The following is a 287,192-nucleotide window of genomic DNA, read 5'->3' as shown; positions in this document are numbered from 1 at the left end:
AAATGTTTTGGCATCGATGCTTACTGTGTAGTACAAAATCCCGCACTTCATCTTCCAAGCAATATTAACGTCGACTGTGAAGCTGGTTATAGAAATCGAAATTTTAATAATGGTTCATACTGAGATGGAGCGCTTTCAAAAATCTAAATTAATAACCAAAATAGTTTGCCTAGTTTTACCCATAATTGTGTCCAGGTTTTGATATTTACTCCCAAGGTTTGCAATTATATATATATAATATATACGCATATAAATGCATAAATATATATTTATAGAAATATATATATGTGTTTATATATGTGTGTGTGCATGCATGCATGTGTAAATACACCTCTCTCTCTATGTATATAAAAGTGCTCTTTGGGCAGATGCAGTCTCCTGAAGAAACACCTGGATGCAAACCTGGATCCTGATACCGTGCCCACATCTTAGAAGGTGCAGCTGTAAAGAGAAGGTGACTGTTGCCACTGTTGCCACTGCTGGCCCCATGGAGATGCTCCAGCTCAGGGTAGAAGGGCCATGGGCTCCAGGCTGGGACTGGCATACACAAGCTCCCAGACATTTAACTCTGAGCACACGGTCACTGGGGTATACGCAGGAAATAAAATGGTAGTGAAACAATGCATTTGTGTTAAATAAAAACGCTAGCACTTAATGAGCCTCATCTTTTTCTGTGAGATAGGAGTGGAGGAACACGAGCAGTGTGTTTATCATGCTGAAGGCATTGCAGGCTCTGACAGGAATGGAAATGAGAGGAAGAGAGGAAAAAGGATGGAGGTAGAGGAACAATATTCAGAATAGGGAACAGCTTGCCAGCTTCCTCTGAGGGTAACAGGGGAAGAGAGAGATTTCCATTAATGGGTAACTGGCATTCCTCTACTTTTCAATTTTAACAAACCTTCTAATGATAATTACAGACTTTCTGTATTTATAGAGACCCAGTGCATGTGTAGACAATAGCATCATCTACCAAGTCCTTTCTTCTGCCACTATACAAATGCAGCCATTATCTTTCATGCCCTTCATTAAAATATGAAAGGAGATAAGCAATATATAGCTATGTCATTTCCCAGTAGTAGGAGGGGAGGATCAGAATTAACTCTGGCTAAGGAGAGACAAAAGAAAATCTGAAGAAGTTAGAAAGAAAGGTAGGCAAAGCTGTGCTCACACAAATTCCTGCTGTCAGCACTGCCTAACACTTACGGGAATGATCAAAGGTGGAAAAAAAAATAAGAGAGGACTATAAAACTACTACTGTAAAACTCCAGAGAAGGAGACACAAGCCCACAGGGGTCTTGTCTGCACTGGCCATGCCCAGCTAGGCAGAATTCCCATATAATCCTTTTCCTTGGTCTCCTTCAACAAACACACACCTTAGTGGGATAAAAAGCTGGACATTTTAAACCCTCTGTGCTCAACAGAATTATTCAAGTGCCTCCTGTTTGGATTTATGGAGTAGGAAGGGGCACAAATTCCAAATTTCAGCCCAAAGGACCACGGCAGATGGCCATCATAGCACACATAATGGACACCTGAGCCAAATCATGCCTTGGAGAAATGCACATTTCTGGCTGTAGCTAAACTCTTTTTGGACTTTCATTAAAAGAGATTTTTAAAAACTCCTACTTTTTTCTCCCATTCTTACATAATTTCCTTTAGAGACTTCATATTGGTGGGATTAGAAAAAAAAGCTTATGAAAATTGATTTTAAGGACTTCCTCCCAACAACTGTCATCCTCATGTGTTTTCAGATGCCACAGACACAAAAAATCTGTAGGATTCACAGAGTGAAGAGTCTTATGCCTGAAATATCTGTCAGTCTTGTATCTCTACCAGCATACCAGACAATTTTCTGTGGATCTGGACATACTCTCCAGAGCTCAGGCTCCTGGCTGTCTCAGGGTTGTAAACCAGAGCAGTCATCATTAAAAGGCACTTTAATCTTGGCTGTAATTTTTATACTGCAAAAAGCATTTGGATGATCAATTTGCATTAAAATAAGTCATCCAAAATATGGCACCTGCAGCCTCGGAGCTGTATGGGAAATTCACTGCAGCCTATGAGCACTGTGAGGAACATGTTTGAGGAGGTCATCCTATCCCCAGCTACCCGAAGGGCACTCTGGCTTTTTCCTTGTGCTTTTATGTTTTTATACTGTGCTGTTACAAAACCATAACTATCTCTTTGCTCCGGCCAGCCAGAGCACATCTCCAAATCTTCGCCTTTCTGCTTACCCAAAGCAGCCTCCCTGCTTTCCAAAGCATAAATCTGGATAGAAGGTACCCCAAAAATGTCACCATATCTTCTGAAGCATCAAAAACCTTGTTGCTTTGTAAAATCTGTGAAAATAAAGGGAAATAGCTTCTCATCAACTTTCTATGTACTTATAGACTATCTGTAGTATTTTTCAGTAGCAGAGAAGGCTCAGAGGCATTTTCTCTCTCTGGAAAGTAGTAATATGAATAAATTCATACAAATTATGTCCTGTAGCATTGAAATTGCTTTTCTAGCTCTGAAGTGTAAATATTTTCTTGTTCCCTGAGTGATCCTAGCCATGTATGGCTGTTTTCTTTTGGAGTGCTGAATATTTATTGCTGATAACCTGGGAAGAAGATGCAGCGAGTGATGAGAATAACCCCTTTGGTGGGGAGGGGGAATGGGAGCCCGAGGGAATCTGCCAGGAGGGATTCTGATGGCAGAAAATCCACTGCAGCAGAGACAAGGCAGAGCCTCACATCCTCCAGAAGTGCTGTAGAGGTTGCTTTGCAGTCAGTCATTGTGTGCCACGCTCCAGTGACGTCGTTCGTCACCTGCCCTTCAACAAGGTTATCTAATGATAGTGCTTTTATTGATATTTCTAATGGTCACAGAAAAGGACATTTGGTGGCAATTCTTCAAGAATCGGTTAAAAATAGCAACGGTGCTACAAGGCTAGGCAGAAAGGCTGTAAGGGATCTTACAGAGAATTGCTAATCCATGTCTGCAGTTTCATTTTTCAGCCTTTGGTGACTGAAACGTCCCTTCTCATGAGTTTATAAACACAACCGCAATGAAAGATTTGATGTTCGAATTAAGGAAGTCATGGGACAAGGGAGAACCTAGACTTCAGAGAGGACCGTGTATTTTCTGCTGTCTGCAAAATCACGAGCACTTCCAGAATTATATTCCTGTTTAATTTTGCCTTTCTCAAAAGCTGTGAGTGCTTCCGAGCTATGGAAAATGGCATTTCCATTTTTATTTAGCGTTTGTCCACTTTGTCATTCTTCGGTTTGCATTTTAATAACATTACCAGAGGAGGCTATTTAAAATGAAAAGTAACTCATGTCCTTTCTTTGCTAAGATAAAAGCATTAAAGGAATCCAAGCACAGAAAGTGAATGCGTTATTAGGGGATGACATTTCTGAGCAGTGAATAATGATCGTTGCAGCTGTGGCTTACTGTCACTGGAGGAAAGCCGTAGCTGCTGGTCCACTACTGCTGTAGTGCAACATTTTGTGACCTCATGGGCCACTCAGCAAGTGTGTACTGCTGTTCATTGTCTTGTCCATAGGGTGATGGGGTTTGCTCCTTGGCTTCCTTCACTCCTGCAACAGCACCTGTGGCAGATGCAGAGCAGAGCACCGTGGGGAAGCTGGACACCAAATGCAAAGGCAGATATGCCTGTTCGAATACCCATGTTACAACTTTTGCTTGATAACTGTTTTACACTAATTTAAAAATGTGGAAAACTGTGTTTCCTGTAGTGTTTTTGTGCAGTGATGCACTGTCTTACCCTGGACTGAAAGCAGAGGTCTGGGTAACAGGGAATTGCCCAATGTGGAGTGAATGTAAATGCTCACATCGCCTGAAAAAACCAGAATGTTTTTCAAGGGCATGAGTGTGTCACAGTGAAACACTGCTTCTGAGGCTGCCAGGGGCAAGGCAGAGGCAACAGCAGTTATTTCCCTCCCTGTATTTCTGGTCTGAGTCTGAAAAACCTCAGGCAGGAGACTTCAGCCTTTGCTTTCTGCTTCCTCCACACTGGCCACCAGAGCCCTTGGGCAGCAGGCTGGATGCGTGGCTCTGAGCAGACCCTGCCAGCTCGCCAGCAGCACCGCCTGTCTCCTCTGGTGGGGCTGGCAGGCTCAGCCCCAGGAGCCCCGCACACCATCACCTGCCCGGCTGCCTGAGCCCTGCCAAAAATAACATTTTGGCTCAGAAAAGCAGCAACGAGCGACATTTCCTCTAGTAATGAGACCCACTGCAGGATGAAAAACACCCTTCATCCTCCCTATCCCCTGCATCATTATTTTTTAATTGCTAAATGATTTCTTTTTTTTTCTATATGTTTTCTTTCCTTTGCTCCTTTGTGCCTGGTGTCAGGCTGTTGAACTGTAACGTTACACAACCACCGCCAGCCTCAGGGAGGTTCACCGTAACCCAGATGTGTCACATGAAAGGAGAAGTTGGGCTTATGACAGTCGGAAATGCTTTTGTCTACTTCTTAAAAAAACCCCTTCCAAGCTTCATCCTAATAGTACAGCTCAGAGTAATCCCCACACAGTGCTCTGAGCTGCTGAATGAAAAGGATTCTTGTTGCTGTTTTATGTTGCTTTTCAAACAAGATTTGGGTAATTAGGAAGAAAGTTGACAACTATAATACTTGGAAGACTGAAGCATCACCCCCACCCCCCCGTGCCAGTCAGCAGGACTTGATCAGTTAAAATTGCTCAAAGTCATTGATCTAAACTGATTTCAGATGGGGTCTCCCCAACAAGTCCCTATCAAAACATTTGCAGGGCTTGATCCTTCTTTTCTCATACAAGAGAGAACGCTGCTTATGCCACTGAGTATGCAACACATTCCTGTGTCCAAAGCAAACTAGAATTAATGCTAAGAAAATACCAGTAGTTCTGACACATATATCTCAAGGCATTTGGCAATTCCAGTATTAGATATATAGTACAATGAATGATCCAGGAAGAAATAATCCTTGAAGTGTAATGCAAAAGCGGAAGAAACGTCAGAATAAATTGCCTCATAAGCCAATAAAATTAAGTCAGACCCAAACTTATTTGAAATCAATGAGTCTTCTCACTGATTCTGTGAATAGGCTTTGAATCACACCATAAATGAACCTCCGTGGCAATCTTGATGGATATCAGAAATAAGTCTGCTAATGAGAATATTAGAAGAAAAATAAATCCAGCTTCAAAATATCTTCCCATGATTAACTCCTCCATGCCACCGGATAATGCAAACAAGCATTTTTGCTGTTCAGTCTTTGGCACGGTTAAAGGTATAAATTACTTTTAAGGAAATTACATTATCACCAGCTCCAGATCTGCATCTAACTTGAAGTTATTTCTCATCCTAAATACTGACGTCTGATCCTGTTCGCCTATAACAGACAGTCCATACCTTAGGGCAGATCTCCTTAAAAAATAAATAAAACCCAAACGAGGTCTGTCTCTATTATGTGGGAGGGAAATCCATGCACGAACAACAAATATTCCGAGTTTAAATGACCGTGCAGCATACTACGATTTGGGTCATACTGAGGTCTGTTAGCTGGTGACATTTGCAATGCAGATAAGACTGACTGGCAATTACTTCTTTTGCATAATTGGATTACCAGCAAATACATTCTTTTGGCTTCTTGTTTTCTGATATCATAATCAATGGTGTCACTGTGAATTTGCATGCATTGAAACACTTTCATCTCCGTTCAGTTTCTTGAATGGAAAAAAATTCCTTGAGCTTCTCAAGCTGCCAATAGGCAGGAGACCTTTAGACATGGCCTCCAATGCATTCCCCTGCAAAAAATAATTCACACTCTGATTGCTCCTTCCATTTCCTAAGGATCAAGCCACGGAGACTACAGCTGACAGGGAGACAGGAAAGCTCTGAAGCCACCGGGCACAAAGGTGAAGCAGACATTATGCCTGTGGTCTGACATCTTTCAATCATCCATCTTCCAGTCCGTTATGAAATTCTTCTGCTTCACTTTGCTCTCAGTAGCAGGGGAGGTGGAGGACATGACAAAAATGGATGAGAACTTGATTTACACTAGGGTATGGGATTCCAGGGGCAACCCTACAGGCCAGTGATTTTAAAAAATACTTTGGACAGATGAGATAATCCTCCTTCAAGCTTTTCAGCCTCTGGCTTGGTGCTTGGCTACTCCAACAAGAGAAAGTTAAAAATACCCAGTGTATGAAACGTGACTCTCAGTAACAGTTGTATTCCTAGAACAGGATTTCAAGAATAATTTGTGATCAAATTCTCTGGAATCATCTTCAAATTCTGTAGTACTGGCACACAATATGACAGATCCACAGGTACTCAAACCTCTTCAGACTTTGCCGTTAATTTCAGGATGAGGATGATAACAAGCAAAACACAATGAGTCCCACCCTGACTCATGCACTTGGCTCCCTCAGCCAGGATGGAGAGGTGCTACACAAAGAGTATGGCTTTTTACATGGAATTTAGTCCTTTATTTAGCTAGAGGCAAGAGAGTCTTTGACCTTCCTGGGCTGGGGTCTTTCAGAGGGACATGGTTGTGGGCAACCAGTACGAGGCTCTGACGCATGGTCAAGTCAGCCAGGCTCCACAGGGTACGGCACATCATAGGCTCCATCTGAGGCAATTTACCTCCCATTTTCGGAGGGCTGAGGGGGTCTGCGTGAGCACCGATGGGGACCCAGTCAATCTGCCATAACTGAGTGCCTCTGGCAGCGGGAGGCTGGTGCTGACAGTCCCAGCGAGACCAAAGCTGGGGGAGATAACTCATGGGGATGGCAGGATGCCTGTCAGCACCGCCGCTGCAAGGGGCTCTCCAGCCACTGCACCACATCTAGGACTCGGTCCAGGAACTCCAGGAACTGGAAAATCAGCCAGACGTATTTGTGAAACATTATCTGACAATCCCTGGCAATAATTCAGTGGTGTCCCCTTCACTCGGCACCATCAGTTCTGAAGGGCTCTCTTTTTACTCCTTGAAAAGCTAGGAAACTGTGTTTCATCATGTCACAGGGGAGTTCAAGGAAAGCTGGTGTATTAATTAGACTTCCCTGCAGTTTAACCAATCATTGCTCCAGGCTTGGGATGGAAATAAAGCAATTAATCTTTTTTTCCTTGTGTTTTGTTGTTTGTTTTTTTTTTTTTTCATCAGAAGATAACCATTTGAGTATCCCTTGTTAGCAGGAGAATAATCTTGCACTCAATTACCACAATTATTACCATTATTTATGGCTTTACAATGTACTCTGCAAGTGGCTGCACAGTCCATACAACAAAACAAGCAATGTAATTAGGCCAGCTAAGGAAGGGCTGGGATTAAACAGCAACTTTATTTCTAGTCTTATAGCCAAAGCTATGTGAGTGAAGGGAGGAGACAGTGCAATTTGACTTTAAAATTGAAACAATTCGTGACTACTTGTGGTCTCATTGACTCTACTTACTGGGTTTTTTTAATCAGAGTAGTGTTAAACAAAAACCTATGTCCAGCAAAAAATGAGCAAAGAGCCCAAGCCATAGTATGAGGTATTGGCTAACACATACTTAATCACCATTCCTGCAACTTCAGACTTGTGGGAAGCCCTTTATATCCATATGGATTTCATGGGGTTTTTTACGTTCTTCAATCCCATTTTCTCTAGGGACCTGCTGTTAGGCAATCTTCTCTACATTGGCCATAAGGACTGCTTGGTCTGAAGTGCTCTGGGAAGAGCTAATGACTATGGTAAAGTTTTACATATCTCCTTAACTTACGGAGACAAGAGTGGCTCGGCTGGCCCCATGCCAGCTCCGCTGTATGCCAAGGCTGTGATGGATCTGCAGCCATATGCAAAGCTCAGTAGCTGGTTTATTTGTGCTGCCATGCTAATGCGTTGTCTTGACACCACCACAACATGCTTGAAATTAATTCTATTAAAAAAAAAAAAAAAAAAAGCAGGGTGACTGATAATTCCAAGGAGGAATTATTTTAGGTTTAGCACCTTCAGTCCATGCAATTTCCAGCTGCTCAGCAGATTAATATTTTGCATTTTAACCTTTACATCCACCTTTAGATACCATTGGATCCAAAAGAAAATGCTTTGAAAGAAATTGCAGACCTAAGCTGGGTGAAAGACTTTAAATAATGTAAAGCTCTTAAAGAACAAAGAGTTCATTATGTAGGTTTAAAACTCTTCATTTATTTGTAACCAGGCCCTTAAAGAAAAAGCTGTCAAAGTACAGTCAAATATACCACTGCCTGAGTAGCCCTAACAGGGGAGGGATTTTGTTTCCCTTTCAATATTGCATCAAGAAAGCAATCTCGAGCAACCAGTGAAGCATTTTGCAACAAGATTCCTAAGTACTCTACAGATTGAAATTTGAAAATGAAAACTGCTGGTGAAAAATAAGAAATGTAAGTATTGTAATACATAATTCGTGTTTACTTTTACTTTTTGAGGCATTGCTTATGTCTGGGATAAACAGCATATTTCGGCTGTTTATTTACAATGTAAACATTTATAAACGGGAAGCCTATGAATCAGGCTGTTGTTACTGCTTTGTCTTTAACATCTGATTACTTCAAAGGATGTTTTTTTTCTAGGTATGAAGCAAAGCTGAGGTCTATATTCTACCACGCTGCCTGTTAGCACCCGTTTCTTTAACAGGAAAAGGCCCAACTCACCCTATAGCTCTGGAAGCTGTGACAAAATTGCTGTAATGCAAATATTTCCTTGCGTGGCCTTGTCCACATACAGCTTCGTGAGTTTGGGGCCACATCCAGAGCTGGGCAGTGATTAGTTTATAACACGTTTATTCAGTTTAATGCAATTTTGAGTTAAACACACCAAAAAAAAATGTGTCAGAAGCTATTTACCACTGTGAATTTCTGAAAGCATCTGGTATGGCGAAATGCCAGAACTTGGATACAGGTAACAGATGCTGAGTTGAGAACGGTTAATAAATGCAGTGATCCTGCCACAGCGTGCAGGATTTGGGACAGACCCAAGGCTGGGGTGGCTCAGGCAGCGGCCTCGGTGGCCCCACGCTCCTTGGGGAGCACAGCTCCAAAAGCTCCCAGCTCTAGAGACAGCACAGATTGGGCTCTAATAGTTTATAATTTATATCTAATTTTGTTACCACAAGAAGCCATTAGTTGTGCATTAGGTTACCCGATATCTTTGCAATGCTGTCATTTATTAGGTACTTCTCTGGATTAATATTTATTGTTATTGCTGTGTTTATTACCATTCTAATGGTTATTGATATTGTTTTGCTTATTTTGTGTATCATGAACTTCAGAATATTAGCATCTGGGGTAGGACTAGCCAAGGCCTAGCATGAAATGACTGTGAGCTGCAGGTTTTTCAAATTCTGCCTGCCTTTGCAGGTCACGGTGTGGGGCTGAGAAAGTCCTGCCCTAAGGTCAGCTCGTGGCAGCCAGGACACAGCCATGAGGAGGCACCAGGAAGGATTTCCCTCAGCTGCAATATCTGCCCGAGGTCCGGAGGCAAAAGTATCTCATTTTCCACGGATACTGAGCCCCAGGGTGGCTAAAGAGTGTCCTCAGGCTGCCCATGGGGTCAGGCTCCTTTGGAATAGTTCACCAGCACGCAGCCAGTTCAGCAGCCAAAATGCAGCACAGAGATGCCCACTCACATCGGCATTATTCAGTGCAACCCTATTCACACCTGCCTGTAGACAACTGAACCACAATACACCGTGCCCAGATTGCTGATCAGTTAGCTTCCATCATTGAATCTTGGTTCTTCTTAGTGCTGCTTCAACCAGCCCTGCTGCAGAGCCCAAGATGCTGAACTAAAGGAAATCTGGCCACTGACCTGGTGGTGTGTAGCAGCTCGGCCACCACAGCTGGGAACAGACCACACTGAATGGGACTTTGACTTTATTTTACTTTTACTTATTCAGCAAGCGGAATGGTTATCAGCCTCAGCTCAACCCTGCATTCCTCCTCACCTGCAGTCGTGGCTCAGCTCAATTTCTGAGCAAACTCAGCTGCTTGCAACTCCCGGTCCAAGTCTTATAAAAATTTAGAAGTATCTCTATTCTTAATTGTCCTACAGGAAAAGTTGACAGAAAGATATTTTGATAAATGCTGAGTCCTTATTACAGCCCATCAACACCAAGGTAAGTCCTGCTTCCAAGGGGAAAGGATCAAATTCCTCCCTGGTCTGAAATTACAAAAAATGTGTTTGATAACTTTCAACTATAATGATTTTCCAGTCTTCACTGACATAAATTATATTGACAGTGTCACTCAAACTTATTGGAAGCTAGGTCAAGAAAAACATATTAGACCAGAAAATTAAATTTCCTTATGAGGAGACTGGCAGAATTGAGCTTTGTCATTTTTCCCTCCTCCTTATCAGATGGCCAGAGTCTGGTTTTGTACTTTGCTGGCTTCTTTGGATGATCTGGGAATGCTTCAGTGAGTTTTCCTTTTTACTTTTTTTCCCACAATGATACATTAAAAAAACCTCTTGAAAAACTTCATGTCAGAACCTGAGATGGGAGTCTTCAACTTTCTAGCACAGTCACTGTTCAGGCAAAATGTTCTGTTTTCCTTGGGTTTATGACTAAAGCAAGCTAAATCTCCAATATTCAGATACTGGCCTGTCTCATACCCAGTATGAACAACCTTTTTGTGTTCTATACATTTTTCAAAAGCTGTAATTTAAAAATCTTAAAGAACGAATGTCCAGCGCCGTGTAATTATGAGACCAAGTGACTTGGTTCTCCCAGCCTGCACCCTCAACCCCAGCTGCACATCCCAAGGGTGCCACTGGAGAAGATTACTCTTAGATGACACAGGTCTTCACAACACGGCATTTCCTGAATGCTTTTCTGGCAGTGAGATAAGGACAGGGCTGATAAGCACGTGGCTGGGCTCTGGCACTATCCTTGCCCCTTGGGAAGATGTCAATGCCTTATCCACACTTCTGCTCCTGGACCATTGCCTCTGGCCCCTTGGGGACTCAGGCACTAGTGATGTTGTTTGTCTGTGGCTTATGCTCAGGCATGTGTGTGCCATTTGCACTGTATTTGTATATGTGGGTGAATAAATAGATCTCTCAGTTAATTTCAGAGTGGAAAACATTTTGTTCTAGCATCTTTCCTTCCTTAAGGCAGTTGGAATAGCAAAGGTATATTACTTTTATTCAGTGCTTGAGGTTACAAGACAAATTAAAATAACAGCACGTTCCAAATGAGATTGCAATATATGTATTGGGTTCCTTTCATTTGATTTCTGTGACTGGGATATTAAATTGAATTGACTAGTCACATACTTCACAGGGCAGTGAATTATTCACAGGAAAGCTTGAACTGCAGCTAATTTAGCCTCCTGCAAACCTCATTTAAACTGTCTTTTTCATGGGTGGTGACTTCAGGGTTTGGAGAGCTGCAGCTCTGGATCTTCTGGATTGGATGTCTGCAATGTTCAGCGCTTGGGGGTCCAGGGGTTCTTGCAGGAACCAGCACCTGATGCAAAGCTGAGATGGGATATTCCCAAAGGGTGTACCGTGGGGAGATCAGCTTGCCTCACAGCGGTATGCAGAGACTGGGTCTGGCTAGAGTTTGGCTGAATAAAATCTCCCCAGGAGTATCTTGTGTACTAACATGCTCTCAGTGCTTGCAGAACAACGAGAACTGGAGTTAAAAGCAGCAGATGTTCAGCTCTGCTGAAAATTAAAGAGACTTTATCCTCTGCCCAGACAGTCCAGTACAAAACAACTTGCTGTAACAGAGACAGATTTCAGTCTTTTTAGAGAAGGCCAAGCCCCTCCTGCTCCATGTTTGATACATCCCACTCCAGCTTTCCTCTGCACCGTCGGTGTTGCTAGACCCTCCAGTTCTGTTGTGTATATAAGAAAGCAAAAAATAAAGCAGTCAATTTTTGCAGCTCCAATTTTAGCAGTATTTTCACAGTTACTATTGTGCCAGAACTCCACATGACACAAAGAAATCTAGCAGGTCAGCAGCTTGAAAATAACGTCTAATTTTATATTTAGGCAAGTTATATAAGCATTTGCTAATTAAGAAAAGTGTTTGCCTATCATTCTCCCAGAAGAGAAAAACACACACAGTACTTGAAAGGTCCCTTAAAGTTAAAACCAGAATTGCTCAGAATTGCCCTTTCCATAAAAAATTTCTGAGAAATTTTCACAGGCCACATCAATATTTAAAAATAAAATCAAGTGTTATGTTTGAAAACATAGTGAGAAATGTGTTGGGTTTTAAGTAGCACAAGATGATAATGTTAGCACCTCTGCTAACAAAATCTCTGAAGCACTTGAAAGGACCCAATTAAATTAACAGGGAGTTTTTGTTTTCTGCTTTTCATGCTGTAAAAGTAATTTGGCTGTCCTTGGCTGGTGATTTCAATGGAGCTGAACCAGTAACCAATTTGACAGCGAGAGGCAGAAAAAATGTTAAAAGGCCTCCGTTTTTCACTCTACATGAATAATTAGTGGAATTGCTTTTGGAAAATAAGCTAAATTCTGTGATGCATCTTCAGTCAAAAGGGAAAAATACCATCATGACAGCAACATATCTGCTCCTGGATGGAGGGTGGAACACCAGACTTTATGTTTCTCAGCATGGCAGGGTAGGAAAGGTGCTAGTCAGAAATCTCCTTTTCCTTGTGAGAGATCAACCCAGGCAGAGCGAGGGGGACGATCGTGGGGTGACCAAGCAGAGTAAGCAGGGAACTGCTGTTTTGTACACAGTGGCGGTGCAGATGCCATGGCAAACAGCAGTTGTCATGACACTTAATAGTAAATGTGAATTTATAAAGAACCAGCTGCTAATTTATGAATGAGTAATCAATCAATTTTACAGAGTTTAACGACTCAAAAACGTTTTTAAAATCATAGTTAATAGTTACCCATATTGCAGCCTATTGACGGGCTTTAATAAAAACCATCGATACCACACATTTCTTGGCTGGCTGTGCTATCAGCTACAGGATTTAGCTTCGAGCTACAGGGTGAGGAACATGCCCTGTGAGGCAGCTTTCATCTGGTATTAGTATCTTCTTTAACTGCAGATCTTCATTAGCTGTCTGCTCATCGCAAAATATTGGCAGAGGTTGCTGGAAGTTTTCTTTTGAAATGGCCCTACTGAAGCAGCACAGGTTGTCTTTCTAGTTCAGTAATTTGTGTTGCTTGCAGGCTTGGCTGAGCAAAAATGTTGATCTCCTCCTCCCTTTGAACCACGACTATGGCTAGGGACTTCCAAAGACCGCTACTGACAAATCTGGCCACCTTCACATGTTTTACAGGCTTTTTTCTTTCCTCGAGGTTTCTGGGTTCACTTAATTAATCATCTTTGTTCCAGTTCATTCTGCTTGATAATTAAGTCCATTTATTCTAACCAGCTTTTTCAAGCATGGAGGATTCGTAGACATGAAGGATAACTCTCGGCAGCGAGGAAAAGAAGCTGCTGAGTGCTTCAGCCACATTGCCAGCAGTAAAAAATGTTGGGTTTGATTGGCTTGCAGGTACCCTTCAGGAGTCATCAACTAAGGAAAAACTGGTTAAAAAGTGAAGAAAATTCATCTCAGACCTTCATTTCGACTAACTCAAATCTTTTCTTTAGGTGACTGTACTAGATGTAACTGACATTATTATTATACCCTCGCTTTCTTCAGAGAGAAAAACTGCCTTTCCCAGAACATCCTGAATTTTCTCATCCCTCCAGACTGCTTGGACTTTTCTTCTCCAAGAAATCATCAGTCTGTGTCACCGTATGTCTGTGGAGCTGATTTCCCCTCCCAGAGCTCAGTGCTCATGAACCTATCTTACTCCTGAGGCTACTTCTAAAAATGACATTAACACAACAAACTGCTCACAATAAACAAACCTCAGTATCTAAAACTATATTGCTGTTAACTCTCTCCTATTGTTCTGTTACCGCCACCAGAATCCAACAACAGTTTTATGGGGTTCCTTCTTTAATGCAACTCTTTTCACTGTTTTGCTGGCTGGAAAGAGGTTTAAAATGAGTATGAGCTATAGCTAATCTTCCCCTGAGGTCTCCAGACCTACTGCAGCACTCCTCATTTGAATGCACCCTGCGTCCATCACTTAATTTCCTAACCAGATGAAGCACAATGGTTTCTGGACCGCCTGGCTCTGGAGCTCTTATTACAGTAGCAGCCTGGGTATTAAAAAAAGACAAATACCTCTGAGATCCTTGTCAGTCCAATACATTCTTACTAGAACTAATAAAACACACGTAGTTTAATAGATGAAGACTTACTCATTCTCTGAAAAATATCTTGGTGGGAGTGATGATAAAACTAATTCACATTCTCCCGTTTTGTGTTTAGCATTATTTGTGTAGCTATGAATCACCTCCGCCACCAAACAGGGGACAGGGGAAAGCCAGTAAGGCTCCTGCAGGCAAAGACCTTACCTGAATTTGTAGAAGGTTGCCTGTGTTTTATGGTTTTCTGGGAAGTATTTGTAGTGCTGTCATTTTTACTGATGCTGAGTACATGGAGAACTTGAGTGACAACAGGCATCATATTCGCTCTGCAGAAGTGAACTTCAATCCGTGCTGCCCACAGATGACAAGGGGAATTTATGAAGAAAACCTCTGATTTATAGTGAGCAATTCTGTCCTTGGGAAAGTGAAGAATTAATAATATTCAGAGAAATTATGCAGATTTAAAGCAGTGGTGATATAAATCAATGGACAGGGCTGCATATTCTGAAGACACCCTGCCTGTTCTGCCTGCAGTGATAAAGAAGGGGAGACCTGAAGGGAGAAAGCAGGTCAGATAGCTTTCAGCTAGCAGCCACAGCTAAATCTAGTAGGGTTTGTGAATCAGAGCAGGTTTGTGACTTAAAACCTACAGGAATACCACCAACTGGGATGTGGTGAGCGAGTCTGCATTCCTCATCCCTTGCCATGGGCAGCCTGACAGATTAGCCTACAATTAGGACTGTAGAAGTGACACCAGTGATGGGGAAAAGAAGCAGGCTAGGAAGTAACTCAAATATTTCCTTCTGCAAATCATATTTAAAAAAAAAAAAAAGTTTTTATTTCCTTCTTGATGTTTTCTCACTTTTCTCCCTCCCTTCCTTCTTTTTAATGTTGTTCTTCATTAAATAGATATAAAATCCTTCTCTTCTTAAAAAACTTAACACGTCTTCATACAATTTGTAACATTTTTCAACCCTGAAGATGAAGAGTTCATGTTCTGTGCCTTGTAGTGCTTTAGAATGACAAGCTGGCTTTATGAATCTGTGGGCCACAGAGCAAAACTGAAATAAAACCAGACTGCAGTCAGGAAATTACATCTAGGGAAAAGATAATTCTTTAGCAGGTGTTAAGTAAATTACTTATCAGAGTTCGTGTTTTTTCTGTAAAACAGGTTAGCTACCAGGATCCCCATGCACACGGGGCATGCTGGCACGCACAGAAAGCAGCACCAGCCTAATGCCACAGCAGGGACGTGTTTGTGCTGGGTGTTAATTAGGGGGTGGGAGCCCCAGGACACGCTGGGGACACACCACGCTGGGTGCTGCTGAAGGGAAGTTGCTACAAGTCTACTTGAAATTGCTAATGTACAGGCACCTGTAAAGTAGGACATTCAGTTTTAGTGTTAACCATCACTTGAGTTTTACTAGCTTTTCTTTTTCTCGTATTTTACTGCAATGCATGTGATTTCATTTATACTTTTTTTTGCCTAACTACCCTGTGTAGTCACTACCCACTTGTAAGACGTTTTGAAACCTTTAACTCCTTGCCTAGTAAAGATAAGACAGACCTTAGACAGTCTGAAAAACTCCCTGAATACATCCCTAATAGCAGGAACCTAAAAAACAAGTGTCTGAGAAGACACCAGTGTCAAGATAAGCGACTGGAAACTGGTCTAAACTAATTTCCTTGGAACAAACAGGAGCTGAAGGATGGATGAGGTAACTCTGTGACCATGTGTGGATGCAAGAAACCTAAAGTTCAACTAATGGACAGTGTGAGAAAGGCTATGTGGACCACTAAGGAGGGGAGAAGACCCTCACTCTATTTTTACTACACGTGCTCAGACTGTGTAAATGAATTCTGACAATCCATTAGCATAAAACTCTTTTTTCTAAGGAATCTGATGAATAGGTATGCTTTTTGTGTGTATTAGTGTTTTGTTAGTAAGTGTGGCACTTGTGGTGGAGCGATCCCCAGTGCTGCCCAGCGCTGCGAATAAAGAAGACCTGCTTACCAGTTAGACTGAATTCTGGCTGTTGAGTGAAGCTCTTAGTTTCGCTGCTGTGCTGGGTGCTGCAGTACAGCGATGGCATGGCTAGAGGAACGAGGGCTTTGCTCCGATCCAGCTGTGCACAGAGGGCCTTTGGCTTTGTGAGGGGTTGGGGCGAGGTGGTCTGGTCTGCCCTCCCAGCTGGGCTCAGCCCCAGCTCTAGCGCACTGTGTGCCTCCTGGATGGTCCATCACCCACTCAGGCCTGAGCATCAGACCCCAGGGCATGGTCTGCTGGTCACACTGCCTGCAGCAAGCTGCAGAGCATGTTCAGAGGCCGTGAGGACACGCGTCTCGTGTGCAGTTGGACACGTGGGAGGATGGAAGGGACAGAGGAGATGACATCAGGAGCCCATTTACTGTTTCTGGTAAATTCTGGGGTCAATTACGGATGTCCTCACTCCAGTGGAGCTCCTCCACCCTAGGAAGTCTGTGAAAACCCTGAAGAACTACATTCACTAGATATTGGAAAAAACTTTTTTTTTTTTTTTTAAATAAGGTTCATCTCCATAATCCAGTTTGTGATGGAAGACGTGGCAGCATTTCTGGCTGATTAACATGGCTTTCATGCACATTCCTGAGGAACAGAAAGCTCAAGTCTATCACACAAGAACTATTTTAAATTTAAAGTCAAATTGTTTGGAAAGGCAGAGCGCCGAGTACTTTATTTCAACAGGGAAGCTAAGTTTACATTCAGGTTTTTCAATGATAAAAATATTTTATTATACAATATGCTTAAATGTTGATTTATGAAGCTCTTGCTTCATCATCTTATCACTTATTTTATCCCTTTCATAATTTGAGCTCTCATCTCACATTCCTCTGGGAAATGTTTTTTTTTAAAAAAAAACAGGGAGAACTCTTTAAAAAGCATTCTGCCTCCACTTCTTTGACTCTTGCCTGTAACTGATATAAATAGATGTATAATTAGACATTAAAAAGTCAACAAATTAAGCTTCTTAATTAATTATGATTTGCCTATTGAGTTAATGTCCTTGTAAATTATTCTGCAGGAGATATGATTGCCTTTCCCATACATAATTGCATTGTTTATCCTATAGAGGCTTTCCATTGAGTTCTATAAAGCCAAAGGTGCTTGTTAATTGTAATAACAACCCATGCACAAGGCAGTAATTTGCGTTGTCCCTTCTTGCTCACAGCTTCCAGGTACACAAGCAATTTACAAAACCCCAACAACTACCCATTTGTATCTCAGGCATTTTTTTGTTCTTCTAAAAATCTAACTGTAAATATCTTACCAACATGTATGTAGACTTACATATCATATGCCATAACTAATATCCTTTGTATCTCACATTTTTTCCTGCAGTATCTAGACTCCAACATATTCATAACTTGGGATATAGGTTAGATAAGTTATATTAGATAAATTATAGAAGTCTAAAAGCAGCACTACTGAATTTTAAGATATTTCCCAGGGCCCCAGGAAATAAGCAGGGCTGATTATATCCTTCCAGAGAATAGCAATATTCCCTGTGAGCATACACACACCGCCCGTCTATGAAAACTACTAATTAATAGGGCACATATTGCTGCTACCTGATACTGCACAGAGTTTTCCAATGAGTGATTAACTTTAAACAGCTTGATAATCAAGTGCAAATTAGGAAGGGGTGGGACTGGGATGTTGGAATCATTAAAAGATCAGGTAACTTCCATTTCCAGCCCATATCTTAGGTATAGTTGCTGCAACAGTTTTCTGTGCCTGTGCTCACAGGAGGGTGGGTGAAGGAGTAGAGCAAGGAGGTAACACTCACTTAGGTGTGTGGGGGCTATCCCTTGTGACTCCCCACTTTGGCGTTCACCTCTCTGTGCTGGGCTGAAGAAGCTGCATGTCTATTATGGCTATATAAAAGGGAGCTCCTTCACCAAGAGATTGATCCTCTCAACTCTCGAGAGTGGATTTGGTTCACTCCTGAAGGCCAACAGCTGTCAGGTATGTGCTCCACCAGGGTTTGGGACCAGGTAGGACCTGTTGGCAAGGCTACTGGTGCCGCTCAGTGGGAGACTCTGCTCCAACCCAGTTGTTTTCGTTTTGGGTTTTGTTTTTTTTTTTCACATGGGAATTCGCATACTGTTGGGTTGTATGCAATAGGGAATTCATTGGCTTTGATCCAGCTGTTTGGATGTCTTTGGTGGGTCTTTGAATACCTCTCAGGGAAGGAAGCTCCCAACCTGCACTTGCCTTGCTGAATCAGGTGGTGCAGACAAGCTCTGGTGATTGCTTTCCCATAAATTAGGCTCCATCTCAAAGTCAGGGTGTGATGGTAGCTCCATAGCATTGGTCTGGGGGAGTGGAAGGGTGATAGTAGTTGAGATTCTCTCTGCGTTCTCTGTTACACTTTCTGTTTTTCTTTCATTCTCTTAAGAATATGTAGCTTGGTGATGAGAAACTAGACAATTTCTCATTGAAATTATCTTTATTTTACCTTTTTCCTTCCCCATTTCCCAGATTGGGCAGGTCTGCTGTGCTTCTTCCAGATGATCCTTTCTGCCTCTTCAGTGCTCTCTTAGCAGGAAAATCCTCCTCCTCAAATCCTCCTCTCTTGCAGTGTTCAGAAACCACAGCCGTGGGCAGAAGGACTCGCTGTGCTGAGGTTTGTGGGCACTTTCTGTGGTCTGAGTTATTTCTGAGACTAATTATCTGCTCCTCTGGACAAGATTTGTTAAGTGCCTGCTTAAAGAAAATAAACAATAAAGCTTTGAAACTTTGCAAAGATGTCAAATGGGGCTTCGAGGGCAGGTAACTCCCCTTCTGCAGTTCAGCACACACCCCCCCTGCAGATCAGCTCTTCCTTTGGCACCTGCCTTGTCTCAAATTGCTGCGCAAGACATGCAAATGTTATTTTCCTCTCTGCTGTCAGCTCTTTTCTCCACATCATTTACTACTTCAAATAACACTTTGAAAAAAGGAACTCAGATGTCTGCTTTCAGATGAAAAATGACAATCCCTGGGTAACCTGTTCAAGCACATTGACAAGAAAGCTGTAATTTCAGGATGGCATCTTTCCATCTACAGTCATGAGATTTATTGCACATGAATGGAACAACTGAGAAGTAATTTCTTAGTCACACGTTTCAATAGATACGCAAGCAAAAGCTCTGGTAGCTTCTCAATGGACTACATTAGACTTAATTTGTGCAAGTGCTCTCACAGCAGTGTATCTAGCTTCTTCCTAGCACGCAAAGATACCTTCACAAGCGTATTCTTCCAGGAAATCTCAAAGGGTTATTTTGGGGTTTTTTTGGGGTTCTGTAAGGTCTAATTTTTTTCACTTTTTAAATTTAAACTACTGTGTTCAGAAACAGTTTTTTTAAGTTGTGTGTATTTACATGCCTTTAGGTACGACTATAGCCACAGAATGCAATTCCTGCCGTGTTTCTGCAGCAGGGCATTTGGGGGAAGCCAGAAAGCTGGAAATAAAGCCTGAAGGTGTGATGAGGCAAGAAAAGGTGGAAAGCTGTTGTGAGGATGGGTGTGCACATGAGGGTGGCTGTACAGCAAATCCAACCAGCAGCAAGTGGAGTGGCAGACTTCAATCTGACCTTGAGGTTTTCTTTAATTTTTTCAGCTGCGCCTAAGTCCTTTCAAGTAAGTGGAAAGAAGCCTTCGACAAAGGAGTGATGCTCAAAGCATACCCAGTTTTTTGGCTGTTTAAATATAGAGATTGTCTCTTTAAGAGGCCGTGATCAGTCAGGTCATTTTATTGAAGAGCTGATTGTCAGGGAGAGAAAACTCCGTGTCACACAGGACACAATGAAAGTGCTGGCAGCCTGTGAACATGGTGCCGTTTATGCCAGAGTTACGATAAACACTCTGAAAAGCACTTCCAGTTATTTTAAATTGCTTTATTCTCTGCATCCCTGAACTCTGATCACTTGCAAATTGAAGTGCTCTTAAAAACTTTAAGTACTCCATTAATTTTAAATTGCTCTAAACTGTACAAGCCCAGAAACTCAAAGCACTCTTGAAAATCTGAAGCGCTACAATTACTTTGAATCACTCCAAAAATGTGGGTTCAAAATCCATTTTATGTGTTTATTTTTTTTTTTCATGTTCGTATTTTCCCTTGTAGCGCAACAAACAGAGCGGAGTCATAACATCTTCAGACCTGTAGGAAAAAAAATCATCATTCTAAGAACAAGTCTTCACCCAAATTGTTAAAATAGAAAAGGAGCAACTTAAAAAAAAAAACAAAACAAAACACAGGGATTGCCAGAATGCGTGTGTGTGCCTTCACACACTCCGATCTACCCCATGTCTCAAATGAGGGCAGACATACACTATGTTGTTTCTCTGTTACTGATGACTCTATTAAATTCTTGAAGAGGCTGGAGCTGCTTCCTCACGCCTGTCAGCAGCGCCCTGGCCCGGCTGCTTCACTGGTGCGTTATCTGATTGCAGAACTCCTCTGCTGGGCACTGCCTGTGAGCACAGAAGCCTTCCTGATTTCTCTCTGGATTGACAATAAGCTTCATCCCTGAAAAATGGCACTGAGATTCTGATAAATATTTTAATAAATCCTATATGAAAGGAAAGGCAGAGTTGATAAGGGCCTGAAGCTATTGGCAGGATGCATCCACAAATCTGAGTACAGGGACAGGGTGACTGTGATGTTTCCCACCCTTGGCTATTGCAGACTCCTAATACCCCCCTGGCACTGCCTCCTGCTGCTCCTGAGGTACCTGATCTGTGTTCCCACCGCATCCCTGACCAGTGACCCTGCTCAGCTCCAGCCCCCACGCCAGCTGCCTGTCCCAGAGACGCTGGAGCTAGTCGTGACCGTTCAGGTGTCTGGAGGTGTGCACACCAGCAGGGATGTTCAGCAACTTTAAGGCTGATATAGGGTTTCAAATGTCATAGATTTTGACACTATAATGTCACTGTATTGTATGTCTCCCATCCTGCCTTCACGCTCCTTGTCATCCCACAGCTCTGATGGTGAACCCCTAATATATGTCTCTGACTTCTACTCTGGTAGTATTTGGTTATGGAGAAGAAAAGATTTCAAAATCCCCAAAAGTTGTGATATTTTTATAAAGGGAGGGAGAGCACTTTGAAATAATGTGGGAAGTTCACCCAGTTCCTGAACTCGTTCTGTTCCTGAAATGGGCGTTACAGGACTGTGATGCTGTAGAAACAGATTGTCTGCACTTAAAGCTACTGCCATGCAAGCACTTCAGTTGCCTCATTGACTTCTATTCCCCCCCACACGTGTCTGTCTGGTAGTCTTGGTGAGTGAGAGTTGTGGCCTTAACCCCATTAGACACCATCTCTGCTGCCAGCTGCTGTGGGTTAATACTGCTGTAGCTCCCATCAAATCCTTGGGATGTGTCTGAGCCAGAGTGCCCCAGCACTCACCCATCACCAGGGTGATCCCCACAAACCATTCAGACTTGACTGAACATGTGCATTTCTATATATTTTTTTATGCTACGAAGCTTTGATACTTTTGCATCAAATAGGTAAAATATTGCCTCTCCATTTCCTACTCTGCTCTCAGAATGGGAACAAAACTGTGTTTTACCAGGAGCTGCCTGACTTCTGTGCAGGTTTCCTTTTCTCAGCATCTCCTGCTGTGGACAAAGGACACGGTGTGTGGTACTGACAGTCTCTGAGTGTCAACCACCAGCCATGACAGGCAGGTTTTGGATTCATTGAGGAAAATGTCACCCCATTTAATTGCAAGGTTGCTATGGACAAGATACTTAAATGTAAATGAGCTCCAAAGAACATCTGTGACAGGTTCCTGGCATATGCTGGGAGCCTCTTCCTGCAACTGGAGGATATGAGAAGAAATGTAGCAGCTCGAGTGCAGCTGAATGAAAAGATGAGATGGCTGCAATTCCATCCTGCCTGGGTTCATGCCCACGGATGGACTGCATAAAAACCAGGGCAGGTGACTTGCTTTTTTGATTCAGATTTTCTGATGCCACAAAACAAAAAGGAAGCCTCATCCAGCACACCAAACCAGGCTTCCACACCCCAGAGAACCCAGTCCCACCTCTGACCCACCTGGGCACCAGCTCTTTGGGTACAGTGTCTCCTGCAAAGTGTATTCCCTACCTCCATGGCCAGGACACTTGGGCATGGGGTAGAGAAGAGCAGAGGCATCGCTAGACCAGCTCAGGGACATAGTGGCTTTGGTTTGCTTTTTTAGCGGGAGGAGGAGGAGTGGAAGGTGATCTCCTGTGACACTTGTTGCATAGGGTAATAAAACGAGCTTGCATTAACTGAAATACTGGAGCTCAAAGGTTGATGTGACAGCTTGCACTCCTGCGTTTCCAGCTCATGCTGTCCTCCCCGATCTGCTCAGCGGCAGGAGGAGGCTGCACTGCTCTCCCCACGGGACAGGGTGTTGCAGGAGGGTTCTGAGTCCTGCTCTTGGTCCCGGGAGCTGAGATTCCTCACGTCACCCGGCTTCCAGATTATGGAAGCTGAAGCGACTCTTGTTCACGTACAACTGCTCAGCAGCAGAAAGCTTTCCACAAGAGCAGCATCGAAAGCCAATTTTGAGATGAGCACCTCAACAGATTGGCCAGTGCGCTGGGCTGGCTCCTGGGCTGGCTGGGAACTCTTTATATTTCTTATTACTTATGTACCAGACCACCCAGCCTGCGGGAGCTGGGACTCTGTTTGACACTCTCCGCTGTGTGCATCATGCCCCTGGGCTGGGGTGCTTTCCCCTATCCCCAGGGGAGCTGTGTGCTCCCCCGCAAACTCCTGCTTCGTTAACCCAGCAAGGGCGACGTTTAGGAGGATCCTGAAGAGGAGCTGCTTTCAGCTAATGTCTAATCAAAAGGAAATACCCTTTTGGCAAAGCGTGGGAGGAGCTGCACGGTGCTGCGCTTCACTGGGGACAACTCACACTGTGATCTTCAGCTGCTGGAGGAGAGTTAGGGATGACTAATATGTAATAAAGCAGCACAACAGGTTTGGCCCCCTGGTAAAGCCTTTGATTTCAGTGGCAGCCATTGACAGATGAGACTAAAAAATGCTTCACACTCTCAGATAAAGCCGTCTGAATACAATCATAAATAGAAACTTTAAATAGACTTCCCCTTTGCAAAAAGGACGAGAAATAATAGCTATGCAGGAAAGCTTTGGGGGATCTCCGTTAAGTCATTTGTTTTCCCAGAATTTTTTAAGTAATACTTATCACAAAATAAATAATTCAGCATCTTCAAATAATGTAAATAAAATCTCTGATCATTACTTCCAAGAAACAGTATCAAATATTTAGGTTTTCCTCCTTTCTAAAGTAACTGTTTCTGTCACAGGATTGTGGCCTCCTGTGTGGCTGAGCAATGCAATGCTTTCATTTTCAGTCAAAACAACCATCAAATACATTTGCAACCCTCCCTGTCGTTAGGAAATCTACTGTTTAAAAGCTCGCTCTCTTTTTAGGCTCTGATCTCTCTGCTATATTCAGCTGGGGGAAAAGAAAAAGAAAGAAAAAAAAAAAGTTAAAATCGGAAAAGCAGTTTTTCATCTCTCTGGGGAGATTTTCACTTTGGGACATCAGCTTCCTCGGCTGCCTTTGGCACAGCCCTAATTCTACAAATACATCAAGGCGTGCCTTTGAGCCCTGCGGTGTCCCCACGAATGTGTCCGGGGAAGGATGTGCCGTCAGAGGACTCATCTCTGGGGCACCCTGCATGGGATGGCCGGTACCTACCGCAGTGCCTCGTAGCCAGGGGGTTTGTTTGGAGGGACTAGTGGCAGCCCCAGCTGGCTCTGGGGTGCAGAGGCTTAGCGTGTTGTATGGGGGCCAGCGCAGTCGGGCTCCCCCACCCATCCCCGTGGCTGTGCCTGGGGACGGGGTGAGGGCCACTGTCCCTGCACCCAACAGAGCTCCTCACCCCCACCAGCGCCTTGTTCACCGGGAGCACAGCACATCCCCAGCGAGCAAACACTAAGGCAGGTGCAACATTTTTCATCACTACTCCCTCCTTATTAATGCCATGTAATCAGTCAGTCCACAAGTGATTAATAATGGCTCTAATTGCCTTTCTTCTCCGCCTTCCCACTGGCAGATACATCTGCACAGACCTGCCTTTGCTGAAATCCATACATATGCTTCAAGACAGTGAGTGTGTCACCCCTGCATGGGTCTCGTCCCCTCGCTGCCTGGCTCAGTGCTGGCACCCAGCCCATGATCAGGAGGGGAGATGAGCACCCCGTTTACTTATGGGCCTCTGTGATGGTGCCAAGGACTGATTTGGTTTATTTGTCATTGATGGTACAGGTTGCTTTATTCTTTATTTCAATTTTAATCACAGGCCTTCATCCCAAAAAGCTGCTTGCTGGTATGAAGGCCGTCCGTATGCGTCAGCAATGCAATAAACATCTGCACTTGAGCATTTTTATTCCCAAAAGAAGCAACCAAACGAAGGTGAGATGGTTCCCTTCACACCACTCAGCAGCATGAGAGGGAAGAAAGCACGAGAAATGCAGGTGTGATGTGGGACCACAGCCACCGCCGTGAGATGGCCTCCCCGCTGGGCTGGGGATTGAGCTGCAGCAGTTGCAGCACTGATTCTCTGCAATGGGAAGGACCAGGGCTGCTGCTTTTCTTACTGAATTTAAATCTGGGGGGGTCCAGCAGACATTATGGTGTGGTTTAATCTGCCAGAGCTCAAATGCTCGCTCTGGCCACCCCAGCAAATCAGGTTAAAAATGGGCATCTCAAAGCTGCTGCTTGACACGTGAACACAGCAGGCCAGCTCGGGTATTTTACTGTGGCTTTGTTTAAGAGTAGCAGAAAGACAGTGAAGAAAAAAGCTGGGGAACACTTTTAAACTATTATAAACATGTTCCATTCAGAAAACAGCTTGCTGACACCACTTTAGTTATATGAGGGCTGATCTTCAGGCTTCAGGATAGGTCTGTGACATCCAGACTTCCATGAGAACTGAACTCAGGATTTTTACCAGCTCTTAACAGTTCTTGATAGCTTAAGAGAAAAGATTGGAAGGAATATATGGAGATGGGGATTCAGAGGGTACTCTTGAATGTTTTCCAAAGGAGTGACGTGCTCTGTTGGTGTGGAGGGCAAGCTGTTCACCTTGTCCATACCAGCAGTGCACCACCCAGGTGACCTGCAGCCGAGCCTTTGGTGCCAGGGTGCCCTGAGCCCCCCAGCAAGGATCTGCAGCCAAAGGCTGTGCAAAATGACCTGCTTGGATGAAAATACATCCTAAAGCACTTTAGCCATAGCAGCTCGTAGAAAGAAAAATAACCAGAAATCCATCATTACTGTATGGAAGCCAAATGACTGAAAAATCATTACATGCGCTAGCTATTAAGTGATGCGTGATGAGGCACTTCAGCAGTTGATCATGGAAAAGATGAAACCACTCCATGAAACAGAGGGGAAGGGGAAAGACAGAAGAATCTGCCTACACAAAACTGAGCCTTCCCCAAGAGATAAGACACTGGTTTTGTTGCACTGAAGTAACTGCTAAAAAAGAAAACCCTTGAACTTGATGTTGGAAAAAAATAGACATCTTGATTCAATAGGTAGAGTCCTGATAGCAGTGGCTGCAGTCTCCAGCTGTGCCATCGTTTTAATAAAAGGTCCTGTTTTTCACTGCAAAGCCTGATGAAAACATTTCCGCTGTGAGCAGATCCACCTCAGCACTTACAAGCATGCTGCTGCGGCCGGCAGCTCTACCCCTGCACAGTGTTTCAGCAGTAATTGTCTCAGGCCTCCCCTGTATTAGCCCTTTAGCCATTTAATAGCTAATTACACATCCTCAGACCCAAATCTCTCTCTCAGAAGCTGATCTCCTGGGCACAGCTCCACCACGTCCCCATTCTTGCCAAGCACAAATGCCACAGTCCATTTCAGTGCGTGACCTTACCTATAACTAAAAGAAAACATGCACAGTTCCATCACGTTCAGCTAAGCAGGACACCTGCCCCTGCATCGGGGACTTCTACCTCTCCGCTCCTCACCACAGCACAAGTCAGCAACCAGTGAGATCTGAGGGGATTTCATGTGGGTTTTTTTTCCAGTTAACCAGTAAAACATTGCCTGCCTCAAGGCCAAGGACTGATTTCTGTGAAGATCCCACTTGAAACATACCCACATCAACTGGTCTTTGACAGGTAATTCTTTTAGCTCGCATTTAATTCACTTTGTGCGCTGTGTTGATTTAGTACCGAACTGGCTTCTGGAACGTTACATTGTGGAATACCAAGGCAAATATTTTACAGAAGCTTAAATCAACACTATTTCCTTTATTAAGCAAAATTGTAATCTCATTACAAAAAAAAAAAAAATCCAGTTAGTTTTAGAAGATCTATTCCTCGTCAGTCCCTGTTGATAGGCATTAATGATATTATGCCTTTGTATTTTTTAATTTCTGCAGTTGTTTCTCATTGTCTGGGATCAATTATCTCCCCAGGATCAAAGCTCAGCAGGCCTATCGATATCCAAATCATTCAACTTTTGCTTAATTAGCAGCTTTCCTTCTCCTGGTGTAATTTTGCCTGTACTCCATAATCTCTGCAAAACCAGCACTAGCAGTCCAGAAAAAAACAGTTAGTTCTCTTCAGAACACTTCCATGCAAATTATTTAGACTGCTGATTTGAAGATACTTAGCTGTTGTAACGATTGCTTGCTACCCCCTGAACTTCTGCTGTTATGCAAATTGCTGTATCATCATCATCTGATGGGAATGCATCATTTGTGGTTGTTTTTCTCCCCAGATTCAGAAAGGGAATATTTGTTCATTAAAAACATTTCCCTTTCTGCATAATTATCGCCATTTCTATAATTTCAATTTGGTAATAGTCCAAAGACATTGTTTGGCTTCTCTTCATCCCTAATATATTTTAAAAACTTTCTTACTGTTCTTTTCTCTGGAGCTGTAGCCTGTCTCTTGTATTCTTTTCCTTCCCTTATCTAATTTATCCAGTTTCTAATTTCCAAATTACACTAATTGCAACTTTCCCCTTTCTGTTTGTTTTCTATTTGGATGCAAACATTGCTCCTTTCATTGTTTCTCTGAGACACGTTTCATTTCTGTAACCATCTCCGGGATCCTTTGCCAGAGGAGGGACTGGGGCTTTCAGAGGCTTTGTTTGTGTCTTGGCTTCATGTCACATTTTCATCACCTAGCTTCCACCTCCATCAGAGGAGCACCCTGAGCTGCACACATTTGCTGGGCTGTGAGGATAAGTGCACTCGCATGAGCAGCAGCTTATTGCTGAAAAGAAGATGCCCCCAAAATGCAGTTTCTCATTGCTGGGATAAGCAGGCCAGGGCCTTCCAACTCTGACTTTTCTGCATGGTGTTAATTTGTCAGTTGAGCATTTTCTGCTGGACAGGCAGCACATTTTCTCAATTATTTCTTTTTCTGCCTTCAGGTAACAGACCTAGATTATCAGAGGTCATCCTATGGCTATTTGTAAGAACGTGAGTCTGGCCCAGCCGCTGCTGTCAGAGCCATACAACGTTCTCAGTGGTAGGATTCTGAAAGAGGAAGAAAGGTTGACAGGAAGCTCCTGACGCAGGTGATGATTTGGTGGTGTGTCGTCTTCGTTTAGGAAGAGTTTTCACCTCCATGTTGTCTCTACCAAAAAATTAGTGAGATGAGGAAGGAAACCTGGCAGCTCATCCAGCACTTGGATGGGAACCCCGGGGCTGCTGCCTTTCCCAGGCCACCTAAACTTGCAAATCTGGAGCTGGGTGTGCAAGGGCTGTCACCTGTTCTCCTGAACATCTCCTCTCTGGGATGCCACCTCTCCTCTTGCATCTCAGTCACACTCTGGGGACTTGTATTCAACACACAGTGCCAGCCTTGAGGAAACTCCCTTTTTAACACTCCTCAAACACAGGCACTCCAGGTTTTCTGTGCATTTCTCAGACCACGAGCTCCCAATGCAAAATTCAGCATGTCTGGATAGCATTCGAGTTGGTCATGCACCCTGTTTGTGATCTCAGCAGTGGGCAAAGGCCAGCAAACCACAAAGACGACATCCTCCACTCTGATGGAGATGCCTTTCTTTGCATTTTGCTCAGATCGTTTAAAACAAATTGCATCAATTTCCCTCACGCTGAACAATCCGAGTCTTTAAAAAATAGCACACTGGGTTATGAATAAATGGAGAATAACATGTTATATTCCTGAGAAGTTTTAATCTTCCAGGATATGGCTACCCACTTTGAAAACTGCTTGTTCCACACAGGAGCCAAATAAGTAGTTCTCCACTAATTTATGTCACTAGGTTGTAATTATTTTCTAGTAATACTTTTGTACGAGGCTCTGCATAAAAGCAAAATATAAAAATACCCACTGTGTTAGGAACTTGCAGTTCAAATGACATAGAAAGCAATGCCACATTAACAAACACAGGATCATGGTGGGCCTTATCTATCCATAGTTAGCCAGCAGATCAGGCTGATATTAGATAAAATACAATTACTTCACAAACGTCAACTCTGATTGCTCACATTAGAATTGTTATAGAAAGTCACATGTTTACTTAAGCAAAGAATCCCCAAACCCCGGTGTCTGGGTTGTTTACTTTCATTCTAAATGCAAAAAAAGCATTCTATTAAAGCAAAGCCTTGCTAGCATCTTCCTTGTCTTGTATGCCAGTCCACTCATTTCCCAACTATTGAGTTTCTCAGGAATGCTCCTCTTCTCTATTTACACCAGAACCTCTCGTATGGCCCATCCTGCAGCCAGCAGAATTGAGTGACTAACTGCCAGGTGAAGGGATGCTCACGGTACCCAGGGGCAGGGAAGAAGCCACGTTTCCAAAGCACAGGGAACTGCGTGCGTGTGCAGCACCAAGGTCTTCCTAACAGGCTCTTACAGGAAGACGTTTGTTGGACATTTTACATTCTCAAGATAATGCCAGGATCTAAAATCTTCTTCTCTACAGAGAATAAATAACTGAACAGCATCTCCAGGACCCCCATCACAACAATGACCTCTACATACGCAGCAAAATTGATTAAAGGTACACTAACTTCCCTGCAGCTTCAGCAAGGCCAGCAGGTCAATCACATTAATATCAGATACTCTGTTTTATTGGAGATTTCTTTTGGAAATAAATGTCAGCATGGCTGCAGTCCAGAAATGTAAAGATTCACTGGAGAAGTCAAACATAAATGGATCATATCTTGCGGTTTGACAAAGCTTTTTTCATTGATATTTCTCCCTCGGTACCTCAGGCTATGGATGCAATATAGGAAGTGCTATATGATTAGGAGAAATGTTTTCTCAGATAAAGTGTCTTAGCACAACACAGAAGCAAGCAAAATGCAGTGGCTTTTGTGATGCAGTACATCTCCCCTGACATTGGAGACATTATTATAAACATCTCCATCTCTATTAGTGGCAGGAGCTCCTTTCATAGCTAAGAAGACAAATCAAGACAGCTAAGGCAGGAGCTATCAGACACGTTTAAGATACCTATCATAAAAGAAGACCGACCGTAGCCTGAAAGTGCCTGTTGTGCTGTGGCCTCTGCAAAAGTTGGTCCTTGTTTGTAAGGAACCAGCAGTTTTTTGGTGATGGCTCGGAGGGTGCTTGCACCAGAGCTAACGGGATGACCGTGGCCCATCAGCCCTCCCACTCTTTCTCGTTTTGCAGACTCCTGTCTGCAGTTCAGTCTCCTGCTTTCTCCATCACTTCCCTGCCCTGAAACAGCCCCTGTGCTGTGATTGGTGTCACTGCAGTTTTATTATTGTGGCCACATGGGCTGGAGACCTGGAAGCAGCAGAGTCTGGGGATTTCTTCTGCTCTGCTTTGCTGCCCTAAAACAGCCTACAGGCTCGACTTCCATACTGCCTGCAAGACCCAAAACCTCCAGGAGATTTTAAAGTCTGCAGTGGATTATCATAACAACACATTTAAATGCATGACTTCAAATATCATACTGTTATAGAATAAGGTGGAAATTAAAGGGACAGAAAAGGTCGGTGCTTCAGTCGTTCTGTCCTCTCCTACCCCAGCATCGCACAGAGTGTGACACCGAGTCTGTGCAACCCATCAAAAACTTGTTGAAACCAGTGAAGTGACTAAGACACGAAGCTGCTAGCACAGGGGTGTTTGTATGACTGGCAACTACTTGCTAAATTTCATGTTTTGTTTACTCATATTCATCCCTGTCAGATTAAATTAGGTTTCAAAATGCTTTAAAAATGTTAGACAAATTCAGTATATCATTAAGGGAAGATTCATTATCTGTGTAGCATTATCAAACTTATATCTTACCCCCTTTTTAGCACCAGTTTTTTATAAGTTAATTACCCGAAGCTCTTCTGCACCAAGAACACTAATGGAACCTCTAACAGGCTGCAATCAACCAATTTTTTGTTAATATAGAGAAGTGCTTGGATTTATGTTTAAAGGCAAAACATGAAGAGTAGTACCAGATCTTTGAAGAGTATACATTGTATTTGCATTTTCAGAGGCTGGCTCATCCCTTGGTTACTCTTACAGATGGGGTGAATGTGGCTGTACAAAGAGTGGCTTGCCAAGGCCCCTGCGGTACCTGTAAATCACAGACAGCAGCTACTGATTTTTTTTTCCCTGCGGGTCTCAGAAATGCTTGTGGCCTCAGCTGTTTCCATGACTGGTCGAGTGCCAAGTCACCATTTCAAACATCGTCCTGCGTCCAGTCCCGAGCAGCTGAGCCGGCTGGCGAGGCACAGTCAGGCAAGGCACAGCCAGCTCCAGTTGTGGACAAGAAGAGAACATGTAAAAAAAGGCACACAAAACCAGGGAAATGACAAGAAAAATGGCCTAGCACCGTTCTTTGACCAGAGCAAAGCAGAAATGGGAGAAGCTCTCAGAGTACAAGATGACACATGTTTTGGAAAGAAAATAGCCCTGCAAAGACTGTAACTATGAGCAGTATGGGGAACGGGAATGTACTGCAGTTCCCTGAGGGAAATGGTGACTCCCATCCTTGTCATGGCCACCTCAAGAGTGTCAGCGTTGAAATGCTCACCCTGTCTCCCCACACCTAAAGGGCACAGATCCCCTGCGCATCACCCCAAAACGGGGGTACGTGAGCCTGTGAAACAGTAAATCTCAATAAATGCTGGGAATGGGGGAAGTTTTGCAGCCTTCCCTCATATAATGGTCTCCATGAGGCAGTGACTCTGGGAATAGCTCCCTGACAAGTCTGCTGCTCCCTGCCCTCCCTGGCTCCAGGGGTGATGCTCTGCCAAGGGGAACAGGAGCAGCAGCTCCTTGGCTGTGAATTACCATGGAAAATTAGATAGCAAGAGGCAGTCCAGGCTTGATAAACTGCAGCAATATTTACCTAGTCATCCACTTTCTATTTCAGAGGGAAAAAGGGCAGCAAATGTTAAGGAAAGTGGTCTTGTGAGAGCTTTCTTTCTCTCACTTGTCTACAACTATAAGACATTAAGACAGGAAGGACAGTGGCAAGGCTAGAAATAAACATGACACCTTTATTGGTTTATATATTTTTAGACAGAGGAACATGCTATTTCATATATAGGAAATATGACATAAAAGAAAGGTGTATTTGCAGTGCTGTAGAACTTTACATAAAACAGTGCAAGGAAGCCAGACAAGCATTCAATGAACAATCTTAAGCCTCGCACCTTTGGTACTTTGGTATAAATTATTGCCTCTTAAGAGGTGACTTGACCAGAGCTTACACGAGTCTATGCAGGGGGAGTATACGATGCTGTCTCCTAGCAGAAAATGGCACAATGAAATGGGAGCTGAACTCAGACAAAAGGCTAAGACGGCACAAAATGTTTAATAAAGACACTATTTAATAAGCTGTGTAGATACACCAGCTTCTCCTGCACTGCAGAGTTTTGTATTGGGACTGGGATTCCACAACTAAGGCACTGCTGAAGTGCTGGCATGTTCAGTCAGGAATTACTGGGTGAGATTCAGGTTTGGAGGCTTTAGTCAGCCTCGAAAATCGATTCTCATCACTTGTGATGAAAAACCATTTGATTGTATCCTTCGATTTCAGCTTGGGCAGTGTCATTGCAGGGCAGGGAAGGTTGGCGCCTTCCTCCTGCTCTGCAGGGAGGTGTCCCTGCCTACCTGCCCCTGATTTTCTGATCACACGGGAGCGTGTAGCCTGTTTCCTGCTGTGTAACAGTGGAGTAGCCCTCTGGGTTACTGTCTGCAGTGACAGACACATTCGTGCACTGGCAGGACAGCATGGAACAGCAGTGGAATCTTGCAAGGAAAAGACACAGCACAAAGCCTGCTCGGGGACAGCTTGCGCGGGTGATACAACTGCCAGCTCCTGCAATGACTGGGGAGTCTGCTGGCAGTTTTTTGTAGTTATGGTTATTCCCAGTGAAGAGCTCCTTACCTCCCACTGTGCTTCAAGCTGAAGGGTTTAACTGATATTAGCTTTTTTCCAGCTGTTCGAGATCTAGTGAGCGATGATGCTTTACTTCTCCCCTCTGCCATCGTTGGCCTCCCTGGGGGAATATTTTGGCTGTTTTCCCATCTGAAGATGTGTTTGGGAATTTGGATGAGTCCAGGGAGCGTATTGTCTCTAACATTCTCATTGCAAATACCACTGGAGTTATTTGCCTTCGTAGTTATTTTCTTCTCCATGTACTCGTTGTAAAGCACTGCCCTGCCCTCAGCAGTGCTGCTAACCCTCCTGTGGGTCAGCATTAGCATGAGCTGTCGCTTGTGGTTTTCACATTGTTTTTGCCAGCCCTGCTTTCACAAATACTCGCAGAGGCTTGGCTGGCCCTCCGTGTGCAGGCTGGGCCCCGAGGAGGGACTGCTGCGCACATAGCAGACACGGCACGGGCAGCACAGAGCACGTGCAGCACGGCCCATGTACAACATGGCGTGTGCACAACACAGTGCAAACACAGCACACAGCACTGGGCACCTACAGCTCACTGTACAGAAAATACTGTGCGTGTACAACACAGTGCAGAGACAGCACTATATACATAAAGCATGGTGTGTGTACAGGACAGTGCACAGACAGCACCGAGCACGTACAGTATGTGTACGGCACAACGCCCAAGAAGACAAGCCTCCATCAGGTCCCTCTAGAGCCTGGTGGGAAGACACCTGAGGGGCTCTAAAGGAGCTGCACTCCCCAGTAGGTTCAGTGCTGATGGCCCTGACGGAGCCAGGCTGCCCTGTGCAGCTGGGTGTCTCTGCACCTCGCTCCCCGCCCAGCCAAGGACCACATTTCCTTGTTCATCCTTGCCCCCCCCATCCCACCGTAATGGCATGGGGCTGACTGGAGCTGGTTTTGTCTACCCACGCAGCCCAAAGAGCTGCCAGAGAGGAATACAGACTTGGTCCCTCTGCTCTGCACACAGTAAAACGGCTGCGGTAAATCAGCTTGCCAGAGATTATACCAGTGAGGCCAATAAAGCAACGAGTGTTCAAACACTGTTTTAGCCCTGCTCTTCAAAACCTGCTGTTTAGAAGAAATGAGTTCTATCTTGATCAGCACAATCCTGTTGGAGAAGTAAAGCCTGGCTCTGCAAAACTGCTGGTTTAGGACTTTTCCTAAAGATGTGTGACTGATTGATACACAGAGGCCGAAGAGGGTCCAGGTGGAGAAGCTCCCACCAAGACTGATGGGGAGCTGGTGGGTGTCCTGGAAACCCAGTACCCATGTGGCTGCAAGCTGGGATGCCCTTGTACCCAGAGCATGTGCAGCCCTTAAGGCAACACCAGATGGGGAGAGATGCGTTAGCCCTGGGAGATGGGAGCGGCTGTCCCCGTTTGATACCAGAGCTTTGCTGGTATCACAGTCCAGCTGCCGCAAACCACCTGCTGAAATAGGATTTTTCTGTAGCACAAACCATGCCCTGGCTGAGGGTGGTGGCAGAAGCAACACAGCAAGTCTGCAATCTGAAAAACTATGTCCTAAGACACTGGCTACCTGCTGCAGCTTGATTTGGTGTTAAACCTGTTCTTTCCTGATTCTGTGTAATATCTCTGCAAATGGTGTTCAGTTCAGAGCACTGCCCTAGCCCAAGGCAGGAAGATGTTCCTGTGAATTACAGAAACCATGATCCATGAGAATTATTTTTGTTAAGTGATCTGACTATTCTTATAATTTATTTAAAATTAGTAATGTCTTAGGATCATTACAAAGACCATAATCTTTTTAAGTAATCAGCTGAGACAATACTATAGCAATTTTACTGCTATTATTATCCTCTTAGCCACCACTTACATGTAGAACTATTCATCTGTGTATATGTACGTATATATATATACAGTGTTTGATATCACCCCAGGATCAAGTTTCTTAGTGAAGAAGAAAAATTTGCATCTGATCTGAAAGATACTGCTTGCAACAAAAATACCTGGGGAGTAATGGGAAATGCGAACTCTGCACAAATGCTTGGAAGAGATCCAAACTGATGCTTTTAAAACCTACATCAAACCTTCCCATTCTATTGCTGCTGCTTTGTGATATCATGTACAGAGATGTCAAATTACTTAGAAGGCTGAAATCGGTGCAACTCAGCACCTTTCCCATCAGTAAATTAGAGAATCAAAGTGTGATCAAACTATTAGAGTAGGTTTCCATGGTGTAAGGAGGCATACTTAATATGCTTTTAAGGGACAAATTCACCCAGCAGATGCTTTACCAGCTTGTAAAATGTGCAGCATGAGCACAGCCAACACACACGGCAGCACAGACCCAGACCTTTCGCTGCTCAGGAAAATCACTTTCTCTGTGCAAACTTCAGGAGCTCTTTCAGTCCATCACTTTACCAGGGCTGTAGTTGGCCTGTACTTCTCCATGAGCCTGGCTCAGCTGCGTCTCCTCTGGGTGAGCACATCCCTGACTCAGGGCAGGTAGTTGCGAAGGGGTATTTTATAAGACAGAGCTTTCTCGTTTGCTTTGCTGAGGAAGGCAGAGCCCGTAGTGGGAAGGGTGAGGTGACTGCAGGGCTGTGCATGTGGGCACCAGTCAGGCCGCCGTGGCAGCCCCTCGTCATAGCTGGCTGCTTGTCGCAAATAGAGAGGAAAAAGTCAAGCGTTGCTCTTCACCGGCTTTCCAAGGGCATCTCAGGTCTTCTGAAGGCAGCAGCCCCCACCAGTAGAACCACATTCGCAGGCTTCATCAGATTTACATTGTAGTGCCCCAATGCTGCATTTCTAACTCGTCCAAATGTGCGTGTAGCTGAGACATTGAAATATCTAGGTGATTTAAAGAGAAAGGCGTGAAGCTGAGTTTCTTTATTTGTTTGGTCCAGCTGAAGTCTTCCTTTTTTTGTCAAACTTGGGAAGGGATTGGTTCAAAGCAGCTTTCAACGTCTTTGAATTTGTGGGAACCTAAAGCTTTCCCAGGGGAACTCTCCAGGAATTTCACAGGAACACTGGCTGTGGCATTGCCTATGTGAATAATTAAAAAACGATCCTTTGGAGTGGTCAAAGAGGAATGCTTTGAGAAAACTCAACCAAACCCAGCAATTCCTAAACAGCTCAGGAGGAGACCCAAGAACTTTCCTCCCAATGGGCCTTGGTGTGTCAAGATGCTCACCATCATTTCCAAAACAACCATAAGAGAAACAGCCCCTTTCTAGGTGTGTGAGCTTTCAGTTTGATTACATCCCCCACTCCCTACCCCTGCAAACTCTTTTGCTCTTGCCAGCCACGGGGCAGGCTCCTGGATGGGACACTCAACGGGCCAGATGTTATTCGCATCCTATATGCAACAGCAAAGTCCTTATGAACAGCATTCAAGTCTGCTTGCTTAGTATCAGCCGGTCCTTTGCCAAATTAATAGCAGAGAAATTTCAAAGTGCTGCGAGCCATGGCCATGCCACCGTCGAGGATGCTCCGCAGCACCCGAGCGGCATCGCCGGGAAGCGCGCAAACAGCCGGCTGGTATTTGTGTCAAATTGTTGATATGTAAGCAGGGAGCATACTGTGCATTTAAATCACTTTCACACTAAATTTGGAACAGAAATCATTAAATATTTATTCTGTGCCTAAAATACTGCTCGAGCGTCCTACTTACTGATATTACATATTAATTCACATAGATTTTGCAGTACTGATAATGTGTTTATTTTAAAATGGTGACTCTGAGGCATCATTATGATTGGGCCGTTTAATAAAAAGTGAGATTCATGGCCCCAGAGGAATTGCATCTAGTCGCTTCTGTAAACCTGAGGAAGTGGCTCGTGCGAAGGGAAATTCAAGGGTTCATAATTACTGAAAAAAAAAAAAAAAAAAAAGCACTAGCTGGAAGTTTGTAGTGATCTGCTGAAGACCAGTAAAATTAGCCCTCCCAGAATAAAGACACTTCAAAGCCTAGAAGAAATTAGGAGTTATGTCCTTAGCAGTGGGAGTACTGTACATTCAGACAAGCGACCTCTCAGCCAGAGCATAATTGCTACAAATCGATTGCTACCTTCTCCATGTAATTTCCTGAAATGTGAGGACCAGTTGAAAAACTACCACAAGAAACTTGAAAATAAGTAAATAGATGCACCTGTACTTGCAGTGACCCTGGGGATGACAATCAGGCGCTGAATGGCAGCAGCAATCCAGCCCAGGTTTTGTAGGAGCCCTGTACATGCTGGAATAGATCAGCTGCAATTATTTCCAGGCTCTGGGCTAGCAGAGTAGGGTGCATTTAATAAATCTTCTGTGGTCCTCCTATCTGCAATAAGCCTCAGTCATTTTTAATTATAGACGCCTGGAAATGCTGGGAGCCAGCGCTGATTGGGCAGCAAAATATTGCTACAGTCCTCTCAGTAGTGTTTGGAAAAGGGATTTCGGTGCTGAACCTGACATGGATGTGATGCTGGCAGTCTGGCCAGAAAGTGAAGATAAACAGCTCACTTGTGGATTTTTGCTGAGTAGCCGCAGACATCGAGTCTGCCCTCTTTCAGGGCCTGCTGGGTCAGGCTAATTTGATGTTACTTATTTTAACACCTGGTCTAATAAACTCTAGGGAGAGGCTGCAAAACCGGAGCCGGCATCAGGGCCAAGCGCATCCCTGATGGCGAGTGGGCTCTGCCTAAACCCAGCGGAGGAGAGCAGCAGGGCAGGGGCCCAGAACATGCAGTATGTTTCCCACCATGGTTAAATTTCCTCATCTTCTGCCTTGTGTTATTAAAGACGTTATTCAACCTCTCCTCCTCTGCCACTGCCCTGATGTGCCTCTCACCGTGCATCAGCCCTTCTCTCCCGGCAGCGTTTGCTCTCCCAGTGCCTCGCAGCAATAGCAGGCAACTGGGAGAAACACATCAGGTGGATCGTCCCCAGCATCAGCCTCAAGGCAGAGGAAAGCCGATGTGCTGACTGCCTTCTTCCCGCAGAAGGACTGCAGGAGGCAGAGGGCTGGGAGCAGCAGCATTGCCCCTGGAAGCCAGGGCTGCTTCAAACCCAGCCACCAGCACCCCCCACACAGCCGAGGCTGCAGCGTGTCTAAATCCAGTTACAGGGTGGAATAAGCACTGCTATCTCAACACACATGGCTATTTCTGAGTCTGGAGCCTGGCTGCTGTGAGAGCTCTCATGTCCTTGCAGATGCTAAGCAGGTCTGGAGAGCAGCACCCAGCACCTGCAAGGATGGGAAAGGAGAGGGAAAATGACAGCTCAACAGACTTTTTCAAGGGACTAAAATGATTTCCCAAAGTGTCTTCAAACACACTACCTAGAAACAGATTAGGAGGTGACCTCATTGCAAGCCCCAGTTTCCCAGTAGCACAGGACACTCCACCAGTCTTGGCAGGAGGGCTCTGCCCGTCCCCAGCAGGCAGCTGCGGTGAGCAGGACACACACAACCGCTCCCATCGCGGAGGAGAGACTGACCCTCAACCGACTGGCAGCTGACCTCTGAGATGGCAGTTTGCTGAAGAAGGGAAACTTTCTTGCCCAGGTTGTAACTCAGGGAGCCCTGTGCTCTGAATACTCTGTGTGCAGGGCAGGGAGGAGGCTGAGCAAAGGCTACAGCACCGATAAGAGAAATGCTGAGCTGCAGCAGTGGCACCCCGGCTCTTGCACCGTCCACAGCTGCAGTGGCTGGGTGTCCTGAGGTGCTTCCCTTCCCCATTCCACGCTTCCCCGATGCCGAGGGGTTAAGCAAGGCCAGCAGCCCTCGATGGCCCCTGCTTTGCTCCTGGCACAGCTCTGATGCAGCCAGATCCCAATGTAAATATTAGCTGAGCGTGCATGAACGGGTGAAAAGAGCACCGGTTTAAGTCATTCTGTTTGGAAGACACAGCAATCTATATAAGGCTGTTACCAAGAAACAAGGATTGTTTTCTGTGCTATTTTAGGAGACAGTGAAACAAATGGAGCCTAGGACACACCAGGATTTCTATTTCCCCTCTGTAAATCAGTGTTATTACCAAGTGGCAGTGTTTCAGTGGCACTTTGCAGCCGGACTCTATTCATGCCTAAAAGAAAGGAGACATGTTACTTGAACCTGCCCACTCACACACTCCATTTTTCCCAGTGTCTTAACTGCTGTTCTTTAATCTGCCCAGATGCAAGGTGCAAACTGTCCGGCCCCCCACAGCATGTGTCCAAGGACATCACAGCAAGTCCTCTGGAGAAGGTACCATTTACTACTTGTTGCACAGCCAGGCTGGCCTTCAGCAGCTCCTCTGCTTCCTCTTTCAGTTGCTGCTGAAACTTCTCATTTTTATGAACTGGAAGATATTTTTAAGTAGACTCTTCACCACTTCATGTGTCTCTTGTTTTTCCCTCCCTTTGTCACCTGTTACTGTACACAATTCAGACTTGTATTGAAAAATTGATTTTCCAAAACAAGAGATACAGCTGAGGTACAGGTACTTTGACATTTTGACGGTGCGTTGCCAAAGGGCCGGGGTTGCAGGGAGTAACAGCCGGAAGAACAAACGATCACAGATGTTGGACTCCAATATTCACTGAGAGCAGCAGCCAGCAGGCAACATGGGATTCCTGGGTGGCTGGCACCAGGCGGCACCATGCCCATCCCTACATCACTCGAAATCGGGAGCTGCTCTGCAGCTGGTCTCAAAGTGAGAGTGAATCCCAGCCGAGGCTGCTGCACACCCCTCCACCATTTTCAGATCTGACCCCAGCATACTGCAAATCATCCCTGGCTCATTTAACCACCACCATCCAAGCTGGGCTAGGGACAGGGGCTAGTGGGTGCAGTAGGTGATGGGTGGGGAGAAGCAGCCCTAGCACCAGCAGCCTGCGCACTTACCTCACTCTCCAAATCTCGTGTTCAGTGTAAACGATTTTCCGTGGCCACGAGGGATCTCAGGGGAGGCTAAAGAGCAGAAGACTTGTGCTTTACTCTCTCTTTTCCCTTCTAGACTGTCCCTGCTACTCTCCACCATTGGTGCACATAGACTTTACAAAAGCGCTAATTGCTTCCAGCTTTCATAAATACTGTTTTAGGCCTTTAACCAGGATTAATAAAAAGAGTGAGGGTTTGTTTGTTTTTCATGCAAATGTGAACCTCCCTGTGGGAGCTATTCAGTTAAGCTCTCCCAAACGGCCGCTTTAAATGGAGTTTAGTCTTTCCAGGGTTTCTTCCAAAGCGTTGGATCCTGCCAGCCTGCTTTCAGAGGCAGCGCCACAGCACCCAGCGCCACGCACACAAGCACTCTCTTTCCAAAGCAAGGGCCTCTGCTTCAGCTCTGCTTTTCTTTAGTCATTTCCACAAATCTTTATCTACGCTGAGTTACCCCATCTAATACGAATAAATGGAGAGGGATACGATTGCTACAGCAGTGATTTTTTCTAATATCGGCAGGTTCTTCCCTTTGACACCGTAAAAAATGGAAACAGATTTGAAACACTTCACAAAATACTTTTAATATTCTTCAGCAGACACTGCTTCCAATATCTGAGGCCACCTGAGATCTCCTTCGCGCAGCTGCAGTGGCTCCAGCCGGGAGAGGTGAGAAGCGTTTCGCCGTCTGCAGGGATGGCGCAGGAGCTGCTGGGCGTTGTGTGTGTTTGCTGCTCCTTTGTCGTGTAAACACGAGCAGGCACGGAGGTCGAGTATTCCCGCATGGTGTGCATTGTCTCTTACTGGAACCTGCAAGAATGCTGGCAACTCAGACTCTTTGGATCTCATTAGATAATTATTCTGGAAAATGTTTTAGAAGAAGCAATTAATTCATGATGCTGGGAACAAATAGGGGCAGATTTTTTGAAACCTCCTGGAGCCTGCTCCGAAGTGATAAGATAGAAAGAAAGGACCATGGATTTTGCAGCTGTGTTGCATCTTGAAAACAAGCTGCCCAACATTATGCATCCTTTTAACCCAAACAGCGTCTGTTTTAGTATCCTGAGCAAACAGCAATATACACCAATATAATACCAAAAATTACTTAGCTAATGCTCTCATTTGTCTACATTTACCCACTCATAATGGGTAATTACACAATTACCCACCGTGAAATATTACCACTGGCAGTTATGCACACGTAATTTTCATGATCGCTCCACTCGCGCTGCTGCCCTTCCTGCATGATGCTGGACAGTCGTGCCTGTTGCACGGCTGCGTTGCTGGCTCACCCAGCCATGTTTCAGATCATCTTTCTACAGGCAAAATTCAAAGTTCACATGCCATTTGTGGGTTTTTTAACAGTGCAATATTCCTCGGGATGTTTCAACACCACAGAACCCTCGGCTCCTGCAAGAAGCACCACAAAGATGGGTGCAGGGAGGCCAACACTGAAAGCTACTGAAAATGCTGCTGCTCTTGGTGTCATCAGAGGGGATCTTTCCTGCAGCTTGAGATGCTGTAATAGTGCTGCTTCGCAGTAGGATGCAAACAACTCTAAGTGAGAAGTGTTTTAGAGGGATCTGGATACACCTCTCAGGACAGAACTGGCATTTGGAAATGGAATGCAAGAGACCTGAGACTTTTTGACTTTGTTCTTTCCTTTACTGAGGAAAAAGCATTAATGTTGTAACTGTACATTCAGACATAGCTACTGGGAAAGCACGGCTGTGCGAATTAAGGAAAGAGAAAGCGTTGATCACTCTGAGGATGATGTGTCCCTGCTTCTCTGGGCCAGCAGCACTTCCAGATGAACCCTGACTAATCTGTGCCTGGATGTCTAATCAGGCCCTTCCAAGCATATCCAATTTCAAAGTTCTCCAGTGAGCAAAATCTCACCCACTAAAGGATAAATATAACTCTGAAAGCTCCTAAAGAAGAACACATTTTTTTGGGTGGTTGTATGTATCTATTTTGCATCAATTAATTTAAGAAATCTTTTCTGACAGATTGTCAATCTGTCTCTACAGATAGATACGCAATGTCTGTGATGTTCCTACCAGCAAAAGTTGCTTCTGTCATCCCCAGCTGCTTTCCTCTAGCGGATCCACCTCTGCAGAGTTACCTAAACAGTTCAGACCAATCACTGAAAGAAAACCTTTAATAAAAAAAAGTTCAGGTTTTTTCTGATCATCTCAGAGAATTTATTTGCTGTCATGTCTGGGACAGGGAAGATGGAAAGCTGCAGCTTTTGAACATCTACCTCCTCAACTATGAGGGAGAGCACCTGCAGCTTCATGTTGCAGAAAGAAATTTCTCCACACTTCAGTACAATAAATGGCATTTCTTTCCTGAAAACCCCAAAGACAAAGGCTTCTCCTCTGTTGCAGGATTACCTATAGATAACATCATTATAGGCATTAATTGATTGTTTTTTCTGCCTTCACTGTTGGCACAACAGAACTCAGGGCAGTGAGCTTTTCTGATGGATAATATGAAAAAGGCATCGATTTTAAAAACCTCAAAAGAGACTTTAGAAAATTAAGAAAACTTTGTTGAAGAAGAGATCTCTGGGACTTTCCCATCACCCCTGTGGTAGAAATCCTTGCATTAGTCATGTTAGGGGCCATGTGCCAGGCAAAATGGCACTAGGAGGTGCTGTATGACCTGTCCCCATCGCAAGGAACTGGCAGCACAACTACATGACATGGCCCTTGGGGGAGGAGGGGCCTATCACAGCAATAATGTCATGGTACTTTTATTCGTTTGGGGAGACAGTAAATAGGGAGGCATGAACTGAAGTTATACTAAGGAAGGCTGAGAGGGACTGAAAAACCTTTTCCTAACCTCAGCCTAGACCAACCTCTGATGCCAATACCACACCATGTGTCCTTTCCTTTTCCTGACTGATGGGAAGATGCAGATGTAGGAAAATGCCCCACACTGCCAGCCGTCCTCACCATCCTGCCCTGCAGCCAGCAATGCCACTCGCACAGCAAGCTGCCTGCCAGCACCAGCACCCTGCGCTCTGTTCACGCTGTTTATCCCCAAACACCACCTGGACTGCGGGTTGTCCAATACAGGTGGCTTCTGCTGGCTTTCATCAGCCTGTGGGTTGGACCGACAGTCCTGGCAGCAGCTCTAGAGAAACTGGGCAACAAAGGACTGTTTCCGGAGGTGGTCTCAGATGAAAGCGGTAGCTGGGCAGAGCAAGCTGTGTGCCTGTTCCAGCTTTAGACATCTCCAGTCTGATGTGCAGTATTAATTTGACTTGCTGACTGTGCTCTTGCAGAAAATGCAGCGTTGCCTTCCAACAGTTGCCAGTGAGTGATGCAAACATGAAGGGTGTGAAGGTGAAGCAGGGCTGGAGCTGTGTCTGCCTGGAGTGTCGTTTTGTGTCAGCACCTGGCACTTGTAGGAGCCCATCGACACCCAATGGGATCTGGGGCTAAGCCGGGGAGAGGGCTCAGCGCTGTGCAGAGGACAGCGGTTGTGACTTGCAGAGCTCACCCTGAGGTCCTGGGCAGGATACCCTCCGGGGGGGCTGGTCCCAAGAAGACCGAACCATGGATGTCTCCATGTAGTGCCAGGGCTGCGGGGCTCCAAATTTGCTCTTCCCTGCAGAGAGCTAAGCATCCCCAGAACTTCCTTCCCTGCAGGCAGGACACACACCACGGCACGCACAACCATGGGGCTGCAGCTGGCCACTGGCCCCCCTTATGCTGCTGATGTCCTCATGAGAGAAGGGGCTGTCACAGTGGTGGAAGCGAGCCCAGCCAGCGAGCTGTACATCCTACATGATGTGTACATCCTACACACAGCCCCGTGGGATGGCAGAACTCCGGCAGGTAAAAGGCTAACAGAAATGGAGAAAGCCATTTTCCCCCCTCTGCACCAATTTTTCAGCTGGTTCTCATGGCTTTTGGAATGCAAGGCTCTGAAGTTTTTCCATTCTCATCTGCTACACTAAGCTTTTAATTGTAAGTAGGCAAGAAGCTCAGAAAGCCCAGCTGATGTGAAAATCCCAAAACACGTGGTCTGAAGCAGTGTGGGTGTCAGCCCTGTGCAGCTGTGAGAGATTCAATAATTTAAGAGCCAAGTAGACACTGAAGAAGATGGACTTGGGGATTCATTCCCCCCTACCTGCAAGTGTGGAGGTGGCGGCCCCGCACCTCCCTGAAACCCCCCGCCACGGAGTGACTGCCTGCAGCCGAAGCACACGCTCACCCGTCCCGGCTTCCCCTGAACACCAAAAGCGACAGTTTTTACAGAAGGTGCTGACACTGTGATGCAGCATCCCTTGTCTATTCTAAAAGGACTAACTTGTATACTAAAGGTCTTGATTTAAAAACAAAGCAGGGGGGACTCTCTGGATACACCACATAAACAACAAGCAAAGGCTCTATGTATTCTTAGTGGTGTTTTGATGTTTAAAAGTCTTGAAGCTTAAGGAAGTTTGTCTGTAACACAGACTGTAATATTTGTCATTTTACACTGTGTGGGTAATAAGTGTAAGGGGACTCTTTGTGTGTTTGTGTGATTGATTTGTGCATGTGAGACACAGCCCAGCTGCGGAGTGTGGAGTTGTGGATCTGTGGTAAATGAGACTGCCTGAAGAAAACGGCAGCACCCAACGAGGGGCTGCCCCTGTGGTGGAGAAAATGGCGGCGCCCAACGAGGGGCTGCCCCTGTGGTGGAGAAAATGGCGGCGCCCAACGAGGGGCTGCCCCTGTGGTGGAGAAAATGGTGGCACCCAACGAGGGGCTGCCCCTGTGGTGGAGAAAATGGCGGCGCCCAACGAGGGGCTGCCCCTGTGGTGGAGAAAATGGCGGCACCCAAAGACGGGTTGCCTGTGCAGTGGAGGTGTAACACAGCTCAAGTGAATGTACCCACTAACAGTGGTGGTGGTGGTGATGATGCTGTGAGGGATTGTCCGGCCGGCACTGATGAAGCAGGCTGTAACAGCGTTATTCAGTGCTTTGGACCTGGCAAATTCCAGTGCAGAAGTGGAGAATGCAGAGATGTTAATAACGTGTAACCAGCAGAGACTGCTTGTGTGACTGGAGTGATGAGCCCCTCAAGGAGTTATCTTCCTTATTCTGTAATTATTTTATGTATATTGTGTTTTCTGAAGTTTGTCTGTACCTGAACTGATGGAGCATTTGCAGGTGCAGCTGTAAAACAAAGAAGGGGAGATGTGGGAGTGTCGGCCCTGTGCAGCTGTGGGAGATTCAATCATTTAAGAGCCAAGTCGACATCAGCCTGAGAGCTCAGGTCAGCTCTGTCCTGTGCTGGCTCGGAGAAATGCTGAGAAATGCTTTGAGGAGAAACAGGCCTTGGGAGAGAGATGAGAAACTGCCAGGCTGTGCTACAGTGGATGGAACTGTTTGTGGGAGAGAGGGTTGATGACTGTCTGATTGTTGATTTGCTTATTATGAAGTAAGAGCTTGGATGAGAGCATAAGTGTGTATTATTGTATAAGTATGTATTATTGTAAGAAGAAAAAGAGTGGTTAAAGAAAATAAACGGCCCCTGCCCTGCAGAAAGAAAAAAGTACACTGCGACTCGTTTCTTTTGGCCGCTACAACTTAGTCCAACTTATTACAACTTACTGTAAAGCAGCACCCCTCTCCCTTCCTGTGAGCTAATCCCACAGCACCAGGAATCAGTGTTTACCTACTCTTCCCAAAAGTGAAACAAACATTTTATTAACATGTGTAACAGGTGACAGGCATTTTGACATTTACCAAAGAAGCGCTGCTAATTGAACAGGAACAAACAAACCTTGAAAACACCCACCCACTACAAATCCACACGTAAGTGCAAGTGAAGTCTCAATCGGATCTGAAAATCACTGAAAATTAAAATATTGAACACACATGACATCTTCACTGATTCATCCCTCAGAGCTGCTCTTGAAGTCCTCAGCTCGCTCCAGGTAATCTTCAAAGCAGAACACCACGATATCATTACACATGTAATAGTGAGTGACTTGGGTTAAATATTTATTAGCAGTATCGCTTTTCAATTAAGATTTTTAGCTGTCTTGAGGTGCAAGGTTTGGCAGACAGCAAACTTGCCCAGAGCCTCAAGCGTGCAGGGGTTCATGTGGCTCATGTGGCTGTGGGGACACAGCGGTGTCGGTGTGGGGCTGTGGGGACACCGGGGACACAGCAGTGTTGGTGTGGGGCTGTGGGGACACTGAGGACACAGCAGTGTCGGTGTGGGGCTGTGGGGACAGCAAGGACCCAGCGGTGTTGGTGTGGGGCTGTGGGGACACTGAGGACACAGCAGTGTCGGTGTGGGGCTGTGGGGACAGCAAGGACCCAGCGGTGTTGGTGTGGGGCTGTGGGAACACTGAGGACACAGCAGTGTCGGTGTGGGGCTGTGGGGACAGCGAGGACCCAGCGGTGTTGGTGTGGGGCTGTGGGGACAGAGACACTGGGGTCTGTGGGGACAGTGAGGACACAGCGGTGTCAGTGTGCGGCTGTGGGGACACTGTGGGCACTGTGGCGTGTGTGTGTGGCTGTGGGGACACCAAGGACACGATGGTGTCTGTGGGGACACCGAGGCTACGGTGGTGTCTGCGAGGATCCTGAGGACACAGCAGTGTTGGGGTGTGGGGCTGTGGGACCACTGGTAGACAGTGGGGTCTGTGGGGACACTGAGCGCTCTGTGGTATCTGTGTGTGGCTGTGGGGACCCCGAGGACACGACGGTGTCCGTGGGGACACCAAAGCCGTGACGGTGTCTGTGGGGACCCCGAAGACATGTCGGTGTGGGGCTGTGGCGACACTGGTAGACAGCGGGGTCTGTGGGGACACGGTGGTATCTGTGTGAGTCTGCGGGAAGCCTGAGGCCACGACGCTGTCGGTGCGGGGCCGTGGGGACCCCGAGGACACAGCGGTGCCGCGGCGGGCGCGCACCCCGCGGCCCCCCTTAGGCGACGGCCATGGCGGCGGCCGCGCCCCGCCGGCCCCCAGCGGGCATGCGCGGCCGGGCCGCTCTCCCTCGCTCCCTGCCGCCTCCCTCCGCCGCCCCCCGCCGTGCAGCACCGCGGCCAGCGCCCGCGCGCGGGGCGGGGCGGGGCGAGGGCGGGGCGGGGCGGCGCGGGGGCGCGCGCGGGCGCGGCGGCGAGCGGAGCCGGAGCCGGGCAGAGCCGCGCCGAGCGGAGCCAGCGCAGCCCAGAGCCGGCCCGGCCCCGGCCGAGCCCAGCCGCCGCCGCCGCCATGCTGGACCCGTCGTCCAGCGAGGAGGAGTCGGAGGAGCTGGTGGAGGAGGAGAGCGGGAAGGAGCCGCTGGCGCCCGCCGCTGCGCGTCTCTCGCCCAGCCGCCCCGGCGAGGGCCCGGGTGTCGGCGGCGGTGCCGGTGCCGGCGGCGGTGGCGGCGGCAGCGGTGGCAGCAGCGGGGGGCTGCAGCCGGGCGGGCGCGGCGGCGGTGCGGCGCGGCCCGCCAGCCCCAGCCCCTCGGTGGCCAGCGAGAAGGAGAAGGACGAGCTGGAGCGGCTGCAGCGGGAGGAGGAGGAGAGGAAGAGGAAGCTGCAGCTCTACGTCTTCGTCATGCGCTGCATCGCCTACCCCTTCAACGCCAAGCAGCCCACCGACATGGCCCGCCGGCAGCAGAAGGTACGGCGGTGCGGGCTGCCCTGCCCGGCCCTGCCTGCACGGCCGAGCTCGGCCTCCCCTGCCCCGGCAGCTCCCCTGCCCGCACCCCATCACCCACTCCCTGTCTGCCCCCATCCTCCTGCCCCCTGGCAGCTACCTCCCTGCCTGCTCTCCTGCTTGCCTGCCCCCAGCCCACTCCCCTAACTGCTTACCTACCCCCCTGCCTGCTCCCCTGAAGACCCCCCTGCCTGCCCCCTGCCCTCCATCCCGCTCCCCAGCAGCCCCATGCAGGCCCACAGCCACCCGGGCACCCCAAGGGCAATCCCGGCACAGGGCACCTTGGGCCCGCACGGGTGGGGTTTGCTGGCAGCATCCCTGTCCCGGGGCACCGGGAAGCCCTCAGCCCCTTTGCCACCCCTTGGTGCTGCTCCCCGCGTGGAGCCAGCGTGCTGGCATATGGCACATTGCTCCTAGTTATGCAACATCGGGATTCGGGAAGTTTGGGATGTTGGCCGTTTAAAGGTTGTTAAAAGGAGAAAAATGGGTTATATTGCTGGAAAACGTGCCCGTGCCTCCTGCAAAGGGACTCTGCAACTTCAGTGCTCGCTGCAAAGTTTGCTTAACTGGGAGTGCCGGCGCTGAGTTGGGGAGTTACCGAGTCTCATTTCAACTTCTTGCAAGTGTTTATGCGCGGCGAGCTCCCCGACGCCAGCTTCCCGGCAAAACGTGGCAGCAGATGATTCTGATTACGATGGAGGGGCTGCCACAATCCTGACTCTTCCTCCCCCAGCGCGTCACCGCGGCAGGGCCAACGCGCTGCTCCGGGCAGAGGCTGGGCAGGAGCACTTTGCCTGGGCTCCCCATCCCGAGGAGATGTCTTGGGGCTTGTTTCCCCACAGAGGTACGAGCTCGTGGGCCAGGGCAGAAATTAAGTTTCTCCGGGATGCAGACACGGGCGCCTTTCACTCAGATGCAGCCAACTTTTTCCCTGTGGCAGCCAGAGTCAGGTCTGCGATGGGACGTAGCTCTGGAACAGCTGGCTGATTGTTTTTTTTAAACTGTTTTTTCAATTGTGTTTCTTAGACTGCAGTTTTAGCCTTGATACCGTTCTGTGTTCACAAATGACCTTTGCAAATTAGGCAGGCTCCTGGATGTATTGATGCAAACGACATTCGGTTCTGCTACACCACAGGACTATTATTAGTCATTGCAACATACGGAGGTAGGAAAGTGTATCTGTACTGCATGTAGTTTAAAGGCAATATAGGACAATCTGGTGTTGCAGGAAGGTTGAATGATCTGCTTTTGTTTGCTGAGCAAAGTGCATAGCTGAAAATATAGCTAAGTTTGGAGATTTTTTTTTTTTTTGCTTTATTTTTTGCCTACAACCCTTTTCAATAGATTGTGGATTTTTCAAAGTCGTCTTGGATTTTGTTCCCTGTGAAACTTCTTTGCATTAGAAAAAGATGATGCAATTTAAGTAATTACTAGGTTTGCAGAAATTCAAACAAACAAGCCCTGCAACTGTTTCTCACATAAAAGTGAACTGAGATTGAAAAGGAGTTTTTCCAAAGGAGGAGGCAGTGTCTTAGCAGTCCGGAGAAGAGTGGCTGGGAAGGAGGGTGGTTCATAGTCCCTGAACTCAAAATACTGTACTATGAAGGGATAGAAAGAGGGGAGGGAGAGAGTACAGGTGAAATAAAGAAATGAGGAGTAATGAGAAAAATTATAAAGTGGCAGCAATGCTTGAGGGAATGGGGAAGTTACACAGGATCTTGGGAGGAAATAATCTATTCTCTGTGAAATGAAGAACATAGGGAAATGCGTCTGACTTATTTATACAAATAGCTAAAATAGGTGTGTCTCAGGGGCCTGCTGTCTCCCCTCAAACTTAGTAGTGAGAGGGAATTGGGAAAGCTAAATTTAACTTGACAACACATGTCAAATTAAATTCACCCTTTTAAAGATGAATTCAGTCTGGGTTTTCGTCTTCTGTATATACCTATATTCAGTTGTCATGCAGGTTCCTGGAAGTAAATCCTTGCCCTTTTTCGTTAGTCAAGGCTCCTATTAAACTCAGTTAAAGGACTGCCAGAGTCCAGAGTTTGTTGCTGGGTTCTGTGTGCTCCTCTGCTTTCCTCACGCATCCTTCTGGGAAAGCCCACCCTTCCTTCTCCGGACCGAGGGTGAAGGTGTGAGACTCGTTTCCTCTTGGGCACTGAGCTTCTGTTGTGATGGCTCTGCCAGGTTGAATGGTCTCTGTGGGGACATTGTGCATTGGTGGGCCTTTGGTGATGATGGAAATACCAGATGCTCCAGCACCCATCAGAGTGGAGCAAATGCATTTTGCTCCTTGGGGGAAAGATGGGCGAAACCCAGGTTTTGGTCCTGCTCTGATGAGAGCTGTTGTCTCAGTTTCCTCATCAGCAGAGTTGGGGATAAACTGCTTCTTTCTCCATGTGTCATATGCCTCTCTACCCTTACAGCCTGCCATTTGTGAGGGAAGAGTTTCATTCCAGGAGAAATGGGAAACAGAAAACCCCCAAGCGTTGCCTTTTGCAGTCCCTGCTCTGCACAGGGCTGGCACATAGGACTGCGCTCCCGCCTCTCCCGTCAGTGCTGGATGGAGGGGCTGTGGAGGGAGGTGCTTGATCCACCTCACAAGTGGGTACCCTGGAGATGTGAGGGCCTGGCCCTGCTGATCTGCCCGCTGCGGTTGCTGCCCGTGAGCAGGATGATGCGAGCTCTGCTGAGGCGTGGGGCCCAGCTGTGGGGCTTCACGTGGGGCTGCTCAGACTCCACGCCTGTGTCAGGGAGGTGCTGAGCAGCCACCGCAGAGGTGCTCTGGTGGAGCTGTGCAGCGATGAGGGCTGGTGACCTGTCCCCAGCCCCGCTCAGCAGGCCTTGCCTGGCACTGGGAGGAGGAGGAGGTGGTCAAGCTCTGGCTTCACCTGGTGCACAGCTCTCCCCTGTAGCACGGGAGATGCTGCCACCTCCCAGCACAGCCCGAGCAGGGTGACCGTGGCTTTGCAGATGAGGCTGTCACCCTGCACAGCAGCTGCCTGGCACAACCCAGTGTCTCTGGGTTACCTGATAAAAGCCGGCCTGCCTCCATGGGAGAACCCTAGGGCTCACTGAGCTCCTGGAGCCCAGGCTGCTTCTGTAGTTTCATCTTTGCAATTTTCTCAAAGAAAGCAATTGATTTTGTTGCAGTCACAGCAGTGAAGTTATGAAGATCCCCGCCGTACCTCCCCTGAGGTGTGTAATCCTTTCTCCTTGATCCTGCAGCGCTGCTGTATCAGAGCTGGCCGGTACCCCGAGCCCCAGGGGCCACATGTTAGAGCAGTGTAATGCACAGGCACCGCGGGTACCGGTTATGTAGCAGCATGCCTGTGTGTAGTGCTCGGGAGCTGGAAAATACAGCCTGGTGTTTTACAGTGCTCGTGAACCACCTTGGAATGAAGGGAAGCGTGTGCTTAAGGTACTGTTGCAACAGAAAGATAATTGCATGCAGTTTGGTAAATTACAATGTATATGAGAGCAAAGAGAGTAGTGGAAATGTGTGAATGGACGGCATAGCTGGGTATATACTGCACCTGGGCATGACATTGTTGCTTGTTTACACTAGTAACAAACTCTGGTTTAGATTTCAAGATTAATCCAAGTGCCACTCAGAGCTGGTATTTTCTCTGATCCTGACACTCCAGAAATTTCAGCAACAGAATAAGAATTGTTTTTTAGATCAGTGTGTTCAAGCCTACACCTCTGTTTTGGGTTTATCTTGATGTTTATGTGGTAAGACTTCACTTGAGTAACTAGACATTTGTGATGTCTACCTCTGATTTCTTTTATTTACATCTCACTAGCATTGTTTCCTAAGGAAAAGAAAAAAAAAAAAAAGATTATTAGATACCTGCCTGTGCTGTCTTACTTCCTGCCTGGATTTCTTTTTTAAGCCACCACTGAATTCCAGGCACGTTTGACAGGCAGACAGTGGTCTGCAAGATACGCATCCCTTAAAAGCTTAGTGAAGACAGCAAAATCTGTATTTATCGCCTATCCCATGTGGGAGGAAGGTGGCAGTATGCGGGCAGCCCTTACTAGACGCTGGGGAATCTGAGCAAGAGACCTACTGAATGTGTGGCCCAGGAGGAAAAGCTCCCATCAGAGTTTACACCTTGCCAGACACCGAAGGCTCCAGCCTTGCAGTGCAGCTCAGGAGCAAAGCGACTTTGCCAGCTCTGTTGCTCTCAGAACAACGTGTTTTAGTACTGCAGATGGCACTTAGCTTGGTAATTGCTTGCCCAGGATGTATTTAGTCTTTTCTCTAGCTCACGCTGACTTGTTGGAAGTAGAATTGAGACGACTGGCCGTGCTCCGTGCCTCCCCCAGCTTGATCCCAACAGTCTGAAGCCTTTGGGAGGGGAGCTCAGCTAACAGCTTGGGGAAGTCAGGCAACGAGTATGTCTTTGTAATGATGCAGACCAAGCACCCTTGGATGTGGGTTACACCTCTTGCTAAATACCTCCAAAGCACGGCAGCCAAAAGGCACAGCGCAACTCAGGAATTGGTGTTTGCTCGTTCAAAATAGCATAAACTGGGAGATCTTCCCCAGATTATTACCAGCCCCCTGAAAACACTTGCTGGGAAAGGGGCAGCAAGGAGAACTCCTTAGGAGATAAACTCTGGAGAACACGTTAGGTCAGGCATCACCGCAGTCATGGTTATCATCACCTGTTTTCCTCCCTGCAGAATGAGGGAGCGAGCAGGCGGCATGTGGGAGAGTATATCAGTTCCAAGCGGGATAAATGTGGGATGAAAAAAGTTCCAGCTTAGTTGCAGATTACTGGAGCTACTTCTGGGAGAAGTGGCTTGTGATTTGGGTCCTTGTGTAAGCCTGTGGGATGACGTCAGGTGCATTAGCAAAATTCTCAGTCAAATTCAGCAAAGTGCTTAAGCTTGTGCTTTGCTGAATGGTGATTGATTTAAGCATGGTGCTTAATGCAGAACAGGTGTGAGGGATCAGAAACTCTTAAATTGGTTACAGTGCATTTTAAAATATCGAATTTGTGCCATTTTGGCATGCACTCGTATGCTACAACAGTTAGGAATGTAGTAAAGCTAGTGCAGCCTTCCAAATCATCACGCATACTTCTTACCTATCATGGGTTGGGTTGTTACTCTCATGCCATATTTACACAAGTTCTCTCTTAAAACCACCGACATGTTGTTCTGGGACAGACATTACTCAGGTAGTGATGGGACTTGTCTTAGCAGCTTTCTGCTGGAAGAACTGCAGTTTTTATGGTCAGATTCTGCTCTGCTGGCCCCAGAAAACCCTCGGAGTTGTGATTTTTCTCAGCTCTGCAGAAGAGAGGGAAAGATGATGCTCTGCTTGATTTCTGTCTGTTCCTTGGTTGCTCTCTAGTGTTGTTTAAGAAGGAGATGCAAGGTCCAGGCAGGTCTCAGGTGTGAGCTGGACCCTCTGCACAGCTTTGTAGTTGCAGCAAAGCTTGCAAGATAGTTAGTGCTGTGCCCATAAAAACCTGGAAGAGTAGTTAGGGGCTGCCTTTGCTGCTCAGCTGGCTCTGTGTAGGAATTGGCCCCTGCCACCATCAGATGAGGGCGTTGTGTGTGTGGCTGGGCTCTCGGCTAGGGCTGTCCCTGGGTTGGTGCTAACCCTGAAGTGAAGTCGACCCTGCCCATGTCTCACTGCTGCTTGGAGAGCGTTGCTGTGGGGAACGAGGTCTGGCATATCTGAGATGTGGTGTTCCTCAGCAGTGTGGAATGCAGAATGGGATCGCTGTGCTCAAATTGTCTGGAATCTGCAGAAAATTGTTATTTTCAGTTAAAACACTCATTTATTTTGCCAGTGCCTTATCTTAATTTAATTCTAGCAGATATTAAATATTTGTCATACTTTGGCTATTTATATATTTGCAGCTTATTGGATTGGGAAGCAGGTAATTAAATAGGCTGTGAGCTTGGTCTTTGGCTGTTGTAAAACTTTGCAGTTCCTGATCCATAACCCAACTCAGTTATTGTGGGTGGCACCTCTCGGGCCAGAGATGTTGTGAACTAAGAGTGGAGAAGACTCATGAGATCGTGCAGCTCCAACCCCTGCTAAAGCCTGTCGTTTCCGTAAGGTATTATTTATGGCTTTGCTTTGCATAGTCTAGACGTTCTCCCCGAAGCACTTTGCCTTTTGCACAACTTGTAATTCCTTCTGCTGAATGATGAGTCAGTTGTTCCCCGTTCACCTAAGTGGGAAGTGGTCGGCAAGTCATTGCCCTATGTAATTTTTTTGTTAGCTGGAGAAGTATTTAATTTGCTGTTGGTATGGTTTAGCAGTAGGAATGCAGCCATCACAACACTGCTACTAGCAGTGTATCTATACAAACACCTTGCAGCTACTGCCAATCCTTTCGTCCAGGGGGGTACGAGGTAAACATCCTATTTCTATTTAACTATGTAAACTGATTAATATATTAAGCCAATCAATATAGTATAATCAATAAAGTTGTTGGTTGGTGTTGATGTAAATTCAGCTAATGGCTTCAGCTGCACCAGGGTTTCACCCACGAAGTGATCTCTAGGAACCATGTATATTTGAGTGTGTCTTTAAAAACTAAGACTAATAAAAACAGCAGAGTTCCCTTAAAACGCCAGACAAAGGGACCTTCCGTGATGGTGAGCAGGTCCTCTCCGTTTGTCACCCAGGAGGATGGGTGGTGTTTGATGGGTGACCCCTCAAAGGTCTTCCATTCCTGGAAATGGAGCAGGGTGAGGCACAAGGGGAGGTGACACCTCTCTCCCCAGCTCTCGGGGTGCATGGTGCAGGCGTGGGAGGACAAGCAGTATGTCTCCTCGCCATGGCTGCTTCACAAAGCAGGTGGCACCACCAGCTTCCAGTGGGTCAGAATTGGGCTCCCCTTCTTGTAGGGCATACTTTGAGGACCAGCAGCAGGGTCCGCTGTTTCTTCATGAGGGAATGTTGATGTTTCTTCATCAAGGGGAGATGCAAGAAATGGCAGGTTCCTGGGGAGTTTCCCTGTGTCATTACACTGTAGGTACTGAGAAAAATACATGGAGCATCCTAACCTGGCACTTGCTTTAGAAGCAGCAAGTTATTTGTGGGTACAGGATACTGGGGGTGCTTTGACTGGGTTTTCTGATGGATTGGGTGGGCTTCATTCTTAAAACAGGATGTAAGTGCAGTTGCTGAGTGATGCGAATGTGTGAAATTGGTGTTTGAAAAGGTGCTTTTAGTGATAATGTTTGGTATTGTTTGTCTGTGATTCAGGCAGATAGTCAGATGTTTTCTAAAATTTAAACACCTCAGTCAAAATGTCATGCAGATGTTTATTCAGCTTGGGGTAGCCAGTGCTGTGTTTGTAGTTCTCCTAGTTCAAAACCTGTCTGTCTACCTCACAGTAGGGTTGGGATCTTGGGCTTTCAGTAACATGAGGTATATAAGGACCCTTGTGAGGGGACATTAGTGCTGGCCACCTTCAGCCTGGAGGGGTTGGAAAACTGCCCCAACACAGAACTCGGTGACTTGGGCCATACAGCTCAATGACTTTGACCTGTGTGCTTCAGGACAGTCGTGTGACCACAACCGCTCAAGTGCTGAACGTCTGCCCATACAAAATGTTAGTGTTTGATGAACAAACAATGAAATCTAGATTTAGTCATGTTTTTTCTAGCTTAAAGGGTGGAGGTTTTTTAAATGCTGCTGCTGCAGTAGTGTTTACTTTTTGGGACTGGAAATGTGGCTCCTCTTGAAGGAGCCCTACTGGCTTTGGTAAGAGTTTGGGTTGATGCCACAGTACATTTGTATAAACACCCTGGCAAACAGGGCTGCCCACTAATGGTCTAGCAGTGGCCTTTCGTGATCTCATCTGCTAAATTAGGGTGCCGTTCACCTGAGGGTAGGGCACTCTTTGTCTTCAGAATATGGGAAGACAGTCTTCAGGTCTTGCTTGGTCTGTAGACCCTCTGTTTCCACCTTCTGTCGCCTTTCCAGATGGGATTTAGATCCACACTTGATGAGTGAGGATGAACACTGATATGAACTGGATCTGATCCTGTACAAGCATGGATCAGAGTGACCCTGTCTCTGCGAGCCCATCACCTGCTGTTTGTCTTCAGCCAGGGGAAGGATTTTTGGGGAAAAATAATCAATAAACTTTTTTGGCAGTGGAAAACAAGCACTTCTTTTGGATGTTGTTGCTGCTTAATGTACCTCTGCAGGACAAAGAAGCCCTTCATCCAGAGCAGCTGCAGCACCATGGCATGCACAGGCTCAGCTTGGTCTCTCAAAGTGGGGCTTAAAGGGGGTGGTTTAGCTCCCAATTGCTTGTCTGGTGGAGGGGAGGAAAGTAGTAGGGAGAAAAGGCTGGTTTTCGGGCTCGCATGTGAGGAACTACTGATAGAAGCTATTTGTTAAGAAATGTCTTACTGAAACAATCTCTCACGTTGCCTTGTGACGAACATCAGTGGCATTTGCTCTAGCATCTGAATTTGATCCTGAGCACCTGCTGAGCTGAAGAGGATGGCACTGGGAGTTTGCAGATCCTCTAAGTTTGTGGTAACTACTGATGCTTATTAGTTGCAATGCGTGTTTGCAGTCGATGAGGTGTGCGGGGCAGGCTAACTCCTGCAGGAAGCAATTCTCCCTCCCCTGGGGAATTTATCGTGTTATCAGTCCAGATGATGCTAAGTTGGCATTGCCCTGAGATACAGAAGGCTGTCTGTTGGGGTCGCAAGTCTGTGTCTGCATACTGGGGTGCTTCAGATAGTAAAATCCTGCACCCCAACACACTGCCTTCCCCACCTCCATATCACAGGGGATCAGCCCCTTGCTTTCCTTGGAGCCATTTGGAGAAGGGTGTCTGGGAGGGATGGGGGGTGTGCGTGCACAAGGATCATTTTGGAGCCCAAGGAGTCGCAGCTGATGTACAGGCTCTGTCTGGCAACGAGAGGGGACAAGCTGCCTGGCTGGTGGCACTCTGGTGAGATAAAGGGACTTGGGTTTGATGTTTGGCTGTCAGAGGGAACATAAACTGATGCTCTTAAATATAGCATGATGCTCACTGGAGTGAGATACGATGTTAGTTCAAGAAGGAGGTAGATGTGGGGTCAAAACCTTTTTTTTTTTTTTTTTTTTTCCTCCTATATAGAGAATGCATTTTTCTGTACATGACCTCACTATCTCTTCTGCCACCCATCTCATTTCCAACTGGTGCTTTGCTTGGGAAGAAACATCCCGAGGAGAGATTCAAGGGAGCCCTGTCCAGCCAGTTGGCCAAGTAAACTGAAATACCGCAAAGGCGCTTTGGGAAGAGGTTTCTGGGCTCGCTCTGGCCAACCCTGGCATGGTGCAGGTGGCTGTGGAAGGGAGAAGCTCCTCCACGAGCAGCCAGCCAGATGCAGCCCATGTGCCACTCAGGGCTCCCCTCAGATGTCCCTGTCTGGTGGGTGGGGGCCGGGAAGGAGAGAGGGTTTGGTCGGTGTGTTTTAGGCATAGAAAATACTGGATGACTTGGGAGCAATTAAGCGAAGCTATTCAGAAGTTCTTCTGGGACTGTTGTTGATGTTGACAGCTAGCTTTTGTAAGAAGGGGGGTTCACTTTGCCTGGCGTGCTACGGGGAGGGTCAGCTCCTCTCGTATCTCAGCAGCAGAGGATTTAGGCAGCTGGAAGGTGATGCAGGCATCACACAAGCAGAACATCAAGCAAAAGGCAAATTTCCTCTATGATGCCAAATATCCTTTCCTGATTCAGCAATAGGGCACAAATGCATATTGCACGCGTGGAGTTTGCTTTTATTGCCTGCACCCCTAGATTTCCCCTCCTTCCTAGCAGACTGCTCCCACCCTTCTTGCAACCAGAGACGACAGACTCATCGCTTCCTGGGAAGGAAGCTAATGGGGTGACGCAGCAGGAGCCAGCTGCTTTGCTACCTGCATGGTGACAATGCAAGGATGAAGGAAGGACACAGCCAGCACTTCTTCAGCCACGGGTGAGTCTGCGTGACCCACCAGCAATGTGTGCTGCAAAAAACAGCCCCGTGCCTCCCACCCCAGCACCGCAGACCACCCTCTGCCAGTGGGACCTCTAGGCAGAAGCCATCTGCTGCTGTTATCTGGGGACGTGCCGCTGTCTGAGCGGCACAGGGTTATTTTTTGGTGCACAGCCAAGCTAGCTGGAGTTAGGACTGCAGAGACTTTGTGTGTGCTCAGTCATTCGCGAGGGCAAAGCAGCTCCCGAGCATGAATTGATGCCGATGCTCTGCGGTGGGAAGGGGTGGGGAGCTGGGAAGGGCACTGGGCCTGGCCTAGGGAGTCTGGAGGTGGAAAGTGAGTGACAGCTTTGCTTCTTCCCTTTCTCGGGCCCTCGGTGCTTCAGGCTCCAAAGTCTCCCCGTCCAGAAGGGTATCTGTGAAGGTGCTGAGGCAAGGAGGAGGAATTGTTCACGGCTCCGAGGTGCAGCTGTGTTTTCCTTTTCTCCTATTTGCTTTGCAGCAGGCATGGCCCGGGGCCCAGCAGAAATGGTGGGGAATAGTACTTTTCTAGCCTCTAGCTGTTGCAAAAAGAGAAGTGATACCCTCAAAAACCTCGAGCTGATCATGCAGAGGTGGTTTACACTGGCCAGGGACCTGCCCAGTACTATTTCTGCTTGTTGTCAGGTTCCGTGGACTTGTGTTGTTAATTATCAGTCGTGATGCTGCAAAGACCTTGCCTTCAGCTGGGGTCTTGTGGGTTTTATCTGTTCTGAGGGCTCCTTCTTGCCCAGGACCTCTCGTGGCACATTCCCCCATGGCCTGAGCCATGTACTTGGAGGAACAGTGCCTTGCTGCAGTCGGTGCATTTTCTCCAGCCTAGCTGGCCCAAGGAGGGAAGGCTGGGCAAGGAATGCCATCAGAGAGATTGTTCTGGAAACAGCGAGCTAGCTGCTTGCACGGGCTACCATGAGCCTCTACCCACAAGACACGGGCATCTCCTGAGGGGTTACACCAGCCCAGGGGAGAGGGTTATATGTTTGCAGAGCAGTCATGCTCCTCACTGCGGAGTAGAGCGAGCACACCTGAGGCACAGGTAGGAAACAGAAAGAGCACACCGGTGCCAGTCTGAGGAGCATGCTCAAGTGGGTTTGGTGCTTGAATTCCACTTTTAAACCTTTTTGCTTGCTGTTAAATGCTGTTACAGGTGCGTGTGTGCACATGCTCACGCAAGGTTTATGAGCTGAGCAGGACACGGTCTCTGTGGGCACTGGAGAGCAGCGTGGTCAGGGAGTCTCTCCGCCAATAGTGGCAGCCACTGAACTGCCCGGACTCCTGTGCCAGACATGTTGCTGCTGTCATAAAATGGATGTTTCTTTCTAAGGCTATTTCACATGTTTGCTGCTGCACTTTTGTTCAGAGTTCCTCAAGCTCAGACCTCCGAAGCCTCTGTTGTAAAGCTCCTGCTTGGCGCATATTTCATGCGGAAGGATGCGTGTAATAGAAATTCTTCCTGTAATCTCATCTCTCTGTAAACTGTTCTCTCAGCTTGTCTCACACCAGAATATTTCTGTGTACACAGAAGTCACCCCAAAAGTGAATCAGATCCTGCTGAGAGGGACAGTTTTCCCACCACCTATTTATAGTGTGTGCAATCACCCTCCATGCATCTTGGAACTCTAATTGCCTTTTTATTGCTGTTTAGCAGTGTGTTAAAGGTTTTTGAATGCTCATGTCTTGTTTTCTCATTAGCTCTATTTATTCCTCCTTTGGCTCCCTTCCTCAACCTCATCAAATTTAGCATCTTCTCCTTGCCTTCGGGGCCTTGGGCAGCTCTGCCACTTCTTACTTGTTCTCCTGTGTCCTTTCTCATGTTACTGCTCCAGATGCTCTGTGTTTCCCGGTCTCGCTCCAATGTGCTGTCGGGCCCCATCTCCTGGAAGGGGCTCTGTGCCTGCTGCGATGCCCTGGAGCAGTCCTTTTGCAGGGCAGGGTGGCTCAGGCAAGACACCTTGGTGTCTCTTAAGGCAGCTGCCTTGCTTCAGGCAGGGCTGGTTAGCATGGCAAGGATGCCCGGGCAATTAGGGGCAGGTACATGATCCAGGAAAGGATGGGTAAGAGTCTGAAAAAGAGCTGGTAATAGGGACTGGGAGTTGGTAAGCAAAGCAGGAAGCAGCCACTCTGACCTGAAGTCTGTTGCATAGATTTTATTTTATTTTTATTTTTTAATTTAGCAGAGCTGCTGCACTGCCAGCAGTCCCTGAATGGCATGGCCCCTTTCTAAAGCCACAGGGTATTGGGTTGGGGGCGTGTACAGCTGCTATCACTGGGATTGCTTTATTTTAATGCTTCGTGTGTATCCTGCACCTGTTTTCACCTGATGGCCACTCTCTCTGACGGTCATGACATGGACTTTGTGCTTGTACAGCGCCTGGCACCCTGGGCAGATAACTGTTAGCAAGCAGTAGTCTGGGTTTGCTTCATAGGCTCTGAGTGCAAAGTCCTCTTTGATGTTATTTGCTTTATGTTTTAGCCTTGTTGTGTAGCATTTCCATAGCTTGAATTAATTTAATTATCTCCCAAGGTGCTTGCTTGCTCACAGTTGTCCAGGACTTTATTGCCCTCCTCTTGTGTATTGAGGAGCCCACACAACTCTGAATCATCAGTAAATGTAATCACGGTGCTTGATGTTTGTTCTTCCAAGTCCATGATATATACAATAAATGAAACTGGTCTTAATACTGATCCGTGCCTCCCTTTTTGGCATCTGTTATGTTGCAAAACGCTTCCATGCTGCATACAGCTCCACCACTCAATCCTAACAGCATTTCTATTGACCAGAGAGATTAATATTTTATGTAAAACTGTATCAAAAAACATTTTCACCCTGTAGGTAATTTATGGCCAGAGTTTGCCCCCAGCAACCTTAGCACATCTGCTAAGCGTGGTGTCAGCTCGGCAAGGACCTGGTGACCGGGCTGAGTTAAGTAGCCTGTGGTGCTCTGTAGGTCTGGGGCTGCGGGCAGGGGAGCTCACTGCGCTGCCAACCCGCAGCCCTGCCCGCGCCCAGCCTCTGCCTGCAGCCTGGGGTACTCCCAACCTGGGCTGTGCAGCGCTGCCCGAGGCTGGTGTCCTCACCCCAGGGCTCCAGCCCAGTACCAGGCTTCATTAGTCAAAGAGCAAATTACTGGACTGGAGCAGGCTGGCCGCAGAGGGGGTTTGCTGTTTCAGGTCTCTTGTGCTCCTGGGTGAAAGCAGAGGCAGAGCTCAGCAGTTTGGGTGTTGGCTTGGGGCTTGGGTTTCAGTCAGGTTACAGACACAGCTCCCTGTTTGCTCCTTCACAAGCTCACACAATTCTCCAGATGTTTTTCAAGCTTTCATCAATAAAAAAATGATGAAAATATTTCTCTTTCCTTCACAGAGCCCTGGAAGACGGGGAGAGCTTATGAGATGCTGAGTTAATTGCTTAGCGCAGGTTGTGCGGGTCCCTGGGAGCACTCGGACTGGACCCGGTGCCGGTGGCCGTGCTGTAGCTCAGACACACACAGACACTGAGCATCCACAGGCTGCCCGTTCTGCAACTTGCTGTGTCCTCCGAGCAGTTTCTACAGCTGCTCCCTCTTATTATAAGACAGTTAATAGTCTTGCATAATTCATGCTTGCAAGTTGTATGCACTTGATGATAAAAGGAGCCGATGTTTAATTTACACACATGGGGCTTCATATAGATCTTAACAACTCTATGCACAATAGCTGTGCGCCCTTTCTTCCTCTCTGTTTGCAGTTGGGAAGGTGGGCAGCGGCCTGCCTGGTGTTTCCATATGCAGGGGAGCGCACAGCTTGCCCGCAGCTCGCTCCTCTGTCATCTCCTGAGATTGTCATGGGTGCTGCCGTCCTTCAGGAGGTTGCAGCGGGGAGAATCGTGCTCTAGTGCAGAAGCAGGACAGGAAAATCTTCAGCCTTATTGCTTCACTTTTTTCTCTTTCCTTTTAATGCTCTCAAAACCCAACTGCTGTATGAAAGGAAGGCAGCCTGGAGCGCTGAGCCTGGTTTTGCATTGCTGGGAGCCTGCGAAGCGAGTCTCTGCTCCAGCCGGGTGCTTTCTGGATGCATATGTGTGTGCTCCAGCTGCCCTTGCTTAGGGCATCCTCGGTGCAAACTGCAGCCTCCAGATGTTTGTCTTGTGGTGATGGCTAAGGCTTGCAGGGACAACCAAAATGGGACTAACAAGAGTGGGCATTTAAACTAGCGTAACAGCTCAGCTGCCCTCTGTTTAAGCCCATACGAGCAGGAGAAGGGTAAGACTCCCCCTTGATTCTTTCCTATCAGCCAAAGATTCAGTGGCCAGCAAGAAGCAGATGGCTTGCTATTTCCGTGCCCTTTCGTTTGATTGCTGCAGATCTGGGAGGGAGTTACAGCTGCTCCAGTAGCGTGGCAAATCATCTCCATTTATCTTGTGGTGTTACGCCTCGATGATGTCAGATAGTCTCTTTACATTGCGTATGTATTCAGACTAAGCAAATCGCAATGTTTTTTCCATTAAAATTTAATGATGAAAGATGACACTATAAGTGATTTCTTTTCTTTTTTTTCTTTAACCAATTGTTTCATCTACTGTATAACCTTCATGCTAATGGTAATAATCTTTCCTTGCTGTGGCTCAGGAGAACAGATGTGTCTCTTGAATTTCTTTTTTTTTTTTTACCTAGACAGAACCTTTTTTTTTTTTTTTTTTACAGCTCTGATTACTTGCTTTGCGATGCTGTGGCCTGTATTCAAGGTGAAACTTGTGATAAATATTTGCTTTGGGGAGGGAGGCACAACCATGTTTTTAGGAAGATTAAGGCCTGACAAGAAGCAACCCTTGTTTCAATTAGACATCAAAATGCAAATCATCCAGTCTTCGGAGTATGTCAAGGTGAGAGTAGCAAGGACTTCAGTCCATTCTGAGATTAGGGTGAAATCCCCACGTGCTTTAGTTATTCTTGGTCAGTTATGCTGGCTAGTAATGGTGTGGGGGCAAGTCAAAGTTGTGTAAGGAAACCCTTCAGTGATTATTTTTGTCATGCGTTAAAAGGCTTGCAGGCTATATGTAGTACTTGCTACAGGCTACATGTCATACTCAAAGGTCTGTCATTCCTCAAATGATTAAAAAAAGACTTTGAAAGTTGTGGCTGTAATGACAGCTCCCCCAGTTGTAATGGCTCGATTATTAATTATTAATCCATTTTTGCATGGGGCGTTAGCAGGAAAGTGGTGCATGGGACACGTGTGGGCACAGTCCCCTCTTTGCCCCACCTGGATCATCTGGGGGAGCCCCAGCTGGGGGGGGGGTGTGGGGTGTGCAGCAGTCGGTGCCCGGGGTATGCAGTGTGAAGCCATGGAGTGGTTGCAGGGGATGCCTTGTGCTCTAAGCATTCCCCTCGTGATGCTGCTGGTTTCATGCATTTTGACCAGAAAAGCAACAAAACCCAGAAGGTTAAGGGTGGCATCACTGAGATGCATCTTGGTTTGGGTGCCCTAGCCAGCAGGGTTTGTCTAGATTGCCTTGTGGTGCTTTTGGCTAAATCAGCTTCTTTCATGGGGGGGGATCTTAAAAAGCAGGCATGTTCTCAAAGCAAATTAAAAAAAAAAAAAAAACAAAACACAACAAACTGCAGCAAAGGCAGATGCAACGTGGAGCTACAGCTGGACCTGCCCAGGTGACCTGTGGGACCTGCCAGCCCTGTGTGACCGACCCTGGCCTCTATCCTGGGCAAGAGCCAGGATTGCTGTGGAAAGGGGGGGAGCTCATAGCAAAATGTCAGGGCACAGGGAGCAGCCCCCTGGGGCCAGTGGCAGCTCCACTGGATGCTTGGTGGCTTGGATGGGGCAACGATGCTGAGTGGGGCCACAGCCAGAAATCACTGAGCATCAGCATCACTAAACAGAGGACTGGGCGTTTTCCTCACCATGCTGGTGCCTTTGGGAGAGATGGTGCCTGGGGCTGAGAGAACAGTTTGCTAAAACAGAAAGGAGCACGTTAGCCCCAGGACTTCAGGGGCTGGAGGGAGGAATTGCTAAACGTGGATACTTGGTATGGAGTGGGTAAATGCTTGGGAGACTTTTCTTCTCTTTGCTGGCTTTGAAAGGGTGAATGAGAGAGCTCAGGTGGTGGGAAGGCTGAAATACTTTCATTCTCTCTGCTCGGAGAGGTAAGTTACAGTTTTAGAAATGTAAGATGAATGAAAAATGATGTTTCTTCTCTCCAGTCTTTCTCCTTTTCATATATCTGCTTCTCCTTCTGGCTTCTCAGCAAACATTAATAAAAAAATTGGGGGTGAGAACCAGCAAAAAACAACTTGTCCCTGTTGAAACCATGTGTACAAGGTCATAGCTGTTTATGTAGCAAATCTCACAGGACTTGAAAATGTCCTTGGTGTCGTCTTGTGCAATTTATCAGGGGTGTTTATGGAGTTATAGCACTACTTTGCACCAGAGATGGCAACCATACGCTATGGTTGTACATCGTGCCTTTTCTTGTACCCGGCTCAGATGACTGAGATTTGTAGATACAAGGCTCATAAACTCAATGGAAAAAATAGCAAAAATTTGGATTATACAGCTATTTTCATAGCAAAACATTTAATTATAGTTGCATCTAGTCTGTGCACTAGAAAAACTGCTGTAGACAGGGAAGCTGTATAAATGTCTGTGTTGGGAGCTGGACCTTGCCAAAAGGGCACTTGCGGGCACCCCGAGGGAATGAGCAGTCAGCGGGTCCCCTGTGGCTGGCAGGTCTCTCCCAGCCCCGTGGGGTTGGGGCTGCTTTTGCCAGGCAGACCTGGGCATCACTCTTGGGAGCTGTTGGGAGTCGGGGACTGAGCTGAGGTGAGAAGGGCGGCAAACCAGGAGGCAGAGGCGAGGGAACAACCTTCTGCATCACGCGGGCTGCTGCTGAATCACTGTTTACGCTGTTTCTGTACCTGCTGACTCGATGCATGGAAATAGGGTACCTCTATTTTAAGTTCTTACCTTTTGCATTCATGCACATGCATGCTGAAATTAGACTTTTTGTGATGGGAGCAGTTTCTTGCCTACACGGGAGGAATTATTTCAGAGTTGTGGCACAGTAACGATTCCTGATTTCTTCCCTTCCTAACATCATCTGCACAAGGAGAGACTGGGGGAGAGCTGCTTGCTCGGAGTAGTAGTAAAGCACTGTGGGATGGACCTGAGTGCCTTAGAACTGCCCCTGCCCTGCTGCCTTTCTGACACCAGAACTGCAGCTGCCAAATTTTATTCTATATACTGCTGGCTTCCTTTACCCTCTCCTTTAGCACTGATTTGGTACCTCAGTAGGATCTATCAGTTATTGCAGCAGGACCGGGGTGTTTTGGTTTGCTGCTGTCAGGTATTTTTTCATCTATGATTTCCTTTGCCCACCTCATTGCTTACTGATGCTAGTGGAGCAATAGCAAGCTCTGTCAGGAGAGGAGTAGGTCCCAAGATGAAACCAGCACATTTGTGTTGGCAGGAGTTGTGTGTTGGCTGTTACCTGCTGCTACAGTTAATTGTGTTGTGAAAACAGGCGCCTCTTTTGCATATGAGCTGGGACATTGAGATGAGGTAAAGTGGTGATTTGACAGTAGTAAAAAAATCACATTGATTTCATTGGGGCCAAGGTCTGGTTTACTTTGTTAATGCTGCATGGAATAAGAGTGCAAAGGTGGTTGCTGGTGGAATATTCCGGTGAAAACAAGGCTTTCTCATCCTAGTGTATTGAGACTGACATTTTGGGAAGAGAAGAAATGAAAAGTAAATGCTCTGCTTTTAAATGGCTCTGTCTGAGCTGCTGCCACGTGGATGTGGCACTGTCTGTCCTCAGCTGCTGCGGCTTCAGAACCCGGCTGGGATTCCCCGGAGCTGATGAGATTATTTGACTTAATGATATTATTTAGAAGATGCATTATTCCCTCCCTGTGTGTCCTCGTGGTGTGCAGAGCTCTGGTACCTGCCACCAGAAAGCCTGGGAGCGGGTGCTGTTGCTCAGATGAGTGAAATGGTGCGTACAGTGATAGCAAAGTGGTGCAAGTGCCTTAAAACCCCTGCATCCAAAACCTTAACGCTGTATTTGCATCTGTGATGTTCTTCCAACTGCCCTCTTGGGTTTGCTGTCAGGAGAAGGTTTGGCATCAGGTGGTGGGGATCACAGCTTTGACCCCAGGGTCTCTGTAGCTTTGGTTTCTGGTAAGTCTGGTTACTGAACTGCCAGCTCCCAGCGGGTCTCGTGTCCTGAACCGCTTGCAGCAGACCCTGCAGCAGTCTTGCTTTCCCTACCCAGCTTGTTCAGAGAGCAGATAGCCAGAAATGAGCGTTGCCTCCAAATTCAGATCTGTTTCTCAAATAACCGTTAACCATGCTGTGAGAGTTTGTGCTGGCCAGAGAGAATGACTTAGTCATTCTGGTACTCACTCTGGCCTGGTGATGCCTGATGTCTTTTGGCTCCTTTGCTGCCCTTTGTCATTACAGTGTCATTATGGTGCCTTGGCACCCACACCTAGGAGAGCGCAACGTCCTTGTGAAACCCTCGCTGGACGAGTTCCTCCCCTTGTTTCAGGGATATTGGGGATGAAGCAGTCACTTGCATCACTGCAGAATAGTTTTCTGCCTCTGGAGCTGTGCATGGGGCTGCTGCACGTTCACTCCTCACTGCATGCCGGCCTCACTGTAGCCCCGGCTTTTTCTCGGTGTGAAAAAGCCTGCTGAATTGTTTTCACAGCAGGAAAGAGCTTTGTTTCTCATGCTCCATTGTGTTTGCCAGCCTAACTTTTGAGCTGTTTGCCAGAAGCACACACGTGGGTATCAATACGTTGGCTTCACGTGGACTGGTTTTCCACGCGTTTGTGACTGCCCTGTGGAGGGGCATCACTGGTCTGTGCTGGAAACCTCCCATGGTAAAAGGGGAGGGGAAAAGAAGAGGGGAGCTGAGAAGAGGTGTGAGGAAGGTGCTTGTGTTGGAGGAGAAACACTGTTTGTTTCTGCTTCACCTTCCTGCACAAGGACGAAGGCTATTGCTAAGTTTATATTGAAAAGACTCTTTGTTGGGTGGGTTTTCCTAAGATTTTTAGAAACGGATCCACAGAACCTCTCTGTTTTGAGGGGAGAAACACAGAAGGTTTGGGTGCTTAATGTCCTTTTTTTCTGGACCCCAAACGGAGATGCAAATCTCTTCTCTCCAAAGCTGTTTAAAACCAAGCATCATGAGGGTGAAACTGTGTGCAAGGAGTTCCAGTTGTCCCAGAGGCTTTGGACTCCAGGATTTTTCAGGGATTTGCAAAATCAGAAGGGTGCTGAAACCAGTTGTTTTGAGCTTTGGTGGAAAAGTACTTGATGGTATGTGGTATCTTGCAGATAACTTCCCAGGCACCATCCTACATTGGTGGTACTTTTCCATCACCAGTGCTATTGGTGGCCAGAGCTCTCTGCTTGGCTTATAGCCATCCTCTTATTTAGAGCACAGACACCAGGGCAAGGGGAGAAGAGGCTGAGCACAACCTGTGTGGGGAAGCCACTCCCGAATCACTGCTGGGCTCTAGCTTTTCCCCTGCCGTGCCCAGGGAGATGCCAGCGGCTGTGCTGGGGATGCTCCAGTGCTCAACGCAGGGTACGTGAGGTCTTGTCAGACACCTGCTCAGAGGCCTCGCGGGTCAATACCTTGTTATAGCAAATCCATGTGTCTGGCTTGCCTTTCTGCTCTCTAATTGCTGCCTCCTTGCTTCCTATCTGCATCCAGTAAGCAAGCTGCCGTGATAGTTAATTACTGTTCTGGGTTGAGTGCTGTATTACAGTCCATTCTGTCAATACTAATTGTTTTATAGAAATATGAAGTACCACTTTCCCTTCCCTCCAAGGACTTTGAGATGCAATGTGGGCTTTAATGATATCATTTGCCCTTCTGTCCAGTGTGAGCAAGAAAATGTGATCTCCCATTTGCAGTGGGTACTTAGGGTTATCTTTTGGAGAGCCATGAGCACTCTGTTTTTGGGGTCCGTCCCTGTGCCTTTCCAATAAAGCTCTTTCCATACCCTGGTACCTTGCCAGTGGTGTGTATTTATAACTAATCAATCACAACCCAAGAGCAGAACAATGGTTATTGTTTGTCCTGGTGACTCCAGGCAATGCTTCCTTATGCCGTTCCCTTCCTGGGTGGGGTTCCTTCTTGCATTTCAACCTTTAGTTTAATAAATAGGTTGTGCAAAAGAGTAAGAAAGAAGAGGTTGTAGGTGGGCATCTCCTGAGAGTGCACACAGTAGCACGTAAGAACGTCACGTAAGGAAAACTCCCCTTCTCATGCGTGAAAAATGTCAGCCCTTGGCATTCAATTGTATCTCTGCTTGCTTGTGCTGGCTCTGGTGCTCAAGGTAGGTATCTACTGGTGATGGTTCTTTGCAGGGGGATTTATAATTTTGGATGTGTTTTCATTGCTCTTGAGTAAATACCAGATAAACCCACATTCATTCATAATTAAAGAAAAGCATATTAAATGTGCCCCGTATGTGTTCAGCTTCAGGTTATGTGGTGCATTTGTGGTAACACATGTTTTGAGGCAGTGCTCGGGTTCTCTTTGCCTCGCTGGAGGTTTTGCTGTTAGCTTTTGTCATTAGCAGTATGGCACACAGCAGGGTGGACTTCTAGGTGAGCGCCTGAGATCTGTGCTAGCTTTCCTGCAGAGGTGACATGGGGAAGCAGGGAAAGGCTCAGTGCCTGGCTGTGGGAAAGGGCCTGCCGCCAGGATGCTCCAGACCTGATCCTGAATGCTTTGTACACACCCAGCTTCCTGCTGAAGCCTCCAAAACACGATACGGGTGTGTCTGAGGTACTAGTGTGACTTTTAATGGAGACAGGGAGGGTTTGTTGGCAGAAGGATGATTGGCAGCCCCATTCCCTGGTGGGGCAGGGAGGATGAGAGGTGTCTTAGCCCTCACTGTGTAGCACCTCTGGCTTGGCATATGCTTCTGCGTTGCTCAGCACAGCTGCAGGTGCACATCTTGGCAGTTAGATCAGGGCTTCATCTGCTCTCGGCTGGTTACACCCGGCAGGAGGAGATGGGCTGTGCAGGAGGAGGACCGTGTAAGGGTTGATGGTATTCCTCTGTCTTCCCAGGGGATTCATGGAGTAGAACCATTCTTAATTAGACTTGCTTTCAGAAAATAGTCCAACTTCTGTTGCTATCAACACTTCTTCAACAGCAAGCACGGGGCGGCAAGTAGCAGTGGAGGTATTGCAGACCCACGGGGCCAGAAGTACTTGGAGACTGAAAACTGAGAGGCAGGAGTGCTGGTCCATGAGGTGAACAGTGCTTAACGATTGCTGGCTACTCCCACTGGCACGCCACGGTGCTGGACATCCTCAGTGCATCCTCGTCAGGCTGAGGAATCTTTGTCAAAAGTCTGAAACTGCTGGACACAGGGTGAGATTACTTGACTGTCAATTCAAGCCTGAACTGGGGAGGTGATGCAGCTTTTTCTCTGGAGGAGGGTTTGGTTTTTTTCATATCGTGTGGGATTTATAAACAAAAATTATTCTAGTATGGGCTGAACCTCTCCTTTATTTCATTAAAATACGGGGTAAGGTGGAAATTAGCTTTTAGACTTGGTCTCTATCCTCGTCATCTGTGTTGAGGGCTGGGTAGTTTTGTCACCAGAGGTTTGTTGTTTGGTTTGAAGTTCCTGTAGAAGGACTTCCCATCCCAGCTGAGCACTCTCAGTGACTTCTCTGCTGTTTTTCTCTGCAAACATTCAGCGAAGTTTGATGTACTGCTGCTGTCACCTGCAGAAAGCCCTATTCCATGACCTTAAAATGCATCCCAACTTCAAACTTGGTCCATCAGGGGTTTGAGAGAGCCTGTGCTGGTGTCCTTGCTGTCGTATCACACAGGCGCGTTGAAGGCTGCATGTAAATTGGTCTCTGAAGACAGTTTTCTGATCTCGGCCACAAATCTGATTATGGTTACATTAGGGAATGGAAGCGTGAGAAGTTGCGTCATTGCTTTAGATTTAGTATTAAAGGTCAAGTTCAGTTGATTTTTAACCCTTAGACAGCAGCAGCAGCAGCCGCCTCCTATCTTGTACACCTGCAACTTCATGTGTGTCTCCCAAGGCATCGGCAGAAACTTAGAGATCAGGCACTAGCAAGGCCAGATTTTCTTCTGGGACTCTTCCAGGAGAAGAGGCAGGACTGTCTCAGCTCTGTTTGTTTTAAGCCAAGAGCCTGCAGCTGCTGTTGCTCAGTGGGACCCGATGCTGCTGCTTTGTGCCTGCTGTCAGTGGGATACTGAGGAGCCCTATCCTGAGCAGGAGCCACAGCACCTCACTCTTTGAGACCAGCACCTGGAAACCCGTGGCAAAACACCCATGGGCTTCAGTGGGAGTGGGGCTGGCTTCCAGGCTGCGCCTGTGGCATGAGAATGTGTGTTTTGGGAGGGTGTGGGGTCGCGTGCTTCAAAGGTGAGTGAGGCTCCCACGCACCAACTTGAGGATGTGCAGCAGCTCAGGATGCCACCAACGATACTGTTGGCTTGAATATTCATCTCCTGTGTTTGCAAGTCTTGGCGTGAGCTGCAGATTCTTCTGTTAGTATTTTGGGGCTATTTCCTTCAGTTCCTTATTAAAATGCACGTGTTTTTCCTCGTTTTAAAAGATCATCTGTATCAAAAAGCTAATGATCACAATACCTGGCTTCCTTTTCCCCAACAAAGTTGACAGTAGTGATATAAATCATTATGTTGCTGATTGTAAAATTGCTACCTTCAGGAACATCTTTATTTTAGGGTTGGATTTTTTGGCTGCCACAATTTATAAGAGAAAGACAGTTGGAAATTTTCTCCTTTTAATATGTAGCTTTCACAGCTCTCAAGTCTCTTTATCGAGTCAAGCTGCTTTGGCTGCCAGGCTGGAAAGAGCAGAAGATTAAAGTGCCTTTTTATTTTTTTTTAAATATGCAGCTGTGCATATAAGTATATTGTGGCTTTCCTGAGGTAAGATAAAGTCATAAAGATTTCCTGGTGGGCTTTTGCATTGCTCGGCTATTGTGGTCCTTGCTGCAGTAGACAATGAACATCCTTTCCTCAGGACTTTTTGCTCGTCTGTTTTAAGCCCCAGTCACCTTCCTGCGGTTCCTGGCGTGGTCATTGTGGCACTACAGACCTTCCTAGAACCAAGGTGCAGCAGCTCCAACCGGGCTGGCACGTGCAGAGTCCTGCTGAGAATCTGGATTTTAGTTGCTAGGTTTTGGAGTGAAATCTCAATGGGATTTGAATGCGGCATCATATGGAAACACTAGGGATTGGGTTTTTTTGATCTTTAGGTTGGTTTTTTTTTTTCCTCCCACCTATGTGGAGAGACATAAATGCCTGTCTAGGAAAATCAGGAGCTGCAAAGAGTATCAGAAATGCCACCACCATCTGCCCACCTCCCAAACGGCTGAGGTCTGTGCTTGGTGAATGACGACAGCGGGCCCTATCAAGGGTATGACTTGTATTTAATTCTGCATTACAATCCCTTTAATCTAGGATTATATCCAGTTGTTTTTTTCATGCAGGGTGTATGCTGTCAGATAAAAGCAATAGCCGCTGGAAGGAGAAAAACGGTTTAAAACAGGGGCTGAAAACCTTGAGTATCTGCAAATGCTTTTGTCAAAGGCATGAACCTATCTCACAAAAAAAAGTCCATGCAGGTGCAGGGGCTGACAGGACCCTCCAGCTCTGATAGATGAAGACCCTGGGAAGGCAACTGGTTGCAAATGAAATGGTAATTGCTTTCCCCTCACTGAATGAAATCTTCTCTGAGGCGATTACACAGATTAAAGCTTCCCACTGCAATGTTCCAGAATAAATATAGCCTGTGCCTCTCGCGGGGGCCGCTGCGGAGCAGTATCGGGCTGCGGGGTGCCTCGTGCGAGGGATGGCAGGGTAGCTGGACTCAAGAGTAGAAATCCTGTAAAAATAGGGCTGGAAGGACCTCAGGCTATCTGATCGTCTTCCTCCCTCGAAGCAGGATGGAATGTGCCCAGGTTGTTCCTGGTGGCATTTGTCTGGCCGTCCCTGGTGGGGATGTGGGGACACAGGCTCCTGGGCCACCTCCCATGCGTCTGCATCCTTACTGGGACAGGGCTGCTTCTCCAGTATCCAGCCTGGCTTCCTTGCTGTAGCACGTGCCTTTAATTTCTCGTTGTGGACACGGGGAATGAATTATTTTCTTCTTTGCAGCAGACTTTTCCGTACTTCGAGGCTTCTTGTCCTCAAAGCCTCTCCCTCCCCAGGGGAGCTCTGTAGTTCCCGCAGCCCTTCCCCAGGCTCACGCTCCTTGCCTTGCTCCTGCTCCCCTTCCTGGGGGGTCAGTGCCACCAGGGTGCCCCTTCCCTGCTCCAGGGGAAGGAGGATGTTCCTTCTGCTTCTTCCCTTGTCTACCCATCTCTATATGCTGCTTTGACATTTTTTCACAACACAATACACCTCCCTTTGCTTGTGCTTAGCCTGTAGTCCTCTCCACCGACAGCTGAAGAGCACTCTGCAAATGACTCAACGCACCCCAACCACGCACTTTACATGCTAAGTTAAACCATTGCCCTCAATAACGGGTACATTTTGCCAACTTGATAATTGGTAGTAGATGCCACTTTGACCGAGGTGCAAGGGAGACTTTGCCATGCCTACACAAAATCGTTTTCCTTTCTTATCACAGCATGATTTAACTACCTGGCATTGTTAGTGTTGTTTGATTAGGTTATGCGCTATATAATTCCAAATACAGCGTGTGCATGGTAGTCACATAACACAAATTAAATATCTTTGAAGTACAGGAGTCATACATGTGAGAGTCATAGAGATCCTTTTCCACTCTAATTAGCTCCTTTCCAGAAGAAAAGGAAAAAGCATTAAAAAATACAGCTCATTTCACTGTGTAGTAAAAGATAATGTGTTGTGTGGGCTTGGACAGTGCCACATGATGGAGCATCATGCTGGGTGGTACAAAACTGTGTCTCTCTCCTGCAGCAGTTTGCTCACATGAAGATTCTGGCTTTTCTAAAGTAGTTGGCAAACCTGATGTGGGCAAGTGCAGGTACCGCAGGAGGGGGGGTGCCCTCTCCCTCCCCTGCACCCAGCTTGTTCAGACCCCATCAGCACATGCTGGGGTTTCCTTCCCAGAGCTCAGCATCAGTCTGTGCCCAAGGGATGGAGACTTGTGTCCTTGACACAGCCCTGTGAAGGGGACTGCTCCTAGCTCTCATGGATTATCATATGAAAGTATTCAAGTTACAAGTACCTTGGGGCAGGGACTAGTGTGGGATTGTTTTTTTACTTCCATTCTGCACTGAGTGGTATGATGAGGCCGTAAGAGTCTGTTATCAGCAACAAAAGTAAATCCTGGAGCTGACCTGGGTGCAAGTGGAACGAGGCAGGTCCCTGGGAAACACAAGCTGCTGCAGAGACTTTTGCAACCAAGGGGTTTAAGTGAGCTGTAGAGGGGCATTCAGGAGTGCTTTGGTTTGTGAAGGTGATCACCATACTTCCTATCAAATGAATCAGCAGGAAAAAAGATTTCTCTGGCTCAGGGCTAGTTGGTTTAATTAAAGGTCTGTTGCTCTTGCCAGCAGTTCAGGCAGAATTTGATATAGTCAGCTAAGTTGGTTGCTCAAATGATATAACGTTGTTATGCCTGTTTTTCCTCGAGTCTGAATTTCTGTGGCCTAAGTAACAGGATGAAATGATCTGTTGCTGTCTGTGGAGAACTGATGAGAAACGAGTGGTGGAGGTGGTGGGAAGACACTTCAAACTGGCAGGGGAGCTGCTGTGAGACCTGATGGTTTTGCTGCAAATTGCAAGGGCCAAGGATGTGCCAGCGACTTGTGTCATGTGGCATGCTCAATAAATGGCCACAGCAGGCTCAGCACCTGCTTATTAAACTGTTTTGAAGAAAATAACCTTGACATCTAGCTTATCTGCTCTCAAAGGACTGTGGTTTGTATCTGGCTTTTTCCTTTAAACAATAAAAATCTATATTTATATCTTGGGGATGAATTTCCTCTAGGCTTTTGCATATGCAAAAGCCTCAATGACTCGAAGTGATGGTTGTAATGATGGCCTTTTCCTTATGTCTGAACTGCTGGACCGTAATGGGGGATGTAAATTAGTACATTTAAAGTGGGATTTGTTTCTGTGAAGGTGCAATGATTGTGTAATTGCTGTCTGCTAAAAACCAATGAAAATAAGATCAACTGTCTTTCCCTTAGTATAATGAATTTACAAGGCAAAAATAACACTGAAGTATCGCTCTGAAACAGAGGTAGGCACAGCTGAACCCCAGGCTCTTGATGTGGTGCCATGTTTGAGCAAGAGTTATTAACTTTTTCAATCAAAATCTCTGTTTTGGAGATCCTGAGCTTCAAGGGCTCTGAAAACCACAGGGGTGGCTGTAGGAAGAGGAAACCTGAGTGAGTAGGTTGCACAATAAGGACTCTACAGGCTGCTCCCAAGATGATGTTTACGTTCGTTTAGTTAGGAAGCAGTAATGCTTCTTTCTGGCTGTTTCTGGTGGCTTATTAGAGAGCTGTGCAAGTGAAGCTAGATATAGCCAAAAAAACCCGAAAACAACACCTTCTGAGTTTTAGCCCCTGTTCTTCCATACCTGTAGTTTTCTCATGGACTGTCTTACGTTTCTTGATATATTATCTTCTGATTCTAAGCCCTTGTGTTTCCATACCTGTACTTTTCTTGTGAACTATCTTACGTTTCTGCTGGGGGTAGACATGCAGCCTCCCTGCCCCATCCCAAGGACCTTGGCAGTAGCGGTTCCTGGAGTAGCCACAAGAAATGCTGCAGTGGCCACCTGATTCCTTCAAGCTTGCTCCCAAGGACTGTAACCAACGGCCACGTGGACGCTGGACTTGGGGGTAGGCTCAAGGCATTGCTGACATCTTGCTGGCCATTTGCACTGCTCCAGCTCTGACTCCCCACCCCAGCTGGGATCCAGCCCTTCTTTGAAGCCTGTTGAACTTGAGTCCTGGCTGTTTTCTCATGCTCACGGCTGCTATCATCTGCGTGGTACAGTTGCTGGGACTGACAATGCAGTTCTGTACTTATCAAAGACAATCATGGAGATTGGAGGCTTTTTGGCTTCTGGGCTGCCACTTCTGTCAGTAGTTCCTATTAACACTAATGGAAATCATGCTCTGGCATCAGCAGCACAACACCCCCCCGTGCGGGGCTCTGCTCTCTGCCAGCATGATGCTGCAGGATTTGAAGGAATGGGATTGTGGAGGTAATTCCTTCTGCGTCACACAGAGTTTTTACTGCAAGGGGTCTTGCTATCGCTTCATATGTACTGTGCCAGCTTAATGTGCTGTCATTTTCTTTCTTGGGAAGAGCCCATAAAACCAAAGAGCGTGGTGGAGGTTAATTCTGGTTCTGCAGACACTAAGAATAAAAGAAGAAAAGTCTTACTTCTTTTGAACTCCAGCCTTTGACACCGTGCTTCAGAGGGTTTCTCTGTGACCCTCTGTAGTTACATGGAACGTTGTTCTGTCTTCAGCACAGCAGTAGCCCCCGAGCAGGGAGAGGAGCCTGTGTCGCCCACCCAAATGTCAGCCTGTAGGCAAGAGGATTTGTGCACAGGATTAGCAGAAAGCTCTGCTACCAGACCAATTCAAAAGTCTCTTTGGTCATCCAAACAGGCTGGTGGGTGCCTTGCTCTTACTGACTCATGTTGGCTAGACTCTGGGTTGCTCAAGATAAGCGTCTTCATTCTATCATGCACATGCTGCGTATGTCTGTTTGCTGTTAGCTTGCACTGTGGACAAAGCATCTATCATTCTGTGTTACGGGGTGTTTTTTTCTGATGCTGCCTTCAGTTTCTTTGCTTCTCTGTTGTATCTGGATGAATTGTGATCCGTTTTGCTTGTTTAAGTTGCATTTTGGTGAAAATTGTCTAAGGAATTAATCACAAGGCTCAACAAAATAGTACACGGTTTGAAAGGAAGTCGTCACAGTGTAGAAGATAAAAGGAAATAAAATATTCTTTTTGCCCCCTAAATTTAAGAGGAGCTTAGGTGTACCCCATGAGATGGCATGGGAGAGAGAAGTGACAATGCCAAGCAGATGCACGTCAGCCAGAAAGAGTGACCTGTGCCTGGTAGTTCTGTGTTTAGGCTTGGAGAGCTTTTCCAGGGAGTACGTGCTCCTGACGAAGTTTTGGGGTTTTGTTTTGGGGTTGTGGGTTTGGTTCTTTTGAGTCAGTGAGAGGAAAGTACCTTCTCCAGGACTGGGTCTGCCCCTCTGCTTCCCGATCGGCAGTGCTACTGAAGTACTCTCGTGACTTCTATTTCCAGCTTCCCTCGCTTTTCTTTCCAAGATTTCCTGTGGGGGGAAATTTGTTGCTAATTTTTGTTTGCCACAGTATTCATAATCTCTGGCTTCCCAAGCCTGCAGCCAGGGTTTCGGCTGGAACCTGGCAGCTTTCTCTGCTGCGTGGGTCAAGCCAAGTGCTGAAGCCTGGCTGGGAACATGTTGGAGGTGGAACAAAGTTTCACACCACTTTGTCCTTCTCTTTGTCAGTGTGGGCAGGATACTTGCCCACTCAACTGAAGTTTCTGAAGTTTGGAAACTGCAGACAAGGAGTGGCTGAATGGCAAAACAATGCTGGCATCCCTGAAAAAATCCCTGCCAGTGTGAAACTGCTGCTGTACTGAGGGGTACGGGCTCAGTCGTGCTTCTTCACTGGTGCTTTCCTTTCGTGCACACCCCAGCCTTGCCAGGCTTTTTGGACAAAACCTGCTTGGTTACAGTTCAGCTTGGTCCCCTCTTTAGGGGTTTTCAGGCTGTGCCAGAGGAGGTGCATGAGCTAACAAAGCTGGTGTGGTGGTTTTTGGCTGGGCCTGCCTTCACCTGTGCACCCCAAGGGCTCGCCGCTCCCTCCCCATCTTGCAGCGCGTCTCCTCCCTCGCCCAGCTGCCAGGGAAGCTTGCTGCCGTTATCCCAGAGGGGTGCGAAGGCATTTGTCTTCGAGACAACCGTCAATCAGGGACGCCTCCTCCCGCACAGGCTGTGTGGGCCACTTCTGCAATATGTCGCCGGGCCACGTGCCTAGGGAGAGGCGATCGCTGCCTGTGCCGGTGCCTGCCCATCAGCACCAGGAGTGAAACTCCCAGCTCTTCTCATTCAAATATTTTAAGGCATTTTCAGGTAAAAGTCTGGTTTCCCAGATTCTCAGTTCTGCAGCTTTTATTTAAGCAATATTTAAGATAGGTATTTTTCCTTCCAATTTCTGCAGGTAACAGTTATCTCTAATTATTTGGTGTAGGCTGAGGTTTCTAAAAGGAGTGTTTGAGTTAAAAAAAAAAAAAAAGCAATCCACGCTGTAGGCTGAGGTAAGCTGGAGTTGCTGGGACTGTGTGTGCGTGTACAGCACAGCGTGAGATCTGTTTGTGGGATCACAGCACACTGGGTCCTGTGGTCCAGCTGCCACCGAGCTCCAGGATCTGCCACCTGCACAGACCTGCCTCCAGCACGTAGCCTGTTCCTCACACTTACTGGGAGGAGGAAAATGAGTAGTGATTCAATGCATTGTGCTCATTTTGGGAGCTTATTTTCCCACTTTTTGTGGTTTTGACTCATACGGTTTCACTGACCTCTTCCAGGGCTCCTGGGAGCAGAAATGAAGCTCCAGGATGGAAAATACTGTAGGCAAATTCTAGTACAGCTGCCTTCTACGAAGAATAATTTGATTTCGTCTGTTCCTCTTTCTGTATGCCCACGTGTTTTCTGCTCCTACAAACACTCCTCTGAAATTATATGCTTCAGATCTGCAGTAACTGTGTTGCTTTTTTTGGGGGGTTTCAACTTGTACTCTCAGTGTGCAGACAAACTCATTACCAGATGTAGTAACAGGCAAGTTCTGCCCTCCTGCCCTTTAGGACTGTGCTCCTCTACCTCTGCTGTCCTCCTTCCTCCTGGGCTTTTTCAGCCAGCAGTAAGGTGGCATAAAGGACATAAGAAATTTAGATTTTTGGGCTTGGACAGCATATTCCAGGGGTGTGTTGAAGAGGGTATTTGCTCCATCTGTTACATCCACTTCTACTGCAGGTCACTGCTCTTGTAGCATCAGCTTGCAGTTTTTCTCATCCACATGCATACGACCTGCAGCAGGCGAGGAGCAGAGACAGTTCATCTGATAGTATGGGGACAGCAGTGGGCAGTAACCCTCCCAGCAGAAATGCCCAGAGCTCATCACTCAAAGCCCTTAAAAATGTCCTGCCTCAAGCCCAAAGAAGAAAAATTACTCTCTCTTCTTTTGGAGACAAGCCTTCAATATACTACACTGCACAGGAATCCTTAAAACAGCTTTCCTAGCTTTAAATAAGATAATTTTTAATGTGTAGTCATGGTTTTTTTGAAAGGGTCTTTATATAGGGCCATATACAACTGTTGTGTTGAAAACTGCCAGACTTGAGGTAGTTGATATATAATAGTGGTACCAAACTTGCTTTTTTGGGGTTTGTTAGAAAATCTGAATGTTTCCAACTAGTATCTCTTGCCTTTGGCTGAAAAAAGGCACTACAGGCCGGAAAGGCAGAAGAAAAGGCTTTCTTTATGATTTTTTTTTGTTTTTTTTTTTTTTTTTTTTACTTCCAGCTTACCAGTACTGTCTCTGTCTCCAGGCTGGGCTGCAGATGGGTGCTGGGGAAGCAGATTGGACTGGACCAGATTTGGCTGCATTTGGTGTCTGTGCCAGGGAGCCAGCATGAGATGTTTTTGCAGTTGAGTCCTGCCTCATGGGGCTGGATGGCTGGGTCTGGGTCACAGCAAGCAGCTTGGGGGCGTGTTATTTACCTCTACTTAAACTTGGCATGAGGTGAAAGCCAAAAGCCAAACAGAATGCCAGCTAGAGGCACCAGGGGCAGAAGGATAGTCACTTGGGAAGGTAGGATGTCCCCCTTGCCCCTGACAGATGCCCCCAGGGACATCCTAGCTCCATCAAGCACGTGTAGGTTATGGCATTGCTTCTTCCACTCGACCGATGGGTTTTGCTGCGGGGAAGGTCCCTGTGCCAAGCCATGCGTGGCTGGGACACCTCTCCCCGGAGGTCCCTGTCCTTCCACTGGTTCCCCAGCAGATCTCTCTGTGTTGCAAGGCTCAGACTGGTTGCTGCAGACTCTAGAGCCCGTCAGCCAGCTTAAAAATCATTATCGAACTCCACGCCTAATTTCACACAAACTGCTAATTGTCCTCTTTGCAGATGCCAGCGTGGGTGCTGCACACACTGCACGCACACCGCGTGTGCACCATAGTGAACACGATTTCCCTGGCTATGTTTAATTTCTATTTACAGCCCAAAGCTGAGAAAAGGCCACTGCTTCCTCCAGCCTCCCCTGCTAAGTGAATATGCTCCAAGCCTGGAAATCTGAGCACTTGCTTGAGCTAAACTAGCCTTGGGAGGGGTGGTGGGGTGGTATGTCCCCATGGGGCTCTCACCCTGTCTCTGTGATGCTTCAGATAATTTGCGAGATTTGCCCCTTTCATTTTCAGCCTCCTGACATAAACTGGGTCCAAAAACTACGGCTGTAGAAAAAAATTGGATAATTTCAACAGTGCATTTCCTTAAATAATAATTCAACCTAGTGGAACAATGTTACTGCAAATAACGTTCCCTAATGTCTTTGAAGGAGCAGACATTCATTCTCAGCTATTGGGTACATACCAGCCACCATGCAAAGGTATATTCCCATGTCTCTGCATGGCAGTGGAGGTGGAAAGTTGAAATGCTCTGTTTTCTTGCAGTAGTTTGCTGCCTCAGAACAAACTACCTTTTACCAAACTTTTTCTTCCAGCTCCAAACAACATGCCCTTGTAAAATCTGAGATTACTCATTTTAACAGGAAATGTGAGGAGGAGGAGGAGGTACACCACAGTTTCACACCTTTTCTCTGTTTTTTTTTTTTATCTTTCTCCCATCTAGAAACAAGTTCTGTTCTTGATTGACTGATTGATTGAACCTTTTTCAAGTGCTGTCTGAAGGAGACAGCTTATCTTTTGCTGGATCAGAGATGTGTTTGGCTCTTAAAGAGATTTTCTTTAAACTCTGGGGTGTTTTGTTTCTTTTTGTTTGTTTCCTGGAAATCATAGCACATGCACAGAATAAGGGAAAATTTAAAGCACGACAAGTCGTACTTAGCCAGAGCCCTGGTGTGTAATAGGTCAGATCTCTTGATGGGCTGCTTTGAAAATGTGCTTTCTTTGGAAAAGAATTACTGCTCAGGCCTGTGTGTGCTTCCCCTTCCACCCCACCAGCCCAGTTTCAAGTTGGTTTAGACATCAGCCCTCTGGTTTGGGGGGTTGGTAGCTTCCCCAGCTCTCTGTGAGAGGTGGTGGGTGAGTGCAGGGTGCCGGTGGCAGGACTCAGCATTTCAGCCTTGTCTGCCTGGAAGCTTCTCTCCATTTCTTGCAATCTTGTTCAGTCCCATCAAAGATACTCCTTACCCTGATTGAACTTTGCCAGGCTGCAAACAGCACTTTCGCAGAGGCTGGGACACATCAGGAGTCCTCGAGTCTCCATTCATTTGTCTGTCACTTCTGCTCGCTAAGAACTGTTTTTAACATAGATTGTGACATGGAGAAGAGTTACAGTTTAATGATGAAAATGGTACAAAAATAACGCCAGTGATGGTGGATGTACTTTTTTTTTAAAAAAAAAAAAAAAAAAGACTGGGTGTTTTGTTTGGAGATCTGAAGTATCAGTAGGAGATCTTTAGCTCAGGTTGTTTAATGTTTCCAGGCCAGCATGAGCCACTGTATATATTAACCAGGAAGGATGATTAGCTTCTGCAGTATGTAAGGTCTGCCTGGAGTGGGAACATAGAGATGAAAATAGTTCAAACAGTGGTTTAAAAGTCTCTCTCTAAAAGTAGCTTCCTTTTCTTCTTGGATAGCCCACCATCCTAGTCTGTGAGAGGCTCTCAGTCTTTTCATGCGTGTAGCTGCTTCTGAAGGGAAGTGAAATGCTGTTATTCTCCTTTCACAAATGAGCTGATTCACAAACTGTTGGATAGCAAGGACTTGCCTGGATCCTGGGACACTGCCCTTCTCTATGGGGGACCCACCAGCATGGACCAACTTGTGTTCCCACCCCATCCCTCACCTGCTTTTCAGACTTGGTTAGTTTATGAATATTTAGCTGTCCTTAAATTATGCCTGGGATCTCCAAACACAGGATATACCAAGCCTTACCCACCCTCTAAACAGCCCAAGAACAGAGACACTTGAGTAGTATCAAGGTTCTCCACTCTTAGTCCCTCCTCAGGAGGGGTTGGCAGGGTGTCCCTTGTCAAAGGGGCTCTGGCCACCTTGATCAGCTGCGTAAAACTATTCACTTTTATTTCTTTTGGTCACCTGGGCATCATTTTTGAATGTACCTTTGTAGCTCTTGTAGGAGATTTTGCATAAAACTTTATTATTATTAAATAAATACAGTATCAGCTATCTGTTGCAGGTGATTGAACGGAGATTTTTTTTCATTCCTGTCTCAGTGACAGAGCAGGAGGCTTAGGGCACTGCAGACACTGGGCAATACCTGTGCAGCATCCATACCTCAAACTGTCTTTTTTACTTCCCTTGTCAGTAAGGCTGTAAAACATCCAAGTTCTGGAAATTGTCCTCAGAATTATTCTGAAAGAAATATAAATTCTAGTAGGTCCATAGCCCAGCCTGTCCCTGATTTTTCCAAGGGACGTGGCACAGGTGACTCGTGGGAGATGACCTGTGATCTTCTCCAGCTCCACACCATGCCCTTCCACTGTGGAGCACACTGTGGTCTTGAGGCACTGAAGTATGTGAGATAATGTCTCAGAAACTGTGTCACATCAACACTCCCAAACTTCAAGAGACCATCTGTTGTTTTCCATTCAAAAGAAAAAAGGAAGTGAAAATGTTACTTTCCAAGACTGCCTGTAAGGCTCAAGAGAAGAACGAAGTTCTCTGGGCTAAGATTTTTTTTTTTTGGAGGTGTCAGAGCAGCAGTGGACTGTACCTACCACACTGTTGGGAGGAAAAGAGCAGGCCAAGACATTTCTGCTGCATTTGCAGAGAGCTGCTATGCCAGTTAAAGCAAACGTGACTTGACCTGCAGCTCTGACCAAGGCCCTTGCTAGCAGGATTTTCCAGAGAGGGCTGTGTAAGTGGTTGTGTTTAGAGGGCCTCAAGACGTGGGGTTAACCAGAGGGTGACTGGGACTGGGAGGGAGCAAAGAAGGTGTTTGGGGCCCAAGAGAGGAGGAGAAGAGAAGCCAGCTGCAGAGTCCGGACTGGAGGACACCTCAGGGAAATTAAGGGATTTGTTTCCTGCCTTTGGGGCACCCAGAGGGGCACCCAGTGTTGGGGGCTTTGCTTGCCACCCTGCCCATCCTAGACAGCCTCTGTTCTGTTTGCCTCCTGGTTTTATTTGCCAGCTGTATTACTGCTAGTGTTTTTATGGGTTTGTTTTTTCTGTTTTATTAACAGAGCAGCTACACTTTTACCACAGGCAGGATGATGCTGGGCTTTCTGCTGAAAGCTGCCAGATCATGATGATGTGTTTTACCCAGCAGAGCTCACCAGGCGAGGCTTCTGTCACAGCAGAAGTCACCAGGGAGGTGTCTTAGAGCAGCAATCACCCCTCAGCCCATGCTCTGTCACTGGCCTAGTATTTAATCATTGCTATTTCTTGCTTGTATTTTGTGCTGGCTTCTCCGTTCCTCTGAGATCAAAGTCATATTTTTATTAATCAGTAAAAAAAAATAGGGGCACATATCTGTTTGATCATACACAGAAAAATACCCAGCAGGGCTAGCTTAGTCTGTTGGAGCTATTGCAAACTCACTCTGCTAATGGCTTGCTTAGGTAAAATAAGATCAAAGTTGGGAGAAGCTCCAAGTGTTCTGTGCTCTTGTCAGGTGGCTCCATCTTGGGGTTATTCACTTGCACGCCAGCTGCAGAGGAGGGACCACTCAGGAGAAGAGGCAGATAGCACGAAAAGGAAACTTGCAGGCAGCAACGGAAGTTCCTGAAGCTGTCAGCACTGTCTTTTCCAGTAAGTGTGATTGATCTTAATGGAAAATGGAACTCTTTGAAGGGGGAAGATGCATGGATGGCATGTGAGTGTTGGATGGACACACCTGGTATGAACAGAGGTAGCCAGCGAAGCAGGCAGTGGCGAGGTATCTTTTGATGTGTCTTACATCTAGGCTTGCCCTGTGGTGGCAGGTTGCAGAAGGAGGGTGTAAATTGGAAAGCACCAGGGAGAAGGTCGTCATGGCAAAGGCCCGGTCCCAAATCCTGGCTTTGCTTTCCTTTTCTAGCATTGTGTATCACTGTTTCAGAAAGTAGGATCATCCATTAATAATGTTTTGGGTCTTTCATGTATGTCAAAGAAGTGTGCCTAGCTGGCAGAGTGAATCATAGAAAAGAAATGCACTCGGTGTTTCAGAGGACAAAAAAGAGCAGCCACATGTTTCAAAGAGAGACTCGGAGCCTGAGCTTTGCCTCTTCTGATAAACCTGCTACTGGATGTAGTCTGGGGTGGTGGAAAGGAGAGATCTGCTCTGCTTGATCTAGAGACTCTGTGCCTGCAACTGGCCTAACCAAAGGGATTGATGTTTTCCCTTCCCATTACTTACCCAGCAATACTTGAGCCAAGAAGAAATGTTCCAGCAAGTGCCAAAATCATTTAGCACTCACTGCTCGTGCTGCAAAATTGCTGGAGTTTGCTTGTAATAACAGGTGGCGAGAGGTCCTGGCAAGGATCGGAGCTGATGCTGTGGTAGGGCGCTGGCTGGGTGGTAGCTCTGCGGCTGGGCAGAGGACGGGGTTTCCTTCCTCTGCAGGCAGCTCTGGTGGGTTTTCTCACCTCTTCAGCCATGTTGCTGAAGCAGACATTTACCATTAGGTCAGAAAATATTCTTATATTGTCAGGCTGCTTGAGTGAGAGGTTGGTTCAGTCTCTGAGCTGCAAATTGGTGCTGGTCTGGTGCGTAAAAACCCAGGGGCTGTTTGTGTTACTTGTGCCCAAACTCAGCCTGATTTCGGAGTGTGGGGCAGGTGGGTACATAGGAGTGTTGCTCCTTGGAGGGTCCCCATCGCTCTGACCCATCCCCAACATGGCAGGTGGGCTGAGCAGGCAGGGCATGAGCTGCTGCAGGCAGAAGGGGTTGTGTGTAAACCCAGGCACGGTGATAGCACAGTCGTTTTCTGTGTTGCAAATCAACTGGGAACCTCTTCTGAGAGAGGAGAAGGTGGCACCAGGGTTGGTGGCTGGGGATGTGACTGGTGCTGTTCTTGTTTGCCATCCACAAAGGATGAGTGTGGCTGGACAGAGGGTGAGCAGTGTGAATGCACCAGAGCCTGTAAATCATGGACAGAGCAGGGAGGCAACACATCAAGCATCCACAAAGAAGGAATTGTATAGATGGTGGTAGATCAAGTGGGGGTGTGCACAGTGATCCACGTATAGTCAGACTGTAAGGATGTGTTGGTTTGGTATTCCTGGAACAATGTATTGCGGCTATCAGAAAACAGAGCACAAGGAGCTCTAGTAACAAATATTAAACTTCTCTAAAACAACCAGAAAATATGCTGTTAGGCAGCTGGGAAAAGTTCCCTGAGACTGGCCGTTAATTCTGGTTGTTTACATTAGCAGTGAAAAGCCAGCCATGTTCAGCCATTTGCGGAGCAGCCGTGTCTGCCCAGGAGAGTTTGCAATTCCAGCCCCAGATGCTGGAGATGTGAGTTGGCCCTGTGCGGCCCTTGCATCCGTCAGGGGGGAAAGCAGCATCAGCCCAGGGAGAACCTGATGTATTTTCCCAGTGCAAAATAACCTGATGGGTTTTTTTTCTAGTCTCGTGCCCATTGCTGGGGCCTCTGGTATCTCCCTCGAGGCCAGCACTGGGCTGCTCTGGCCCCCGCGCCTCCTCCCCTCCCTCCCACGTCGTTCACGTCACGGCTGGTTTTCTGTGGAAGCAGTGATGGTGAGGGATGCTCATTCGGTTTGTTTAGTTTTTTCCTAAATCACCTGGTGCTGAGGAGTAATAAAATATTTATTAGATGTTACAAAACCAAACCCAGAACAACAACACAGTGAGCAGTTAAATATTCTTCCTTGCTGTGGTACCTGCACAGCAAGTGCCCTAAGGAGGAAGAGTTCTGTGCTGCTCTTGGTCATGTGCTGGTCTCTCTAGACAAAAGGCAGAGGTGCTTCCCCTGGCAACATGGCTTTATTAACTGTTTTGAGTACACGTACATCTGTGGATGGGTTATTTTGTAGTCTGCCACTGACAAATCAGCAGTTAGCCCTAAAACATTTGGCAATCTTCAATCTAGGATGGTCCTCTCCTTGCAAATTTTCTGAGGATATGGTACTGCCATAGCGTAACGTAGGTTGCAAGGGACTTCTGGAGGTCTCTGGCCAAATTCCCCTGTTCAAAGCAGGGCTCCCTCCCAAACTAGATCATGTTTCTTCAATCAGGTTGGGAAAATTTGCAAGACTGGAGATGCCACAGCCTCTCTGGGCCCCTGTCTCAGTGCTGGACCACCCTCGCTGCAACATTATGCAAGAATTCTTATAAATTCTTACAAAACTCTGCTTTCTACTAGCTTTCAAGGCATGTCATCTGTGGCTGTTGGACATTTAATACTGTTGATGTGCATCATACAAAGCTTGGAAGGACAACTGTCCTGTGAGCGCAAGTCATCTTGTTTTCTTCACACATGCAGATTTGGAAGTTCACTTTAGAAGAGTGAAAATATGCAGAAGTTGTTCTAGTTCTTTGAAGTTCAAAGCACCTAAATCTGAGACTCTGCTTTGAGCCTATCCATGATACAGGATGGGGTACAAAACCCAAATCCAGCTAACATTGTATATGTAGTATGTGTAATGTAGACCCTAAGCAGTGAGCTCTGTGGCCTTACTTATTCCTGCGTGCTCAGGCACAGCAAAGCATTTTGGAGAGAATATGGATTGGTGAGGCATGTTGCTGCGTGTAACTTTTTTTTCAGGGAACTTTCCTGTGGCAAACAGCTCCTCTTTGCAATGCTTGTCCTCCCTCGGTGTAGGCGAAGGAGGCTGGAGATGAAGCGCAGAGATGGTGCCAGCTGTTTTCTGGCTGGAACAACTCTGGAGAAGGTGCCATGGCTCTGTGCCTTCAGGTTTGCATTCGGCTCTGAGTCAGATGGAATATGTGCAAAAATAACATGTAGCAAGAAAGCTGCTGGTGAGCGTTTGTCCCAAGAAGGCCCAGCTGTGCCATTTGCTGAGATCTGCATCAAGCAAATTCAAGAAATTGCCCTTGTGATTTGCTTGTGATCGTGGTGGGGATATGGCGCATGCCAGAGATTGTTCCACCCCATTTCTGAGGTCACTGGGTGGGGCTGGGCATGCAGTTTCTCTTAGGAAAAAACCCCAAAAAACCAGTTAGACCAAGAAGGTAGAAAGCATTTGAATGCCCAGACCTAGTTACTGGTGAGCTCTTCCCCATAATTTAGCCTGTTATGGAGAAGACCTCTGCCAAATTTCTTACAAAAAGCCGTGCAATCCACTAAGGATGTCACCCCAAAGGTCCCTGGGTGCCCTGCCTGATATCTGTGCCAGGAGTTCTTCATCATTGACTCAATTAATTGCATTTTTACTATGCACGTGTGTATCTGGCAACTTAAGTACTCACATGCTTTAGACACATAAAGGTTGTGAAACTGCTGCATAAACACACCACAATATTGACTTGGGAGAGTTCGCTTGGGTCCCGTCCCTGTATGCAAGCGGGGTGTTCTGCAACCTCTGTCAAATGCAGAAATGACTGTTATTTCTCTTAACGGTTGTCAGACACTGAAAGCAATTATGGGGGAAAGCAGGGAGGGTTGGAAAAGCAAGGGAAGGTAAATAGAATAAATCTCTTCCATCCACCACAGTACTCCTGCTTACTCCCAGCTCTCTTCTACTCTCCTGTGCGACGGCGTCTGGATTTATATTTGCATCAGGGGCAGTGAGGCTCTGCCCCCCACCAGCCTTACACCCACTGGGCTTGCAACCCAACTGGGTTTTACCTCCTGTTGTAGCTGGTGCAAAGGCTGTGAGATTGTACTGATGTGCTTCAAAGGGGAAGTAATTCTGTTGTTTCCCACTGTTTGTAAGCACGCTATGGAAAGTAACTGAGAAGTGGTTTGTACTGTCCCCTTAGTGGCCTTCCTGGAACTGCAGAAGCTGTTGGCTTGCTTTACATGGATTTCTAGCTGATCACTGGTGCCTCTAATAGCGAGAGATAAAATAAACACCCCTGCCCTTAAAGCACTTAAGCTTCTAGGTGAGTGTTCAGGGCATGTGCTTTTTTAAGCTTCTGTGGATGGGTTAGTGGCATTGCTTGGCCCTGCTTAAAGGCTTTGGAGAGTGACATTGGGGCTGAGGTTGCCCCCCTGCCCCGGTCCAGCTTTTACTGAGGAGGTGCTGCCTCCCACCTGCCCAAGGGGTGCTTCTGGGATTTGGTGGTGATGCCCTTGGTGCCTGCCAGGGAGGGGAAGGGGCATAAAACAGGAAGTGGAGTGTGCTGAGCAGATTTCATTGACCTGTGGGTCTGACCACCCTTCACTTCCCAGCTGGTGATGACTTTCTGCACCAGGCGTCTGCTGCTGTGCTGCAGAAGTTAAATTTAATACGAAGGCAGTTTAATTTCAGCTCAGATTGACTGCTTTCTTGATAATGTCCATAACAGAGGCACAGACACAGATCAATACGCTAGTGCTGTTTCACGGTCTGGAGGAGATGAAAGACCGAGGGTCCTGTTAACTGTGGACGGCCATGCTGCAGCATGGTGTGATCAGAGAGAATCTCCTTTTCCCTGGGTGGGGAAAATACTTGCATAGAGCTTGGGGATGAGGAGGAGGCAACTGGCACTCCAGTAGAGACAAATCCCATGATTCATTTCCACAGCCTTCAGGAGCTCACATGTGAGCTGGGTGTTGGGAGTTTCTAGGGATTTCAAGGAGCATCATTCGTTTTGAAGGTAGGCTGTTCAGTATTGAGGAAGGACCATAAAATATTGCTGCTAGATGGCATTATAGGAATTGAACAAGGAAGAACTTCTGGAGGTTGTCCTAAGAAATAACCTGTGGGTTAAAAGCGCCGTGCACGTTGTTAAAATCACAAATGAAAAGCCTCTTGGCTCAGAGCATCCGTGCTTTTAGTATGTCTTTATGCCTCAACACCCTGATTTCAATGTTACCTGCAGTTTTTCTGTTTCTTTTCTTGCTTTCTTAGGGCCTCTATCACCCTGTCCTTTCTGCCTGATGTTTGCAATGGCTGCTAATACAAAATCGTCAATACATTTAATTAACATCTTGCTTTTCTCTTCTTTCAGATAATTAAATGCTTAATAAAAACAGACCCTAGCGCCTTCCCACGGGTGTTTCCCATTCAATCACTACATTGTCTCTGGCTCCTCTTAATTGCTGACCCAGTTCTCTTTTAAATTCCATCAGGAGCCTCCATCAGCTCAGACAGACTTGGAGCCTTCTTTATGTCTGACACTGTGCGTATTGCCCACAGTCTCATGATGTCTAGGGTGCTACCAGCAAACGCCACAAAGGGTTTTAGGTGCCTGACATGTCAAGTGGACTCTTACAGCCAAAAATTACATCCTGCCAGGAGCTTTCAACAGTGCTTTTCCACAGGGCTCTTTCCAGATGGTGACTGAGGCTGAGGTGGGTCAGGTCAAAGGGATGGTCCTTATAAGACCCTGTGAAGTGTGGGCTGCTGTTTTGGGGGTGGGAATGACCCGTCTTTCCAGCACCTGCAGGGATGGCAAAGGCTGTTCCATGTTTTCTGAAGCAGAGCATATTGAGTCTTGCTTTATGTCACTTTGATGAACACCTCTCCAGAAGCACCAGGATAAACTAATCCCAGATTATCACATCAAATTGCCATTGCTCACTAACCCTCCTCAGCATGGTGTTGCAGAATTAATTACCAGTGTTCATGATGTTTGTTACTGCAGTCCCTAAACACCCTGCATGGCACATCATCTAGATCTAGTGATACTTATCGTTGTGTTTGCCAAGTGGTCCCTCTCCTGCTTTTTATCACTAGCTGTGTTTACCAGGCTTTGCTATGCTCTAGTTGTTTGGATCTCCATAGTTTTTGATACTTTATGCAAAGCCATTTAGACACTTAGAGCAATTAATTTTATTTTTCCCTTCCATTGTAATGGGCTGGTTTCTTCTGCTGGCAAACCAGTGAGAGAATCCCTCTTCTCTAGACCTTTTAGTCATTGTTGTCCTAATTCTGATTGCTCTCTTTTCCTGTTAAGTTTGATGTTGTCATATATACATCTTGTTTGCTTCCTTCTCTTTTGTTTAAATTAATTCTTATCCTCAAACTTGAAGTAGTCATGCAATAAACCAGGCACAACTACAGTTAAATGCCTGCAGCGCTTCAGCATGAGTGTTATCTGCATCTTAAGATGTTGTTCTGGCATTGCTGATACATGACTTAGGTGTTTGCTGTGACTTTGACTGTACTACAAGTTGAAGAGGTGGGGGGTTTTAGCTATATCCGGTTTTAAACTGACAGATAAATTGGCAAAATAATGTCATGTTATCTTACAAGGCTGGAACAAACCCTTGTAAACTTTCTATTGATGTCATTGTGCCAAAATTAGAACTGTCTTGTAATTTATATCAGCTGTATGCTGGACAGAAATTGTTTTGAACAGCAAAGACAGCAGAGAAAGTCCTTGCTTGGATAAGGAGAACAGGTTTGCCCTCATATGATTTGTTTGGCATTAAATGACATTAAATTCTTTCAGCACTGATGCTGACTGGTGGTTTATATGTGACAAGCCAAAAGAAATGTACAAGGAAAAAAAAAAAAAAAAAGAGGAAAGACCAATGGCCTGAAGTGCTGATGAGTGCCATCTTCAACAGCCAGCTTGCAAGGCTTCCTGTTCAGTGATGAATTCAACGTTCTTCTGGAAGGGAGGAGAGGCTAAATGGGGAAGAGATTGCACTGGAATGCTCTCTTCCAAGCATGCACACAGCAGCTTGTTTTGGATTTAGGTCTTGTCCTTACCTGAAGCAGTAAAAGTCTTGTGTGCGTTTTGTGGCAGCAGAGTTGTTCAGAGTTGATGTTCAGAGTGGGTTTAGGTGCTCATGATACTTAAATGAGCTTGCCAGGGTGAAGAGTGTGTGTGTGTGTACCCACGCATGGGTGATTCCTCATCTATTACTGCTGTCCTCAGAGGGGAGCAGAAGTGCACATCATAAACACCCCGGTAAGATATTGCAGAAGAATTAGTGGGTTTTTTTCCTCATACACAAACCTTTCTTGACTAATTTTCTGCTTTTGGTATGTTTTGCAGATCAGTAAGCAGCAGCTCCAGACAATTAAAGATCGTTTCCAGGCCTTTCTCAATGGAGAAACACAGATTGTGGCAGATGAAGCATTTATAAACGCTGTCCAGAGCTACTACGAGGTAAGGAGAGGCAATACAATATTCATATGAATCCCTGTTCTCACCCCTATTCACAGACGAGGTTAAATTCTGAACTAACGGATTGTTCTTTATCAATCAGCACAAAACAAGGGCGAGTGCAAGGCTGCTTCTGTCTGGTATCTGGTATATCACAAAAGTTTGTGAGGTTCAGGGTTTGAACATGCAACCATATGGCAACCCCTACACCATGGTGTATCCTATAGCTTGATTATGGGGAAGATCACCCTTCCTTTACGCTGAAAAATATCTTCCTGATACTTTCAAACAATGTACTCTGAGACAGGGAAGATGGCACAATACAAAATAAACGTCATGTGCTCCCTATGAAAAATACCAGAAGAGAACTGGGCAGCACATTCAGTTCTTGCTGAAGCTTTTGCATTGTTTCTAATTGACTTTGGGCTTTTCAGTAAGAGTCTTGTCTTTTCTCTTTGGTACGACAAGTGCTGTAAAGAAAGGGGCAGGGAGGAGGATGTACATCTACAAAACTAGATGATGCCAAAGAAAATGAAGCATCGTTCATAATTGTGCAAAAGAATAATTATGCATGTCTGTCTTTTTGCACTTCTTTGTATGCAGCCCTTAATGCTGTCTTTCATACCTTTCCTCAGAAGGAAAGAGCTTCTGTTTTTGAAGGAAATCAGTGCTTGTGATTTGTATGAGGAGTGTCGCTTATTTTTTTTTGCTAGCCTTTCTGCAAACCATTTCTCTTTCTCCCTAGAGCTGTTCTGTCATAAAAGGTGAAGGTTTTGAATTGCCTACATAAAATATTTCTCTGGAAGTGGAATCTAAGAGCAGACCAAAATCAGATACTAAAACTGAAGAGAATTCTAACTCTGTAAAAAAAAAAAAGGCAGCAGCTGCTTCTGTGTAAGGAAAGCACAAATTATCCCTGGATTAACTCAATTAAACTGGCCTAGTAGTTACTTCTCCATCATTCTTTGTACAGGAAGGAAGCTGAGAGTAATTTACATTTCTTATCAGAAATGAAATTGCCAAGGGATCATCAGTTTATCACAGCTTCACTGAACAGATGCTCTCAGAGAAAGTTTTCAAGATGGCGTGAGCTGCATTTTAGGATGTAAGAGCAGCGTAATCTGTTCAGATAAGACTCTTGAGCAGGAAAAGGAAACTGCTTAAAACCAGGCAGAATACATCCCAGTTTCCCTGGTGGGTCTGGCTAAAATCGTGTCCTGACCAGCTCCAGAAGTTCTATGCTGTAAAATTACCCCAAGTAATCAAACGTACAAGGAGCCATTGATCAGCACTAGCTGTCTGCAAGCCCTACATCTTCAGTTCAGCTGGACACTCCACCTGCTCTGTCCTACCTAAAAAGGCCACTAAAAGCATAATGCGTTGCTCTGTGTCCTTTTGCACAAATTTATTTTTCTTCTTTTTAAATGTTGGTCTCCTTCAATTTACAGCCGTACTTTCAGCTTCTTTGCAGCTGTAGCGTGGCTGTGTGTCTCTTCCTCAGCACCGTCTGCAGTGGCACAAGACAAAGCCTCGCCACAGAAAGTTTCTGCCCCTCTCAGTGCCTGAACAGTGTTCCCTGCTGATGATGGTGTCCTTCCTCCCTTCTCTGCAGAGAGGTGCCCACCCTTGGTCGAGCCATGGTGCAATCACAGAAGATCCTGCAAGTCTCAGTTTTATGCATTTAAGTGTCCCCTTGGATGGACACTGTCTAGAAATTAGCATTTAGGTACTGACTTGTAAAGCTGCATGGTAGCTTGGAAAATACTAAAACTTGTTCTGCTCAGCTGAAACTGGCAATCTCTGTGCAGGACATGGCTGATGTTTCCAAGGGGTTCACTTACTGTTGGTGCAGAATAGGATCATTACCTGGGGAAGAATTTTTTTTTTTCAGAAGAAATAAAGAAAGAAGTGAAGGTGACATGGTAGGTCAGGGATGTGTTTGCTCTTGCCATGGTTGTGTTTGCATGGCCACATTCTGCTGTTAAGTCTGCTGTCAAGACGTGAGCTTGTGATTGCCAGTCTTAGACTAGTCCACAGACCACTATCAAATTCAAAGATTGAGTGAGCTGAGCAGGCTCCACCGCTGTGCCTTCAGGATCCATGTGTGCGAGATGGGCCCAGCACAGCCGACAGATGCTCCAGGAGAGCCTCTCTCATGTCCTTTTACTCTAATGAGTAAAGCTTTGACTGTCAACTAGCACTTTATGCAGCAGTTGCTTCAGTGGGTGTTATGGAAATGCTTCATTAGACCTGTTTCCACTCTGCTGTGGGCAGAGCCAGGACCACACGTGACCTGGGAGGCTCCCCTGTGGATGTGGCAGGAGATACCGGACCCATCTCAGAGAGGCCAGTTCTGCACGTGCTGGGGTACGCACCCACGCTAGGATTTTGCTCCAGTAATTCTAGACTCCTGCGTTCCTACTAGGCAATTCACCTGGTATTTTCTAAAGAAAGCAGCTTGCACTGCAGAACAAAATACATCTTTTATCTTTTTTTTATCTTCCTATTTCACGGTCTTTTTCTGCTGCTTTGTGTCTGACCAGCGCTCCCCCAGGCTTGCCTCCCCTCTGCCAGCCATATCCCTCCTTTCCTCTGGCTGCAGCTCTGCGCCCGGGGGGATTAATCGGGGCTGAGGGGAGACAGGGAGTCAAGTCCCTCTGCTTGCACCGCCGTCACTCCTCTGATGGGGGTGAGGACCCGGATAACAGCAGCCACTGGTGCTGGCAGGTTTGGGAAGTCACCAGCGCTGTCGCACAGGGTCAGGCCAAAGGCATCTGGAGCACGTGGGTTCCAGAGGGGACATGGGAGCTGAGGGTGCTGCAGCGGGGCTGTTTGCTGTGACCTCCCACTGTTTCCAGTAGTCAGTGTGCTGGCGACTTCTTCAGTTGTGTCAGGAACTTGGATTTTGATAGCTCTCACCTATTACTTAAAAGCACCAGCACACACCAGGGGTGTTATCACTCATTTAAGCTCTGCAAGAAAATGAAATGTGTGCTGGTGTTGTTTCAGGATGGACTGAAGAGGCTGCTGGTGGCATCCTGCCTGTCTCATCTGCAGGGAATACTCCGCAGCATGGTGATGTTGAAAGGAAACAGCCCAGCTCTTCCTCAGCAGCATTTCTAGGCTGCTCCTGGAGCAAATCCCTACTACCACTACCAACAGATGCCTGTGCCATCAAGCATCTGGGAACATGGAATGCCATGTTGCTGAGTGGTATAAAAACCAAAATCTACCATGTCCTTAGGTCATCCTCAAGCTCTTTAATTATTGAGAGCTGACAGATACACCCCTGTGCTGGCACAGCTTCTTCCCAGCTTGCTGCGTTCATCAGTTCTCAGCATCATTAATAAAACAGCAGTTCTTACTGGGCATTGATTGTTCTTCTGTGTTCAGGGCTTGGGAGAGGAGAGCCAACACAATATCCCCCTGTCCTTCTCTCACCCTTCAGCTCTGCCTTGCTCCCATGGCGTCTCCTTATCTGCAGGGGTCTGTTATGTTTTGACCCTTCTACTGCTCTTGCAGTGGGAAGAGCATCTTCCTCAAACACCTTTTCCCTCCCTCCTGCTGTCAGTGTCCTGCACTTTGCAGTCTGCTCTCTCTGCCAAGCCTTCCCAGGCAGCCTCAAGCCGTGCTGAACCATCCTGTGCTACCAGCAGAGCTGGAATGGGAAGGGATGTGGCCTCATCCACCTGTGGCCATGCCACCTTTTAGTGATCTGTGTTGGCTTGGTGTTTACCCATCAGTTTGCAAAGATCAGGCCATTTATCCTTGTGTTTTAACAGTGCTCTTGTCATGCTGGTTGCCCAGGTTGGAAAGACCAGGGTGTGGGAGAAGAGAGGACACACGTGTTACTTAACTGAAGATAATATTAATTAATACAATGCCATTCCTCTCATTTTGTGACAGCAGGGCAGTCTGCAAAGATCTCCTCCGGTGTAATAGCTTAAAGTAAGCCTGGTCCTTGCACTGGTCAGAGGTTTCCCAGGGGCCTGGCTACCAGGATAAATGCAATGCTGTTGTCTTAAGTAGGATGACTGGGCTCCCTGTAACAGGGCAGAACTTGGCTAGGTGAATGTAGTTGTGCAATAACTTCCTTATTAAAACATTTGATAGAGCAAAATATAATCTTGCTTTCCCAAAGGGCTTTTATGTACCGGGTGAGGTACAGCCATAACATCACATGAAGTCCTAATTGCATCAAAATTTTCCATTTGAGCACATGCAGAGCAGAAGCTTCACCTGATTTTGTTAAGTTTCCCAAACTACAGCTGAAACCTCTGTCCATCTGGCAACGTTTGGTTGTTGAGTGAGGAGTTGGAAAGTGTACTGGCAGCCAGTTAGCAACCTTCCCAGCAGCGAACTCATGGTTTGTGGTACTTAAGGGGAATTTTTTTTTTTTTTAACTGACACCATTTGAAGTCACCCTTTTTTTGCAGGTATTCCTGAAAAGCGACCGTGTTGCTAGGATGGTGCAGAGCGGAGGCTGCTCAGCAAATGACTCCCGGGAGGTCTTCAAGAAGCACATTGAGAAGAGAGTGCGCAGCCTACCAGAAATTGATGGCCTCAGCAAGGAGACGGTCCTAAGCTCTTGGATGGCAAAGTTTGATGCTATTTACCGTGGGGAAGAGGATCCCCGCAAGCAGCAGGCCAGGATGACGGCAAGCGCTGCTTCGGAACTCATCCTCAGCAAGGAGCAGCTCTACGAGATGTTTCAGAATATTTTGGGGATCAAGAAATTTGAGCATCAGCTTCTGTACAATGCATGTCAGGTAAGGTTCTTCTCCCAGGCTGGGTGGGAATGGAAGAGGGTTTCTCAGGGAAAGGCTTGCCAAGGGGTAATACTGTTGTTATGAACTGGAAACTTTGGGTCTGACCAGAGTGTTTTTGAGAGAACTGTCACCAAGGAAGGGGGTTTTGGTTCATGGTGGAACTTCTGCACTTCCAGTCTTGCTCTGGCTATGCAAGTGGGCTGCCTCTTCTTCATGTTTGTTTTGTTGTGCAATCTCATAGGATTGTTGAGATGGGAACATTTTATTCCTCCGTCTCTGTGTCTGGATGAGCAGGTCTTTGATGGTGCCTAAGTGGGCTGTTTTGCTGTGACTTGTTTGCCTTTCCTCTGTCACATCACCAATCTAAATGACAGTATGTTCTTGCAGCCTGCCATAACCTTATTAGTACTTGAAGCTCAGATGCCCCCGGGGTGGATGTCTTATGCAAACTCGCTTACTGAGGTTGTACGGGTTCTCCTTAAGTAGAGGGAGCCTCTGTGACCCCTGCGTGCCCCTGGTGGAAGGAGAGAGCATCCAAAATCCCCATGAACTCGAGGTAGCCCTGCTTGCCCTGTGTGTTCCCAGATAGATGAAAACCTTTCCCATTCCTCTCTTCTTCTCCCCCAATAAGAGCCAGTTCCCCAGAGGCATGGAGCTGGGACTCTGAGTGCCTCTTGCATTTCCAGCAGCTCTTGCTGAGGGCTGTCAGGGGCTGTCCAGGCTGTTGGTGACCCAGATTATGGTCCCCTGCTATCGGATATAAATATCACAGGAGGGATAAAGGATGTCAGAATCACGGGGAGGGTAAGGTAATGCTGTGGAAAGTTTTTGCAGGAGGAGCAGACCTCAATCTCTTCCCTGTAATTCAGGGCTTCAACTTCTTACTGAAATTAATACATTGGAGACCAATTCTGTCTGTCTTCTGTCTAGACGTTTCCAATCCTTTTCAAGACACAGCAAATTGTTTGATTTGTTTTTTTCTCCTGTAAAGAGCTTAATTATCTTGCATTTGTTCTTCTTCACCTAAGACCTTAGTGGCAGAGTGGGGAGAGGATAATAAATGACCCTGAGTAAGGCATCTTTATAGCAAAAAGGCAACAGCAAGAACTGTATTGGTCCTTATAAATTGTATTTACAAACCAGATTTGGTGCCTCCATCCTCTGCTGGAGGACTTCTTTAAAATCAAACCCATAATGTTTTCAGTGATGTGTTGAGAGCTGAGTCAGTTCTGCAGTGTTTTGGGGTTTGTTTTTTTTTTGACTTAAACCAACTCAAGCCCTGTGTCTGTCATCCTCCCTTGACCTGTGCTTGGCTAAGGAACTAGAGTGATTTTGTGTGAGTGTTTGTGTGATCCTACCCCCTTGCTTTGTGGTTCCCAGTGATGCAGAAAACAGTATTTAATCATGGCTACCCTGCTTTGTGGATGATCTCTGCTTTCAAGAGCCTTTCTGGCTGACACCATGAACCCAGTGGCTGCCTCCTGCAAATTGCCCTGTTGCATTGAGCAACCTGTTTCCTGCAGTAAGTCCTGGTTTTACTCTGAAAGTGAAGGATTTAATTCTGGGTCTTCTCTAATACTCAGAAGCAGCAAACCTGTAATTTAAGCTTTTAGAGAAAGACATAATTTCTGTTGAAAGCGAGTATTAGCACGGGAGTTACTCTGGTTTTAATACCTGGATAGGGAGGATTAGCTATGCGGAAGGGAAAGCCCTTTATACAAAGCACAGCTCAGAAAGGTGCAAGGCCAGCAGTCGTTCAGCCGTTTGGTATTTTCCTGGGAGTACATTGCGAGTCGTTATGGTGCCATGGTGCCGGCACAGTAAGGTGGGAGCCTGCTACTCAAGCAGCAGAGGTGGAAGCAGGTTGCTGCTGCTCCTTCTCCCGTTCAGTGCTGCAGGGAAGGCAGCAGCGAGCACCCAGGGAAACTGCAGGCTTTGCGCTGGGGACCCTTATTCTGGTGCTACCTGTGGTTATGTCATCTGGGCTATACCAGAGGGATCTCAGGAGCTCTGTGGCCGCCGGCAGCCCTTAGGAGAACAGCGGCAGATGCTCTGCACTTCCCTCTTGCCATGAAGCACTAAAACTGCTGTTGACCACTACTCTTTCCCGCAGGGTGTCAGGCATTGCTTGCAGCCAGTCTGTGGTAGGGTATAAGTAAAACCTATCAACCTACAAATGTTTTTGTTTGCTTAGCTTGCACGAGGAGTTCCTGGCAAAAGTCAAAGGTGCATGCCACTTGGCTAGCGTGTTTTCTGCGGCAGAGCTGCAGCGCAGAGCAGAAAATGATATGCAATGAGCAGTGATTCTGTAACCTGCCTCTTTCCCCTCATGAAAGCTTCCTCCTGATCTCTCACGATGAAGCATTTGACATTGGCCCTGAAACAGGAGATTTTTCCCTTTCCCTCCTAAACTTTAGTAGCAAGTTACTTCCTACTCCTAAAGCTCTTGGTGTTCACACAGGGCAGATTTCAAAGCCACCACAGCAGCTGGGTGCCTGATAGCTGCAGGCTGGAGATGCAAGTCAAGCCCTGGGCACTGCCCTTCATGGCTTGGAAACTCTTCTGTGCCGTAACCCCGTGGACTGTGCTGAGCCGCTCTGCACCAGCGGCGTCTCTGACGTGGGAAGTCTGACACCAATTAAGGAGCCAGAGGCACCTGCCAACGTTACAGCACTAAACCCAGAGACATCTGGAGAGAGAACCACCACATGTACAGCATTGCAGCAGCCCAGATGGGCGCTGGGTGGGAGAGGACCTGGGGCAGCTGGAGAGGAGGAACAGCTCCCTGCTTGGCGTGTGCATGTGCGCTATGGCCATGGCAGGGCTGGGACACGCTTCTGCAGGACTTTCTTCCAGCCTCTCACCCTCTCCCCCATCACCCCACCCCCCCCTTCTGTTTTCATAAATTTTCATTTGCCGCATCTGTGTCTCTGTTTGACAAGCCATCTTCTGTAAACACCTCTGCTCTGCCACCCTGTCCTGGAAACAACAGTGAGCTCCCCTCTTGAGTGGGTTTGCAGACACCTCTCAGCCTGTGCCTGCAGCTGTACTTGCAGCATAGAGCACGCCCACTGGGCTTTGGGGTGCTGGCCCCACAACCCCTATAAACTATCATTTATTTCCATCATGCTGTTTTGTTTCAGTCAGAGTCAGCCTAGTCAGTCCTCGTTTGCCTCCCTCTGAAGACACACTGGCTCTAGTCTGACTTTCTCATCAAGTTAATTGGAAGTACAACTTAAATCTTTTTCTTAATAATTTGATTGAAGCTTCTGTCACCTGTTTTGTAAGAAAAAAATATTTTATATATTCTGGTTGTGAATAAGTTTTAAGGAAAACACTGTCTGGCATTTTCCTGGATGTGCTGAAATGACAATATTCCCAGAAATGCTGTGCCAGGCTCCAGCTGAACACATGTGGGTGATTAATACGTTTGCGTTCCTCCCTCGGGCAGTGTACAGGCAGCTCCTGCCGGAGCCCACCGTGGCCCCTGGCTCGGCAGCCTGCCGTGCTGCCAGCCGCAGGCTTTACACTGAGACTGAGCAAACCTCCCAGACAAATCTGGGGGCAATCGTGAGCTTTCCCAGCGGTGGTTTGGCACCGGTATAAGCTACACTTATTTTTGACCTACGCTTGTCTGCCGTGCATGGGAGGAATTGGGAAATGGATCCTTTTCCCTGGCAGACTGTCTGAATGCCATCACTCTTTCTGGAGCAGCAGCGTGGTGCTGTTAATATGGTTTATCAGTCAATCACCTGTGCTTAGAAAAACAAAGCCCATCTGGTTCTCCTATTGCTCCTGTCGGTTGGGAGCCGAGGGGCTGGCTGGTCTGACGTGCTCCCCCTCACTTTGGAGTGCAGGCTGGAACTGCCCCAGAGGCTGTGCGAGGAGGCAAGGGGTAAAGACGCCTTTGCCTAGTTATTGTTCTCCTAAAGCACGAGCAGGAATGGTGCTGAGAGCCCCAAACACTTGCTTGAACTTCTGTGGTCTGGAAGAAGGTGCTTTTCTCTGTGGCCTCCTGTTACATCATACTCACTAATTGCATAACGATTACATCACTGGGACAGCATTTCCATTCACTTCTGAAATATTTTGTTTGTGCAGAAGGAGGATGATTTCTAACGGGATTTTTGTTAATATGATATCCCCGGGTGGTATGAGATAAGTGTACTCTTAATGTGATAGTGGTGATAAAGCAGGATCTGAGATAACAACAGAGCCAAAGGGATTGATGCAGATCAAAGGCTTTTAGGAAACAAAGATGGGAAGCGGTGTTGTAGCAGAATGCTTGTGGAGATAACGGTGGTGTTAAGCATGACCTCTGACTAGAACATTTTAAATAATACACAGAGGCGTAAGTTTTTTGCATAAGACACCCTGTGTGGTTTGATGTTTCTGCGGCACTGGAGTCGGAGTGGGAATTTAGTATCTCCAGCTCCTCTGCTGGGGAGAGGAATCGTGGAGAGAGAAGTGTGTTTCGATCTTGGGTTTCTGGTTCAGAACCCATTGGCAAAGCTTTAGTTTAGCTCTTTTGCTTTGTAATTAACTTGCAACTGTGGAAGGAGTCAGACAGGAGCTATTTTCTGTCAGTATTGGGCAATTCCGAACTTGGGTCTTTGCTGTAGGCAGCATTTCCTTGGGCACGAGCTTGTGTTTCCCACTGACCTTCGTGACTGCTGAACTGCAGCAGCAGCTCTGAAGATCAGGCTGTGGTGTTCTCCCTGTCTTGTTCTTCCCCAGCCGTAGGGCAGTGATTTATTTTTCTATCTCAAGCTGTGTTTGAAAGTCATTTTTAGCTACAGTGAGAAGGAGCTGGTACAGTGCTGTTCGGTTAATCCAGCAGCAGTGGCTGATCACATCTATGATGAGCTGCACACTTCCATCCTCCTGCTTCAGAGGAAGTTTGAGACTCTGGACTGTCCCTGAAGGACTGTCTGAATTTACACCGTTCCCAATCAGACTTTTTCTTCTTTCCTGGGCCTGAAGTGTCCCCTACACTGTGGCATTCCTGTTAAATGTGCAAAATACCTGTGCTAAGCTTCCAATTTCATCTAATTCCCTTAGATTTGAAAGCAAATAGCTAAATATATGTATGTCAAACCTGCTGAATAACACATAGTAACACGTGGTCATGGTTTTTCAGCATCTATTTCTGTCCATCCAGGTAGGAGGTAAAACATCAGAGAAGTGTGCTTTTGTGGGTGGACTACAATGCAGACCAAGTCCCATCACTGGTTGGTGACTATTTCATGAAAGGGATGAAAGCCTCTAGTCAGTGCAGTTGGAATTGTTTCATAAGTTTGGGGAGGCCTGTGATTTTTAGCTAGGAAACATTTCAACCTAAATTTTGCCGACCAGAGCTGGCTTAAAACTAGAATTCACTGTTTTGACATTTATTTTTGCAGCTGAATTGGGACACTGTGTCCAAAGACTGACATTTCTCAAAAAGCAGAAGGTTCCACTGCCAAAAAAAAAATGGTTTAAGAATTGTTAGCAGAAAAAAATATTTAGGATTTCTGTCCTGAATCAAATGTTTGATTTTAGCTCAAGTCAGTATTAGAGATGATTTGCTGAGGTGGTGTCTCGCCTTCTGCCCCTCTCTGCAGTCAGGTGGTTTTCCTGAACTTTGTTTCTTGACTCACTGTGGTGCTTTGAGCCTGTTGCAGAGATGCTGTGGTGGTACTTGGAAGATGCAACCCAAGTTAGGGCAGAAACAAGTAAGGACAAACTCCTGTGAGGCACTGTAAGAGCTCAGACGGTGAGATGAAGTTTAAGGCGGCTTCAGAAAAAATGTTTGGTTTGTGTGTATCCTCCCCAAACCAAGTATTTAATTTAGTTTGTTGTGATAAAAAACTCCCAGCCATACCTTGCAATGAGAGTTGAGCCCAGGGTCGTTGTGCACACCTCTGTGTCCCTTCGCTTCAGAGATACAGGGGTTTAGTACCAGATCACTCCCTTCGTTATTTTTCAAGAACACAAAGCAATTCCTTTTTATGGTAGCTTCATCTTGAAGTTCAACTGCCATCTGCAGTTCTGGGTGTTTAAGCACCAATGCCGGCTAGAATGACCCCTCCTGAAGGGCGAGAGGTTTGCTTTGTCCCCAGAGCCCCTGCAAACAGATTGTCATGGGGATGGTGGTGGTGAGCTGGGGCTGCCCTCAAGGACCAGTGAGCCTCCATGGGCTCCTCTCTCCAGGGCTGGATACCTGGATGCTGTGGACAACCTCAGCCAGCACTGCTGTCCCCCTTGCAAATCTTAAGGGCATCACTCAGACCCCTTGGTTGGGTTTTTTCCCCCCCCTCTTTCACTCCTTCAAAACACCTTTTGTCGCTCTGCCTATTTCCACGCTGTCAGCATTATTCCCTCCCCGCCTTAAAACAAAGCCACCACCAATAAAAATGGGCTAAGGTGGTTTTGAGATAATCAAAAGCCTCAAAATCCATAAAGCATCATATTCTGTTTTCAGTAATTCAGTATTTATTTCCATGGAAACGGAAATGGCAGCCTGGAGCCTTCTGCAGGGTTGTAATTACTCCTGTAGCAGGCAGTGGCAGCCGCAGCATGCCTGTCAGGGCTCGAGCAGCTCCCAAAGACGGCAGTGATTTAACACCTGACGGGAAATTGAAAAAGGAAAAAGCGTTGGGAAGTGAATGAAATCTGCCCGCTCATAAAAGCGTGACGTAGATACACGTGGTCCTTCGGGGAGGAAGGGGAATTGCCCTTCTTTGTCGGCTCACAGTGTGATATTTTGAAGAATGATATTGGCATGGGAGGGTGGAAAAACCGGGAGGGACGGTGCGGTGTCAGGGATGGAGTGAGTGTGATGTCTGGCTCCGCTGGACCCTCAGCTGCCAGCCATGCCCTGTGGGAGAGGTTTGCTGATGGAGCTCACCCAGGAGGTACAGAGCAGTCCCCTGATTGTCCCTGTTGGTCCCATGTGGGGCAGGAACAGCGCCCTGACGCGTGACGCATCGTTTAGTGTCTTTATCATTAGGAGCAGGAGAGGTGGTTGAGATGGGACGTCTGCCACCCAGCCTCCTCCAGCTGCAGAGAAGAGCTCAGCTGGGTGGGGGGGGACGTGGCAGCAAGTGGGGTGGCCCTGCCAGCCCCAGCCCATCACTGTGCCAAGGTCCTGCTGCCTTTTTGGGAGGAAAATGCAGTGATCGGTGTGTGCCAGGTTGGGACCTGCTCTTCCGAGCCATCTGATTTGCACAGACACGTATGGACCTACGTGTGAGCCCATTAGCTGTAGGATCAGCTTATGTTCTGTGCTGTTATGGACTTAGAGAGCAATCTTGGCCCCTGTAATTAAATTTAAAGCAAATTAGCTCTTCTATTAAACAAAATAAATCTGATGTAGCCTAATGCTGTATTCTCTAGCTATGGCTGATCAATCGCTCCTGCAAAGAGCAGGCAAATGCTGCTGAGCAGATGGTCTTGGCTGAGGCATGGTCAATTAAACTAATTAAAGATGCTTTCATTTAATCAGAGGGTGTTTTAACCCTGTTAGCTGCCAGTTGGGGTTGTATGTTTTCGTGCACTAGGAACTTCCAGTTCTGGCCCTACTATGGACATCTTCTGGTTTTACAGCCCCTTTACAGAAGCCAGGCTAGAGTGTGCATCTGAAGAGCAGATGTTTCACAGGGAAATTATAGTGTCATGCAACAATATTGAAGACTTGCAGAGGAAAAGTCGTTTTCTTCTAACACTAACCAGAGATGTTTATTAGACTGAAGAAGTTTCCTGCACTGAATCCTTCCCACGCTACCTCCTGTCAGCCTTCCCCCCAGGTTTAGGGGTGTGTATGCCTCTCCACAGCCTAGCCAAATGTCACTTGTTCCACCAAAACAAGCAGTGGCTTGTCCCCTTTATTTAAGGGACAGCATCCAGACAGGTTCTGGAGTGGAGGAGCAGCCTCTTATTTATGCTCTTTGCTGCCATGCAAAATGTTTTGGCTGCTGGGAGCCCCTCTGCCATGGGATTCTGGACATGGATTTAATTCATTGTTTGCTGCAGAAGTCCACGCGGACTTCTCTGAGCCAAAGCTCTGTTGTAGTTAGTAATAGAGCACTCAGTTGTTATTTGTCACAACTGGGCACCCTTGACATGTCATCGTCCCTGTCCCCCGTCCCCCCTTCTGATGTGCTGTGCTGCTCCTCTGCCCTCACTGTAAGGGGTGACCCCACTTGCCGGCAAGATAAGTGCAACCAAGAGAGCTTGTTAGTCTGATGGAAAAGCATGCAAAATTACCTCAAGAAGCAGCAGTAGAGAAGACTTAATGCATCCAGACCACTGGTGACCCCCTCGCTGGGATGCACCGAGGGGCTGCAGCACGCCAGGACCAGTGGTCCTCTGCATTTCCAGCAGCTTGTACAAATTAAATTAGAAACGGTTGTGCTTTATCCAGAGGCCACACGGGCAGCTTCACTCATCAGACCAGATCTATCCTGTTCCAGCAGTATTGATCCCTGCAGGTACATTAGGGCTAAAGTCAGGATGATTTTCAAGATGGTCATCCTTTGTGAAATGGTATTTTATTCATCTATTTAGTGAGGGGGTTTTGTGGTGCAATATCAGCTGAATGCTCTTCGTTGTCTGTGTGGACTGATTAATTTCCGCAGTTTAAGGTTTAAATTACCATTAAGATATCTCTTCAGTTTTATTTTTGTTTCAATTGGCCCATGAATACTTTTCATCATCTGCATTCATGCTGCAAAGGAATGCATAAAAAATAACCATGGTTACCTTATAAAATATCAATGACTCGACATTTTCAATCTAACTTAACCCCTCTATTTAGGGACTGCTAATTCTATTCTTTCACTGAAAATCTAGTTGTTGGCATGACTTTCCTGCTGCTTAGCCAGATTTACTACTTTTTGTTTTTTTTTTTCCATCAGATCAGGTGCGTCATTTCAAATGGACATTTATTAATACAATTCAATTTCTCTACCACCACCTTGCATTTTGGAAAGAATAAGTTGAGTGGTGAATTCCTGGCTCTAAGTAGGAACAGTTGGGGAAAAGTACGAAGGAATGAAGTAATTGGTGATGTGCCGACCTGCTGATGCTGCCATTTGCAGACTAGCAGAGGTCCCTGGGAAGGGAAATGCTGTGGTCCTGGGAGAGCTGTTGTGGTGTCTGCTGCCTCTTCACGTGCCTGGCTGCTTCCACCTCTGAGCTTTATTGTAGGAATAGAGCAGAGGGCAAGGTCAGGAAGATGGACCATTCCTGGCACAGCTGTGCAGAAGGAGATGCTGAAGCAGTGGGGAAGGTTTCGCAGGAGCTACGGAAACAGGAAAAATTCTTGAGCATCATTAAACGTGACAACATTCAGGAATTATAGCTTGAAACCATTTCAATGGAGAGGAGATTTGGGATGGCACAAAATAAAAACCCTAGAGGTGTTACTTCGTATTGGTAGAGAGGCAACTACTGATAGAAATGGGGAAGCAAGTGGAGAAGCAGTTGCTGACTTCAGGGAAACCACTTTTCACTGAAAACCCCATCGATCTTGTGGAGCACATTGCTGTTGTGCAGGGTGGCCCAGCCTCAAAACACCTGGTGGGTCTGCCCAAGGAGAAGCCAAGCCAAATGTTGTCCATCACGGGGCAGGTAGCCAAAGGTGATACATAAAATCAGATGTTTATTGCCAATCTCACAAAAAAACAGCCTAAAGTGTAACTGAGATGGGTTGGAGTGTGGGCTCTGAGTTGGGCTTTCATGTAGCTTGGTTCCCGCAGGTGGGATTCGACTCTCAAAATGCCATGTTTATTTTGAGCAGTCTCTCTTGCTTCCCTAACTTTGAATTGAGTTCAAGCCACTGTACGTCAAAGCCAGTTCCTCAGCGTGTCCTGTGTTTTATTAGGAAAGGAAAACGTCACTCCTCCTCTTTGTCTTTCCCTCAACCAGAGATGGTGAGCAGAAGACGTGACAAAGAAATGACCCCACTGGCCCCCTTCGGAGAAAGTAATCTTGTTTTTCCTTTGAGCAGCATTTATTCCCTGCGGTGCATGTTCCTGTCAATCAGCCCAGGAGGCCCTGGGAGACAGAAGGGGTGTTATCCAGACCTCTCTCTTTAAGCAAGGAGCTGCTAGCTGCAAAAGAACCCATATGTGATGCTTATCTTAAGGAAGGCTGGAATACTTAATAAGACATAACTGGCGCATGACCCTGCACTGTGTTAATGCCTCTCTTTCTCTTCCTTTTAACTGGAAATACAATGCAGCCGCTAGAATTTAATTTTGCATCTAGGTGTTTAAATCTAATTTGAATTCCACGTGAAAACCTCAGTGTTTTCCAGCACTTCAACCCTCATTTATGTATTTTGTCACTGAAATCCTCTTGCTTTCCTGGGGAACTTTCAATGCCTATCTGATGAGCAAAATGGAAAGATACTATTGTAGTTGCACATAGCAGGGGTTATACATGATAATGCTGGAGGCTTGGGCCAGAGCTTCAGAGTCTTAATTTCAACCAGCAGCGTCTGGTTGGAGAACCTGGACTGGGTTTTCACTGCACTGTGCTAGCCTAATGTTACACAGTACTCTTTCAGTTTTGTTTTTATTGTCTTAAATAAAGACATCATTCTTGTGACATACATCATCTACTAAGCAAATATTTTGAAAGTTCTGCATTAATATTTTACTGTTTTCCCTAATCTTATTTCTGAAAGATTTGGTTTTCTCCAAGGCTGCTACTACGCCTTTGCAATCCATATCATGTTCAGTATTCCAGAAGAGAGAATTATTTTTAAAAAAGATGTGTTATTCACCAGTCCTTTCCTCCACTCCCTACATTTCTTTCTTCAGACTCCCAGTGTTTCCATGTTACTTGACAAATGCTTCATGCCACAGCTTGGGATGTGATAGACAGTGTAATTTTAATTCAGAAGAAACTTTAGGAGTCAGATGGATCAGGCCATTGAAAGTACTGCATGGATATAAAATACGGCTGGCTTAATCTTCCACTTTGTATCTAAAAAAAGTACCAAAAAAAAAAGAATAGGTATAGTCCTTAAGAGAAATGAGGTGCCAAGAATTTTCTTCAAAAGGATATCAAAGTAGGTGCATATTTGTTCCTGCTGAACTGACTATAAATTGGGAAATGATCAACAAACTTGATTTCATGCATTTCAAAGACTCAGTCTCAGTATCCCAAACTACAGGGAATGCAACTTATGTAAGCTGTTCCTTACCTCTCTTTCAGTGTTGAGTTTTCATATTCAATATACTATGGCTTTTCTGGAACATCTGATTTTCGTCATGTTTTGTGAGAAATTAGAGTGCAAGTACAACAGGGAATTGGATGCAAGACAGCTTCAAATACAGCTTCTCATGGATTTAAAAGGCAGCTATAATAGTTTAAAGTCATAGAAAAACCGTGCTGGCTTCCATTGCACAGATTTCATGGTATAATGCAAGGCAGCAGTGATGCTTCCTAGCAGGAGTCATCTGTGATTGTGTTTTTCAGGTGTTGTAGCCTTTGGTCCAGATCTTTTGTCTCTGAGATAGAGGACAGTAAGAACATGGGGAGGTGATAGCACAATATTCTTTGTCATTCAGTGTGAAGTCTTTGTAGAAACGTCATTGCAATGAAGGAGGGAAAATTATTGCAGCCCTTTATTTAACAAAGAGTAGGATGGCGTGACAGCCATTTCTTCCAAAGAGTATTTTGAGATTAAAAGCAATAGTGAGCTGAAGTTCATGGAATATGGGAAGACCTAGAAGGCAAGGGGGAGAAGTGTAAGCCTCTCTGGGGGCTGTGCAACCAGCTCGAAGTCAGACTTCAGGGGCTCATGTGTTTTGCTGTAGATGCTGTAAAGTTGGAGACTGTTGATGTTAAACGTTGATATCTATGGCAGGGAAGTGAGCAGAGCTTTCCAGCGTGGCTCCATGTGGGCCCGAAGTGCTGGTGGCCCGGGAGAGCGCCGTGCAGGCTGGAGGTTGGAGTCTGAACCCCCAGGTGCCCCTGCGTCACCAGGCTCCCAGCCATGACCAGGTTCCTGCACCTTGTGGGCTCCTGGGCACTGCCGCAGCCGAGCTGTGTGCTCTTCTGTTCATGCTTGAGCCTTAAGCCTGCCTTAGAGCGTGCAGAGAAGGGGCTGGCTCAGATCATAGGCATTTCCCACAACGAAGGAGAACGACACGCAGATGCATAATTTTGCTGTCCCTCTGCCAGTGGCCTGCCAGGTGAGTGAGGTTTGGGATGAAGCAAGGTGCTGGGGAGGAAGCAAGCACAGCGACCCACAGAGAAGCGCACGCAGACTTTGCCCAAGGCCCTGCTGAGTTTTGGTTAAATTCACCTGCTCGTTCTCACGGGTGCTGGGATGTGCCCCATGCTTGTTTCTGCATCTTGACCAACTACCACCCGTGTTTACAGCTATACTGGCAACAGCAGCAATATTGCAGATGTCCAGTCGTCATTAGTCCACAGGAAGGGCAGTTGGACAAGATCTATACTGAGGGTATTTTGCTCCAGGTGTCAGTATAAAAAGGTAAAATGTGGGATACAGAAAGCAAAATACCAGGTCACCAACAAAGCTAGGAGATCTTGGCAGGTAACACAGATTGCAGTAGGATGCTGGAGGGAGGTATTGAGTGTAAGTAAGGCTTTACTCCTTGGCTTTTTCTTAGCAGAAAGAGCATCAGTGAAGTTTCCTTGTTTCCAGGTTGAGGACCGTGAGCTGTTGGAGTTTGTGGTGGGTTCTGCTTAAACATAACTAGCTTCTTTTGTGACCTAGCTAAGTCCAGAGACGACAGCGAGAAAGTCTTTTGGCTGGTTTCAATTTATAAAATTCTAATAGTAGAGTAATTAAATGATCTCTTATTTGTTCTCGACACTAGTCATTTATCCTGCTGATATCTCTGCCAGTTTGCTGGCGAGCTCATGTTGTACAACATTGGTGAAAAGAGCTGCAGGCATGTGTTTGGCTGCCATTACCAGGAGTCTTGTGCATCCGCGTGTGGAGCTGAGACCAGGACTGATAAAATAACTGCGAAACAGAGATGTGGTTTCATGGAGAAACTATTGACACAATAATTTTATTAAATCAGATGATGCCCATTACATCTGATGAGAATGTCATTTGCCAAATGCAGCACTTTATTTTATGTTTTTAAATCACATTAAAACCTGGTGCTTTTTTTCTGATGCAGGGTGTAGTATCAGCAACAGTTCCTCAACACTCTACCCACTGTCTCCTTGTGGCCTGAAGTCTCATTCCCTACCTTCCCTCCCCGTGCATATTCAAATTCTCAAAAATGTAAAAATTTGAGCAGCCATTTTCAGTCACCTAACTCGGTTCTTCATTCACCTGTCTGCTTGTGGATTTTTACTCGGCCTTTTTCTTCCTAACAGTGAATTTTGGCCAGGAACAGTTGTGCTCAGATGGTTAAGTAGCAATTGAGTGTAAATTAGCTGAAGGAGCTGTGGCTGCCACTGTTGAAATGATTCCAAAATAACTTTGTGGAGGAGAGTGACTGTCAGGTCAGACGAGAACAGAATGGTTTGGATCTGCTTGGGGGAACGGAGTAATAGAAGATAATACAGATTAGATTAACAGAAGAGCAGTGAACTCTAATTACTGGCTTATATGATTTCAAAGATCCATAATAAAAATTATGGTGACTGCTCATGAGTATGCAGCAGCAGTAGTTGGGAAAGGGTCTGTATCAAAGGCTGCGTTTGCTATGAACATGTGCAGTATTTGCGATAAGGACTACGCGGTTTCTTTGAGGTTGGTACAACAGCTTTCCTTTAGGAAGTCCCCCCTGACAGTGTGGTCCTTAGCAAAGCCAGAGGAGAAAACTGGCCACTGCTTTTGCCAATGGTTTGGCTAATTGATGCGCTGCTGTTCTCCCCAGGAGGCACCAACTGCAGTCCTGCTGCTCCCCCAGCACTGCCTGGTCGGTGGCAGAAGGTGACTGCTCCTTTCCCGTGCATTTCTTTTGCCAGCCATGTAACTCCTGATTTTCTTTATTACCACTTAACGTAGGCAATTGTTCAGGGTCATTGCTTGGTCAATCTGTTCTGCTTTTATGTATGGCGATTGCAAAACAGCTGAGGATGTCTGGCAGCCAGTAGAAGTTTTGTTTCTATGGATGAAAATAGTCAAAAGATACATTCAAGGAGATAATTGGGGTCATTAAACTTTCCTATCATAATGCCAGTTGCAGTTTCATCCTTGTATGGCTAAAAACATAAGCAGCATCAATGAACAACAACAAAAAACCCCCAGTCTATCCCAAATATACCAGCAGAAACACTGTCGTCGTAACATCAGAGTATGGGCCCAATTTTAGCCATCATTATTAGTGCTCTTGGGAAGACCTGATCTGCTTCAGAATATGGTTCATTTTCTGGATGACAACAATCAAAATATGTTTTGTTTAGGCCAGATCAGTGGTTATCACTGTCACATGAAGTCCCATGTGAACCACTGCAAGTCAGTAACTCACCCTGATATCTGGGAGATCTGGTGTCTCAATGCCTTAAATTTTGTCTCATCTGCAGTCAGGGTAGCAATAGATGCACAGGATGATTTAGGGAAGGGGCAGGGCAAGATGCAAGGGCAGAAGAGCAAGCACATCTGTCTCTCTAAAGGCTTTATGCCTTACCAGCATGCCACAGCAGAAGCGAATCTTTCTCCACTGTTGCGTGAAATTGCTGGATGCCAGATATCAATCAAAAGTAAACCACTCCTGTTCAAAGACCTAGAGTTCATAAGAATCGTTAATAACAAAACTCCTTCTGTGTAGAGGCTGCTGAGGAGAGGTGTGTCAGACTGCTGGTGAGGGGTGCTGGTGAGCAGAGGAAAAGAAAAATGGGTTAAATAAAGTCCTGCTGGAAAAGGAGTAAATGCCCATTGATAGCATTAAATCAGATGTTAATGGAAATTCACAGGGACAAACCCTGGATGTGAATTGGCCTATGCCAACATGATCCCCACAGAAGGGAAGAACAGTGCTGGTACAGCAGCTAACAGCAAATAACAGCAAGGGCTGGGCTCAGAAAAATTCACCAAGCTAAAGAGAGTTCAGCATGAAACAGGCACATTGCCTTTCAAAAATGACATTAGCTGTCTGCTGTAAAGCTGTCTTCAGGCTGTAATGATTCCTGCTTTAAGATGCAGCAAAACCCATCCCTCTGGTCTGACACTAGTGGTACGTGTGGAGAGCTTTTCCAACTGCCCTGGGATGTCTCGGTGTGAAACCCTCGCACTGTTTCTCCTGGGGAGGACATGTGGACGCAGGTGAACCAGAGGTGCAGCCAGTCCAGCTTTGCTGCAGCATTTGCCTACTCTGTTTTCTAGCAGTTGAAACCACTGTGCTACCCTGCTTTTCTCAGGATGCAAGCCTGTAACCTTCAATTAGCTTCTAGCAAACTTTAGAGGAGGATTCAGCTCCTTTTTTTCCCTTCCCCCATTCCTTTTTCTTCTTTTTTCTGCTTCAAAAGTAACTCTGGAAGGAACTTACAGGGAAAGCAAGCAAGGAGGAAGTATGAGCTGTCATAAATACTGTTAAAGCAAGAGTCAGACTTGCAGTAAGGTAACGAGGTGCCCAGGAAGGTGGTGACTGAGTTGTGAAGGGTTTTCAAAGTGCTTGTGTATGACAGATGCCTTGGGAGCATCAGCTGAGGGATCTCAGGGCGTTGGTGTAAGCAAGGAGAACAGGATAGACCCACAGGCTCAGTGGGCGTGCTGAGGTCTCCAGCCACAGTGCCAAGCCTTTGGCATGTGAAGGTTTGGCTCTTGCAGGAAAGCACGAGAGAAGAGCCAGGCTTTGAACTCTGTGTGCATGGAAGCACGGGGAAGGCAGGGACAAAGACGAAATGAAGACTGAAGGACTGAACGGTGCAGTGGAAGAACATGTGTCTCCAAGGAGTGAAGGGGAAGAGTGCTGAAGGAGGGATGGAGATGAGGAGGATGTGTGGGATCTGGTGAGTGTATGTTAGAGACTAACCACCCCTATGGGATGCCGAACAGGCTGGAGAGGATTTGACTTTCAGAGCAGCCTCTGAAAAGATTGTGAGGACAATTGTGTGTGAACAAGTCTGTACTTGGAGGCAAGCTGTAGCTACTGTGGCTGCTTAGGTCTTGGCTAGCTAAGCAAAGGAACCTCGGGAAACGTTGATGGATACAGTTATGCTTCTCCAGGGCAGCAGAAAGACCTCTACTATATAAAAATGCATCGGAAAGGTCTTGGGAGTCACGTGGAAGGATAAGTAAAGGCTAACAGACCTGGGGAAACAGTCCCAAGTAATTTTAATCTGCAGATGTATTTGAGTGATCTTTAACCGTGCATGTACAAGTGGGATCAAAGATAAAAGATCCCAAAGATAAAACTGTGGGATCAAAGCAGACACTGTCATCTGGGCTTCTGATAGTCCCGGCTGGAAGAACTGGACAAAGGTTGTGGCAGCCTTTCTCTCTCCTGAATACCACCAGATATTTTTCTGTTAGATAAGCTTGAGTTTGGATGGAGGGGACAGCCTTAGCATAGCAACTGTAGGCTGAATTTTACTAGGGGTATACAGGAGACTGCACGGGAAGGGGCTGATAGATCATTTTGGGCTGGGAACCCATCAGCCTCACGCGGCTGGGCAGATTTTGGATACCGTGAAAGTATCAATGTTATTGCTGAATAATTCAAAAATAGTTCAATTATTTAACTGAACTTTGTCTAGGCTGGTTATTTCATTTTAGTCTGCAGCAACGCTCTGGTGGGCTCTGAAAAGGAGCCCTGCAGCCAGGCAGATTGGAGCTGTTCCCTGGTCACCTGCAGCCAGAAGCCTTCACTGGGGAAATACCCGGGTTAGGAAGCAGGACTGGGATGCACGGCGTGCTCGGCGCTGCGTGGTGGTGCAGATGAGGGGACACTGCTTTGCCAGATGAAGTTTGTTATAAATTCCCATCTGCTTGGAAGCAGAAGCTATAAGGTTTGTGCTGTGCAAGTAATTATTTGTTATACATTTTTAAACATGAAATCTAGTCCAAACGGCAAATATTTTTTGCGTGTGTCATTGTGCAGCTAAGAAAGCTGCCAGAAGCATAAACCTGAATAGCTCTGTGTGATGACTGGGGTGGGGATGGGAGGGGATTACCTTCACTTCAGTGCCAGCCTTGCAAACCAGCTATTGCATGAGGTTGTGTCACCATGCCTCGATGTGTTTAAGGGTCGTTTGGATGGGATGTTGGGGGATGTGATGTAGGGGAGAACTTGTAGAGTCAGGCTGATGGTTGGACTCGATAATCCTAAGGGTCTTTTCCAACCTGAATGAGTCTGTCATTTTGTGTCCCCTGTGCTGATTTTGGAGGGCACCTGCAAAGAAGATGGTTCACAAGGAATGGTGGCAAGTTTGTGGCAGGTTTCTGTTTGTCCTGCCGATGGTGGCGGTGAGCACGCTGGGGTGTGCTAACGCAGCTGCTCAGCGAGCAGGACTGCGAGCGGGCATCGCTTCTGCTGCCTCTGCCTCAGCCTCGACAACTATCCTTGCCTGCTGGGCAAATGGGTTTAGCTGGAGAGGAAAAATAAATAAATTTAAAGAGAAGAATTTTGTGCTTTACCCATTTTCCCCTCCCCACGCTTAGGTACTCGTTCCCTCTTCAGCTGATCTGTTCACATGAGGCAGTATCTTGCAGAGCCGGCTGCTTTCTCACTCGCTCCATTCATTTTCCCTGCGACAGAAAGCGCACATCTGGCACAGCTGGGAGGTGTTTGGCTGGGTGTGAAAATGGCTCCAGTGGAGATGGGAGAGGATTGCTGGTTTTCTCCCGGTGCAATACAGAAGAGGCAATCTCATATCTCTCAGTTTTCAGCAAACGCATCCAGTGGAGCGAGTCTGCACATGGTTTATAATGTAGGCAGATTTGGGATGAATGAAGCGTTTTTCAGATTTTCAAGGAACTCGTTGAGTTGTTTCAGTAATATTTTACCCTCCACTCTAAATCTCCCCCCAAAAGAGTGAGAGAATGGATCTGAGAATTTTAAAGTCAGAATGGCTTAGGTTTTTTAGATTGCTGAAAATGTAGTAAGGAAAACTGAAAATGAATGCTTTTTGTGGGGGTGGGATCTGTTATGGATTTTGCTCAGCCTGTAAGCCAAATGATTCAGTTATTCCCTCAGTTTTCACGCAAGGTCACAGCGTGATCCTCAGTTGATTCCCTTGCATCTGCGAAGCAGCACGGGCAGGTATCGGAGTGCTTCCCATCTGTGCCGGTTCCCAGCAAGAGCACTCTTGCTCCCCTCCACCTTCCTTAACAGCTCGCAGTATTTGGGCCATCAGTCCCCTTGGAAGCTGCTTTTTCCTGTTGTTTTTCCCTGTAACTCCAGCTGGAGGCAGAGAGGGATGCAGAGGGCTCTGCTCTTCCGCACGGGCAGCAATCTGACCCTGTGAGTGGCTGCACACTCGCGTTATTTTTGCCAGGGCACTGAACACTGCTCTCCTCCCCTTGATTTCCACAGATCTGCTTGATTAAGGAACAAAGGGGAAGAGTTTCAGCGATAGATTCCATTCGTGTATATTCCCATGGTTTTATAGCTGTTAGCGTCTGATGGTACGTTCATTTGAATTAACGGGCTGGCTCTAGCAGCGCAATTTTAACCTGGTTACAGAGCAGAATGCAAAAAAGGCTGAATCCCATGAGAATGTTTCAAGCATTGCTTTTCTCTTTAATCTCGTAATTGGTGTTTTTTCTTAATTTCTAAAAAGAACCACAGCTGCTGTCTGAGATGGGCAGGTACTGACACTGTGGATCTGCAGTCACAGTTGCACTCTGAGCCACGTCTGGATTCCAGCTGCATGTTCTGCACTACTCTCTTGCATGTCCTTTCTGCACATGAAGCATGTTGCCCTCGGTGGAAGCTTAAAGGGAAGACTGAGAATAGAATACAGATGAAATGGGATCAGAGAGCAGGTTATCACCTTATTTTTGCAATGCACTGCCGTTCAGAAACCACCAAGAGACCTCAACAATAGCAGAGACTATAATGCTGTACTCTCAGAGTGTCCAATATATTTTCCCTAACTCTGTAAGCAAAAGCCTCCTGCCCTGGTAACCATTTCAAAGGAAAGAGGTCATTCCTTGCTGAATGTAGTTTGAAATAAACTGCATTTCCTCAAAAAGCAGGAGATGAGAGTGCTTCTTGCAGAGGAGCTGTCTGGAAGAGTTACTGTGCAGCTACACCGAGGCCTGACCCACCAGCCAGCCCATGTCCCATCCTTAAATCAATCTTCTGTTCACGAAGCTCTGCCATGGAGGGCTGTGCCATGTCCCCTGGCATCCCAGCCCTGTCCTTGCCCGCCCTCCCATGACAGATTGCTCCTCTGGGGTTCATGGGTGGTCACTCAGTGCTGCTCCCTCTCCTCCTGGGGAGAATGTGTTGGATCCTGGCATGTGCCAAAGCTGAGGTAGTCCAGCTTGGGTTGGGATGAAGGTGTTGGGCAACTTAGTGTTTTATTTGGCTTTAAATACAAAAAATAATTAGTAAAACAGTGTGAAAAACAGCTCTCATCCCTGTGGGGATGGAAAGGCTCTGCCTGGAGGCTCCATCCATACTGAGCTCTACGGAAAGATAATTAAGAGGCCGTGGGTGAAGCCTGGAGCGGGGCTGGGGGGAAGCTAGAGGTGCTTTCATGAACACAGCCCAGGACTCTCAGGGCAGCACCAGAGTCTTTTCTACCTTGGTCCCCCCATACACAAGATGTTGGGGTCCATGTCACCCACAGTGTCTGCAGAGAGCCTCGGAGCGAGCCCTGTGGGGTTGCAGACAGCGTTTTAAAATGCTCAGCAGCAGGCTGACTCCATTCGCCATCTCGTGGTGGTGGCTGGCTGGGGCTGGGGAGTGCAGGGCGGCTTGTGCAGCCTCGGGCGGGCGGTGGTGGACAGATGGACACCCTGTCCCTCCACTCCAGGCTGCGGGCAAACGGCTCTCCTGCACCCACTGGGACAGCAGAGCAGCTCGAAAGCTTCACATAATATTCCACACGGAGAAGGATGTTAATAACAGGGAGTGTGATTGACTGCCTTTTTCTGTTTCTGTATTATCTCTATTTAAATCAGCTCACATTAACTGCAGTTATATTTAACACTGTCTGTCTACACGGCTGAATTTTTAGATTGTTAATTTTCAATTGCAAATTGCTTAATTATGTCTGACTTTTTATAAATATTTGTAACGTGAGTTAATATTTTCTATTACTAGGGATACACATTCTGGAAAAAACTAATTGTTCTCACTGCTGTGCACCGGGTCTGGCAGGAGCCCCCAAAGCCTCAGTGCTCTCTTATCTAAAGGTTGTTGCCTTTTACAGCTGATGTGTCAGAAATCAAGGTCTGTAGCCAGTGCTGTCTGTATGTTGTGGTCGGGAAAGCCATTAGGATTCATTTGGCTTCCTGACAAAAAGAAAATGTTTATTGTCTACAGTGTAATAACACGGTGAAGACTCATGACGCTGCATGTACGTATTGTTGCTGCACTCCAGGAGCCCGCTCTGAACATCAATATGAGATGTGGAAGGTAATGGCTTTTAGCCTAGGAGGAATTTTAAACGGTACCATTTTCAGGGACTTGGAATCCCAGGATGCTGAAAGCCCATCCGTGCTCTCAGTGGAATGCCCGCTGCCCATCCTCCCCTGCCTGGGCAAGGCTGCGTGCGGACTGTGCCCAGGAGATGAGGATATTTCTCTTGGTGGGTCTCCCACAGGGTTTGTGTAGTGGAGGGTAAAAGACCCAACATCTCTGCTAAGGCTGAGCGCTCGGATGAGCTGAGCGAAGGTCCCCGGGGGAGGGAAGTGGAGGGGTGCCCTCCTGGCAGCTCCTGGGGCAGGTCCCCAGCCCCATCCACCGTGAGGCTGTTCTGCAGAGCTGCCTGGGAGCCTTGTCACACACAAATTCATCGGTGCTTAAAAAACCTGAGGTGCCAGCCTGTACGACAGGAAAAGGAGGGAAGTGCAAATCACCATCTGGACCTTGGTGGGTAATTGCTGTTGGGGTGTATCTCCCCAGAGAGCATTGCCCTGTCCTTGGGGCTGTGGGTGCGGCCCCAGGCAATGCCTGCGCTGCCGTGGGCTGTCGGGGGGTCAGCCTGGCCTGCACCAAGCCCAGATTCGGGGTGGGATGGTGCAACACCCAGTCTGTGTCCCAGCTTCACAACTGCCACGGCTTGAGCTGGTTAGAGTAAAGCTAGCACAGGCCTGGGAGCAGCAGTGCTGGGCTCTCCAGGCTGCTGTGCAGAGGGAGGTGAGTGTTCTGCTGTGCTACAGGGGCTGCTGCTTCCAGGCTGAAGCATCTTCTTCTGTACTTATAGCATCTGTACAGATAAATTATTTGTCATACGTTTAATATGGACCCGTAACAGCATTTTCCATATTGCATAGATGGTTTGCTGTGCTGACTGTCCTCACCAGTAAGGTAAGGGGGATGACATACACCATGGAAGGACTTGCCCCATCTCCTAAGATCTCCCTAAACTCCTCCTCCTCTCACCTAAAGCATCACATTTTTTGTTCCCTATGTTTGCTTCTTTGTAGCTATGCCTCTCGCTGCTTTTCTGTGTCTGCTTCAATTCTTCTCACATCCTTGATCTTAATGCAGGTGCCAGAGCACCTCGCAAGGACATTGTGCAGGGTTAAATCCCACAGCTTGCGACTCCACGTGGCCCTTCTCAGAGGTGCAGTACATCCATTTTGTGCCACTGGTTCTTCAGGGGCAGCGCAGGTCCTGTTGGAGGGGATCAGGCAGTAAAAGAGGTGGCAGATGTTCCCAATTAGTGGAGCTAGGATTCCGATCCCTATTCCTCATGTCTTTTTTTCAAGTTGTTGAATGCTAGTTATTTAAAAAAGAAGTGGCTTTTGTGAAATGCAGTGATAAATTAGATAAGATTTGTATGGCTAAGGGTATTGCTTCTGTTTAAAACTAGGAAATTCCCCCTGACGTAAATGTCTCTGAGACCTTTGAATGACTCAGAGCACAATTGTCAGGGCACTGTTCTAAGAAAAGCAAGGAATGTAACCTTTTTATTAGTATAATACAGTAATATAGCATGATAACAATAATGATTACTTATTAATAATTGTTGCTGCTGTTGTTGTATTGACAAAAGGGACTTATAAATGCAATGTTTCTGCTCTTGATTTTGATAACGCTCCACCAATTGGTATCAATTTAGGTGCAATCTGGAGGGGCTGCTGGGTCTGCTGTGGAGGGCCGTTCCCTTCCAGTTCTCCGTTGCTGTAGGAAGGGTTCTAATCACGACATATACACAGATTCCTGGAGAAGCGTGGCCTTAGTCACGGGTGGGACCAGCAACTTCAGCTCCCTTAGGATGCCATCCACTGAGAACATGTAGCGACCTCTTTGCATGTTGAGGACTTGCTGCCTAGAGACTTAATTTTCCTGATTTCTCCCTGACCTCACGAGAAAGTTTGCTGCGTCAAACCAATGTGAAACACATCAGCACATTCAGGAAAATGGTCGCTTTAGGTCTCTGGCTGTGATAAATCTAAACTTCACAAATACCAAAATGAACTGTAATGGGCAGCACAGCAATTTTTGCTATCTTAGTCCTTGAAAAAGTGGGAGCTGTAACCTTCCCTCTACATTATCTCTCCTCCTTTTCTGCTAATACCCAGTTGTTTGGCGGAAAAAGGAAACAAAACCTTGCTTTTCATGGCCAAAGTCTCTGCTTTGCCAGTTCCTCGCACAGAGCTTCTGCAGAAAAGCATCACAGTGCTACTGCAAGAACCATTGTTGCAATTCAAACTCCAAGGTATGCCATGAGTATTTATTTTGGAGAACTGCCATCCAATTTCAAGCTACATCTCTGTGACAGTCAAGTTTCTTTCAGATTATGGTTTTTCTTTCAATTTTGTGTTAGCTATTTTTAATGCATAAAAGTGATCGTCATTCACAAGGTGATCTGTAGTTTGTTACCTACACATTCACCTGTATCATCATCCCTACCAAGCACCATCCTGGTTGTAGCAGAGGAACTCGAGTCTCTGTTTTACCACCTGGTTTCAGCCCCTGAAGGATATCTGATTTTGTGTGAACAGGGAGGCCAGCTAGGGAATTTTACATTTATGGCTCAGGCTTGGTCGTTGAGCTGTTGTCAGAGTTTGGAGAGCCGGCTGCACAAAGACCTCCGTGGGAAGGGCTGCACAGCACAGCAGGGAACCCAACACCTCCACTTCAAAAGGACTTCTCCCTGCAGGAGAGCCACTCCTCTCAGGACACCTTCTCATCCCCACATACCCACCTCTGCCAAGCATCAGCAAGTAGAGGTTTAGAATTGAAATGTGTAAATATGCATGACTCTGCGAAGCCCATCAGAAGCTGCTGCCTTGTGTTTGTGGCAGGCTTTCAGCTGCTGCAGCCATGGAGATAGTCAAAAATCCCTTAATATGGTGATGAAAGAGCCAGAAAAATCCAAGTTCTCTGCTTTAATCTACAGGAAGTGAGACCTCAGCCCTGAGTACATTTCAGCACAGAGAGGGAAACTTTCAATGGTGGTGTGAGTTCCTATGCACAAGCCTTGCCCTGCCACTGCCCCTTGGATAGACGCCTTTGGAGATGTTCCCATGTCTTACTCTGTCACCTTTTAATCCTGCTGAGTGTCAAGGTACTGCAGCTTTGCCGGACCAGTTCCTCATGCAAGTTGCTTTATCTCTGAAGGCCATTTTCAATTGTGACAAATGTATTTACCATTAAGCTTTTAATTAAAAGGTGACGACTTGAGGATATGTAGATCTTCCTTCCGTGATGACTGGAGTGAGTTAATCACAGCTAATTCTACCTGTAGAAAGTACTTGGAACTGAATAGTAGTTTATTGTTGTGTGTAGGGAATTCAAGTGATTCTCTTCCTGTTAACTGATGTGAAATACAGCATATGATAAGCTGTAAGGAAACACAAGCAAGCTAAATGTAGTGATCCACCTCGGGCTGCATCAGCCAGCCAGAGCTCCATTTTCTTTGTGGTACCGTAGCTCAGCGTATGCTGCCCATATGCCTTCAAGCATCCTTATGCAATGCCATAAGAAGAGGGTATTAAGGCGTGCTCAGAGGTCAGAGCCTCTGAACAGCTTAGTTTTTAAGCCCTTTCAGTGTCGTACACCTCGCACAGATGATCTTGCAGAGGGATTTGTGGCGTTCAGAAGTTCTCTGGCCACAGATGGAAAGGACTTGCATCTCAAGTGGAAGTGCTCTACCATCCTTTTTCTTAACAGCTTGCAAAACATTTGCAAAGGCAAGCAGTGCTTTTTCTTCCCCTCCCCGTTTTGCTGAATCTGGTTTTTCATTTACTTTCATTTATCATTACACATAAATCTGGAGGTATCTGTACACAACATGATGGAAAGCTGCATGCTGTGTTTGCTTGTCTCAGCTTTCCTCAGCCCTACGGTGCAGCCTTGCAAAGCTGCGAAGAGGTATGGTGATAGGCAGGTCTGAAACAGAGATGGCACGGGGGTTTGTCCACTTTTCCTACACAGGATCCATGCCGAGCACCTGCCTGCCCTTGCCACGCCACCGGCACGTGGTGGTTGATTCATCAGCGCTCTGTGGATGAACAGTGGGTACCTGTGGGTGCTGCTGCCGGCAGCAAGTAGGGCATGAGAAAGCTCTGCCCTACATGCCACCAGTGCTCCTCTGAAATATGTTGGAAATCAGTTTGTGGAATGAGCAACTATCCCAAACGCATCGTTTAGACTGGAGTTAATTCGAGGGTGGGTCTCCCGACCTCTCCTGGTGAAGGGGACGCAGCCACAGCGTCTGTTGGTGGATGGGATGAGTGAGAGAGCCCGCGCAGCCCAGGGCGCCGGTGAAGTGCAGAGGTTTATTGCAGTGTGACAAGATTCAGCGCTCAGGCAAGGAGGGGCCACTGTACATCCCGGGGAATATTTTCAATAACGACTCTAGCGCAACCTCAAGGTTTGTGAACCGTGAAATAAGATTTCTCTTAGAGAGGGAAGCGTCAGCCCTCGCCGAATTATCCAAGTCCTTTCTGTTGTTTTAAATCACCCCCACTGGACCCCCTGAATGCTCTCTCATGGCAGCAGTGGTTCATTAAATAATCTAGGAGTTTGCCAGGATAACTGGAGCAGGCACCCATCTGCAGCAAACAACCGACAATGTGCAGCTGCAGTTGAAAGCGACCGGATTCCTGCAGCAGGGCCGATTTTACCTACACAGGAACAAAACGGTGTGGGCTTTTCTCCAGGAGGTGGGGTTTGTCACCTTTTGGGATGCTGGAGCCCTGGGACTGTGTGAGGAGCTAAGGCTGACAGGAGGGAAAAAGAAAATTCTGGTGAACTAATAGGTGCAGATTGTAATTCCTTGAATTGAGGGGCACTTTAGATTGTGCTGGAAATATTCTGCATGACTCTGAGCCTAAAATACTGTTTTGGGGAAGTCTGACTGGCCAGAGGAGAGGTACCCTTGAGCATCCCTGTCAAGCAGTGGTACCGGGAGAGTGGTCCTCCTGGGATGCGTGGGGATAGTCCAGCATTGCAGTCTGGAGAGCTGGTGGAGAGGATGTCCTGCTGGTTCCTTCCAGCTCTTCCAGAATCCTCTCACGAGCTGCGTGAGTGACAATTGCTGAATCCATGGTCAGGCTGCGTTGATACTGCTGGTTTTGCTGACACGAGGAGGTGTGTAACACAGGGAAGCTGTCCTTGCTTCCTCTCCTCGCTCCCATTTCAGATCCCAAGGCAGCCGGTGGTCCGTGTGTTGCAATTTTCTGCTCAGAGGATTAGCACGTTGCCCAGGGCATTAGTGACATACCCTACCTAGGCAGCTTAGCATTGTTCATGTTCCCAATTTAAAGGGGAGGTCAGCATCCCACCTGCGGTCGAGGGAGGGAGTGTTCAGATCCTCCTCTGCTTTCTGCTTCAGAGACGTGGGCAGAGGTCAGGGTCTCGTGCGCCGGGCTGCCGCTCGTAGAGAAGAGTATTTACTGTTGATAGGAAAAGTATGCAACAGAGCAATCCGTGACGGTGACATGGAGTGTGTCTTAGGAAGCTGTGTGCAGTTCACAGTGCCAATGTCTCCTGTCTCGTGTCACTTTTATCTCCTAGAACAGTGGTTTTCCTATAAGAAACTGAGGGCTAACATGCAGTGAGTCACTCTGAGGGCCACGTGTTTCTCTCAGCTGGAGCACTCCGTGCTGCTGATGCCACAAGTTGTGAGTACACCTGGACTGATAAATTAATTATTAATTGATGGGATCTTATGAATTTTTCAGTATTTTCTCTCATTGAGCATCACAAAGCAAAACCACCTTTTATGAGACTAAGATCTCTCCTAAAGCCCTACATCAAAGCTGCAGAGTTGTCACCCATATTGTGATCTTGTTCAGCCTTCACATGCAGCATGTTTGCTTTGAAATACTTAATCAACCATTTGCTAAGCTACAGAGCTCCCAGCATGTCAAAGGATGAGCGCCTTGAAACTTTCTCTTTGAGGCTTTTGGCATCTATAACCAGACGCGACACAGGTATTTGGCTGCATTAATTATTTGGGAGGACTTCAGACAGGCTTAGGAAGGACATGAGCAGGTCACAGCTTTTGTCCTCGTCCTCCACCCAAGGAAAATAATGCACAAAGCAGGATTTTCAGACCCCCCCCCAGCTGCATGGTGGTGTGCTGGACACAGGGACAGAGAAAATTAACATTGGAGACGTCTGACAGTGCCCCCAGGCAGGGCAGTCCCTGGATGGTAACAGCCATCCACGGCTGCCTGCGACTGTTCAGGAGGAATCACCAGTCCCCAGTGCCAACGCTGCCGCGAGGCAAAACCAACCCAGGTAGTGGCTGTGGATTTCATGGGAGAACTGGACTAAACGCTTTCATTTCCAGCAAGTGAAGAGCCAGGTTTCTTTCCATTCCCACTGCAGCGCCAAGCAGGTCACTGCAGTTCAGCGTTCTCATTGCCAGAGCATTTGAAATGTGGTTTCCCAGAACCCTGTTGCAAATGGTTTGTCCTCTGCAGGAGCACAGGGCGCGGGAGCACGGCTGGATTCACCACCACCTTGTAACTTTTCTCAAAGGGAGGGGAGATGCTTTCAGACAGGCCCCAGTTATGAGGACGTTGTGACACTTGCTGCCCTTGCTCGGAAGCAGGGATCAGCATTAGCAGCGACTGGCAGGGAGGGATTAAACTGTTGAATGTTCCCAGTGGTTTCTGGCTGGGGCTCATGGCAATTATACTGACAGTATCTTCATGTCCACGGCGCGGTGTAAACGCCAGGCTGATGGCTGAAGGTTGTGTCTGTACGTTGCATCCTGTCATTATGAATCCTTGTAGCTTAAAATGACGTTATTTCATTATAAATCCTCGTAGCTTACCACAACGTTATTTCCAACAGTGCTGAGCTCAGAGTGTAGATATAAATGCCACGTCGTGTTTCACTCGCCTGTGTCTGTTGGGAGTGTGTCCCATCAGTACGTGTCTGGTGACACGGCTGGATCCACTCTCCTCTTACCGACGCTGCGTACAGCGTGTCACCAGTGCTGCTGGCATCGTCCCCGGGCTGGGTGGGTCAGCCTCGGCTCCAGCCCTCTCGCTGTGACCAACACCACGAGGGCCATACCCTGCTCGGGCCCTGGGCGGGCGGGTTGGTTTGAGGTGTTAAACTGAGCAAAGCATCTTTGGGCGTCACAAAGAAGGGAAGAGGAAGGCAGCCTGCATCGCCCTGGCATTGCGTTCAGAGCCAGGGCTGCGGTCGTCGTGGTTTGGCTTTAAGCTGTGATAAACTGAAGTCTTAGCTGGGCTGTTAAATATGTAACACATTGACTGCAAAACCAGGGGAATTTAAAGTCTCCCATAACACCATTAACGTCCTTGAGCTGCCTCTGGCGTTTCCTGGGATTAGTGGAGGTGAGCCTGGGCTCCTGGCTTTAAAAACCACAAGGCTCAGGTTGGGCGATGCACTGGAGGTGTCTGACACTCTAACCAAATAGTTCAGGTGTGGATTTGGTAGGTGCTCATGTGTCTAATTGCAGATCTTATGACTTAATTAGGTTGGTTTGTTTGCTTCTGCCTTTCAAAGGTGTAGAGTGATTATCTTCCATCCCTCTGGGATAATATGAGGAAAAGTCTCGCAGTGAATTTGTTTCAAGGTCATGGAAGCAAAAAAGGGTTTTTTCTGCAGACCAGCAGCTGGTTCTCACTGGGATTAAAACTGTCAAAATCTCACAATGAACATTTTTAACCTCTTTCTTTCATTTACTAATGCCCATTAAAAGTTATCCCTTATTAGCAGTTTATATGTAAAAACCATGTCTTTTGTAAGATCTTTTTCTTTGCAGTTGAGATGTCACCAAGGGTTAAAGTTGGCATATTGCCCTCAGCAATGCCTTCAGTGAAGGGCTGGCTGCGGTGCTGGTAAATTTTGGGTTCCATTCAGAATCTGATCTAAATAATTTTATTTTATTTTTATTGTTTAGCAACTGTTACACCAACATAGATAACCTCTGCAGGGCAAGCAGAGAACGAATGTCATATGCGGGTAGATGTACAAAAGCATCTAATTTACCAGCAGGCAGCTGGGTAATGATCAGTTGAGAATTGCAAATTATGTACGTCATGTATTTGTGGCATGCTGCTGAAGAAAGCCCAGTGCATATGACAAATCATATATATACTGAAATTTATAATACTTTTCGCATTTAATTGACTGGGGCAACCTTATGATTTATATCTTTGCTTTATTCATACCACACTCATAACATAGTCATAATGCAGAACAAAACTAATTCAATTTTTCCTTGACTTTGCAAATCATTTATATATTTGGCTGTCAAGTATTTGAATATAAAGTGGCCATATATACGGCAGAAAATAGATAGCTGATTCTCTAGTTAAGAAATTGAGTTTTAATGATATTAGGGTCTGTGTTGCCTTACTTGGATGGTCTTTTGGTCTTGCCTGCTTTACATTTGTCCCTTGCCTTGTTTCACACGCGAAGTATATTTTATGGGCACTAGCACTGCTCTCTTAACAGCCTTATCTGGTGTTACGACTGTGTAAAATGTACTCGGCTTGCTTTGACGGCAGCAGGAGCCTTTCCCAGGCTTGGGAGCAGTAAGTGGCTGAGCTGTTGGGCTGCTACTCTTAGTCACAAGAGGGCTGCTTGAGTGTGCCAGGAGGACACGCAGGGACTGCAGGCAGAGGCTGCCTCATTAGTACCGTTCTGTAGATAACTAAAAGAAAAGGTTATGTTGGCTACAACAGACTGCGACTGCTTTCCCAGAGATCAGGTTTTGCCATGGAGCTGTCATGCAGAGTAATTGAAAATACATCCTGGAAAGACTTTCTTTATTTCCTTTCAATACCGAGTTACTTGGCTTGGCATTGCTAGTTAATTTTGGGAAGCACAGCTTACCCACTCGACCACCACCAAGGAGGCTGCCCAGAGTGCTTGTTGCCTCCTAAGAAAAATAATCTTCTGCAGTCAAATCTTTCCTTGACATGGTTTTTGACACCTGTAACGTTGCTGGAAAACATCTGCAAAATCAAGATAGTGCAGAAAGTGTGAGGCAGTTTGCTGGCTCATTATCATACCGCAAAAACAGCTCTCCTCCACAGCAGCATCCTTGATTTCTAAATTTAGTGTGTGAGTTATTTTGGGTAGCGTGTGATTAACCTCAATTACTGTAGCTCGGATGGAATTCAGATAATGCCCCGTCTTTCAGAGTTGCAAAAAAATGGAAATCTGGGACTGTACATTTTCTACCCTTTAATGAAGCAGCTCTGAGAGATGCACATCGGTGGAGGTCAGTTGTGTGACGCATTTGTTCATGGAGAAATTACTGGGGGCAGCCGATCCTGAAAGGTTCTGGTGGTCCATGGCTCCGTATTGGTTTTGGGATCAGGAATATAAAGATGAAAGCAGCAGGTTTTGTGGTGCAACTGGTGTGAATGAAACCTGGGTGGCCACAGCAGAGATCACTGAAGCTTCAGTGGATTTGGATCACAGACACTTTGTAGTTTTCCAGCTTGAATTAAATCAGTAACGGAGACTTTCAAAAACTATTCAAAAATACACTTCCCCTCAGTCTCAGCTGTAATGAGTGTCGTCTCTCTGTCAACTCATTGGTGGTGAAGCAATGTGCAAATAGACACCTGCATGTGTGCAGGTTTACACGAGCATGTGTGAGAAGGGGGAGATGCAGGATGTGCAGGCAGACAGCCGAGAAGATGCCATGGAAAGTGGCGGGATTGGGGGAAAGTGGCGTATTTCAGCCCATCCAGGGAGCACTAATGGATGAGCTCATCATTCGTCAGGCTGAGAATTGAAACTTTTGTCATTTCTGTAGCTGTAACTTTCCAGACTGCACTGCACCAGCCAAGCCTTTCTTCTGTCAAGCAGTTTGTCTCTGGAGGAGGATAAAACCCAGGGAGGCGGTTAGCACATCCCCAAGCCAGTGGATAAAGCTCATTTACATGTAGCAGTCGGTAGGAGAGCTGACCTACAGCAGCTTGTGGCAACTACATTTGGTGGTAGCCAGAAGGGGCTGATATGTTGCAAATGAAGGCAGCATTTAGATGGAGAAGCCAGCCCTCCCACCTGAAGTCATGTTTACCTGAGGAGGTGAACCAAAATCCTGAGGTCTTGCACCAGGCTGAGCTTGGTTGTGTGCCTCGTGGGTGGGGTGATGCCATGACCATGCCGCTGCTGCACATTTCTAGCCTTGTGCTGCGGCCAAAATGACCCCAAAGGAGTCTAAAGAGTGGTTAGCATCTGAAAAGCAGCTATAAAATTGCCACCTCATTACAGCAGCTATCGACTTCTTCGGGGGCTGGTTTGATTTTGTGCTTTTTTGGTGTTCTATAATTTATGTCTCTATATTCACACTAAAAATAACAGATGTGCCCCAAGCCCTACCAATGGGAAACTGTTTACAGCAGTCACTGTGCCTCTTCCACATGTGCTGTAATTGCTTGCTTAGCTGGTAGAAACAACGTTTTACCCTCAGAAGACATTTTAGGGCCAAGCAGACAATGAACACTGAACCACAGGGCTGTGAGCAGTGTGTTGCAAAAAAAAAATAATAAAAAAAAAAATCTCTTCCGAGGGCTGCAGAAAAAACAGTTGCATGAATTGGGTGGTAACACAAGGATGCAGCAATATGGAGGAAAAAGGAAAGAAAATAAGGAAATGCTATTGCTGTGCGTTTCTTCTGAGCTGCCTTCTGTCATCTTTTGGGTGGTAAGCAGGGGCAGGGGGTGTTTAGCTTGGTGATCTGGAGCTGCCTGTGTTTTCCCAAGCACCAGCAAAGTGATAGCCTGTGGAGGGCACCCTACTTTTCAGTGGTTCAGATAGTCACCATCAGACCAGCTCACAGGGCAGAGTGGGTCAAAGACCTCGAGATGAGGATGCTCAGCCCCAGGAGGCAGCTGGGCATCAAAACAGAGTTTGTAGAGTCTTCTGGTCGTGTCTGTCTTGGAATGGTGAGCACTGTGTGTGTCCTTTGTGGGGGGGCTCTGTCCAAAAGAAGAGCCTGTCACCACTCCCTCTATGCTATACTTAATTGGTAATGTAATACAGATGGTCAGCCTGAAGAACTGAGCTGCTTGTAAAGGTGCTGCATTGGTTAATTTTTCACCTCGCCTTTTGTTTTTATACAGCTGGACAACCCAGATGAGCAAGCAGCACAAATCAGACGTGAATTAGATGGACGTCTTCAAATGGCAGAGCAAATTGCTAAGGTAAAAGGAAAATTTTCTGTATTAATAAGCTTTTCACTTAGAAGCACATAAGTAGTTTGATGCACCCCCTAGGTCCTGTCCTTCTCTCACAGGTTTCTTCTCCCAATAATCACCAGTTAAAAATTAGCAGACTTTAACTACAAACGAAACAACAAGTACAGATGAAGCTGTTGTGACGTGCATTTCTTGGAATGTCCTGATGAGCTGGGACTGTTTAGGTTCCTACAAAATCCTTTGTGAATCCTCAGTGGTGAGGAAGATAGTATCCTGAAGTGCTCCAACTAGATCTGCAAGTGCACGCCTGAGTCCTCTTTGTCAGATTTCTATGCGAGGCAATAAGGTGGGTGATGGCATGTGAAAAGGAGCAGGAATTCCCCTGACAGGGTTTGTGCCGTTCGCTGGGCTGCTGGGAACCACAGTTCCCTGCCTGTAGGTAGATGCTGCCTCAGTAAAGGTACTTCAGATGTCTTGTGCCAAACATGTTCACGCTTTGCGGGAGAGCACTCAGATGAGCGTTGCACCATGCAGACATTGCTGCTCTCTGGAGCAGCAGGCACGGGACCTCCAAACAACCTTCATAACCAAACACTCAGCTAAACTCCCTAGAGACCCTTCTGTAAGGAGAGATCTCCCTGGGAGCACATCACACCCTCACAGAGTGCAGATTTACGTGGCCTCCGATGGACCATAGATGGAGAGAAACCTTGGATCCTGTTGACATCAGTATGGCTGAGATTTTATCCTTGCCTCTAATCAAATGCTCTGAGTCACTGATAAAGCCCTAATGGGGCTGAAGTCATTGGGAATGATCTATCTGGCTGTTCTTGATAATCAAGAAACCATTACTAGAAGGAAAAGAAAAAGGTCTAATCAGGGAGATGTAGCTCAGCTTAGGCCCCTGCCTTTCAGCAGCAGTCCTCCTGGCACAGAGCTGTGCCCAAATTGGGGGGTTTTATGAGAAGAGTAATACCAGAGCTGTTTGCAACCTCACTGATATCCCTGCGTGTGAGAAGCAGAGCACATTCATTTATGGTCAGGCATTAGCAAGGATGCCAGTTGAGCCTGTGCAGTTCCTCCTCACTAACGCTTCTGTTAAACAGCTCCAGTCATTGCATCTTTGGGGAGGTAGGTTCTGTTTTTTCCCACTTCACTGACAAAAATAGTAAGGTGGCCAAGGACCATGTGGCCAAACGATGGCACAGCAAAGCGACTGCAGCTCCTTTGTTCAGCAGTTGGCCCTTTGCCATTTTATTGTCAGGAAAACCTACAGTATTTTTTCATTTGTGGCAAAATGTAAGCCTGTGTGTGGAACGCTGCTGCTCCAGTTCTGAGATGGGCACTGGTAGCCAGGCACTGGATGCCAGAATGAGATTGCCTGGTTTCGTGGTTTCATTTTCTCTTTATGGCATGTGGAACAACAATATGCATGGTTTGGTAGCAGCCAGCAGAGGCTGCAGCTTCGTGAATTATTTTTTGCAAACGAGAGTTTGCCATTTCCATTCCTCCCCCAAGGATGCTGAAAACAAACCATGCCACTGCTGGCCCTGCAAGAGACAGTCAGGGGAAAGTCCTCAACACAACCTGACATTTCCCTGTGCAGAATTCAATCTTCAAAATACAGCTGTGCAGCTTGGAGGGTGATTTAGACTAAAGGTGATTTACCTGTGATCCAATTGGCAGGTATTGATAATTAATCTCCTTCATGTTACTGCTGCAGGCCTCTTCTCCAGAATGTCCGATCCTGCCACCCCCTGCCTGCAAGAAACCTTGTTCTTTCAGACCCATGAATACCATCTTTTGGAGGCATCCAGATCACATTTTGAATCCTTCTCTGTATCCTCCTTTCCAGGCAAGGCTGCTTTCCCTCTAGCATAGGACAGGTTCACAATTCAGCTCAGTGAAAGGACAGCGTTTCCAATTTTATCTCCAATTTGCAGCTTTTAAGAGAGGTTTGCTGCACAGGGAGACTTACAGTGCTGGTGAAACAAGCCCTGAGGTGGCTGTCTTGGAGATTCCATGCTAAAGGCAAATTAGTGCCTTGTTAATAAATCAAGAAATTCACGCTCACATTCAGAGGCAACAAAGGCCATGGAGTCTGATGGGACCTGAGAGTGCAGTGTTGCAGAACCGGTGGCTCTGCAGGCCCTTCTCTGACCTGTCATGTGACCTTGAACAGGTTACTGTGCACACCAGCTTTCCTGCATGTGGACACCAGGGCACAACTCTGGGTCTTTTTACCTCCTCGTGTGCCCAGGAGAGTGCAGCTCAGCACAGCGCCGGTGCAGCGTTAGGCAGGGTCCCCCACTGAGACTGACTCCATCAGAGGACACAAGCCCAACTTTGGAGCCAGCCAGCTTGAGGATCACGCTTGAAGTCAAGCAGATGTTTTAAAGCTGAACCTGGACAGGCTTTTCACTCTGCGTGTTGTACTTTTCCAGCAGCTAAATGAGAGCAGCATTACAGCTGAGAGCTCAGTGATGCCAAGGCAGAGGTATATTTTTTTCTCTGCAGTAGCAAGTGCTCTGCTGTCCCGTGGTGCCTTTCCTCCCACCCAGTCACCTGGCCCCAAGGGCAAGGAGGAGCACGTATAGGGACAACTAAATGAGACCTTTTGATGACACCAGATCCATATGTCCATCTGGGGCTGGACTCGCTCTGCTCCAGCCTCCTGGACTGGTCATTCCTCACAGTCTCTTAACTCTGCTTCTCTCCACACTTGTCCCCATTTCTGGTCCTCTCCCTGCTCCAAGTACATGTGGAGGTGACTAACACCCTTTCTTGTTGTTGTCTGCATCTCCTGTTTGTATCTTCTTCCAGACTTCCCCCAGCTCTCTCTCCAGTCCAATGCGTAACTTGGGACTGCACCTGCATCTCTACATTTCCATCATCAGACCCAGTCCAAATGAAATTGTTACAGGTCACTTCAAACTACCTGGTTTTAGCCTTAGTATGAGAAGCTGCTGGTGACACACAGTGAAGTATCTCAGTCCTTGCTGTACTTCTGAAGAGGTTTGTGGGGGCAGTGCCAAAATTGAAGTCCCTGGAGAGATGGATAGCATCAGGGTGAAAAAGCAATAATGTCTGAACATCATTGCTTCAGCACTAGTTCTCAAAATCTACAAAACAGTTGTGTTTTGTTTTGTTTTGTTTTTTCCTAGGGGTGGCTTGCAGCTTATATAATGTATAGACAATAAACCAGACTGATTAGGTAGTTTATCTTACACCAGGTCTAATTTACATGAGGGAATTGCTTCCCAAGATTGAGACTGGAAACAGAAGACTCTGTTTTACTGCTTGGTGCGAGTGCTGCTGTGAGCTGTGCTTGTAATGGGTAAGCTAGTGAGGGCTGATGCAAAAACTAGTGCAGTGGAGTGTTTTTTCAGCAGCCTGATGACAGTCATCTAAAAGAAACATGACTTTGTTTTCTTTTCTGGCATACATTTTACAAATTGCTTTTTACAATAATATGAATTGCCACTAAGATACTTTGCACGTCAGCCTCAAGTTCCCTGGCTGCAGATGCTGCCTCGCTATCATACGCCTTGCAGAGTTTCTTGTAACCCACTTGAGAGAGTTCAAACCCTGAGCAGATTTGGGGCATGGGCAGAGTTGTCAGAAGATGTAGGGCTTAGACCAGCAGTCTTAACAGAACTGGAGCATGGGCAGCAGCTCAAAGCTGAGAATGCACGTTGGGGAGTGTCAGGTTTTGCTCTCACTGTCTCCTTTGGCTTTAATGTTTAAACAACAAGCAGCACTGAAGGGTCTCACAGTGCAAGGTTCACTTGGAGGGAGACACAGGCCCTGGCAAGTAGTGGAAAGGGTGTTTTACCCCTTCTTCCAGTTGGGACCACACATTCCGGCCCACACATTGCTGATTTTCCCTCCTTGGGCTCCTTTCACACCTAGAAAACTAACGGAGCTCAGAAGTGTTTTAAAAAGAGCTGGCACATTTGGGAGTCTAGAAAATAAGTCCCTAACTGTCAACATCCTTTGAATCATTAGTAAATTGCTGTCAATCACAAAGTTCAGCTGAGATCTGGCTCAAAGTGTTTGTAATCGCGAATACATATATATGAGGAAGGTCATTCGCAGATAGAAGAATCAATGAAATGCAAGTGCATGCAAGAAACAGTAAAGCTGGATGAGTACCAAGTAGTAATTCTATGGGAAGCTAACAATAATGTTTCTACATTACACAGGGGGAAGCTGTAATTTGTCATCTGGTTTGTGGGAGTTCCCTGCTTGCAGACCTCTCTGCAGATGCTCCTGGGGGATTTTCCCAGTGCAACAAGTGGTTGCTGATTGTCACAGCCATTCATTCTGTTGTGTTTTTTTCTCCAAATCCAAGGAGCGCAAGTTTCCAAAGTTTGTGTCCAAAGAAATGGAAAACATGTACATTGAGGAGCTGAAGTCTTCTGTCAATCTCCTGATGGCAAACTTAGAGAGCATGCCTGTGTCTAAAGGAGGCTCTGAGTTCAAGCTGCAGAAGCTGAAGCGTAGTCACAACACCTCAATAATTGACATGGGAGAAGAAAACGAGAACCAGCTTTCCAAGTCAGACGTCGTGTTGTCATTCTCCCTAGAGGTAAGCTTCACGCACACGACAGTGTGCAGAGCTCATGGGAGTGAGAATCACACCAGCCGACTTCTGCTTAGTTCAAACTTGAGTTACATGGAGAGAGGCCAGTAGAAATCAGTGATAGCCATGAGGAATGGTTCCTCTCTGAGTTACCAGAAGCTTTGGCTGTGGTCAAACACTGTGTCCTTTCTGGTGTCTCACCATCTTGTGTGAACAAATTGTGTGAGATAAACCATCTGGAATTTCCTGCTGCTGTATACCAAACAGCTCCCAAACCTGCATCATTAACTGACCTCTTCATGCAGCTTGTTACTGACTGTAGCCCCATAACCCTGAGCCTGTGTTGTCCCTGAGACCCGTAACAATAATGCAACACCATAAATGTCAGTATGTTTAATTATTGTCAATTAGAAATGTCACTCTATTTCCCTGCAAGTCTTGCTTCCTCTTTGGAGAATTGTTAAAAATTGCTGGAGTTTGAATGCACCCAGCAGACTGGCTTGCAGTGTGTGTGGAAATACTGTGCTTTGCTGGCTTGCTGTTTTCTTTGTGTTGAGCACTGATTTTCTGCTTGAGCAGTTTGTCTGTGCAGCCAGGGGAAGGCAGGGTGCTGCAAGGACCCGCCGTTACCTCCAACACAGGCTGTCTCAGTCCTGAAAGCAGTGGTGCTGCAGTAGCAGTTTTCAGCCAACTTAATTGTTCTGCGCAAACATATTTGCAGTCTAGGCAAGAGATTTACTCCAAGGAGTCATCAGCACACCTATACAGGATTGTTGTTGTCTGTTAGTGAGTGGGTTTATGATACATTGTCAAAACAACTACCAGGATGGGGTCAAAAATGTAGGATGCATAAAAATCAGAAAGTTCTATTTTTGTGTAGTTTCCTGTTTATTTCTCTTCCTAAAGGGTCTCTTGTTATATATTATATCGTGCCAATGCAAAACTTAACAACACTGGTTGTCCGGTCTCAGAGTTTAACTCATGAGATGTCTGAAACCATCTTTATAATATTCAGTTTTCAGTCTTATTTAAAAATAGGGCTATGAACCCAGAGATGGTACCTTCAACAGCAGCATCAAATAAAGCCTGACTTCAAAATGTTCCTGTACAGAGGAGCAGGGAACTATCACAAAGCAGTAGACCTCTCTGTTGCAAAAGCCTGTGCAGAGCGTATAGCCATGCATAAAGGGACTCGTCCTTACAATGGGATGTCTCAAACGCTTTGCTCCAGCTGAACCCCATCTGGTGGGAAGCAGAAGCTCAGTGAAGCACTGACTTCAGGAGCTGGCAGCTCTGTGCACTGCTCTGTGCACGAAACTCTTGCTGCAAGAGAGCTTTTACCAAAAATGTGTGCTCATCAGAGGGTTTGTGGAGCTCTGTGTGTCACGGAAGGGGGAAATCCTCAGTGCAAGGACAGATTAGAAGACCTGAGGAGAGGAATTTTAAGCCCCTGTGTATATACTTCATTGCTGCAATAAATTATGAACAAAAACTCCCACAGTGTTTCTTATAGAAAAGTTTAAAGTATGTGGTTAACAGTATTAATCACCTTTAAAAAAAAAAAAACAAAACATAACTACCTGCAAGAAACTTAGATGATGGTTTCTTATAAGAAAGGTGAAGAAAGACTTTTTACTGGGGCCTGTAGTGACAGGACAAGGGGCATTGGTTTTAAACTGAGAGGGTAGACTTTGATTGAATATAAGGAAGAAAATGTTTACAGTGAGATGGTGAGACACTGGAATAGGTTGTCCATAGAAGTCATAGGTGCCCCCTTCCTGAAATTCAAGGTCAGGTTGGATGGGGCTCTGAGCAACCTGATCTACTGAAAGATATCCCTTCCCAATACAGTGGGGTTGGGCTAAATGATCTTCAGAGGTCAAACCCAAACCATTTTGTGGTTAATCTTGGAAACAGGCCTTTGTCACAAGCTGAGTAGCTGTGTGCTTTCTTTTCTGGATTTCACATATAAAGGCACTTTTAGTTGGGGCAGGGCCATGTCTGTGAGGCCCATCCTCTGAAGCTTGGTACAGCCCTGGGGATCCAGAGGTTTCAACAAGCCCATGTGCAGTCAGAGGGAGACCTCCTGGTCTCCCATACAGACCTCGCTGGCTGCCTGGTCAATGCCACCGTCCTTGCCCACCTGCCACCATGAACATCCAGCAGCATGTGTAGGACCCCAGCGCTGGCTGACCCCGTGGGTTCAGCAGCCAGGCCAAGGTCTGAAGGATGCTGCTCCTGATTCTTACATTCCTCTTTCTTTGCCCTGCAGGTTGTCATCATGGAGGTGCAAGGTCTGAAGTCGCTGGCCCCCAACCGTATTGTGTACTGCACCATGGAAGTCGAAGGTGGGGAGAAACTGCAGACTGACCAGGCTGAAGCCTCAAAGCCAACGTAAGTCTTGCTTTGCCTTTTGCTCTCTCCACCCTGCTCTCCTCTGCCCCATCTCTGCACTGCTGACTCGCTGAGGATAGCTCTGTCTCCTGCGTAGTGAGGCCAGAGGGAACTCTGAGAAGCAGAGGACAAACATGGCCTTCCACATATGCAGTGTTGTCCTGCGACTAAGAATGGCACATAAGCCCTGACTGAGAAAAAGAGTGTTAACGACAGGCTTATGTCTCTTGTAGCCATAGAGACATCAATTTGTGCCTATACGTAAGTACTTTGCTAAATAGGGATGGAGTTAAGCATGTGCTTAGTTAAATACTTGTCTGAGTGTCCGTCTGAACTGGTGCCATCAGGTGTAGGTACATAATCTCATCCTCACTGTCAGGGTTTCGGCAATTCTACAAGAAAGGGAAACAGCTGGTGGGGACACTGGCAGCCGCAACCAGAGGTGGGAAAGAGGAGCTGGGGAAAGCTTCAGGTCACTCAGTTAAAGCTTTATCTGCCCTGGTCTGGTTCAAGGGCAGAGTCTTGTTCTGTCCTCTTTGACCTGGTCCCAAAATCCCCAGTCTTGGCCCCATACTTGGCTTTTTCGTCTTACCCAGATGTTGTTATAAGCCTGCTAGTAGTGATTGGTCTGTGTTAATTTCGAGGGAGAAAATGATGAATGGCTTATTTCTTTTCTGATTTGTGGGATTAGTTAACTATCTATATGGATTTGAGGCAGTTTTACTCTGGTTCACTGCAGAGATTTCACACTTAAATGAAATTCTTAGTGCACATCCTGACAGTGGACAACTGCCAAGGTGATATGAAGCCTCCTCTGGCAGTGGGGAGCAGTGCAGGAGGGACTGCTGTTGGGGTATTCCCTCTCTGTTCCCATATCCCATTCCCTTTGAGCGTCCCCAGTGATGTTTCACCAGGAACTTCCCAAGCCCGTGGAAGGAAAGCCAAAACCACCCAGCTGCATTACATGTGAGTGCACGAGCACTGCAGGCAAACAGTTCCAGACCGGCTGATGCAGGCAGGAGGAGGGCAGAGCCGAAGGCAGGCTGCCTTCCCTCAGTGGTTGTCCTCCCGCAGAGGCACAGAAACTGCTGATGCCTTGTGCCCTGAACTGTACCAGAGGAGCAGGAATCTGCAGTAAGTGGTTTAAAAACAATATTCCCAATCAGGGAAAGTGCTGCAGCCTGGCTTACTTTTCAAAACGCTTTGAAATTTGCTTCAGAGAAGGAAGTGGGAGAGCTGTACTTGGAAGAAAATTTCCATAAGAACCTGCAATTGTCACTATTTTAGGTATCTTTATTGCTTCAGTGGAGAAAGTTGGGCTCTGTTTAGGGGAAATTACTACTACACATACTGAAAAGCACACTTGTGCTGGGTTACGTGTGCTTGTTTAGCTTGGTCTGTTCATCCCACTTTTGCTCAAACGGTCTGTCTTCCCTTACACAATCCTTCTTGCTGTCAGCTGTAGGATCATTTATACAAGTGTTGTTTAGAAAATAACGGCTGCAGGAGTGAGCTCTTTAATTGAGCGGGTCTTTTTATCATAATGAAATGTACAATGTCTGGGCATGAAGCCATCAGCCCTCAGGAAAATGCAGCCAACGCTGAATGCTGCGGCGTGATACGAGTTATGCAAGTCCATCACACTCATCCTCTATTTGCGCTGGCTTTCTGCAGAGGTGCGAGTCAGGCTTGAAGACTTCTGGGTTGCTCCAACACTTGGGTTAATACCTATGGAAATGCCTTAGGAGGGAAGTAGGTTTGACAGTTGCATTCCTTGAGGGTTGTGGGACTTTTTACTTCCAAAACCAAAGACCGCCCAAGCCAAGGCTCTCAAATAACCTCCCACAGAAACTGGAGAGCATCGCAGAAAGCTTGTTCTTTTCTCCTCTCTGCATTAGAAGTGCTTCTTTCACCTTGCTTCCCCTCCCAGACACAACAGCCCAGACATGGAAGACCAAAGCCCTGTGAAAGCCATTTACTGCACTTAGATTCTCTTCTTCAGAAGAGAGGGAAAGAGAGAATGAATCAGATGTATTAAACAACATGACAACCACGTCACAAGACTTGAAGACCCACAGGTACTCCAGTGATGAGGACAGTGATAGAAACAGCTCAGAGATGTCTTTGGTGCGTTTTTGAGCTGCACTGCCTTGCAGACAGAAGATTTGTGGTCAGCCAAAACAGCCTTCTGGACTGTCTCTTTAGATGCTGACGTCACTCTCACTGAGGTCATTCACACCGTGTTTGCTTGTGTAGTTCTTATCATAAGCAAAACACTCATTGATAAAGGAACTAGATCAGCAAAAACATGCTGGGCTGCTCTCCCGGGGAGCTCACTCCCCAGGCATCCCAGGTTTTGTGTGTGCTGGCAGGGGATGCTGCCTGGCCTGGGGGTGAGGAGCACACTGCAGGGGTTTTGAGCCTCAGCACTGTGGAAGTGTAAATACTGCAGCACGTTACCCCTGTACATCCCAAAACTTATTATATCTCGGAGGCTCAAAAAATAGAAATGCAAGTAAAGTGCCTGTACTCAGATGATGTGGTGAATACAGTTTTAGAAACAGGCAGCATTTTCTTAGATTAAACCACAAGTCTTCAAAGTGTTTTAAATTCAGTTTTGCCATCGTCTGGAGGCTCTATGGGCTACGGAAGACTAAATTTTTCATAAACATCAGGGAAAAAAATTACACTTGAACAGTAAGGTTCACTGGAAGATTTCCCTTTTTTATGACCACCCTGTGTCCTGGGGTGAAGAGTGTCACAAGGCCACATGACCTTGTAGGACATCTTTTTACCTAGGAATGAATTATGGAATTGTTCACTGTATTCTCACATGTCCCTGAAATGCCAGCCCTCAGCTAAAACGCCCTAGTTACCACCAGCACACTGGTGGCAGTGGCTGCTTTTCAGCTCAATGCCATGCCAGGGGTGCTAACCTGGGCTCCTCACCCCTAATGGAAAAAGGCAACTTCCCAGCCAGTGAAGGATTTCCAAAAGCACTGATTTAAGTCTGTGAGGTTCACCTTTCATCTTCCCTGGTGCAAAACCAGTAGGTTTTGGGAATAAGATGTTTGAAATCATCTTAGTGGCTTTGGAGCTTGAATCCCGTTTGTTGATCTTGAAAGAGGCAGTGTAGCATCAGGGTTAGCAGCCACGCATACGCAGTGATCAGATGAGTCGTGTGTGAGGAGTGTGGCTCTTGGGACAACAGTAAATGCTGGTCTTCTATTTCTTCTCGGGCTCCATGTTGGATTCCTGACATTTTAAGCCCAGTCCCTTCATGTGAGGATTATCTACCTCAGCGCGGGTACAGAGGATGGCACAGTTCTAGAGAAAGCCAGACCTGAAATAGCAAGGGTCGTTTCAGATCAGGCTAGCAGTGTATTATTAGTAGTGCTTTTGATAAGTTGTGTAAGAAAAAGCCTTTGTATTATATCTTAACCACAGATGCCTCTATGAAATATCCCAAATCCCAGTGTGAGCAGGATTTTACTGCATTCTGCACTGAAATTGTGTTCTTGCAGATCACTGAGGGGTTTATACCCCCCTCTTCCCTACATGTTGACCTGATGTCTGCCCTCTGCAAAGCACGGAGGGGCAAGGTGACTCTGCACGTCTCCAACATTGCCCTTCCTGGAGCTATGTTAGTAATGCTGTGCCTGAGAACAGGGTTGACGAGGGCTCTGGGAATAGCACAAAAGGTCCAGCCATAACACCCCTGTCTTACGGCCTCTGAAGAGGCTGCTGGATATATTTAAACAGTGACCTGTGCTTGTAGCAGTGCTCATGGGCTATACCAGTGATTCATCTTATCATATTGCCTTTCTCTGACGTGAGCAGACCAGAAGAAAACAAAGAGACCTAAACAACAGCAAGGTCCTACATGCCTTCTGAATAAATGCTGTATATTCACCTGGACATATTACAACATGCAGTTAAGTCTCATTCTCCCCTGACTCACAGTAGAGAAAATCAGGTGTATCTGCACTGAGCTCAGCTGAACCATTTGGGTTAGAAACGGTAAATAACTATGAAGGAACAATCTGGATCAACCTGTCTGAGCATTTTGGCATGCTCAAGAAGGGACGGAGGTGTGGGCTGCTCCTCAAACTCTGGAAGTGGCTTCATTTTGAGGTTAGATATCTCCGCTTGCAGAGCAGCTGCTTCAGTCCTGGTGCAAGGGTGGTGCAGGAGCTGAGAGTATGAGAAATGAGGATGGAGCTTGTTATTTTTGAAAAGGAAAAGATCACTTTATTGCCTGGGGATTTTTTCATGCAGTTTTCTTGAGCATGTGCTGTCAGGCAGTGCTGGAGAGAGCACACTCAACGGGTCTCATCTGACTCCATGTCACTCTTTATGTAGTTTGTCATGACCAAGAACTTGGGCCTCATGTCTTCTCCAGAAATTCACTCTTGATAAAGTAATGTCTTTGGTAAACTTTTAAACCTCTCTATCTCTGTTTCCTTAGCCACTGCACTAGGAGACAGGGGTGCCCTGTTTTATGATTGTGTTCGCTCCTGAGGCTGCTCCCTGATTTGCTTTCAAGATGCTCTGACAGCTCAGCTGCTTATCTCTGCTGTGACAGGCTGCCCTTGTCCGGATCCCTACACCAAACCTCCAGGCTTGTCGCTCGACTAGGGTCTTAATTTTGAATTGGTGTGCTTCATCCATCAGTGCTTGCTGCCTGACCGTGAGGAGGAATTCCAAGCACCCTTCCTCAGCGCTGTTCGGTCACTGTCTCCTCCTGGGAGATGGGCTCTGAGCGGCAAAGGGAGAAGACTTGCGGGAAGGGTGGCTGGCCAGTAGGGCTGCCCTCTCTCCCTTTGCAGAAGGGGAAAATCTCATCTTTTCATTCAGGAATCCCCTGCCTCAGGCCCTGGAGTTTGAAGTGGTGCTCAGTGGCTTTGCACAGAGTAGGACCGTGGTAAGAGCATTTTGTTGCAGTCGGTGTTTTGCTGCCACAGTTAGTTGGGAGATGCTGTGAACACATCCTGTGGTAAAATGAGAAAGGTCCTTTCAGGGTGTATAGATTAGAAATAAATACTCTGTATGCTGTAGAACTAATTTAACTCCACTAAACTAAAGGGGTTTGCACTGTTGTGAGTTAGCGCAGAGTTTAGCCCATAATTCATGCTGTGCATCCCCCAGTTCAGTTGTTGGTGCCGTGCCTACTAGGTCTCTTCCAGATGTGCAGATCTACAGTCCAGGAGGCTGGTCACCTCTCTCAGCATTGCTGTCCTGACTGCTGTGACAGCCCTGCGGGCTCCGCAGACAGGCAGGAGAATCAGCTGCCTTAGGCTTCCTGGCATCACCTGAGTGCTCTGAGCCCATGCTGTGCCCAGAGCTGTTGCTGTGCTGCAGAGGCATCACACCATGGCAAAGCTCAGGCAGAAGACCTGCATGGCTACATGGTTTTAAGCAGTCGTTTATATTTAGGTTTGCATGCCTAGCTAAGCCCTGTGTAAGCAAAATTCATGATGCTGGGTAAAAAACAAAGCAAAAGGCAATTTTAGGAGATAGCTGCTTTTTTTCCCCCTTTTTTTTTTTTCCTCCTTCTTCTTCTAGTTGGCTTCAGCATTAAATATAAGCTGTCTTAATTACCCAGACTGATTGGCTTGCCTTTCCACTTGCCTGATTTCGTTTCACAGCTGTGCAGATGTTTACAGCTCTTTTTCCTTAGGAAACCTTGAGGAGCCTTATGAATGTGTCAACATAGGTGACTGAGCCCTAGGTACAGCTAACATCAGTGTCTCAGAGCCATGGGACTGTGCGTGGCTTTGCACCTGAAAGGTTCTGCTGTTAGTTCAGTTTGACCTGCTTTTCAAATCACCTTTTGTGTGTGTGTGATGGTATTTCCATAATGCTCCTGAGATTTATGCTATGAAATTCCTATTTTTAAAAGCGTAGGCTGTGGACAAGTCATTAAGCACAGCAAAAAATGCACTAAAAAGTTATTACCCAGGTGCAAGCATGTGATCTCTTATGGGAAGTCTTCATGCAGGTGGTTTAGTGGCCTTTTAATTAGTAATTCAGAACCTTGTATGACACTTCCTTGTAGCTTTGCTGCAGGAGTGGCTCTTATGTGGCTCAGCTGCTGCCCTGGGGACCATGGGGAGACAAAAAACCTGCTATAGATTAAACAGCTGAGTTTTTCCCCAGAATAAAGGCAAGGCCCTGTAGGGATTCCCTTACCTCAGGTACCACTCAGACGGCCACGCTGCTGTGGTGCAGCCTCCTGGACAGCAGCACGACAGTCTGCTGGGACTGCAGCTGGTGATCCCAGGTACGATCCCACTCCCAAAGGTCTCACGTGCCGCCCCTCCTCTCTGCTCTGCTGTAAGTGTTACTCTAGAAACTGTGCTGAAGAGCAATGAAAGCTTGTTTCTATAGACTTACCCCTTGTAGTTGGGTTCTCTGGTATCAAGTAAATGCAAGCTCTGGCTGTGTTTCCCCTGACCTTTAAAGCGTACATAGCATTGCTTTCACATGGATTCTCTGGTGTCTAGTGAGGGTTGAGCTCATGCACCTTCTCTTTCACAGATGAATGTCTCTCTTTTCATGCCGGTTGTCTAATTTCTTGAGTGTTCCTATGCACTTGGGAATTATGTATTCCTGTGATAGCACATACACTCAAATTTAAGTATTCCAGAAGGTGTGATGATGCCCAAGGCGATTTTCATTGACACCCGTCTGCTTCATCACTCCTATGCGTGCAACCTTAAGATGGGACAGTAAAGCCCAAAAGGACATTGAAATGAGATTGAGATTCAGTGATCTGAAATAGTGCTAAATCAAGAGGAGGGCTGCAAAACAGAAGTCCTGAAATACGTTCAGTTCAGTCTTCTTATTTAATGCTGATGGTTGGTGTTTTAAAAGAAATTAAGCCATGCCTTAGTGCAAGTTCTGCACATCACTTGCTGAGGGAAGGCAGGGGATGAGACATGTGACAATTTCCCAGTTGTTGGTTTATTTATTAAGTGTTGTGTACAAGTAGTGCACATTATTATTTAATGAGGGGTACTGCTAGTGCTGGTTGCAAAGCAACATACGGAGATAGAGAGTATGCTTTAAAGAATTGGTACTGTGCCTACTCCTGCCTGGACAGAGCTCTGGAAGAAGGAATGGTTAAATAAGAAGGCCAACCTTGACAGTGATTTCTCAACATTTTAGTTGTCCATTCTGTGAAATGGTGGTAGGCCCATTGCCTTTGTAAACAACCTCCCAATGAACAGCAGCACAATGTCTGAAAGCACTTAAAGGGAGCTATGTATTGTTGTCACTATATGGGCAAAGACCAGGCATGCTCATGAAGAGAGGTGCTTGCAAATGTGGCAGGACTGCAGAGAGACACGGCAGGGTTTTCTTGAGTTCCTTCCAGAGCAACTCCAAGGTGTTTCAGGTTGAAAAATTCCATGAAAAGCGTACAGCAGTGTCTTGCCTGGCTCACTGGTCTTTCAGACCTTTGCCAAAAGGCCTTGTAGGCAAATAAAGCTGAGAGCATCTGCAGCAACATCCGCTTCATGGCTTAGAGGAGGTGAGAAGGTGGATCCCAGCAGCTGCACACAGCCACTGCAGCTGTGGGCTCCATCAGGATGTGGGAAGAGGGCTCACAAGCCCCTTACAGTTGCTGAAGAGGAGGATGAAGTCCTGCAAGTGAAGGGTTGTTGAGCCCTGCTATCATTGTCAGGCCAGAGACACAAAATGCATGTCTAGGGACAGATCTCCCACCAAACAGAGGATGTGATGTTAGCATATTTGTTCTAGCTCTTCTCAGTGGCTGTGTGTCCCTGGGCCAGTGCCTGGCTCAGTCCTTACTTTGGGTTTCCTGTCCATGAAACTAGAGCAATGCTTCTTTTCACAGCAGAGAAGACAGTCGTGACTGCCATGGCTGGGTGGGCATCATCTGCTGGAAGTGCCCACTCATCCCCACTGGCCCAGGAGCTGCCAGGATGACTAGCCATCAGAAGTTAGGCAAGACAAACCCCATCCCAAGTGTCTGGCTGGATCTGGGCTTCCTATCCTGGGTCCAGGCTTAGAAGAATGTAGGACAGCAAAAATGTGAGTGGTGGCTCAAGAAGAGACAGTCTCACACCTCTTGTTTCTCTCTTTAGCTGGTTTTGGAAGGGTACCTTGTGCCTTTTTCTGCTGTGTTCACATTTAGGAAATATTTCACTGCTCTCCTCTACTGCATTTTATAAAGGAGGGTCTAGACTATGTTGGCACAAAACCAGTATCCTGTACTTTCAGGCAGAGGATTTCTCTCTTCTTTTTCATGGTCTGTGCTTGTAAGACACTGAGTTTCTGTAAAGCGGGCAGTGCGTGGCCTTAGTAAGTCTAAATCGTAACCAGACCTTAACTAGCTGCAGGGCTCCCCTTTGCAGTGGTGTTTTCTTCCAGAGTGATAAGATTTGGTAGAAGCAATTAACTACATCTGAATTAAATAACTGTTCTGTGAAATGAACAGCTCTGTGGCTGGTTCAGTGGAGCATCTTTGGCCAAAGGAAACTTTGGTTAGCATGTGCATGGCGTTGCAATTGCCTTATACAAGAAGTGGTAACAACCACAGATAATAAATGCACACAGACCTGTTTTGTGAATGAAACTCTAACTCCTGCTGTATCGAAAGTAGATACACTGATTAAGCACATACAGTAGGCAGCCCATGCAAAAGCAATTATTCTTTCAGTTCAGACCTCCCAGTAAAAGGTTGCTGGGCTTACATTTCCATTTCCTCCTGCTGAGCTTTTCTCCCCTAATTGTAATATCATAGTATTAAGGGAGAGCACAGGGCATTTGAAAAGCAGTCGTCATTTAAATCATGCTAAGTAATCACGCTACTTAGTTTCCCTGTTAATACCCCGAAGATTGTGGTGAATAGCATTGCCATAAATCCTCATCCAAACCAGCCATGGGGTTTCTGCAGCAGAGCACAGCTTGGGGTGAAGCAGGCAGGGAGGAGAGTGTGGTCCTGGGCACAGGAGGTGAGGCTGGGCTGGGTACAGGCATGGCAGAGGGACATCTCTGGGGCAGGAATGCCATCTCGTGGCCGTAAATAGCTATTATGTGATTAAATCTACCTCTCATCCCTTCTTACAACTTCCCCATAACGCTTACCCTGTATATCAGCTATGCTTAGGAAACACTTCATACTGAAATCAAGCTCTACACTTTCTGTATAGCAAAGATCATCCTTTTTTTGGGTTCCTAAAGCTGTGCCGTCGGCCTCAGCAGTTCCTCTTGGCTGCAGTGCCCTGGCAGCCGAGTGACACAGTGCTGGCACGGGAACAGGGTCTGCGGGGACTGTGTGTGAGCCACAAGCAGATCAAGAGCAGACCTTCACAGGCTTTGCTTTGCTGCAGTCTCCGTCAGCTTTACCCTATTCCTTCTGCACCTTGCACACTCAGACGCAGATGTGATGCTCTCCTAGACATATTTCTCTCTCAGCCGGCAGTCATAGTGTTGCCGTAGCCAGTTTGAGGATGTGGGAGTTGCAGCTCCTGGAGAGAGATGGTGCCTTTTTTCAGCTGTCTGGTACTGCTGGCTGCATGATGTTAAGCAAGATGGTGTCTGCGTTGCATGACACTTACATTGTGTCTCAGAGCCGTGGGAACAAAAAATGTGCAGTTCATGAAATGCTGGAGGTTGGAAGACATCCTTAGCTGCTCCTAGGAGGAGACCAGTCCTTAGGGACGTGCTGTCTCTCTGCTCCCCTTTTGGATAACACCATAGTGCTTTCTGCACTGGTGTTTTTGAGTAAATGAACCCAAAGCTTTTTCCTTTTGGTAAACAGAAGAATTGCTAATGGTGCTATTTTTTTTTTTTTAGCAGAGGGAGTGTTATATGCTCAGCAGGAACTAGGACGGGAAATGATGCATACACTCAGAGAGTCCTTGGGTTATCCCATCAGAGCAGACGTCAGTGCTCCAGGCAGAGACATGGCCTCGCTCAGCACTGTGTAGCTCCAGGGAAGGCAGGTACAGCCACGGCTTCTGCCCAGTGTGCGCGGGGATGCTGGCTTGTTGGTCACCTGTGTGGTAGCTGCATCAGTGAAAGCAGGTTTTACTGTCACTGTAAAATCTGCGCAGGAAAGTCTGAGAGGAATCAAATCTGTTTGTGCTGTCACTCCCACTTCAGCTCAGCTTCTTCCGAGGGGATGGGACTGAAAGGCTGTTCTGTCAGCAGAAAGGGAGGACAGGAAACAAATGGGAACAAAAATAGGCTGTGTTGTCAATCTGTGTCTGATGACTTTGGTTATCCTGTTCTGAAGGTGAGTAAACACACAGAACTTTTACCGTGGGAGGAATCCCAGAGGAGGCTCAGCAGCCCTTGGGAGTCAAGCCATGTTACAGATGCAAACCGTTCTCAATCCTTTTCTACAGGCAGAATGGAAAGTACCTTTCTTAGCACCTGAATTGTATTTCCTAGCCCGGGACATTTTTGTATGAGCAGAAACATAGAAAGTTCTCCACATCTCTGCATACTCTTTGAGATTTTCATTTCAGATCTGGTTTTTGTGTGTCTGTAGCAGCCACCTCCAGCACCCCTCTTTAGCAGTGGAAAGACATGGGCGCTTTTAAGGTAGGCTTTATTTCATCTGCTTCCTGTCTCTAAACTGGGATGAGGCAAATTAAGGCCTAACTCCACGGATACTAATTAGATCTCTCCTCGTTACAATAGCAGGAGCCCAAGGCAGGTGACGTAGGCACATGTACATGGTAGTGCAGTCCCCTAAATTTGTGTTTTTCCACAGTTGTGATCAGTCTCTTGTCACAGCATCCTCTCCTAATAGCTAAAGATCAAATCCTTTCCTTGGAGCCATAGTTCCATTTGAGGCCCTCTGTGGCATGTGAAATCCAAACTCAGTCCCACAAAAACCACCAAACGGATTAAATGACTTGCTGTTTTGCTGGTGGATGGTTGCTGCTGGTGGGAGGAACCGACACCTCCTGTACTTCACCACAGTGTGATGCACTCGCTGAACGCTGCAGAGCAGGCAGCACACACTTTCTTCTTTTTTTGGTGTCTTTACTCAGCACCTTATTTTGTTTCTGGCTAAATCATTTTTTATCTTTCAATAATGATACCTCTTGAGATGGTGCATTGCATGCTAGGTTATGTTTCTTAGAAGAACTCAACTGATCTCAAACGAGGTTTGTAGTGGTACTGCAGTAAGCCACAAACCAGTTTGTAACTGTCCCCAACCCAGTATCCCCAAACTGGCTGTGGTTTATGGCATTCTCCCGCTGAAACAGAGTTGTGCATGGAACTGCACCCCACGGGTCTCCAGCTGTGTGACCCAGCCTGTGGGTTTTCTTGGAGAGCCTAAAAAAAAGCCTGAATTATTCTGTCACCTTTGGGTTTTTTCAAATCCCAAAGACACAAACCAAAAACCTATTATCTGTTGCTGTTACTCACAAGAATTGCAAAAAAATACATATTTTCCCAAAGGCTTTGGGATGTCCTGTTTCTTTATATTATGGCTTTGTGACCCAGCTGGTGCAGGTGTTAGCACCTGCCTCCGTCACATGTCATGGACACATCTGTGCTGTCAAATCCCCTGCCAGGTCAGTGCCTCATCCACACTGCTCACAAAGAGGAACGAGCTCTCTGCTCTCCCAGCTCCTGCTTATGAAGGGCTTACCACATGGGCAGCATTGTCTCATTTATGTCATTCCTAGAAGTTCACAAATACCCGTTTCTGAAAATGAAGCGACCATTTTCATCCTGGTGGAATTAATGCCATCCCTGCATCAGGTTTTGCTGTTGAGCTGAGTAAGTCTGTGTGTGCTCCATTATAATGAACTGCAGCCTCAAAGTGTGGGCAAGGGCAGTTCAGAAAGATCACCAATAACCATCATCTTGGTCACTGACCTCTATTTCATGTTTTTGAATGGCTGGTATACGTAAAGCATTAGAGAATATAACAAAAAGCTTTCCTGCATGCTTCTTCACATACAGTTAACTGTTAAGCACGTTTAAAAGTGGTTTATTTTCCTCCTTGCTTATATCTCCAGAATATATAAAAGAGAAACAACTCAGTGCCTCGTGTGCTTCTTCTCTAGCTTTGTTTTTCCCAGTGCTCAAGCTTCGGACACACATGATTTATGCCTCAAGATTTAAGGCTGTTTGCTGGAAAGGTGTCTTCTGGGAGGGGAGGAGTGCCCACTCCTCCAAAAAGAAAGCAAACCACCATTGGTTAGGCAGGATTTCTGGAAGAACTAAATCAGGACTGTACGTAGCATTTCAGTCTCCCAGCGATGAAGCAGGATCAGACCTCACCATCCTCAGAGCAGGATCCAGCTCCAGCAGGCACCGTGCTGGGCACTGCAGTAACAAGAAACCGAGGCTGGATTAAAAGCATCATGCTACACAAGATGAAGCAATGACCCAGAAAAAGGTGACTTTGCTGACACGTGTTTCCTCAAAAATCAGGCAGTGTCTATCAGGCTGCTGTCTATGCCACCCTCTCGATGAGCCTTCCCTTCACCAGCCAGTGGAGACCAAACTACGAATACAGCAGGAGGGCCACAGCCACACTGCTGTGGGTGCCAGGAGAGAAGAGGTGAGGAACATGGATGAAGAGAAGTGCATGAAGCACGACCCTTTCCTACCTGCACTGGCAGCGCACGAGGGAGGCAGCCGGACTGGCCGGTCGCATTCTCACCAGATCCCATTCTGACAGGACAGCAAGTGAGGTTAAGATGGCCTTGCAGATTTTGTCCCAGACATGTTCCCATCTGTTAAAGGCCTTCCAGATGGACCTCCCTGCCTGTGTACACAACCAGCCGCCTGCTGCAGGAGGGTGGGTGGCACTGGGGGCTGGTTTAGGTGGCTGTGCCCCTGCGGGGATGGAGACAACTGCCCACTGTGTCCTGCATTCCCAAGGATGTGCTCTTGGCCTGGGAGGGGACATGTGTTGCTGCTGATTTGGTTACATTTGAAAAACAATACTGAGCAGGTAGCTCAATAAACTAGTGCAAATCTGACCAACAAGCAGACTGGAATCTATCTGGCTGGGGAGCAGCTCTGTGGAAAGGGACCTGGGGGTCGTGGTGGACAACAAGCTCAATATGAGTGACCAGTGTGCTGCAGCAGCAAAGAAAGCTACAGGGTGCTGGATTGCATCAACAAGGGCATCACCAGCAGTGATAAAGAAGTCATTACCCCACTCTACTCAGCACTTGTCAGGCCACATGGAATACTGTGTTCATTTTTGGTTCCTGCTATACAAAAAAGCTGTGGACAGGTTGGAGAGGGTCCAGAGAAGGGCCACAAAGATGGTCAAGGGCATGGGAAGCCTGCCATGTGAGGAAAGGCTGAGAGAACTGGGTTCCAGTATTTAAATAGTGGCTACAGAGAAGATGGAACTCACTTTTTACAAGGAGTCGCATGGAAAAGATGAGAGATAATGGGCACAGGTTACTCCTGGGAAGATTCCAATTGGACACAAGTGGAAAATTTTTCGCAAAGAGAACAATTAGCCACTAGAATAATCTCCCCAGGGAAGTGGTGGATTCCCCAGCATTGGACATTTTTAAGATTCAGCTGGACAGGGAGCTGGGCTGTCTCATCTAGACCATGTTTTTGCCAAGAAAGGTTGTACCAGGTGATCCTTGAGGTCCCTTCCAACCTGGTATTCTACGATTCTATGATTATTCTGCAAGACTTTTTTACGTAAGTGGTAAAATTGTGGTTACAAGGCAGAAGGGCAGCTTCTCCCACGGAGAGGTGCCGCCGTGTCCCAGGATACTGTTGTGTACGTTGCACCTCATGCACCTGGAGTGAACCCACCAAGGGAAGAGCGTAGCTCTCCTTTAATACACATTTTTACTTTTATATTCTGATTTATTTTTTTTTCATGTTCATTCCATGCAAGCTGGTAAGAAAATCCGTTTCAATAAATATATCTAGAGAGGGAGAAAAGGTGTCCTCTGGCAGTTTTGAAGCCCATGAGAATAGGCCATAGATCACGTTTAAATGTCAACCCTGTCGCAAGCACGTCACTCTGCAGCTGCTCCCACGTTAGCCTCCTGACAGGCCGAGCTGGTTAGTGGGGCTGATTCATGGCCCAGCAATATAATTCAGTTGCACTTGTTCATTATTTATAGAAATCACAGGCATCAATGTTCCACCTAGATCAAGTTACAAGAGCAATGATGGAAGAAGGGTTATTCTTTCAACCTAGGCAGGGGCTAAGCACACTTGCTGGAGACCACAGTACATGAATGACTGAATTTAATGCATTTTCCTGGGTATTAACATGTATGTTCACTTTTGGGAAGGTCATGAGTGCTAAAATTTCCTTTAGAGGAACTTACACACTAGAGGTGAATAGCAATGACTAAATCAGTGTATCTCAAGAACAGCCAAGAAAATCATAGATTAGGCCACATAAGCAGGATATCACGGAGAGGAGCAGCTGGAGTCAGAGACCCTGCTGCCTGGTTTCATGTGATACGGGAGTGCACTCAGGACAAGGATCCTTGCAGGGTTTTGCTCAAGCCTTATTTATATCCCAAATAGTTTTTTAATCCCACATTGTAACATAGCAGTGCAGTAGCATTTGAATGATTTTGTCTTTTTGGCTATATAGTAATTTTATCTTTATAATTGCTGTGTCTGCATTTTGGTAGCACTCAGAAGCTACAGCCAAAGATCAGGATGTAAAGCACTTCACATCTGTAGGATGAAGACAGTTGTTCCTGCAGTGACCATATGTCAGGAAAGGTTAAGAGCTTTGTACAGCAGCAAGGTGAGGAGCCTAAGTGGTCTTACTTGTTTTGTCCATAAATTGAGAAGGGCTGAGTAGCATCAACCTGAAGGTTTGCCAGGTCACCAGCATGTTGCTTGAAACAGTTGACAGCAGCTTGGTCTGAGCAGCCTGGCACCTGCATCAGCAATGGCATCACTGAAATCAGGCAGGTAAGCCCATCCTTCAAGTGCTCCACATTAGATGAACCAATGGAGGTGGCAGGTGGCAAGGCTAACCTTTGTCTCTTGTTGTCCACTCACACCTTCTGGATATGTGTCATTTTGTTTCATTCAGAAAAAAATCTCAGCACTTCAGGCTGTTTGATTAGTAACTGTGATGGCACCTCTAGGTGAATCCATAGACACAAAGTCTACAGTGACGATCTACTTATTTTGCTTGTAAAAGGTAAAACAAGGGCCTGTATTTGTCAAGTTAGCACCTGGGGCATATCTCATTTTCTGGCTTTTTGCAGCCAGAAGACTTTAGCTACCCATCCTCAATTTGATGTCTAACTAGAAACCCTGGAGACACAAGTAGATCTAGTGGAACGGCAGAGATGCCATAATTCTAGCAAAGTCCCTGTGCATTGCAGCATTTCTGGGTCAGCTCCAGGCTTTGGGGTGCACTGGGCAATAACAAGTGCTGGGCTGAGGGTTTCAGGTGGGATTCAGATAGTTAACATGGTCCTAACTGAGAAAGCAGTGACAGGATTTTTCTGCTTGTATACTTCTTCTCTGTGGTGTGTGTGTATATATATATATATATATATACCTATATCTGTAACTCTCCTTTTGGCCAGAATGACATTATTTGTCCTCGTTTGCAGATGTATTATTTCTTTGAAGTGTCAGCATGAGCTCTGTGATGTGGGGACAAGATAGCGTGGCTAATTCACAGGATTTGTTCAGAATGGTTCCCAAGCACTTACCCAACAAATAAACCCTTGCAGTGATAACCTGCTTAATTATTAAATATGGCAGTGAAACTATTACATTGTTAGTCCCTCAGAAGATCCTAATACCTAACTACTGTCCAGAGCTAATTTTCTGAACAATAATTTAATACACAGCACAGATAAACTGCGTACTTAGATTGAATACAAATGATGTTTCAGTGACATGAATTATGGCCTTATGCTGAGCATCACTATGGCAACTAATGACATCACCGCAGGCTTCAACCTGCACAAAACCCAACTTCTGAGGGTCTCTATTTGTTGGCACGGATCTTTTCAGTGCTTTTGGGGGTATGAATATGTAAGCACCACAGTGTTGTCAAGGGTTTGCTATGTATGTTTACTGTCATTTGAAACATTTTTTCCCTTTGTGGTTAATGTTGTTCTCATGAAGGAAACCTAATGAAAATTACTGTTTGTATTTGGTTAGTAACATTTGTTGATAACATATGGTCTGGGAATGCTTCAGCAAATAAGAGCTTTTTAATAGTAAACAGAGATATGAGTTCTATAAAGCAGATGCTGTCAAAATACACGGCGTAAGGTTGGATATTCTCTTACTTTAGCCTCTTACCCAAAGCAGGATTATCTTCTTACATTCCCTGCTGGTGACAATGCAGTTTTTTAGGAGAGAAAATATAACCTGTGACCTGAAGCTGCAATTAGAAAATAATGCTGTTTCTTGGTTCTTATGCTTAAAACATTTATTAGGTAGCTGATGGCTCACACGTGAAAAAGGTATTATATTGAGGATCTATCTGGACCTGTAGTGCTGTAGATAATTTATGCCAAACCTCTCCTCTCTGGCACTGGTGGCAGTTTAATGCATTGTCATAAAAGGTGAAACATGTGCAACAGTGACGCTGGGGGAGAAAACTTCGGAGCAAAGCTGACGAAGAAACTGAGTTTGTTAATCAGCTCTGCGCTGAACACGCTCATCTGCTAAGCTCAGTTGGACAAGATTTGCTCAGTGGAGAGCCAAGCGTAAACCTATACTGGGAAGGAGTAAATTATTTTTCCCCATAACTTTCTAAGTGCGAAACCTGCTGTTTGGTATGTAGGTTTAAAAAACATCTAGCTGCTGGTCCACATGTCACCTGAGCCTTCTCCCAGTCATTTCAAGGGAACTGCCTTTCGTCACCAGAGGATCTGTTTGACAGTGTAAAATGAGAAAGTGTCATTAGTAGCACGAGGGTGAATAGAAGTGGTTACTGAGATGTGGTATAATCTCTCATCTGACTTGCGGTATTCTAGGTTCCAGTGTGTGTTACATCATGTCACTTGGAGGTGTTGCTCATAGCATGCTCTTGGTTCCTTCTAGTTTACAAGAAGCACCTTGTCTGTGATTATTCTTCAAACTGGCTTGTACACTTTGCATGAGTTTTGAAGTGTGATGAATTTTCAGGGTCTCTGGGAACAACATAGAAATCTAGCTCACAATGAATTATAGAAAAAGACAAAGAGAACAAAAAAAAAAAAAGTAAAAAGAGCAGTTTTTGTCTGCTAGTTTCAGGTTGGACCTCTGCATGATCAGATGTTTAGGAGCATCCTCCTTGCAGTGGTGCACTTGTCCTCAGTCCTCCCTCTACCCCTTCATTTTTGGCTGAGCTGTTCTCTGCTAACAAGGGCAAGTGCAGTTTTAGCAGTGCTTTGCTTAGCTTTGTCTGGAAGTTTCTGTCTGGCTTTATTTTAATAAGTTTCTAACTTTCTAAGCTGTAGAAACAAGCCTTGAAACAGTTGTGAAGTCTCAAACATAAAAGCATCATGACCTTTTACCCCTTAGTGTAGAAGGTATTCTCTTCTCTGATACTGTCAAAATGGTTTAAAGCTTACAAATAGGCATTAGTTCAAGTTCCACTTAATTTTTGTTACCTGACGCTCTTCGGTCTATGCCTGTTTGCCAGAGGGGAATGTTTTTCTGTATCTCAAAAATCTTAGCACAGGTGAGTAATTTGACGTGTTGGTGTGGGTGGCACCACTTGTGCAGGCTCTTCATGAGCCTAATTGAAAAGCCATGGCCCTTAGGATGTTGAACAGACTTGGTGTTTCACAAGTTTCTTTTCCCTACGATCTCTCTAAATCAAAGCTGACTGCTGTATAAGGTCCACAGGTATCTTTAAGAGAACCCCATGAGGATGCTTGCTGGCACAGCTCAGGTGAGCCCTCACAAGTGTCACCAGGCAGCAGCTCCAGCTGCAGCTCACTGGGACAGGAACAGAGCCCAGGAAGACAGTCCCTGAAACAGAGTACCGTGAGCTGTGGCCAAACTGGGGCTCTGCTCTCAAAGCTTCCCCAGGTGTCCGGGCTGAGAGAGAAAAGCTCTAGTGTGACAGGGTCAGGCCTGTCATCAGACCTCCCCTCCACCAGACCTGCAGGGCTGCTGCGGGTCCCACACTCATGTGGGGAAGGTCAGCTGTGGGGTGGGCTCCCCTTGTAATACTTACAATGGCAAGTTTGGGCATGGATGTCTGCAAACTGTGGCTGGGACCCTGGGGGCACAGGGTCCCACATGGAATGAGTTCATGTTCTCTGCACACTCGGCAGCTTGTGGTTGCAGGAGCTTGGAGATGTCCTCTAGAAACATGCAAGTCTAGGGGGGGTTCTTGCATACTGTGGGTCATTCAACCTCCATAGTGCTCCTTTCCAAGCCATGGGACCAGCCAGGAGATGACTCTTGGACTACAAGTAGTAGATGGTGGGCTTGGTTCATGGTGTAGTGGGAGAGGTGGCCATTTCCTGGCCACTGCTGTCCCATTCCCAAGGAGCTGGTGTCCTGCTCTGCAGTCCCAGCAAACTAGGATTACTCCAGACATAATGGCTTGAACTTAAACCTGGGCTGGGCTGGCACTCAGAAGAGGACCCAGGTTGAATTGGGTTTTCTTAAGAGAAAGCAAACCTCACTATCAACCTGGAAATGAGAGATGAAATTAGCCAAGAGATGAGCAGAGACATGAGTGATTACAGATGTCCTGGGTGCAGATGTCCTCGATCCTCAACTTCTGTTGTGGCCATGCAGGCAGTTGCTGCAGGAGACATACCATTCTTTCTAAATAAAAAGAGTCTCCTAACTTTGGTTTCATGCTGCTCTCAAATACTCTTATTTTTGTCCCCAAAGAACCATCATGGGTTCTCCAAACATCTGTCCTACACTTCCCAAAGAAGATAATTAATGCCCTTGTCACTCAGACAGCCCAGCCACTTCAGCTTGCACCAGACAGGACATTTTCAGTTAACCATTGCACACCCAAACAGTAGTGCTGATGACCTGCCAGTTGAGCTGAATATCTCTCTCCTTATTTTCACAGCTGGGGCACCCAAGGAGACTTCACGACAACACATGCGCTTCCTGCAGTGAAGGTGAAGCTCTTCACGGAGAGCACAGGAGTGCTGGCTCTGGAGGACAAAGAGCTTGGGAGGGTAAGAAGATTTTGAGTTTAATAACGTTTCCTTCTGGCCCTGCTTTTCTAGAGAAATCTCTCCTGTACGGAAATATCTTTGGAGCACAACATGCTCTGCTTTTTTGCCAAGCTTCAGGAGGGGGAAAAAGCAAGCTCTCCACTGCTGGAAAGGAGTGTATCTAGCATGCTGTCTTTGTTGTAAGTTTTTAATGGCAGCATTTCAGCTGGCTGTGCCTGCACTGAGCAAAGGCAGAGGATCTTGTGTGTGATATTGGCAGTCCGGAAAGCCTTAGAAGTTGCTTACGGAAATGGACATTCCTGAGGCAGAAAAGGGGATTATGCTGAAGCAAAAAGAGGGGATTTAAGTTTGGCAAGAGAGTGTTAAGCTGCTCTCATATCTGCTGAGCAGCCGGTGCACAGTTTGAACAGTTGAAAGCACTGACTGCGGTACTCACTGCAAAGAGCTTGAAATCCTGCCTTCCCCTGGGGGTTGTGGCTGAAGGGGTGGCTTCAGTGGGGCTGGACTGGGGAGTGAAACATTGGGGTTCATTGCTGCCATCAGTGGTGTTAACAGCAAAGAGCCCACATCCGTGGGGTACTGGCCGCAGAGCTGACCACCTCACCCCATCTCTGCCCCACAACTGTGGTCCCTAAACCAGCTCCCTGGGGCTGGTGGCCCTCCATTGCTGCAGACCACGGCTCTGGGATATTTGTGGATGACACTTTTTCTGTGGCTTTGGGACACTTCAGTTAGCCTCCATGGATCTTGTTTCAGCTGTATAATTTATGTTGGCTCCAGGCATAAGTGGCAGCAAACTCCTTGCCATCCCTTCCCCAGCTCTTCAGGGGTGTGAGATCAGCATGGTTGAAAACCTTATGAAAATCAGTTCAGGGTAAGAGAGGCTGCACCTCACACATGGGCTTGGCACCTCTCGTATCACAGCTCAGCATGGCCTGATTGATCTCCAGGAGCAGCCTGGGCTCTGTCTGCCCAGCTCTGCAGCACACCTTGCCCTGTCCACATGGCTATGGCCAAGAAAGTTGCTGATCCTGTGCAAGTCCAACCACGGTATTTCCAATTATGGACCTGTTGGGGTGTTTCTTGCTAACTCCGTGGCAGCTTGTGCCTTGACACAGGAGAGTCTGTCCATACAACAGAATTTTCCCTCATTACTATGGTTTTGTGCTCATCTTGTTCATACAAGTGCCAAATATTCTTTCAGGTCCTAGTGAGCTTTTGATTTAGTTTATATCTTTATGGTGGAGAGCACTGCATGTGATTTTGTCTCACAAAATTTATGTTCATTTTAACTATCTGTGATTTCACGTTCATGTAACGTCCTTTGTTCTTGCACTTGAGAGAGAGAAAAGCAAAGCTAGCCCTTCTTTTCTTCTCTCAGGCTTCTCTTCAAAGAGAGTCACAGCCCCTTCGGACTTCCCTCATTCACACCTTGATCCTTCTTTTCTCCCTGTCCTCCTCCTTTTTTGACAAAGGGGATGACCCCACTCTAGGCTACAGTACTCCAGCTGAAGACCTACAGTTGCTTAGCTGCACAGCATCATAATATTTCCAGGATTATTTTCAAAACCTTCTTCAAACAGCCCGGCACTCCTGCCTTTATCCGCTGCAGCATGCTGAGCAGAGCTTTTCACCCAGCTGGCCGTGATGCCATTCAGGGCTTTTTCCCTTGAATGGTTACACTCGGTGGAGACCCACTTGCTTTGTGAGTCTTGTTTCTACTGGCAGCCATGAGTGGTGCTGACTTTGCTGCTCTCGGGAAGCAATTAGCTGTGCATGTTGTTCTGAGAAAGACGTCAGGCCCCAAAGCAACCCCTCTTGCCCTGAAATGCTGATGAGCTAGCCCCACCAATGTGCTTTAATTCCTGGTCCAGCAGGAAGCCATCCCTAGGCTCTCGGCTTCTGCGGGCCGAAGGATGTGGGCCAGCAGCAGCGAGCGCGGGGAGCCGGGTGGTGATTTCCCCTGGCTCGTGGCCACTGGTGCTTTCAATCGGCCGCACTTCAAAGGGACTCTTGGTGTGCCTGGAGCGGCCGAGAAATGACGCGTGTCTGCTCAGGCTGCATCAGGATTTTTTTCTTTAATGAAATAATGAAACCGGGAGCATGTTAAGCCCCTGGTTTAGCGGTTGGAGTGAGCACGAACCTGTCTGCACGGGAAGAGGAGGGAAGCAGGTTTTATACACAAAAACACCCATGCTCAGCCGCCCTTTGAGAAGCGGCTTTGTGCTCTGGCAGGCATGTACAATGCCTACTTTCTATTGCTAGTGTTGAGTTGGCAACCGGCCGGCACTCCTCATTTCACCACTTTTATCGAGGGGAGAGCTGGAAAATGCTCCCAAGCCCTAAACTGCTGGATGGGCAGCTGAAGGCATGGGAATACATCCTGGCCCTATTGAAGCCGGTGGCAAGGCTCCCACAGATTTCATCCATGCCAAGACTTCAACTACTGAGAGCAAGGAGGGGAAGAGCCATGAATTACAACAACACTGAGCAAAGTTTATTTGCCTTTTAATGAAAAAGAGTTAGAAATCAAAGTAGAGAGCATCCCAAACACCCTGAGTGGCTGCTGCCTCCTGAAGAGATGTGGTTTAGTGGCAAGTCTATGTGCTTGCATGACCTGCCTTGCAGTGGGGGTCATTGGATACTGCTCAGAGTTTGGGTCCATCCCTGTTTCTAACAACACCCCACGGGGAGGACTCACTTCTCATCTTCAGGATTTGCTAAAATGTGTTTTTTTCCAAGAGGGATGCAGTAGAGGCTGGTGTTGCTCAGTTATCATAACAGCTTCAGATTCCTGCCAGAGAAAGCATTAGTCTGATTCAATAAAAGAAGTGATAAATAATGTTTATGAATAAGGGTGAAGTTGAGAATCTACTGATGTTAACCTCAGGCTTTGGAGGAGGCAATAAAATTATTTTTTAAATCATTCATCAGAGGGTAATAATCTCGAGGATATTTTGGTGGAAAACAGCCCGTAGGTTGTTGAATCAGCAGTAGAGTTGAAGAGCGGAGGAATACAAGATTATAGTCTGGGCTGGAGTTTGGCAGGAGCACGGGCTAAGCGTGAGCAAGGAATGAGTGATGGCAGCACATCAAATAACAAGGGTGAATGCTGCCATTTGTAAGATAATTTGCTTGTGTAAAGGTTAATGGATTTAAAGGAGATTCATCCCACTACAGGACAGTGGAGACTTGAATGAATTTGTGCCAGGCAAAGTCACCTCTGAAGAGGAATGGGCATAGGAGGGGGAAGGTTAAGCCACCTCCAAGGACACATATGGAAACACCAGGAGGAAATGGTGGATGTGGTTTAGTTCTGGGAGAACACTCTGTTTCTTGCTGTCTGAGGGAGCTGCTCCGCTTTGTAGGGGTAGTGGGTGAGTGGGAAAAGCACAACCATGATCAGGAAAGATTACTCGCCTCTTGGAGCCTTTCTGTTTCTTCGATGAGCCAAGCGCTTCCGTTGGTGTTCATCTGCCCCGCTCCGCTGCAGTCACTGGTGTTGCTCTGATTCACCCCAGCTGGAGACCATCCCATCATTTCCTCGCTGCGTGAAATGAAAGCAGAGAGTCCTGCAGCCACTGATGTCATGACATGCGTTGCAGATTTTATTTGCTGTCGTAGTGCAGTCCAGCCTACCTGAAACGTTGCCTACTGCATCCAGTCTTAACAGTAAGCAAAACATAAAACCAGCTTCCCCACAACCTGATAGTAGCAATAGATGAACCATTTTAGGTAAAGCTTTCTGAGCCCTCAGAACAGCACGTCTCACATGGAAAATGCCAGGAAGGCTGGAGGTTGACCAAGTTTTATGAGTCTGAAAGAAGGCAATTGCAGCGAGCACCCTCAGCAGAAAACTTGTTGCTGGTTTACTAATCGCATTAGTCCACCATCATTTTTAGACCGATTTACCTGGACAGCTGCAAGTTTGTTTACCACGATCTTTCCTTAAACAATGGGAACTGATAATGCAGTTCTGTTCTGCACAATCCCATGAACAGTAGCACGGTAGGTTGAGGAGCTGAAGAATATATGAATTAATCTCAAAATAATAAACTGTACTTTAAAAAAAGCAATAAAAAGCCATTCTCACTGATGTGAACAGAAATTTTCAGACTTTTAGGGCAAAAGTAGCTGATCTGATGCGCTTTTGCTCCCCATTAAAACCCGGTTTGTGAATAATTTTTCCCTTTAACATTGTCGATTTTGATATTTGCAGGTTGTTCTCCACCCTACACCCAATAGCCCAAAGCAATCAGAGTGGCACAAAATGACTGTTTCCAAAAACTGCCCGGATCAAGACCTGAAGATCAAGCTTGCTGTGAGAATGGATAAGCCTCAAAACATGAAGCACTCTGGGTAAATGCTTGTCTAGATCTGAAGAATTTGGTTTTGAGTGTGCATTAGAAGATGTCTCTTTTAAGATTCTGGAAGAGAAATTTTTTCTCAGGTTCACAGGAGGTTAAAAAAAAGATAAATATAAAAAGGGCATTAGTTCATTTATAATGCGCTTTCCATATTCTTAGCATAGTCCTTTCAATGCATATCAGCCAAATTCTAAATTTTAAACAGTATTCCTCAGGAAATTGCTAGGTTATTTTTTTCCTGTAAGGAGATAATAGGTGAACTGCCTGACTCGCTTACTGAGAACGGTATAATTTCCTAAGTTATTCAGTGTTTCCCTGTATTGACTTCTCAGAATCAAAAGCACAGTGCACCTTCTGCTTAAAATAAACTCCAGTGCGATCATCATTATTTATACAGAGATACACAGCACAATTAAATAGCAGGTGCCTGGAGTAGGCAGTTGCCTGGAGTAGGACTAATGATCTGGAAGGTTAAAAGGGAAACCTCTCCCCTCCAGACGTGAGTGTCAGAGGATCTGGGGTCAGGGGGATCCCTTACCACCACCCCTGGCTTCCACCTTTGTGCCATGCAATTGCAAATTAGATCTTCCTTAGGAAGATGTAGCTGATGCCATTAGCAAGACTCCTCTGTTTGCTTTTCAGAGCTAAGGATGTGGTGAAAAACAGTAACTGTCCAGGAATGTCACTGTTTTGATTAATTCTTTCTCCAGTATATTTTTAGTGCTATAAAAGTGACTTTATTTCATTTTTATTTTCATAACGTTTTGTTATATTTAATTCATTGGTTTGGATCGCTCATCTGTTTTTTAATTCCATCTTCTCCTGTCTTCTCTGCTAATGAGGTCAGAGCCAGGAGCCACATGTGAGGTTTAATTTTCCCACCAAGATCACAGAGACAAAAAGCAAGAAAGGACAGTTCACCTATCCTATTTGTTTCCTTGACTGCAGCTGATAGCAACAGGGCTGAGCAGTCCTGGCTTTTCTCAGTCTTTCTTGAACTAACATTTGATTTACAAGATCCTGCTTAAAACTGTGTGGTTTATAATACTAGCTTGCTGTCAGAACTGAGGTTGTCTTTCTGTTGATGTTAGTGGCAATAGCAAAAAGGACAATTATTACCCTGTTCTTGAACTAGCCAAGGACTCAGTGCCCACATCAGCATGACTTGGAGTTTTGTGGCTTAAAAATTCACCAAGAGTATGCTGGATCTCTTCTGGCATAAGGAACCACTAGCATAACCAAAAAGGAATTGTTTTTCTATCTATTGAGCCAGAACTAAAGTAATTATAATGATACATAAAACGTATTAATGCTGAATAATGTCCTTGCATCTATTATTACTCTGGTGCTGCCACTGTTTTTGCCAGTGTTTGTATTACAGTGTCACAGTGACCGCTTCATCACAAGGATTAAATGCAAATTGTGACATTAATTTTAAAGGTTAATTATTCCTTTGTAGAAAACAGTAAATTCACTCCTCCTTAGAAATTATTCAGTTTGCTTGAATATCTGTAGCCAGGCAATTTCTAGGAATTCAGCTGTTCAGCAAAGTCTCCTAGTTTAGTCAGTCCAGTGGATACTGGGATCCTGGGTACTGGTTTTGATGTAGTAAGTATCCCTCTGTTTGATGGCTCCCCTCAGCCAAATGGTTTTGTGAAGGCTTAAAGCAACATTTGTGGTTTCTCTCCCTTAATTCTTCCACTGCAAATGTATTCTTCACCCATCCAACCATGTTGTATTCACTGGCATGAAAGGGCTTCTAAATTCTGAGCAAGTTGTGAAAGACAAAGAGGAAGGGAGAATTAATACTGTGTAAGATTATGACTCTGGGAGCTTTTTATGTCACTTTCTTTACGGGTTATTTGTTCGGGCTAGAAATAAGCACATTTATGAATGCTGCTGAGCTCAAGAGTCTTGTAATTACTCCTCCTTGTGCATTAACTTCAGTTTCTAGGTGTAAATAAAACATAGTGAAAAGCAAGAGAACAACATAGTCACTCATGTACTGAATTTGCCTGTTCTTTTCTCCTAGGTATTTATGGGCCATTGGTAAAAATGTTTGGAAGAGATGGAAGAAACGATTCTTTGTCCTGGTCCAGGTAACAGATTTAACTAGAAGTGATCTTAAGTTGCAGCATTAAATATTTAGGTCTTTCCTCTGGCCATTTTCAGTGCTGTGTAATTGATGCTGAGCTGTGGTTCTGCGTAGGGTGTCTCTGAAGTCATGGATTTTTTTCTAAACATATATATCTTCTCAAGGATATCCCAATTGCAGACCTCTAGCAATGAGTTACCTGATGCACATGAATGCTTGGTGAAATGGAGAACCAGTTTTAGTGAGGAATTAATGAGATGAGGAGGAAGCTTGGTCTGTCTTGGCTGGACGTATTTGGGTGCAAATGTTCCCTTTTGAGCCTCCAGGTAAAATTTGAAGTCCATTGAAATGTACAGTAGTTTCAGCACTGGCTACGTCAGAGTCAGTACATCATTCTTGACATTTATTTGCCTTCATGTTCATTACTGCCTCTCATTGTCTGCAGCTCTCATCGATCATTTTGCAATGTCTTTCTTCCTTTTTCCCTTTTTTCTTTTTTTCACTTTCTGCCCTCCCAGTTTCAGTAGACCATGGTTAAGAATTTCAAGGAAACAGGCAGAAGATGTCCTCTATAACCTAAAAGGATCTGGTCAGTACTTGGTGTGTCAGATATTTCCTCACCTTCCCAAGGGCGGCTGAAACCACTGCATTGGCCACAGAAGTGTGGGGCCCCAGTTTGAGCAGTTTCATCCTCACACCAACCTGATAAAGCCACAGAGTCCTCTTGGGTCCATCTCTCCTTCCCTGCTCTCTGGCTTCCCCAGGGCACGTTGTCTCCAAGTATGAGAAATCAAAGCTCTGTGCAGATGCTCTGGTGGAATAACATGGAATCCCGCTGAGATCTTGTGCCAGCACAGATCCAAAGTGATCAAGTCAGAGGGTGAAATCCTACAGCCAATGAAGCCGATAGCAGATCTGCCACAGAGGGGACTGAGATTCACCCATGTGTAACAGAGATGGTGTAAACCAGGTGCACCAGGCTCTGCATTTGGGATGGAGCATGCTTGTGTGCTGTCTTTCCTGTGCCAGTAAAGGTGGGAGTCCATGTGGTCCATCTTCCACCTTAGGCAGCTGGCTTATCTGGTCCTAAATCACCTCGTGTAAACTGGTTAGTTTTAATTATTACTCCAAGTTCAACTGTCTCAGTAGGAAGCTTAATTGCATTCCCTGTTTGTCCATCACTGCCATAGCGCTAAACTATGTGGTAGATAAGAAAACCTATCCTGTGGAGGTAGAAGGGATTTATGATGTGCATTACCCATTTAAGTAGGAGCCTATTTGGAGAGGCCAGTTGAGTACCTAGTCCAATAATCAAGTATGATCAGCAGCAACAGTTTAAGTGCTCGTTTTATATTCCAAATGGGGTCAAAATGGCCACAGAAGTGGGGGAGTTAGTGTGGAGCAGCCCCAGGAGATGCTTCTGTCTGCCCACGCAGTATATTTAGATTTAGGTAAAAAGGATGGGTTTAGGATCTGTGTAATTTATTTCTGGAGGCACTTGGTTTGCAAATGCACCCTCCATGTAGGGACTGGCCAGGTCCCTGGTGAGGTAGGGTGCTTGGCACCTTGCAGGGGAACCCAGCGTCTTGCAGAGCTAGACCGCTGGAGGTAAATCCCAGATTGTCTCCTGGGTAAGAAGCAGCAGAGGCCATAATGAAGGAAAAGCCTTTCGGGAACATTATGCAGTGACCGTGTCTTTGGTCAGGGATTGAAGGATTGCTTTTTTCTGTATGTTTCCTTTATTGTGTTCTGAAAGGAAGTTAAAAGTGCTGTGGCAGTCTGTGATCACCTGTAAAGGAACCAGTATTGCTTTTCCTTGAGAGGTGATTCATTCCTATTAGACCAAGTTCTCAGTCCCTTTTTCCCTGTGAACAGGGATTCTCCAAAGCAGAGAATTCTCTTTCCTAACATCCCTTCTCCCGAAAGTATATCTATTGATACTCTCCTGTGCAAGGATTTGCAGGTTTGGACATGGATTCCCATGTCTCTCTCAAGGAGCCTTTCTTCTGGCCATTCTATGCAGTTACTTCTCTAGTTTTCAGTTGCTATATATTCTTCAGCTTGCTGTGGAATTGAAGCTTTCAGAGTTATTCCATGTTTTCTCATGTTACTAGGTCTGTATTCGTCAGTTGGCATATAAGAGCAGAATTTGGCCAGAAAAGCAATTCATTTGAATAAGATGAGCAGACTTTTGCCCCCAGAGAGTCTCTGTAGCCCACCTCAGAAATTCCAGCTGCCACTGCAGCTTCTCTGTTATGTTACCGTTTGCTCAACATTTGGTGCAATGTAAAGTGTTCTGCCGTACATCAAATATAAACAAGAAACACTCTCTATGCAGTCCCTCAGATGTAGTTTGAGCATATTGAACATGTCAGCAGGCAATAAAGATGGAATAAAAATACTTTGCTGTCCGTATGTTTGTCATTTGCTTTTCATGCAATGCAAAGGATGGGTGCTGATATGAACAGGGATTGGCAGCAAAGGTGTTGATGTCCAGGATGCTCTGAACTCTGCTAAACCACAGTCAGAAAATAACCCCCGCAGGAAGGTGAGCTGGCTCTGTTACGTAAAGAACAGACAAGGAGCAGCCCCTGGTTCAGGAGCTCGCTTGTCTGCGCCAGGCTCCTGCTTGCACCAGAGCTGAGAGATGGAGTCCAGAGCATGAAGTCCATAGTGGTCAGGTCAGTCCTTGACACTGCCAGGAGGGCAAAGCTGCACGTTCAGATGAATGACTAAATGTTTCCTTTCTGATCCCACGTCCCTGTCCCTTACCTGTAGTATCTTCTGTTGCAGCCCTGTCTCCTCTCCTGTCGCTTGCAGGGTAACCTCCTCCTCCTGGTCCTGTGCCCTCTCCTGCCCCTTTTTCCCCACTTCAGATGGACGCAGCCTCAGTTCCTTCAGAGCTATCGGGTGGTACTGCTCTGCCTTCTGGTACCAGTGGCTAAGAAATTCATGGTAATAAATACTCAAACTCTTCATAACCATCTAAACAAGGCACAAAGGTGCCAAACTGCATGGGCGGCACCAAGGAGGAAGGTGTTGATGGCAGTTTGTCTCTTTTGTGTCAGTGATGCCTTGCCGGTATGAACGGAGGCTTTGCGCACGTATGTAGAAAAAGGAGCTCTGCAGGGAGCATTTCCACTGCTACTTGGCTTGTGTAAGCCCTGGAGAGAAGGGGAAAGGAGCAATAACTGCCTTGTGATTTGGGTGGAATAATCCCTCGCACCTTCTGTGTCTGTGTAGCTGCGAGGGTTTTACAGGAGTGGAGATGATTTGTTTGGGTGTAGCGGGTGAGGGCGGTTCCTTTGTGCCATTTCTAGAACTGGGCCTCACCTCTCCAGTGCATGCATTGCTGGGTGGACTTGGTTCAGCCCCTCGGGAAAGGTTTACAGCATGGCATGGCTGGCAGAGCTGCTGCATATGCTCCTCTAGCATGTACCCGTGCGTTAAGAGGGGATAGTTTTCTCTTCCGAATGAATCGCAGTCCTCTCTGCACGCTGCCCACCCTTCTCGTAGACACCCTTTGAGATGAGCAGCAGAAGAGCAGAATACTGATTAGATGTAAATTACATGGCAGAGACTCGTTACTTGCCTAATTTTAAATCCTGAGATATGCAGCGTGAAAGTGATGGCAGAATATGGCCCTGAGCTTGGATGGAAATGGTCCGCAGCATCACAAGTGAGGAAAATGCTTCGTAAAGGCAACAGTAATGCCAGTGGCAGTGGTAAGCGAAAGCAATGGAGCGATTTAGGGCAAAGTTCTCTGTGACTGGTTAGAAAAGAAAATGTACATCCATCACAGATGTTCTAAGTGTTTCCTATGTTGCTCTATCAGCTGCCTGAGCACAGCATAGAAATTTCAGCCAGTTTGCCAGTTAGACCCTTGATCGTGAAAAAGCTGGGATTTTTGATAGCTGACAGAGCTTGTATTAATTCTTTGCAAGGTCTAATGTGCTGTACTGGCAACAACACTATTGTTGGTTCTGGTGGGTTTGCTGGAAATTTCTTATAAGGATTCTTAAGGGCAAGTGAATTAATTACATAGAGATTTCAGACTGAATCTGTTCTTCTCTTGTCATAACCCCATTTCTGTGCTCTGGCAGCATATGGGAAGTAACACTCCATGGTACCTGGATGACATGTCTGCTGAGTAGCTTGAAGCAGTTTTCGGCTGATTGTGTCTGATGGTGTTTGCAGAATGTTGTTGGAACCAGATCAACTCTCTGCAGATTAAAACCAGTTGCAGTGTGTACGCCTGGATCTATTGTTCTAGTGACAGACTCCCTGAACTCATTATAATTTAGACTAACAGTGACAGTTCCTGCTTTTAGCAAAACTAAGCTGACTAGGGATAAAATGAAATGAAGTAAGTGTTTAGTAACTCCAAATAACCAACAGAATTTGAAAATAATTCAGCAAAATTGCAGTGTACTACACCAGCAGTCCTAGACTGTGGTCTTCACGTCAAGGTAAATGACCCATAGCTGCTCCCCATAATCATATTAAATCACGTTTTTACTTAGACCCTCACTGAGAACTGGACATAGGTGGTGATCCTTGAGAAACCTTGAGTGCAGATGATAAATGCAAAATGTTTGGAAACTGCTGGTTAAACAGATGCCACAGCTCGTTGCACCTGGCTACAGCAGGTCCTGCATGTCCTGTCCACGCTCACGTGGGATGTCTTCCCATCCCGCAGCCCTGCCCGAGGGGAGCACACACACACACACCTCCTGCTTGAAGGAAGAAGCTAGGACTACTGCTATGTGCAATTGTTTAGGGCTGAATGGATGTGCTGAGATGTGAAAACAGTTTCTTTAAGCTAAGATCATTTCCTCTGCTCATTTGTGTCAGGAAAAGGCTCGGGAGGCAACATACAGCTGTAACCAGAGGACAAGAGTCTCCCATCAAAGTGGAAAGCTGTATTACAGCTGGCAGTATCTTAGCACAGTTTCTCTCCCTTGGGACAAAATACATGCTGTTAATCTAGGAAAGGTCCATTTAAGATTTTAACCCAAGTGGGGCAGTGTTATGTCAACAGTGAGAAAGGGGGAGGCGAGTGACTGAGCTCAGAGTGTGAGGCACGACAATTAACAGGTTTGAGCAGGATCCTGGGGAAAGCGGTGCTCAGTAGAGCAGGACTCTCTGGTGAAAAAACAAGGACCAAGTCAGGACTGGTTAATACATATCTACTGTATTTATTAATCAGTTGGATTATATAGCTGGTGACAGAATATGGTTGAGTGCCAAGAAAGTCAGATCTAATTTAGCAGCCTGGGAATAGTGAACTTTGGCATTTGTCTCCCGCTGTCTGCTTACCCTTTCCTGAATTTCTTTGTCTTTTTCTCCTTTTTCCCACTTTCTTTTCCTTCTGTTCTTTTGTCTCAAATTATTTCTCAAAGCGTTTTCCCTTTTTTATAATGAACCAGCCAGGGAAGCCTTGGATTATTTCCCTTCTTTTAGTTTTGCTCAGTTCAGCTTCCTTAGATGCTCCTTTCCTGGCCCTCATCGAGTCCCTGGATGAAATCCCAGCTGCTTTGAGAGTCCCTCACTGGGCAGAGATTTCTCCTCTGTCTTCCTCCAGTTTCCTCTCTGTATCTGTGTTTTTTCCAATTACTCAAACCATTCATCTTGCCCATCCCATCTGCTCGCTCGCTCTCATACTCAGCTATGGTTCAGTGTGAACTCAGCAGGCTGTAAGATTAATTTCTGCTATTAACTGTTTCACTTGTCTGGACACTTCTAAGCTTCTACAGAAAGCAGGCTCTGTAAAGCACAATATTTTAGAGGACTGATGAAAGGCAAGCTGCAATCTCCACTTGACCCTACAGTGCTGCTCAGCAGTGAAGCACGATTGTGACATATCGAGCTTTCTAGAATCTTATTTTGTCTAGTTTTGCTTTACCACTGCTTGTATAGAATAGAAGGAGCCACATGGCACTGGTAGTCAGAGCATCAGCTTCTTTCTGACCCCACAGAGTAAATGCTGTAGGTGTCAGGATAGGACGGACAGGCTGGTATGCCAGTCCTTGAAGTCAGTAGCTCGAGTTGTTTAGGTGCAGGCACTCTACACGGCACAGCTGGTACCTCTTCCAGAGGCTGTCGATAGCTGTCTCCTCCCTCCAGCCTGATCCCAGCCTGCCTCGTGCCACCAGGCTCTCGGGCAATCCTGAGCTCACACTTGAGCTGTGTGAGCAGAGAAGAAGTAGGACATGAACCCAGATGAGCCCTGGCTCATCACACGTTGTAGACCCACCTGTAGGTTTCTCTTAGGGGTCTCTCCTTAATAATGATGTAGAGCAGCTTCTTCCAAGGAAATTGTGTGAATGCTAACAGGAGAGACCAGTTTGCTTTGCCTCTGTCCCAGGATGGCTCCACCAGAGCCTGCTGTCTACATATGTCTTTTATAACTTTTAACATGAGAAGTATAAGCTCTGAAATGTGTTTCCGTACATTACTGTTGTGTTGGTGTGGTTGGTTTATTGATAGGGACGGAGAATATTTTCCTCTCATTCCAAAGATGAGAGGAATTATTTGTACATGAAGAAGAGCCTGAAATTCAGACCTCATGTTCAGGGTCAGAGAAGAAGAAACTGAACTACTGAATGAATTTTACCTGTTGCTATAGAGCGTATGGGAGAAGGAAAAACCAATAGTTGTATTAATGTTTTCAATCAATGTCAGCATAGCTTAGCACTGACTCATTTCAGGAATTAAATTTATCACGCAGTCCCTGAAGTTCAGGCTGTCTAACACAGAGAAATCAAATCCTCACTGCTCAGATGAAATCTCCAGGATCTTACCATAAATAAAGCACATTCAAGAGTTTCTCCAGGAGATGGCAGCAATATACTGCAAGTATAACTGAATGAACACTGCAGGAGTCGTCTGAATGTTGTGCTGTGGGGCACTAGGTTATTTTTAGATTTCTTCGTGTTAATCTTTTTAATTTTTGTGTTGCCGGTACGATGGTATGCATTCAAAGTTCATAGCATAGAATATGCACTGGTGTGCTCCTGCTATTGGTCTGTTACTTGTCAATCTTTCGTCAGTGCTGGTAGTTTTAAGGAGGATGCAAGATGCTTAAAGCATCACTTTTAGTCTTACTCCCACAAATGTGTTAATGATAGGGTTTATTCTTAGGTGGCTTTTGGAGCTGTTCCTGGAGGAAGGCACGGTGCAGGCAGGGCTGCTGAGAGCAGGCTGGCAGCTAGCAGAAGCCCGTAGAGGGCAGCAATAAACCGAGCGCCGACTAGGAGATGCTGTGCCAATAGATGGGTCCCCTGACTTAAATAAATGACATTTTATTAGCGATAGATGCCACCAAAATAGGTGCTGCATGTGTATTTGTAGCCGAGCGATTTGTCTGGAGTTTGAAGGCAAAATCCCCCAGCCCAGCGCTCGTCTTTTAGGATCTCTCCCGACTTCCAAGGAGTGACAGCCATGATCCATTGCCACCCACCAGAGTTTTAAAGTTTCCTCGAGAGGTCAAGAAAACGTCCAGACAAATAAAATTACGTCAGGCGTCCAGGATGTGACACAACCTTAACAAAGTCATTTGAAATCATTTGACAGTAAATTTCCCCGTGAGTTCCTAGCCTGGGGCATGGAGAATCCTCTCCTTTCCTCTCCTCCCTGGACGAGCTTCTTGCCGACCATCCAGATTGCAGCACGCCGAGTACACGCGGGGTCTTGATGTGGCCTGATGGCCTCCTAAAGGCGATTCGGGGGCCTGGCAGAGCCCCCGCAGCTGAGTCGGCTTCCGTCAAGAGCTTGACATTGAATGTATCGTGTCATGCAGATGGTACCTCAGAGGAGTGAGAGCTGCCATTTACAGCACTGATGACAACAACTGCCGAGATCAGTGGGATCTTAAGATTGCTTTAATATGACTGGCACCTAGCAATTTAGCTCACATTGTTTGTGACAGGGTGTCACTCTTGCATTTGTCTGGGGATGAATGATAGAGGGTTTTAAAGCGTGGAGCTTCCTCTTTTGGAGGAAATTAAACCGCTGTATGTACTGATGCAGAGAATTAGATGCCTGCCACAGCAGGGTGTGTTAAGAGAGAAAGAAGCCTGGTAAAAAGTTTAGTCTGTCTCATATGGGCAATGACCACCAAAATTCCCCCACCACCCCCAGGCCCTGTGAACACGCCGTCAGCACACGGCATTTGTAAGCGCTTTAGATTGCCTTGTCGTGATCACCCGGTGCCATCTTAGCTTTGTGATTTTCTTCAGGTTAGTCAATATACATTTGCTATGTGCAGCTACCGGGAGAAAAAAGCTGAACCTCAAGAGCTGCTGCAGCTCGACGGATACACTGTGGACTACACCGACCCGCAGCCAGGTACGGGGCCGACAGCTCGCCGCTGCGCCCGCAGGTGCTCGTGCTCGCCACGCTGCCTGCGGCTCCCAAACAGGACTCCTCTCTCTCCCCACCTCCTTGCAGCTGAACTGTGATCAGCATTATTATAAATATGTTTGTGTTTATACTGATCATTAACTATGCATGACTTTACTATAAATAGATCCAAGGAATTGAGCTAGGAGTTGCACCAGAGGAGGGAAAGACTCATCTTCTCTGAGGAGCCTAAGTGAATTTGATGCTTAAATCCCAGTGAAATTTGATTGTGATCTGAATGCTCAAATTGAGTGATGATCCTAACCTGTGCCTTCAGGTTATATATATTCCCTAAATAAAAGGTTAGCAGCTAGGCCTGTCTTTATCATAGAAAATATTTGTGGGAACAACCCAGCGGTTTTGCCTGTCCTGTTTTCTCTCTGATAGATGGGTGTGAGTGGAAGGGGCAGGATGAGAAAAACCCTTGGTACCTGTTGAGTGGTGAGACCCTTCTTCGAGTGGAGGAGCACCACATTTCTTTTATTTCAGTGGGTCAACTCGTTGAGCGTGGTGATCCTCACCATGCCCTGGATAGTGGCATCCCCAAAGGAGATGAAGAAAGACACAGTGGGTTGGTTGTCAAGACCTGGATTCCAAGTTAATTCCAATGTTAAGGAGATGGGAAGATGGGTGCCGAATCAGGGCAAAGACAGAAATAAGCACATCACCCAAGCACCTTTAGTGTGGTGTGAGCACTGAGGCACTCACTCTAATGGGAAACCCCCCACCGCATCCCCTCAAAACCCGCTTTTAATGGGCTCCAGTGGTGCGGCCTGCACAGGACCTGCACAGTCAGGACTGTAGGTGAGAGAAGCAGTTAATCCCAGTGTGTTGGGGCATGTTTTAGTAATTGCAGTGCAGGGTGCCACCTGGCAACCTGGTGGGCTCTCTTGCAGGTGAGTTTGGTGCAGGGGAGGGGACTGAGCTCGTCCAGGGGCAGCGTGGAGCTGTCTGGGGACACCCCAGGGCGGCAGTGGGGTGGGAAGCTGGGGGAAATCCCTTCACTGCCCTCAAAGTCTGCAAAACTCCGTTGTCACTTCCTCTCCTGCCAGGTTTGGAGGGCGGCAGAGCATTCTTCAACGCGGTGAAGGAAGGAGACACGGTGATTTTTGCAAGTGACGATGAGCAGGACCGTATCCTGTGGGTCCAAGCCATGTACCGAGCCACCGGCCAGTCTCACAAACCTGTGCCGCCTACCCAAGTGCAAAAGCTAAATGCTAAAGGAGGAAATGTACCCCAGCTAGACGCCCCAATCTCTCAATTTTGTAAGTAAATAAGTTCTCCTAGAGAGCAGAAGTCTTTGATGGAAAGATTTTCTGCACTGATGTAAATCAGTATTCACACACATGTTTCTGACTCCAAAATGAAGTTTTTTTTCATTACCATTCAGCTGCTTTTTACATCAGTGGATACAGAAGCAGTTAACTTGTGTGTTCAAGACAACCAAACCCAAGAAAACAAAATTCCTTGGGGAACTCATCAATGAGTATTTTAAAGTGCAATACTTGATGGAGGAGAGACTGAGATCTGGGAGCCTGAGACCCAGCTTGCTTCCTGCAGACACACGTTTTACCCCCATACAATAAACTGCACACCCGGATCAGAGCGATTCATTAGCACCATTAGCTGTCTATCAAATGCATCACGTGCTCAGAACTACAGGTGCAAATCTTGCAAGTATGAAATGCACACACAAAAAGAGGTCTCCTGTTGAATATTCAACTGTAGGAAAACATATGGTATTTTTAACAGGTTGCTTTGCAGGCCAGTTAGATGTGAATTTAAAGCAATCATCTTTTAAGTCGTAGCTATGCTGCATGTCCTGTGCAGTTATATCCAGTTTGCTTAATTTGAAATTTAGAGCAATTTCTTTTGTCTTGCAAATATAATTTGATTATAAACCAGATGAATGCCTCCTCGCTCATTTTTCTTGAAGGTCTTGATCGCGCATCTGGAGCCCTTTTGTTATGGAACATGCAGCAGTTCTTGCTAGTTTCAGCAAAATTTAAGAATTAATATCATTAAATGTGAGTAAAATAAAGGGATAAATATTAGCAAATTCTTCTAATTAAATCAGATACTAACATTTAAAATAGTCATGGTAAACCTGTTATGGAGTATTTTGTTGTAAGGCGCTCAGAAAATCTGCCCCTTGCTTATCAATATCATTTGACTGTCTTTTATATTGGTTTAACTTGCTCATGTCAGTATTTATAGAAAATAACAATGCAAGACATACAGCTGTACGATCAGAAAACCTCTGCTTGCTCTTTTTTTTTTTCTTAATCGTCCACATGCTGCATATTTTGGACTCCCTTCTGCCTTGCATTGCTGCTGCTGTCAGTGAGGATGTAGCATGATGCAGCATGGTAAACCTTTAGTCAGTATTTTCATTTCAGTGACCCTCAACCTCTTCCTTCCAGTCAGCTCGCTGACTTTGGGAGTGCAAGGTGTAAAGGATTGGGGCCAGGAAGGAAGGAAGGAAGGATGCCTCTCAGAAAGCCAAAATGGGAATTAGGAATTGGACTCTTGCAAGTGGGAAGTTTCCTGGCTGTGATTAGCCTCTAGACCTGGCTGAGTTGTGCTGACCTGAGAGCATTCCCCGGGGGTTGTGTGTCCCTCTGCCCCAATTCTTGGATGTAGCAGGCACATATCCTTCTATGGCTGCTTTTTTACATGCTAAAAGCCTTCAAGGTGTATTAAGAGGGATGCTGCTTGTGTCTCCCTCTCCTAACAAGTGATGCTGAGGGATGCTGTTAGCTGTGTGATTGATGCAAAGAGGATGTACTCCTGCTTGTCCCAGCATGATCCCTGTGGATTAGGATGAGGGCAGCGAGAGAACATCAAACTGGGGAAGCACCTTTCCCTCCAGTCTTCTCACATCCCTGCAGACCTGGAGAATTTTCCTGCTGGGTAAATTCCTGATGTTTATGGAATTTTCACTTTGCCAGACTAATATGTGGGGTTGGGTGAAGGACAGACACATCATAATTGCTGGCAACAGCTGTAACAAAGTCTGCCAGAAGTTTGAGGAGGGAAGGGGGATGCCTGGGGCCATGGACCTTCAGGTGTGTTGTCCCCGTGCACAGCCAAGCGCTCTGTGTGTGTGGCAGAGCTGAACCCCCCTGCTTAGGTTACCTGGGATGGAGAAAGGGCAGCTGGCTTGTGCGTGTCCTTGCAAGGGGTCAGTGAAGTCAGTGACTGAGCCCAGGAGTCCTCTCCTCATCTGACCACAGCCCAGCACGTCCACTGCAGACTTGTGCTGCTCGTGGTCCTGCAGACCGTATCAGCCTGACTGTGCTCAGAGCTATAGCAATGCCACAGGTTTGACCTTGTTTTCTGTCTCGCTCGCCTGACAGGAGGCAGGGGTCCCTCAGCCTCGCTTCTGGTGAAAACAGCCAAGATTTCACCCCCTGGTCCCTGCAGGGCATCTGAGGGGGTCGGGATCTGAACTCAGTTTCTCTCGCTTGTTCTCAGGCTGATACCATCTCCAAATCCAGATCATTTGGCTTTTTTTATGCCACCACCTTCCTTCCATCCACAATGTGTTTCCCTCATGAACTGGGTGGCTTCAGGCCCCCCTTTTTGCAGTAAGCACTGGGAAAGCCTCTTGGTTGTGTTCTGCTGAGACCTGGAAGGGGGAAACCAGTCAGCTCATCGGTCTGATGATGACTTGCTACTTCAGCATCCTCTGGGCTAGTGTGTTTTGTCCTCGGTCTTCCTTCCTCCTCCTCCTCCTTTGGATCTAGATCCCTCTGACAGCTCTTTGTACACAGGACATTCATCCTACAGGAGGAGGAGAGCAGCATGCCATAGTACACCTTCAGCTCAACAGCAAGGGCTACTCCTTTTCATATTCCAAGATCAGTACATGGCAGTGCTCCTTGCAAAAGTCATCGGGCACAGCAGTTAAATAATCAGAAGTAGAAGTCAGTCATGCATGGCACACATGATGCCTTGTCAGGAGTCTTAAATGCACAAATACATATCTCAGCTCCTTCAGTCTTGAAATTCAAACATATCAAGTATTGCATTTTTAAAAGGGTCTTGGTTTGTTATTGGGTTTTTTTGGCTTGGGTTTTTTGGTTTGTTTGTTTGGGTTTTTTTGCCTGCAGAAAGGTAAGGACTTTTGCAACACATTTTATTCTTGTACGTTTATCTTTATATCTGTCATATTTTTTGTGCTTTATTAGAGGCTATGGTGAATGAGGATGTGCAAAGAAGTAAATGTTAAGCCATTTGATGAGTAACTGTTGTTAGAGCTTTCATGTTGTAGCAGTCCGAGATGGCACATGCGCATGCATGCACATGCAGAGAAAATCCAGCCCTTCGCTCCTGTGATGGAGCTGTCTGTTAAACAGAAACTTGAGAACATATTTTGCTGTTGGGGAAACTTGGGAGAAGTAGTGAATTCATTTGGTTCCCACCTCTTTTGACTTAGTAAATACAAAGTTCGAGCAGCACTCAAAATTCTCATCCACAGTTCGATAGCAGCACTTGACTTGGAAGTAAACAGACAGCTCCGAACCAGGGTGGAGTTTATTTTATTTGCAATTTAAGTACTGAAAAAAAAAAATAGATCCTGCTATTCATTGATTTTTGTATGACTCTACAATTCCTTTTATGTGGGTGAACAATACCTGTTAGAGTGAAAAGTTTTGCTTTTTTTGTTTTGCTACAATTTAAAAGAAGAACTCCATTCACGCAAAGCTGTGCTTTTCTCCAATGTTCGCATTATAAAAGAAAAAACCCAAAACTGTTCTTGTTTACTGTTGAAGTCATGCACAATATTATAGTCAATAATGCTGCCAATACATATTACACCTTTTGGCAATATTTAAGCTTCATAAAAGTGGTCACTTGTCTGAAAGCACCAATCTTTGTTTGTTCTGTGTTAGTGATGCATCAAACAAAATTCCCAAACATGCTCAACGTTCTTTTCTTTTTTAAAAAAAAAAAAACTTTTCTTTTTAACATGAAAGATTGGTCCGTACTTGTTTTACGTATCACTTGTGGTTATATTTCATTTTTTAATGTGTGTTTATATTTAATTACTGTTAATCACACCATATACAAAGAGTTGGTTGTTTTGAGAATTTGTAATGATTTGTTCCCCCATAATAAGTAGCGAGGTTTATTGAGCTGCTTAAGAAATTTTCAGCCGTTTAAGTGGTTTGGTTTTTTTTTCGGTCGGTTTGATTTTCTTTAAGTTTCTTTTTCATTCTTTGCTTGAACCCAAATATTTAGCTGCTAGGTTAGGGCTCCTGTCTGCTTTCCTGAGCCTTGTTGCTAGTCTTTATGTTATTCTGGTTTGTTCCTTCTTACCCTGCTAACTTCTAGCTGGACTCAAGGGTAAGTGCTTCCCTGTAGCTAGCACAGCTCAGATAATCAGACTAGATTATCTGACATATGCAATGTGCTTTTTTTTTCTCTTAAATCTTTCTCATGTTTAGATTTTGTAGTACAAACTTTCCATGTTATTTTCCTGAATTGAGGTTTGAAATGTAAGTTTCCATACTGAAATTAGGATGCATGTGATGTTTGCATAATTGCCTTCTCTCCCTGGCTTTCACATTGGCATCAAGTGATCCTCTTAGTAAAGCCAATCATTAACATTTCTATTTTTCATTCCAAGATGTAAATATTAATTAACATCACAATAAAACTGTAAATAATACCTTCTTTTGTTTCATGGAATTTACATCTAGTTGACTGCTTCCTGCCTGAAAACAGATCATTTTGCACTCTGACAATATCCCTTCTCTCTGTGCCGATGATTAAGCTTGGTGCAGCGCACCAGCGTGTGGGGCTAAACGTGGACACCTCAAAGTGTAGAATAGGGCAGGAGACCCCGAGAGATCCAGACAAGGTGCAGGACTCCACAGGAGCCCCCCCCCCAAAAAAAAAAAAACCACCGAAAACAACCCTCTGCACACGCCTTGTGAAAACAAGCCTGAGTCTTTGAGGTTTGGGAGTTCCCTCTCCTGTAAACTCGGTAGGGGATGATTTCAGCAGCAAGCAGCAGCTCTGTGGGTCACCCTGGGTTTGGAGGTGACGACTTAAATACTTAGTCACAGAGAGGTGCTGCTGTTCCCTCAAATTATCATAAATTAATGTTTTAGCGTGGGTCTCAATCGCCAATCTAAGCAATGCTTGCCAAAGAATAAACCAGGGGAATTACTATTTTACCTTTTTCCACTGGAATACCTACTTTGAAAAAGATAAAAGCCCAAATTGTGCTGTAAAAGAGCTTCTCCTTAGCCTTTGTTCAAGTCTTAAATACACCCGGTACAAATCCTTTATTGGTGTTAAAAGCTGCTTCTCGAATACCTGGTGAGTGCCTGCTTTCCTTAGGAGGGAATAGCATCAGTGGGTCATGAGAGCTGGCAAATATGTATCTGGAGTATCTGAATGCAATTATGAGAAGGAACAGGCGGTGTCATCCCTCCTGGCCATCAAACAAGACTTCTTTTTTTCTTCTTCCTCCTTTTGTTTCTGTTTTCTTCTTTTTTTTTTTTTTTTTTTTCCTGTGTGTGAGTATGTGCGTGTGTGTATAAATATACCCCTGGGCAGCAGGCAGAATTCCTTCTCAGCAGACACTTTCTTTTTTCTTTCTTTTTTTTGTTTTCCAAATGTTTGGATTTCCAAAGAGGATTCTTATCAGACTTTACCGCACCAAAAAAAGAAAAAAAAAAAAAAAAGTTTAATTTGATGGAAATACAGATTTTTGCCACTTTGAAAGAAAGAAAGAAAGAGTGAATGAATGAATGAACTTGGGTCTGGCAACATTACATGTATTTGCACTACAATGCATTGCTATCCTATTAGATTATTAGTTTTGTGCTTTAATTGCTTTATTTTTTTTAGATAGTTAGAGATATCATAAGAACGCTGCTGTGTCTTCTGTATTGTCAACTTGCAGATGCTTCATTGCAGGAATGCAGAATTAAAATGTTAATTCAGTTCTCACATAACTTGCATGAATTTAAAACTAGCCTGTAAATCACTTCTACGTGCTTTAAGAAGCATGGGACTCTTAACTTATGAAATACAAATTCACAGGTTTCCGCAGTCATCTAATTCAAAATATTTTTAAATAGTTATAAAAATGCTGTGAAACAATGCTTTATATTATAAATAGCTGTTCTAAAACTGTGTTTTTAACTTGCCACACAAGGAATTATGTAAGTGTATACTACAAATTCTTATTCATTTAACTACCAAACATTAGATAATTTAGATTTCAATTCAGTGCCTAGTGTGTCTGGTGATTTACAGGAGCATTCATAATCGTTTATTAAAATTGTACCTCGAGCAGAAAAGAATTTGTTTGCAGCAGGGGAAAAGCCATAAAACACAGGAATAAACAGCCAATTAAATTTAAAGCTATCTTGTAACGCGGAATAATATGAAGGGGAAAAAAAAAAAAAAAAAGAGCTCTTAGATATCCAGCTGAGAGGCGAGTTCAGCCTGCTGCAGCGGCTGCAGCTCGTGGCGGGGAGGAGGTTTGCAGACCCCCGGACACACACACACACATCTATATATATATATCTCACTTTTCAGAGGTGGCAAAGCCATAGTGCACGGCGAGGAGGGGACTTGGTAAGTCACCAGCCGGCACTGCCAGCAGCTCGCTCACGATCAACAGCCTGGCGGTTTAAGTCCCAGTACGTTTGTGTTTCCCCCCGCTCCCCACCTCCAGAACACCAGTATTTGCTAGTAAAACCTCTCGCTCCACACGGCCGAACAAAACGGGGTTTCTAGGCGCTTCCCCTGGGTGTTTGTTTAAGGAGTCGCAGCCCAGGCGTGTCCCTTAGCTCGGCTTAAGAGGCGAGAGCCAGAGGGGACCCCGCTGGCCCTCGGAGCCCGCGGTGGGCTCGCCGTGGCCCGCCTTCCCGCCGCCCTGCATTGCCAGCGAGCACCACGCAGGCTGGAAAACTTCTCCCGCTTTGCCCGGCCAGGCCAGCGAAGAGTTTTCTAGAAATATCTGTAAATGAATAGCTGCCATCAATCATTGTCATTCCTTTATTTCATGTCTCCTGATGAGGTTGACTAGTGTCATTGTTTGTTACTGTCCAAACCACATCTTCATTCTTGTAATGTCAAGCAGATATGACAAGCACACATTTTCCAGATGAGTAAGATACAAAGTCACCTTTTAATTTACAGTTGTTTGGGTTTTTTTGTTTGTTTTGTTTTGTTTTTTAATAAATAAATGTGTCGTAAAATTTACTGGATGTTCGGTTGCCTTTGGTACTAAAACAAAGTCACTCATTAACGAAAAGAAATAAATCCAGAGTAAGAAATTCTTAAAATAAAATGGCTACCTAAAGCCTTTTATAACAAGAATTCTTTTATGGAGCTTGTCCCCCGCTATTAACTTCACTACTCTCAGAGCAAAATCTGCCAAAATTATTGCTGGAGCAAAAGAAATGCAGAGGGCAGGCAAATACATTTAAAAAAAAAGAATGAGAGATTTGACTGTTTTGTCTCTTCCTTTTTAAATAACAGTGAGATAAAGAGAAATACAGCCCTCAGAGGACCAAATGGTGGGACAGTCCTTTGATTTTCATTATTGTTGTTGTTGTTGTTGAAATCTTTGTGTTCCTGACACTGGCAGAATTTTAAGACTCTGATTTCAAACACTTACAGGGAGTGTGTGTGTGACAGGGGGCCGGTTAATGGAGTCAGTATAAAACGCAAACTGGATAAAAATGAACAAAATCAACCTGGCAGTATTAAAAAAAAGACTGCAATGTAGGTGACCGAGTGTAATATAAAAGGCCAGAGTCTGCAGTTTTCCAGAAGAAAGGCTCGTGGAGTCTGTGCTGCCCATTTCCCTCTGCTGGCAGCCTCCCTTCCGAGACCACCATCAAACACCTTTCAGCTGCAGTTGTGTTCAGCTTGTCTAAATATGTAAGATAACTTTTGTGGGCCTGCAGCAGCATTTTGGCTGGGGCCCCGAACAAAGAAGCACCCGCAAGCTTGGCACAGCACCTTGGGAAGGGATTGTAAATTACTGGAGCATCATATAACTTTCTTTCTTTGGTTTCTCCTTTCTTTTTAGGTAGAATAACAGAGCAGGGTCAAAAAAGCAGCCGTATTTGACTGAAACAATTAATTTAAAGTACTTACAAATTAGCCGTACAGTGTGGTGTGAATATTGGCCATTCTCATTTTGTGCTTTGTTTAAAATCTCATTCAAACTCTACAAGCCATTTTGAAAGAAGGTAGATTATACATAAAACTTATTTCAAGTGCAGATGTTGGAATTATTTTAAATCACAGATCAGCTGTCTGGAGCAGAGTAATAATGTATTTAGATCTACCCTTTTCTTTTTCTACTGCCTAGGAAGTTTAATGCTTTTGGTATAATTTGATTCCTAAATCTCATTTATAAAAGCGAGCCTGTTGGAAAAATCAAAATGCAAAAATAAATTGCAGGTTGCATGACATGCTTATTTTCTAACGATTAATTAAGGAAAGGTGAGTTTAGTGTAGCATTGTCTTTTTTAACCAGCTCCTAGTTATTCTTAAGAATTCTAAGCATCTGGCCCAGAGCAGATATTCCATTTGAGAGAAATACGTGTATGTATTAGCATTCTCCAAAGACATCTCCAGTTCACACCACGCCAGCTTTATCCTCTGCAGCTCCGCCGATGTGAAATGGTTTGCTCACGCCAGAGCTGCAACCCTGGGCTGCTGCAGGGAGGGCTGTGGCTGGTCATCTTCCTTCCCGTGGCAAAAAAACACATTTTAAACCACTGACTGAGCAGAAGTCATGCGGCTCATACTTTTTTTGGTCACTTGAGCTCATGCAGTGCCATTTCTGATGCTTCTCTCTTCAGGTGGTTGTTCTGAGGTGGGGAGATTTGGGGCGAATGGGCTTTTGAGCGGGCACCCCAATGGGATGCTCAGTAAGGTGTGGCTTCAAAGTGGTTAAAGAAAGTAAAATTGCCCCTGATTATGGACAGTCATGAAGGCTGTTTAATCACGGTGTCTGTTCTCACGCTTGGCAGGGAACTGTCTGTGCCCCTTGGGCAGGGAGATTTTAAAAAGCCCAGCACAGACTCCCAGCTCCATGGAAGCCTGCAGAGCTTTAGTCGGTTCACATCAACCAAAGGTCTACTCTGTGCCCACCTTGCTCAGCGAACATTAAGTGGGGAAAAGATAATTAGTCTGCAGTAAAAAAATACTAATTTCAAACATGTTTTCTAGCACATATGCTCAGAAAAGTTCACCAGCTAAAGGGCTAGAGGACTCTTCAAATTTCCAGCTGATTTACTCAGCTCTCAGAGCCTCGTTGGCTGAGCAGGAGGATTGACAGTGTATCAGGGCTCCTAATTGAAAAGTAATAAAATCTCTGAGCGAAGCTGGCAAATGAAGGCCTCCAGCCAATTTGTCAGCTTGCAGTCAACTCCGAGGAGCCGGGCAGAGCAGCAAGCCATTAAAAATAGTCTGATAATATCTGTTAAAACATTTTGCGGGCACTAGAGATGGAATAGAAAACATCACAGACAAACTCTTTGGGAGTGAATGCAATCAAATCGATCTTGGCCCAAAGGGACAGAGATGGTGGGGCAGAAAGCTGCCAAAATGGACAGGGAGCCGGCCCGTGCCGTGAGCCCCAGGGCTGGGTGGGTTTCGCATCCCGCACCCAAGGCTGCTGGAGAGGTGCCGTGGAGGTGATGTGCTCATGGGGGAGGTGGTCCCTGTCCCCCCCAGCCAGTCCTCGTGCTGCCACGTCGCTTGGCACCATTGGTGGCTTCTTCTGTCCCTGTGCTGAATGCACGGAGCCACTGGTGGAGGCAGAGGGGGGATTTAGGACCGGGGAGGGAGACAGGGGGGAGGCAGCAGGACCCGGCGCATGGTGCGAAACAGGGGAGCAGACCCTCAAAAATTAACCAGCTGTAGGAAAAACATCAGTGTTTGTTCATCAGGGTTTTAATGAGGAAAATTGCCAGCTATTGCTGAATTAAGTATTGCTAACAGCTAATTGAAATGTTACATGTTTTAATTTGTCTGATTTCTTTCCAGTGGGTGATGTTATTTATATAGTTTGTATATAGCTCACGACAGACTATACAGAAAATGTAAAGATTGCTCCCAATGATCAGTAGTATCTGAGGGCACAGACGTGAACAAGGTATTTAGGAAGACGTGCCATCCTTCACAGCTTAACATTAAATAGTAATACATGTATAAAGGAACACTGTCTCATTATCATTTAAAGCTCTTTTTTTTTTTTTAATTTATTTTTTTAAATTAAAGATTTTTGTTTTTTTCTGGTAAAGAGGGATTTTGTTTTAAAACAAATACAGTTACCATATACTACTATTGTGGAAAACTGCATTTTTGTGTCCTTTCAGCCACATTGTTTCAAGGCCACCCAGTTCCCCTAGGAGGCTATAAACAGGGGAAGGATTTAAATCCTATTTTCTTTGTCAAGGATTTGGCAAGAACCCATATAGTAGGAAGCTGAGCACGGACAAAACCGAGTGAAAGGTGTCCTTTAATTCCCCAGCCGCTGGTAGAACAAAGCCTGCTCCCAGCAGGGTCCCGGCTGGCCGCACCCAGGCCGGCTTGGCGGCTTCATTTCAACTGCTGAATTCGGTGTATTTTTAGTTAACCATGTTGAGATTAATTAATTAGCCCCTAGGAGTTAGTGCCTGTAAACGTCACCCAAAGCAGAGAAGTGTGAATACGTTGAGGCTGTTAATTCACCCAAAAATGGCAGCTCGTAATCCAGGCAGAGGAAATTCAGTCCCTCCGTCGGGATGACTGGCAGCTCTGCCGCACTATCGGGTTACTGCCTCAGTGACAACAAACTACATATCAATTTAACTTCTTAGCGATGCTTAAAAGAGCATCTTTTTGTTTCGGTGAGGTAGCATTTAAAGTTGCCATTAGGAAAAAAAATTGCCGTGGGGAAACAAACATTGGCATTTGGATAAAGAACAACGCAACTGGTCTGATACCTAGAAAACCTAGTAAATGTAGAGAAAAATGCTACAGCTGTAACTTCATTAGAATGGCAGAATCTATTATAATTAACCGCAACTATCTAAATAGGAGCTAATTTACTTATGTGAGCCAAAATTCTGTTAACTTATAGCGTATTGTAAGATGCAGAGTAAGTTCTTGGGTTTGTGTTCTGGTTTTAAGTACAGAATAAATGCGCTATAATGAGCAGTTGACAAGATGTTAATTCTAAATTCTTTTGCCTAAATGCAATAAGATAGTCCATAACTGATGCAAGTTGACAATGGGAGGTGAAAAGTGTACTGTATAGCCTGCAAAGAGAAAAGTTAATGGCAATGTAGGGAAGAGGAGATATTTAGCTTTCATGCTTCATACTGTATATTTTTTTCTGTTGTATTTGTCAACTAAAATGTCTTATATCTCTCTAAATGGTGTCTTTCTCTATATGTATAAATGAACAGATGCAGATAGAGCTCAAAAGCATGGCATGGATGAATTTATCTCTTCCAATCCCTGTAACTTTGACCACGCTTCACTCTTTGAGATGGTTCAGCGCCTCACTTTGGACCACAGACTTAATGATTCCTATTCTTGTCTGGCAAGTATATTCTTTGGTCTCTAGTGATATAAACATCAAGCAGCAAAGTCAAAGCTAGTGCGAGTGGGGGCTAATCCCCCTGTTGCTGGAAGACTGACTTCTGTTTACACCAGGTTTGAATTTGGCCCAGAGGTATTTTCTTTTGAGAGGCTACCTGCAGTGAACTGACTGCTGTTCTTCTCCAGTTGCACTGTCTTTATCATTTCTGTTTGCAATGCTTAAAATGTTTCTTCCTGCAAAGGCAGACTCCAGTGTGGGGATGTGAAGTAGAGAGCAGTGTTTTGCAGCCTCCTGCACTGCCTTCCAGAGTCTTCTGAATGAAAGAACAGGGTAAAGATGACGGTCTGGTATCACCTCCCACGTCAATGGAGTCCCACCAGGAATAATTGTGGCCCAGCTTTGTGTCTTTTTATGAGCAGGGATCCCAAGCAGGTAACAGATGGGACTAGTTGGATAACTGCAGTGATGCTGCAGTCTGTCCATGCTCATGTAGTCGCATCCCCATCCTGATTATTCTCATGAGTACAGGTTGCAGCTCTCTGCCCACTGCTGTGTAACATGGTCTATAGGACAGTGGCACTGAGATGCTCCAGGACAGCTTGTAGCCTTTGGTTTGGCGGTTCATAGGTAATGTGAGGGTTTAAATGACAAATAACCTTTAACAATGCAACTTGAAAAATTAATTTTTAGCAATTTCAATGAGGAGGGTGAAGAGGCTCTTAGTTTTTGAGAAAACACCAGGATGAATCCTTTCTAGAGGGGCCTGAAATGGATGTCCTGTCCTGAATGCGGCATGGGACAGATGCTTACCTGCCATCCTCCTTAGTGTTGCACAGAAACCTCCTCACTGAGGTGTCATCGTGGGCTTCTTCAGCAGAAGGACCACCCCATGCTGATAGCCTTCATCTTTTGCCAGCTGTGCAGTCCCTGGAGCTGGGGCTCTTGCTCTTAAAAGCAGCAACCTGGGAACACAACTGAGCAGTTGGAAGCCAGGCTGTCAGTCTCAAATCCTGCCCTCCACGTCCCCCTCCACCATGGTGCTCCTCTCACCTGCTCTGCTCCTTGCACCCCACGCAAGGGCCGATCTCCTCAGAAAGGCTCAGATCCAGTAAATTCCATTAGCAGTAGTGAGTTGTCACCTTCCTGATGAGAGGCAGAGCTAGGAGGAACGGTTGTGGACGTCCCCTGAGGTAAGGATGGGGTGGGGGAAGGCTGCAGCGTGCACTTTACTCGCAGATACCCAAGTGGTACAAGTAGGCTTGGTGGGAGCATTGTCAGACCTGCAGCAGGTTTCTCACGGGTTCCATCGAGGTCTTTGCTCCGGCAGGCAGTGAATTTGGCATGCAGCTTCTGCTCCCCACGCATGGCTGACCCTAGGAAGACCATCTCCCATCCATGCATGTCTGACAGGTTGGCTTGCAGCTGGTTTGTCTCTGTGCAGTCTCGGGCCTGGTGAGAGAGCTGTGGCTGTTGAATTAAATTCATGGAGTGGTGCAAGGCTATCCCTGAAAATGCTTAACAATGTTTTTCTTCAAGAAACCCACCAGCCACTTCTGCTTATTACTGAGATGTTTAGGCCCTTGCTAGAAGCTACTGGAGTGGTGGAGCTCCCCTCAGCACCAAGACTTGTGCCTCTTCAGAGCAGAGCATCACCAATTAACCATCTTCTTTCAAATCACCCATTGCAGAGTGTTATAAAGAAGAGAATAATGTGTTCACCTACACTTGGATTTCACATGCTTCTTTACTTATTTTAATATGGTTTTGTCCTGATTATGGCATAAAAAACCAGACTGACCTCAAAATTTGAGTTCAACTGCAAATAGCTCCCAGTGCTCTTGATATGCCCGTGGGACGTTGGTGATACCACTGTGCTGGCTTGCTGGGAGGAGCTGTGAGCCCGTGGTAAGCCTGCTCTGTCCACTCTCTGTGCCGCCAGGCAATTGTTATTCTCCCCACAGGACATTCCCATGCAAGGTACTGCAGAGTTTTGCCTCATCACACCTCTTCTTGTTTTCAAACGTGGACGTGGAGGTGCCAGGGAGGACTTACCCGGACACAGTGACTTACCCTGACATGGAGGATAACTCAGCATCGCCTCCTTTCCTTGGAACCAGGTTAAACAACGTTATCGTGAGCCCACTCACTGGCTGAGCCAGGCATCCCTATGAAAACAAACAGGCTGGCTGACTAATCTCAGCTATGGCAGAAGTGATGTTTGCTGGCAGAGAACACCGTGCTGGGGAAAGGGAAGAGCGTTGTCTGCAGAGCTTGCTGAGGGCTCCTTCCCATCGTCCACAGACTGGTAGCACAGTCTCATTCACAGCTCCTCCTGGACTTTGGGAAGAGTACGCAGCTCTTACAGCTTAGTATGGACCCCATACACACATGAGTCTTCATTCCTGTCTGCTTGGATGTGTGTCGTTTCTGAGACTGCTCTTCAGCTCTTCCCAAGACTTCCCAACCCACCGCCGGCATCCGGCTCGTGCAGCCGGGCCCCTGCTGGAGCTGTATTTCCCATGATGTGTCAGCATTTGTGGAATTAACATAATACAGCATGGCGCGTACTGAGGAAGGGTGGTCTTCCAGAGTGCCCAGCCTAGCTGAGGTGTTGCAAAGGAGTCAGGTTAAAAGGTCCATGAGGCAGGCCACCAAAATTTACTTCTATTTTCTATGGTAAATGGGAAAATTCAGCTACTGAAAAGTGAAAATTTTCCCTCAAAAATTCTGTTTTTCGCAAAAGCTGCATTTGCCATTAGAAAAATTGCCAGTGTTCCACCAACCCTGAGCGAGCCTTGCTGTACCCAGCTCCAGAGCTCCCGTTGCACTCCCTGCTGGTGCGTGGGACACATGTCCCCTTCTCGGAGCAGTTCAGCTTCTTGAACACGGTCAGTCGAGCTCCCTGTGCTCTGCGGCCTTCCTCCATTGTCCCTGCCAGGTTTCTTCATGCCATTGAAGACCATCTGGGAGACCACGCTGAGCTACACCTAGCTGCGCTGGGGAGAGACACCCGGTGTGTCATCACTATCGGCTGCCTTTGCCAGACTGGCTGGTTGTCAGCTGGTTGCGCCAGGCAAATCTTAATCAGGAGCCAGGATCTGCCTGAAGATGTGGGGGATTTGTCTGAATACCGCCTTTCATCAAACCTTAGTTTTTTTCTGGAGCTGTGGGGAGCAGCATTTACTGCTCCTTTAGAGCCCCGTTCAGCAGCAGGATTTTTATTTCATACCTCTGCTGTGCAAAAGGAGACCACCTGGTCCTCCTGGGCTCGGGATCTCTCCACCCGTAGTCTGCTTGCCCATGCTCTCATGAGGTATGATGGTATGAGGCTCATCAGTGAACCTCTGAGCTTCTGCTCAGGCTTCTCCTCAGTGAGCCATGGCAGCGATATTAAGTGGTTGTCCCCATCCCTTCTGTCCCCCTGAGGACCAGCACTTCTCAGAGCCCAGTGCGTGGGGCAGTGTGGCTGTGCTGGATGGCTGGGTCCGGCCTCCTGCTTCCTTCACCCCAAATTCTGGGTGTGGTACTTGGCTCCAGTGAAATTAGTGCCAGCCTTCCCACTGATGTCAGTAGGGCCAAGATTTCACCCTACAGGGGTCCTTTCTGTGTACTGGGTGAATATAGCAATTTCAACTGCATTTCTACCCCAGTAACCAAATGCACACGTCTTTCTATCACAGAACAGTCACAGCATTTCTATATTTTTACCATGCCTGATCGCCAAAGGCTTGTGTGAAGAGAGGCAAGGTGAAGAGACGGTCCATGGATGTAACAAACAGACAACATAAAGAAATCCAGAATCAAGCATAATACCACCAACCAAAAAGCAAACAAAAATACCATTAAAAGCGGTGAAAGCAAATACACCCCTCCCAAAAAATAGGCTTCCAGAGTGCCGTCCCATCTGCATTGTTCTGTGTCTTCATTTTGAAATGTGCACTTCTAGTGATCCCAGCACTGTAGCTACTCCCTATATCTATCATTTTCCCCTCATTATTTTAATTCTTTTCTCAATCTGTTTTGGAGTTGGCCCAATAAGGATGAGCAAATCCTTCTCTATGTCTTTGAGCTCTTAATTGATATTTCTTCAACTCTTTTCAAAGCAGCTATTTTGGCATCTAGAAAAGATTTGGTGTCATCTGAGTGGTAGAAAATATATTTTAATCTTTCACAGCAGTGTTGTTTCTAAGATGTAGCATTTGGGGTAACAGATGGGGTGGCAAAGAAGTTGCCTATAGGGGCAGTGCTCTGCCTCAACTACTCTCCCGCCCGCTGCAGGAACTTTTCAATTAAACGATGAAAGATTTTGCAGCTTGATGCATTCCAGAGCTGCGTCTTAGCAATTGTTTAGCACCCAAATTTCCATGTAAATATTGACGGTTTTGCAGCATTTTGAAAAGCAATCTACAAGAATATTCTTGTTCTCGCTAGCGCCTTTCCGGCAGGCAGAGGCGTGCTCCGCTTCGGCTGTCCCGGGACGTTCACTGGAGCCGTCCCCTCACGGGGAAGGACGTCCCGCTCAGGAGCCCGGACGTTGCACCACAAGCCGTGTGTCACCAGGCCCTCAGGACTGACAGACAGAAATAGTCTGAGGTTTCTGGATGTGCAAAGAAACCCTGCTCATGAGCAGAGCTTCCTTTTGCTTCGATGCCGAGGAGGTGGGCGATGGCAGAGCGCGTCGCCAGCGGTATGCAGTAAGGACAATGGGAAACGTCCCTTTCTGATATTGTGGAGCTGCCTTCCTCCGTCTGCAGGATCTTCCCACCTGCCAGATGCAAGAGAAGTCATTATTCAGTGTAATCCTCCATGCTCTCCCCCAGATCAGTCTTCTTGCTCCTGGCCGAATGTACAATCCCATCCCCGAAATGAGATTACTGTTTCACACTGTTTAAATAACCAAACCTTTGTCATCTCTTAAAGGTGTAAGTCTTTTTTTTGTCTTTTTTTGCTAGGCACTGACATGAACTGGCCTAACTTTTCAGCATTTTAAATGACATTTCCCTTTAATGGTAGCATAATATGTTTTTTATTAACAGTTGCACTGTGTACATGCTGCGTTTGGGTGATGATATACAGATTGTATTGTTTTAAGAGTGACCTCTCTCCTTTTTCCTTAACATAGCCTTAGGTTTGTATTTATTTTATTAGAACAGTTGACCACTTCGCCTCCAAATCTGATAGCCTTTGTATTTAATAACTTATATTTAAAATCAAGTCTCTTTATTTCTAAACAGGGCTGGTTTAGTCCTGGCCAGGTCTTTGTGCTAGATGAGTATTGTGCACGTAATGGAGTGAGAGGCTGTCACAGACATCTCTGCTACCTCAGAGATTTGCTAGAGCGCGCAGAAAACGGAGCTATGATTGACCCCACCTTACTTCACTACAGCTTTGCCTTTTGTGCATCACATGTTCATGGCAACAGGTAAGGAATTCTTCTTGACTAGCAGCTCCCTGCCAGCAAGGGATGACTTTGTCAAATATAGGTTTCCTTGGATAATGCACAACAGTCCCCAATTTGTTTTCACAGTGGATGTTTGGCAGCAGCGCTTCTAGTGGCATAGTCGGTTTGTTTGTTTGTTTTGTTGCTTGTTTAATGTAAGCAATAAAAATGCACATAGAAGATCCAGAAATGAGGGGTTTTAACTTTCTAACCCAGGCACCTGCTCGATGCAGCTCTGGACAAGACAGAGTCAAAGTATATGTGACTGTCAGAGGTTGAATAAATAGAAGTAAATGGTACACTGTGCTGATTTGATTGCTGTGCGAGAGGATCCGACAAGTTGCAGCCCGGAAATTTTCGGCAGTATCAAACTTCAGTGTTTAGAAGGGCTTTAAGCCCTTGGGCACCCATGTCTCATTTAAAGCCTGTGTGACGTCAGTTCAGAAATTGCTTAGACATAACTGAAAATTTTATTTTGCTGCTGTTGCAAAGCAATTGCAATTTCAGAAGTAGCCCATTCCTTTCTCTCAGATGTGACAAACCTTTGATGGGAGGAACTGGAGCTGTGCTTTTGCCTTTTCTACTTTTTTTGTTGACAGCTGTAGCATCTACTGCAGCTTCTTTTTCTGCTTTTTTCCTGTCGTTGTATTATATACTTTGAGATATCGCTCTCTATCCTGCATATGCTGCTGAAGAAAGGAATGTTATAAAATAATTACATGTTTTCAGAAACCCTCTGGTAAATACCATCCCAAATTATGGCACGCATTGCCCAGGTTTCACGTTGCAAGGCTGCCGCTTGCTTTTGCAGTTACTTTCATACATCTTGTCATGGAAACCGAGTTTTTGCTTCCTTAGTTTCTTTTTTAGTTCTGACTTTCTTTTGCTCGTTCGTTCCTTCTTTGCCAATTGGTATTTTATTTCAGTTGTTTCCTTTCAGTTTAGTTTCCTTTTGTTTTATTTTGAGTGTTTTCATGCTTTCTTCTTGTTTCTTTCACTTCTGCTGCTGGCCTTGCCCCCTGCGTTTCAATCACCCCCCAAAGCCGATACATGGCAGAATTACTTGGTGGGTTACAGCCAAGTGCAGACGGCGAGGGGGGCAAAGTGTCTCATGCCTCTGCCACTGAAGCGGAGACTAAAAAGGATTCCAAAAAGGAGTCCAAAAAAAGGAAAGATTCCAAATCCCAGCCGAATCCAGAGCCGAAAAGGTAAGCAAAAGCGCACAGTGCACAGGAGTGTGTTGTAAGGGGCACCGGGCTCCTCGGTCACTGAGCACACTGGGCAGTTTGCATCCCTGCAAACCAGCTGTGGCAGAGGCATTTGGGTCTTACGCTCTCCTGGGAGTTGGATGGTGTTTGGGCACCCAAGTCCCATAGGGCGTAGGGGCCTTGAGATTTTTAGGTGTGTGTTTAGGAGCTGGCTCACGTGGTGTGTAGGGGATGAGGCTGGGCAGGGGATACTGACTGCCCCCGTCACCCCTGTTCTATAGGCAGGGCTCATCCTGGCAGGAGGCTGTTTTGGGGACAGGACCTGGCTCAAAGCCTGTTTGGGCCATAATGGAGAGGAGGTTGGATGCTGGTCATGGCTACCCTGTGTACCTCTTCACAGGTCCAGCATAGCCAGAGCTGGAGCATCCTCTTCATCAGGGTTGGTGGCAAGACGTATCTGATGGTACCGGCCAAGGTGACACCCTGCCATTCCCTCCCCATGGGACTGGAGAGTTGCTGGCTCAGGACAATATCTTGCTTTAAAACCTATGTGGTGTGTAGACCCCAGGGCTGTGTGTGGTGGCTACACCGTGCTGGGAGACTGCTGGGCACTGCCAAAGGGGCAACCTGGCCACGAACGGGCTATTTGAGTAATTCACTTTAAATATTCCAAGAAAGGAATGAGGTGTTTTGCTATGACTGAGCTGTCTTTGGCTGATGGTTGACTTCACATCAGAAGGCTGAAAGTTCATATTCCTCAGTAGCTGCCGTCTCTCTGTTGCCTGGGGATTCCAGGAGGCTGTGCTGGAGCTGCAAGGCTGCGGCATTGCGTGTTCTCACCGAGGGCAGGCTCTGCATAATCACCCGGGAGTTTGGTGCAGAGACTCTGGGGTGCGGTTTGTGCCTTCTGCTCTCGGGAGGTCACAGAAAGGGACCGCAGGGGGTTCTGAGACAAAGCGCAACTCGTGGCTACTATCAAAAATCTGAATATCTGAGCGGAAGAGTCACGATTCCTTTTCAAAAAGCTGTTTAGGCCACATGCATCATGCATTTGTGAGCTGGCTGCCAGAGAGCGACGGAAAGCCAATATTTACCCGTGCAGTCCTTACTGGCAGTCGCGGGGTGTGTAAAGCCAGGTTCACTTTACCTACATCCCTTCCTCCCACCTGCTGCATCCGTAAGTTAGTTGCTCATTTCCCTTAGGGCTGGCCATGCTTTCCCCAGGAAACCTACAGCTCATGGTGATGCTGAAAACTTTCCATGTAAAATTTGTCGAGGCAGGAGCACATCTGCCCCGGGACCCGGCACAGCGTCCGACAGAGCATCTTGGAGCAGCCGTGCATTGCGTTGTTATCGGTGTGCACAGTGGTCTGGGAAAGATTCAAATTACGAGACATTTTTCTGTTTAACAAAGGCTGCTTCTTCTGTTGAAACTGAGAAAGTGTTGATTTACCTTACGGAAGGATGTTCCTTCACTTTTAGACAGTAAAACTCCCGAACGGGTGGTGTAGCTTTCCCCAAAATGAGGTTGGCTGTCAGTCAGAATATGCCACCCAGTAATGAAGGTCGAGCAGAGAGATAATTTCACGTGGCTATCAGTCTCCTGTGTTAGCAGCAGACAGTGATGGAGCTGAGGTGGGCTGTCTGTTTGTATCGTGTTTGCGTAAGGTCAGGCAGCGAGGCAGCAGTCGCTCGCAGTCAGCGGGGAAGTGCAGGCAGGCTGCGGTGCGGATGCTGAGGACAGCCTGAAGGTCAAGGCTGACAGGATGACAGGCGTCAGCACGAGGACGATGCCTCCTCGCCTGTCCGGCCCCCGCCTCGGCGGCACGGCTGCTGCACCGCAGCCGGGATGGGAGCAGGACAGCTGCTGGTGGAAATGCACCTCCAGCTTGAAGCTGACCCTGCGGCTGCAGCAGGTGAAATGGTCAAAATGGGATTTTGGAGATGTTTTGGATCCCTCTTGCTTTGTATGTCAGGGTTTGGTCTCCCCACTCCCTTTGGGCTCATGTAGCTTACTCAGACCACTGAAAGGCTGACATCACCTCTCCAAACCAAGGTTGGAAATCACTGCTGTTTGCATGAGTGCCCCCTTGATTTTTCTGTTAAGTTCATCCTTTTCCAAGTAAAAATGGAGTTAAATGTAAATTCCTTGTCCTAAATTTCACCTTCTGCAGATACCTGAATATGTAACATGCAGGCTGTCAGGAAGGCAGGAACCAGCCAAAGATTGTTGAATATCCTCCTGGTTTTCTGCTACCCAGGTACTGGCTCCTCACTAAGACTGAGGAACTCGAGGCTTTTTCACTGTTGTGGTCACTAGTGAGTTGATAACAGGGATTTGTCTGCCGTGTATCACTGGATGCCTTTTGTAAAGTCCTGCCATTATGAAAACTGTTGTGATTTCTGTTGTATTTACCTATGTGACAGGTAAGAAATGCATAGTGTTATTCAGGCATCCAACAACACATGCTGTGTGTTTATTGGTGTCTGTTTGCGTTTGGTATCACCACCGTTCTATCGAGGCTGTTGCTTTCCTTTATCGATAGTCCTCCAAAAAATAGTGAAGGCCAGAAGCAGGAATGGTTTTAAGAGGATGTCATGATTTGGGGTAAAAATATAAAAGGTTTTACATGATCGCCCAGGTCTCTCCCTGCCTTCTGTTTCCATGTTTGTGGCTGTCCTCACGTTGGAGGGCTATGACAGTACTGCTGGCGTCGTTTGACACGCAGAGAAGTGATGTGTTAGAGGAGCCTCACTGCTACTCTCTCTGTGCGCAGGAGAGGTGTTGTGGAGCACAAAGTTGAGGTCAACTTCCCCAGGCCCAAAGTTAGCACCTAAACCTTGAGCAGGAGTTCCTGCCCCTTTCGAAGGAGTGGCTTTCAGCAGTGACCTTGGTTTTGCATGTGCCTTTTCTGGATTCAGACATAATCTAACTTCATTTTTAAACTTTATAACAACAAAAAAAGTCTCTCTATGCTCACTCATCCCAAACTTTTAAAAATATTGACTGTGCACGTGCTACATATTAGCAGACATTGAGCAAAATCAGGATGCCAGACTGAATCCCCTCCAGTCTGATAACAACTGAACAGCGTAATTCTCTGCGAGTTGTTATATGACTATTTGCCCAAGGTCCAAGCAGTTACAAGTCTCTCTATTAATTAATTTGGTATATTAGTGACTTGCCCTTTCATCTATAAGCTGTGTTTTACAGCATCAAACTTGTTTTCAAGAAGTAATTCTTTCATTAACATTAGCATTAGCTTTCATTAGTTTTTTACAGCCGTAAGCGAGCAGATACGATGTTATTGTCATAAGCCTTGAGGAGTTGAAAAGCCTGCGTAACATATTTGTAATTTTTTCCCATTGTATCCTAATACATATCTGGCTGTTTCACATATAGGCAAGATTTCCATGCAGCTAGTAAAAAAAATCAAAACAGGACATTTTTGGTCCCTTAGAAGTAGTAAATATATGAACACTTTATCACAGTGTCTTCACATGCTTCCCGCAGTACTTTGTATTTAGTTTCCACGTGTCATTCAGATCACTCGCCCTGGCTGCAGTGAGGCAGGTTACAGCCTGGCAGGGCATAACGCTGGAACCTTTCGTTAGGTGCCGGCTCCATGTCCCGACCAGCCCCGGGATGAGTCCGCGGTGACACGGCGTGCGTTAGGGCTGTCTGTCGGATAGGATCCGGCATCTGTGCTGAAGGGCGGTGGGTTGCCAGCCACCAGCAGATACCCAGCTCTGCGCGGCCGGCTGACGTGATTCATCACAATGGGTGTAGGATGGCAGTGCTCAGAAACCATCCGGTTCAGCCGCGGTGCGTCAGGGGTGCAGATCGCACATGAGAAGCGATGAGCCGTGACTTGGCTCGGCGCTGCGGCATGGAGGAGAGCCCAAGCGAAATGAAGGCAGGAGTTGGGAGGATGAAATGGCTCCCATGCTCTGCAGCATCTCGGGTAGCGCCCAGGAGAGCGGGCGGAGGGCTGGGCTGAACAAAGGGCTTTCAACCGGCATTTTCACGCACGGTGTGAATTCCCAGAAGAAAGGGGAGTCGGGGAAAAATCGATGTTTGCTGAATAAGCTTTTTTTTTTTTTTTTTTCAAGGGGTCTAAACAGGTGGGCTCTTTCAGGTCAGATTTGCTGGGGGAGATGTAGGAGGCAGCAGGCAGGCAGCTGTGATCCTGCCCACATCCCCAGAGCCCAGTCCCTGTGCAACCGGTGGGACTTTGCGCAGGCAAGTCTTCCTGCAAGGGATCCTTTGAAAGCCTATCCTGACACATGCCGTCCAAGGCACTAATCATCGATGTTTACTGTATAGCTCATATGTGCTGCACCTGGCAACCAGCAAGGGAGCTGAAGGCAGCACGTGTTTTATATTTGAGTTGTTACTTAAAAAATCAAATTATTTGCATCAGTTTTTGACATTGTTTTTTTTTCCTTGGCTCTGAATGCCAGGGCTCACAGTGCGTGCAAAGATCTGTTTGCTACGTGTAAGCAATATTTTCCCCAGTAAAAAAAAAAAGTGTAGACAAGTTAAACATAAAAGGTGTAAAAGATGATATGTCTTTTCATTTATAAGCCGCCATGGTATTTCATACAGGCTTATGTCAAAGAGATTAACCCACTGGAGCTATACTGTATATTTATAATTGCATACAAATGCATGCTATTGCTTCATATATTAGTCTTTGTTAAAAAATCATTTTGATATATTTGTTTTAGCAGCATAAGTAGCCCTGGGGGCACGGGGTATAATTAGAAAAGGGCATGGGGGGAGGCGGGGCTTGCAGAATAAAGCAGTGGCCTTAGGATCACAGGTCCTAATTACAATTTATAATTAAGCCCAGAATTTGCACAAACCATCTAAGCTCAACAAGGACTATCATTTTTGCTGTTTAAATTGCTACCCTTTTTTTTTATTTCACCACCTGCTTTGTTGATGTTGTTGTTTTCGTGGCTTAAAACTTCAAAACAAGGGGGGATTAGGAAAGTGGCATTTAAAACTTTTCATATGAAATATTTACAGTGGGAATTTGCTCGTTTAGAGCCAACATAGTGAATCTGCAGCAGAAGGAGTGATCTGAAACTTGTTTACTTATAATTAAAAATCTCCTTATTTATTTTTCTTGCCTTTTTTGCCCTTCTGCTTCCCTGTCTGCCCACAGCTTCTGCCATACACCTCAAGTGTCCGTGAGCAGGAGCTATAGAGACTTGAACGAAATTGTGTCTCCACACAGATGGAGACATTTATGTTGGTTGTTGACCCAAACCCATAGACCCAAGTCCATTTTGTCCCTTGTGCATCTGTATAGACCATGTACATGCAGAACTTTTTTTTCATCCTTTTGCTCTCCTCTCATTCCCCATCACTAGCTCAGAGTAATAACAGTTGGGTATGAGAACATCTATTAGCCTTGCTGCAGAAATGCTGCTCGCTGGAGGAGTCAGTGCTTCTGTCCATGAGATCAAATAGCAAATATCAAAGTTGAGCTGGACACCTTTCTGAAAACAGAATTGCCAATAAGCATCAGAATGAGCTGGTGCGACTTGATCTTCTCCTGGGGATTTTTTTCAGCCCCATCAGCCATGTACTGAAATTGTCTAGAGCACAGAAGTGAATCTTAAATTATAGCGATGCTAAGCTATATACCCTTTGTGTTCCTGCAAGAGGGAAAATAAATATGTTCCCTCAAAAAGATTACATTTTCAAAGTATATTTGACTTGAATATTTAATTAGGTTTCAAAATTATCGAGCTAATAAATTAAGTGCAAGGCTTTGGGTAGTGTTTTTCCAGTTCTATGTATATCCTGCATTTGTCACTAATTAATGAGTTCCTAATGCTTCAGCTTCTGGGAAGATGAGCAACAAAGATGAACATAACTAGTGAATCCGAAGATGTGCAGCTGGGTGATACTATTTGAAATTTGACAAAAACAGTGGAAGTATTATTATTTGTGACATGGCTCAAGATGGGGGATTGTGAGGAAAGCAAAGATGACAGAACTGGTGCTAACCACTGTGACAACAACTTGAAAAGCAGCCGACATGACATCTTTCCTATCATGCTGCCGAAAATGTCAACTTTGTGAAGGACAGTGAGAAAATGGTTTGCCGAAAATTTGAAAGGTAGATTCCAGAGATGCTCATCATGTCAGATGCAATATAGTCCACAGCTGGGTGAGAAAGGGAGTCCTTGCCGTGGTGATGGCTCCTGGTTGGCAGGCCCTTCCAGACATCCTCGCCGCTCCAAAAATGGCTACAGCTGACCTGTAGATTGTCTCAAGTTTGCAGTAGCATGATACGTGAAGGCGGCGGGCCCTGCATGGAGGAAGTGGTGGCCAGAGTCATGGGTTTTGATGTCCTCCTGGCTCACAAAGACCCCAAGAAAGGCGCAGACCAGGGGGTTAAGCCTACATGGTCTACATGCACCTCAGTGGTTGGGTTGTCATCCCTTGGGGTGTTGTGACTCGAGCAAGAGCCATGTTGGCCAGAGGTTCCCCCTCCAGAGCCCACCTTTCATCTTTGTGTGGGTCTGTTTTCAGATCAATGCTTCCAGAGCTGCCACTGCCCAGCCGGGACACGACTGATGGTGTCACGTCAGCCCGTTTCAGGTGTCGACCATGAGTCGTTATGTGGCGAGCACTAAGTAACCAGTTCTGGCAAAACTGAATACAGTGAGAGACTGCAGTTTGTATGAAAGGGCTGTGACCCAACCCGAGCTGTCAGATCCTGCCATTAAATCTCACCGCTTGAGGTTATTGACCCAGCAAAGGGTAACATAACTTTCAGACCATTTCCAGTCCATCAGCAAATCACTGCGGGGGCAGGCGGCTTTTCCTACCTCGTTTTTTAGCGCTGATACAATTAACCTAGTGACACCCTGTGAGCTGGTATGGGTACAGGGAGAGAACCGAATGCCAAAAGTCAAATGAGGGCTTCAACCCTGCCCCTTAATGTGCAGCATTTATTGCGGTCTGCCTTGAATGATCTGCTCTTCTGCTTGGGAGCAAACCAGGCGCTGGGAGGTGCACAGCATCACAAAAGGCATGAACATCTCTCCCTGAATACTAAATATTTTATGGAACTTTGGAATAAAAATATATTAAGCATGTTCAGACATTAATTTTTGCTCGGTATCTAATTTGTTTTTTTTGTGGCTTGCTCATTTCTTCAAAATAACTAGTCCTAATTAGGTACTAATGAGACCAGATCCATACTTCCAAAATTGTTTATGAAATGTGTTCCCCAGCTGAGACATTTTATCCAAGTTTCAGCCTAAATCTTTTTAAAAAATTTTTTTCCCTAATACACAACTAAATTTGGCAAATAATCAAGCAAAGATTTCTGATTAAATGCTGTTTAAATTTAAATACATCCCCTGGTATCCAAGTCTTTTTCTGTGTCCAAATTGCAAGTTTTATTTAATGTATATTTAGCTTTAAAATTTTGCAGTAAATATCATGTACGGTTGGCAAGTTCCTGTTCTGAAATGTTTTAATGGTTTATTCACCTGTGTTGGAATATCGGGGTTCGTATTTATGATATTAAGAGCTTACTAAATGCAGGGTCAAGGAGAAGTGATTGTACAGATTTTATAGCTTTTAATTTTTTATAGCTTTTTTTTTTTTTTTTAATTTTAGGGCCTTTGATTCTTTAAGAGGAAAATAAAGCCAACCAATTAACCCCTGACAGGAGGTTCATTAGAAGCTTTGTAATCCCTTGCCAAGTCTTTTGTATAGTCAAACCAGTCTAGTACTGCGGATTTATGCAGCTTAAGCTGAACACTGGAGGAGGCCTTTAAGTAAGAACATTTGTTCAATTTTAAGACGTCTTACATTACCTAAAGAGCGCCTGTGCCAGCAGAGTTGCCCAGGAGTACAGAAATCCGTAGACTTTGCTCGCCGGCAATGGGAAGCGGTGCCGTTGATTGTCAGCCTGGCCGATTCCTTTGGTGGATGGATTAGACTCGCTCTCTCCTCTCGCCCGGGATTCTGCTGCGCGGCGGATTTTGCCGTGTGGGTGTGGGGGAGAAGGAGGGGATTGCTGCTTTCGGCTCTCGGATGGGTTGGCATCCGCAGAGGTACGGGGTGGAAGAGCACAGGGACCACCGCATCATCCAGCCCCGGGAGAGCTTCGACAGGGTTCGCCTGCACGCTGTGCTCTGTGAAAGATGAGAAATAACCCCAAGGCAGCAGGACCTGGGTGTCTCGCAACGTGCTCCTGTGCACTCCTGAAATACAAAAGTGTTGTAAACAGGCTGAGAAAATCTTTGATAAAATGTATCAATGTGTTAATTTTTAGAAATTAAAATTAAATGACCAAAAAGGCATTGCATTTTCAAATGCAAAATGCATGTTGCTCTCTAGGCACATTTCAGCAGCATGTATTGAAGATGGTTCACTTCAGGAAATCATTGTAACGGGGTGGTTCAGCAGTTGTGAAGGAGTGCAGAATTTTATATTCTGTTTGTATATACACCTGTTGTCAATATTCTTTTATACTGTGGATTGTGTTAAATTAGCAGCTGATTTTTTCTGCAGAAATTCAGTCCCTGTTTTGCCAGAAATGGGCCCAATCCTGAAGTGAGAGGTGGCATCACACTCCCTGTCATATACCTATGTTTAGGGGGGTTCTGCTTTTTTTCTGAACTGAAAAATAAGAGGGGAGGGGGTTTCCACATCTAAATTATCACTCTGAGAGACAATATTTCTTGATTTGTTTGATACCTCGTCAGTGGTGCTGCTGCAACCACCCATGTCTCAGTGTGGCACATCCTCTGTCCCGGGTCTCAGAGTTGGTGACATCCCTTTCCCAAGGGGCAGCGCACTGCGTGCTGTGGGGATGAGCTACCAAGGTGGCGAGGTGGAGTCTGAGTCATTCGTGATATTTCTCCTCCAGGCCTGACGGGATAGGAACTGTGACCGTAGACGAGAAAGAGCGTTTTGAAGAGATCAAGGAGCGGCTTCGCTTGCTTCTGGAGAATCAGATCACGCATTTTAGGTAAAGGCAGAGAGCCCAGACGGAATGTGAGAGGACTGATTTCCTCCCAGCTCCCTCCTATAAGAGGGAAGAAGACAGGTTTTGAACGCTTACGAGAATTTTGCATAAGTGGCACAGACCTACACAAGGCAGTGAAGCTTCCACTGTAGCGTCTTTGTAGCTGGAGAGTGATTTTAGATGTGTAACCTTTAAAGGATATTTCAAACCGTCTTGCTCCCATAGGCGGCATGGTAACGCTGTGGATTTTTTCTAAAGTGTAATAACAACAAAAAAATCCCTTATCCTCTTATTTCTCTTTTCCCCTCTGGTCAGTTATTACCCATTTATTTTCCCTTCTCTGTAGCATACAGACAAGCAGGGCTCTCTGCAGGAATGTCGTAGATAGAGGAAGGATGGATACTGCCCCCACAAAAAGGGATGAACTGCCCCCTGTGCACCAGCAGGGTCCTGGGCAGGTTGTGCACATTTGCACGCAGATGGGTGATGTGCATTTGCACGCAGAGTCCCTGTGGGAGCCCCTTGGAGCTGCCACTTGCCAGGGACAGTGGCTAGTTTGGCCAGTTACCTACAGCCTGATGCATCACCAGGTCTCTGGCTGGAAGTAAATGTCCTTTTCAAAGGGGCTTTTTTTTGTTCCATTCTTAACAAGAAGATGATATGTAACTCTCTCCTGTGAGATCTAAAAACTCTCCAGGTGACACCCAGATTTAATAAGCTGCTAAAACGATCAGCTTATTACTGCCCTGTATTCTGTTTTACTGCCTTAGTATCCACACCATCAAACCCTTTCAGAAAATTACCTTGTAGAAAGACTGCTCATTCCAGTCAGAGGGACTGGATCGTGGCTTGGGCGTATTTGGGAAAGCATCTCACCCTGGAAGGGCTTGTTCACATGCACCTGGTCTGATGTTAACGTGATGTGGTTTTTCTAGGTACTGCTTTCCATTTGGCCGTCCAGAAGGTGCACTAAAAGCTACTCTATCGCTGCTGGAAAGGGTAAGCATAAGAATAACAGGGAGTAGTTAAAATTACCTGTATTCATGTATCTGTCTATCCAGAAGAGCTTGAGGAACTGTTGGTTTTGCATAGGACATGTAATTAATCATCGTTAATATTGAAATGGGTGTTGTTAGATGGGGCTGTTATCTCTCCTGCTTTGTCTCGGAGGCCAGTGTGTGCCTGGCCACTAAAGGCAGCGCAGCCTGCGGCTGTGTTGGTGGTGGAGGATCTTGCTGGCAAGCATCTACATGGCAGACCCTTGTAAGCGATGCCTGGCTGCTGTCCGGTGCAATTCCCATCTCAAGGCAGGCTCATTCCCCTCAGGCATAGGAAACCTGCTCACCATCATCCTTCCCATCCCTATTTCTGCCTTCCTGCTGCTCCCACATCCTTCTCACCTCTGTTAACACACAGTATGGCCAAGACCAGACCTAAACCCAAGTCAATCAGCAGAGCCTGGGAAGGGCGTAACATTGTCTGGCACTGGGGAAGTTGTGAGAGATCTTAACGACATGCCCTAAAAAATCAGAAGCACAGCTTTCAGAGCACACCACAGAGTATAGATGCAGAAGGGGAATAATACAGCAGGGGTAGGTCCCATGTCTCAAGCTGGCCAAGGTGACCTTGTAGCAGATCCTGCATATTGTACACATACCCCTGCATATTGTACACATACCACGCAGCACTGGTGTAGGAATGGATGTATGTACTGGGCTTGGAGAAAAGCAGTTGTGTGTGCCCGATGCCACAACAAATCAGATTTTCTTGTGTCAAGGTTCTGATGAAAGACATAGTTACTCCGGTCCCTCAAGAGGAGGTAAAAACAGTCATCCGTAAATGCTTGGAGCAGGCAGCTCTAGTCAATTATACTCGACTATCAGAGTATGCCAAAATTGAAGGTAAGGCTCTTTCTTTGTGAAATTACAATTTTGTTATGTTTCTAGGCGGCAACTGTGGCTTGGAGCTATTTAAAAGAAGCTCATTTGCTATTTATTCACTTGTCAATAAAACTGATGTGATTCTGAATCATTTTTGTGGTGTTGGCTTCGGAAGCAGTTAAGAATGGAAGCTATGCAAAACGTTTCTTTTTCTGGAAAAGAGAGAGGAAACAGTTAAAAGGAACTGTAGCTTGGTGTTGTTTTGTTGGGTTTTTTTTTTTTTTGATCGTTAGTGCATTTGGCCAGTGGTATAGTATTCAGACTCATGTTGTGGTTTTAAAAAACAAATTGAGAAATACTTGGGATGTCATCTTTGCAGCTGAAGGTATAGTGCAGCTAATTGCTTGTGACAGTGGAGTTCAGGAAACAAATGTAAAATAAGAAGCTGAAAAACTGTTTAATCTATGCTTAATCATTTGTAACCAATTTAAAATGTCTTTTTTCTGGGAGTATTTCATTGTCTTTGCAGTTTGAATAGCATTGCATCAGTGATCCCATACTTGCATCAGATTTCTTTCTTGTCACTCTAAATCTGGCATAGCTGATATTATTGACCTTTTAAGTTATGGGAGAATAATAGCCAGTGACCAGAGACACATGTAGCCATCAAAAAGACATTTTAAAGCTTGCTGGGGGATATGTGTTAGCTGAAGCTCTATGATCCAGTCGTTCTTTACATGTTAATCAGTTTATGTTGGTACCTTGTTGGCTGCCATTCCCGACTTGAAACTCCTACCCAACTTTATCCGAGCTCCCAATTGCTTAAACCTTATATGTTCCAGATGAATGGTATGTTCTGCTCTAGACTTTGGGTTTCTGTCATGTGTGATGTGAAGCTTTCCCACAGCTGAGATTATCGTTGTATGCCTCTAGGACAATATTGAGAGGAGAAAAAAAACCAAACCCAAAACTCCCTCTGATTTGTTCTTAGTTCTTATTTACATGAAAAATTGGGTTATTATACGACAAATTGTACAGGTTCTGTACATGACATGTCCTCTCTTTTTCCATTTTTTTCTGTCTAACGATGCAAATTGTGTACCAGTGGTAATGAATTCATTGTTATGCATCCAGTGAGAAACACTTAAGAATTGGGCACTAAAAGGATGTTTATCAACTCTTGACTTGGTAATGAGTGACAAAAATAGAGAAGGAACGAAGGTTTCATAAGCACTGTATTATCAGTCAATTTATCAAAGTACTCAACTTCACAGGATATTTTAATTGGTGTATTCTGTAAAATGCAATGTTTAAATATACTTGACAAGGATGGAGAAGGACTGAGAATCAAAAGCAGCTTTTCTGTTGATGGATGCTTCTACCCAGGGCTGGCTCCCTTAGGTTCTCTGTGTAAATATCACTAACTCGTTGGTAAGATTTGCTCTCTTCTTTCAGATAAATCTATGCAAAAACAAACTTTATGATCTGTAAGTAAAAATGCATTCATTTCCAAAGTAGAACAGTTAGTGTGTACTTTTCCTTTTGTGCCTCAATTCTTCTTGGTTGTGTTAATTATCTGCCCTCTTTTTTGCACTGTGACTTTTAGGTCTGGGAATACTTTGAAGCAACAAACCTATTTTTTTCCAGCTACCTTTTCAGAGAAATAGTTCATTCCACACTACCTGCTCTCTTCTGCTTTTCTCCTCCTTTATCCGTGATTGGCCACAGCCACTTTTTGATACTATCTCTATAAAAGTGGTTGTAACACCAATTTCCAAGCATGCTGGGATTGTCAATTTGAACAACCCAACATCCGCCAGCTGCATGCATCAGGTTTTCTCTCATGAGCATAGTCTACTACATGTTCAAATACTTCCTTAGAAGAGCAACTAACAAATTTGCCTCAGTGAGATGCATTCCTGCGTGCCCATACATGGCTTTGAAATCTTGCTTTTGAAAGCTGATATCTGAATAGCCACATGTTTAAGAGTTTTGTCAGAAATGCAGGACCAAATCTGGCAGCAGTGCTTGAGGCTATGCTTATGAAGAAATACCTGCGAAAGCCTTAGATACTGAAGGCTGAAATCCTTAGTATCTCGGAGCCTTAAACCGATGAAATTCTATTTCCCTCTATTCATGACGTTTTGATCATTATATTCTTGCAAACAGTTCAGAGCAAACCTCTAGAGTCATGGTCACAGCCTCTCTTGTGACTCATGGGCATGCTGAATGGTTAATCCAGTAGATCTCCAGATTTAACCCTCCTTTTTTTTTTCTTTTTTCTTTTTTTTTTTTTTTTCTTCCTTTTATCCTGTGTGTATCCCAAAATACTCTACGGCTACTTTTCTTTTAACCTAATATAAAATTTTCCTCTGACCTATAGCCTATAACCTCTTTACCTCTGACCTAAGCCTCTTGCATGCCCAAATCCTCTTTTATAGGGAAAAAGAGAGAAATGTATGAGCATCCTGTCTTCTGCTTGGCCTCTCAAGTGATGGATTTAACCATTCGTGAGTACCTACCACCCTCCTCTCCATGCTGTCCTCACTCTTTCTGTTTTCATTACCTCAAGAAAGTCCAGATCCAAACCAACTCACTCTCCTTGCTTCAAGTCTTTTAGCATTGGCTTGTCTGTTGCTTCTGTCTGTGAAACCCAGTGTGAGAAGTCCAGTCACTTTTTATCAGCCTAAACCAGGTTAGACAATTAACCCATCTGTTTGTGATAAACTCAGATCGTCTGTGAGTTTTTTCAGTTCTTCTTTATGTCCGTGACCTGAATGCATTTTTACTTTGCTTCTGTGTAACCCCAATTTGTAAAGTGCTTGTCACTGGTACACAATCAAAAGGTAGCAGCTACATCGGGGAGAAGTGAGCTAGAGGTCAGATAAAGGACACTTGGAAAAAGCCGTCCCTTTGCCTGCGTATAAGATCTTTACCCAGTCCTGTGTATAAGATCGTATGAGGCTGTCCTTTCTCTGTACATCAGATCTTACATGTCTCCTGTCTGTTAGCTCTCGAGCGGAAGGATGCGCTTTACTTCCTCTCCTCCTCGATTTTTTTACTGACTCCTTTGCACCGAGCTCTGGAGGGGACATCCCAGACCCGCTGTCACTTGGAGATCCCCTCTGTGTCCTCAGAGCTCACCCTCTCTGGTTTTCTATTTGTGCAGCGTTTTCTTTCACCTCTATGAAAGGAGCTTCTTTTGGTAACCCCATGCTTTGAGGGGGGCGGGGGGCGAGACGGGGCGACTTTTCTTCTTTTCAAATGTCATATATCACGCATAACTGGGGGGCTGTGCGGTCCACTTGCTCATTAATCCTGCATATCTGTTCTTGTTTCTCTCTTTTCTCTCCTTGTTGCTTTCTCTCTTTCATATAGAGAATCAAAAGGATGCAGGTGAACAATTGTATATGCATTATAAATTGCTAGGACTGTTGAGTTATATTTATTTTGTTTTCTTTTTTTCATAGCTCCTTAAGATATGTACTCCTTCAGGCTGAAAATGGAGATGCATTAATACTTAAGGAGTTAATTTGTGCTGTCTACATAGTAATCTCCTTTTCCTCCTTCCTTAGAATAGAGTGTAGATTAGAAATACCTTATGGAAATTTAGTATCTTCTTAGGAGACAATTTTAGAGGATATTCTAGCCTTTGTAAAGAGAAAGTTTCTTGTTTTCCAAAAGAACTGCAGTTCATTTTGGGTGAGAAAATGTTGGTGATTTGGCCATTAATTTAACACACCTAACAAGCACATTTATAACTAAACTAACGTTCATTTTTGGTTGTCATATCTTCTGTTTTATGCCCTGATGGGAGGACTGGGTTTTTAATTTTTTTCTTTTATTTTCTATTTTTTTGTTAATGTGTAACAAATGATCCAGTGGGACAGAAGTCATGTTTGTCTCTCGTTTATAAACTGTGGTGACATGTAACAAGGCAAAGGCTCAGCTCAAGTGCCCGTCTTTTCAGAAGGGATGGCGGAGCTCTGCAGCCCCTGTTCTCGTTTCTGTTGTATCCCAGAGTCCTAGTTCAAAAGTCCTTGAAACCTGAACTGTTCATTTCTTTTTGTGAGTAGATTGTTCTGTTTTGTGGAAACAAAAAAAGGGTTGATTTCAGCTCTGTTTGCAAAGGGAAATTGCAGCGTGAGAGGCTGAGCCAGGATCTGCCCTGGCTTCCCCAGGCCTATGCAGCTCAAATTTGGCCCATGATCTAGAGCTATTGCATGACAGTAAAAGTAATTTTGAATAGCAATAAGTATTTAGAAAATGGACAATAAGTTCTCCTTACAGCTGTGAGGTGCAAATAAACAAATAGCAAATAGAACAATCCCAGCTATTACCATTAACTACAGCGGATTAAAGTGAGTGCAGGCTGCTATGCATTAAGCACAATAAATGCACTTGAGCATCGTGCTGCTGGCACCAGCTCGCCATGTGCTTACGGTTTAGAAATTCAGCAGGATGTTTCTATGGCCCAGCTCACTGAAAAATCAGACTGCTTCTTCTCAATGCTGGGAGCGAGTGAAAGGACATAGGGAGTTGCGACTCTGCTGCTTCATGCCCACAAATCTCCCGTTGTCTTAAATGAAAATTTTTCAGGCAAGGTCAGCAGGACTCAACTTGAAATCAGTTTCTCAGCTTAAGTGGAGTCAAAAGTGCCTGGGTTTTGGCCTGACTTTTTATTTATTTTGCCAGAAGCGAGAACAAAAATAAGATACTGAAAACAACTTCTTCTCAAACACACAAATGTCACCCTTTGGTGTCCTTTCTCCTGAAAAGTGTGTAGGCTCTTGCCTGGCTTTAAAAATATTGAAATAGAACACTACGCTAGAACAATTAAAGACGAATGATTTGCTTTAATTATTAATCAGACAAAACTACTAAAACTCAGATTAATAAGTGCAACCTCCTAATAAGCGTTCGTCTACTTATTAGATATGTCAGGAATCCATTGTACCTTTAGAAAATAACTTCTCCATCTCCTTGAGCGCAACATTTGAAATGTGCTGCACTGTGTTAATGGTTGGACTGGATGATCTTCAAGGTCTTTTCCAACCTTGATGATTCCGTGATTCTGTGTTGGAGGCACTGAGGGATCCCACGAACACACGTGCCCTTTCGCACTGCTGGAGTTGAGTACAGGCAGCTTTAGAGTTGGTGCCGATCAAGGCGATAGTTGTCAGTTTGACAATTGATTGTGTTGAGTATGAGACTTTTTTTTTTTTTAGCTTTCAGACCAAGTATTTCTCATATTGTGATTTGATTTTGGTCTCTGTAAAGAGAAGCTTCTTGTGGTACTGCTTAGTTGATACACAGAGATGAGACATGAAGGAGATGTGGGGGTGGAGGCAGCCCTCGCCTCGCTGCTCGGTGCTGCAGCGGCAGAGCAATGGGGCGCAGGCTGCAAGCAGAAAGTAACTGGAGAGCGGATGGACCCAGTGAAGTCCTGTTGCTCTGTCACCAAGGGAAATCAGCCACTCGGGCTATCTGAAAATGCCAGGTTTCTGCTTGTCCCGCAGCCTCCCCAGCCCCTGTCCAGGGAAGCAGGGCTCTGGAGGCACAGCATCTCACCACGCTGCACCATCCTCCCCAGATCCGTCCCTCCCTGCCAGCCTGGCAGGGAAGCCTGAGTTCTCTCCAAAGCACACCCAGCAGTGGGTGCTGGGGTGGGTGCAAAGCCGAAACGTGGTCAGTGCAGGGATCAGTGCTGCCCGCGGAGCAGCCACGGTGCCCGTGCAGAGGCAGACACCTCTCGGGTGCCTGTATCAGGCCGGGGACACGGGTGCACCCCCAGGAGAGGGACACAGCACGGCGACTTTAGATGCATCAGCCTCGGCTGGCACCAGCCATGGAGCATCTTGCACGTAGCACTCGCCCCAGCAGGCATGGAAGGCAACTCCTCAGCTGAGGGGTTGGGTGCAGAAGAGGTTGGGTTTCGGCTAGAGCAATGCCACGGGTTGTTCAGAAGCAGTGGTATTTTTCAAGCCATTTGTACTGGCCCTTGTCAGAGTCCCCACGTTCACTTTACGTCACTCGCCTTCCCTATTTCTGGATCTCAGCCTGGGAAGCTCTGTGCACGTATCTGTAACTCTTAGCGAGGGTGCTGAAGGATGAGGGGCTGAGCTGCCCCAGGATTAACCTGGTCCAAGTCAAGGAGAGGTCCTGTGTGATTTGTCAGCCCAGCTGCCACTGGGCGATCACTCCTAGCATTTGTGATAAACCACAAAGCTTACAAAGAAAATATAATTACATTGCCCAAATAAACATGGGTGCAAAATATATGAAAACATCAGTCTTTGTATGAGGGAGTGGAGACTGAAGACATTAATAAATCATGCACTTTTTAAGTCAGGCACTTTAAGTATAGCTATAACCTACATTTGTGTACTGCTGAACTGCTGCTTTATTTGTTTCACCCTTGAAGTGCTGTTCAGTTGTGTTTAACAAAGAATTTTGAAGCAGCTTGCGATATTTCCTCTCGCCCTTTCAAAGACTACTGTTTAAAGCCGTATGAAAGTTATTACAAGAGCTTTAGCTTCGGAAATCATGAAAATCTGCATTGTGCTGTTAGATTTCTACAAGTCTCTTACCAACTGCAGAGCAACTTGCTGCCTGAGGCATGAGATACAATTCAGATATACATAAAAATTCCTCATAGGCTGAATAATCATCAGAAAGTCAGGAGATCAGTTCTCTTTTCAGTATGTTGAGTTTTGAGATCTGAATTAGAGTCTCTTTCTCAGTTGGAAAAAAAAATATTATTTTTTCTTACTTTTAAGATAACACATCTTATTTTGAAAGAAAAAAATTATATCATCACTGAAATCCCTTTCAAGATACATGCAAATTCATTTCACGAATATAATAAAAGGCTGCTTTGCCTCGTCCTTGGGCTAAGTCCATTATTCTTGATAGTTATCTTGAGCACAGCAGCTCTTTTTATCATTTTCATGATTGGCTCGCAAATGAACACACACATAACACTTACATACCAAAGCCTTTGGCAGGGGTCATATATTTTTAATTATTACAAGGAAATCATTGAGTCAGTGGCTACGCTTTTAAAAAATATGAAAACCCAGTAATGCTCTTCTCCTATTGCAAGTGTAATTCTCACTATTGCTGATGTGTTAGTAGCCCATCTAGCAGAAATCATGGTGCTGAGTGAGAAATACATAGTTAGAAAATCCTCCAGTCCGTAAAGTCTCACACAATGAATTGTATGCAATATGCATACCCAAAGTAGCACAGATATTTTAATATACTTGTTATTGCAGGCTGAAGTTTATTGCAAGCACAACCTGAGAATTTGCCAAGTAATTCAAGTTTCTGTGAGTATTTTATTAGCAAGTATCACTCAGAAGCCTACAAACCTTTGGCAGAAGTTTGTCCAGGAAAGCAGTTTGTCATGTTGTTAGTAAGGAAGAGGCTGCTCCTGCCTCTACTTTCAGTGATGGAGGTGATTAAATCTTATCCATTTGACATACGTGAGCCACAAATTACAAGAGCATTCCTGATGCTAAACTGGCTGTGGTGAGGGATTAGAGAGGAAAAGGACAGGGAAGAAAGAAAAGCCAAAGTGAAACGAAACCTGCCACACACACTGCAGCTGATCGCTGGCAAGTGCTGTAAAACCCATCCAGCCTTACGCATCTCCCTGGCTCTGAGCAGGAGCTGAGACACCCTGTCAAAGGGACCTCACGTGTTATCTCTGAGACCTGGACCCAGAGAAGCAGATAAACTCCAGTGCCTGATGGGGCATTGCAGTCATGGCCCCATTTCTATTTAAATTTACAGAGGAAATTAATCACTCTCCTTAGCCAGACCTTAATCTTTTTAAATTTTCATGCAATAAAGAGACAACAAAGAAAAACATGGGTTGGGGATCACGAGGCGTTCAGCGTCCCCAGCAAGGGAGAGAACTCTTCCTCCCCTCTCCTTTGGCTCCAGGTGGTTTTGCAGCCATCATGCAAGAGCCCTGGATTTGGGTCTGAAAAATTTAAATGAACAAAAGAGCTGAATATTTGGGCCGATTGGGCCAGATCAGAATTACATCAAGAATTTGTTGCTTAACCTGCTGTAATCCCTTGTGGAAGCTTGTTTTCAAGAGCTGGTGGTGGTGGGGAGATGCCAGGAGCAGGGGTGAGGCGCTGGGGGTGTGAAAGCCACCCCGGGGCACTGTGCTGACAACTGCACAGCGGGAGCCTCCTCCAAGCTGTTTTGTACGTGCTGCACTAACGATTCCTGGAGTCCCAGTGCTGCTGCATCTCTTGCCTTTTCCTCCTCTTCCTTCTCCGTTAATGACTTTCCCTAGGACAGAAGACACTCGCACAAGTCAGGCCCGTTAGACACTGTGGGATCTAGGTGTCTGTGAAATCCAAAATCTATTTTTCAGTGGGTAGCTGTTGGGGATGCAGGGGCTGGACTCACGTTTAAGGGTACTTGAAGGTCACAGTGCTGAGGCGTGGGGGGATGCAGTTCTGGGATGCAGTTTTACCCTGGCTTTGGCGCTCAGGAGGAGCAGTCTCTCTTTGACACTTCCAACTTTGGAGCCTGACCAACTCCCCTGGGTGACAAGGGGTTCCCACCACGTGGTTGCCAGGTGTGGGTGGGAGGAGATGCGCAGTTCCCTCTCCCCATGGTCCCTTCCCATCTGGGGACCTTGGCAGAAATTGCTCTCTGTAGTGATGGGCAGTAAAATATTCTTCCTACATCTACATGTGGAGCTCAGGAGCCATCAGCGAGTAGCCAAATTGAATTCTTGCTTATGTTTTAAATTAGAGTGAAAGTCATTAGGCCAATACCCAAAAAGCAGTTATTTTTGTCACTTGAGGCTGGGAGGTTTGTTTCTGGGGACAAAGCCACCCTTGGTAAACATTGAACAAGGATCAGGATAACTCCAGAGACAAACGAATAGATTTCTTTTCCTGTTATCAGAAAACAACAACAAAAAAATCCCACCCTGAAACCAGTAGCTTGAATCTGATTGAATTAAATCATTACACAGCTTAAAAGACTAAAAATATGTGTGTGTGTGTGTGTGTGCGCGCACGTGCGCATTGTATGTGTGTTTATGTATGTGTGTGTATCTCTGTGTGTGGAGAGGGGAACCAACCTAACTCATACTCTTTAACGCTTTACTCGAATATTCTTTATTATACTTTGATAACTGTTATAATTCTGTGAGAATTAAAAGCAATCAGAAATCTACTTTGCACAAGCCAAACGATTTTTTTTTTTTTCCCCCACTGGAAAATGCAAGCAAAATGGCAAGGACTTTTGGCAATAGAATGTCCAGATAAATATGCCAGATTCCTTGCAAATGGCATTATTAAAAATAGTCACAATGCTGCTAAAAACTGTTATTAAATGGAATAGAAACTATTGTGTTAATATATTCACAGTATATAATTTATTCTCCGAGTGTATGTAAAAGGAAAGGCTATTTTCTTTGAATTTTTCCTATGCTGATATTGTAAACTATATGACAGATGGGTCAAGTCCTGATTGCAGTATTCTAACATTTGGAATAGCAAGTAACATATTTGATAGAGCTGGCAAGTTTTTATATATGATTCAACCCAGAATATAAAAGCCACTAGAATTCCAAGTTGAAAATAATTAAATGAGCTGGAAACGATCAGGAACCACACATTTTTAAGTGACAGATTTTTTTACATGTTTAAATTGCACAAGAATATTTTATAGCTCCCTTTAACCAACAGTGACGTTTAATTCTAAAATGTGTAATTGATATTTGCAAAGCAATTAATTCCTGTGGCTCATTATTCTATTGCTAAATGTACCTAAGCATTGGGGTGCTGACTTGAAGTCATCTTTTTTAGTTCACCTTTTCTGAATTCCAGAGTTTTAACTGAATTAACCTATTTCAGTTTCCTCACATGGCTGCATGAAGTGCAGTTTCATACTTGCATTGAATTTTTAGCTTTCTGATTGCACAGTACTGTAGGATGTTCGAATCTGCTGACTTCTAGAATATGTGTTGTCAAATGGTGTCATTACCGTGTTATACTTCAAGTACCGATAAGCAGAAACCCAGCAGCTTATTCCATTTGTATTTGATCATTTCTGCTTATGTTCCTTTTGAAGTTTCCATCTTCTTGTCACTGTTTATGAAGTCATTTGTCTCTTTACTTTCGGTGTCTCTCTCCGTCATGCACAAGCAGCCCGTCCATCCAAGCCTAAGCCGCCGGCTGGGCCACCACCATCTCAAACGCAGACTAACATGATAAATCATATGCTCAAAGGCATGGCCAAACAGCCGCCAAGTACTGTAATAGTCTTCCTTTCTTTTATTCAGTGGTTTTCTAGTCTAGAAGTTGCTTGCGTAGCAGTAGAAGGCTAGTTCTCATGTGCAGCTTTATACAAAGTACCTAGCGCGATGTGGTAGGTTTTAGAGATTTAGAGGTAGCATTTATTTCAAAATGTCCACATTTTTTTGTCTAGCAATGTCTGACATATGCAACATTTTCAAATATCAACGTCAGCACAAAATAACATTGTTGTTGCATAACATTTTGCATGAAAACTATAAATATGTATGAGCTTTACATGATGTTGGATGAAATGTTTGATAAGTATATCGTATATGTTTCATGTAACTGTCAGTGCTCCAGCTATCTTAGCAGAATATTCTGATGTATAGTAACTTAACCAGGGAAATATTTAAAATAAGAAGAAAAAAAATTAAGATTGACATCTGCTGGCTGCCAAAGTTGTATAAGCATCAATATTTTCTTTAAAGACAGCATCTCTGAGCAGTTGTTCTTATTAACACTTTTGTCTTTTAGTTGTATTTGAGAGCAGATCAGTGTTGCAAATGAGAATGGGCCTGATGCTGCTCTGATCAATGGAAAAGCTTCCCCTTGGCCTCAGAGGTGCAGAAACAACCAGAGCTTACTAAGGGACATGTCTTTGGGCCTCTTTTGCAAAAGGACGAGGTTTCTACTTCTTGTAGCTAGTGAGGTGCTGGATTGAATAGGAGAAAGAATGAGGAGTTAACCAGCAGTTCTTCAATTTCAGTATTTGCCCAATAAATTATATTAAGGGGAGCCTGGATTTTTTTTGTGTATTTCCAGTGATACAAGAAACAAAAAGAAAATTGGAGAAGAAACCCCCAAGGCCCCTATTTGTGGCATAAATCAACAAAAAAGTCGAGTTAATTTGCATGGTGCTTTACCATGTTGCATCTCTCAGCCAAGCTGAGCACCTGCAATGCCAGACTTCAGCTGACCAGGTTACTGAGCTCCTCTGAAGATCAGCCCGTGTACCCCTCACTCAACCACCCAAATGTGACCATTCTGAAAAATACGCCTTTCCTTTTTATAGTTTACAGGAAATACCTGTGGACAGGTATTCCGGGAAAACTAAGAGCTGGCAAGATTTTGAGGGGGACAATTAAGTCCTCAAAGCTCACTGAGCCTTTACAAGTCAGGGGTTTCTCCCCAGGTCGCCCAGTAGAGCAGAGCAGTGCCACCTGCGTGCAGCCACAGGTTTCCGTCCCAGCAGTAAAGAAGACCTAAACACTAGCAAAAAAATTGGTGAGTGCAGAAGGCTGGAGCAAGATGCCCATCCAGTATCTTGCGTGTCAGCACAACCCGAGCTGCTGGCTTAGCTGGGCTCCTTTGGGAATCCTGGGGTGGTTGCTGGTAGTGGTGCCTCAATGCATGTGCTGCTAGCTAGGGTTTTGCTGCGTTGAGGACACACAGTCTGTTGTACGCTGCTAGCTGCAGGTTGATTTGGCTCTTAGGTTTTTTGATACTTCACCCATTTACAAATTCTCCAGCTCTCCAGCTTTGGTATCATGCAGTTCTTCACCCTAGCTGCACGAGAGAGCCAGGACTGGCAGCCAGTCATTGACCGGAGGGACACGTCTCCTAGTGAACGTGGTGACGTGCTGCAGTGTGGGTGCATCCCCAGGGAGCAGGTCTCCTGCTCCACTTCTCCTCAGGGCCACCATGGCAGGGAGATTTCACACACCTCAGAGAAGCGAGCCGTGGTGTCAGCTCACAGAAACCTCCTCGCTTGCGGTCAGCCAGCTCTGCAGAAGCTGTAGTTTGATGAAAATGTGATTATTTTCTTTTTCTCTCTATTATTTCTAGTGAAATACTCTAAATGTGCCACATTGTTAGCACCTTGGATGTTTAATAATATAAATTACCTGGAAGAATATAATTTAATTGTTTTTAAAAGCCTTCAGAAAATGCTGCAAAATAGCTCAACATAGCTAACGCCAAGCTCCAGGATTTAAACTCTTTGGTTTGTTTGCGGGGTTTTTGCTGTAAAGTTGCATCTCTTTTCCCATATAAATCTTACCTATGAACGCTTAGTGGGATTTACCACTTTCCACTCCCTCCAGCATGCGTAACTCCTTGACCCTTGTGGAGTTAAATCCTGGAGCAAGGCAGACCTGCAATTTTTGCTTTCAGTAGCAGGTGACATTTAAATTGCTCGAGTCTGACAATTTATTAAAAGTACAGACAGATTTGTTTGAATTGATCTTCTTAAAAGAATTTTAAAATAATATAGACATGATTTCTATAATAGCATCATCTACACTGAAGGATACATACTGTTCCTATATTAGTGGCCAGATGCTGTCTTTAGGGAATGCGATGTTCTTATTTGAGCTAATAAAGTGGCACCATCTCACCATAAAGCAAAACAACTCTGACAGTATTGTGAAATTTGGAGCTGGAGCACTGTATTTTCATAGTATAATAACGAATGTGGCTTTCTGGTTTGCTCAGTACTAATTATATAAGCATTTAACATATGCATGAAAAGATCTTTAAAGCGGTAGAATATTATCGGATTTTATTTTTTTTTTTAAACCTCTAAAATAACTTACTGTACGTCTAGCTTTTCATTTTGCCTCCCTTTTAACTCGAGTTCTTGTACTACAGAAAATGTAGGCCGGTTAGTCACACCAGCTAAAAAATTAGAAGATACAATACGTCTGGCAGAATTGGTAATTGAAGTCCTACAGCAAAACGAAGAACACCATGCGGAGGTGAGCAGCGGTGCCCTGCGAGGTCGTGTCCCCCAGGTCTTCAGCAGGCTCCGGTGGCTTGCTGGCAGCTTTGTACATTTGTGTGATGTCTTCCCACCTGGTGCTGGGTTATCTTCTTTAAAAACCAAAAGCATTCCTAAATAATGGTGCTTGAGTGCAATGAAGGCAAAGTAGAGTTCAGGAAGATTGCTTTTGCAGAGGGGAGGGGTGGGCTACAGGAGGAATTAATTAAGTTCTGCTCTCCTCTACGTCAGTCTGCAGCCTTTCATACAGCGCCAGCAGGAGCCGAATCTGGCCAAATGTATTCACCACCAACTACATACAAGAGCAAGCCCGTGAACTTTTGAGAAAGGTCGTATTTCCAAATAATGTCTTGTGTTTGTGCCTCCAGACAGCATTAGCGGGTCCCTGCAGCAGCTTACTGCTCCTGCTGTCCAGACCTGGAGCAAGGAAAACCACCACAAAACAAAACAGTTATTTTTTTGTCCCTTTCTGAGCATTCAGGTTGTTTCCAGGGGTTTCCCTGGGCCCCTGCGGTACATGATTAACTCACCTGGTTTCCTGTTAGCCTCTTCTGCCTTGGTTTATTGGGAATACCTCAAGTACTAGTCACAGAGGTTAGGATGAATTATTCTCTGTTACTCATTATTTGGATTATCTAAGGCCTAATACATATACTCCTAACTCTTCAAAGCACTTTAACAAAAAGATTCATGTTTTAAACCCACTGAAATCATGTCATAGTCAAATATAGACCAGAAAATCATGAGGCTTGATCCTGGAAACACTTGACCCCACAGGCAGCTGACATTGCTAGCTGCAGTCCCGCTCTCAGCACGTGGGGACATTTCTGCCCAAGCAAGTGATGTTGTGTACCCATGTAAGTATTTGCAGGATTGAGTCCTCTGTTTTCTATAAATCTGGTGCTTTTGGATGCATATTGAAAAGTTAACCGTTTTGAAATTCAGAGTGAACAGTTATTGTTGATGACTGTAGGTAATGTAGCACTCATTCACTATTTTCTCTTTTCCTTCCCATTGATATATATATATATATACTCACTATATTTTGCATTAAAAGCATTTGATAAATAATTTCACAGTCACCTAAAAATCATTCCAGTGTATATTAAACTTGCAGTATAATTTAACTTATTGATAATACACAACAATCCACAACACCCAACTAATGCCTGATTGCATATTTAAATTTCCTCCCTGTTTTTCCACTGTTCATTCAATCTTGGATGATCCTGGCAGGGGAAAGAGGTATGTGACTAAACCGAATGAAACGAGTCACTCCCGTCATATTTCGTGCATGCCCTCTCAGTGCCATGTTTCCTACTGGGATTTTACCCGGGTTGCCCTCGCTTCCGTAACTTTGACCGAGGAATGTAACAGCAACTTCGAGTCGGCTGCTTGCAGAGCTGGTAGCCTGACACAGGAGGGTAAATGTGGCATAGTAGTCTGGTCCATGCATGTAGCAATGGGTATATTTTACGAGCGCTGCAGTTACATCCCAACACAACCCTACCTGCCTGGACTCTCTCCTCAGCCTGTTGTTACCTCTGTCGTTTTGCATTCACCCGACCTCTAGTACACTGTGGTGGAGATGGACTAAGTACTACACGAGTGCCTAGAATGGTAGTGGTCTTCCTCTGGTTTTGTCTGTATGTGCCTTGTACTGGATATACAGTATTTATATGTAGAGAGAGAATATACGGGGTGAAGAGTGAAATAAACTTCATTTTTACAAAAGCGAGGGGGTGCTCGACAGCGCATCACTTGTGCACGAACTGCGATAACCTGTCCGAGGATAACGAGTGTTTTATTCCACTCCTCACCAGCACAGGCTGGATGTACAACCAGCTGCGAGGGAGTTGTTTTTAAAACGCAGGTTATTATGAAAATAGTAGGTTTCTGAAGGAAGCGGTTGCAGGGCTGGTCGCGTTCAGCCAGCCACGCTGCCGAGAGCCTCACCAGGAGGAAGACTCAAAACTGTTCTCCAGCATCTTTTGTGTCATAAGGTTTTGATTAGAGACAGAAGGTTAATGCCAGCGTGGATAGGAGGCATCCTGGTCCCTTGTTCTGAATGGTGACCTGGAAGGGTGAAATTCATCTCTCCAGAAGCCCGGCACACTGTCGGTACGTTATTGAATCCCTGTCCTGAGGGTGGCTGTGGCATTTCAGCAGTGTACAGGCAGTTGGCCAGCTCTCTGCATACTTTGAATTGCACCCAAAGGAAGAGAGAGAAGAGGCTGGGTGGTTTATCACTAATTTTTATTATGCATTGTAGCCACATTATGATCTCACTGTGCAATGAGAATTGCTGAGGTATTGCACTTTTTTTTTTTCTTTTTTTTTTTTCCCCAAATTATGCCAGGTGAGGGTTTTTTGATAGGTTGTCATTTCACCTGGAGAAGGTTTGAGCTGCGAGGTGTGACTCTTCGGTCTACTTTGGATGTTCAGCAGAAAATTAAATAGCACCGCTTACTGAAGAAATGCCTTAATTTACTGAAAAACAACAGTTTTTGCAATTAAAACATGCCCCTTTTATCCCCACATGGACATCCAGGCAGACTCCTTAATGAGAACCCAGAAAATAACACTCAGAGCATGGAAAATGTTCAAAATACATTGCAACAGAAGTGCCGTGTCTAGTCAGTTGGGTTTGTCTTACCCGTAAGCGAGAAGCAAACCAGCGCAGGCAGAAACGCAGCAGAAACCATGTGCCTACGTCTGTAATCTGTGAGAGCGGGAGGTCTCTGTCATTGTGTCATCTCTCCCATCAGACGTCTCCCACCTCCCTTTCCATTTCTCTGGATGACTGATGACAAATGCCAGAGACAATGGCATTCACCTATTTTTAAACTTGTGTTTTCTCTCTCTATGTATACGTATGTGTATATGTATATATGTATTTTAACTCCTTGAGGTCATACATATATACATGTGTATCCATGTGTAAAATATACAATAATAGGTGTGTTTGGCTAGAGAGCACACTTTTTTTCCCCGCTGTGTTTTGAGCAAAGCAGGTAAGTAGATGGTAAATAAATGAAATGTTACCATCTTGAAGGAGATTTTCGAAGTATGATGTTACTGCTCCCACCGCAGGAAGGTCCTGCTCATTGAGACTAGGGAGGAAGAGGTTGAGGATCCTGACGTAAGTTAGGGACTTACAGAGCTAAAATTTGACTTTGCAGCAAAAGGGAAGCTGTGACTGGTTTGGGCAGGTTTTTTTTTTTCCACAAATGATCGCATGTTTTTCTTCATATTTTCTCCTAAAACTAGCTTTTTCTTTTTTCCTTTTTCATGGAAGCAGGTTTTTATTGCAGGACTCTGAAGTGTTTATGTTGGGATGTGTTGCAGAAGATATTCTTTGGCCTCCCCTCTTTTCCCTCCCTCCAAAATGCTGGTTGCCATTGGTCCTTCATAGCAATCACCTCTTTACCCAGACCTGTGGGCAGTATCTGCTGGGGAGACAGCTTGGCAGGCTCTTGGCAGGCCAAGAGAAACCACATCAGAGCAAGGATCACCCCGACATCCTCCTTGAAAACCACAGACAAGTGCTACTTATTTTAAGAGGACCTTCGGCAGCCGCACGGCTCAGCATCCTCTCGTCTCCCACCTGCACTCTGGGGAGAAGGTTTGAGCAGGCACTGGGAGCAGACCTGGCTCTTGATGTTTTCCGTTCCTGTGCAGTTTCACAGCAGTTTGATGCCTCCTGATGCAGCACTCCGATGCTTGTTTGTACACCAGCACCAGAAGTGGGAAGATCTGAAGAGCATTGCCACTCATGCTCAGCCCTCCAGGCTCCCTCACCTCGATTTCAACTTTTCAGAGCAACAACTCTGCCAACACCCCGGGCCACCGTCACCACTGCCCCTGAGCTTTTACAAGCACCCCAGGGCAGGTGTTGCTGCGGCAGTGCCAACAGCTTCATCCACGTGTGTGGGGCTGGGGACAGTTTGCAGACAGAGGAGCCCAGTGTAGCCACCTTGTCCCCATGCCATGACTGCAGGGACACTGTAACCGGGTGGTGGTGCTGCTCTGGGCACTGTGTTTGCCCAGCCTGCCCCTTCATGGCACAGCCCGCCTCATCCACATCTTCACCCCCACGACCGGGCAGGCCCACACTAAAATTACTTGGGGGGTTATTCGGTTATTTTTGTTATTTTACATCTTGGATGTGCTCTGGGCGCATAATGCTCAGTGCCACGTCCAACCACTCCATGTCTTCACACCAGTTCTATATCAGCTCGTGGAATAATAGCAGGGCAATGTCAGTCTGCTTTATATTCTGGGGGAACAAAGGAGTGGAAATAGTCCCAAAGATCCCCTGCCAGTATCACTGGCAGCTGAGAAGTGTGACAAAAATAGGAAGAATTAAAGGGGACTATGGAAGTAACCTGGTTTTGGGGCACTGCTCCCTCTCCACGGCCAAGTGAACCAGCAGCCAGAGTTGTGCTCTGCACATCAGTGCAGTTCTTCATCAGTGAATCAAAACTGAATCCCGAGAAAGTGAAAGTCCATTCTGCTTATTCAAGTCTGCTAAAATCTGAAAAAAAATACCCTTCCCGACTGGCAATTCCTCTTTGAACTGATTTCATCTATTCCCAGTCTTTTCCGTTTCATCTCCAGTCTTGTGCCTGTGCTAGAAATTTCTTTTTCTTGCAAAGTGACGGAAAGCCTTTTCTTAGGTCCTTTAAGTCACTGAGTAATTTCCTATCACTTCAGAATGACAGCACATGGTCCTAACGACAGCACTTCTCATATTGCATGTTCCCAGCCAGAAGTGATTACTAAACACGCATGCATGCGTTTGCAGCATTCACATCTGAGCCATGTATGATGTGAATGCCACGTCAGAGAGCCCGTACAGTGAATTTTAAGGACCCATGTGCATGAGAATGAGTTACTTCACTGATATTTTTTGAAGTTTAGATATATTTTTTTCCTGGCTCTGTGAAAACATAGGCTTGCCGTAGATTTTTTTTTTTTTTTTTTTTTTTTTTTTTTTAATCTTGGCATGTTGATAATAGAGCTTTGTAATCAGTTTCCTAATCAGTAGCTTTATGAAGGTGATAGTGTGTTTCTATGGATGTGTATAGCTAACCATGTAAAATGAACAGTGCTGTAATAACTTTTACGGGTGATGTTTGAAATATCTCTAAAGGAGACTGTGAGTGATTTAGGACAGATTTTAATGTCTTAGGTTTCTGGTTTTTCAAGACAAATAGAAGTAGTCAATCCAAATAAAATTTCAACTGTCGAAAAACACAGCAGAAAACCCACAAGCACAGTGAAGAAACTCCTAAATTTCTATAGTTTAGAATAAGAATTAGTTGATTTTTTTTCTGATAATTAGCATAAATAAAGATGAATGAAGTAATTTATTGTAAATTGAACAGACAAAACCTTCTCTGCCACGTTACAGCTGCGTGCCTTTACAGTGGAGCTCTGAATAGTTTCTCTACTCTACAAGAAACCTTTGTATTAAAAGAGCAGTGCCTAATTCCTGTGATTAGCACTGTCTGTGCAGGCTACTACTTGAAAGCACTGTTCTCTTTACAATAAAGGTAGTTTCCATGGGATGCACATTTCTTTTGAGATACGTGGCCTAAGATCTTTCTTTGTGCTTTATTATAACTAATATACTTCTTTATTATCTTTTTCTACCAACTCTGAAGGCCTTTGCCTGGTGGTCAGACTTAATGGTTGAGCACGCGGAGACCTTCCTGTCACTGTTTGCAGTGGATATGGATGCTGCGTTAGAGGTGCAACCCCCAGACACCTGGGACAGCTTTCCACTCTTTCAGCTTCTAAACGATTCCCTCCGTAGTGACTGTATGTATTGTATTTTGATAATTTCTTTTTCAGTGGGCAGCTCAGGTTACTGATAATACTTTCAGCCTCTCCGTACTGCACAGAGAACTGAGATGGGTAGAGATTTACAGTACATACTCTTTTAGAATCAACTTGGTTTTGTTCCATTTCCACTAGAAAAAAAGCACACAGACACCCCTTAAATCAAACGCCTCAGTCAAAGCTGAGAAGTTGAACTTGTGTTTTGCTTCATCTTCTCAAGTTTCTTGGTAATGGCTGCCTGATAAGCAGGGAATTAGGTACTCTATCTCACTGTCATTAAATGTGTGTATTGTTTTATATGTGTGTGCTGCATTTATTGAACATGGAGTAAAACAGTCCCTGCTTTAAAAGATTTTATTGAAGGGAGGAAAAATATTAAAGTAAATGGAAGCAGGAGTAGTTCAGAATAGCGCTTTGTGAAATAAAGCTCTTCTCCAAAGCACGTGGGCCCATGCCTTCAAAACCCATGAGAATTTGGCACTCTCCCGTGTGGTCTGACCACTCCCTGGGGAGCTGGTGGCAGAATTGGCATTGCCTTCAGTTAGATCCCAGACCAGAGCCCCAGTTGGCTTTCTACAACCACGTAAAAAAGCCAGGGACTCATCCTCAGAGAGCAATTTCCAGCACCATGGTAGTGAGTAACCAGAGAAGAAATGAGTCTGCTGCCTGAAAAAGCCATAATTTTTGCCATGCTGTATTTCTTACATCCGTTTTATTCACAGGAAGTAATAATGTATTTGTAAGTTTGACGTTAATGGAAAAGAAGATTCGTTGTCTGTTTATTTGTTTGGAGTAAGAAGCCATTCCTGCTGTCTTTGTCATGAACACTGGTGCCTGATGCCAGCTCCTGTTATGTTCTTGAAGTTTCTCCCTGTTCGCTGACAAAATCATTGTGTAATGAAGTGCCACGCTGTGGTTTGTTACAGAAATTCTAGTAACAGTAGTGTCTTACTATACTTTTATTTATCTATTCTAGATAATTTGTGCAATGGAAAATTCCACAAACACCTCCAAGACCTGTTTGCTCCACTTGTTGTTAGATATGTCGATCTGATGGAGTCCTCAATTGCACAGTCAATTCACAGGGGCTTTGAGCGGGAGTCATGGGAGCCAGTAAAGTAAGGAAACCTCCTTTGATACAATCGGAATTTGGGTGCAAGTGGATGGAGATTCATACAGAGATGAATTAGCAAACATAAGACTGGACGTGCAGAAAGTGCTTTAGATTTTTCTAGTCTAATGGTAAAAATAGAAGGCCTGATCTCTTGGGGGTTTTCAGGTTAATAAGGGAAATGGTATTTGCTTTTTGAAATGCATTGCTGCCTCAGTTTGAACCATGTGCCTTTGGACATGGAAGCATGAAAATGTGAAAACCTTCTTAGCTTCCAGCATGGCTTTTTGGATCCCATTCTAAAAGGCCTTTTCCAATGCTGCTTTTGAATTCAAATAGCTCCTTTTCAGAACAAAAAACCTTGCTTTACTGTGTTCAGTCCAGCCCTATCCCCTGTGTGAGTCATTGCTATATTTATTCTTCTCAGTACTCATTTTTGCCACCCACCCCATGGAGGAATAGTGCAGCGTTGTGCTTCTCACATCAGCCCCGCAGCTGGTGGCTGCACGTGTCCCCATGTCCCAGGGCAGCTCTGCGGGTCCCAGCTCCCTTGCCTGTAGGATTAGGTGTGCAGAAACCATAGTAAAACACAGGCGAGATGTTTCAAACAGAATCAGTTACTGAATTTGGAGAACGAGGAATTTACCAGCAAAAAATGAGTAGCCTGAGAGAAACCCAAATTGAACTCAAGAGCTGGTGAATGATAAAAACATGGCATGTGCTTTGGATTACTGTTGTTATTTCACAGGTTTTGAAGCATTGCTGAACCCTGTCATGCTTGCTCTAAAAAGCCAAGTCAGATCCTACAAAGGAAAAGAACAGACTTTTCCTTCTAATGAAGGTATTCAAAGATAAAGATCGACCCTTTGCAAACAGCATGAGTCTGATGGTGCCTCAGACAGGGGATTGGGACCAGGTGACCTCTGGAGAGACTATTTTCCCTGCTTTTTTGTGATTCCCTAGGTGAAGTTAAGTGGCGCTGCACTCTCAGAGGTTGCTGTATAAAAGAACGTGTGGTCTTTCAGGGCTTTTCACACCAAATATGTTCCGTTTACAAGGAAAAGAGATTTTGTTCAGCAGCCAGCCTCCCATATGCAACCTGGAGTCTGAGTACCCAGGTTTTTTCCTTTCTTTCTTGTGCATCCTCAGCATCCGTAAGGATTCTGCCTGCCAAATCTCAGGCCTTTTCTTGACACCTGATCATCCCCTCTGTTTTGAGTGGGGTTAAGTGGCTGGCATTCAGGAGCCTCTCTCACTTTCCATTTGCTGTCTTTGGTCTGCAGGCTAACAGGATTAAAAATCCTAAAAAATCTTGTTTCAAATAAGCAGATGTGACCCAGAAAACATACAAGAAATAGATCTTTCGAGTAGGAGAATGCCATTTTTACAGCCACTCCTTCAAGCAGAATTGCACTTCGAAGTTAGCATTAACTTTAGTTTCAGAGCTCTGCTTTAGTAATGAATGTGTTTGTATTTCCTTGTCTGTTATGAAACAGAGGCAGTTAACTCTGTGTACCTGTTCGCCTCAGTCAAGCAGTCAATAAGCAATTAGTTCTGCTTTTTCCTTTTGTCAGAAGCTGACATCATTTTGGCTTTTAATTACTTTAGTGGCTTAACTATAGATGTCTATAAGTACTTGGCTGTGGTACTTGCCTGTCAGAATGCTTTGTCCCTGGGTATGCCATTGTCTATCATTTTCAAGTTATCTTTGATAGTTATAGATGGTCTTTTCTTAGTTCTCTTGTAATGGTTGTTCAGTTCTGGAGTCCCAGTTACCGAGTGCTTTGTGCATTGCAGTTTCAAGCAAAAGCCCAGGATGGACTATCTGCCTTACAGATTTGGGTATTTTAAAGATTTCTTCCAGCAGAAAAGTGGGTGCTTTTCACAAGAAGCTTGTGTCCGTCTGGTGAAAAGGTGCACTCTGGGGTTTTTTTTCACTAGTTGGTACTTTGTTCTTGTGTCTTGCACACAAAAGCACGAGTTGCAAATGCTGGCTTAACGCGATGTGACCCACTGAAGGAAGGCACCAGGGAATGCACAGAGTGGCACAGAGGGTGTAAGGGAGAAGAGGGGTGTCGTTCCTAGGATCTTATGACACTTTTGATGGGCTGTTCAGAACTAAGGCATCATCTTTTGCCTCCTGGGCAGACCACCTGCTCCTCTTTGTCTGATTGACAGTGATCTTGCAGAAAAACTCAGGTCAGAGACTTATTTTGTTTGATTTGCCCTCCTGTTATCTGCTGCCTTCTCCCCCCACGTCTGTACTGCAGCACAGTTGAATTTTTGGCCACTGATTCTCAAATAGTTTGGACCAGCCAATTCCCACCCAAGCCATGGCCTCCCATTGCCGCCTCTCCAGCAGAGCTTTTTGGGAATTGGGAACACTGCACTGTGTTTTTCCATGGCTTTCCTCTGCTTTGAAGAAAGGCCTTCAGGTTGACCGGAAAAGATAGATCATCGTAGCTGTTCCACGGAGCTTACTGTTGTCCTGCTTTGGATCTCTACAGTGAATTGTAGGAAGGAAATCTCATTATCTTCTGTTAAGCAAGAAATTATTCCACAACATAGTCTTTTGAAAGGGTTTCTCTATGCTCATGCTTGCAATCAAGGCTGAAATATGTAGCCCTCCATAACCTGACCAGATGGCAGTTTGCAAGCATGTATTTCTTCTATTTTCATTGCTGAATACTCTGCACCTTATGCTACGAGTTAGGTATAGAAATCACAAACAGTGAGAGAGATACTGTTAAGTATTGAAAACATGGGGGGAAAAAGCATTGATGTAATGTGCTCATGAGGGCTATGTAATCTGCCTCTGCAGAGCTGCTGAATTTGCAGGGGGTCCGTGCCCTATAGCTAGAGCAGCTGGTGTGCTTGTATGAATCCACGCAGAGAAATGTGGAACGCTTGTCCTTCGCACAGTCATCCAAATATGGAGGATAAAGAGTAGGTCTGTTCTCTGGTGAGTTGAGAGGTCTTGGAAAAGTAGGGTTTGCAATGGGTTTTTTTCATGCTAACTTCTCAGAGAACGCTGATTTATCTTGCAGCCAGCAGACACGTACGTGTGTGTGTGTGTGTCTCTGTGTGTGTGTCTGTGTTGAAAGATCTTTTTAAGCAAATGCTAAAGCTGGTGCAATGACAGCCAGTTTCAATCGCTTGACTAGGATGTTACTGACCTATGGCTGTCTCTGCTGCACTGTAGTCCTGGCTTTAGCATCTATTAATTGCTCGCTAACCCTCTGCAAACTATTTATGAATGTATCGTTAATATAAATGTAAGAACTTGGTATGATTATACTAATCATTTGATGAGGTTGTACTACTACAAAATGCTAGTGAAAAATGTTTCCCCTTAAAAGAAGCACAGCTGTAGTGAAAATGAGTATTTTTGTTACTATTCTGGGTGTCAGTCAGAGGAAGAGCACAGATTTGACTGCCTACTTCACTATCAAGCTCTTTGCTTCACATCGAGGCTTTTGTGAAAAGATTTGCTCTTGAGCATTTGCTCAGCCTAGGCAGTAAGGTAGTAAGCATTTAGAGTGATGGAAGAGACAGGCGTTTGTGTCTTCCATCACTAAATCATTTCAGGCATCCCATAGGAACTGAGCCTTTGAGTATGGAAAAGGGTCGCGTTTAGCTCTATTCTGAAGCCAGGAGACAACTCCGTAAAAATGCTGTGACTTTTCTGTCCTCCTTTCAGTACTAGGGCAGCTCTACAGGAGCAGCCCCTGTGCAATCGGACTTGTTTTCTGTGATTGGTGCTACAGTACAGTGTGAGTATTGGGATGTTGTCCAGGGGTATGTTGCCAATCTGTTTGCACGGAGAATTTCCCTGCAGACAGTACAGGTGAAAGCCATTTATACAGCGAGCAGACACAAATGGGGGTGAATCGGAAGAAGCCAAGAAAACAAGCCGTACGGCTCCAGAGAATGCGTCTTTTATCAAATGTATCAGGATCCAGTCCTGAAGCTGAGTCGTCTTAAATCAGACAGCCCTCATCTTGTTGATGCAAATGCCCACATTCCCTGCCTGATGGCTGAGGTTATATTTAGCCATCTATATTAAATAGGCATGGCTGGCTTCTAGAAACAGTTTCTCATCTTGGACCTGTAGTTTTATGGTCTGAGCAACTGCAGGCTGGAACATTTGTTGGTAATATTAATCATTTTTTACAGGTCTCACTGCAACTGTTAGCCAGATAATTAGATCAGTTGAACCTGCAAAACTGTGCATGTCAATTCAGGAGAATATTTTTAAAATTAGTTACTGTATGTTAACATAATATACTCCATTATTTTGCTGTTTTGTTTTGTTTTAAGAGTACTTATTCTTGCAACATATCCTTGCATCAGCAAAATAATGTGTTGTATAAAAGAAATATGTTTCCGTGTGAATATAGTATACTGTTTACTCTAGAAGTCATATTTTATTAATACAGTGTTTTTATTAATATAACACTGTCACTTCTTGAATTTTAATATTAAAACCAAAGGTCCTCTGATTTATGTATTTACCATCTGGCTAAGTTATTTAAGTTGCTTTTCCTTATACATTTATATGTTGTCCACCTCTTGCTATTTCTTTATTTATTCAATATCAGTATCTAACCACATGCACTGCCATTTCTGAAGATTTAACACTCTCAATCACTATGGAGTCTGTGTCTCATTCAATAATCATATCATCTTAATAGCAGATACAGTATGAATGGAAACAATGGACAGCTTTGTTCGTTAGTAAATTCTCATATCTGCTTACTGCCTAACAAAGAGGAGAAGCAGATAGCGTGAAGTTGAATCTGCTAAGAATCATAGAAACAAAGGAAAACTAGAATTTTTTTTTTTTTTTTCACTAGAAAAATACTTTGGATTGTGATTTTCCTCCCTAACAAGGGATTTTATTCACAAAGGGAAGATGAGGATAAAGTCTATTCCCTAAGACTTGCCACCAATAACAAGCTGAGCTCTTGCAGAGATGTGGTTCAATCTTCTGTTGCGTTAGGAAACATTTATTCAGTATAGCCAGCTGAATTCCATTATTTTGGTTTTTGATAAATAAAACATGCAGTAAGAAACCGGGTTGAAAGTATGACTCAAGGAAGTTGCTAAGTTTTTCATATTCCTTGAAAGACATAGTGTATAATTTGATAGTTTTCCAAGAGTCCAGATAATGCTGCCTGTACTGTAACTAATTTAATCCGGGGGAATGGGAGAGACCTCCTAACGTGGCACGTCCTGGTGCGGTCACTGGGAGCAGGGGAGTTGAACACTCAAGCTGTGCCCACACACACCAATAGAAATGTTTCAGTAGCTTCAGCAGTGCAGGGTGAAGCTGAAATCCTGAAGTCCTGATTCCATTTTCACTGAGCCCAAATAATGATCCGGTCCAAACAGTGTCAAAGCATCTGGTTTTGTTCCTCAAATGGATTGTCTCCTGGTGTGCCGTATCGTATGACTAGATTAAGGCAGGAACAGCAAACACAACTGGCTTCTGATTTCCAAATCCTGTGACCTTTTAATTTTGCTTAGAATTTGTGACGAGATATTCATTAATACAGAATTCGACCAATTACAACATCTGGAGACCTAGCACACTAAAAAACGTCAGGGTGTTGGGCAGACTTGGGGCATGCAGTGCTGTTACACCACACGTTTCAGGAGAGTATGTTGCATTAAATGAATACACTGGCCCACTTCTAAAAGATCTCTATTTGCCTAACAGTTGCATGTCTGAAATTATTTATCGAAGGCATGATGCCCAACTACACATGCTTGATAAATTAACCTTTGAATGTCTTAATCACCCCACGGCCCGTTCCCACCAAGAAGCATTCGTGTACCAGTCCTGGATTTGTTAAGTGTAATTCATTCAAGTGCACATGGAGAGCTGGGTAACTTGTGGGACCCAATTTCCCCACATTAAGGAACACAAGGGCAGGATCAGGGCATGAGTCTTCACTGAGGAAGAACCTTGTGGTTCAACGTTTCAGATCAGCACATCTTCGTTATTTGTAGAGTACAAAATAAACAGAGAGGTTGCGCAGTGAAATCCCAACTCCTGAATTTGGTGGCAAGACGAATTCTTATGGACTTCTGCAGGGCTGGAGTGTCAAACTCTCTGTTTATTATTTTGAATCACAATTCTCTAGCAGATCTCTTGGTTTAGCTCTTTCATCCAACCTGAGTGTGTAAGAACTGAGGCTCATTTCCTTAGGAGATTTTTCTGAGGAGAGGCTGCTCTCTGCACTTTGAAATGGTATCAGGACTTGAAGGTGGAATTATTTTCTGTGGGTGTTTGAGTTCTCTGTTAATTTGCTACTTTGTGACTCTTCTTCTTTTCATTCTGCTTTTTTTTTTTTTTTTTTTTTTAAGTAACTTGCTTTTTATTGCGGACTGCAAACCCAGTACACTTAAGCTTCCATATTCATGCTTCTTTCTGAAATGTTTTGCTTTAGTTTTTTAACTGTTGTGCTGTGAACTTTGCAGATTTGTTTATGAGTGTCATGTGCTTCTGCTACATCTGCATTGTCACTGTTATGGTATTTTTTCTTTCTGTCTGTTTCTTCCACAGGAGTTTAACAAGTAATCTGCCCAATGTGAATCTACCAAATGTGAATCTCCCTAAAGTACCAAATCTACCAGTTAACATCCCACTAGGCATCCCACAAATGCCTAGCTTTTCTGCACCGTCATGGATGGCTGCTATTTATGATTCTGAGTGTGTATTCAGTTCAAATTAGATCTCATTTAAATTTAAAGTAATCTTGGCATGGATATGTATTGTTTGTTTCTGTGCATTATATAAAACTTTAAAGAGTGATACAGTTAATTAGACGTTTTCTGAATGAGACACTAGTGAATTTCTGGCATGTGTATTTTGAGGGTTTTTTTGTATAAATCTTGAAAATTTGTCTTACTCCCACTGAGAGTTTGAGCAAGTATCTTGCTTTACAAAATAGCTGTCAACAATGGGACATGGTCTGAACAACATATGAACCACAGAACTTATAATGCAACATTATGTGTCTCAGCAAAGAGTTTTGTCCAAAAGAGAAGATGAACCAATTTCAATGCCAGTCAACCAATTTCTGTGGACCAGATGTAGATCTAAAAGTGAATTTTATTTAATGCAGTCTCCGTATTTCCCAGATAATAATTCTTGTCTTGATTTTGATGAAACAGTTTAATAAAGAAGAACACCCTGCAAAGGTTTTTATTCATGTTAGGGGAAGCCCCAGAGAGCCGTTGAAGCTTCATAGCCATCATTACAGACTGAACAATGCCATGACCAACTAATGAAAGATATTTTCAACATGAGCTTTAGATTATGGCCTTGAAAATCGGGCATGGTTTCAAAGCAGTTGATATGTAGGAGCCTTGTGCTCTGTGCTCCCACCTCCCTGTCCGAGCATCCCAGGGTGAACGAGTGGAGCTCAGGGGGGACATACCACAAACCCTGAGCACAGATTAGGCAAGTTCTCTTCTTATAGCAGATTTCCCTTAAACCTCCCAGTCACCAAGCAGTGTGGAGGGTGGAACACAGTGGGATCAACCCAAATCTCGTCATTTGAGGTAGCTCATCTCGCAGGATGTCCTACCACAGGAACAGAGATCTTGCCTTCAGAATTCCTGAGGGTTATTTAGGGTTGGCATGGGGTGGTCTCAGCCAGCACTGCACAGATACGTTGCTTTTTCCCTACTTTCTCACTTAAAAGATAATACTGAAGAAACCCCCCAAAACCCCCTTCAGTGTTACTCAAACACCCTTGATTACATCTACACCTGGAGTCCACCAAAGTGCCTCTGCCATGAGCCTGGCACAGGCTGTATGGCAGAGCAGTGGTAATGAACCAAAGTAAAGCAAACTCTGATGTTTTTATAGATTTTTAAAACTTTTAAAATACTAGCACGGTCATTTATGTTTCAAAGCTATACAACTCATATTCATGCTAAGATAGCTATATTAAAGGCTAGCTTAGGCAGTTGTCTGTAAAGAGTACTTGAAAGTTTTAATCTTTCTCTGTGCATGCTTTGTGGTATTGCCCTTGAAAAGATAAGAATCATGTCATGACAGAAAATTGGATAATTCTTCTCAAAATGCTTGAGCATCAGTGATATATTGCAAGCTGCCCGTATGATTAGAGTAATTACAGTGCTCACAAGCAAAATATTAACAGTGCATCTTGGAAATGAATATACTATATCGTTTATTTGCATGGAGCCTTAAATCAAAAGTGAGAAAAAGACCAAGAATAATACTTTAAAAATTTTGAAACCAAATGGATGTCATAATGTTGCTGTAGTAAATAGCAATTATTGCATTTGTCTGTATTGAATTATTTAAAACATAAATTCATGCAGTTCCAAAACTGGGTTTAGACTGTTGAAGCTTATTTATACCCAAGCACAGGTTTGAACCAGGCGCAAACTGAAAACTGGTGGTAGATGAACACTTGAGACTGTTGTAAAAACTGGTCCCCTGGCTAAAGGAAATGCCTGATTCTTTATCTTTTCATCCCCCTGGTTTCCTTTTACTCACCCTTCCCCTCCATCAAGGATATGTTACTTGTTGCTTAGTGTCAGATATGTTTCTCCTACAACCGAGACGATTCATTCTTTATTTCGTTAACTCTGTTAGCACAGGACCCCGCAGGACCCCTCTAGCATGTTGGGACTACGGTTCTCACCTGGCAGTAGCCGTGTGTGCATTAGCTCCGATCTCCTCTAGCATTAACTCAATGCAGCTGGCATCTGTCACAATAGAAACACCCTCCCTCATCTGTTTCTATAGATGATGTCAGCACAAGTGGTAATGCATGGTGTGTTAAATATCTTATAAATTACCGTGTTAGCATTAGTGGTATGCGAGGAGGGGGTTGAAACTCTTGAAGCTCCCTTGGTAATTGTTCTGAAAAAAAAAAAAAAAAAAAAAAAAGTGAGGGAGAAGGAGAGAGGGAGAGAAAAGGGTTATGGATGCATAAATTTCTCTGCACAAACAGAGCGCAATCCAGTTCTGTATTTTTATTCTGTAAGTGGAGGTTTGAGATATAATTATACTGTGAAAAGAGCCGGTGTAGCTACACACTGCAGGACCAAAGACTTCCATCTGGGCAGGGGTGGGGGTATGAGAATATACGCTTGGGAGAGAAATTCAGAGTTTTGTGACAGACCAAAGATGTTGCAAAATAAATTTTTTTAAAACGGAAATTTGTTGTCCTGTAGATGCCTTTGCAGGAGGCAGATCTGTGAAAAGGTGCAGCTGTCAATCCTGCCAAAACTCCTGGATATGAGATGTCTAGTGTCCTTAGCTCAATTGACTTACCCCGATTTTTTTTCAGCTGTTCAAGAGATAAAGCGTGTCCTCGCTCACCACTTGTTAGCACTGTCCCTTACCTGGAAACGGGGCCTCACTGTGGGGGGACAAGGCAAACTCAAGATATAATTTGGAGGGGGGAGAATTGCATGAAACCCTGAATCTTAATAACTGCATACTGTCTAGTATGGCAGTTATTACTGACCGAGGATTTTCTACCACAGTTTCTGGCCTTAATTCTTAATAATCACATATGTTAATGTGGTTATTAACTAAGGCTGATTTTTACCATACACACATTCTTCCTGTTAATATGTGTAACTCATAATGTTGTCTTACTCATCTGGTCTGGAAAGTTTTGTGGGTGATGACAGCAAGGTAGATTAGGCAACTGTATGGTAAAACTCAAAATCCTGATGGTGGAGATTGCCAGCGTTGTCCTGTGTATGAAACTACTGTCTGCTCTACACTTGTTGCAGGAATGGTCTCCACATCAGGTTACAAAGAGCCTGATGCCACTTATGACTTTTGTTCTCATTTTGCCCTGCCAGCAATGGATCAGGCACCTCGGAAGATCTGTTCTGGAAACTTGATGCCCTACAGACCTTCATTCGGGATTTGCACTGGCCTGAGGAGGAGTTTGGAAAACACTTAGAGCAACGCTTGAAGCTTATGGCGAGCGACATGATCGAGTCCTGTGTGAAAAGGTACGTGTGTGTGAGCAAACTAGTCATGTTTCTCATAGGAGCTCACAGAATTCAGGTTTCTTCTGTCTTATTATCAGTGAAGCTTCACTTCAACAACCCAGTGACCCCAGCTCACCTCTGCCCAGCACAGACGTGGTGGAAAGCCACCCTATCGCTGTGAATTGTGGACTCTCCCAAGCAAACACTTCTCTCTTGAGACCCTGGACAGTGTATATTCACAATAAGGCAATAAATCACTCATTCTTTAAACCTTTATATAGGTTGTTACTTATTTTCAGTGCTGCACATGAGGTCAAGTCTTCATAAATACAGTTTGGTGTTAACAAGGTTGAGTGCTGAAGACATAACCCTAAGTAAGATCCCAGCACCCACCTAAAAAACACAGATCCATGGAAAAAAAAAAAAAAAAAAAAAAAGAGAGAGAAAAAAAAGTGATCCCAAAAAGGGGATAGTGGGTAGCTGGCACACAGGTTTCACATCTGCTGCTGACTGAGAAAAGCTGTTTTATCATCAGCCGCATTATAGGTTATTCACCTACAGATCTTCCAAAACAGAGAGGTTTCTTTAAAAAACTTTTAATCATGCAGGTAGCTGTCATTCGGAAAGCAAAATATTGAGGTTAAATTTCTAACCTTTCCACAGTAATTTACATCCATTTGGCAGCAGAGGTGGTGAGGCAGGAGGAAGAAATGAACTTTGCATTTCATTGTGCAGAAATTAATAGACAAAGAGACAAACCAAAGGAAGAATAGATGCCAGATACAGCTGGTACATGCTAATATTAGCTGCAATGTGTGATGTGGCTGTTCTGTACCACAATTGCCTGGCCACTCTGCAAGTGTGAGCGTGGCATTTATTGTGTGCCCATTCCTCACAGCCTGGATGTGCTTTGTCACCGTAGGAGAAGGCACGTTTGGTCCCTGAGATGTGGGCAGGAGACTCACCCGTTGGAAGGCAGGCAGCTCAAGGCTTGCTCTCTCACTGTTCTGGAATAAAACCCAGTGCGTTATAAGTGCAGTGAGATGGTTGTGATGTCTTTGGCGTTGAGCAAACCCCCCTTTATTGCAGCAGCTCATCTTTGTTCTTGTGGCTGGCACGAACGCTGAGCTTCAGTGGCGATCCAGTTGTCAGGAGCAAACTCAGTGCTGCAGCTCTGCTCTCCACTCTGCCCCCAGCACCACCACCGAAACACTTCTTTTTTTTTCTTTTTTTGATTGGAACCAAGGCATCTTTGCTGCACTTGCAGTACAGTTATAGCTGTGATGATCTGTAGAAATCAGACCAGGTTAGCTCTGCTAACTGGGACAAATAAGCACATTTCCAGGTACATCTGAAGAAAGGCTTGTGTGCCTGAAAGCCAGGGTTTTTTTCTCCAACTGCTTCAACCTTTCTACAAATGTTGCCCCTCTGCAAAAACCTGGCCCGGCTTGTAATGGTATGACTATATATAATGGTTCTGAGCATAAGTAGGAACATGCTCATCTCTGTGAGGAGATGGAAAATCCCAGTCACTTTGGGTCCTTTCAGTAATTATCAAGATTCTAGTCCCCGAGTCCAGGCTAAATCTGGCACTGGTAATTAAATCAGTTCAAATGCCACTGCTGATGTAAACCAATATGCTGCCTTCCCTATTTATATCACCTGCAAACAGGGCCTGGCTAAGGTTTCTTTAGCAATTTTAGTTTGACACAACATTTTTCTTCGCGTCTGTCTCTGAACTGTTGAATACCATGGAGGAGCCACCCCGCCTTCCGCACTTGGTTGTATTTCAGTGCTGTCAGGGAAGCAGCCCTTGCAAGGAAGGCCTGTTTCACTAATAAATCCAGGCAGGAGGACCTATGTACCAGCTCAGATCTGATCCCAAGAATGGGAGTTTCACGTTTGTAAATGAGTTTTCATTTACATAACCCTCAGGGGATTGTTCAAGATCAGAGTTATTCCTGAGCTGCAGCTGATATTATTTGTTATTTCTAAATTGAAGCTCCTAAGTTAATTTGTTGGCAGATTCTGTCTGATGTGATAATTGTTCTGTGTTAGGTTAGATTAGAGAAGTACCTCCGGAATCTGCAGAGGGGCTCCAAAGAAAGGCAAGGCGATGCCCACTGTACTGCAGAGTATTCCCCACGTTAAAGTCACAAATGCCTTGGTATTTTAAAATACGACACGGATTGCAATTCTGCAGACTTTGGCCCAACAAAACTCTGGGTGTAACACGGTTTGTAACTGCCAGGGATGTCAAACTTGAGCTCAGTGGAACCTCAGGAGAGCAGGGAGATGCGGGCTCGTGCGACACATGTGTGTGTGTGTGTTCATACATGCATGACTGTGCCCGTGCACATTTCGTGGATGTCTTCGGATGAATATGTGTGGTTCAGAGAAACCACTTCTGTGAACTTATGAGTCCATTAGGAACTTTCAGCAAGCAAATACAATCATGTAAACCTAAAACCGCAGTGATCTCGTGATGTCCTTTGAGTCAAGTAGCAAATGATTTTCTTTTATTTGTCGTTGGTATCATGGAGCGATATGAGCTTTCTTTAATGCGTCAGGCTTGCTACTTGCCTGTGGTTATAAATCAGCTAATGCAACCAAATTATAGGTGTACGCTGTCACTGCTGTTTGTAACATCATCACACTGTTTATCAAGCATGAGAAAGTCGTAGTTTCCCTGAAGCCACTGCGTACTTCAGAAATAGTGTGTATTCTGCAAAGAGGATTTCTTTTTAAACCGGAAAATCATTTTTAGTCAAAGCACATTTGTAACAATGTGCTTTACAATAACACTCCCAGAAGCATTCGGTTTTCTGGTTTCTCAAATTCTTCTCGGTATTATTTCACATTATTATCATTAGCTTCAGTATGCTTAAAAGCAACTGAAACATCTTTTTCTACTTTCCTTAACAGAACCAGGATTGCATTTGAAGTAAAGCTGCAGAAAACCAGCCGATCAACAGATTTCCGAGTCCCTCAATCAATATGCACCATGTTTAATGTCATGGTGGATGCCAAAGCTCAGTCAACAAAGCTTTGCAGTATGGAAATGGGCCAAGAGGTAAAAATGCAGGTTCTTCCTTTCACAGCTTTTAAAGGCAGAGCCATGAACTTTCCTATCTCCTGTTATGCTAGTTTCAGAGATGTTGTATCAGTTGTGGATTTAATGTTCCATATAGAGTGTGCAGGTGAATATGCAGGGTGTTGCTTTCAAATAAACCTAATGAATATGAACATTTGGAATCCCTGTCACCTAGGAGTTTCTTTTTGCAAGGGCTGTGGTATGCATAAGGTATCCTTAAGCTTGGTTGATGGATGATAACTATATATATTGAGTCATTAACTGAACCTTGGAGCCAGGTGTCAGCAACACACTTTCTGTATATGACTATTTTCTGTAGACAAACATAAGGAAAACCGAAGTGCCAAGTCGCTGCTGTGATTCTCGCAAGGAAAAAAAAAAACAACAACAACAAACCCAAAAAAACAAACTACCAAAATAGATAACTTCAAAAGTAAATTTAAATTCCAGCTGCTGTGACTTCCTTGAGTACTGGCTATAATCAGCACGTTTGACAATCCTGGATTTCCAGGTTCTTAATGACTCAAGTTTCCAAACAAACCTGTTTTAATTAATTGCTGATGATTTTTTTTCTTCTGAAGCCATAGTTGCAGATTGAGGTTTCTGTGGACTGATCTATGAATTAGAAAGATGTGGTAAATTGGACTAGATTAAATGCATCACAATAATCATTTTGCTACAGTGGCTTCAAGCCAAGTTAAATATTCATATACCAGTCTAGAATAAATTCACAAATACTGTTTGGCTCTCCTAACCTGCTGCTTGTCAGCATTCCCTAGATAAGTCCTTTCTCTACAACTTTCCGTGGTCAGATTTTGCAGTGAATCATTGTAAGATTTGGGGGGTTTTTTTCAGTTATTTACCTCACCCTATTCCTCTGAGAAGGCTTGCTCCAAAGGCCACTGGATGCAGCCAGGGATCTTTGCCCTGATGTCAGTGGTGTTTGGATCAGATCCAGCTGTTCTTTTTATTTTTTTTTATACACATTTCCATTACAACATTTTATTTGTGACAGTCACCTTGCGGGAGAAATTTCATATGGCTCATCATCAGGCCCTTCCCTTATGTTCCAGGTTAGCTGAGGCAGATCCTGAGCGGGCTTTTGTTGTCCAAGCTTGGTCATGAACTTCTCTACCACATTCTGTTCCATATTCATACCCATTTATCTCCCCAAATCCCTCAGCCTGCAGCTGCTACAGCATCTGCCTGGCAGTGCCCTGTCAGTCAGTAAGAGCTACGGTTGCAATGCTCCCCACTGCAAACCAGGATCAAACCCTTGTGTGCTATAGTAGTACAGTCCCCTTTTCAGACATGAAGCAGACACTGATATCATGTCAGAGCAAGCTCACTGCATTCATAAAACTGTCAGATTAAGTATTGAGGTGGCACGAGACTGATAACATCAGCTTTGTCTGGGTATAGTGTGACCAGGCACTCGCTGCATCTTTCTCACTGCAAACCTGTGATGCTCTGTGCTTGCCACAGTTTCCTCCAAATTTTGAGCATCAGTCACAACGCACGTTCAGCCTGAGTCAAACTGCAAGTGAGAGGGGAGCAGGCGGCAGCATGGTTGTTTCTCTGCTGTTCTCAGCTGCAGCAGGATTAGCTCCACAAATCTGCCTGTGCCACTTCAAGAAGGTGTTTGGTACAGCAGCTTGGAGACAGCCTAACTCCTGTGGCAAGCAGCAGTTGCTGGGGCATGAGGTTTTTAACAGATAGCTGAACTAACAGACCTGTAAAGCAGATGTAAATTATCAGTGCATAAGTTACCGTTTAGGGCTGCAGATTTTTATACACCCTCCTTTTTTTTTTTTTCTTCCTTTTAATGAGTGTTCCCACCTCCTGCTCCATTCGCTCGTGCCACTCCGTATTTCAGCTGCATCCATCTCCTCTTCTTGAAGCCGTTTAAACCTGTACACTGAGATGGTCGTGCTGGGAGAGTAAAAGTTAAGCTAGAGATCTCTCATTACAGCCCGCAAGGGGAGGACAGAATGCCAGCCCGCCTCTTCCAGTTCCCAGTAGAAATGATAAGACAGTCAGACAGACAGCAGAGGGAAGAGAAACTGAGTTTCAAGCCTGTGTCTTCCTCTGTAACTTGGAGATCTAGGTCTGTGCATCGTTGAGTCCCTCTGTCCCCCCATCCCCGGTGTGTGGCAACCACACAGCTCGGCCAGGGCTGCCTGCAGCCGCACCGGGGAGGGATGGACAGAGATGGAGGGACAGACACAACTCACTGGTGGGTCCCTCCACAGTACCGCAGCTGCCACACAGCTCCTAAAATACGTGGTCCCTTTGCAGACAGTTCAAAAGCAGCAAAAAGGGCTCACGTTGCCCACTACCGTGTTCAGGCAGGGGCCTTTGCCCAGACCTAACTGGAGACATTTTTATTAGAAACAAACCACTGATTTTTCTGATGGTCTAAAGCTGTACGTGGGCAGAGTCTCTCTCGACATGTTACTTGACCTCGCTCCTGAGCTCTCCCTCCCACCCCAAAGGCCTTCCCTTTAAAACTACCTTCAGTTACACTCACTTTAACAGATACTTGAATGCATTTTGCGAGCATTACCCTGTGAAACAAACACCCATCATTTCATTTCCATTTCCTTGTCTCTAAAGGCAGCTGTTAAAACATTTGGTAAACATACTTTACCATCTTAAATATTTATTTTTCCTCTGAATTTTTAATACATCTAAGGGGATAAATGTATGTATTAAATGTTTCTCAGTTGGTCTAGTATGTTTCTATTTAATATCTAAGGTCAGATGGTCCTTAGAGAAATACAACGTACACACAATCTGTTACATGACAAGGCAAGATACTCATCACATAAAGTCAAGTTGAATCATTGTAGTGCACTGATTATGGATTGTAATAATTGAGCTAATAGAAAGCTGCGAGGAACTCGATCGAAAGCAGGGGCTACGCCGAGTAAAGCAAACCAGTTATGCGATCTTTAACCTCAGGCGTTTTCAAAAGAAATGCAGAAGGAGCTGTTAGAAACGCTGGTTTACAAGCCAGACGTCTGTGAAAGCAGCACCAGGCAGTCGTTTCCCAAACCACCGCCTTCTCCGACCCTGTCCTGGCCAGGGCTCGTCGTCCCGAGGCGGAGCTGGGGCTGCAGCGCGGGCAGTGCAGGGCACACGTCGCTGCGGCCGCACGGGCCCCATCCTGCACCGTCACTGGCCCCAGCGCTGGCTCCGAGTCTGCCCCAGGGATTGCGGCCACCATGGGAATAAGCCATCAGTCCTGCCACACCGCCTTGGTGCATGCACAGGGTCCTCTCCAGCTCTCAGAGCTGTGCTTTTATTCGATCGGGGCTCTTACTTGCTTTTTGAACAAGCTTTTAACTGAAAATGAGTTTCACAGTGTGTTGTTTTGCACGTCGCTAGCCATTTTTGAGTTAAAGCTCATGGCTTACCCAAGGAAACCCAAGTAGCTAAATCCTTGGTTGTGAGGTCTTCCACACACAGAAAATGCAGTTGCAGAAGCAAAATGTCATGGGGAAGACACTGCCAATAGATGCACAACCCCTTCTTCATCTCCCTTTGGAGGTCCTGGCTGTGTACGCAGCTGTTACAGGTTCCCATCACCCCACAGCTACATCTCTGCTGCGCCAGGTCAATCCTGGGAGCTGGTAAGGGCTAACTCCGCGTTGAACAGGTGAATCGTAAGTATGATCCCATCAGGGACTTGTGTAGGTCTTGACCTGCAAAGCAGGGCACGGAAACGGGAACTGCAGCTGCAGGTATCACGTGCTTGTCCGTGTATGCTTTTCCCCCTGAGTGGGCCCAGCAGATCGCAGCCTGCGGCGTGGGGTGCCAGCCTGTCCCGTGTGGGTGAGGCTCTGCGTGGCCCCAGCCAGAACATCAGCCAGGATGTGCTGCACCATCTACCCCTGCCTGCCCTGCCCCTGCAGCAGGGCTCGCTCCTCAGGTGCATCCACCCGGGTAGAGGGTGTGTGGCTGCCCCCATGCTGAACCCTGCCTATTGACAGCCGGTTGCCTTCCTCTTCGGAGCAAAATAACACCATAAGAGACTCTCAGCAGTTAGGTAAAATCCAGTCCATTCACCCTGTGTTACTGCCTGCAAATACTGAAGGTAGCAATCTCTCATATTTCAGTGAAAGGAGGTTTTGATCACATCTCATTTTCCATTGCTTATAGTTTCTGTGCATGATGCTGTTATTCTCATATGTCTTTTTTAAAAAAAGATTTTGGTTTATTTATTCTTTATCTTCATATGTTCTTTTTCCTGTCTTTTGCACTTTCCTCTTTATTTCTGTCCCCAATCATCTGAAAAGTTTGCTAAAGTGTGGGTAAGTGTGTCCTACTTTTATTTTCTTTTTTCCAAATTCCTGTATTAATGTTACTGTCATAGAAAAAATTCCCCAAACTGTAGAGCAGTTCAGAGACTAACAATCAGACACTGAGACCAGCATCTAGCATTTGTAAAGCCCTCACAGTCTTCCTTCCCAAAGTCTGATTAGTATTTAAAGCAGATTTGTCTCTTTCAATGTGATTTGATGTTAACATTTTAAAACAATATTAATGCCAAGTGGTAATGAATATAGTGACTAGCACCAGTGCTTGAAATGTTTGACTGAAAAATCAAATGTTTTGTGTTGGAAAGCAGTCATAATCAGTATTTTCTCAGTCCATTGAAAATAAGAATATACTGTATGTTTTCACTAATTAAATCTTGTATTGGAAACAGGTCTTTTCTAAATTAGGAGAAGACTGTATTTTAGTACCTATTCTAGCCATATTGCAGCTGATTGCATCAGAGCTCCCAAGCTAAGGAAGGTTTGGCATGTGCAGAAATTGGGTTGAAGACTCAGAAACACTGATGCTGCAGGCACTGGCGTTGGTCAGCCGGTTCTGGGCTAGTGCCACCAGATCTGCTAACACCCAGGGCTCAGGGCTGCCCTGCCTGCTGGCTTCTGCATGGGACAGAAAGACTCATCTTGGTTTGCTAGGTGTTTTTTAAATCTATCTTACAGTCACCAAGTAAAGCGTTTAAATGAGCGCTTAATTTGAGCCACGTCCCTGCTGAACCCGGTGGGTAACACAGTGTTGCAGTGGGTGGGAAGGTGCAACGTCCTTCCCAGTGGTTCACCCCACTGCAGGCTCCCCTGGTGCAGCAGATCCTCCCCGTGCCTTGCTGAGGGCTGTGTGGTTTGTGGTGCCCCGCGCAAGGGCTGCCTGTTTCCCTCCAGGTATCTCATTGCCAGGGGAAATCCATGTGCAAAATGAACAGGACAAAGCCCAGGGAACTGAAGCGAAAGCCCTTCAGGGTCTCTAGGAGCAGTGGGTGCTGGTGCTCACAGGGGTGGCAAAGCCTTCCCTCCGACATCTGCTTGTGGCTCCCGGAGCTGCGGGCACACAGAAGAGGGCAGGGTTTCCCATGCTTCACAAACTGGAGTAAGAGTCTCCTGAATTCAAGGTCTCTCCTGCAAGTGTAAGTATTCACTGGCCACTACAGCGGAGCGCAGGGTAATAAGCTGCATCATTCTTCAGTTTGATACTGTGTATTGTGGTTTACCAAGGGAAGAGGCTGACAACCATACAGCTCTCGCCTGTGATCAATGCTAATATTTTCCTCCCCCTCTCCTTTTATTTTTCTTTAGCACCAGTACCATTCGAAAATAGATGAACTAATTGAGGAAACCGTCAAAGAAATGATAACACTCCTAGTGGCAAAGGTAACCTTCAGCTTCAGGTGAAGTGATTCACTGTTAACATTGCATTTTTAATATGTGTGTTTCCATTAAAATGTGACACATGAAGATGTTGAATTGGCTTCTTGTTTCTCACAGGCAAGATCGTACATCTCCCAGTCCTTTCATGGTGACTCTTTGATGATTAGGAACTGCATGAGATGTAATATGCTGCTGGCAGGATTGCCATACTGGGGCCAGAAGTGGTTTTAAGGAATGGGTGTTACGTTAATGGGGTAACACCCCGTGGTCAGTGTCACCCCACGGCACTGAGGGTAGCTGCAGTCAGGGGGTGGCACTGCTAAATGCTGCTGCATAGACGTTGGGGTGGCACGCAGAGGTGGTCACCACTCCTACACGTAAGGTTGCGCGGACAAAATAACTCGTCTTGTGCAAGATCACCATATGCTCTTCTAGGAAATTAATTTAGAGGTGACAGTAGTGGGAAAGACATTCCAAAATGTCAGGTTTAATTGTTTGGAAATTGTTTTTCATCAGTCAGCTCCTCTAGCTCGGCTGCCAGCATTTCCCTTGGGTTGTTGTGTAGGTCTGGTGTGCTGTGCTAACACAGAGGGGAATTGGCATGGAGGGAGAAAGATGGTGGGGTGTGTTTTCCTCTAGTTTCAAACTTTCTGAGAACAAGTCATCCCTATTATACAGTGAAGACCTTTAAACATAATCCGCCAACATATGCCAGTTCAATTCTTCTGCAAGAATACCCAGCTAGCTGTGTGCTTGACACTGTGTACTGGGAGCAAGAACCACCACCTTCCCTGTCCAGAGAGGCTGTGCTGGCTTCCCCCCACACTGCACCCACCTCCTGTCCCCAGCATCACCCATGACACCCAGGGGTGATTCGCACCCAGGGAGAGGCAGACCACGTAGCAGCCGAAAGGCAGTGCTCCTTTCTCCCCACTCCCCAGCCCCCTGTGCTCAGGGACAGGTTGTCCGTTCCTTTGGCAATGCTGAAAGCTCCACTGACTTCTTCGAAGCTGATGCTGATTTTTACACCCTTGTTCAATTATTAAAAATAATTGCAGTATTTTTTGTCTTCATAGTTTGTCACCATTTTGGAAGGAGTCTTGGCCAAACTGTCTAGATACGATGAAGGAACTTTGTTTTCTTCTTTCCTGTCATTTACTGTAAGTACAGACAATATTTGCCTTTCTTCTTTGTTTTTTTCCCCGAGTTGTAATCTTCTGCTCTCCCCAGACTAGTATCAGCTCCATAATAATTCTGCCATTCTGTGATGTTTGCACACTGTAACCCCCACATGATAAACAAACAACCTATGTGCAGATATACAGTACATAAGCACCCAAGATGCATAGGCCATCGTATTGTAGCACAGAGTAAAGCCATCTTCAGTTACCATCCAGGTTGGTGGAGTTCATTCTGTTGAGGATGCATATGAAGATTAAAAAAATCGTTGCACTGTACATGCAGTTTCCCTAACTAAAGAAGTTGCGTTGTTGCCACCTTGCATGACAGGTGTGTTCCTCTCAATCTTCTAGCCATGACAGTGACCATCTTACATAGTAAAAAACAAAGTAAGGGCAACCTAGGGAGTGCCTTTTTGTTTCTAAAAGAGAATAAGGTAGGGGAAATGCCATGAGGTTACACAGCACAAGGTGCCTCTAATGCCAAGAACAATATCTGTGCAAAACTGGCCTCAGCATCAAGCAAGTGTTTAGCAGTATGACCTGTATTCTAGAAAAGTGTTGTGACAGCTTCTTAGGACAAACACGTAACAGCTGATTTCCAAAGGCCTTCTGAAAATTCATGCCAGAAAGTTTACAAGAGCGTGTCTTTGCAAACATGGCTTCTCTTCTCTCAGCTCACAGACAGATGATCACCCCGATGCGTATGTCTGGGGTTGCTTGGAACATCGTATTAACATTTACACCCACTGGCCCCGGTGCCTGCATGTGCAGCCTGTCCTGCACTCACTTGTTCACAGAGACCAGGCAGGAGGCAGAAGGCACTGCTCTGCAGACTAGGAAGGCTTTCCAAAACCCCAGTCAGGAGTTGCCCTAGCTACTCTTGGGCCTTTTTTGCTGAGTTTGAGGCAGTTTTGTAGGATCTGCTTGGAAGCAGGGATGGATGTAGGAAGGCTTACCAGCAGAGGCAAGAAACTCTGCTCATGGGCTGATGTGTGCACAAAGTCTGGCAGCTTATCTAAACCACCACAGGGTTCAAACTAAGCATCCTGACTTGTCAGGTGTGCTGGAGGCACTTTGTTCTTAGAGGAGGAGGGGAAGGGAGGGTGTCCCACTCACTGCCCTGCAGTGCAGCTCTTTTCTCAGGATAACCCCAGCCGTCTGTGTGGTTACAGCCCCGTCCCTGCTGAGGGACATGCTTGGGGTGGGAACCTTCCCTCGTTCCAGTGCTGCGGAGGGTTAGGAGATGCTCGCGTGCCAGCAGGAGAGGATGTGGAGGCGGCAGCTTTCCAGGCATCGGAAGTACCAGCATCAGCCCGGGTAGACAGTGTAATGTGCAGCCCTTCTCCGTGAATCCAAGCTGTTCCTCGGTTGCTGCTGCGCTGCTCCCACCACATCCTACTGTTTACGCTGCCGAGTGCTGCTCCCTTCGGTGGCTGAGCAACCCTCGGCCGTGCCGGGGCTCTGGGCACCCGTGAGGAGGCAGCACGTAGGTGCACGGGGTTCAAGCTCCTCACTCAGCTGCTCCTCGGACACCTACTGACAATTAACTGCCCCAGCAGCAGCAAAACAGTCTGTCCCACTGCAGCAGCCCCACAGCCTTTAGACCTGGCCCCGTAGCTTGAGTTTTCCAGCCGGGAAGGGATGTGCATCCAAATAGTTACAGTGTGTGGTGTGCGCACATTGCCAGGAAGGTGCTGAGCCCTCACCCCCAGCCAGGAGGCTGGGCACACTAAAGGGGGGCAGGATTGCACCTTTCTGGGCAAGGGACGTCTCTTGCTTTGTCCCACTTGTTTGCTGGGAGTCACTGGGCAGCACCAGCCGCAAGAGGAGGCAGAGGAACAGCCCACACCCCTTTGCACTGAGCTTAGAAAGTCTCCCTTGCCTGCAGTAGTAATGTGATTTGCTGTGTTTAGTCTTTGCAATGATAAATAGAGAAACTCTCTCTTGTTACAGCATGCTTGCACCACCTCCCACGTTTTCCCTGTCTGAACAAATACAACAAAGTGTGATGGTCCAAGCCGCTGAGCTCTCGAAAGCATTAGTCTCCCACCCCCTTCCACCGACTTCTTTCATCGCGTGTTTTCCAGGCGCTCTGCAAGTGACATGTAATCGGGGGTCTTGTGACAGACAGTTTTATCACCTAGTAGGATATCCTCATTTCCAATTCTTGCCTCGAAATTCAAGATAAAATTAATGCATCTGTTGTCCTAATAAATTCTCACTAGCCACTTCTCCTTGCAGAGCACTTTGAGAGGAAAACACCCTTCTAAATTTGGCCAGACGGGTTTTTTTTCTGTTTGTTGCTACATTTAAGTGCATCTCCGCGGCAGCAGCCCAGGCCCTGGCTGGGCGTCTGCATGTGCAGATCCACTGAGTCACAGGAATGACAGCTGCTAAAATTCCCTTTAATCTGGATGGCCTCTGTAGGCGGAGAATTACACCTACGGTAATTAAAACTAAAGACTGCATATTACCCGAGGGAGACAGAAGTAAAAGATCTTATTTTTGTTCTGCGCAAAATTTGTATGGTAAACTGAGACGTTTCATGGCAAAGTCACATACTTTGTGAAAAACGGCAGCCTAGCAAAAATCACACAACATCCGGCAGTTTGGAAATTTCACTAAATGTAGCCAAATCTGAGTTTAAAGAAAAACAAGTAATTATTCTGATTAAAGGGGAGTGGGCAGGAGAAGAAGCTCAGTTTTTTTGTGGGTGGAGGGGGGAGATCGCAGGAAGCCAACTGAGTTATTCTTGTCGCCTCTTGGCTTTGGAGAAGGTAGCTTGAGATGGTGGCGCTAAGCCGGACCTAAGAGTGCTAAATCCACGCTCAGATTGCAGGTTTCCTGGGGTGCCTCTGCATTACTTCGTGCCCTGATCTGAAGATCCAGGTGCGTGGCACGGTGCAGCCCTGAGCGCAGCCTGGCTTGAATTCTGCGGGCTGTCGAGCCGCATCGTTTTCTGAGCTTTCCTCCTGGTTCTTTAGCTTTGCTGCTCAGAAAAACAGCTTATTTGGAGCTGGCTTGGGCATCCCTGCCTGCGGCTGCTCCACGCCGGCGTGGGTGTGCCGTGACTGCCTGCTCCGCCGGAGCTGCAGCCCTTGGCCAGGCTCCAGCTGCCTTCACGCATGGAGGCTGGGGCTCCTCCGCTCCCGTTCGACTGGAGCAAGGGATAGCGCTTCTCTACCGCCCAAGAAAGTTGTGAGGATAAATGCAGTGAAAGGACAAGGTGTCCAGACGGCCGGCTGGAAACAGGGATACCTGGAGGAGAGACGAGCATTCACTCTTTGCTGGGAGCGAGGGCTCGGCACTGATTTTGCTACCTCCTTCAGAAACTCGTGTGCTGGGATGTGCCCCGTCCCCCTCCATCCCCTCCAACCGCCAGACCCCGAGTCGCATCGCAGTGGCAGGCGCTCAGTGCCCTCCTCCTGCCCTTCCCTCTGTTCTTGCCCCCCGGCTCGGCAGCCTGGGTGCTGCCAATACTTGCAGCGTTCACCTCAGCAATTACCACCAGTCTGGTCTTTTGTATCGCCTCATTGTGCTTAATTATGCACCCCCCACACACACCATATGAGTGCTTCCACCCACTCTCACATTCTGTCTCACACATACATTCATTCTCTCATTCGGGACACATAATTTATTCATCCCAAGATGCAACTGTGTGCGTGTTATATTTAGGCTGTTTTAATGGTAGCTTTAGAAATATTTAAAAGCAGGTGAGCTTTTACACCCAAACAAAGATGGCCGGCAACGCTTACCCTAATTAAAAGCAGAAGCGTTGTGGAAAATCCCAGCCGTACTCTTTCTAGACACAGTGCCTTATGCTACAGTGGGAAAAAGGTCTCTCTGGCCAGCTGGGCACTGCTCAGTTGGAGAAGTTGGCCCTGACATTGGGGCCCACCCTGCCTCCCGTGCCAGGCAATGGGCACCCTGCTGCGTGGCAAACCAGAGACAAAGTAAATTTGGGGTCTTGCAGCCCCTGCCACTTTGTGAGGACAGTGCAGAGTGCAGTGTCCACCCTCTGATACCCTCCCTCAGATAACATCTTCTAAAAGGGGGGAAGAATCATAGGAAACTAATGTAGCTGTTCAGAGTCTGAGAAGCAGAAAAGCTCTGGGGCACTTATCCATGGCATGGCATGAGCAGGCTGCCCCAACACGGTTTGTGACCTCCTGCCAGCCTCAGGGCCTGCAAAAAGGTGGAAGATAATGCCCCAGGCAAAGCCAGGGGAAGCACATTTCATGTGGGACTAGGGGAAGGGGGCAAAATTAGGGTCCTTTGGACACTTTCCAGTGACCACCCTGGTGCAGGTGCCGTCTGGCCCTGCCGTGCTGTTGTGCCCATGCTGCCAGGGGCTCCCAATGTCCCCGGGATGCGGATCCCGATGGGAGAGACACAGACTGTCTTCGGAGACACGTGGCATCAGGTGGAGAATGAGGCCTCCGAAGAAAATAACGATGTCTACTTACAAACCCCGTCTTCCCCCGCTCGCTGAAGTAGAAGAGGGAGAAGCACAACTCCCACACTATCATCTGTTGCTATTAGAGCTTTAGCAGCAGTAAAGTTACCTCTCCAAAAAAACAACAACAAAAATACCACCCTTGCCTATTCTTTTAGACGGGAAATGTAGTTTTTATCACCCTTTCTCCCCCACTCAGCATGATGTTGTCCCAAGTCTTGGCTGGAGAAGCTCTTACAGGTGTTTAAAGGAAAAACAAAGACCTGAAAACCTACTGGTGGTGTAAACTCTCCTCTTGTTCCTTTTACAGGTGAAGGCTGCTTCCAAATACGTGGATGTACCCGTAAGCACAATTTAAACAACTTCTGTCATAGTAATTTGCATCGTGCTTTGGTTTATGGCATGTGTAGCAACCCACGTTATGCATTAACAGCCAAGATTGAACCATGGGCCTTCACACTTCTAACATTTGAACTGGAAAGAATATCTCTATGACGTTAATAATGAGCAGTTACCCTCTTATGGAGACCTATGAGGCTGTTTAGGCAATAATTTGCAGATGGTGTCAAAAAGGTACCATATTTATGCAATTGGCTTGAATTACATTTAAAAAAAAAAAATGGGAGCAGTGCATTCTGTTAATTCTTCATTTGGACTTGTACAAATACAGTATAATTTCCAAACAAAAAGGTCCAGACATGTTAGAACTGAGCCAACACACATCTAACACATTAGCTAATCTATTTTATTTTTGTTCTTCTAATTGTTGGTTTATTTTACTCTTTCGGAAAATGACTTTTTTATTACTTTGGGGAAATGGTGATGAGCTAGCAACATGTGTTTGGGAAATTGTTAATGAAAATAATTTTTTCCATTTTTCTGTAATTGGTATAGGAAAACTGTACATCGTCTCCTCTAATTAGACCTTGATTCATAAGGAAAAGAGCCCTTAACATTCTTAGACAGAGCACTTAACTTGCCAGAAATTTACATTTAAATTGAGTTGAAGTGTAATATATGAATGTTGGCTGGAATAAGGGGTTACTGTAGCATTTACAGGCAGAGAGAGCCTGTGCAATTATAAATGAAGAAAGAGTAGATCTTAATATACTGCACCAAATCCTGCATTCAGTTAGACTGGGCAGCGTAAATCAAGAATAACTCAGTTGAGTTTAATGACCTGTATGTGTAATGTATACATGTACATTGAACGTGAACGCAATTGCTCTGCATGCTCTCACATGACAGCATGATAAATTTACCAGACATATTGGACCACATCATCCGCATTTGGTGTTTCTGTCCCTTTAGCCCGAAAGAAACCTTTCCTACCAAATTGTCATATCTTTAGCCCAGCATGGGGAAGGCAAACTCTTGAACAGTAAGAGGTCTTGCTTGGTTTAAAATATCCCAGTGCAGAGATTGGCATCCTGAGGTCTTGGAGTAATAGAAACAAGATAGTGAGAGCATTCGAAAGAGGGACTCAAAATTCATTTCTAGCCCTAGAAAATGTGGAGATCCTTCAGCTGAAATTCCTAGTTGTTTGAGTGCATCTTAAATATTTAGTCGTCATCAATTTGAGCACAGAACAATTGTTTTAAGTAATTTTTAGGGCAAATCGTGGCCTTCTCTGAGGCGTCTGTGTTCCTGGAAAGTAAAGCATCTCTCCAGGGAAGTGATCTCAGTAAAATGCTATATAACCCTTTCAAGCTTTCCCAAATGCATTGCACCAGGGACAGCCCCAGGAGGTCCACAGCATCATGGTGGCACAGGAGGAGCAAGGCTCTGCTCCCGTCCTTGGGAGCCAGTCGGACGCTCCAGTTCTCTGGGTAAAATACAGCCCAAATCATTCATCTGGGTTGTTTTTTGGTTGTTTCCCCATCTTCCCCTGGAAGCAAAGCCACATTACAATGGCTTCCTTGACAGACCCAAAATTTTTCATAAAATCAACCACCAGCCCCGCACAGCTCCCAGACCCTTGCGGGAGGATGCCCCATGGTCCCTAGCCACTGCCTTTCCAGGGGAAGGAGAGAAAGAAAAACCTGTTTGACTATAGCACGGAGGGGAAATCCCAGTGTTGAACAGAAAACCATTGGTTAAATCTAATTCCACAAACACCGTTGCAATTGTCTGGGTACAAACCAATCCATTTAATGCCACCTTGAAATGGGCACGATCAGTGTGCTGAAAATTGCTTGAAAGTGTAACACTTGACTACTGCCACATTTGTGTTGTCCTCATTGTTTTTCAAATTAATACCTTGTCATTGTTGCAGTAGGTGTTAAGAAATGTTACTGGCTTCCCAAGGGCCAAGCACTGGCCCTTTGCTTGATAATTGTTTGCTTTGTATTAAAAAACTCCCTTCCTACTGCTTTCCAAACTGTCCTCATTTTCACCCTGGAAATTACACAGATGTGTTAACTAACTTCAATTTACAGTGGCTGACAATCGTATCTTGCAGAGAAATGATACTCTGTGATCTGAGGTAAATCACAGTAATGGAAACTAATGACACTAGTTATTAACAAACTTACAATGTGCTATGGAAATTTAAGATTTTGTGGCAGGTCTTGTAATAACTCATGTTACAGTATTTTAATGGGTTTCCTTTGAGGTAAGTTTGATTCCATTATATCAAGCGATGTGAACTCAAACAGCATTTTTTTGAAGTATTTTCCCATCCACCTGCTTCAGTTCCCCTTTCCTTTAAAGAAATGCTGTTGTCCCCAAACTCTTGCACAGTTGTAAGTTAAAAATCAGTTAAATTCTGCAGAGCCTTAGAGATGTGACAGCACAGTGACGCTTCCTGCCATTTAGCAGCAGCTTAAGCATTCATATAGACATATATTCCCTGACTTACCATTTACTCAATTTATTCTTAAGAGCAGCAGTAAATGTGACCTAAAGTCAGGGGTCTGAACAGAAAAAAGAAAGGTGATTTTGGGATGCCTCCTGCAACGCGAGCTGCTTATTACACACATCCTCACACTGCAGAAGAAGAAACAAAAGCCCAGCTCTGGCTCTTAGCTTTCTACCTTCAGAAACCAGAGGGCTTGCATAGAGAAGATGACCCAAGAAAACAACAAATCCCCAGCCCTGCTTGCTGGTTCACTCATTAGATCAACAGCGTTAAAGGTAACGAGACAACTTCCCGGCATTGGTATGTCAAGGAAGAGCTTTATTCCTCTGAACAGCTTCACTCTAGGCAAAAGAAGAGAAAAAGCAGGTGTCTTTGCATGATCTTGGGCTGCACGCAGCATTTTGCTGGGCATGGGGCACAAAGCAGCGGGACTCGGTGTCCATCAGGTAAGGAAAGTGTGAACTGCAGGAGGACAGCAGGAGATGGAGGAGAAGGAAAAGCAGCAATGAGGCTACACAGAGGAGCTGCCCCCTGTGCCCCTATTCATGAATTTCTCTCTCTCTTTCTCTCTCTCTCTCTCTCTCTCTCTCTCTTCTCTCCCCAATGCAGAAGCCGGGGATGGATGTTGCTGATGCCTATGTGACATTTGTCCGCCACTCTCAGGATGTCCTGCGTGATAAGGTCAATGAGGAGATGTATATAGAAAGGTTATTTGATGTAAGTAAATGCCTTCTCCTCCTTGGACACCAAGCAGGAGAGACCCAAAATGTGACAAAATAAGACAGGAGGATAAGTCACATTTTGAGAGAATTTATTGATTATAGCTTTAAAAAATAAATAAATCTTTCCTTTCTTTCTGACTAAGGCTCGTATCTGCTCTCTGCCTGCTTTAAATCTCTACTCTAGTCTACTGTGTCTTGGTCTGTCTGTGCGTGGATTTTAAGGGAACAGCATCTTCTAAGAGAGCCCTTTACTATGTTTAAGCTTGTGGAAAATCTCTCTGTAACAGAACATCTTGGTCATTGTTCTCACTGTTAAAATTTGAGCCGGGTTTTTGGCAGATGCGTTTGCTAAGGGCCGTCTCTTCTGCACATTCTGCAGTGTGTTTCATTGACAAGCACTCCAAAACTGACAACAAATTACGCACACTAAATTTTTATTTTTAAAGCTAACCAAAACAGAGCTGAATCGGAATGGACATTCATATTTCAGGAGGACCTTCTTGTGATGTCTGACACCAAAGGTGAAGTTGAGATGTGGTCTCCCTGATGAAATTGGAATGGTAGGAACTGACCCAGATGTTCAGAGCTATTTTTCTGTTGCACAAGATAAGTTCATTGGACTGTAAGAGAACAGTGACCCGTGGTGCCTGTTTGTTTTGGATTTGGATGCATGTTAACCAATATCTCTGTTTCTGTTGCTCTTGTCACGTTATAGCCTTTCTGTCCTCGTAGCTGTTCTATAGCAAAGGTTTTCTGTTGATGGCCAGCCTGTAGCATTAGTGTTTCAGTCTCCTTTAGGGTATTTGTCCATATATCAATTTCTGTTTGAAGCAGCTTATGTTCCTACTTTCCTTCTTTCATCTCTCAGCAGTGCCATTTCTCAGTCTCCCAGCTCTGGAACTCTAACAACCTTCCTTGCTTTCTTTACTCGCTCGTTTGCTTCCTCAGTGTGCAGGGAAAGCTGCTTTTTTTCCCAACCAACTTCCTCCTTCACTCAATACCTCTCTTTCTGCGCATTACCTGTCCCTTAGAAACCTCTTCCTCTACAATCCCCACTCTTTCTTTCCCCCGCACCTTATCGGATTAAAATGGAACTTATCTCTCATGTCAAATGTTTTATCACATTATATCAAGTGGCATGAATTAGAGTCAAATAATCTTACTGTGTACATCTACTAGCATGACCCATATCCACTGAGAATGCCTCATTCATGCACGGAGCACGGCAGTGCCTCCTCCGGGCTCCGCGCGTGCTCGCTCCGGGGAGAGTTTGCAGCGCAGAGCACCAGACGCAAATCACCCATCAAGCAGGCATGGGGAGAAAAAACAAAACATAAAACAAAAGACTGTCGCTTCCATCTGCAGCGGGCCTGCGAGTGCATTGCTCGTTTGTGTTGAAATTTATTCCATGAGCAGTTAAATTTCCAGAGCTCATCTGGACTGTTCTTTTCAATGCCCACACTGCCTTTTCCCTCATCCTTTCCCTATGATTCACAGTTGGTGTGTTTGTACCCTTTGGGCCATTAATTCCAATTTTCAAAAGGCTGTAATTAGCACAAATATTGATTTCAGTTTGATCCACTTGTATTTAGTTTTACCAAGCCATATTTTAAACAAATTAATAGTTGACGTGAAAAAAAAAAAAAAAAAAGAGCAGCTACCTTGGCGGAAAGCAAAAAGTGCTAAACCTTTCTTTCCCTCCCTGCTTTCCTTGAGTCTCCCTGGTCGATGCAGTATAAAATAATCAAGAGTGGGGTTTTTAAGTTGCGCTGCCTGTTTTGACCCACGTCGGCTGCAGGCGGGAGCTGCAGCATGTGGGAGCTGTTCCCATTCCTGTTCCCATTGCCATTCCCCATGCCGGAGGGGCAGCGCTGGGACCCGATGCCACCGGCATCTTTGCACGTCTCGTGTACATGAGTGTGTGCTCGTGAGTGGTTCGCAAGGAGGGAGGGGGATGCGCCGAGCTGTAGCCTCCCAAAAGTTGGAATTGTGTTTTGTGTATCATCTTTGCCAGGTTGCAGCTGAAGAAGCTGATCGTTCCCAAGGGCAGCTCTCGGCACGGCTGAGGTGCTGCTGGCGGGTCAGTAGCAGCAGGGTTTATGGGTATGTGGAATGTCACCTAGGCCTAGACTCTGTTTAAGTCAGTGATTTTGGTAAGGACAGGAGCAAACACTTAACACTGTTGTCCCAAGCTTGATCTCAGCCCTGCAGCGCTTTGCCCCCCTCACCTAACGCAGCAAAGCAGCATGGCCACAGGATCTTTAAGCTCCTTTGGTCTCTGCAGCAATGGGCATAATTTCCGGGGATGCTTTAGGTGCTAGATACCTTTTTAATATGAGAGAGAAGAGGAATAATCAAATATAGTATTTATGATGCTGAATTAGACCTGGGCCTGATTTTATTCTGGCTTCCCTCAGCGCAGCAGAGGAGCAATCCTCTTAGCTGCAAAATTTCTCCAGGCAATGAGATCATTAACATTTTTGAGGCCGGCTCCTCTGCTGGCTTAGTGCAGCAATGCTGGCTTACCCCAGCCAAAAGCTTAGTCCAGTTGTAGGATGTTATATGGTAATACGTGCAGCAGTGCCAGGTAACCAGTTTAAATCTGCCTGCAGGCAGTTCCTCTGGTCTCAGTGGAATCGCACTAGAGACACTCACAATGTGGGGCTAAATCTCCTTTCTGTGCAGTCGTGAGTAGTGCAAGAGCAGAGGTGTGCAGTGCAAGGTTGCCTATCGCATGTTTGGTGGGGTTGGCAGCTCCCAGGATATTCCTAATCCCCACATTTCTCCGCAGTCCTGCTCAGCATTTCCATTAATTTCCCCTTTGTTTCCTCCCAGGAGCAGAGGCTGCAGAGTACGTTAGTCCATCTCCCAAGAGAAGCTGGGTTAATGCACCTTTTCTGGCATTTTTCATGATTTCTTAGCTCAGAAACCATCTTTCTTCCCCTGCATCATGTGCTCTGCTTGCACCTACAGAACAGGGCTGTGCTCTTCGGGAGATACTGGTGTTTGTGGAAGATTATTGTAATATTTCTGTGTGGTCTGTGTGTTAATACTCTTAATTCTGCAAATTAGTCAGGGTTTTCCCCCTTCAAAATAGAGTCATCTTAATTTTAAAAATCTGTATTCTTGGGATCGTTGAACGAACAGATTGATCGTGGAGTTCTGCTGGTAATCAAAACCTAACTAGCTTTTTGGCAGTGCTGTTTACTGCAGAGTAACATGACTTATTTACTTGGCCTGGCTCACTAATTTGATAACATTTAAAGCTAAAACACTGTAATAAGGCCCGTTGGTAGAGAGCAATGGGAACAGGAGAGGTTCAGAACAGCATCGTAGCATCCTCCCCCTGCGTTCCTGCGCATGGCTGGGGACTTCGGGTTTTAAACCACTGTGATACTTTGCACACAATGCAGAAGGTTTGTAAACTCTGCGTAATGCCTGATAGAAAGTAAAATTTTATCACTTTTTCCTTGGAAAGGGGGCAGAGCTGACATGCAGAATGTGACTGTTTATAGGAACAATGAGGCAGAGGCAGGTGGGTGTATCTTAAACATGGGAAAATATCTTGAAAGTGATCTCGAGTCTTTAGACCAATCCTGCAAAATTCGGGTCCCCTTTGGCTCAGGACCCTCAGAATTTCATAGGATCAAGGTTTATACATCCGTAATTTTGTCTGAAGGCAGTGGGAGTTTTACTTGTAAGGGTTGTGTCCTTTAGTGGAAGTTATTTATACATATGTGTACGTGTGTATATCTTTACACACACCCTTAGATACTCACAGTATAGGTTTCAACCCGTCAGAACGTATGTGATCCAGAAAGCCTATGATTGACTAGTAGATAGTGTGAATGCCAACCTTTCTTCCTCATAAATTGGTAAACACTAATGTAAAACATAGCGAGAATATTTCCTCCCAGCCGCAGGCGAGTAGCACGTACACAAAAGGCTACTGAATGTCGAGTGAGCTCCCCGAGATCCTGTGAATTCCAGCATCCTGATGCAGTCCCTAAATAGCGCAGATGGCATTTTTCTCTCTGATGATTAATTCAATATCTTACCGAAAAAAAACAAAAACATGCTTTTGATATGAGAGATCAAAACACTAAGAGAAGCTCCTAAGATTGCAAGGACCTAAAAAAAAATTAATTTATTTTTTTCCTCCTTGTACTTCTTGAAGACACCAGCCTGAGTAGAAGATAAGGATTAAAACAGATGTGCTTAGTGCTAGTTCATCTGCTTAAATCTAGCAGTCTCTGAGATCAGTGATTAAAAAGCCATCTCTAACTCTGATGAAATCCACTGCAATGGTAATACTGTGTCTCTGATCGCTTTCTTATGGGCCTCATGTCTGCCTAAACCGGACATAGAAAACATTTCACTGGAGATGATACGTGGATTATATGGGTCAATTATACACTTAATCTGCCTTCTGGGGATTAAATGTGCATAGATTGACCCTGCGTATTTGGCTTGTCCTTGGCAGTTATCAGATCAGGAAGGTTGCCTTTACCAAAAAGTCTGGTAAGAACTTAATCACGCAGTGATACAGCCCGCTGAGGTGGCAGTAGTCACGGTGCTTTTTGCAGAAGGCAGTTTTACCACTTCACTGTCACTGTGTATGTTCGGCTTCCTCGAAGGTCTGTGTCACAGCCGGGATACCAGACGGAGTATTTTCTCCTGAAATGAGAAAGCGAGCCCATTCGTCTCTGCAAGACGGAGGCGGTTTTTTTTTTTTTTCTTATCTTGATGGCAGGGTGGGATCAGCAGGGCCGGGCGGGCGTCATGTGGAGGGCACTGGGGGAGACCAGGGGTTTGCTCTGCCCAGGGCCATCCTCGGTGCGAAGGGACAGTCACTCCAGGTCCTCTCCCAGCAGCGAAGGAGAAGCCACTGCTCATCTGTTAAAGGAGGCAGCATCTCTCTCCCACAGCCCTCAGGGAGGCACAACCCTCAGTTGGGGCTTTAGCACCAGGTCCCATCCATCAGGCTCGGCTCAGTTGGGTTTTTAGGAAGCCGCTGCAATATCCCAAAGCTGATGTTGCAGCTGGTGGATTTTTGTTTCCTTTCCCCAGCCAGGAGCCCAGCATGAGTGCCAGACCCGAGGATGTGGCTCAGGACCGTCCTCATATTCTAGAAGGTGTCTGCCCTTGCTGGTAACTGACTTCTGAGTATCAGAGATATCAAGCAGTAAGGATGCAGGGCACTGCGAGTCTCAGACTTCAGCAAAATCCTTGTACAAAATTCCAGGAACCTGACTGAGCACTTCTCACTGGTTTACTGGAGGATCCACAGTCATCTCAGCATATGTTTCAATACCTACTGGTTTGGAACCTGATATCACACCTGAGTATATGGAAAATTTACAAAACACAGCTTGGCTAGATCAGCTAATTCAGCAAGTCATCTGCAGACACTTAGGCATTAGCTTCTTCTTAAAATCAAAGCTTTCGCCTTCAGCGTGGTTGCCCACTTGAATTTTGGCAGCTCCTTTAAGGCGTGCTTGCAGGATCAATGGCATTTCTTGCTAGAGTGTAAGCCTTGCACGGCACAGTCAAATGCCAAAGAGAGCCCTTCTCACCCTCCCTTCTCCTTCCCCTCCACGAACCCAAAAGCCTGGTCGTGAGTCAGTGGAGCTACTCACTGTGAGTTAGAATTACTCACAGGAGGACGGGTTGCAGGATCAGGGGAAGAACGGATATCAGACTTCGCGCCGGGCTCCCATCTAATATCTGCTTGCAGCCGCACTCACCACTTTCTCTTAGACAGACAACAACCTGTTTCCCTCCTACGCAGCTAGACTGCTCATTAGGGCACTAACTCTCTCCCACTCCCATCCTGATATGGCCTCCACTGAGCTATTTCTTCTGCGTTGTTTTTTGCTTTTTTTTTTTCTTCTCCCTCTCCCCCCCTTCCCGAGTGAGTTGTGAAATGTAGACAATTAGGCAGATTGATCTCGAGGAAGTGCAGCTTGCTTTTTTTTTTCTCCCAGTGCATCTTTGGAGGAGCCGGAGCAGCGCAGCTTTTGCTGCAGAGGCTGCTGCAGCCCTTGGCTGGCTTGGCAGGACTGGGACCCAGACCTGGAATCAGTCCCACTCTCAGGGACCTTTGCTGGGGTAAAAAAAAAAAAAAAAAAAATTAAAATTATGATGGCATTGTCCTTATATCTTCTAGGAAAGGACAAATTCTTTGTCCTGAGGGGTCACGGCATGCACTGTCCTTCTGCAGCCTCTTTTTCTTCCCATGCGCCCTCTCGGAGCCACACAGGAGCGGCAAGAGGAGCTTAGCAGGGACACTGCTCCTCAGAGCCAGCCCTCGTCCTTTTATACTCCCATATGTGAGCTTCACGCGGCAGCAAGCATGCACTCGCGCGTGGCCTCCCACCTCTCCTGCATTCCCCTTAGCAAGGCTTCTTTCCTGAAGTGCTCATTTGAGTAAGCTCCATTTAATTTATTTTAGGGAGTCTTAATAAAATAAGTCCTAGATCTGTCGCTGGATTTTACGTGCTCGTAAGGGCTTTTTTTTCCCTCTTAAATGTCTTTATTGGAACAGCTTTTCATGTTCCAGTAGACATTTGGTTGAAGACAGTTAATTTGATTTCTTTTCCAGAGGAGATTTTCCATTAATCATTCTAAGAAGGCAGACTGATTGCTCTGTTACGTTAAGGTCAGCATAGGCTTGCTAACATCATCCGCACAGTGCTTTTGAGCGTCAGAGATTTTTGTTTTAGGACCAGCACTGAGCGAAAGATCATTTATTTCCCGGTAGGTGTGAGTAGCCGAGGTAGGTTTGGGGGAAGAGGTGCCATCGTGCTGTATTGCGGGCAACAAGGCATCCTCAATCCGGAGAGAGCCTTCTGCCAAACAGCCCCTCTGCTCCCTGACCAGGAGCTGCCTGGGCACATTCATAACTGTGTACGAGTCGCATAGTACGCTCTGAGCTGAAGCTGCCTTCCAGCTTCGTTTAAGAGACCTTAGCTAATTGAAGCTCCAGCCTTGTGGGTTGTCAGGAAGGAGAGCCTGAAGGTGCTGGTGTCCCCCGTGAACCCACCCCACACGGGTGCCAGCGGAGTCTGGGGGTGCGAGGAGTGCAGGAAGGGCCGAGGCGTCCCGGTGCACACAGATGTGCGGGGCTGAGCCCTGCACAGACAATGAAGAATTGTCTGATTTCCAGCAGTGCCTCCAATCCCTCTTTTTCTTTTCTCCCCCTGCAACCCAGCCCCACACAATCACTGCCGTTGCCCGCGCCAGCCATGCATGCGAGATTATAGCCGTCCCAGGTCACTTCATTTCTCTTGATCTGCGGGTCTTTCCTTTCCCGGTGCTCCTTTAAACCTCACCCTGGATGTATGATATCAGCATTCAAAAATGCTTAGCAGGATTCGGCAGGGAATGCGTTTTCTCCAGTGTGTAACCCCAGGAATGATACCAGGGATGCTGCTCCCTCCCGTGCTCACAAAACCCTCAGGACTGAGATATCCAGGCAGCTTCTAGCTACTTTTATGAAATTTGCAGGCTATAAAAGAACCAGCACAAGTCTACCAAGTCCCACTTTGTGACAGCTTTCAATTTATCCTAATAACAAGTATAATTAAAGCACTCCATAGCATGCATTACTGGATTGCATCTTACTGAGCAACTTTGCATGCAGTTATACCGTCACTGCCTTGCACTAACAGGGCCCTGGAATCGGGACAGAAAAAAGCAGCACGCTGTGTGGATATTGTGTTTTACTAAGCTGCTTTATATAGAAACTCAGATTTTAACATGTCAACTTCATTTCTTTTTTGAAAAATGGAAATAAGCAGAGAATATTTTATAGGTTAAAAAAAGTATTTGAGAACTAGCATCTATACAGAAGTGGGTTTGTGTGTATGCGCCTTTATATTTTTTTTATGCAGAAGCTCTCATTTAGGAAAACCAAGGTCTGCAAAATTCTGCAAAGCAGCAGGTTTTTTTGGGGTTTATTTGACAGTTCCCAGCAAGTGCTGTGCACTTTGCTGAGCTGTATCTACAGCGAGGGCCCAGCACCCAGAGCCAACCTGATGATGTACCCAGGGCACCATTAAGAGCTCAGTCCCCTGCCTGCAGGTACACGGGGTGTTGTGTCCCGGCACACTCTGTAAAGGCAGGGTCTTCCATCTCAGGGACGCACGTAGCCAGGACAGGTTGCCCAAAAGGCAGCATTTTTGGCAGGTGTGTAATGTGATGCCCAAGGATTGGGGCTGTTCCTGTCTCAGGGGGAAAGGAGTCACCTGCTGAGGCCCTGAACCTGCAAATGTGCAGGCACCTGCCTTTGCTTAAGCATGGGGTGTCCCTGCTTTGAGGACATAGTGGATAAGAGAGAAGATGGAGGTGCTTCCAGGACTGTCAGTGACCTTCCTGGATCTCTGCAAGCATCGGCCACCGCATCTGCCAGTGCTGCAGTAGCTCTTTCACTGCAGTCCACCCCGAGAGAAAACTCAGGGAGTCACTGGCGTGTCCTGCCCTCCCCTCTGCCAGGGATGTGAGTGTGTGGCTCTTGCCTAGGCAGAGATTTTGGCATCTGGCTAGCAGGTAGACCACCCTGACGTACAGCTCAGGAATGCCTGAATAAGTCCAAGGTGTTACAGCCCCAGCAGCGGAGTTGCTTGTCCTCCGGAGAAGGTGCAGTACCACCTGCGGGTCCCTTGCTGGCTCTGGCTGTGTACCTGCGCTGAGAAACCTTTGCCTGTGTGACGAGATCACACGAATCGCCTGCGAAGCCGCTGACGGGCAGAGTAAACAAACCTGCACCCACCACAACGTGTGGACTTGCAGCTGCACAAAGCACGTGTAGGTGTTAACTGCTCTGTGCAGCACTGAAAGTGCAGAGTGTTAGAGATCATCTTCTTGGGCATCTTGATTTGCCGGGGACCGTGGCCCCGCTGGCATAAAAGATTCTGATCCTCCTTTTCCTCCCTGAAAAGGATTAAAACTATTTAGGGTTAAGAGCAGAGAGCAATTTTCAGGGAGGAGCGTGCGAGGTGAGTTGTGGCCCTTTGGCGAGTGGGGAATTGTGCAGTCCCACCAGCACACGCAAACGTACCCACACAAGGAGCCCCGCGCCTCCCGCCCATTAACACCCGTGGCACCGGCCCGCAGAGCCCCATCGGGTCCAGCTTCAAGCCAATTAAGGGTGAAGCGCCAGCCTGAGCGCACCCTGTTGCTGAGATCCCCAAACAGTGGGTGATCTCAGGTGCCATATGTACTGCAAAAAGCGTGCGGCACTTCAATGCGCCTGGGTCTGCGTTTCAGCTTTCATTCTGATTTCTTTTCCCTGTTTGAAAGCGGAGCTCTTGTGCAATTCAAAGTTTTTTTGTGATTTATTTTTGGGAAACGAAGAGCGGGGGGGGGGGGGAGAAGATAATATAATTCGGTGATGCCATTTGCATCCTAGACAGATGATGAGTCGCTCTGGCTAGCAGCTTAACCCTATTAGGCAACTCTGGGACCGTGACTTTATTCAATAATAATACAAATTATTTTAATAGCGAGCCCCTTTGACTTTGTAACTTCCTCGTAGAGCTACATTGTCAATGTGAATGAAATTTCATAGTCAAGGAATATAAAATAGAGTAAAAGGCATCCAGAAAACACAGCCCTGGGGTGAATATTGAAGAATACACTGTGTGTACTTGGAGCGATAGCATTATAGCGATACCAAAAATCCCCAGAAAAAAAAACGTGCAGCGGTTTATTTCAGTAATCACTCAGTGCGAGTGTGACCTGGGAGACTCCAGACAGATTCATGAGGCTTCGATAGAATGAAGTAATAAATTTTATTTTAAAAAATAAGACCCTGGGGTTTCAGAGGATTTTTATTAAATTGTTAGCACTTTACTAGATCTCTAGCATTTAATGTAGAGTTTAATAGAGAGGTTTAATTCAGAAAATGAGGGTCAGGGTGCCTCTTGTGAGGACTGCTTGCCCAGGCGTAGGCAGAGCCCTGCCAAGCACAGCTGATGGAGGATTTATTTGCTTGTAGGGGTGAGGTGCAAGTGTAGAGTCCAGAGTTTGGCGAAGAGTTCACGTATCCCAAACACTTCTGATTTGTGCTCTCTGTTCTGAACATGCCAACCCGAAGACTCTGCAAAGAAGTTAAATTAGCACACTGCAATCTGCTACCAAAACTTAAATTTATTTTCTGAAAGATACTTTCAAAGTCTGTGAACTGGGAGGGGGGTGTGTGTGAGAAATTACCTTTCTAATAGCAAACCGAGGGCTGCCTGTAGCCCTCTGGCTGCTTTGCTGTTGTGTGCTCCGAGGAGCTACACCAAAAGACCTACTTTTGATGTCGACTTTTGCATACCTAACGAGAGTGTACACACTTAGCTATGTGCAATAGAAAAGCTACCTAATGATCGGACAGTGTTGTTATCTGGCATGCGGCAGCGTAGCAGGATGATAACTATTTATTTACTCTTTGAGGATAAAGTTCTGTTATTTTCTAGTCTTTGGCAATAGCAAGAGAGCATCTGATATATACAATATTGGTGTGTATCCAATTGTTTGTGAACATCCCAAGTTTTGAAACATGATTGTGAGAGAGGAATATAAGCTTAAGCTTGAAAGGCTAAAAAGCAGAAAGCCCCACACGTAAATGCTATTATGCACTTAATGAGGCAGGGTTTAAAAAAAAAAAAAAAAAAAAAAAATCAGCCACACAAGTTGGTTTTATCAAAGAAAATGTATAAATAACAACCAGTGATTCAAACTGCCTCACAAAGGGAAAAGCAGGGACGGGAAGCTAGCACTTCACTTGTGGCATTCAGATAATAGTATTTACTACACTAATCTTTTGGGCTTAGCAATTGACAATCAATATATTATTATCAACAAGCGTTAACGCAAACAAAAAGCTTCCATTTCTTTTTTAACCGGGTTTCCCTAAGTCCCTTAAATTTAATTAAAACCGGACAGGTCTCCCTCTAGTACAAATTAGAGTTAAAATCATATTAAATATTTGTTCTATGGGAAAACAAAAGTGTCAGCTTGTGCTACCGGGTTTGGCTGCTTCTTTTTTTCTTCTTTTTTTTTTTACACACAGAGGGGAAAAAAAACCTACCAGCTACTCAAAGTTAAAATAAAGTCTCTCTCCCTCCCTCCCCGTCTCCCAAGACTACTGTCTATAACATGTTGTTCCTTATAGAAAGTGGGATATGGTGGCATTTGCTTGATTAACTTGCTCGACAAAAGTGACAGCTGCTGTGGGTGCATGTAGCTAAGCTGCACAGCGCAGTTCCGCCTTTGTACATCTGTCAGCAAAAAAGGAGGAATAAAGAGTGAAAAGAGACAAATTGGTCCCAAAAGGCAATCCATTCAACTCAGGAGGTTTGCTCTATTCAAGCACTCGCTGGGAATCTCAAGTGCTAGGTAGCTTATTCAATTTCATTCATTCTTTAGAATGAGCCCACAAGTGTTTAATTTCTTATTCTGTTGAATAAAAAGGGGGGAGCTTTTTTTTTTATTGGAAGCATTAATTGTAAGACTAGCTGATCAATGCCTGTGATATTAACTCATTGCTTATTTTCTGGTTAGCTGTGTGCTCTTAGATCCGCAGCAGCTAAACTTCGTTTCTGTAACATGGGCAATGTCACACCAATTTCTCTGCTTCTGGTAAACCCAGACACTCACAGAGATGCAATAGTCAGTCCCCTGAGCCTTGGCCCCTGCCAGCCTGGGGGAATGGGCCAAATCCTTGACAGGTGTAAATCGGAAGAGTCACTGGGTTATTACTGATGCCACCCATGGCCATGGCCAGGACACGACCGAGCCAGATGCTCTTTGCCTGTGGGGATGAGCCCCTGACCCCGCTTCAGGTTTGGCCCCCTGCCCCAGAGGTTTTGTAGCTCCAAATGCTGATCTGCCTTTGGGTGGCTCTCCTGGGCCCCCAGCAAATGGCAGAGGACAGGGAGCCTGCAAGCAGGGCACGGTGGAGTGATACCCGGCACGGAGGATGGGTTTTGTTGCATAGTGGGAAGAAAAGTTGATGAACACGTGGGATGGGGATTGCTGCGTGGGCAGGTCTCTGCCTGCCGTCCAGAAAACGTATGTTTGCAGGGGAGAAATGTGCCTTTTCCTTATTCATCGTATGGCAGGAGACCTGTCCCCGTCTCCCCATCGGCGCTGGAGACCAGAGCTATGTGTGTGCGTGAGGGACTGTGGCTCTTCACCCCTGCGCCACGACCTCCTCTGGGCCCTCCACCATCTTAACTCAGAGTTTCAGAGACACTTGTGTCACCAAGGCCCTGTCCCTGCTCTTCCCCCGCTCTCCCAGCTGTGGGTCAGCCTGGGGGACAGCATGTCTTTTTCTTCAACGAGACAAAACCCAGGTTTCCAAAACACAGCCTGAGAAATAGCTGGGGCTCAGCGCTGGCAGCCCAGCCGAGACCTCGCTGGTGCTGTCTGGGAGCAGGGCAAGAGGCACACGTGGTCCCACCACGCTCTCACCCGCAGCCAGCGTCCCGGCTGAAGCTGGCCTTCGGAGGGGGCTCTCAAACTGGGATCACGTACGCTGCCATGGACGTTCAGGCTGGCTGGGAACACCTCTCTTTCTTTTTGAAAGAAAAGAGTAGGCAGCTGCATTGGCCATGAGGCTCGATGCTCCACGCTTGCTGTCTTTACCAAGTTTTTGTAGTTGCAATGACTGCCTGGGATCAACAGCGACAGAAACATTGAGGGCAGGCGGAGAGGAACGCTTTGGTGGCCACAGAAGATTGGAGAGACGAGAATGGTCCGTCGAGCAGCCCGGGCTTCGGGGTACAAACCCGGCTGCGTGCGCGCACAGGGCACGGCGGCAGCAAGGGCAGGAGCACGCTCCCTCGGGCAGGAGGACTTCATCAGAAGAGCTCCCGCTCCCATTGACCGAGCGAGTCTTCACGCCACGCTGGCAGCTGTGTGCCTGGAGCTGGTCCCCACAAAGCACGGCCCTGAGCTGCGTGTCTGCATCCCCACCTTCCCCGCGGAGACGACACCTGCCAGGGGGAGGTGGCTGCCGTGAATGCGTGTGACAACGCCGAATACCGAATTTGATCTCAGAGCCGCCCCGGACGGGGCTGGACACGGCTCTGTCGGCTGTCACGTACTGTCAGCAGTTGTAAATCAGCACAGCCCCGCTGTGCTTTCCACCAGCTGAGCTTCTGGCCCATTGGACGGGGATGCAAACACCAGATACAAAGAGTCGGTAATTTTTTTATTCTTTTCTTTTTTTTTTTCCTGACTGCTCGAGTCACTTTGAGAGAGGGCTGTTGCCTGAGAGCAGGTTCAGTTTTCAGTCAGCACGTTCCTCTCTCCCTTCCCACCTCTGTGGTCCCCTCACCCCGTGCTGGCTCGGGGATGCTGTGGAGGCAGCTGCCCGACATCCAGTCCCTCACCTTTGAAACACCTTGAATTCAAGGCTTCATTTCAAAGCTGCCTTTCAGCATTTCAAAACAAGTCCGTGTCCTGGACAAAGAGAGGGAGCCAGCCGGCGTTTGGAGCCTCCTTGTGCAGTGTGTGTCACAGTTTTAAATAGATTTGCCCTGCTTGGATTGGTTCTGGTTGGAAAGCGAGTACTGAAATGAGAGGTCATAGGGGAGAGTTACTATGGTAATTGAGTAGTATCACCAGTAGTTTTGCTCTTATGAGCATTAAAGCACGTAATAATAGACAAACAACAGTGGTTAAAGCAAGCAGGTAGGATTACTGTGTTCTTTTGTCGGAAGTATATAATGTCTTGTAGTCAGTTTTAAAGACTTCTCAACCCCCAAATCCACCCAGCAGTCACCTGCTGAGTAATTTTGTATGCCTAATCTCTAGCCCTTAACTACAAGCTTTCTGCTAATTTGAGGCAAATGGGTATTTTTGACACTAAATAGGGCAGTAAAGAATCCCTGACCTAGAAAAACTCCATTCCAAGGCACTGAGAGCAGAAAAATATTCTTTCAGCATCCTTGTGAGACCTTTGGAATGACATAAAATAGCTTTGACTAAACTGTGCTACAGCCTTCGATTAATGGTTTGCAGAAACTTGCTGAACATCCCTACTACAACTTCCCCCATAAAACTTGTCACTTCAGATTGCCATCAGCCACCACAACAATAATCATTTCATGCCTATTGCTAATTGCAAGCACAGCTGAGGCTCAGCGGGGTGCTCTTGCACAGTCCCAGGCCTTTATACCAGCCTCAATCTGTTGTATGGCACTTGTTCACACACAAAAAAACTACCAGTAAAGGCAGAAAGAGGCAGAGTCACAGGTTCCTTGTAATCCCTCTGCTACCCTGCTGACAACCCAGCCCTATAAGCATTCCTGGTTTTGTCCCACTCTTTACAAAAGCTGAAGTGACCTTAAGCTACTAGTATGTAAGCTTTTGAATGAAGAATACAGCTCCTTCAGGTGCCTTAAGAAGCAGTGTTGCATCTGGCTTACAAGATTCTGTTTGCAGCACCCCTGGGGTGAGCTGTGGCTTCCTGTAACATGTAAAATATGAGTGTGAACTCAAGGTTCATGGCAAGGAACAGGAGGTCATGCTTCCATTCAACTCACACCAAAGAAGACGGGGGTTTGCAGATGTTCCTGGGTATGTGTAATGACACCACCTCCCGGAAAGCGCAGGAACCCAGCACAGGGCTTTTTTTTTTTTTTTTTTGATTAAATGTGCCACACTCAGTGTGTTACTTGCAGATTTATTCATATCAATTTTTGCAATTTATGTATTCAGAGACAAACTTGCTATTTCAGCAACTTATTGATCATGCTTGTGCATTCAAAAAAAAAAAAAAAAAAAAGGCAGGGGGAGGTGGGGGATGAGGCAGTTTATTGCTTGTGCTGGTTGGGGGGTTGGATGGGCAGCCGTGGAAGCCCACCCCTTGTCCTGTTCCAGCTCCTCTAATGCCTGTCCAGGAGCATCCCAGCCAGCCCATGGCCCACCTTACCTACTCAGGCAAGCACCCAGCAATGAGGGTCGCTGTGAAAGACAGAAGGGGAACGAGAAAACTAACCTGAAAGAGGGATTAAATTCCTGGCTGTGCAAATACAGTAGCTACTTGCTGTTACTGGGCTCTGACAGCACCCAAAGAGCATCTTTTTGCCTCCCCTCTGTTGTTAGCCAGGCCACACTGTGCAGCAGGCAGTGGGGGCCGTGGCATGCCTCCGTGGGGGCCCTGGTCCCTTCCCTGCTGACGTCCCTGTGGATGTGTGGCATCCACCAGGATGCACCCTCCACAGCCATCCCACACCCTGTGCCCCCAAACTGCGTGTAAGTTGTCCCCTGAGTGATGGGCAGGGATGCCGGCTAGCATCGGTAATGTGTGTGCGCAGCAGCAAGATATATGTGGAGTTGAGGTCCATGGCTATGGGAGCATCAATGAGGACTACTCGTTCTTTACAACCAGGTGTGAGAAATTTTTAGAAAATGTATTTATACTAGTTACTTCAGTGTGCCCGCGCCACAGCGTAGCTGGCACCGGGGCTCCAGAAATGTGCCTGAAATGTGTTGCAGCCCCATGACAAGACTCCAGAGTTCAGTACTGGGGCTGTGCCCTCTGCACCTTGTGTATGGGGAGAAGCCACAAGGCTGGAGCGGGAGCCCCGAGGAACCCAGCACACACCCCGCTGCCCTTCGGGGCATGGCGGACCCACCCAGGGAGATCGAGGAGGCTGGTGTCCTGGCGGGACCACACTGTGCTCTTTTGTCTGAAATGATCACGTTTCCGTTTCAGAGCATTTGGCTTTGTTGTTGTTTTTTTAATAATATAATCATATGCAAATGTTATCTTCTTTGGTAGGTTAGTCATGAATCAGAGGGCTTGTGCGTCTTATAGCACATCAACACTAGTGATAGCTAAAGGGAACATTTAATTTATGGGCTAACTTATTTTTATGAATATGCAGGGCTTAAATTCAGCAGTTGGTGTGTGCTCTATGAAGTGACGTGACGGTTTTGTGTATCAAGATCAATGAATTAGACTTTGTCTTTTTCTCATAAAGCAGAAAGTCTTTGGAGTAACTTAGCTTTGAGAAAGAGAGCTCCTTTCATGTGGCTGAGCCATACGCCTGGCTGAGCCCTTGTCAGCCTGTGCTCAAGAGGAGAGGGGTACGATTCGGATCCTGCTCAGAGGAGTCTGCATCTCCCCAGAATCCAGCGTGTTGGAGTGCCTACCAGAAAACACACAAAAAAATGTTTCATTTTGCTTAATCTGAAGGTCTCACAGCAGCAAAATCACCTTTCTAATAACCTCCGGGCAGAGGTGATAATTTCTGTTTCAGGTCCATACAGCCGTGTAGGTGTGCAGGCACAGGACAAACGGAAAGGGCAGGACCTGTCCCTGCCAGGGACTTCTCATCTCCTTTAGAGGTGACATAAACTCCCAGCAGATCCTTTTGTGGAAGAGGAGAGGCAGCAGTGGAAGGGAGAGGGCGTGTGTATGTAACATACGGTCGCTTTGTTCCTCTGTGGGTTTTGATTTAAAGAGGTGGTGGAAGGAAGCGTTCGGGTGACCTGGGCATCTGTGTTGCAGCGCAGCCCTGGGTCACAGCTAATGTCACCCAAAAGCATGACTCATTTAAGCATGCTGATTGCAGAAAAGGAACGTTGTAAACAGCAATGATTTCTCTCTGTTTGCCCCATGTAGGCCACCAGCATTACAAATGAACCCAGGCAGATTCCACAGTGACTGCAGCTGCTTTGTGCTGCCCCTCCAGCCTGGCCGCTGCCTGTCCTGGGTCATTGTCCCAGCACCCACAGGTGCTCTCTGGGGATATCCAGGGATGCTCTAACCTCTCAGACTAGTCTGAGAGATTGGAAGGTATAAAGACCCACCAGACCTTCACATCGGCCATGCTGGTCGGGCCTATACCAGCTAACCAGGATGCTTCACTCACAATTCAACCCCAGTCTGACGTCAGGACCCCAAGTGACAGCAAACAGTGTCTGAGCTTGACTTCTGCTATAAAAAGAGCTCCTGCTTGCCTGTCTCTGTTAAATTCGAGCTCTTTGCTCTTGTCACGTCTCTGTCCTGGAGATGAAGGGCCAGCAGGAAACTGCCACAAGTTGCACAAGGTGTAAGCATCGAGCAAGAGATCACCACATGCTATTTCTTGGGTGACTCTTCCACCCCTTTATTGCCTCCATTTTATTAAAAGATGGTGTAGAAATAGTACAGGAACGTCTTCACTGAAGTGAGGGGGAAAATCCTTCCCCATGCAGCATGACTAAGCTCTGCTCCTGGTGGAGGGTAGCAGCTCCCAAGTGCATTATCTTACGGTTTGATACCGTGTGTTGAGCCCACATTGCTGTGGTGCTGGGCTGGTTTAGCTTGGACTCATTTGTTTGCCTCAGTGAGCCCTGTGCCAGCTTGTGGGTGCTCCAGGACACCAGTGTCAGGGGGGCCCGATGCCGCCAGCTATGCCCTGCCCAGGGTCAGCTTATGGTGGTGGAGCCGCACGTCCAGCAGCACCATCCACACGCGGCTCACAGCAGGTGCTGGCCTCTCGGCCAGTGTTGCAGGGTGGAGGCTTAGCAAGTCACTGGCCTCCGTTTTGCCATTACAGAATATTCAGTTGTCTCCATTCCCCCGCTGCGCTGGCAGCTGCGGCAGCCAGGGAAGAGGACGTGTTTCTGTGTCAGAGACCCCCACCCGAAGGTAACACCCGCCTTAGACTGACGCGAGGTTTTAGGCTAGTGGGGAAGGAGCTGCATTTCAGACTAACCTGGATGGTGCTCGATCTAGGATTTTTATAAACTGGTCCAGTGGGGTTTTTTCATCTTTTAACTGGTTCTAGATTAACTGCAGCTGGTCTGAAGTACAGATTTTTGCTCTGTGTGTGTGTAAGCGATTGCAAGAGAAGGGTGTGACTGTGCATACACAGACCACTTTGTAATCAACTGTTGTGCTGAGCGCTGGGGGGGGCGGTTTGTCATTCCTCCCCCCCCCCACCACAGCCCCTGCTTTTCCTTCTCTCGAGGGCTCGCTGCTCGTCTGTGTGGCGTCAGACGTGCAGTGCCAGCCCTGCGTGAGCGGGGCGCTGATCCACAGCCCACCGGAGACGTCCTGCACCGCAGGGCCGGCAGGCTGCTGCCACACAGCTGCAAGTCATTTTCACAGACAAGCAGCAAAATTTCAGCCCCTGGAAGGGCCCTGTGAGTTCAGCAGCTTGAAACAAGCTCATTTGTTTGCTGCTTTTCCATATTTTATCATGATGAGGGTGAAACCAAAGCATTTCCCATGCAGCCTGGGCTGTAGGTGCTTACAGCAGCATCCTCACCTGCAGCCAAACCTTGCCCCGCACCAGCCTCCCCTGTGGAACCAGACTCACCCCGTGGCTGGTTATGTTTGAATTTCAAGATGGTAAGTAGCTTGAGTGTGGGTCTGACACACTTAAAGGCAGGACTGTGCTCTCACAGGGTGGGGGAACGGGTTAAAGAATGGATTGGGCCGAACGCACACCACTGCTGGCAAGTCCCGTCAGTGGCAAAACCAGATGACAGAAACCTTGCGGTGTGGCTGCTGGTCGTTACCCCTCCTAATAAGTTTGTTGTTATTATTAAAATTTAGCAGCTCATGCATGGAAATTCGGTGTCAAAGAAGGTGCCTGCGTCCCCCTCTAGGTCTGTTACGCCCCACGAACAGGCTGGCTGGTGGGAAAGCTTGGTGCTGACTGGGTGCTGGGGGCAGCCTGTGTTACTCTGGGCACAGCACGCAGCCCTAACGTGGTTGCTGGAGAAGTCCTGTCTCTCTTGCAGCAATGGTACACCAGCTCGATGAATGTTGTCTGCACCTGGCTGACAGACCGCATGGACCTACAGCTTCACATTTACCAACTGAAAACTCTCATTAGGATAGTAAAGGTAATCATCCGACGCGTTTTCAATCCCATCTCGTTGTTGGAAGGAGCATGTGTGTCTCTGCCTGCATGTGTGCGGCGCGTTCTCTTAGGCAAACTGTCGCCGGCAAATAAATTAAGCCATTCATTAAAATTCTTAAAAATTAAGATATTGGTGTGTAGCGTGTGTAGCAAAGGATAAACAGCAACTTGCAATGCATATAGATGCAAAATACAGGTGTGCAAATAAGAACAAAGAAACTGCTTGCATGAAAAAAGGGAAACTCTACTGCTGTTTGACCCTACCTGCACAGTAAGAGCACCAAAATTAGCCTTTTTGTGGACAAACCTGTTGATCACACCAATGAACTCCAGTGTTAAAATGGGTTAAATCAAACCAAAAGTTTTTAACACTGTTTTACTAGAAATATTTTAACCCGGCTATGGCTTGCGATTATCGTTGGAATGCAAATGAGGATTGTTCTCGTAGTTAATTGAAGTTGTTTCTTTTACAATGGGTGTATATAATCAACTCTAAGAGATCACAAAGGTGAGATAACATACCCTGAAAGTAACATTTTTTTTCCTTGAGTGCACGTGTATGTGTATATGTGTGTGTGCATGTGCGTGCCTTGGACTAATGATAATTATTTCAGTGTGAAATCACAGTGGTTTACATGAAATAATAAGATCACAGAAGGGGGTAAATATATTTTTGATCATTTTAGGTTCTATCTAATGCTTTTTGGTCTAGTATTTTATAATGTTTATGGTCTTGTGTGCAGTGAACACATTGAAGGCATGAATAAATTAAAACTGAAATGTATTAAATGTGCTTTTCATAACTGAAAACAACAGGCACAGACAAATTATTTCTACTTGTCAGCTAGCTGAGGAAAGCTTTCTTCCTTGTGCTTTATTTATACCAATATTACATTCAGAAGCAGCTACAACAAATCCAAGGACTTTCTGAAATAGCAGAACAGTAAATAGTTTCCACACAGAGCACAGAGCTGAATTAAGTGAACTACGAGGCCAGAGTTTTATCTCACAGAGTCAAGAAGTTTTTAAACGTAAATTAAAGTGAGAGATATTAATCGTAATAACAAGGGAAATATAACTAACCATGAAAATACAACTCCGGGTTCAGAATTAGGTGAAGAAAGAGACATTTAAGAAACACATGCTGTGTGCTTATGTTTATACATCAACAATTTTCTCCGGTATCCTGGACTTAGTTTATTTAATCCCAATACTGTAGGTAGGATTGTTTAATACGGAGCATTCCGGGAACGCGTAATCACGTCTGCAGTTACGGGCGATGAGCGTTCTGCTGTGTGAAGAAAAATAACTGACATTACAGTCAGGATGAATGTATCCAGAGACAAGGGACGTTTAGTTGGAGCACGTTGCTTCCATGTCTTGTTAGACCCCAGCCTACCGTACGCAAAGCTCCCCCGAGCATCCCGCACGCAGCCGCCCTGCGAAGGCAGGGATGGAGTCGCAGAGCCCGAATCTGTTGCCCAAGGCACCCTAAAGGGACCTCTGCCACGGCAAAGCGGCTGAGACACCCCCCCTTCGGCCTCTGCGCTACCCGGGGCAATGCAAAACATCCCCGGGGCTGGGATTTCCCTGGCATCCCCGGCTCTTCCATTGGTGGCCCCAAACCCCGGGCGCGGGGGCACGGGCTGAATCCCGTGGCGAAGCGGGGAGCCGGTGTCGGCCCTGACCTCTGTGCTGTCTCCTCCTTCCTCCGTGCCTCCCCCTGCTTTAGAAAACGTACCGGGATTTCCGATTGCAAGGCGTGCTGGACTCCACCTTAAACAGCAAAACCTACGAGACCATCCGGAACCGGCTGACGGTAGAGGAGGCCACGGCGTCGGTCAGCGAGGGCGGAGGGCTCCAGGGGATCACCATGAAGGACAGCGATGAGGAGGATGAAGAGGATGACTAGGGAGGCTGGCCCGGAGGACCAGCTGGGGGGTCACCTGGTATCCGTGCATGTACCTCGTCTGTAACTCAGTTAGCCACATTAGGAATTTTTATGTCAGCTCTAAATGCCCATGAGAAGTTTACCAATACAAATGCCATGTTAGCTGTGTGGTAATAAGATTAGCACCTCTCTTTGATTCATCGGTTTCCTAATTTCATATCTATATGTTCATAAGCAATATGGAGCACCATTGTTTAATACTGTTAATGGAAAAACTACATAGAAAACATGCTAGGTGTGTCCCTGTTATAATTAAAGTTTAAACAATGCTTCATTAATGTACTGTATATACATTGATGGTAAATTGTTGTGAAGATGAGTGAATCGAGTCCTTTCATTTCTTTGTTTCTCTTCTGTGGATGCCAACTGCTTAAAATTAATAAAAAACAGCTTTGTTTTTAAAAGAAGAACGAGGCAATTACAAATGATTTTTTTTTGTTCTCTCTGTTCATTTAAAAACCAGAAAACAAACAAACCCAGACAGCCGTTTGAATCATTCTGCATCCTTGTTAATGTACCAGGTTCTTCCCTTCAATATGCAGTTAACTCCATAGAGGCTACATCCCAAAGGATTAGTCATTCTAATTGCCACACCAGATTAATCCTATCATTATGGATATATCATGCCACATTACAAGTCCAAAGCGGTTGTTTTATGTTGACGTTTGCTCCTCTATATGTTACATTTTTGTTTAAATTTCAAATAACCGTGTATGTACAAAGACAACTTTATTTACAATCTTAGACTATACAAATGTGTTTATAACTAATAATATATTGAATATTTATTTCAGTAGATTGTAACCATAATTTACAATTCCTCTGTTTCACAATGGTTTTTATATATGTCATGTACATTGCATTTTGACCAGTAACTGCATGTCCATCAGTACCCCTTTCCAGAGCTTTTACTTTCTGTGTAAAATAGTGATCCATCTTGCTTTTTTTGCCTTATACAAGCCGACAGTTGTAAAAGTGTGAGAACTGTGGCTTCTCAATAAATAACTATTCAGATGTCCTAAGAATAAATTATGGAGTCTTTTTATGTCTGCCTTAGGAAAAAAAAAAAAAACAAAACCCAAACCAACAAGCTGAGATGTAAGAGCCCCCACCTCTCAGAATAAAGGCATTTTCTTTTCTCATGGCTGTTTTTACAGTTTATTAATCAAGAAGATGGTTTCCTGATTTGTTCCCAAGGTCAGGGTGGGACCAGACTGTCCATTCCCCAAGTACAAGGGCATTTCTGCTATCACTTTCACAGTTGTTTCCACTCTACATCTTACAATTTGTCTCTGGACATCTAATTGATGGTCTGCCCTGGTACAGCCCCTGTTGTTACATGGTCGTCAGCCTTGCCCACCACTTACATTCTACCATGAGGACTCAGTTTGTATTTTAATATCTCCCAAAGCAGCCAATTGCAGCAGCCTGCAGGGCGCTTACAAACACGTGGCACAGGGCAAACCCCTACCTGAAATTAAAAAAGCAGGCTGGTTTGATGGAAAGCATGTTAGACGGGGAGTTTTCCTGAGAGGTTTTGCAGTCGCTCCCTCCCAGCAGCCAATTCAAACCAAAAATGACCGCTGCTAGCCCGGGTTTCAGCCATTTGAGAGCGAAGCAGAAAAGCTGATGTCCTTCACCCCCAAGCACAGCAACCTGTTGCCACCCTGGGGAAAGAGAACAAATGTTCACCACTCGTAAATAAAAGATGGGCAAATGTTGGGAAAATGTCCTGCCTAGATGAACCTTCCTGATGTGATAAACTATTAAACTAAACCATCTTCCAGTGCCCAAGAGCCACGAGACACTCCCTGGACATACGGGAGGAGGAGGAGATCTCCGGGAAGAGCCTGTGAAGGGGGTGTTGGGTCCCAAATGAGGCTGGGCTACGGAGCCTGGAGCACATTCAGCTGCAGTGATGGATTTTGGGGTCCCTTCCCTCTGTGGCAGAGTTTAGCACCTGGCTCTGGAGGTGCTCTGAAGCCCCAGCTCGATGGCCATACCCTACACATTCAACACCCTCCTACCCGTGGTGACACACATACACCACCCCCCTGGGAACAGGGACATACGCAGGGTCTTTACTTTAGGAGTGGGTGGCAGGCACACACATTTAGCACCATTTACGTGCTGATAAGCCAGTTCATGCACTAGGATAGGGAAGTTTTGAACCCCAACTGCAGCTCAGCAGATCACTTCCTGGTTTTTGTCTTGCTCCATGATGCTGGTAGAGGGAAACATTTCCAGGAAAAGCCACCCCTGAGGACTTAGGTAGGAACCGTGGCCTTGTGGTCACTGACACAGGACGCTCTTACCTACCCTCCAGCTATGCAACTCCTCAGTTCTAAATACTCAGAGGAACTGAGGTAGCAGATAAGCGTTTAAATCACACTGAGTCTACCAAAACCAGTTCAGGTGCCTCTGCAGGTTTGTCACTGGGATGCATACAAAAACCATCTGTATCTCGACATTGTTATGCTTGGAGCCTTCAATCACACCCTGAAACCCTCACAAGATTTGCCTGACAAGACATAAAGCAATGAACAAATTGCAAAGCACCACCTGGTCCCTTCTTTCTAGGTGGTTGAGATCCACTTGAGACCCGTACACATACTGATGCATATGTGTGTTCGTGCCCTCTTCATCCTCTCCCTCAGCTGTCCCAAATGTTTATGTGAAGGGCAACAGCTCCAAGAGGAGGCACTGGGAAAGCCTTACCCGGGGTGGTCACCAGGCTGATAGCAAAGAGTGCTGGGGGAGACCCAAATTTGTAGCTCTGCTCCCAGTCAGGCACAGCAGAGCTGGAGAAACAGCTTGATTCTGCTCTGGAAATGGCTCCCTTTTTTTTTTTTCTTTTTTTTTTTTTTTTTTTTAACATGAAATATTTATTGGGTAAAAACACAGCCCACTTCCACCTGCCACCTTTCAAAATAGTGAGCCCTGCTCAGTTTTTTGAATGAAAGAGTGTGGGCGCAGCCTTCAGGAGATGATCCTTGGCTGTGCATCACTAACACACATAGGTGCCTCCCTGAAACGGCGGTGATGGACACCCTCGTCTGAGTTTCTCTGTCATTAGCAGTGACCCTGTAGCCTGTGACAGCTTTTTGCATGTTCTCAAACCCCAGTAAAGCACCTCAGAGACTCTGTAACAACGCTGAGGATATGCCAGGCTTGACCACACATTCAAAGCAAGGAAGCCTTAGCCAGCTTACTTCTTTTAAGGAGTACGAGCCCCAGTGATGAGCTTCAAGTCACATACTTCAGTGTGAGCGGGGAGAAGAGCTCATGTATGAGCAATGCTGCAAAGCAGGATTTAACCTCCCACTCCAGAGCCTGCAGCCTGTGGCTGAGCAGAGGAGTGTGCTGTACCCTGAGCCCCACTGCTTTAACCCTGCAAACGGTTACGTGGGTGCTGGCGGCCCAACCCTGCCCTATATGGGTGCTGCACCATGGTACCAGGAGCGGAAAGTGCCACCTTGGGTTAATCCTGCAAAAACATTGAATCCAAACCAGTTTGGATTTGTCTGAAAAATGTAAAACGCTCCTGGTGATGGACTACGCTTTGGACGGGACTCAGGCTCCCGCAGAGCAAAGCTACACCTCGGGCAGCATCTAAAAGGACTTGCTGACGGACGGGAGCACTCTGGCAAAGCCAGCCAAGGAACGCAAAGGTCTGCTGCTGGTTTTGCTTCAACCCATTACTGCGACGGAACGAGCTCCAACAGTCAAAGGACTTTCTGCCAGTACAACTGCACCTAGATGAAGAATCTGCCAGTACAGTTATGTCAATCAGTTTTGGGGAAAGAGGAAAATTTGATTCTTCTGCCAGCAAAATTTTAAATGATAGATCAGGCCAAAACTTCTCTCATATTTACAGGGAAGTCCAGCGAAAATATCCTTTTTTTGACAGACTTACTTAAAGCATGTGGCATGGAGACTGAAAATGCTATCAACTATTTGACTGACAAGTGTCAGCAGCTGTTCATCCAATTTGTTTTATATTTCAGCAACTAACAGATTCTTTCCCCTCTGCTGTAATGCATGTCTCCCAGCCCATAGGCATCTTAGAAATTGCTTTTCTGCCTATTTAGTGACCAAAACGTCAAAAATATTAGAAGACAATTTGTGTTCAGAAGCATAAACAGGCACGCAGCAAAGCAAAGATGATTTTGTCAATGCTCAGGCTGTGTTCTTTTTAAAAAAGTCACAGCAAACCTAAGGCAAAAATTACTTCTCTAAGCTTTAAAAGAAAAAGCTAAAGCAAACAAAGCGCCTGATAACACAGGTTTAGCCATCAACTACCAACAGAAAAAGCAGTCGTCTAATGGCCAACCAAAACGCAGCTGAGCTGTATTTCAACCTCTGCACTTTTGTCTGTGAAGTTCATGACCCTGCAAAACCGTGACCATCACCAATATTTGCTCAAAAACCCGCTCCGTGGTGTCACCATTCAACAGAGGCACCACTGCGTCAAGCGGAGTCCCCCTCGGAGAGTCCCTTAAACATTCACAAAAAACAGCCTTCTTCATCTAAGGTCTAGCAATGGTTTCAGAAACTCTTTGATCCCTGACTGCATATAAGTTACAATTATTGCAGTTGCCACCCATTCTGAACTCGCTGGACTAAAAAGCCTGCGTGACACCTCTCTCCGGTGAGCTGTACTCAGCCGTGTTTCCTTTATTCAAGCACGTTCAGGCTCTTGAGCTAAACCTGAAGTGATATTTTCCTCAGCCTTTCTAAAAGATGCATATTCCATTTCAAGTTGTAAATCTGCATTTGTTGTAACTATGCAAAATATGGGAGAAAAAAAGTGCAGAGATTATATGCAATCTGCCAGCAGAGTTGTGTGCCATGAGGAAAATGCCTCACAGGTCAAAACAAAGAAAAACACTGAGCAACAAATTAGTTGCAGGCAGTAGCTAATATGGAGATCAAAAGATTAAAATCAACATGCAACGATGAAATCACTGGAATAATAGGAGCACTTAAGAAGATTAAGTCAATAACACAGTCCAGTAGTACAAAAATAAGATTTTGATTATACTGTAAAATTTAATATTGGGAGAGCAAAAGCAATTACAACCACGACATGCTTCGCTCTCCCCGCCTTAGACCATCTTGGCTCATTTCCTATGCAAGGAATACAGTTGTTGAAATAAACAGAAATGTTATGACTCGAGTGCTCGATTCAAAAACAAACCAGGTGGTCAGATCAGATTGGGGACTGTCAAGACGGGGGTCTGTAAAACGAGGACTTGTTGCAGATCCCGGAGGATACGACAGCTGGGGGGAACAAAGGCCACACCGTTTAGGACTGTTTTCGGCAGGGAGAGCTCCACAAGCAGCTGATCGTTGGGGGCTGTCCCAGGCTGTCAGCTGGAGAGGAGAGGCACGCACTGGATGGGAGGAAGGAAGGAGGAGAGAAATGGCTCGAAGACTTGAAGGGAACGTGGTGGTGAACTCTGATATCAGGGAAGGGTTTTTTTCTGTCCAGCTCAAACAGCAAAGATTGCAGGTCTGGTTTTGTGATGTCCTTCAGGGGCAGAATACGTGGCAGCCTCCAGGCCCATCTGGACCCTCATGTAAGGGACAAGAATATGTCCCATAGCCACGTTCACTGGTGCTGCGGGTCACCCAGTAGCACAGCCCAACGGCGATGGGAAGGATGAACCTGCCTTGAGGGGCAGCTAACGCTCCCCACGACAGATCTACCCTTGGTCAACCCAGGTGGGTAAGCAGGAAGAGATGAGCCAGCCCCTCCAACACACACTGGCCATGGCCAGAGGACTGCGGGGCCAAAGGCTCTGCGGGGAGAGACGGTTACCCCGGTGAGATCCTCCTTGCCCAAGAAGTCTCAGAGCCCTTGGTGGGTTCTGCGATGCTCTACATTTCGTGAGGAAGAGCCTAAGCAGCTCCCCTGCTCCCCAGAGCTGATGACTCGCCTGGGCTTTTCTCTAAATTGGTTTTTCAGCATCACTAACTCCAGCCCCACCCCCGCCCCCACCCCAAAATCACAAGCTAGGCTCATAATTAAATCAAATAAATAAATTACCAGCTATTTTTACCGAATTTGTGGGTGTTCTTGAACATTCAGGGAATACTTGGGTCGTGCATTGAAGTTTTTTCCTGCAATAACAAGGTCTGGATTTTTAGTTTGGGCTCTGATTGTTGGGGGGATTTTTAGTGGTTCTTCTAGATCACATCTTCTGGGGTGAAATCAGCACTTTTCTTGTGCCCAGGTGGCCCAGCAGCAGTTTCACCAGTCAACCTGGGAGTCCTGTCAGGCTTTTCTCCAACTCAGCCACCACCACCCGGGACAGGGGTGCTGCAGCCCAGCCGGTCCCGCGTGCCCCAGAGGAAGGAGGTGACGCGTGGTGACGTGCTGCCATCACCCCGGTATCTTATGGCCCGTGGGTCCTGCTCTGCAGCGGACGGGGGCATCTGCGACAACAGTTCAAACAAGGGCAGATACAAATCTCAAACAACACAGCATGTGGCACAGCCAGAAAAGCTGGTCAACACCAAGTGGGGAGTGAGTTGCAAAAATATGGTGGAAAGATTGGCTTTGGATAGATTCTTACTCTATTTGATTTTTTTTCATTGGAAAAGCAAGTAATTTTGAAAATGAGATGTTTTCCTATCTCATTAAGGGGAGAATAATTCAAAACACGTGGGGTTTGTCCCACTTATTTTTTTGGCCATCCTTCTTTCAAGCAAAAAAGGGAAGGAATAGGAACACAAAACTGAAGTGGGCTTCTACCCGTTTTCACTGCTTTTTGCTCCTTTTTCTGAAACGTTTTCAGTAGGAAAGTGAGAACAAGGCCATCCCCCCATTATATTCTCCTTCTCTACTTCCTCCCACCTTTTCTCCTAAATAGAAAATAAGGGGAAAAAAACCACAAAAACAGAAAAATTTAAAAGCTCCCACTCTTTCAAAACTAAAAAGTACAACATTTCAAAACATTAGGAAGGGACATCTTTCAGTTTCAGCACTCAGAAACGAAATGCAGCATTGCTCCATTACCGAACGTGAAGAACGGCTGTTTCCGACAATAAGGATGGAGAACAGCAGCTCACCCTTCCAACAATTTCTTGCTTGCCTGACTGGCCAGCTTGACTTCGGACATGATGCGGACTCCGCCGACTCCTCGACTGCCTCCTGGGCCAGACCGGTCTCGCACCAGGAACTAGACTTCACCCATGATGTCTCTCTCCACTCCTCACAGGCAGGCAGTGTTTTTGGGGCATAAAGCCTGGCTGGGATCGAGCCGTTAGTTACCATTCCTGTTGACAGGCAAACTAGAATAGGCTCTGGCTCACTTTCTCGGAGCTGCGGAAGGAGGAATGAGCCGAGAAAAGAGTTCATTCAATTGCTTCTGTTTGGCAGCTCTGCAGGACTCTCCGCATAGACAGAAAGAGATGTGGCAAGTAAGGAGTTGCCATTTTTAGAATTACATAAGCCAGTTTGATTGCCATCGAGGCACTCTGTGCAGCTCCTGCCACAGTGCCCTGCCGGTTGCTCTGCAGTGGGGCTAGATTTCAAACAGCTTTAGGAGCAGGTCAGATACCAGCTCTTAAAATTAGACTCAGGTTAAAAATGTCGATGGTGCCCCTGCCATCACTGACAAAGTCGACCAGCACAGCCATGCAAGGACTCTGGGCCGGCGTGCTTTCAAAAACCCACTAACTGCATTTGCTCTGGGACCTGTGCAATGCTCCAAAACCCAGCTCCCCAGTAGCGTTTCACTATGCCAAAAGAAAAAAAAAAAAATCCAAAAAAATAAATTAAAATTATCTGCCTACGTATACACAGTAATACGTGCATAACGCAGTGAACGGGCTGAAAAAAATAGTCTGGGAGGACTCCGTGCCTCTGCTCCAGCCAGGGTGGCCTCGCCACGCGCTGCCCCTGCCCCAAGCACCGTCAGGGCAGTGTCTGTTGGGTGACACGGTGGCAGGGTCCCCCCACCGACCCTAAGGGCCCTGCAGGATGAGAGGGACTGCCTGTGGGGGTGAGGCATCGGTACTGCTCCCCTTACACGACGTACCGTGGTTTCAAAGCGGTAACGGGAAGCAGTCAAATGGGTGAGAAGCCCCTCTTCGCCCCAGCACCAAACTTTGCTGTCCTGATTTCCCCATTCATTGCTTGCTAATTTGTCCGAAAAGTCTCTGTCTCTGACCACTGCAAACCGAACTCGGGGCAAACATCTTGGGGCTACCCCTGGGCAGCGCTCTGAGGGCAGAATTGCTGCCTTGCTCTGAGCCAGGCCCAGACCCGGGGTGGTGGGGCCAGGGCCAGGGCCCGGACAGCCCCGCTCCCCTCCCAGCCCGGCCCTGGACCCCCCCGCTGCACCTTGCACCAGCCACAAAACCACATCAGAATGCCCCCACCACCACACTCCGGCTCACAAAGGCAGCCCGGTCCTAATTGCCGGGGCTAGTGGCTCGCCTGATCGTCCATCACCTTCTGCTATTAAAAAAAAAAAAAAAAAAAAAAAAAAGTATTAAAAAAAATACATATGAAAAGCAAAGCAGCATAGAAATCAAAGCCACCATTTCAGAGAGATCGAAGCATAATGCTAATAACTTTCGGCAGCTTCCACTGTGGAGTTTAAGCAGCTGCCAAGTTAAATAACTAGGAGGATCCCAAGTTATCTTCCAGTGGACCATAAATGCTCAGCGCCGACTGCCCCGGCGGGGGCGGCCCGAGGGGCGCGGGGAACGGGCCGGGACCCACCCGGGACGCACCCCCGGGAGCCCCTCGCCGAGCGGGTCTGCTCCTCGGGGGGCCAAAGGGAAACCCCCGCCGGTTTTCGATGTCAGCGGCCGGGGAAGAGCTGGGGGCCGGGGCTGCCGGGACCGAGCGCTGAGCGGCGGCGTTCGGAGCCCCGGGCGAGCCCGGCGAGCTCCGCGCAGGCGGCCGCGCCGTCCCGGCCGGGCGGGCACCGCCGTCGTTTTTCCGGGGGAGGTGGGGGCAACGGTGCAAAAAGAACCTTAAGAGCGGTCGCGTTTACGTTGCGAGAGGCTTCGCCGTTTCAGGGGGGGAAAAAAAAAAAAAAATAGAATCCGCAAACCATTTCTTCCCTCTAAACGTCGGGAGGGGGTGAAGGATTATAAACCCCACGGGAGAAGAGCAGAAAGCGGCGCCCGGCCGGGACCCCGCAGCCCGCCCGACGTGCGGCCGCTCCTGCCCCCCAAAGCCGGGCTGGGCCGCCTCGATCCCCCCCAAAGCCGGCAGCCCCGCTCGGGGCTCCCGGGGCGGAGAGGGGGCGAAGGAGCGGCGCTGGGCAGGGCGGCGGGGCTGGGGCAGCGCCTCGAAGTCCCTCGTTTGTAATACGCTCGCCGGAACAGCGGAATCGATGGAGACGGCCCCCAGCTGTGCCTCAACCCGCGATTTCAATTAAAATCCTGAGCTCCCATGCCCGGCTCTGCGCCGGGATCCCAAAGCACCGATGCGCAAGGCGTGCGGTACCCCGGGCCCTCACCGTCTGGGAGCTGGTACCCGCCCTCGGGGGCCTCTCCGGGCCGCGGGGCTGCTGCCCGGGGTCCCCGCTGCCGCCGCTCCTCGCCCCCGGGAGGCCCGGGGCCTGCGGGACCCGCTGCCCTGAGCAGGGACCACGGAGGGATGGAGAGACCCGGCCCAGAAACCACCCCGGCAAGGGCGAGGGCGGCGCGGGGAAGCTGGCAGTCAGCTCCCGGCCCCGGCTCCGCAGCCCTCTTTTATCCTGCCCGAAATCATCTCGTTTACAGAAAATATTTGTTTGCACTATTAGTTGGTACTGGAGTTAATTACTCAACGTGTGAGCGGGGAGTAATATGGATAAAAGCAGCCCCAGTGTTTATTGTGTGGGTGAGCTGTTGAGCGGTGCTTGAATAAACTGCAATTAGGGTTAGATAGAGATTAATTAACATGTGAGTGGCAAGGTGTAAAATAGTTCCCAACCCTCCACTCAGTATAATCTGCAGGCGAGGAAAAGAAGTTTGTGGAGGCTAATTAAATACTTTGCTAAAGCCGGCGAGCCCCGGGAGCGAGCGGAGCCCAGCCGCCGCCTGCCCGCTGCTCGCTGCCCGGCGGAGGCGCGGGCTGGGCGGGCGGCTCGGCTCGGCTAGGCTGGGCTCGGCTGGGCTGGGCTCGGCTCCCCGAGGCTCGGCCGGGCTTTCTCGCAGCCCAGCGCAGCGTGTGCCGGTGTATGTAGCTCTCCGCGGTCCCGTTCCCCCCAGCCCCCCAAAAGCGGGACGGTTTCCCCTCTCCCTTACACGCTGACCCATCCCACCCAGGCGGGGAGGATGCAGCGGGCAGAGCTGGGGGGGGGGGAACGCCGACACCTGATGCTCCGGGCGGACAGCCACCCCCCCCCAGATACACCCCCCCGAGGCGGGGTGTCCCCCCCCGGCCCAGCCCGGGTAGCGCAGGGCAGCTCCGGGGCAGGGCGCTCCCCTCCGCCCGCCGAGAGCCCGGGGCGGTCGCGGCTTTCAAAGTTTGTTTCTGGAGCGTGTTGTGGTTCGCAGGTGAAAAAGCCTGTCTGCAAACAGCCGCCAGCGAGCTGCCCCGGCGGGGAGAGGAGGCGCGGCTTTGTCAGCGCCGCACAAAACCCCCGAATTCCTCCAAACTTTCTTAGGCGTGCTAGGGAGGCGGAAAAAAAATTATATATATAGGGGCCTTTTCATTGCTTGCTTTACCTCTGGCCAGGCTCAATCTAAAACCTTCTCTCCCCCCCCCCCCCGCCTCCCTCCCTCCCCCGGATAATCCTCCCCTTTATTTTAGAAACACACAAAACCAGGTTCCACGCAGCGCTATAGTGGCTACAAGTGAAAGAGAATTGAGCGCCCTGAATCGCTGGGGGAAAATTGGTTCAGCTGAATAGCCCCGGCGAGGGACGGGGCGGCTAATCAGGGCCAGGGGAGGTGCTGCCGCTGCAGCCGGGCCCCCCTAAAACAGGTGGACACGGGACTCTCTCAATTACCGCGCCCTCGCATCTGAGGTTTTTGCAAATCCCACCCCCCCCTCATCAAGTCGTTTTAATTAGAGAGAGAAAGGGAAGAAACCCCAGAATCCAGGCGCTAGAATGTAGCGTCGCCTTTTTTTTTTTTTTTTTTTTTTTTTTTTTTTTTTGGGGGGGGGGGGCCGGGCGGGCACAACCAGGGCTAGAAGGGCAAAGGGCGAGCGACCCGGTTGCCCCCCCGGGGAAGCGGACACCTTTGGGGGTGACAATTTGCAAAACTCCCGTTTGCAGCGCACGGGTCCTTTTTAAAATTTTTTAATTTTTTTTTTTTTTTTTTAAAAAAAGCAGCGAGAACCCAGCCCTGGACTCTACTCCCTCCGCGTTTATTTAAGGCTAATCACCAGTTACCCCGAGAGGGGAGAGGGGTGGAATTAAACTTAGTTTAATTAACATTAATACACTGTACTAATTAATGGGTTGGCTATTAATTTATACATGCTGGGGAGGCTCGCAGATAAGTGACAATTTATTAATTATCTTCCAGCTCGGTTGCAACGGAGCTGATTGCAGATGGGTTGCCAAAATAACTCGAGCATGGTTGCGTGGTAGTTGCTTTAGGAAAAAAAAAAAAAAAAAAAAATTCATTCTCCCCCTTCTTAAAAAAAAAAAAAAAAAGAAGAAAAAAAAAATCCTCACGCTCACTCGGAGTGGCTCTTCTAACCCCAGCAAGAACTGGAGCACTCTTTTCCACCCAACTTGTGAATCGCACTTGCCTTCTAATTTGCCACATGCAAAACGATTCCTCTGCTTTGCAAGTTGCTTTTTAAGAAGGGAGAGAGAGAGGAAAAAACCCAGCTCGCACACGAGCGATTTGTGCGTCTTAAACTGGAAGGAAATTGTGCGTGGAGACGGAGGGGGGGGGTCCTCTTCCTCTCTCTGCCCCAACCCACCGCGCTCCAGCCCGGCGCCTCGGCTCGGGGAAGATCCATGGTGGCATCCCCATGTCATTCTGCTCGAAGTGACTTCATGTGATGTCAGCTTTAAATGTACGAGACCGTGATCTGACGCTCAGGAAGATGTTTGCTATCAAAATGTGACTGTGGCCACACCGCGCTGCTTGGATGAGTCTCGCCGGCGCTGGGCAAAGGTAAGTGGTCCCAAGGCGAGCCCCGCCGCCCCTCACCGTGCCCCCCGGCCCCGCATTTCCCGGCCCGCGGCCATCGGTGGGGCTGGGCTGGGTGGCATTGGGCTGGGGGAGGTTTTTCTTTTTCTTTCCTTTTTTTTTTTTTTTTTTTTTAAATACTAACAAGGTCTAGCTTGCATGTTACTTTAGCGTGTTCCGCTTAATGAGCAGTAATCTGGTACCCTACGTGCCATTGTTCTTGGATATGTTCATTTGAATGTAAATAGGGAGGGGGTGCCGGTGGGGGGGTGGGGTGGTGGTGGTGGTTGGGGGGGGGGGGTGGGGGGGAGAACAAGGTGCTTATTAAATTGATTTGTCTCCTGGCTTTTCTGGAATGCAGAGCCGAGAGCGGGAGCGAGTCGCTGCTCACACCAAGTTCCCGCACGGCGGAGCGACATGGCGAGCTCGGGGTCGCTGGAGACGGTCATGCCTTCCTCCTGCCCCCGGCACGACGGCAGGGCCGCCGCCGCTAACCCCTCCAAGACCCTGGCCTTCTCCATCGAGCGGATCATGGCCAAGACATCGGAGCCCAAGCCAGCCTTCGAGCAGAGGCACGGCGGGCCGGGGCCGGAGCCGGAGCCGGGCAAGAAGCCGCTGAGCCTCTGCTCGCCCTTGCCCTGCGTGATCCCCATCCCGCCGCTGGGCTACGAGGTGCCCTCCAAGACTCTCCTCAACTACTCGGAGCTGTGGAAGAGCAGCCTGCGGGGCGGCGGGGGGCTCTGCAAAGCCAACTGCGGCGTCTGCTGCAAGGCAGAGCTCGCCCTGGGCCAGCCCAGCGGCCGGCTCATCAAGCCGCAGGTCATCCACCAAGCGGGGGCCGTGCCCGCCGCCCCCCGCTCCCTCTACTACTTCAACTACCTGGACGCCGCGTACCACCCGGCCGATATCCTGCACGGACAGCTCTTCCCGGCCGGCCTGCTGGGTGCCCCGCCGCCGGGGGGGCTCTCGGCCCACCAGAAGCTTTTCCTGCTGGAGAACGCCAAGCTGGCGGGGCTGGCGGCCGAGAAGCTGCCGCCGCCGCCGCCCTTCGCGCACAAGGAGCGGCTGCCGGGACACCTGGACCAGGTGATGAAGGAGGCGGCGGCGGCGGAGCGCGGCGGCCCCCCCAAGGGCCACGCCAAGCTGGGGGGCGGCGGCGGCGGCGGGGCGGCGGAGGGCAAGCCCAAAAACTTTACCTGCGAGGTCTGCGGCAAGGTAAGGGGGGGGGACGGCCGGCCGGCGTGGGGCGGGGGGGGGCATACACACGGTGACAACGACGACAGCGGGGGCGGCCGGCGGCCCCGGCCGTGCCTGACCCGGCCCCCCCGGCGCTTCCCCGCAGGTGTTCAACGCGCACTACAACCTCACCCGTCACATGCCGGTGCACACGGGGGCCAGGCCGTTCGTGTGCAAGGTCTGCGGGAAAGGCTTCCGCCAGGCCAGCACCCTGTGCCGGCACAAAATCATCCACACCCAGGTAGGTGGGGGGCAGCCGGGGTGCGGGAGGCGGCGGCCCCCCTCCCCGCTCTCCCCGCAGCCGCCCTCCCCCCCCCCTTCTTCCCCCCCCCCCCCCCCTTTTTTTGACGGGCTTCTCGCCTCCCCGGTGCAGGAGAAACCCCACAAGTGCAACCAGTGCGGGAAGGCGTTCAACAGGAGCTCCACGCTCAACACCCACATCCGTATCCACGCCGGCTACAAGCCCTTCGTCTGCGAGTTCTGCGGCAAGGGCTTCCACCAGAAAGGTGAGCCGAGCCGAGCCGGGCCGGGCCGGGCCGGGGGCCCCCGCGGGGCTCTCGCCCATCATTAGCGGGGATTAAACGCGGCGAGCCCTGCCCGGCTGGGGGAAGAGAAGGGGCGCGGGCAGAACCGCCGCCGCTCCCAATTACTTTTTCCCCCCCTCTAAGCCGGGCCGCATCGCCGGGCACTGCTGATGGGTCTCCCTAAATGCTTTTTAAATGAGAGGTGCCGGGCCTTGGTCCTAATCCAGAGCCCTCCATTTGCCGCGGGTCACCAGGCTGACCCTGCCTCTCATTTGTGCCGTGCCAGTTGTGCGCTGCACCGCGCTGACGCGGAGTGGGTTTGACAAGTCGGACCGGGGGTGCGGAGGAGGGGGGGGGGGGAAGACCCTTCCTAACGCCCCCCGCCCTGTCCTGCCCTGCCCTGCCTTACCTGCGCGGCCCTGGCACCCTCGGGTAACCCCCTTTTCCCCCTTTTTTTCCTCTCTTGCAGGCAACTACAAGAACCACAAGCTGACCCACAGCGGAGAGAAGCAGTACAAGTGCACCATTTGCAACAAAGCCTTCCACCAGATCTATAACTTGACTTTCCACATGCACACCCACAACGACAAGAAGCCCTTTACGTGCGTCACTTGCGGGAAAGGATTTTGCAGAAACTTTGATTTAAAGAAGCACGTCCGAAAGTTGCACGACAGCGTCTCCAGTGCTGCTCCGCCGCCGCCGCCGCCGCGGGACCCTGGGCGCAGCGGGCAGAGCTAAGGGCACGGCCCCCCGCCCCACTCGGACCTGCTCCACCAGGCCAGCACTATTTATCCAAACCAGCCTTTGCTTCTCTTGTCTTTTCCCCAGCGAGCTCAGCCGCCGGTAGCAAGCGATCCCGAGCCGCAGTTGTATATAAGAGGAATCTTATTTAAGGGCGCGTTGCGCCGCCGGAGCGGGCCAGGAGGGGCCGGGCTGGCCGCCCCCCGCCAGGACAGCGCTCTTTATACGTGTCTGTAAATCTCCATTTTAAATGTACGCTCGAATAAGTGAGGAATATATATATATCTATATATATCTATCATGGGACAATAAACCGGCCCTTCGCAGGTGTCTCATTTCCCACCTCCGAGCCGGGCCCGGGCTGAGCGGCGCCAGCCCCCGTGTAAACGCGGCTTGTGGGAGCTCCGGGAGCCGGGCCCGGCCGCTCCAGCGCCCGCCGCGGGCCCCGGAGGAAACCAAACGAGGGCGGGAGGGAACCGGGCGGCTTCGGAGGGCTCCTGCCCCCCGGGAAAAGGGGGCAGCGCCGGTGCGGGACCCCCGGCAGCGCCAAGGGCGGCTCGGAGTTTCCCAGTGCCGCTTTCCGGGGTCGGTTCATTCCGGCGTGTTTAAGCCGCTCCTGAATGACTATCTTTCCCTGCATGCAGATGAAATGATCTCACGCTTGCTTTCCGAGTAATGACCCAAATTAAGAGAGAAAACACAGACCCTTCAAACCGCATTACATTAATCTAATCACTCCCAGCAGGCCTCAGAAACTCTTTTTGATCAGAATATGGATAATCAAGCACTTGGATTACACTAAATATTCCCTTCTCATCTCCTCCCCTCCCTCACTTTTAATATGCAAGTGTCTATTCCGGCCACGTCGTTAGGAACAATATTATTCTAGCGGAGAGAGGAGATTGAGCCGGCCGTGCGTGTTCGTGCTGCTCGGGCCGGGTTTGCCAATGAAGAGGGGAACGAGCGAGGCCCCCAAATGCCTGGGGACGGCGTGCCGGGGAGTTCACCCTTCTCCGCTTAATTGAGTGGTTAAATGGTGGGAGGCGAGGACGGGCACAGCTCGCCGCCGAGCGCAGGAACGGGAGGCGACCCCTCGCTCCGGCTTTCTGGATTCGTTACTCGGCTGCGGTGCTCCGCGCTCCCCGAGGAGCGGGCTGGGGCCCGGGGGGCTGCGAGTTCCCCCCGCTCCCGCTGGAGGGACGGGGGCGATTTCGGAGTTTCTCGGGGTTTGCATTTTTAAGCGGCAGAAGTAGCGGTTTGATGGTTTGGGTCGGGTGAGGAGCGGGAAAGGATGCCCAGTGATCCTGGCAGCGGGGAAGGATCGGGCCAGAATGCGCTAAAAGATTTTGGGAGAATTTCGGGTTAAAAGATAATTAAAAAAAAAAAAAAAAAAAAAAAAGGAATAAAAAGGCAAACCCCCCACCCCCCGTCGCCTTAAGTCACCGCTATGGGAAACCTTGGAAGGGGGGACGGACGGTCCGTCCCCCAAGCCAAGGGGCTGCAGCTCAACCCCTTGCGGGCGGGTGGCGGCTGCAAACCGCCCGCCGAGCCCGGCTCTGCCGCCGCCGCGACGGACGGGGCGGACAGCCCACGGGCCGGGGGCAGCGGGCAGAAACACCCCCTCTCCGTCCCCGCCAGGACACTGTCCGGGGGGGATGCCACGGCCGGAGGAGGGGAGCGGGGCGCGGAGGCGAGCGGCGTGTCCGGCGCGGCGGCGGGGCGTGCGCGGCTGCGGAGCCGGTCCCGCTGCCAGGGCCGGGGGAAGCGGCGCTTCCTCCGCACCTCGGGGCGCTGGGAAGCGGTCTGGGCTGCCAGCCGGGTGCCGAAAGCGGGAGCCAGGCGCGGCTGCGGGCCCCACAGACAGCGCGCAGGCTGCTTCCCCAGCCCTCCTGATGGGCGAGAGCGGCGCGAAACCTGCTCCCGGGAAGGGAACCGGGGGAGCGCGTTCTTCTCGCATTTTTATAAAAAGAGACGTTGTTTACGGAGCCGTCTGGGAAAGGGGGAGCGGCATCCTCGTCACGGCTAAGGGCATCCTCGGGGCGCCCTGAAGGGCCGCGCCGGCCGCCGCTGGGTGGGTTTAGTCACCTCGCCCCTCCTGGGGGGCGGCGGGCAGCCCCCCGCCCACCCCCCCACCCCGCCCCGGGCCGGGTGTCGCTCCGGCTTCCCCCCGACCTCGGACGCCCTGGGAAGGGGCCACCGCAGCGCGCTCGCCACCGGCCGGCCCCGTGTCCCCCCCGTGTCCCCCGTCCCCCCCCCTCCCCCGGGATCTCACCCGGATCCCGGCACACACAAGCCGCAGATCGCGGGGGAGGGGCGGCTCTGTCAGACACACACACGCCAGAGACTCCAATTATCTTCTCCCTCACAAGATGTTTCTGCTGTCCACGACTGCTCACACTTCGGCACTCTTGCCAGCAAGCCTCAATAATAACACAAAAACCCGCACAAAAACCCCTCTCTCGGCGCCGCAGCCGCGCACACAACAGATTGAGCGGTGCCGCTGCCTCGGGGGGAGGGTTAGAGGTGCCTCCGCGCAGGGAGCGACGTGCCAGAGCCGCAGGGTTTCCCCCCTCGGCCCGCCCGGCCCGGCCCGGCCTGGCCCGGCGCCTCCCCGGGACCGGGCGGCACCCGGGTGCGTCCCGCCGGGCGCCGGGAAGCGAACAACCCAAAGGCAGCGGCGTTGCCCTTTTCCCTGCACTCCGCTCTCCAAACGTCTGAGCAACCAGTTTGCTGCTAGAAACATGTTAATTGCCAACGGAGCTCATTAAGGCATGCACATGCAAAACACAGCGAGGGAGATTAAATGGACAAAAGCGCAATAATGAACTGTCAACAATCGGACCCATCTACACGACCAGGAGCACTCAAGAATGAGGCATTTAGAGGCAACAAAGGATTGTCTGGGACAGGAAGAAAGGACGACCTAGACTTTTGTTTAGTCAACACAATTGATTACAAATGAGAGATTAACAGGATAGCTTCAGAGTTTTTTTGAAGGAGGCAGAAGAGAAAAGTCCAATTAAGTGCACCGAATGTTAACTACATTGATTTCCACGGCCAGCCCTAGAGAAATTCTCATTAAACCATCCCTGGCGATCCCTTTTGGAAAGTAATTTGTCTCCCTGATGGAGCAGAGAAAGGGAGCCGTGTAAAGAGAAAGAAGCGCTAGTTCTTGGCACAATGAGCTTAGGAGACACACTGGAAAGAGCCAAAGGGGGAGTTAATGAGCATCTGACAAGCCGCTTGGACCCGGGCCTGGAGAGCAGCGATGAAAAGATGGAATTGGCCAACAACTATTCTTTATATCAAACATAAAAAGGCCAATCTGAAACAGGGCTGCTCAAAGCTGGTGGGGAAGAAAAGAAAGGCCCCCACTGGGGGGTGGAGTGGAGGGCTCAACTGCCCCATTGGGACGGGGAAAAAAAAAAAAATAAAATTCACTGGCATGTCCCTCTCCCGAGCGAGCGGAGCTGCCGAACCTCGGCACCATCCTCAGGCCGGGCCCGGCCGGCGTTAGGGTGGGGGGGGGGGGACGGAGCGGCGCCCCTCTGCCACCCCGGCCCGGGAGCGTTTGCACAGCCTGGCCTCCCCCCGGGAAAGGGGACCCCACGGCAGCCCAGCTGGGAGCAGTTTTAAGAGGTTACCTCGCAGAGGCAGCTCACGGGCCCGTCCGAGCCACGGCGGCCTGGCCCTCCCCGGGAGGCAGCGCCGCCCCCAAACCCGCCTTTCCTCCTCCCCGGGGTTGAATTCGCCCACCTGCCCCGACACCCCCCCCAAGCCCCGGGGACCGGGCACCGCAGCGCAAGGCAACGCGCCTCCTCTCCCCTCGTGTAGACACGGCTCGCTTGGAGGCTCTTAAATCAGATTAGAGCTCGTTAATAACAATTTTGGCTTAAGTCTGTATTGACTTAGGTTTAGGAATGGCTTAGCACTTTCGCTTAAGTCAACACTAGGGCTAAATCGACACATGCCTTTCCCAACCCGCCGGGTCCCCGCGGATGCCCAGGTGCCCGCAGGACTTGTCCTTCTCCCGCTTTAAGTCGTTTTACGGGAAATATTTGCGTTATTTTTAAGCGAGCCCGCTGAGCCTCGAGCGTGCCAGCGCGGCCCCGCGTGTGGCCCACGAGGATGTGTCCCCCCCCCCACGGAGGGGCTTGGTGGGCCCTGCCACCTCCCACGGTTGGGGCGAGGGCACCGCAGTTCTCCGGGCTCTCGCTCTTTCCACCGCCCGGCCCCGGGGGTTCTTCCCCGGCCCCCGACGGCGCGGCCCGCGCCCACTCCCTAACGCCTCTTTCCTTCCCCTCCTCTCTCCTCAGGCCCCCTCCACCCCTTCAGACCCGGACCCCGGACACCCCCCAGAAAGCCGGGGCCGCGCTGCCACCCGCGCCCGAGCTCCGCGGAGAGAGGACGCGGCTCCGGGCCCCGCAGCCGAGGGGGAGGCGGCACCGGCGGGTCCCGGCTCCCCGGCCGCGTCTGACCGCAGGAGCAGCCGCATGCGGACGGGCCAGCGAGGGGGCAGGTAGGGCCTGGGGCCGTGCGGGCAGAGGGGGCGAGGGCGGCACCCCCCACCCCCCCCAGGGCTGGGAGGGGGGCTGCAGTGCTGGGGGGGCTGCTCGGTGACACGCTCACCCCACGCCCTTCCTCTCCCGAGGGCTCCCGCGGGAGAACCTCACACCATGGCCAGTTTTGCCCCAAACCATTCGCCTTCTTACCCCCCTCCTACCTCTTGCTGCCCCCCCCCATCTCCGCTCTCCAGGGCAGCCCCGGTGCCGCAGGTCCTGCGCTCCCCCCCAGCACCCGACACCACCACCGCGGGGCCGTGGTAAAGACACATAAAGAAGGGGGGGGGGGAAGCTTTTACCCTTCCCCCTGACTCTCCGGGCGACCCTTCCCCACCTTTTAACCCCACTCTCACCGCTGGCCCTGCCCGGGCCCAAGCCCCCAGGCTCGCCTTTCTCGTATTTATCTATTGCAATTGTTTAATTGGCTGAATCACAGAAAGGGGAGCCCAACAACAGAAAAAAAAAAAAAAAGGGTGGGGCGTTTGGAGATCTGTGCTCTCCGTTTTGGGGCAGGCTACCTTTCCCCGTCAGGTGTTGAGGCTCAGTCCCCCCGCAGGCACCGGGGCCCTGAGAGCTTCGTCCCCCCCTCTCCTCCTCCCTCCCCGGCTGCGGGAGCCGAAAGTCACCGGTGCTCTTAAAACCCGTAAAAATCAGCTTTAAAGTGACTCCGGTAAAAGCGTGTTCAGTCACGGACAAGCTTTGCTGTCCCCAGCGGGGATGGGGACAAAATGCTGTCACACACGGAGCGCAGGAAAGGGGTCTGCTCCCCCAGTTCTGAGTTTATAAGCCCCAAACAACACAAAACTTGACTTTTCCTACAAATATTTGCATCTTTGCAGACTTCTGCGTTTGCAGAAGGAGCAGGCCGGTGAGTAACTTTAAAAGCGATCTGGTCCGGGGGCAGAAGGAGCTGGGCACCTCCTCGCCGAGCCTCTGGGAGCACCCCCAACACCCCCCCCCCGGCCCGCGGGCGATACAGACAAACGGGGCAGCAAAGCCCTCGCCTGAACGCAACGGGGTCGGGCGTTTGGAACCATTTGGAAGCCCGAGGCCGCAGAAGCCAAATACTCTTTCCCCAAATCAGTGCCTCTGCCTCGCCGCAACGGGCACGATTGTCCTCGGAAGGGCTCAAGCGGTTAAATCGCGGGGAGCCCGCCTGCAACCGCGCTCCCAAAGTCCCGCTGACTGTCTGGTACTCCTTCCACCGTCCTCCTCGGGGCTGCCAGTTGCCAAGATATTTCACAGAAATAGAAGCTTTCTGATTTATAATCAGCCTCTTCCTTCTGATTCATTATGTTAATGAATTGAGATATTACCAACATTGGATTATCGCATCACTGAATGAATCCAGCAAAAGAAAGCTGATTATAGAGGAAAAAGCCAAGTGTACCCGGAAACTTCATAGAAAGAAACGTCCGAGAAATAGCGTAAAGCCGCTGCGGTTGTTTAAGCTCACTCTAAACACCGCTCACAGACCACGGGGGGGGATGCGACAGTTTCCTTCACATACACAGACCCTTCCCCTATGGATTCGCGGCTACGTTTTCTGCCGTCACGGTTGGTATTCCGAACGTTTCAAGGACACTGACCCGCTTCCCTGAGCGCCGTGAGGCGGCAGAGGACACCCGCCCCGTGTTCGCCTCCGCATCCCGGTGCCCTCCCCGCCCCCAGACCCATCTCCGAAACGACAGAGAAATGCTCTTTTGAGTTTGGTTTTGTGGTGTGTTTTTTTTTTGTTTGTTTGTTTGTTGTGGTTTTTTGTTTTTGTTTTTTTTTTTTTCTCTCCCCCCCGCACAGCCGCTTGGCTTGGGTTTCCCGCAGCTCGGAGCAGCCCTACCCCTCGGGCAGAGCCCGCAAAGCCCCGGAGCGGAGGTGAGCGCAGCTGCCGGGCAAGCGCGCAGGTTAGATCGCGCTTAACAAAGCTGCAGGCATGTGGTTCACTTAAGCAAATTATCCTCCGGAAGCTTTTATTGAGCAACAGTTAGAGCACCGTGAATGAAGCTATT

The 287,192-nt window shown here is 46.5% G+C and overlaps 2 protein-coding genes across 14 annotated transcripts; both read left to right on the top strand.

The window, feature by feature from the left end:
* Positions 1-46,643: 46,643 nt before the first annotated feature.
* Positions 46,644-267,573, top strand: CADPS (calcium dependent secretion activator). Of its 12 annotated transcripts, none has more exons than XM_074913785.1 (31): positions 46,644-46,851; positions 46,918-47,124; positions 89,511-89,624; positions 94,058-94,390; positions 126,018-126,098; positions 130,447-130,683; positions 132,950-133,071; positions 152,084-152,195; positions 156,415-156,554; positions 158,595-158,661; positions 166,898-167,006; positions 168,113-168,325; positions 179,504-179,640; positions 184,875-185,062; positions 195,198-195,299; positions 196,232-196,295; positions 197,074-197,197; positions 203,336-203,342; positions 210,089-210,209; positions 211,469-211,477; positions 215,902-216,058; positions 217,056-217,197; positions 223,774-223,908; positions 227,055-227,210; positions 230,115-230,262; positions 235,911-235,985; positions 237,059-237,142; positions 241,933-241,965; positions 245,092-245,199; positions 263,946-264,050; positions 265,800-267,572. In XM_074913785.1, exons 1-31 carry the CDS (start codon positions 46,729-46,731, stop codon positions 265,977-265,979), a joined length of 3,933 nt encoding a protein of 1,310 aa, XP_074769886.1. In that variant the 5' UTR covers positions 46,644-46,728; the 3' UTR covers positions 265,980-267,572. The 12 variants fall into 12 exon arrangements, with proteins under 12 accessions (XP_074769886.1, XP_074769881.1, XP_074769880.1 ...); XM_074913780.1 differs by lacking the exons at positions 203,336-203,342; positions 211,469-211,477 and adding exons at positions 172,401-172,412; positions 199,618-199,686; positions 200,555-200,572 and having other exon boundaries at positions 46,644-47,124; positions 210,103-210,209; positions 223,762-223,908; XM_074913779.1 differs by lacking the exons at positions 203,336-203,342; positions 211,469-211,477 and adding exons at positions 199,618-199,686; positions 200,555-200,572 and having other exon boundaries at positions 46,644-47,124; positions 210,103-210,209; positions 223,762-223,908; positions 265,800-267,571.
* Positions 267,574-277,474: 9,901 nt separating this feature from the next.
* FEZF2 (FEZ family zinc finger 2) lies at positions 277,475-280,923 on the top strand. 2 transcript variants are annotated; one of them, XM_074914199.1, is made up of 5 exons: positions 277,475-278,108; positions 278,485-279,209; positions 279,466-279,600; positions 279,733-279,865; positions 280,353-280,923. In XM_074914199.1, the coding sequence occupies exons 2-5, from the start codon at positions 278,541-278,543 to the stop codon at positions 280,619-280,621; spliced, it is 1,206 nt and encodes a 401-aa protein (XP_074770300.1). In that variant the 5' UTR covers positions 277,475-278,108; positions 278,485-278,540; the 3' UTR covers positions 280,622-280,923. The 2 variants fall into 2 exon arrangements, with proteins under 2 accessions (XP_074770300.1, XP_074770299.1); XM_074914198.1 differs by having other exon boundaries at positions 278,485-279,338.
* Positions 280,924-287,192: the final 6,269 nt, after the last annotated feature.

Source organism: Athene noctua, chromosome 10 (genome assembly GCF_965140245.1).
Source record: "Athene noctua chromosome 10, bAthNoc1.hap1.1, whole genome shotgun sequence".
Taxonomy (NCBI): Eukaryota; Metazoa; Chordata; class Aves; order Strigiformes; family Strigidae; genus Athene; species Athene noctua.
This window is presented reverse-complemented; position numbering and strand designations above follow the sequence as displayed.

Coding starts and splice junctions, on each gene's coding strand:
- CADPS (XM_074913780.1), top strand. CDS start 46,729: ATGCTGGACCCGTCGTCCAGCGAGGAGGAGTCGGAGGAGCTGGTGGAG. Junction 47,125..89,510: donor TGGCCCGCCGGCAGCAGAAG/GTACGGCGGTGC, acceptor TATGTTTTGCAG/ATCAGTAAGCAGCAGCTCCA. Junction 179,641..184,874: donor ATGATTCCTATTCTTGTCTG/GCAAGTATATTC, acceptor ATTTCTAAACAG/GGCTGGTTTAGTCCTGGCCA.
- FEZF2 (XM_074914198.1), top strand. CDS start 278,541: ATGGCGAGCTCGGGGTCGCTGGAGACGGTCATGCCTTCCTCCTGCCCC. Junction 279,339..279,465: donor CCTGCGAGGTCTGCGGCAAG/GTAAGGGGGGGG, acceptor GCTTCCCCGCAG/GTGTTCAACGCGCACTACAA. Junction 279,866..280,352: donor CAAGGGCTTCCACCAGAAAG/GTGAGCCGAGCC, acceptor CCTCTCTTGCAG/GCAACTACAAGAACCACAAG.